Here is a 284,629-nt window from a genome sequence, read left to right on the forward strand (position 1 = left end):
CTACGGCACCTCAAGGCCCACGCCCAGTGACACACTTCCTCCAGGAAGGCTCCTCCTCCTAAAGGTCACACAAACTTCTCAAACAATGCCACCAACTTGGCATCAAGCATTCAACCATGTGAATGAGTGGGGGACATTCCATTAGCTAACCGCCATGACAATAGGGGACCCCCGGCAGCATGATGGGGAGCTGGACTTTGGCTCAAAGCACAGTGGGAGCATTCTAAGGACTCTGAGCAAATGGTATCTGTTAGATAGTTTCGTAGGCTCAGCAGACCCAAACAGAGGCAAGGAGGAACGCTAGGAGGTGGCTGTGGATGTCCCCAGTAGATTCAGTTTTATTAAAGCTTTAGATCTCCAGCTGTCTGGGCCTGGAGGGAGGAGGTGTCACTGTGGGCGGATCCTAGCCTAGGTTCCAGCCCCAGGTATGTGTTTGGAGGCGGATCTGTTCCCAGACAAGACATGCAGAGAACTGGAGTTCTGCTGTTATGGAGTTCTGCCTGGTGTTCCTGAAGTGTGCTGACGGTGGATCCCCTCCCCACCCTGTCCCTGCTTGGGTCTGTGACAGGGAGGCCAGCTTCTTCCACCATGATGGAACTTTCCCCACATCGGTGATTGTCAAATAAATCCCTTCCTCTCCGAGCTGTGCCTGGTTTGGAAGTTCATCACATCGTGCTGTGGCCTCGCTGACTCTCTGTCTGCTCTCTACCCGCAGGGAGGATGTGAGACAGCAAACTGCTGCTTCCCCGTAAGTCACATGGTGCTGCAGAGACTGTATCATTACCTCACAGAACCGTGTTGAAACGTACAGCACTACAATCATTTCAGCCTTCAAATGTGACACTTTGCATCATGTTACTCTCCATGCATCGTGTCTAAATAGAATCGAACAGCATCTCTACCCACCATTCATCTTTGAGGTGTCAGTGGTTTTGATCACAGGAAATGAGGTGCTCAGAAAGACTGCATTTCTTCTCAGTCATATATATCCTGGCTTGCTGGTTAATTTATGCTCGTTCTCTCTCTCTCTTTCTTGACACTGACATATCAAGATCTAATGTCAGATATGCCAATGCCTTCTAACTATTTATTCATACTCAGTTTATCTTGACTTTATGATGGACAGTCTGCTCACTAGAAGTTGTGGTTCACGGGGCTTGGCTGAGCACTTGCCTAGCACGCGCAAAGCCTTGGGTTCTATCCCCAAACATCTCCCTCAGTGTTTGTCCCCAGTGCCTTTGTATTTGGGACTTAACTGTTTCTGTGACATTTTACAGTCATATCCATACAATTCTACTTGGGCAATATGACGGTGATCTCACATTTAATTTACACTGGTCATTATGTTGCTACTTAATTGGGCATTATGGGGCAGGGTTATTCCCTGGTATTCTAAGCAAGAATGTTTATTACCCTGTGGATTTTTTTTTTGTTGTTGTTGTTCGTTTCAGATGCAATAGAAAATGGATTTTTAGGTTATTTTGGGTAAGCAACAAAAAGCTTTATCATTTAATAGCTTTGTTTCCTTTCTCCCTCCCTTTTTATGGCTTTTGGTAAGTTAGGAATTTATCAAGGTCTCCTGCTATATAACATAGCTAGCCATTGTTTTTCTCCCAAGAGATGTTTCTAGTTACTTTACAGAAATATAAACTTTGCTTATGAGTTAATTTCCCCCCAGAGGAGAGAATGAATAAATCTCCTTCTATTGCTTTTATAGAACAAATATTTAGTGAGAATTGTGGGCCTGGCACTTCCAGATTGCTGGGAATGGCTCTGGGAGCTGGTGTTTGGGCCTTTAAAGCCATTCTAGCCATTCGGCTTTAATTGAGGGACTTGAGTTGAACTTGGGCTCCACTAGCCGCCCCTCTGCAGGGACCCCATTCCTGGAAGCCCAGACAGGAGTGAAGAAAGGGGTGCCTGACAACCAAAATGAGTTGTCTCTACCACTACAAAAGAAATGCAGAATGAAGAATAATGTGTTTACTGAGGTAGGTGAAACGGGACCGCAAGAGCCGTCATAAGGATTCTCCCACCTAGTGATTAGATCTTGATCTTGGCTGAAAGGTCTCTAGAGGGAGGGAGAAAAAGGCAATGAAATGAATGGTGCAAAGACCTAGTGTCTCCTTTCTGATGGGTGCCCCCCCACGCAAGTCTGGGTGCCCATGTCGTAAGAACCACAGGGTAGGCTGGACCTGGGGAGAAATGCTTCTTCCTTTCTAGATTTCTAATTCTCTAGGAGCGTTTGAAGAGTGGAAGGATGAGTTTCTCAAAAGGCAATGATACCAATAAAAGCATTTGGCTTGGAATTTTCTTTGTTAGGAAAACTTTCAATTAATGACCCATTTTTGTTTTGTTGTTTGTTTTTCGAGGTAGGGTCTCGCTCTAGCCCAGGCTGACCTGGAATCCACTCTGTAGTCTCAGGGTGGCCTTGAACTCATGGCGATCCTCCTACTTCTGCCTCCCGAGTGCTGGGATTAAAGGTGTGAGCCACCACGCCCCGCTAATGACCCAATTTCTAAGAGTTCACATCCATAGCATAAAATTGTTCATCATATTGTTCTTTTTAATTTTTTATCTTTATTTATTTATTTGAGAGACAGAGGCACAAAGAGAGGGAGAATGGGTATGCCAGGACCTCTAGCTGCTGCAAATGAACTCCAGATGCATGTGCCACCTAGTGTATCTGGCTTACATGGGTCCTGGGGAGTTGAACCTAGGTCCTGTGGCTTTGCAGGCAAGCACCTTAACCACTAAGCCATCTCTCCAGCCCATCATTTTTTTAAAAATATTTTTTGTTAATTATTTATTTATTTGAGAGCAACAGACACAGGGAGAAAGACAGATAGAGGGAGAGAGAGAGAGAATGGGCGCGCCAGGGCTTCCAGCCTCTGCAAATGAACTCCAGACACATGCGCCCCCTTGTGCATCTGGCTAACGTGGGACCTGGGGAACCGAGCCTTGAACCAGGGTCCTTAGCTTCACAGGCAAGCGCTTAACCGCTAAGCCATCTCTCCAGCCCCCATCATTTTTTTTAAATGAGTAAGTGAGTGAGTGAGAGAGAGAATTGGCACAACAGGGCCTCTAGCCACTGTAACTAGACTTTAGATGTGTGTGCCACATCGTGCACATGTGACACCTTGTACGTCTGGCTTATGTGGGTTCTAAGGAGTTGGACCTGAGTCCTTAGGATTTGAAGGCAAGCCCTTTAATGCCTAAGCCATCTCTCCAGCCTCATTTTTAAAAAATATTTTTATTATTTACAAGCATAGAGGGAGGGCAAGGAAGAGAGAGAATGGGCACACCAGGGCCGGTTGTCACTGCAAATGAACTCCAAACACATGTGCCACATGGTGCATCTGGCTTTACATGGGTACTGGGGATTTGAACTCAGACCCTCAGGCTTTGTAAGCAAGTGCCTTTAACCACTGAATCATCCTTCTAGGCCATCTTATTTTAATTCTGTATGTGATGTCCCATTTTCATTCTTAGAATCATCTGAGAACCTTTTAAAAGTGTGGATACTCTTGAATATATATATATATATATATATATAGTTGTGATTGCTGTTGTTTTTATTTTTATTTATTTGTGTGTGTGAGAGAGAGAGGCAGGCAGATAGAGAAAGAGAATGGGCACACCAGGGCCTCCAGCCACTGCAAATAAACTCCAGATGCAAGTGCCACCTTGTGCATCTGGCTTACATGGATTCTGGGGAATTGAACCTGGGTCTGGGTCCTTTGGCTTTGCAGGCAAGCACCTTAACTGCTAAGCCATTTCTTCAGTCCTTGGATATATTTTTGATTTTCATATGTATTAATATTTTCTTATCATTTTTTTAAGAAAGGTTCTCATGTAGCCCAGGATGACTCTGCATTTCTGGTCCTTCTGATTGGATCTCCCCACTGTGGGATTACAGGTAGGCACCACCATTCCTGTTTTAGTCAATGTTGAGGATTGAATCGAAGGTCTCGTATATTCTAGGCAAACAATATCAGCTGATCTATATCCCCTAGTCCCAAAGGTCTCACATACTTCAGACTGGCCTTAAACTCACTATGAAGCTGATGATGACCTTCAAGTTCTGATTCTTCTGCCTCCACTTCCTGAGTTTACTGAGATTACAGGCATGCAACACTGCACCAGGCTTCCCTCTTTAAAAAAACATTTCTGCCAGGTATGGCGGCATACACCTTTAATCCCAGCACTCAGGAGGCAGAGGTAGGAGGACCACTGTGAGTTTGAGGCCACCCTGAGGTGACACAGTGAATTCCAGGTCAGCCTGGGCTAGAATGAAACTCTATCTGGAAAAAAAAAAAAATTCTGGGGATTGGAGAGATGGCTCAGCAGCTAAGGTGCTTGCTTGCAAAGTCTAAGGACACAGGTTAGGTTCTCCAGATCCCACATAAGCCAGATGTATCTGGAGTTCCTTTGCAGCAGTTAGAGGCCCTGGTGCACCCATTCTTTTCTCTCTCCTTTTCTCACTTTCTCTTCCTCTCTCTGTCTGTAATAAATAAATAAAAAATTTTCTGCAGCCAGGTGTGGTGGTGCATGTCTTTAATCTCAACACTGGGCTGGAGAGATGGCTTAGCGGTTAAGCGCTTGCCTGTGAAGCCTAAGGACCTCGGTTCGAGGCTCGGTTCCCCAGGTCCCACGCTAGCCAGATGCACAAGGGGGTGCACGCGTCTGGAGTTCGTTTGCAGAGGCTGGAAGCCCTGACGCGCCCATTCTCTCTCTCCCTCTATCTGTCTTTCTCTCTGTGTCTGTCGCTCTCAAATAAATAAATAAAAATAAAAATAAATTTAATCTCAACACTTAGGAGGCAGAGGTAGGAGGATTGCCATTAGTTCAAGGCCACCTTGAGAGTACATAGTGAATTCCAGGTCAGCCTGGGCTAGAAAGCAACCAGGCATCAAAAAACCAAAAAAGGGCTGGGGAAATGGCTTAACGGTAAAGGCATTTGCCTGTGAAGCCTAAGGACCCCAGTTTGATTCCCCAGGACCCACATAAGCCAGATGTACAAGGTGGCACATGCGTCTGGAGTTCGTTTGCAGTGGCTGGAGGCCCTGGCGTGCCCATTCTGTCTTTCTCTCTGCCTCTTCCTCTCTCTCTCTCTCAAATAAATAAATAAATGTTTAAAAAAAAGAGAAATTAAAACAAAAAAAAATTCTGAGCACTGGAGAGATGTTAAGGCTCTTGCTTGCAAAGCCTAAGGTTGGATTCTCCAGCACCGATGTAAAGCCAGAGACACAAGATGGTACATGTGTCTGGAGTTCATTTGCAGTAGCTAGAGGTCCTGGCATGCCCATTCTGTCCCTCTCTTCCTCCTGCTCAAATAAATAAATTATTTAAAAATATTTCTGGCTGGGCATGGTGACGCATGCCTTTAATCCCAGCACTTGGGAGGCAGAGGTAGGAGGATTGCCATGAGTTCAAGGCCACTCCGAGACTACATAGTGAGTTCCAGGTCAGTCTGGGCTAGGGTGAGACCCTACCTCAAAAAACAAAACCAGATAGATAGATAGATACATAGATAGATAGATTACAGATAGATAGATATATGATAAATAGATAGATAGATGATAGATAGATAGATAGATAGATAGATAGATAGATAGATAGATAGATGATAGATAGATAGATAGATGATAGATGGATAGTTTTTTTCTGGAGCTAGGACTGTAGCTGTTGGTACGTCAGGAGGGCAACATAATGGAGACCCTGTCCAAGAGCGGGGAGCAGTGCACTGGTTGGGGAAGAGTGAAACATCCATTCTGCAGCAGGGGCTTGTGCAGGCTGGACACCTTACTTTTTGGGGTGCTAGGCAATCAAGCCTAGGGCCTCGTGCATGTAGGCAAACACTATTGTGCTGAGCTACATGCCAGCCCGAGGCTGGGTACCAAGAAGGGTCAGTTCTGATCAAGTCAGCATGACGTGCACTTACCATTCTACAAGAGGCTTCACGGCACGCTGGTTGGGTCAGTAAACAATGTCTTGTTCCACATTTTTTTTTTTTCATTTCTGCTTTTGTGAGACAGGGTCTCATGGAGCCCAAGGCTGACTTCTAATCCTTTGTGTAGCTGAGGATGACCTTAAACTTCTGATGACACACAGGTGTGTGCCTGCCTGCCTGGTTGTGCTCCATTGGGTGTGTAAGAGAGATGTATGCATGTGTGTGTGCCCATGAGGTGCCCCATGTGCTTGCTTGTGGTGGAGTGTGCTCACCTGTGGTGGCCAGAGGGAAATATTTTTTTAAACTTTTTTGTGTGTTTTTTAGAGATAAGGTTTCATTCTAGTCCAGGCTAACCTGAAATTCACTATGCAGTCTCAGGCTGGCTTCGAACTCATGGTGATCCTCTTACCTCTGCCTCCCAAGTGCTGGGATTAAAGGTGTGTGCCATCACGCCCAGCTGTTTAAAAGCCTTTTTTTTTCTTCAAGATAGGGTCTTGCTCTAGCCCAGGCTGACCTGGAATTCACTATGGAGTCTCAGGGTGGCCTCGAACTCATGGCAATCCTCCTACCTCTGCCTCCCGAGTGCTGGGATTAAAGGTGTGCGCCACCACGCCTGGCTAAAAGCCTTTTTTATTGACAATTTCCATAAGTAAAAACAAAAACCATGACCATTACTCCCTCCCACCACTCCCCCTTTCCCCCAGAGGGGAATTCTGAGTGCTCTGCGCCATCACTCTTCCGTTTGTTCTTAAAAGAACTAGATCTCTTATTGATCCTACAGCTTGCACTTTTGTTTTGTTTGTGTGAGCTCCAGTGATTTGTGGGTTTCTGCAACCCCACAGCACTGAGGTTATAGACATGTGTGACTACACTCGGCTGTTTAGTAGATCCTGTCAGGCTTAAACAGTAAGTCCTCTTAACCACTGAGCCCTATACTCGATGATAATTTCTTTTTTAGAGAGAGCAAGAGCGAGCGAAAGAGAATTGGTGTACCAGGGCCTCAGCTACTAAAATCGAACTCCCGACGCTTGCGCCACCTAGTGGACATGTGTGACCTTGGACTTGCCTCACTTGTGTGCGTCTGGTTTACATGGGATCTAGAGAGTTGAACAGGGATCCTTAGGCTTCGCAGGCAAGCGCCTTGACCACTTTCCCCTTCACAATTCCACTCTCCATCATATCCCCTCCCTCTCGCCATTAAGTCTCTCTTTTATTTCGATGGTTTTGTTTGTTTGTTTCTTTGTTTTTTGGTAGGGTCTCACTCTAGCCCAGGCTGACCTGGAATTCACTATGTAGTGTCAGGGTGGCCTCAAACTCGCCTCTGCCTCCCCAGTGCTGGTGTGTGTGCCACCTCGCCTGGCTTCCATTCATGATTTTTGAGAACATGTTGGCTCTGGTATTTACATGCTGCTGCGCTTGTGTCCCGGGCTGTGTCCCCTCTGCGTCCCTCTCCCACATTGCAGTTCTGAACCCATTTTGCTCCTGAGGATGGCCTCACCACACCGCGGGGGAAGAAGTCTTACCTGAACATTTCAAACGACCTGGTGCCTCCCTGCTTGGCCCTGTGCAGAGGAGCGTGAGACTGTGCCCGTGAGGACAGTCACGGTGCCAGTTCCCCCACGGGGAGCAGAAAGCTTCCAGCCTCGGCAGGAGACTGCACGGATGACTTCTCTTCTCTTCGGGGATGAACTAAGGTGATAAAAGTAAAAATGAGGCCGGTGACAAAATGTCATTGCGACTGCAATATGATCCACAGAGCTTTCATAATCCTTTCTCTCAGTGCTCATAGGCCTTCTCCCGTAGGATTGTTTCTGGACTTGCCCAAAGCTCAGCATGCCCTTTCCACTTTCTGCAAGGTCAGGTTAGAAACTTTTTAGATAACATTTGTAATGTCCTGGACCCTTAAAAGTTTATAGTGTCAGGCTGGAGAGATGGCCTAGGTCCCACGTTAGCCAGATGCACAAGGGGGCGCACGTGTCTGGAGTTCGTTTGCAGAGGCTGGAAAGCCCTGGTGCGCCCATTCTCTCTCTCTCCCTCTATCTGTCTTTCTCTCTGTGTCTGTCGCTCTCAAATAAATAAATAAATAAATGAATAAAAAAATTAAAGTTTATAGTGTCAAGTACTTTAGTGTGAGTTAGTTTTCACTATTATAGCATTCAGGAAATTAGCAATTTGCTTAATCCAAGAGACGGACCATACAGATGCCTGGATTGTGTAGAAAAATCAAATGGCCTCACCATCTGTAGCTCCCACCCAGGAGGACAGTCAGCTGTCAGGTCATATTTGGGGGAAGAAAGGAGGCTGCAATGTCTAGCAACACCCAGGATGCCAGGCAGTCCCCTCGGAAACTGGCCCCAGGTGGCAGACTTAATTAAACACTTACCTGATTTCACCTCTACTCTACGTACATATATGAGAGGGAGGGCAGACAGAGAGAAAATGAGGTGTACCAGCCACTGCAAACGAACTCAGACGCACGCACCACCTTGTGCAACTGGCTTTGCCTGGCTACTGGGGGATCGTACCTGGGTCCTCTGGTTTTGCAGGCAAGAGCCTTAACCTCTAAGCCATCTCCCCAGCCCTGCCTCACTTTTTTTTTTTAAACTCTCTTGACAACTTCCATATGCCTCCACTTTTGACTCCAAAGCCAGCTAGGACCCTCTACGGAAGCAGATAGCAGATCCTTAGCTTTCAGCATCCACCACCAACTCACCTGTGCCCACAGTCTCCAACCAAGGCACGGCTGGAGTTGGTCCTTTCCAGGGGGAAGCCCCCCTTCACCCCACCCTACCCCACCCCACCCGTCAGTCTCCCAGAGCTCAGTGATGTGTGCGGCCGTCGCTCTTGCAAGGGTCTCTAGCCACTACAAGGGAACTCCAGATGCATGTGCCACCACGTGCATCTGGCTTATGTGGGTTCTGGGAAGTTGAACCCAAGTCCTTAGGCTTCTCAGACATGCACCTTAACGGCTGAGCCATCTCTCCAGCCCGTGTCCTCCTTTGTTGGTCTTGTTTCCACACACAAAGATAAAATGGAGCCGGGCGTGTTGGCGCACACTGTTAATCAGGAGGCAGAGGTAGGAGGATTGCTGTGAGTTCAAGGCCACCCTGAGACTACATGGTGAATTCCAGGTCAGCCTTGGCTACAGTGAGACCGTACCTCGAAAAAACAAAAAGCAAACATCAACAAAAAAAAAAGAGGGATGCCTGCCTTTGTTATTTTGTTATTTATTTATTTATTTATTTGAGAGAGAGACAGAGAGAGAGAGAGACACAGAGAGAGAGAGAGAGACAGAGGAAGAGACAGAGAGAGAGGATGGGCTCACCAGGGCCTCCAGCCACTGCAAATGAACTCCAGACACGTGCGCCCCCTTGTGCATCTGGCTTATGTACATCCTGGGAATCGAACCGAGGTCCTTAGGCTTTGCAGGCACTAACCACTAAGCCATTTCCCCAGCCCCTTGCCTTTGGTTTTCAATCCAATGCAGAGAAACACAGACTCCTGCAGCTGGGAAACTGGACAGCACAATTCCGTGGATGAGTGGTCCACATACTGCTGGTTAGTACCAGCATCCCTCGGTCCAGACAGTTCCATGCCTCTCCTCTTTGGAGATCTACCATGTACAACATACTCATATACTGAAATTTCTTCAAACAACAAAAAACAAGTTGGGGGGGCATGGAGGGCATTACCATGGGATATTTTTTATAATCATGGAAAATGTTTTAAAAAATGTGAAAAAAAATAAATTAAATTAAAAAAACAAAAAAAAACTTTACAGTAAAAGCTTGTTCTAATTCATGTGAACAATTACTAGGTAAGTATGGAATGTGTCATGGAGAATATGATTAATCTTGAGTTTTCACTTGAGCAAAATAAAACCAAGAGAAATGTGGTCTACTATATTTACACAATTTTTTTTTTGTTGTTCACTTATTTATTTATTTATTTGAGAGCAACAGACACTGAGAGAAAGAGGCAGAGAGAGAGAGAGAGAGAGAATATGGGTGCACCAGGGCCTCTAGCCACTATAAACGACCTCCAGACGCGTGCGCCCCCTTGTGCATCTGGCTAACGTGGGTGCTGGGGAACCGAGCCTTGAACTGGGGTCCTTAGGCTTCACAGGCAAGTGCTTAACCACTAAGCTATCTGTCCAGCCCAAGGTTACACAATTTTGATGGCAGACTCAGACTAAATTCCCTAAGCTCCTGGCCCTGGGCCATAAGGACAGGGCAGCTAGGTTTTTGGTTTTCTTTTTTTATAAACAGATTTTTTTTCAAATTTTTTTAATTAAAAACTTCCATGATTATAAAATATATCCCATGGTAATGCCCTCCCTCCCCCCACTTTCCCCTTTGAAACTCCACTCTCTATCATATCCCCTCTCCCTCTCAATCAGTCTCTTTTATTTTGATGTCATGATCTTTTCCTCCTATTATGATGGTCTTGTGTAGATAGTGTCAGGCACTGTGAGGTCATGGATATCCAGGCCATTTTGTGTCTGGGGGGAGCACGTTGTAAGGAGTCCTACCCTTCCTTTGGCTCTTACATTCTTTCTGCCACCTCTTCCTCAATAGACCCTGAACCTTGTAAGGTGTGATAGAGATATTGCAGTGCTGAGCACTCCTGTCACTTCTTTCCAGCACTATGATGCCTTCTGAGTCATCCCAAGGTCACTACCTTCTGAAAAGAGAAGATTCTCTACCAAAAGTGAAAGTAGCATTAATATAAGGGTATAAACATTAAAAGAAGTGCTTACTGGGCAGTTTGATAAGCATGGTATATACATTAAGCCAGACAGCAGCAGATGTTACACCCCTAGGGCTCATGACTATGCCTTAAACAAATTCTTTTTACATTTTATTTATTTATTTATTTGAGAAAGAGGGAAGGAGAGAGGAAGAAGCAGATTGAGAGAGACTGGGTGCACCAGGATCTCCAGCCACTGCAAATGAACTCCAGATGCATGTGCCACTTTGTGCATCTGGCTAACGTGGGTACTGGGGAATTGAACATGGATCCTTTGACTTTGCCAGCAAGCACCTTAACCACTAAGCCATTTCTCCAACTGGGGTTTTTGTTTTGTTTTGCTGATTTTCCAAGGTAGGGTTTTACTCTAGCCCATTCTGACCTGGCACTCACTCTGTAGTCTCAGGCTGGCCTCAACTCACAGCACACCTCCTACCTCTGCCTCCTAAGTGCTGGGATTAAAGGTGTGTGTCACCATGCCTGGCTGGCAGCTAGGTTTTATAGCCTGTTTCTGGTATTTTCTCAAAGGCCAAGGTGTCATATTTTGAGGTACAGTATCCTGAATACTACTGCTGTCCCTATAAAGATTTGAGAAGCTGGGTGTGGTGGCTCACACTTTTAAAGCCAGCACTTGGGAGGAAGAGGTAGGAGGATTCTTGTGAGTTCAAGGCCAGCCTCAGACTGCATAGTCAATTCCAGGTCAGCCTGGACTAGTGCAAAACTCTACCTTGGGGGCGGAGAAGGGGGAAGAGTTTGAAAGGAGGCCTTTATCATCATGTGCACTTTTTTTCTCAGGTTGACAACTTGCTGTACTTTAATGTGTTACATTCAAGGAGTAAGACACTGAATCTAATACTGTCATAAATAAAAAGGGAAATCAGTCATCAAGGGCTCCAGAGTGAACAGCATTTTCATAACTTCCATGTTTATCGTCTTTACTTTCTGGGTGTAACTTTATAAGATCATCAATCTGAAGAATGGTAATGGCAGCTTCTGTTGCAAATTTCAAACTCTTCACTTTGACTACGGTGGGTTCAAACACCCCAGCTTGCTTGTTGTCCCATGGCTTCCCATTGACCAAATCAAGACCAGTCCGTTTCAGATTTTTACATTCTGGGTTAACTTGAGCCTCGTTATGAAAAGCTCGTAATTTAGCAACAAGGTCCGTGGCATCTTGGGCAGCATTCACTGCCAGCGTGTTAGGAATAACAAGAAGAGACCTTGCAAACTCTGCAATAGCAAGCTGCTCTCGAGACCCCTGGGGAGAAACAGCAAGGTCTCAGACAAGGAACAGGAACACAAGCCAAGCTCACCTCCTGTCCACTCGAAAGCAAGCTCCTCTTACCATGCTGGTTGCGTAGTTTTCCAGGTATATGGAAAGGGCTGCTTCTACAGCACCCCCACCTGGGACCACAGATTTTGACTCCAGAACTCTCTTCACCACACAAAGAGCATCGTGTAAAGAGCGCTCCATCTCATCACACATGAAGTCGTTTGCCCCACGTAAGATAATTGATGCCGATGGACGGGCCTTTGTACTATTAAAAACAAAAGGTGTAAAGGTTTGAGATTTCTATAAAAAGAAGCTGTGGGCTGGAGAGATGGCTTAGCGGTTAAGCGCTTGCCTGTGAAGCCTAAGGACCCCGGTTTGAGGCTCGGTTCCCCAGGTCCCACGTTAGCCAGATGCACAAGGGGGCGAACACGTCTGGAGTTCGTTTGCAGAGGCTGGAAGCCCTGGCGCGCCCATTCTCTCTCTCCCTCTATCTGTCTTTCTCTCTGTGTCTGTCGCTCTCAAATAAATAAATAAATAAATAAAATTATTTAAAAAAAAAAAGAAAGCTGTATGTTCATCTGTCACAAACACCCTTGATTCAGTTCTGCCTACACAAGATAATTATGCACACTGCACGAAGAACAATGTCTAGACCATGCAGAGGAGATGAAACGCTTCCCCTCAACCTGCAGTGGCCCAATATTGTTTTATCCCATGCGTATAACTGCTCATATCACTGAGAGACTACAGCAGCAAATAAATGGGAAGAAGTGTACCAACACTGTCCACACAACTTGTTTATAATCTAAAGAGGAGCTTACTTTTTGATTAAGATCAATTCATCATCACAGATTCTCTCCTGTACCACCTCTTCTGCTTGTTCCAACATTGTAACTTCAAAAGTTTCCTCACCTTCCAAATTGGCCAGGGTTGACAGTATAGTTTCTGTAAGAGAGAACTTTTCCAGTTATATGTAATGTTGGTACTGAGAGTGGGTTATCTGCTGTTAGACACCTGACCTTGTAGCTTTGGCCTTTTGGAGCTGATTTTCAAGAGGAATATGGAAGGATTTGAAACCTTGGCCTGAGAGATGCCTTGCTGTGCTATAAGTACAGCTTAATGGATTGTTCTGGTCAGAGTTAACAGATCTGAATGCAAAAAGAACTATGGACTGTGAGGGTGAGAAGGAGCCTTGCCTGGACTGGGCTAGAAGCAGTTTGTGAGAGGCTTGCTGTTATGCCCATGTCCTGAGGACTTGTGCAGGGTTGCATTGCATAGAAATAGACTGATGTGAGCAGAGGGATATAGCACAAAAAAATGAAATCTTTGGGTCTAAGCTGCTGCCCATTCAACTGCAATTGTTTGAGAGATTACAACCATTGAGATTGGGCCAGCAGGCCTGCACTGGGACAAGAGAAAAAACGCAGTCTTTTGAAACAGCCTGAATGCTAAAGGAATGTTTTGTTCTTCAAAGTCTATTTTACTCCACCTGGTATTGTGGAGTATAAAAAAAGAAAGAGAGGGTCACTGAATTTGCAACACTGTCTTGTGTTTTGGAAATTGCCATGGGCAGTGTGAAGCAGGATTGCCTGCATGGAGACCTGATGGAGCTGTGAGGATGAACCGTGGCTTTCAGTGGAGACCCAGTAGAGATGCCGGGACCGCGAGATGGCTGCTGAGAGCTTTTGGCCCCAGATGGAGTTTTCCAGGACTGTGAGTAGCCTAGCTAGAGTGTATTGTTGGGGGTGGGCTTATGGGTGTTATAACCAGCTTCCTCTTGCCAGTGTTTGGCATACTCTCCTGTTCCTGTTGTCCACCTGATGTGGGCCAGGAGGTGATCTGCTCATGCCATCGTTTTCTCCTGCCATCGTGGAGCTTTCCCTGGAGTCTGTAAGCCAAAATAACCCCCGTTTTTCCCCCACAAGATGCTCTTGGTCAGGTGATTTCTGCCAGCAATGCGAACCTGACTACAACATATGGCCTCTATATGTTTGTGACAGAATTTCAAGTAAAGATGTTTTGGAAGCTGCTTAGTGCCAAAACCCAGTGTGAGAAGAACTGTGACACAGTCCCACACCAGCATGAAGTCGTCTGCGTGACAGCTGGCAGAAGACGTGCCTTAAGAAGCCTTAGCTTAAAGTTCTTCTTCAAGACTCTTCTAACGGCCACCGCGCCAGCCTCCACAAAGCACTTCAGACACGTATTGTCAATCCCACCAGTGGTGAGAATTACGTTGGCACCAGTTGCCAGGCTCTTCTGAATTTTCTCCTTGGTGATATCTGATTCTGTCTGTCTAATTTGGTCCAATTTCTCAGGATCTGTAATAATAACTTGCACACCAGATTTCATCTTTGTTTTCTGCAGGCTGAAGTCAAGACAAGCAATTTTTGCATTAATGTTCCCTTGGGCATGCTAGTAAATGAATATGGGATAAGGTATCTATAACAATGCTAGAGTTTACAAAATAACATCTACCCTTAAAACCACAAGAGTGCAGTAAGATATATGTAAGCACAACTTAGGTTCTAAGTATATTAAACCTTAGAAGTTTGATGGCAGTTAAGTGTCCAAAACTTAATTCATATCCATCCCAACACTTTACATATGCTTAAGTTATAAGATATAAAGTATATAAACTACAAAAAGCTAGTCTGAACTGTAGCAATTCCATGCAACTGGATCCTGAATCTCACCCTGAGATCCCACCACACAGTTGAGTGCATAGCCATTGATCAGCATGCTTCCATCTGACTTCTCCCATGGGCTTTCAGAACATTAACTGAATTGACTGGATATTGAGACTGGCCTCTTGTGTCTGTGTATTTAACAGCAAGTCCAGCATCCACTACCATGTTGGAGAAGAAATCACCATTTACTCCAATAATTTTGGAAGGCATGGGTGTCTTAGCAGCATTAATTAGATAATCTCTTCCAAGTTCACGTGTGTTAACAATTACATTTTCACTGATATAGCACACTGCTTCCTTGCAAGCAAGTTGATGGATTTTCTGTTTGACTAATTCATCTGCATTTATTAGAAGTTCTGCTGCAATAATAACCACTGAGGTAGTTCCACCTGCAACATTTTTTTGTTGTTGTCTTTTCAAGGTAGGGTCTCACTCTAGCTCAGGCTAACCTGGACTTCACTATGTAGTCTCAGGGTGGCCTCGAACTTATGACAATCCTCCTACCTCTGCCTCCCAAGTGCTGGGATTAAAGTCGTGCGCCACACATCTGGCAAGAGTGTACTTCTTAATGACAGGAATTGAGAGTAGGATAGCCCCATTTTGTAGGTAGCTAGTCAGGGTTACAGGCCTCCAAAGAGTCAACAGGTATCTGTATATCCTGACAGATTTTAAAATGAATTGTATGTCACCACTGATAAATCCAGAGAACAGTCTAGGAACTGAAATTCACAGAGGCCTGATTCATCAAGATGTCCGCTGACCACAAGCCTTTGTTCTTTTTCACTTCCGGGTACTCCCTTCTCCTAGGAACCTTCTGGCGGGCCATCTTCCCAGAAGCAGGAGCTCATCGGACTATCAGGAGCCCCCACATACATCCCAAGTAAACAACTCCATCCATCCTGACTCGAGGCCTCATTTATATCCCCAAGGGTATAAGAAACCCTGATGCCAGCTACTGTGTCGTTTCCCATTCAAGACCTCTCCCAATTTGGGAGTTTTCTGCTTTACTTTCTCTAAAATACAACCTCACTTGCCCTTCTGCTGTGTCTGCGCTCACTGTTTCAAGAGGATCTGAAGAGAAGCCAAGAAATCCAGTAACAGCAGAGCTCTCCCAAGAGACCCACCCTTCTGGAGCTGGGCTGCCAGTGCCATATTGACATTTGCTTTTTCTTGGGCCACTATACATATAGACACACAGTCTGTATTCTGCCATTTCCATGAAAGAGAAGCTTAGCTGATGATATGAATGCTAGCTGTCTCTTCAACACACTGAGGATTTGGAAGGGCATCAGGCTCCACACTTTGCCTCCTATTTGTCTATTTTTAAGATATTATATATATTTTGAAATGCGACCTTACTAGTGCTTTGTTCTACACAGACAAATAACTTTTTTCATGAATAATCTCAAGAGATTGACTTTGTTAGATCTTAGAAGCAGATACCTCAAAGTGTGGCACTTTGACCTGCTAAGCTGGGTCTTCTCCTGCCCTTGTCTCTCATCTTCTTTGATCCTTTCTCTCCAGGCTCAAGAAAGGCTTTCTCTGAAGTTTCCTTATCCTTCCCAGAAGGAATGCAATCATTATGCAATCTCATTAGCTAGGAAGGATTAAGCATTGGAGAAGAGACTGAAAATCACACACAGCAACTGTTCCCAAGAAGCTCTGACTCAGGCCAGTGTCTGGTATGGGGGTCCATTCATTTTCTTACAAACAAATCATTTACTGGGGGTCTGGAGAGATGACTCAGCAGTTGAGAGCACTTCTTGTACAAGCATGAAGGCCCAAGAGACTCTCTGACTTGGATCTACAGGACCCACATCAAAAGTTAGGTGTGGCCAGGCAAGCCTGTAAGTCCAGTCCCATAGGGGAGCAGACTCAAGAAACAGCAAAACTTGCAAAAAAAAAAAAAAAAAACCAGACTGGAGAGATGGCTTAATGATTAAGGTACTTGCCTGTGAAGCAGATTCAATTCTCCAGTACCCACATAAGCCAGATGCACAAGGTGGCATATGCATCTGGAGTTTGTTTGCAGTGACTAGAGGCCCTGACACACCCATTCTTTCCCTCTCTGTCTCTTTCTCTCTCTAAAATAAGTAAATAAAATACATTTTTTTAAAAAACCTGCAAGCTCTAGGATCAATAAAAGACTAGTTCAAAGAATGGTTGGAAGAGTAAAGGAGTGGGTCACCTGATGTTCCGCTCCAGGCACTGCAGGCAAGAGCAAGAGGTGCCACATGGGGACGCAGCACAGACACGTGTGCCTATACCACACACACGGGCACACACACACGGGCACATAGTATAGACACATGTGCCTACACCACACACACACGAGAAATCACTTATTGCCTCTCTAAAATTACCTGAAGCCCTTACTTCTCTTTCCATCATGAAGATGCTATTTAAGCCTCCATCATTTGGCCCTTCATTAAAAAAAAAACAAACTTTATTTACTTATTTGAAAGTAGAATGATACAAAGAGAGAGAGAGAGAGAGAGAGCACATGGACACGCAGGACCTCTAGCCACTGCAAACAAACTCTAGATGCATGTGCTACTTTGTGCATCTGCCTTATGTGGGTCCTGGGGAACAGAACTGGGTCCTAAGGCTTTACAGGCAAGCACCTTAACCATGGAGCCATCTCTCCAGACCCATTCCTCCCCTCCCCCCGAGATAGGTCTCACTCTAGCCCAGGCTGACCTGGAATTCACTATATAGTCTCAGGGTGACCTTGAACTCAGTGATCCTTCTACCTCTGCCTCCCAAATGCTTTTTATTTATTTATTTATATTTTTAAGACAAGTAAGGCAGACCTATGTGTAACAGGAAGGCCTTGAGCTCACTGTATAACCCAGACTGACCTTGAACATGATTCCCGGCTGCCTCTGCCTTCCTAGTGCTGAGCTTACAGGAAGTGCCATCACGACCAGCTGCTTCGGATGCCTCTTTCCTGATTCCTCCTCCTCCTCCTCCTCTTCAAGATACAGAATCTGTTTCTCAGGCTGGCTTTGAACTCCTAGGTTCAAGTAATCCTCGTGCCTCAACCTCCCGAAGAGCTGAGACTACAGGCATGCACTTATCTGCATCTCTGGGTTTTGAGTTTCATATTTCTCATGTCTCTTGTGCACATTAATAACTCTGTATGCCTTTTTATCTTGTTAATCTGTTGTCTGTCGCTTAGCAAACTCAAGTACTGGGCAAGTGGGAATTTCCCTGTAACATCATGAAAAAAAAACCCAAAAACGTTAAGGTTAGTCTGGGTCGGCACAGCCAGGGCCAAGGCTGTGGGCCTGTAGAAACCCTGTCTGGATACCTGTGGGGTCGCCGTTGGCTGGGTTGGGCATCGCCACGCTGCAGAGAGCTGTCATAGCACAGACAGAGGTGCTGGGCTGTCACTGCCCTGAGCAGTCAAGTGTCTACCCAGACACCGGCCAGGAGCTAAGCAGGACTTGAGCAGCTCTGCGCAGGCGTGGGTCTCAGGATGCTGCTTTGGTCTAGTGTGAGCCATCAGCCCGTCCTGGAAGCTGCTTGTGCAGAAAAATAGCCCGGGGTGCCGACCATGTGGGCATAAAGAAAACAAATTGTTGCTTAAAAGCTAACCCATGAGAGGGAGGCTCTGAAAGCGACGGTGAGGCCCTCCATTCCCAGGTGCACTACGTGGACGGAAAGAAGCGGAGGTTAACTTCAAAAGATCCAAGATGGGCCAGAGCTTCTGAATTCAATTGATTAGGCATCCTGCAGCTTCCCTTCCCAGCCATCCCAGCTGGACATGGAGCCTTCAAAGACACCACCTTGGCTTGCGGAGACTTAATCACCACTGGAAACGAAGCCGATCAGGCGCTGGGTTATTCTACTGCACGAACCAAGACTTTATTAGAGAAACGTCTTTGCTCGGTGTTTAAAATAAAGACGCTGAAAAGCCAGGCGTGGTGGCGCACACCTTTAATCCTAGCACTTGGGAGACAGAGGTGGAAGGGACTACAGAGTGAGTTCCAGGTTAGCCTGGGCCTGAGTGAAACCCTTCCTTGAAAGAAAAACCTAAATAAGAAAACAATAAAATGAAGTAAAATTTAAAAGTAGCTGATTTTTTATAATCATGGAAAATGCTAATAAAAATTAAAAAAAATAAAAAATAAAAATAAAAAGTAGCTGAAACTTCTACTACTGGTGAGTGACTGTGATCCAGCCACGTAAGGGAAGCAGGAACACAGCGGCTGGAGGACCCACAGGGTCAGCACAGAAAGAAGGTCATTATTGAGGATGACTCCTCCTACACCAGGCCCCATCTTTGTGTGGCACGCATTCTCATGCCCATGCTGTGTGCCTTCTCGCTGGGGAAAGAAAAATCAAAAACCACGACGCTGGTAAAGCCCAGGTTCCAGTGACACATGGAAAGGGACTGCAGCCACTACTGGACCAAAGTGTCAGATCTTGACAGGAGGTTCAGAGAAGACTTTTGCAGTGATGTCTGGGGAGGCAAAGACCACTCTATTGCTTCAGGTCAAAGGAGAAATCACCGAAGACCTTTACTAGCCAAGAGACAGGACTAAAAGGAGCCCTGCTGGTCTTCCGTGGTCAAAGGACTGGCCATAGGTCTCCACTGTGGTCTCCAGATGCTGAGTCACCTTGTGTGTCTGGCTTTCGTGGGATCTGGCGAGTTGAACATTTGTTCTTAGGCTTCACTTTAACCACTAAGCCATCTCTCCAGCGCCCCCTCTCCCCAGCCCTTTTTTGAGGGGCAAGGGAACCATTCAGGCACATGCAGTGAAATGCCGCAAAAGCGAGAAGCATTGGAAGCACCTGGAAAGAACGAGGTAAGTGGCCGATGGGAGTCCTGAGCTTTCAATGCCAGCCTGGGAGAAGGCCGACTGAGTGTTCATACGGCACAGTTCCCCAGGCTCTCCCTCACACAGCAGCTTCTCTCTCCACATAAAATGCACTCCCCGGCCCTCACTCGCTCTTTTCCAACTCTTGCTTCATTCAAGTACATGGAATCTTCACTTTCTCCCCTTGCCTATTCCTCCTCTCTCTCTCTGTGGTACATGCACTCCATTTCTCTCTCTCTCTTCTATCACTCTCTCTCCTTGCACCTCTTCTCCCCCTCTCCCATTACAATAAAGTCATAGATCCAAGAAACTGTCCATCTTGGTCCCCCCATTACAAACCCTGAAACCCAACATGCAGTAATTTCACTTTAACAATTCTGTCATTTTTCTGAAAACTTTTACTTACCTCGAGCTTCAAAAAGACGTCTTGACACTTCATAAATGGCTCCCATCATCACTGGAGGGAATCATTGTGTGGTGGCTTTCATTAACATCCTCCACAACACAAGCATCACAGTCCCTGTGAGAAAAGTGAGCCAGGCTGAGGAGCACGCTTTGTGGAGAGGTGACGTGGGGAGCAGGAACCCCAGGAGGCAGACGCAGGAGGGACGGCACTCGAGTGCCTGCGAGCTCTGCTCCACACTGGAGCACGCTCTGCGCTCGGTCATCGCTCCAGTGGGAAGTAGATCCAAGAACTGAGCCTGGCCAAAACACGAATGTGCCACAATTTCGGTATGTGGCACAACTGTTTCTAAAACCTTCGTGGACCTGTGGCCTTGTGCTGTCTGGCTAAGCAATTACAGTCTATGAGCCAAACTTTCAGTCCCTTGAAAATTCACAAGTACTGATGCCTGCTCCATCTCATTCCCAGGAGTGGGGGAGCTCACTGGGGAAGGGGGAGGATGGCCCTTCTGTGATTCCCCTTTGCATGGAAAAATAGCCAGGTATAAGTAGCTCATAGTTCATTACAGGTCAAGCAAGAGTGAGAAGCCGGGAATAAGCTGGCTTCACTCATTAATGCGACCCAGAAAGCTTGGTTTCTATCTCAGGAGTGTTTTTTTTTTCTTTTGTCTATGGAATCTGGAAATTATTTCAATCTCTCAATGTTCCAATTTTCTCTTGAAGAAAGGGAGGGAAAAGCCATCTATTTCACAATGGGGTAAGGCATTTCGCTTTCTCGGCCCCCTTGGAAAACTGCAGTGTAATCTCCATGAGGCAGTCATTTCTCTTCCATGTTAAGTTTTTAGGATTATCAGAATCAAACTGAATACTTTTTTTTTTGGGGGGGGGTTTCGAGGTAGGATTTCACTGTAGTCCAGGCTTACCTGTAATTCACTATGTAGTTTCAGGGTGGCCTTGAACTCACGGTGATCCCCCTACCTCTGCCTCCCGAGTATTGGGATTAAAGGCATGTGCCACCACACTTGGCCCTGAACCCCATTCTTTTTATTTTTAAATATTTTTATTTATTTGAGAGAAAGAGAGAGAGAGAGGGAGAATGGGTGTGCCAGGACCTCCAGCCAGTGCAAACAAACTCTAGACACATGGCCACCTTGTGCATCTGGCTTATTCGTGACTTCCTATTCTTATAAGGCTACCAGGAAAAATGAAAGCTTTTAAAAACCAAAATATGAATGGAATTTGCTAAATTTTCTTCCCAGGGTGTTAAGAATAAATCATGCTGGAAAACCGTGATTTGTACTGAATGGTTACAAAGCTGACAATGGGTTGGTGGAGTGGGTAACCCCAGGGAGACTCAGATAGGAACTGTTAGGAGTTTTGGTGGTGTTTTAGGGGGAGATAGAATAGGAGAAGGTCAGTCTGGTTTTGGTCAGATCTTCTTGCTCCTTGGTTAAGTGCATAGTCACTCAATGAATGAATTTTACTCAATTCTCATAAATATCCATAATGATATGTGATTATAATTTTGACTCATAAAGCTCAAGGCAGTTAGTCATTAATGATCATTGAAATTATAGATTTTATTGTCCCTTACTTATTTTTATTTATTTGTTATTTTTGTTTTTTTTTTTTGAGGTGGGGTCTCGCTCTAACCCAGGCTGACCTGAAATTTACTGGGTAGTCTTAGGGTGGCCTTGAATTCATGGAGATCCTCCTATCTCTGTCTCCCAAGTGCTGGGATTAAAGGCATACACCACCATGCCCAACTTACTTATTTTTATTTTTTTGACATAGGGTCTCACTCTAGCCCAGACTTACCTGGAACTCATTCTGTAGAAATAGGCTGGCCTCAAACTCACAGTGATCTTTCTACCTCTGCCTCCTGAGTAGGATTCAAGGCACGCACCACTATGCCTGGCCCCATAATTATTAAAAAACAATTTCGTAATTAGAATTTTGTAGAGCCAACGTTATCACGTCTTTTTTTTGTGTGTCTAAAAACAACCAAAAGGGCAGTTCTGTGCTTGCAGAGATGCCTCCCAATGTGGTAAGAAACTTCAGGAGAAAGCTCTCAAGCTCTTGATATTAACAGTCAACAGGTATACTTGGCACTTAAACTGGATGGCTTCAAATCTGGTTCATATGTTTCCCAGAAAGGTGTTAACGTATTTAGCACTTGGGATCTTTTAGGTGCCAGGCAGGTGAATTCCTAACTGGGTTCTCCCTCAAAAATAGGGCCGGGCGTGGGGGCACACGCTTTTAATCCCAGCACTTGGGAGGCAGAGGTAGGAGGATTGCTGTGAGTTCGAGGCCACCCTGAGACTACACAGTTAAATCCAGGTCAGCCTGAGACAGAGTGGGACCCTATCTCGAAAAACCAAAAAAAAAAAAAAAAAAAAGAAAGAAAGACAAAAGCCAACCCAAAGCAATCCGCTGGGAGGAGACCACACAGTCTCTGGGCTCTCAAAGCTGGCAGTGCGCGATGACCGCTGTGGCCTCTCATCACGATGCCATGTCCCAGGGGCCCTTGAAGCAACTGGAGGGTCAGCGGGTCATGCCACTGGAGAGGTACTTTCTTCTCAAAGGACCCAAGACCACAATCTGAATTCAGCACACAAAGTCATTGACTTTTATTATTGTTTTTTGGATCTGCAAAATTTTATTAAGCAATAGCTGGACAAATTTTACAATTTCAAATCATCAAAAAAGGAGATTAGTCCATCTCAATAATAAAGACAGAAAATAATTTGAACAACCACATCATTTTGAATGTAAATCATCAATGCCTTCTAGAATATCTCCTTCACAACCTAATATACAGAATACACACGAAAATATAGGCAAGAAAGGGAGAGCTCATTAAGATGCAACTGAGTCACAACAGATCTGGTCTGGAGAGTAAAAGGAAGCAGGGTGCTGGATTTAAACTCAAAGGACCCAACACTGGAGGAGCTGAGCTGCACAAGACAGTGCATGCCAGCCCCAAAGTTTGGACAAGAACATGCTGGTGGTCTTGTTTGGTCTGAGGCTTGTGCACCTGCCTTACACTTATGAGACTAAAGAGAAACAAACAAACAAACAAACAAATGCCAGTAGTAGTAGTAAACTCAGAAATGATGTTCAAATTTACAGTACTAAAAAAATGCATTTACAAACAAATGCAAAAACAATATCCCTTTGGTAAATAATACAGTGCCTTTTTCACTCAAATGCATTGACCCATGCTTTTCTACAACACGAAAAAAAAATGTTTATCTACAATAAACAAGATTTTTGCATCCCACCCCTCCCCTTAAAAGTAACCTGTAAACAGAAAATATAGGTACAAGTAAAGTTACAAGAACATTGCACAAAGCCAAAGAAAATGGAAACACAATCAGCCATGATCCTTCAGAGTTGATCAGCCAGAGATTAGAAAACACACTAGCGGTAGAATGTTCTGAAGTGTGTGCTAATACAAATTCCCAGGAACCCACACAATAATTCTGACCGGGCTAACTCTGTCCACAGCCACTGACTTGACCAAGCCATCCACGAATTCCTTTATCTCTGGGGCCTTTTAAAGATACTTTCTGAATTTGAAGACAGTGTCATATTTGAACACAGGAGGACACAACTGGGGACAAGTCAGCCTAGATTCACATTCCTCTGTCCTCTTTGAATCCACTCAGTTTTAGGGGCAAATAACTGCCTTATTTGAGGGTGCCCGCCGAGTAGGGCACACACACTCCTGGGGGACTCTTCCATCTTGCTGGAATTGCTGCTTTGGTAATTTTAGGAGAATAAACACGATTCCAAATGCACCCAGAGGTGAACTTTCTAGAGATGTTAAACATGGGGGTTTGTATTCAGTAGAGTCAGGAAAAACAAACAAGCAAGCATTTTTTGACAGAAAGGGGATGTTTCACAATATGCTCTCCACGCCTGTGAAGTGGGAAGACGAAACTTTTTCTGTCTTTCGAGTTGCTGGAGGCAGAAGGGAGCTCACGAGCTTGCCAGGCGCCCCTTTCATTTCACAGCCCCATGAAGGGAGGCCTTGCAGCCCTAGTGACTGGCCCAAGGACATCCTCCACCCTGTGACAGAACAGGGTGGACCCTGGGGCCTCCCTGACCTTCGGTTATGACTACAGGACAAACACTACACACTTCTTCATGTCCTATGGGTGGGCGATGTGGCAGCAGTGGCTACAGACAGGAAGCCTTCGCTTCATACTGCCGTGCGAGCTTTGAGAGGGGTCTTGCTTCTTTGGTCCCAGTTTGTCTCGGGATATACATTCAGTGGATGTTGTAGACACATTCATTGCCTTTGGTTTGATGAGGTTAGCGCCAAACACATCTAAGGCTGGTTTGTTAACATGGTGCTTCCTCACAAGTCTATATGCGGGTAACTTGTTATTGGACTTAATAGTTTTTAGATGAGGGAGCCAGTGAGACATTCATAAATTGCTATTAAATGAGTATGAAGTACCTAGAATTCTGTTGCTTAAAGTTCTGACTTCTGTAGTACTTAATCAACCAAGACTGACTGAAGGAAGCAAATTTTAAAATAAGCAAAGCCACTACTATTACCTTATAAGACATCATATCACAAGAGCTGTGGTCAACAACTTCCTGCTGATCTGGCACTTGAGACTCCCTCCTCCTGGACTGGGACTGGGTGAGTGACAGGTGCTGTGGAACCACACACCACTCTGGAAGGAAGCTTGTGTCTTCATAGGGGGTGGGGGGAAGAGATGCCTTTGGGGAATGATTTGTTCCATATCTGCTCTTACTAAGCAAAAGTTTCAAGTATATTCTTTTGAGAATAATTAGAACTCAAATTAAGCTTATTTCTTAGAGTTCCTTCCTTTAATACTCTTATCTAGTAGGAATCACCTCTCTTCATTTCCCATTATCTTTTATTTTTTTAACTAAAATTGTCAAAATAAGGAGAACTATTACTCTAGGGTATGCTATCTCAAAGAAACATTTTCCTTTGTATATGATCAACACCACAAGGTAGAGTGAATTTTTTCTAAGAATTGATAGGACTTTTTCCCAACTAGAGAAGGTTACAAATTACCCAGCAAAACATCTTTTTATCATATTCTCTTTATTTCTTGCAGCAAAATAGACTGCTACCAAGTAAGTCATTACAAAGATACTATTTTTCTAAATAAATAATAAAATGGGCATAACTCACCAATACACAGTAACAAAATAATTCCTAAGAATACCAGAAAAGCAAGATAAATAACTATACCTTCAACAATAAAACAAAGAACCTGCATTTAAATTATTTCAGAAACAGGATACAACCATCATTGCACAGCTAGTGGTAAGCACAGGACGTCTCATCAGGCCACAGGAGCAGATCTAAAAATAGGCTGTTCTGCGCACGCATCATTTTCTGGAGGGATTTACCCACCCAAGAATCAGGTCCCATATCTTTGACTATAAAACGGAAAATGCCAATATTAGTGGAAAGGTGACCATCACCATATTTAAAAACCTTGCCAGTACTTCTCAGAGCCTGGAGGAATGATAGATCATTTCTTTTTGCGTTGGCAAGAGAATGTGCCAGTTTCTTTTTTAATTCTTAGACCAAACACAGGGAATCTTTAAAATAAAGTTTCCTGCAGCACCTTCCACTTGTCTGTTTCCAATCTCAACTCAGGAGTCAAGGCCAGCAGGCGGCGCACGTGCTCTGGGCATCACAGGTGCGGGGCGCACAGCAGTGGTCTCACTGCGAGGCATGGAGGCCTGCCCAGCGCCCGTGAGGGGAAGTGGGTCAAGACATTCCAGGCAGACGGTTTCTATTCTGCAACAACAAGGAATACACAACCGACTACCTGCAGCACAATGACTTCAACCATGTTTTCCCAGTGGTTCAGCTCCTCCTTACACTCTATACAGTGGATAAATGCCACCCGCCCCCTGCCCGGCCTTAGAGAATACTGTAGGGCTTTCAAAACAGATTTGAGCAATATCCCTACCTTTGATTCTCTGGCAAATGCTTCATAACTTTGGATCACACTTCTAAGTTGATGAAAAGCATCAGCAGAATTTTAATGTGGCCAAGAGGAGGACGGGGGCAGCTTCACATCAAGTCTCACACTGCGAAAAGGACAGAGCAACCCATCCTCTGTGTACAGAGAACGGTGTTTACTGCACTAGGCTCCAGATTAACAAGGCAGAGGGAGAATGGGAGATGTTTCTTAGCAAGTGGGGGTTTTGTGACTGACCACTACACTGTGTGACATGATCCCCAACTCTTCCCCACCTCCTCCCAAAGGCAAGTGGGAGAGCATCACTGATTCTGCGTAGCCATGAGCAATGATGACACTTGTGCAGTTTTCCGGCTAACATCCTGGGAAGGGGAGAACAGCCCTTGCACAAGTCACCCAGGGCGTTGACACGGGCAGGTCGTTCCTTACCCATCATCCTCCCAGACACTGCGGCTTGCCAAGTCACATTTACATGGCAATAGCACCCTGTGCAGAGGCCACTTTCACTAGAGGAACATAGTGCACCTGTGACAAGCCCTTCATCCATCCTGTTATCTTTGGGGAGGAGCATGACATATGTGAAGTAAATGCTGTCTTCTCCCAAGAGAACATGAATCTTCAGGAGTTTTGGTTGTATTAAAGCAAGTTTTTTGCTTTGCACTAGTGGTCACGTTGGAGTGTAAGAGCCAGATGCTATGGAGAAAGAGCACGCACACACTCCTGTGTGTGGAAGAACAGCAGGCTAGAAGGCTTCTCTCCAAAGGCTCTTGTCTCAGTCACTGACAAGCAGACCCAGCAGAACCACCTACGGTCAAGCTACACTGCCCTTGAGACCCCCAGGCGCCTCACACTCTGGGCTTACGAACAGCACTCGGCTGAAAGAAGAAAAGAAAGACAACAAAAGGTAACTGGATAGACAACCACGCATAAAGGGCGGCGCCCTCCCACGCTGATGGGCTCTTCTACTTCTGCAGTTGTTCTCTGGTCTTCCTGGGGAGCAGCACCGCGTGCTCTGCCGCCAAAGGCTCCTGGCACGATTCCTTCTGCATCCACCTCTTCATTTGAGGCGCTGAGTCACATTGGCCAGGGCAACGGCAAACGCCTGCACAGCTGAGAAGGGGTACTGGAAGTCGAGGATGTACGCATTCCCGTCGATCCTTCCAAACTGCATCACCTGGGGGAGGGGTGCAGGAAGCAGAGTGAAAGGCAGGCCTGAGAGCAGCAGAGATCGGCCCTCCCCAGGGAAGGAGGCAGGTGGGCGCTGGGATCCACAGAACATGGACAATGAAGGGAGAGGATGAGCAGTTTAGAATGCAGGTAGCTCTACAAGGAAAATGACGTGGGTTCCTCTCCCAGCAAGAAGTAAGGAGAGAAAAAAGGAAGAACCCACAGGCTAATTGACACTTTAGATAAAGGGCAACCTTAATTGTCAAGTGTGTCTGCCTCACAGCAGGCTTCCCTGACCTACTTAGGAAAACATCACAACCTCCTGCCCACCTCTCCTCATCCTACTTCCTTACCCCGCTGCACCTGTGATCTAGCTCACTACTCCCCGTGGCCTCAGCGCGAGATCACAGCATCACAGTGTAGGACGCATGCTGATTTGTCTGTGCTGTGGTCTTTTTCCACTTTTGGAAGCTTCACGATGACAAAGACTTTCATTTTTTTTTAGTTCTCTCCTTTCATACATAAGAGTAGAGGCTACTAGGCTTTTTGGAAAGGACTGATACACAGTTTAGGGCTCTAGGCGATACACTCCGCAGCCAAGACTCAACTTTGGTCATGTCATGTGACTGTAGCTGTGGACTATACATTTGAGTAGGCAGGGCTATGTTACAATAAAACTTTATTTACAAATAGAGGTTAGGGGCCAGATGAACCCAGATGAATCCCAGGTACACAGTAGGTATAAATATCTGATGAGTGGATTTAATTAAAAATGAAAGCTTTAAACTGAAAAGTGAAGGATTCCCTAGGACAGTAAAGAAGTGAAGTTGGGTAGCAGGGCTACAGAGGCCATCCATGGGTGGGGCCTGCTAGTTCTCACAAATGTCCTGGAAACACCTGATTGATAGCACACACATTACTTGGAGTAGCAATACGTTAAAGGCAGCAGTAAGCACACTGAGAATTAAAACCTCAACCACGTGACTCACTGGAAAGACATAAGCTGTCTTCCCCGTTTCCTGACTGGCCTCTTGACAAGCGCCGACATCCTTCATTCAGTGACCCCTGCTTCCTTACCTGCCGCCCCTCCAACTCGATCTGGAAGTTCTTGGCTGACTCCTGGGTCACTCGTCCTCCAAAGTCCAGCTGGTACACCTGGGTGGCCTCATTCCACAGAGGCTGCTTGTTAGCCATCACGTACACGAAGCCCTGGCTGCCCAGCCGCCCGTCCTCCTTCTCGCTGGCTTTGCGACACTTGAACTCCTCCAGCTCGCTGGCGGCGCGCAGGCTCCTCTTGCTCTTCCAGCCCTTCTTGCCGCCCTGGCTCTGGTTCATCAGCTCGTCCCCGCTGATGAACAGCTCGGGCTCACTCTCTGAGCTGTCCTGGAATTCATTTGTCTTGTTCAACTTCTTCGACTTCAGTTGGTCTTTCTGACTTTTCACTTTCTTCTTCTCTCTCCCCAGGCGGGGGCTGGAGATGAGAGAATTAAAGTCGCTCAAGGTTCTAGCTTCCTTCTTCACTTTGCCCTCAGTGATGGCCTGCACGCTTCCCTCCTCTGCTCGGCTGTCCAGGCGCTTCCTGTTCTTCTTCCCAAACTTTTCTGTCCTCTGGGGTACCGGACTTTCTGTCAGGGAGAGGACTTCTTGGAAGTTATCTGCAGTCTCTACCATCACCTCTGTACCCACGTGGCTTTGGAGTTCGGCGGGTGGTGGGGACACAAGGGGCTTCTCCACCACCAAGTGAGACTTGGAGGGGAGAGTGCCCTGGGGATTTTGCACGGGCGGGCAGGCGCTGTAGGAACTCCATGGGTGCAAGGCGATGGGTGGCAGCTGTAAACTGGAGCACGTGCTGCTTCCTGGGTACGTGGGGGGCAAGGTGCAATAGGAGAGGCTGGGTGGGTACGCTGGCTGAAGGACGACAGCAGACTCCTGTTGTGCAAACTGTGCTGGGGACAGAGCGTCTTTGGGGGAGCAAGGAGGCTGCATTCCAGGCAAAGGGGCGTTGGTATAGCTTCCTGGATATGCTATTCCCATCCCGTAGCCTGACTGGAAAGTGGCAGTAGGGCTAGAGGGAGACTTGGGGGACACAAAGGGTACTCGAGCCACATCCAGGTGCTGGCCCTGCCCTAGCATCAGAGGGGACAGTTTTAAGGGGTTGGGCACTGCAGGCTGTGCTGTCCTTTCCTGAGGAACCCAAACGTCCTCACCTAGCACAGGGTCCCACTGGTACGGGGGAGGCCGTTTCATGGTGACAGTGGCTTCAGGGAGTGGAGGATGTCTCAAAGGCTTCTCAAGCTGACAGTGCTGGGACAGGGTCTCGTCCTCTGTGAAGGCCGAGTTGACGTACTCAGTGCGGTCCCGGCTGCTGTCGGGCGGGCTCAGGAGGCTGTAGGAGGACTGCGAGGCCAGTGGGGAGGCGCTGACGGCGTGGGTCAGGGCAGCGCCTGGCTGTGGGCCGGGCCCCGCGCCGCTGCACTGGCTGCAGGTGTACAGCGCTGGCGGGGGCCGTGCTGGGAGTTGTGCCACTGGCCCACCAGAGCCACCCTTGGGCTTGGCTGGGGGCTGCAGTGGGACACGGGCGCTGTCGGCCAGCTGGGCCATCTTAAGCGCAACCTCACGGTTGTTCCTCCGCAAGGTGGCATGGATGAGGCTGTTGTCCAGTCTTTGGGCAGCACCTCGCCCTTGGGCCAGCTGGCTAGCAATTTCGGGATATGGAGGTGGGTCTCCTGTGGGGATGGAGTAGCGAGGGACAGTCAGGCGGTTCAGGGTGGCACTGGTGCAGGGCTGGGGGACCTTCTTCTCAGTGGCTGTGAGCCTCAGGGTGGCAGCACTGCCAGGGCCTGGAAGAGTGTAGGTGTTCTGAGAGCACAGCACGCGAGCGCGAGGCCGGCACACCTCCTCCACGTTGCCGCTGCTGTCGAAGGTGGTGATCCTCTCATAGCCCAGCGGGGGCTGGTAATGTGCCGTTGTGGGGTAGAGGGAGAAGTCACCCTTCTTCAAGCACACGTCCACTGGGGGCTGTGGTGGTGGCAGAGGGGGTGGGGGTGCTGCTGTGGTGGGGGCAGCAGGGATGGTTCCTGGGTAGGGGGGTGGGGGATTCATCTTTGCCACCTGGACCTCCTGGGGGGCACCGAAAACCACAGCATCCCCCTCAGCTGCCAGCTGAGGCACTGGCCGCAGGGCCTTGGCTGGCTTCTGCGGGTGCTCGTGGTCTCGGTCTCCATGGCCCACCACGGACAGCTGCATGGGCCCCTGTGGCAGGGGCGGCGGCGGTGGCAAAGGCAACTGCGGAGGGTTCTGAACGATGCGGCCCATTTCCACACCTCCGAAGATCACCTGTCCAGGGCTGGAGTACCGCGTGGAGACTGGGTACTGGGTGGCATTGTCACCTGTGTGTTCTACTGCCCCCACAGCTGTTGTCTGATTGGTCAGGATGTCCAGCTGCACGTTCTGGTTGGCCAGCAGGGACTGCACCAGGCCTATGCTCTGTGTGGGGGACAGAGCTTGAGCAGAGCTGTGGATAGGTGCGATAGGGATGTTCACGGTACACGGTGGGTTGTTCTCGGGGACACCAGATGCTCCTGTCACTGGAAGGAAATTAGAAAAAGGAACTGCTTGCAAGATCGTGCCATGGAATTGGATCACAACAAGCAATACATCTGGACTTACCCACTTTTTGTGAGCAAAATACAGTGGTTAGAGACTGAGATGTGTCTGTGTGGGGACTATTCACAAAGCTTCTCTAATATTTCTGGAAGGAAACAGAGGCAACTGGGAGGCTTTTGGGTGACCCACCTGTGGAACATGGGGTAAGGGCACTGTCAAAACATTCAATGAGCATATGTCTGGAACTGAATTTGGTACCATCTGACTGAGTGATACCATAAGTAACCAAACGTCTGAAGAATTCTTTTACTGATGATACTGTTTTATCTAAGAAGCAGTCCTTTATGTAAGAAGAGAACAGTGGTACAGTAAGGAACTGCCCGTGGATACCTAATGCCCAGGCTTCCAAGCAGGTTTACACAATTATGGATTTAATGTGGGAAATACCGCATAATAGGTATGTGTTTGAAATATGTATAAAAATTTTCATTGTAAACCAATGTTGAAAAGAATCGTTTAGAAAATGTGCATATTAGGTGAAGCTCATTTCCTAACTTACTGCTTTTTTTTCCCCCCCGAGGTAGGGTCTCTCACTAGTCCTGGCTGACCTGGAATTCACTATGTAGTCTCAGGGTGGCCTCAAACTCATGGCAATCCTCCTACCTCTGCCTCCCAAGTGCTGGGATTAAAAGCGTGCGCCATCATGCACAGCCCTAATTTACTGTTTTTTAACCAGCATGTAAGGTAGAACCACACTGAATAAAATCGCATGCAGTCTGTTTACATCCAGTGGGAACTTCATGAACTGCATCAACAGTGACCTGCAGGCAGGCTCCCACAGCTGCTGTCTGCACCCCCACTGGAAGTGACAACCGAGCGTTCTGGCAGTTTTGCTCGTTATTCACTGGAGCTCCTCTTCAGAGGGCACTGCCACAAACCCAGAGGCCTTACTGCTGCATGCTGCACGGTAAAAGATACCTGGGCAAGAAGCAGCCTTTAACAGGCTCAGTACAGGCTGGCTGACTTTGCAGCAGAGCTAGAGAATGTGACCACCTAGCATCCTGGGCCTGTTAACTCCTGCTCCATGGGGCCTCCAGGGAGACATGAATAGCCTTTGGCTGCAAGGATCTTGGTCCCATCTCAAGCTTCGTATCACTCCTATGTAGATTTTTTGTCCAGGTGTCACTAGTCTGCAGGGAACAATGACATTAGGCATCTTCCCCTCCCAAGGAAAAGAGACTCCATGGAGTTGCCATCATTGGGTGTGATGTAAGACACTGCTCCCTCCTCAACAGCAACGGCAGTTGCAGCAGTAAGCGACCTTGGGAACACTTACATTCCCTGCACTGGGGGTAGCAAGGGGAAAGTGTAGGACACTTCTAATCCTAAAACTGAAATAGCAGGGCTGTGAATGTTCCCAACATAAAGTCTGTAAGGTTCCATTTAGCAAACTGCAGGAACTGATGTGGAAGTAGTCTCTGTAGCTACAAAATTACAAGTAGATTTCTACTAAGAAAAGCCAACGTTCTTCAAGTAACCTTACAAACATCTAACTGGCAGTCTAATTAGTAATCATCTGCTCCATTAATCAAAATAGGATCTCTGAAGCCCCCCCCCCCCACCGCCAACTAGTAAACAAGTTAACTTCTAGAGTGCTGGGACTAAAGGAACCAGGTTAACTGAAGACAACACAGGTAACTGACAGGTGTTAAAGCAAAAATGAAAAGCAGAGTATCAGACTGCACCTTTACTTCAAGCCACACCTCTATGCAAAGATGTGTACTGTGTGGCAGCCCATAAACTTAGATGTTCTGAATGCTAGGTCCCCAGCTGGTGCAATTGGGAAACTGAAGTCTCCCTGAGGCAAGGTGTGCTTTTGGGGGCGGGCTTATGGATGTCATAGCCAACTTTCCCTCGCCAGTGTTGGGCACCCTCTCCTGCTGCTGTTGTTCGTCTAATGTTGGTCAGGAAGTGATGTCCACCCTCTGCTCATGCCATTGTTTTCCCCTGCCATCATGGAGCTTCTGAGTCTCGAGTAAGCCAAAATAAACCCTTTCCTCCCATAAGCTGCTCTTGGTTAGGTGTTTTCTGCCAGCAACTTGAGGTTGACTGAAACACACTTCATGGTGGGAAAGGAGTGTATGATGCGCAGGCGCTGTATCCTGGTGGTGAGGCAAATTTAAGAAGCTGGGAACGGTAAGTACGAGGAGCTCTCTGAGCAGGGATGGAGGCTGGACTAGACCACTGAGACAGGGTTTTAGCTCTGATTTTACTCAGCCTTTCTTACTTTGATTGGCATGTGATTCAGAATGTTATTGTGAGTTAAAATGAGGCATGAGGTGCTGGAGGGATGGCTTAGTGGCTGAGGTGCTTACCTGCAAAGTCTAAGGACCCAGGTTCAATTCCCCAGTACCCATGTAAGCCAAATACACAAGGTAGCACAAGTTTCTGGAGTTCCTTTGCAGTGGCTAGAGGCCCTGGCATGCCCATTCTCTCTATCTGCCTCTTTCTCTCTCTTTAAATAAATAAAAATAATGAGACCCGAGAAGTGCTCCATGAATGTGACATGCCACTGCCACCTTAACCACCCATCTTCCGGTAGCTTTCCTCCTGCCAAATTACCACTAAGTCATGTGACCCTTTTCAAATCTAGTCAGCATGCGGCACTCACTAACTTGCATGAGCCAAGAGCAAGACTATGACAAACAAGTCCATGCACGTGAACACACCTGGCAAGTCATCTTCATCTTCACTGAAAACATTTGGGTTGAAGACAGGTAAATTAATATAGTCCATGGAGATCTTCCGAACTTCTGGCAGATAAATGGTCATCTGCCGTGGCTGGAGATGTAGCAGGCTGGTCTTATAGATTACTGGTGGGGAGAAGGAGGGCACAGTTAACAGACACACGGCCGAGGACAAAGTGTCAGCAAAGCGGTAGGAAGAGAAGTGGAGGGCTGTGGAGCCCTGCCCTAAACAGACAGACCAGCACAGGCCAGGCCAAGGGCTTGACAGGAGCGCTTCCTCTCTTTTGATGGACACATAGCCCCATAGGTTATAGTTCTAGACTCACATTGGCAAATTCTTTTGTCTACTTCAGCCACTTTGCCAACAGTCTATCTACGTACAAACCCACAAATTGTGAATGTCAAAAAACATACCTTAGACCTAAATTTGTTTTTGCAATGAGCTACGGTAGGAAAAAACACATCTTTTTTTTTTGGTTTTTCGAGGTAGGGTCTCTCACTAGTCCAGGCTGACCTGGAATTCACTATGTAGTCTCAGGGTAGCCTTGAACTCACGGCGATCCTCCTACCTCTGCCTCCCGAGTGCTGGGATTAAAGGCGTGCGCCACCACGCCCGGCTTGAACAACATATCTTTTAAAAGCTTCATTTGTAGCCAGAGGAAGATTCAGTGGAAACAGTGGTGCCAAGAGGGAGAAGCTCACGGGGCTCTTGGGCAATCAAGCAGCAATTTGAAAGTGGCAGGTGGGAACAGATTTCATGTAAGCACAGAGGGCTGCTGTCATCAGGACTGGAGTCTTGTCTAACTCTCAACTTTAATGATCAGAACAGGCATTTGTAGGAACCTTAAGATTTAATGTGACTAACAGTGTCATTTAAGAGAAGGCTAAAGGTGTAACCAAAATATTTAGAAAAGACAAAATAAATTTAAAAATCATAAATTTGAGTTGAATTTCCATGTCAGATTAAGATCAGGATATGAGGTTGGGCTAGCTCTTGTGTGTTTAATAGTCTATTCTGTGAAGTTTGTGAGAAGAAGTTCTTTACTCATTATTGTTTGCTAAGAGAAGCCACATCCTGTCTCCACAGCTATCCTCCCACCAGTCCAGAGCCTGACTGGCCAGCACTGCCTTGGCAGCCAGCACCTTTACAGAGGACTTTGTGTGAGCCTGGGTTCTGTATAGTTCTGATTCAGTGCACTAATGTGCATTTTTTCTTTTTCTTTCCTTCCTTCCCTTTCCTTCCCTCCCTCCCCTTCCTCCCTTCTTTCTTTCTTTCTTTTGGTTTTTTGAGGTAAAGCTTTCTAGCCCAGGCTGACCTGGATTTCACTATGTAGTCTTAAGGTGGCCTTGAACTCAAGGCACTCCTCCTACCTCTGCCTCCCAAGTGCTGGGATTAAAGGCATGCGCCACCATGACTAGCATATTTTTTCTTTGTAAAAAATATTTTTATTTAGTTATTTGAGAGAGAGAGAGAGAGAGAGAAAGAAAGAGAGAGAGAGAGAGAGAGAGCAAGCAGTAGGGCCTCTAGACACTGCAAATGAACTCTAGATGCATGTGCCACTTTATATATCTGGCTTTATGTGGGTACTTGGGAATTGAACTTGGTCCTTAAACTTTGCAGGCAAGTGCCTTAACTGCTGAGCCATCTTTTTAAAGCAGGTTCTCACTCAGGCAGACTTGGAACTCACAGTAATCCTCCTACCTGTTTCTAGAGTGCTGGGACTAACAGTGTGCATAAACATGCCCAGCTTAAAGTGCATTCTTTATTACTCAGTTTAACAAAGAACAATAAAATTTAGAAAAATCAGAAGAATGATTAGAAAAATAACATCAATTTCCTCCAGGGAAGAAAATTAGGTACCTGCAGGAAGTGTGTGTGTGTATCTGAAGATGATTTTTTTTCTTTTGCTGCATACTTCTCTTTGATTATTTTGAACCAATTACATATATTTCAAAATTATAAATGTGAAAAATTAAAAAACTTTCACAAGTTGGATCATTCTAGTTGAATTAAAGTAATTATTCAACATAAAGAACATTTACTTCCTAATTCCACTAGAGAGTCATATATTGTCTTTGAAAAGATTAGTAGTGTACCAGGTATGATTTACCTTCTAGAATCTGAGTTGATTTCTTTTCTCTAGAAGAATCAAGTGGGAAGCTCTTTTAGCTTAGTAATAATAAGTACCAAAATGGTCTTCTTTTTCCTCCCTGAGGTAGGGTCTCACTCTAGCTCAGGCTGACCTGGAATTCACTATGTAGTCTCAGGGTGGCCTAGAACTCATGGTGATCCTTCTACCTCTGCCTCCCGAGTGCTGGGATTAAAGGCGTGCACCACCACGCTCAGCCAAAATGGTCTTTTCAGAAATGTCAATGATGAGGGCAATGATTCCGCGCTATGGCACAGAAGCTGTTGTCTTGGCAACTGACTCCCACCGGAGCAGCGTGTGCCTCACAGACACTCGCCACTCCCATTAGCTGACTGGCAGACCTGCTCACCAGAATGAAAAGATGGACTGAGTAAACTCTCACTTGCATTCCTTTTCTCAACATTTATTTTAGGCAGATAGCTAAGTTTTCAGCTGACTGAGGTGGGGATAATAATGATATTTAAACTGGTTACAAAAAAACCAGCTGTATCTGTCAATAGGGCACAGATGAATAATTGAACATATTTTTGTTATCATCAGTTTGCAAGTTAATGAAATATTGCTAAGAGACATATTTGCAATATGTAGCAAGACTTTTATTTATTTTAGTGTTAGAGATGAACTCCACATTATTTTTACTTTTATTCTTTTTCTCTGATCTGAGACATTTAAAATCCAAATACAATATTCTTCAGTAAGTCTCTGAAGATGCACATACAGTAACACAACTTTTTTGTTTTGTATATTAATTATTGAGAGAGAGAGAGAGAGAGAGAGAGAGAGAGAGAGAGAGAAGCAGATAGAGAATGGACACATTAGGCCTCTAGGCACCACAAACAAACTTCAGATGCATGCATCACCTTGTGCATCTGGCTTACGTGGGTTCTGGGGAACTGAACCTGAGTCCTTTGGCTTTGTGGGCAAGTGCCTTAACCACTAAGCCACCTCCACAGCTCCGTTGTATTTTGGCGGTGCTGGGCATGGAGCCCAGAGACTCATGCATATTAGGTAAGGGTTCTATCATGGCACTATGATCCCCACAGTCCATTGATGGACTTTTAAAATATTTTATTTATTTTGAGAGAGAGGAGGGAGAGAAAAACAGGAGAGAGAGAGAAAAAGAGAGAATGAATGAATGAATGAATGAATATGAGTGTGTACCAGGGCTGTAGTCACTGCAAATGAACTACAGATACATGTACCACTTTGTACACCTGACTTTATGTTTGTACTGGGGAATATACAGGGTTATTAGGCATTGCAGGCAAGCACCTTAACTACTAAGCAATATTTTTAAAAATAACTACTTACTTATTTATTTGCATGTGTGTGTGCACACACACACACACACGTGTATCACTGCTGCAAGTGAATGCCCAATTGGCTTTTGCTTTCACATGGGTGGCTAGGAAATTAAGCCTGGGCTGGCAGCTTTGTAAGAAAATACCTTTTCACTGCTGAGCCATCTTCCTAGCCAGCATCAATGGGTATTTTTTTTTTTATAAAATCTTTATTTATTTTAATATTTATTTATTTATTTGACCGAGAAAGAGGGAGGGAGAGAGGGAGATAATGGGCACGCCAGGGCCTCCAGCCACTGCAAACAAACTCCAAATGCGTGCACTCCCTTGTGCATCTGGCTGACATGGGTCCTGGGGAATCGAACCTGGGTCCTTTGGCTTTGCAGGCACATGCCTTAACTGCTAAGCCATTCCTCCAGCCCTCAATGGGTATTTATAACATATGAGTTACATTTTATAGAGTGTGTGTGGAATCAACTCATGGCTAGATTCAGAATGTTTAATGAATGATTTTCATCCAGTTGCAGAGGCACATAAGAGGCGAAATGCCGCAGCTCTGCCCAGCCTCACAGAGAGATGTATACAATGGGAAACAAGGCAACAGAGAAGGATGGAGGTGGTGAACAGGAGGAACAAACAGCTCTGCAGTCCACAGGGATTAACCTAGCAGAAGGAGTTGCTGTGAAAAGGTCTTCTCCCACTTTCATTTGTTTGCTGTTTCTGAGGTAGATACAATAAGCTACTACCATTCATTTAAGACAGGAATGTAAATGAGAACTAGAATCTGGGTTCTGGCCCAGCCTTGCACACCCTTGGTTCAGTTTTCCTCTGTCTCAATCTTATCAATGTACAGGGATGGACATAGCCATATTCAGCTGTTTACGAGGGATCTGGAGATTCAAACTAGAGCTTTCACGCCCCCTCAGGCCCTCACACACGTGCAAGAAGCACACTTAACCTGTGAGCCATCTCTCCAGCTGAAGAACTGCACTCTTAACCCTCAGCCAACTTAAAGTTATTAACTTTATTTTCCTTGACAAGTTTCTTGTGCTTCAAGAACCTGGGCACCAGTACTAGTTTTGCTCACAAATGCAAAATGTTGAGAGATCTTTGAGAACTTTAAGAGAAGTTTTTGGCTATTTCCATTATTTTTATAAATAAGAGGTTATTGGGATAAAAATGAAACTGCCAGTGGCAAAACACAATTTGAGTGATGAGTCTACTTTTATTCTGAAATCATCAGGGTTGAGGGAAGGTTATACACATACTTATGATTACACATGTTCTTAATTTTGTATTGTTTCAAGATCTCATTTTCTATTTTAAGCTGCCAAAACTTGAAAGTAGGTCTAACTGGGACACTGAGAAAAAAAGAGTGAATTTTACCTGCACCGAGGTTGGTTGGCAGGAAAGCAGCCAAGCCCACAATCTTAAATTTGGTTCCCCAGATATTGGACGTGACCTGGGCAAGATAGTTGTGCTGTGGGAAAAGAAACCGCATCTTAGTTAAGTACAAGTGTCGCTGCCACAGACGTCAACCCGCCCTCACGGTGTCACTTCCAAGTCCAGGTGGCGACTGCGGCGTAACGGATTCTCCTTTGCCAGTGGTAGGGAGGGCTGGCTCTGTCCCTGCATGCCCACATGTACAACTTATAAAGGCCATCAAAGGACTAGGGGGGATGTAGCTTTAGTTGGTAGAGTCTTTCTCTAGCATGCATGAGGTCCTGGGTTTGATCCCCAGCACTGCATAAAACTGAGCATGGTGGATCACACCTGTAATCCCAGAACTCAGGAGATGAAGGTAGGAGGATTATAAATTCAAGGTCATCCTTGGCTGTCTGGAGAATAGTTCAAGGCCAACCTGGGCTACATAAAACACCGTGTCTCAAAAAAAAAGGGGGGGGGGGAGGAGAACAAAGCTGGGTATAATGGTGTATGCCTATAGTCCAAACCAGTGAAGCAGGAAGACTGCCTGAGCCTAGGATGTTCCAAGTCTGCCTGAGACTGCAAGTTCTAATCTCAAACATAAAGAAAAAAATGAAAGCCAGGTGTGGTTTGTGATCCCAGAAATTGGGATGCTGAGGCTGGAATATCATGAGTTCTAGATCATTTTGGGCTATCTAGAAAAATTAGAAAGCAAATAAAAGTAATAAATGAAAACAATATAACAAATGTAACAAAATGATAAAAATTTTTTAAAAAAGTAAAAGGCCCCAAGTGATCTGGCCCATTTCTCTTCACTTCACCTTTCTCCTAATTACTGGACTGGGGGGATTTAACCCTGAGCACTTTTATCCTTTCTTTGAATTGCTGGACTGGGGGGACTTAACCCTGAGCACTTTTACCCTTTCTCTGAATCACTGGACTGGGGGGACTTAACCCTGAGTCCTTTCACCCTAGAGATTCTGCACACATCACTTGCATGGAAACCATTATGTCCTGAAACTACCCAATTATCTGTTCTCTCATTCAGATCAATTCAAAACATTTAAAGGAGTTACCACTTTGCCCAAGGGCTGTGCGTTGTATACACATACATACACACACAAGAGCAAAATACAGATGGGGATAATCCTGTCTTGAGGGTCATACCACCTAACATTCAGATAAGGCTTTTAGTGACTGGAGAAGTATCAGGAGGGGTTAGACACCAGATGTGTTGGCACATGGTAGCTGAGCCAGAGCATGAAGGCTTCAGGAAGGAGGTGGCACTGAGCTAGGTCTGGAAGAGGGAACAGAAACAGGGAAGAGGAAAATGGCAGGAGGCAGCAGTCATTTCTCATCCTTCTACCTGAGTGATGTCTTCCAATGGAAACTCTCTCCGTGTCAAGCTTGGGGAGCCAATGGAGGGTTTGCGCATGGGCAAACGGGGAGATCGTGAGATCTCCTGAGCAGCCCGAGGAAGCTTGGGAGACTTGCGCGCCTCAATGCTGATCCTGTGGAGACAGGGCCAGGAGGGGTTAGGCATGTGCTGAGGGGTGCTTGCCGTTGGGCCCAGCACTCTTCCTCCCCATGGTCAGCTGTTGATGTGGATTCTCAGTGGTCAGGGCTTTAATTTCATAACAATCTCTCTTGTGTCTGCTTGGGGAACATAAAGAATGCTAACTGGATATAATATGTAGAGTATTTGAAAAATACTGAAGTTATACCAAAAAATCCATTTGTAAAACCTAAGAACATTAACATTCACTGACCACTGACTCATAGTCCCTTCCCCAGTCAGTTCTGGGGAAAATGGCAAGATGGGGAGGGAGGGGGGAGGAAGGAGTCGTTTCCCATCCCAAGGCCACTGGGACAGTTTGGATTTTAACAGATTTATCTAACACTTCACCACCTGTAATACTGAAGGAAAACAAGGGAATGTAATTCTTTTCTGCTGCCTTTAGATCCCAGGTTATATCTTTTCTCTCTTGATTCCTTTACTTGTAGCGTGAAGAAGATAAAGGTGTTTGACCCCAGTCCACCTCACAGAGGGCACAGTGAGTATCAATGAGTACAGTAAGGTCTGTAACGGCCTATGAAAAAATGCTGCAGCCCTATCTGCAGTGCTGTCCAACTTGACAGAAAATTCAGGACCCTGAGGAATGGGAGGATGGAGGATTGAGCTGATTAAGCTGTGAGCTAGGACCATCGGCCTGACTGCTATGGAGAAGGGATTACAGTGGGGAGGCCAGAGAGGGGACGAACTAGAGAGGCCACAGCTTTCAAAGGCACAAGGTTAAGGTGTATACATGGTAAATTCCCGCTCTGCTTAAGTAATGGAAAAAGGCAAACCATGGCAGAAATGTTGGAAGTTCATAATTTTATGTGCATCTTTAATGAGCTTCAGATGAAAAATTAAAGCGGTCACATTACTGGAGCAGCTGGACAGCTATATGGAAAAAATAAATGTTTACTTTTAATTTATACCATCCACAAAATTTGTTCTGGATATAAAGCTGATGCAAGATTTAATGTGAAAGCTAAAACTCCAGAGCTCTGAAGGAGAATAGCAGATCTCCTTCACAGGCTTAGGGTAGACAAAGATTTCCTCAACAGGACACAAAGGAATGGATGAGGAAAAGCCTTCATTCACTAAACCATCCAGCAGTCACAAAGATGCTGAAAGACTCCTGCCTAGATCACATAAGCAAGTCTTACAACTTAGAGAAAACAACCCAATAAAAAATGGGTAAAAGGCCAGGTGTGTGCCACATGCCTTTAATCCCAGCACTTGGGAGGCAGAGGTAAGAGGATCACTAAGCGTTCAAGGCCAGCCTGAGAATACATGGTGAATTCTAGGCCAATGTGGGTTAGAGTGAGATGCTACCATGAACCCCCCCGCCCAAACCAAAGGATAAAGACTGAATGAACACATCACAAAAGGAGATACTAAGTAGACAGCTGGTAAACATGTGAGAAGGTGCTGGGCAACATCAGCCCTTGAAGACACCAGAATTCAACTAAATAGGAGCCACCACACACCCACCATGATCAGACAACTTTGTAAGTGACGAAGAACTCCAGGTGAGTGGAAGCAGTGGGGGTTCTCACTCACAGCGTGGAGGGTTTACTTTGGTGCAGCCGCCTTGAAAGCAGCTCTCACTGAAGTTTACCATATGTGTCATCCATGGCCCTGTAACTCCCTTTACAGTATATATCCAAGAGAAATGACTGTAGGTATTTACAAAGACTTGCATATAACATTTATAGTGAATTTACTCAACATAATCCCAAACTGGAGACTATTAACTATCCATTGCTTGGAAACAGCATAACCACACAGCAGCATTAAGTGGTACAATGAACAGTTCCACAGAGGAATAAAGAAAAACAAGCTACTGACACACATGATAATGTGACAAAATCTCAAACTCATGTGCAGCCACAAAAGCAAGATAAAATATATATTGCTTAATTTTATTCAAAAACATATATTGTTTAATTTTGTCGTGTATGAAAACAAGCAAAAACTAATCTGTAACAACATAAAGTTATATGAATGCAAGAATTCTGAACTGAGTGGGGAGAGAATGATACGTCAACTGCCCAATGAGCTACTGTTTTAATAAGAGTCAAGCATTTGGGCATGCCTATAGCTGTATGCAAATTCTCCCTTAAAAGTGCATGGCATTACAAAGATGTAAACCAGCCAGGGTTTTGGTGAGGATCTGTCTAACCACTGATGTCCACCAATAAGGGAACTTTTACGTGTGTCCAAAGTCATGTAGCCATGTTGGCAACAGAGTAGGAAGGCTCACCTGTGATGACGTAAGTCCTCCTGCTTCCCTCTCAGCTTCCTGACTTCAGACAAGCCTTAAGTTTTCTTTTTTTTAGCTCATTGTTACTTTCCCAATTATAGCATTATAGGAATTTAATGTGGCTTTTTTTCCCCCAATATATTACATGTACGACAAAACCTTTCTCTTTCTTTTCCTAAGCTGGAAAGCCTCCCTTGGCCACCCACCATCATTGCTGATCCCCCGAAAGGTCCTAGGGCTTCGCATGAGGAAAAGCTTTAATTATTCCAGTAGTAAATTCCAGAGCAGGTGATGTGAAAACAAAGAGGGGAGTCTGGTCTTGCTGCTGTATGAGTATCAGATTCCTCTTCTCTCTCTCTCTTTTTAATACAACAAAGTTAATGTGAGCAAGAACAGGTTCTGAGCCGGGCGTGGTGGCGCATGCCTTTAATCCCAGCACCTGGGAGGCAGAGGTAGGAGGATTGCCAAGAGTTCAAGGCCAGCCTGAGACTACATAGTGAATTTCAGGTCAGCCTGAGCTAAAGTGAGACCCTACCTTGGAAAACCAAAACCAAAACCAAAACCAAAAAAAAAAAAAAAAAGAACAGGTTCTGGAACTGGCGGCATTCTGGACTCATGGACTGTCACAGGAGCAGACACGACCATGTCTGCTAAAGGCACAAAATGGGGACGCACCTTGAAGACTAAGATTACCTTGGGAGTTTGGGTGGTTTGCTAGCTCTGGAAATTTTGGGAGACTTCTTAGCAGCCCAGTCATCACTCAGTTCAACGTCACTGGAGTCTGAGCAGTTGCAGCTGTCGATCACAGTAGAAATCAAGCTGTTCCCATAGATCTCATCTGTAAGACACCAACCAGCAACTTTAAGGGAAGCTAATCAGTTAGATCCTTACAACAATCACTGCTATAAAGGACAGACTGACTCTAGTGGCCGCCTTTTTAGGTTTACAGGCTGAAAAGGAGTAGTTTGTCACTGATTTTCCATTTACATCTTTATGCTATTTTCTAAGAAGTGGGCAACTTCTGTAATCAAACTGATGTGATTGATGTTTGAGTACCGTAGGCATGTGCAAAACTGTGCATTGCACTGAAGCTAAACCCTCATGTCTTCACACTGTAGTACTTTATGACAACAGTGTTTCCTGAGAACCTGGCTGAAGTTTGCTGACAGGCTCCCTGGAACCTGCTTCTGACCTGGGAAGTCCCTGACTGGTCCAGGCTTACTGGGATTACAGCCCTGATGGAGCTGGTCCATGTCAAGTCCATCAGCAGTTTTGTCTGGAATTGTCACAGGCTAGCTGTGGGGCCTGGTGGTCCTACTTGGTGCAATTACTTGCCTAACAGGGTAATGAGGGGAAGACCCTGCACAATGGAGACTTTCAGCGGTAGCTTGAATGCTCTGAGTATGGAATCTGAGAAAGACTCTGTTCTAGATTATGTAACTGCTAACTGGCCATGAGGAGGAAGACTATGATCAAGGCATAAGATAAGACGACATACAGAGAGTGAGCCAATCACAAACCTGCAGGAGACAAGCTCATCCTCCTGAATTCTCTTCCGGCTGCTCTTTCCCCACCACTCTCTCTCCATCCTTCACTGCTCACTCCCGCACCCTTGCCCCTGCACCTGTCATCACTATAAGCACTCCAGTCTTCAAAATTACTTTGCATTGCTCACTAAAATTTTATTCCCCTAAAGACTCAAAAGCCTTACCAGGTAATAAAAATAGCTGAATCACTCAATCTGAATGGAAAGATTCAGAGATTGAGTAATTCCATTTAAAAAAGAGATGGGGGCTGGAGAGATGGCTTAGCGGTTCAGCGCTTGCCTGTGAAGCCTAAGGACCCTGGTTCGAGGCTCGGTTCCCCAGGACCCACGTTAGCCAGATGCACAACGGGGCACATGTGTCTGGAGTTTGTTTGCAGAGGCTGGAAGCCCTGGCGCGCCCATTCTCTCTCTCTCCATCTGTCTTTCTCTCTGTGTCTGTCGCTCTCAAATAAATAAAAAATTTAAAAAAGAGATTTTTTTTTTTTTGTTTTTCAAGGTAGTCTTGCTCTAGTCCAGGCTGACCTGGAATTCACTATATATTCTCATGGTGACCTACCTCTGCCTCTTGAGTACTGGGATTAAAGGCATGTGCCACCATGCCCAGCTTAGGGATGTGACGTTTCAAAGGCTGGGTTGATCTGAGCCCATTTTGAAATTTCTTAACATATACATGTGACTCTGTGAACAGGAGTGTCTTCTGAGCTGAAGAGCTGGCTGCTACTTTAAAGGAGGCTACTGTCCAGTGTGTGCCCACTACACCACTCCTATTTCAGCTGCATCATAAGGCACGTGACTCTTTAAAAAAATTACTTATCTATTTCAGACAGCGCACAAGAGAGAGGGAGGGAGGGAGGGAGGAAGGGAGGGAGGGAGGAAGGGAGGGAGGGAGGGAGGGAGAATGGGTGCATCATCAGGGCCTCCAGCCACTGCAAATGAACTCCAGATGCGTGTGTCCCCTTGTGCATCTGGCTTACGTGAGGTCCTTCGGCATTGCAGGAAAATGCCTTAACAGCTAAGCTATCTCTCCAGCCCAAGGCACATGACTCTTGTATGCATCAAGCCCAGTGTTGTATATCTGAGTCTGGTCACATACAAAGGATTAATTCACATGTGCCAAACAGTAATTTGTATGTATCATGTGATTTAGGAGTCACTAGGCCAAAGGAAGTTGATTCAAACACAGGATTCAAACACACAGCATGGGAGCATGCACTGCCCTGAGGGAAACCAGTCACATGCCACTCACTCATCCACCAACATCCTCTCCACATCAACTTGCACTTTCTCTGTTGCTTACGAGTACCTTTTTTTTAAATATTTGTTTATTTTTATTTATTTATTTCAGAACAACACAGAGAGAAAGAGGCAGGTAGCTAGAGAGAGAATGGGTGCACCAGGGCCTCCAGCCACTGCAAACGAACTCCAGATGCGTGCGCCCCCTTGTACATCTGGCTAACATGGGTCCTGGGGAATCGAGCCTCGAACCAGGGTCCTTAGGGTTCACAGGCAAGCACTTAACCGCAAAGCCATCTCCCCAGCCCACAAGTACCTTTTAATTGTCTATTTTTCCAGCTAGTGAACAAACTAGTCAGGGAGAACAGCTGTCTCCTTTGCCTCCTCTGTACCCCCAGGGACTAGAACAATCCTAGGAACTTAATGAAGATTTCCTGAAGGGTGAACAAAGGTCTACGGCCTGGGAGAGAAGGAAGAAGCTGCTCTCAGAGTACATGCCTCAAATCCTGTCTGCATGAAAGAAACACTCTTCTTTGGCGTGTGCCATCACAACTAGAATTTCCCTGGGCAGCCTCCAGGTCCAGGGAAGCCAGGGAGGCACGGGTGTCCCGCACACACGCAGATGTTCTGTGCCACTAGTTCATCATGAACAAATGTCCAAGCTTTGGAAAAAGCTGACTAGGGATTGGTCTTTGGTAACCCAAGGCAACTCCAATGTATGGGCTTCACATCCCAGTTTTGCTAGTTCTGAAGAACATGCTAATTTACTTTGAGGCAACTTTCTAAATATGCAGCCTATAATTGGATATGCCTGTAGAATTTAAAACAACCTTCTCTAATACATACTTTAATGGCTTTTATATATAAGCTGTATCTTAGGCTGGGTGGCTTAAACTATGAAAACTTATTTTCTCATGGTTCCAAAGGCTGTAAGTCCCAGGTGAAGGTGCTGGCATGGCAGGAATCTGCTGCGGCTTCTTCTGGTAGGTGGCCGCTTTCTTGCTCTCATGGCCTTTCCTCAGATCATAAACATGGGGGGAGTGTGCATGAGTGAGTGTGAGAGCGCGCTCTCTCTCTTCTTATTCTTCTAAGGTCACTAAACCTGTAAGATTAAAACCCCATCCTTACGATTTCATTAAACCTTAATTACCACCCCCCGAAAGCTTCATCTCCAAATATAGTCACAATGCAAGGTAGGACTTTAATGCATAAATTTTGGGGAGACAAAATACGGTCCCCTGGGCCCTCCAGGTCAGCCTGAGCTAGAGTGAGACCCTACCTTGAAAAACAAAACAAACAAACAAACAAAAAAAGTTCTCTCTCTTTCATATAACACTGAAAACAGAAACAATCTAGCTAAATCCTTGCCATTTTATAAGTAGGACTGCCTTTTCTTCAGTTCTCAACAGGCTAATACTTATGTGAGAATCAATCACAATTGCCTTAACAACTATATTTCTATCATGAGCTTCAAAACTCTTCCAGCTGCTAACTATTACTTTCTTACTTCCAAGGAGTTTTTCAACCATTAAAATATATATTACTATAGAAGCCACTTCACAGCTCTACAGTCTGCATTAATCAGAAAAACAAAATTATTCAATTTGGAATTGGTTCACCCAATTATAAGGGCTTAGAAGTCCCAAGATTAAGGTGTTTCTCCAATCTGTTCTTCCAAGTTTGCAAATGACTGCCAGAGTTCTTGAAGAGTCCATGGACCCTTTCCTTAATGTCTGTATGTGTGGAGGAGAAGCCCCTCTTTCCCTTTTTTAAAACAAGGTCACCAGGGCTGGAGAGATGGCTTAGTGGTTAAGTGCTTGCCTGTGAAGCCTAAGGACCCCAGTTCCGAGACTCAGTTCTCGCCGGGCGTGGTGGCGCACGCCTTTAATCCCAGCACTCGGGAGGCAGAGGTAGGAGGATCTCCGAGAGTTCGAGGCCACCCTGAGACTACATAGTGAATTCCAGGTCAGCCTGAGCCAGAGTGAGACCCTAACTCGAAAAACCAAAAAAAAAAAAAAAAAAAAAAAAAAAGGCTAGTTCTCCAGGACCCACGTTAGGCAGATGCACAAGGGGGCGCACGTGTCTGGAGTTTGTTTGCAGTGGCTGGAAGCCCTGGCATACCCATTCTCTCTCTCTCTATCTCTCTGCCTCTTTCTGTCTCTATCACTCTCAAATGAACAAAAATGAACAAAAATAAATAAATAAGGTGACCAATCAATTAGGACCCTAGTAATTTTTTTTAAACCTTAATTATCCCTTAAATGCCTTACTCTCAGCTGGGGATGCAGCTCAGTGGCAGACCATTTATGCAGTATGTCCAGGCCCTGGGTTTTATCCCTAGTATCCAGTCCCCCAAAGAGCTGATTAAAATTTTCTTTATGGGCTGGAGAGATGTTTCACTGGTTATGGTGCTTGCTTGCAAAGCCCAAGGACTCCAGGTCTATTCCCCAGGACCCACAGATAGCCAGATACACAAGGTGGCACATGTGTCTGGAGTTTGTTCCTTTTAGTGGCTAGAGGCCCAGGTATGTCCATTCTCTATCTGCTGCTTTCTATTTCTTTTTCTTTTCTTTTTTTTTAACCAGGAAAAGGGATCTACTGTTTAATGCATATCAAGTTTTAGATTGAGACAATTACAAAGCTCTGGAGAAAGATGGTGATGGTTATATAATGAGTATCTCAATGTCACTGAGCTATACACTTATAAATGGCTGAAATGGTAAATTCCATACCATGTATATTTTACCATAGGGAAGGAGTTACCAACACGCACTAGTCCAACAAAGATAAAATAGAAAGAAACAGCATCATCTACAGACAAAAAGGGTTCATGTGATTCCATTCAAATGGAAATAATTCAAAAATTCACTATGGTTATAGTTGTATATGTCTGTGAATACACAGAAAAAAACATTGAATTGTGTATGATACATGAATTATACTTCAATTAAACTTCTAGGAAAAAGTACTTTTAATGGTTTTCAATCTAGAACCATGTTTCTTTGAACAAGCATTACTTGACAAATTGTGGCCCCACACTCCAGTGACATGCTGGGGGAATGAAGAACAAAATTAACTTAAAGATGGTTTAACGGCTGGCAGGAAAGATAAGGAAGGTCTGCGCACCTGGCCACAGCGGTCATCTAGTTACAGAGCAAGAGCAAAGGTGAGATTATAAAACACACTAGAATGAAGTTATCAAAGACCTTTTTTTCTGGTCTACCTCATTCATTAAGCCACTTCTATAGAACAGTTTCTTCATTTCTGCCCCAAGCAGTAGCAGCTACATTCAGGCTTGAAATGGAAGACTTAACTAGTGGAATATCTTGTAGAGAAAGCTATTGGATGTGATCTCTTCTTATACCAGCTTTGGTAAAGGTAGAAAAGGCAGAGTGTATACGTGCAGACTCTGTTCTTCGAAGCTGAAGCCTTCAGAGGGGTGAGCTGAAAAATGCAGTACAAGCTCACAAAAACACTCAGCTCAGCAGTCAATCCAAAGTACCTTCTAGAAAAGCAAATTCATCCACATCTTCTATTGCATTATCCAAATCTCTCCTCTGTAGGGTTTTCCTCTTTCTTTGCTGGGCACAGCAATAGGCATCTTTTGCAATGGTCTCCACGAACAGTTCCGCGGTGCGCGCCAGAATAAAGATGGCTTCCTATCCCGCCAGCGTCACATCAGGGTCCGCCTTCACCAGGGCCTTCACTCGCGCCAGAGGCAGCCTCGAGAGGCGAGCCCCGGACGCATTCGTCGGAGCTTGGGGCTGCAAGGCCACTGCCTCCCCTCCGGAAGCCTCCTCCTCTGGGGCGTCCCGCTTCCAGCCAATGCCACCATCCCCGCCCGGAGCCTGCTGCACGGGGCCGCCGACTGTTGCTTTCTATTTCTTAAGTAAATATTTAAAATTTTTCTTTTTTAAAATTTGTGGATTTTCACTTCAATTTTCTAGGACTCATACTACCTAGTACACAAATAAACACTGGAGATTTCTTTTGAGGCAGGGTCTCATGTGTTACAGGCTGGCCTTAAGTTTGATATGAAGCTGAGGATGACCTTGAACTTTTCTGACCCTCCTGTCTCCACCTCCAAAATTCTGGGATTATAAGCATGTGTCAACTGTGTCATCCAGTTTATGTCATGCTGGGGGCTGGACCCAGGCAACGGTGCATGCTACGTGACAGTCTACCAACTGAGCTACACTTCCAGCTTCACGGTTTAATTTTGAGGAAAATACTTACTGAGTCATTTGGAGAACATTCCCTGCAGTCAATCACAAAATTCAGTGCCATAAAAATCACCTGGGGAACCCACTAAGCTTGCCAGGCCACATTTGAGACCTAATGAGTCAATCTGTAGAGCAAACCTGGGAACTTCCCTTTACACACATCTCTCAGGTGATTTCGGTGGTGACGGGCCATGGAGAAACAATGACGTGGAGCTAGGAAGGGCTAGAAATTCCTTGCTTTTCAAAGTTTTAAGTTATTTCCATCCTCGAAGCTAGTTCATATATACCATTCAGTTGGCAATTAATCATATTGTGCCTTATGACATAGCTTCTATTTTTTTTATTTTTTTGTTTATTTTTATTTATTTGATAGTGACATAGAGAGAAAGAGGCAGATAGGGAGAGAAGAGAGAGAATGGGCATGCCAGGGCCTCCAGCCACTGCAAAGGAACTCCAGACGCTTGCGCCCTCTTGTGCATCTGGCTAACATGGGACCTGGGGAATCGAGCCTCAAACCAGGCTTAGGCTTCACAGGCAAGCGTTTAACCACTAAGCCATCTCTCCAGCCCCATAGCTTCTATTTTTGTAGTGAGATGGTTTGAATCTTGGCTTTCTTGCTGAACTTTCTAAACCCTCAAATTCTCTTGTATGCCAGCAGGGTGGGCATGCTGGTACTGCTTAACCGTTCCAGGAGAACAAGTACCACATAAAGTAGGCATTGACTAAATGTTTATGACTTTGCTTTATTTTGTGACTTTAAAAAATAATTTTACTTATTGCAGAAAGAAAGACACAGAGATAGAGACATAATGGATGTTCCAGGGCCTCTAGCCACTGCAAACAACTCCAGATGCATGCACCACTTTGTGCATCTGGCTTTATGTAGGTACTGGAGAACCAAACCCAGGTTGTTATAGGCTTTGTGCAGGCAAGTGGCTTAACTGCAGAGCCATCTTTCCAGATCATTTTGCAACTTTTAAATCTTGAAATTATAAAAATCATGAAGATAAACAACTCATTCTCCAACAGACTGAAATGACTGAATGTTTGCTGTGAGCTTGTGAACATCCAGGCATTCCAGGCAGGCAGCAGGTCAGACTTCCAGCACGTGTGGCTTGGGAGGCGGCAGCTGCAGCGGTCACAGCGCCTCATCCCTCCTGCCCTCTCTGCAGAGATTAGGCAACGGAGGGAGGATGGGGGAAGCAGAAGCTCCTCACTGATTCAGTTTCAGCCTAGGCTGTACACAGCTGTACCCAGGGAAGGGCCCTTGGAGGCCCGATTGCAGCGAGAGCCGTGTATAGGCCATGCGCACTGCAGACCTGGCCCTCCCCTCTCCAGCCAGTGAGTTTTCCTTCTCCTAAGTCAATGTTCCTTATTTTCCTTTCTGTCTTTCCCTCCTTTCTGCCTCTGCACCACAGTCCCAAATTCTTCCACTTGTTCTTTTTATACTTGGTATTGGTTTGTCTGTCACGTGAGTCAAAAATAAAATGGTGAACATCTAGTTGATTTTTTCAAATACACAAATGTGTGTGTGTGTGTGTGTGTGTGTGCGCGCGCGCACATGCGCATGTATACATGTGTGTATAGAGGCCAGAGGACAACCTTGGGCATTTCTTCCCTCAGGTGCTGTCCACTTCTCTTTTGAGATAAGGTCTTTAATGGGTCTGGAGCTCCTAGACTGGCTGGTCAGGGGGCTCCAGGGATCTGCCTGACTCTACTTTCCCAGCACAGATTATAAATGAAGCGACCACAACCAACTTTTTGATATTGGTTCTGAGGACTGAACTCAGGCCCTCATGTTTGCAAGGCAAGCCCTTTACCCACTAAGCCATCTCTCCAGTGCCAAGTTGTTTTTTTTTTTTAATTAATTTATTTATTTGAGAGAGAGAAGGGTGGGGGGAGAGAATGGACATGCCAGGGCCTTCAGCCACTGCAAGTGAACTCTAGATGCATGCACCCCCTTGTGCATCTGGCTAACATTGGTCCTGGAGAATCAAAGCAGGGTCCTTTGGCTTTGCAGGCAAGTGCCTTAACCACTAAGCCATCTCTCCAGCCCCAGCCCCAAGTTTTTAAAAGTGGAGGTCTACTACTTTGTGTGTATATGCATAACATGTAAGGTATAGTGTGTGTATATGTTGCATGCATGTGTCTGCAGACATGAGTGCTGCATGTGTACATAAGTAAGTACGTAAGAGCCAGAGGAGAATGCCTAGTCTTCTCTATCGCTCATCTATGTGTTTCCTTGAGAAGGACTCTCTCAGTAAACATGGAGCTGCTATTATTTTTTGGTTATTATTTATTATTTTTTGGCTGACTAGAGAGAGGGTCCCAATTATTCTCTGGTTTCTGCTCCCCACAAGACAGGGGTTACAAGCATGTATGGCCATGTCTAGCTGTTTACATGGGTGCTGAAGACACAAACCTAGGGAGCATCAGGCCCTGATGCTTGCACAGCAAGTGCTCATATCTGCTAAGCCATCTCCCCAGACCTGGAATTTACTGCTGTTGATTTTTTAAAATTTTATTTATTTTTGTTTATTTGAAAGCAACAGAGAGAGAAAGAGAAAGAGAGGGAGGGAGAGGGAGAGAATGGGCACACCAGGACCTCCAGCCACTGCAAACGAACTCCAGATGCATGTGCCACCTTGTGCATCTGGCTTACGTGGGTCCTGGGGAATCGAGTCTCGAACTGGGGTCCTTAGACTTCACAGGCAAGCATTTAAATAAGCTATCTCTCCAGCCTTGCTGTTGATTTTATATGGAACACTGGAAGCAGAGTGACTAGTGCCTGCTGGACACAGGTGGATGGACTAGTGAGAGTGAGGTTGAACAAATCCACTGCTTTAAGAATCAGACTCTGGTCACATGAGTTGGAGTAGCTTCAGAGACACAATGAGGGACACACAGGCCAGTATACTCAGCAGGAGAATGAACCGGCACAAGGAAGAGTATAAAGAAAACACCCACTCTAACCAATGTCTCCTCAAGGCCAGATGATTACAAGGCACTACGGAGGACAAAGTGACTCAGTTCCTTCCTGCCAGGCCCCCAGGATTCATCAGGGCAAGCAGAATTCCTGAGCAGGACACCATGACAACCAAATGGACACCTACTTAGTGCTGTTCCTTCTATGGCAGGCCATGGGGAGGGTTCCCAGGAGATAGCAGGTGTATGAGCTGCAGATATTAATAGACATGGGGCGCACACTAATGGCACAAAACCCCCACCAACCCTTCCTGTGGGGATCTTCAGTCTAGGATCCCAGAGAGGCATCTTTCAACATGTCTGAGCAATGAGAGTGAAGGGAATTTCTAGAAGGACAGAATGATTCTTCATGTTAAAACCTTATGGACCAGGAGGAAATGTTCACTGAGAGGTAAAAAACAGTTAATAGTGGATCAGTGGAACAGAGGAGGAGACTGAGGAGGAGCCTAAAGGTTTCAACACTTCGATTCTATCATCCACTGAGGAGGGCGGGCAGGAATGCATCTCAACATTACACCAGGCACTCACTGAACACTTGACTGGGGACTGTGAGAGGCCCTGAGGGGTCAGAGGCCCATGCTGGCTTTCCCTGGCCTAGGAGCTGATAGTTCCTCACTTGATACCATATGGAATGTCACAAAAAACATGCCAACAAGGACACTGGGCAATCGCGTGCTGTGGTGGGACTTTGGAAAGAGCTTCTGGGATGCTTCACATGAGCCAGCGCAGAGAGGTCCTCTTTGCATGGTGAAGGAGGGACAGTCCACCATCACATGAGATCATGGTCTCGGGCCCTGCAGCAAGGGGCTCACCTGACTTGCTGTCTGTCCGAGGGTCCATGATGACAAACTCTGGCCGCAGCTTGCTGATGCGCCGCCCTTTGAGGATGGGCACAAGCCCACCTAGGTACTCCAGGTACAGAGTGTAGCATGGGCCACCCACCTCAGGATCATCCTCCGTGCGCTTCATGGTGCAGTGCAGCCGTTCATTGCCTGCCGAGGGGTAGCTGACAAAGTCTCGCATGTTGTTGGGATCTGGAATTGGGGGCTAGAGGCAGGACACAGGCAGAAAAGGCAAAGCTGGTACTCCAGAGAGAGAAAGTGGGCACAAGGCCCTCTGACAGAGCCCAGGCTGTTATGTAGGCAGTGGTGAATTGTGGTGTAGAACAGTGATTCAGAACTGTGGAGGCCTTTCAACAATACCCAAACTAGGATTTCACTTCTGACAATTAAATTACAACCTCTGAGGATAACTCTGGTGTATCAGGAACAAAGTAGCCAACAAATCAATGTAATCTACAGACAGAATATAGCAAAGGTCCAACGGTGTGGAGGGCCTGGGGTTAGTGGCAGCCCACATGTGAGCAGCCACTGGGAGGTCTATTCCACATGTTCCCTCTACAGATAGACAGTCAATGGAGTTACAATTAGTATAAGAGATGGCTGGCTGATAGCTGGACTACCTAGAATTACAACAGCAGGTCTAAGACTTGGTCTGAGTCTAACTGTGACTAGCCTATCCAGCTGTGTACAAGTTACTTCCCTTCTGAACCAAATGAGGACAATGTCAACATCTGCCAGGAGGCAAAGATGGAACAAAACAGGCTTTCAGAAAGAACTTGGTGCAATGTGTAGTTCATAGGAAGTGCTAAATCAATGCTCACTCCTTCGATCATCAGGGTAACAGAAATGAAGCTGGTCATGGGAAAGATAAGGTCCACCACACAAAACGAATCTTACTTCAGCGCTAACAGGAGCACTAGGGCAGGCAGTAGGTAGGTAAGCACATGGAAGGCCTCCGCAGAGCTGCATGTGGCCACCAGTGGAGAGGCAGAAGCGTCCCTGTTCACTTGCCCTGACAGCCTCCACCATGTGTCCTGACTCTTTGGCAGACAGGCAAGGAAGGCTTTACCTTGATGGTGGGGATGAAGGCAGTGGAGAGGTAGGAGCAGAGGCGAGGAGGCAGGGTCAGCTTGCTCACATCCTTGTCTTCTCGCAGCGTGCTGGCAATGGCCTGCTGGCACAACAGCTGCAGGCTGGATACTCGGTGCTCTACACGAACCACATATAAGGCCGGTCCTGAGGCCATGAGCAGCCGTGAGTCTCGGTGGCCCCAGCAGATGGAGATGATGGGGCGCTGTCAAGAAGGGAAGGGAAGACAATGAAGGTTTTGCTCTTCTGGACAGCAAAGGAAGATAATGTCCACTAGTCTCAAAAAAACCTCTTTTTTAAAATATGGTTTTGAGCATATTAGTTTTTAAAGCACTATGGTGCTACATGACAGCATTTCTACTAATAGGGGCAATTACCCCAGGGCACAGTCACCAATATTCCTTCCTATAGTGCTGGTTATTTGGCTCCTCACATTACCCAGTGGTAATTTCTATGGCTTGGGAGGTGGTAAAGTGGTAAACCAGATGGTCTCTTCCTTCTCTCCCAACAGGCAGTCTTTCAGAGTCAATTCAACACTGGGGTGGCCAGCCATGAGACCTGGGACTAGTCAACAGCTAGAAGCCTCTCACTTTCCTCCAGTCACATGGGAGTACTGTGCAGACAGAAGAAGATAGCACCACAGCACTTCTGGGACCCAGTGTGGCTACAACCCAGGTGTTGGCCCTTGCCTTTCTCAGCCATCCTTCATGTGATGGGCCAGGAAAGGCAACTATAGAACTCTCTGGAAAGTTGGACCCTGGAAAGGTGGACCCACAAGGAGGTTATGGCCAACATTTCCTTTGGAAAAGCAAGCTGGAGTCAAGGTATGCATGTATATATTAGAAACTTCTAGTTCTGAAGTAAACCTTGAACTCAAGAGTGACATCTAAACAAGATCAGCCAAGCAAGGAAGGTGGTAAGTGCTGTGATGAGGAAACAGCAAGAGATTTGTTCGTTCTGGTCCAGACAGATGGAACATTCATTTAATGAGGTCTCCAGGGGCTTCGGAGATCACAAAGTGAGGATGCCAGATCTTTTAAATGAATGACAGATAGGAACAGCATCTTCACAACATTTTTGTATCAAACATCAAGATAAAAGGAACGCAGGAAGGCAATTCCTTAAAATAGCCTCCAGGGTCAGCTTAATCCTGATTTCCACCTGAAAGCAAAAATGCAAGGTTGAAGATAAGTTGTCTTCATTTTTATCCAAGAGGACAGTGAGGCCAGGCTGCTGTAGGTGTAGGGCAATGGCCACAGTTCTACCAAGGAAGACCATGCATCTGCTAGCTGTAGAGCCAGGAACTGGAGTACGGTGCTTCTAGAGCCCTTCCAAGCTGGGTCTGTACATAAGAAGGTAGACTGTGTAGGAGGAAATTCACAGCAAGGCAGAATCACTGCTGAGAACAGGGCAGACAACACAAAAATTATAAAAAATTATTTGGCATCCACAAACCATGTAATTACATGCTAGGATGGAGGCTCTCCAAGGAACAAAATCCTGCTTAAACGGTCTTGGGTGGGGAGGGAATGCTGGGGGTTGAACTTGCACTTGCTCTGTTCACACACTACCAATGAACAAAATCCCCGGCCATCGTGCTTAGTCTTAAAGACATACCACTGCCTTTTTATCCTGACCCTCTTCTTATATGATATTCCTAATCAAAGCATAGGTCATGAAAATCAGTCTTCAGATGGCACAACCTGAATAGATGGAGCTGTCTGCAGAAATACGTTACTTCTTCCCTCCAAGTTTCTATTCCTTTTTGCTAGATCTGTAGCTCTGACAGCCACACTCACACTCCTTCGGGCCTCGTCCCTCATCATTCTGCTGTTTATTTCAGAACTCTCTGTGCAACAGGTAACTTCATGTTCTACATGAAATTATCCACGGTACTCATCTCTTTTCTTTTACACCAAGAATTCAGACTTTTATCTATTCAAACTGGATAAAAGTACTCAAATAACCACCACCTGTTATAACACAAAGTGAGCATGTCTTTAAAACTCACCCTCTGTCAGTGGCACAGTAAGTGCTCATAGGACTGTCTTTCACAGTCCTCTCAGTTCTCGTACATGGGTGTCATTGTTCCCTTTAACACTTGAGGAAACAGGCCAAGAGAGGTTAGGCAACAGTTCCAGCTAGTAGATGGAGAGTTACAACTCCCAGCTTCTCTCTATCTTACTACAAGTGGCCACCTCTTCTAGGTATTGGTGGCCTGACACAACGGCCTCACTGAGAAACCCAACTGTCTGCCAGTCAGACATTCTCACCCTAGTCCATTTTGTCAAGGCTATTTTACTGAAAAACAAACCAGTTAGCAGATTATATAAAAGGAAAATGGACAAGAGAAGAAGCATGCTTCATAAACAGGAGTGGATAATGGCCTACACTATTATGCCAGAAAGGAATGAGCAGGTCATGTGGCCCTCAGGCAAAGACAAGCCCACTGGGAAGTGTGACTGATGAACAGGAAACAGCAGATGGTGGCATGTCTGGACAGTGAGGGAGGACAGTGCTACTTCAACCTGGACAACACAGTTAAGGTTAGAAAATCCAGGACACCATGGTCTCTGACTTGAAGAAAATAAGGAATGCATGCTAGAGGTATCAAGCACCTTAGAGTACACAGAAACGAGGGCCCTAAATCTCTCTCTCCTTCCTGCAGATTTGACAGATTATGGATGAACTGTTGAGGTGAGTGGATTTCCTTGAGCTGAGGCAGGAGATTCCCACAGAGTAGGACACTGTCTGGAGAAGGATCAAAGTACCGACAGGAAGTGTGCTCCAGGACAGGGCTGTGAGGGATCGGAGCACCGACAGGACTATGCTACAGCCAAGAAGACCTTCACCAGATGCTGAGATGTAGTACTAAGCTATTAGACTTCCCAATGTCCAGAAATATGTGCCAAATATACTTTTTTTCCTATAGATTATCAGGTCTCTCTCAAGTAATATGTTACAGCAACAGACAAAGTCAATTAGGATACACGTAAAAATTTAGCCTCAACTAGTCTCAGTGATCAGCAGAAAGACACACCTGCTTATGGATCAGTCCACTGAGCAAACACTTCTGAATACTGACTATGTTCCAAACAATGCCCTGAGTAGGTACACGACTGTGGACAGAGTCGTCGCTCCTGTAACCCTCAGACGCCGGGGCCTCCCCCGCAGCTTGGCCTCATCCTACTCCACTCGAGCTTCTTCCTGAGCTCACTGTGCTATGATTATGTCACTGCTAAAGGAAGTGTGAAATGTCTCTCTAATTATAACCCCCTGTGCTGCTTTTATTATTTCCTCTTGAGCTAGTCTTTCATGATTTCCCGTTCCTGGTCTCAGGTCACTAAGTCTACATCCATCTAGCCTCCACGCTAGGAGTACAGCATCCTCAGTCGTCAGGTCTCTGGGTCTGACCTAACTTTATACACCTGGACTCCTGTTAATGTAGATAAGACAGGGCAGCATTCTGTCTCACTTTCAAGTCACATTATCCACCTTGCACTTAGACCTCACCACAGCTCATTATCACTAAACCCCTGCACCATATTCCTCATGGCACTGCGCTCTGTGTCTGAAGAAGTCAGAAGCTAGCCTGAAACTGCTTCATCCCTTCTTTTCCTCAACAGTTTGGCTCTTGGTGCACTCTCTCTCCTGAACAACAGATCTGGCTCTGTGCTCTTCTGTTGCTTCTTTGTTTCTCCTTTTTGCCCCTAGATCTTATTATTTACTTATAAATATGGTCTTATCTTTCTATTTCAAGTCACCTCTTCATTTTCTTTAAAAAAAACACTGATTTGTGTGTGTGTGACGACACGTGAGTCTTGGTTCACAAGTGGAGATCTGAGGACAGCTGCAGAGTACTGGTCCCTCTCCTTCCACCTTATTTGGGACAGGATCTCTTGTGGTTTGCTTCTGGCTAGATATGGGTTCTGGGGATTCAACTCCTTTTGGCAGCACAACTTTAACCCTGAGACATCTCTCCAGCCCCTCTTTTCACTTTACCCATAGATCCTCTCAGCAGTTTACATAGCTGAAACTTAGATAGCTTCTGTCCGTTCTACTTTAGCATCACTTTGTGTCTCATTCTTTATTGTGGCTGTTGCAGCTGCATCTCCAGCATCTAGAACAACATGCACAACTCAGTAAAGACTGACTGACTGAAAACAAATCTTTCAGTGTGACTTCCATCTCTATTATTCCACCAAGACAACGCTGCTGACCTTCAAACCTCCGAATCCAATTTCGTCCTGTCTACATTCTACTGTTGTTCTCCTGGTTGACATCATTCTTTTAATGGTTCTTTATGACATTCTGCTTCTACCTCTTTCCTCCTGCTGCTTGCTAAATGAGGGTATCGCTTCTCTCTCTTAAGACATCTCATCTGCCCTTTCTCTCTCTTCACCTTGGCATTTAATCCAATCTCATCTCTCAAGAAATGGCCTCCTTGAAGATGGCCTGGATCTGTATCTTTAGCCCAATCTCTTTCTTGAGTTTTAGTCCCACATCCCCAACTGGCTTCTAATTATCTGTACCCACACATCTGGCTGGACTTGTGGCTAAATTAGCCTGCCTTCATGGGCACTTGTGGCAGTTTGCGTGTATGTCCCCCGCATAGACTCAGTATTTTATTAAAGCTTATAACTTGGGTCTCCAGCTGCTTGGCTGGGGGGGGTGTGTCACTGGCAGTAGATGTGAATTCCAGCTTCATGTATTCAGAAAGCTTCTGAGCTCTGGCTGTGCTTGGTGGTGTTTCTGGCTGTTTAGTGGTGTCTCTCTGCTTGGACTTATGAATGGGAGCCAGCTTCTTCTGACATTTGAAGACACTTCTCCTGGATCTGCACTCTTGAAATAAATCTCTTCCTTTCCTAAGGTGTGTGCTTGGTTTGGATGCTCATCCCAGCAACGTTGAAGTAACCACAAGAGTGCTGACGTCCTCCTCCTGTATGTCCAGGAGCCAAGGCTCCAGCATCTCTGACTATTACGGCCGCTGCTCTCCTCTGCCCTGCCTGCCCTTCCTCATCTCTCTGCCCAGGGCTATAGTCGCACATGTGGGTGATAGGGCTTTTTCTTGTTTACCAAACAAGAACTCATGGCATAGACATCCTGGCCCGTGATACTACCTGAATATGTCCCTCCTAAATGAAACCCAAGCCCCATTGTTCTTGTATTAAGAGGCAGAGCCTTTTGGGGGCTCCATCTCATGAATGGAATTGAGTGTCCTTATGAAATATTGAAGAGTACACTGATTGACATCAGCTAAGCAGGAGGATCAGGTTTTCAAAGCCAGCCTGGGCTACATGGTGAAGTCATGCTAGGCTATACAAGGAGACCCTATTTCAGAGAAACTGAGGTGATTCAAGTAGACTTAGCTGCTGGATGGTGTGGGCATGACCTGAAGAAGAGCCTGTCTATAAGGTACAACAGCCTGAGGGATGAACACATCATATGTGCAGTGCTGTGAGACAGCTAAGCTTGTGTGGCATCTGGATCTACAACAGGTCCTTTCCTGTGCTCTATGGCCCTGTGCACTGTGGCCCAGAAAAGCCAGAAGGTGGGATACCTCTGCTCCAGACCCTTACACAAAGCTGTAAGAGTAGCTGAAATTGCTCAATGAGACAAGAGGAGGGACGGGCAGAGCTGGAAAAAATACTCCCCTACCTCCTCACACTCCCACCAAGTGCTCTCTTTCTGTATACTATTTACCAGGAGCTTCTGTAGCACCTGGCAAATAGTTCTACTTGAAAACCTAAACTGCTTATGTACAATTGTTTTTAATATATAATACATATAATACATAGTTATTTAGCTATCTTCCTTAACTGGCTTCCAAGCTTGTGGGAGGCAAAGATTATGTCTCTTTCCTCAGCTCTTGAATACTGACACTTAAAAGCTCAGTACCAGTCACAGAGGAAGCTCTTAAAGTCTGCGTAGGATGCCTGGATATAAATGAGTGAACAAATATGCTTGTTTGCACAAAAGATACTACACTGTCCAAAGGCACACTTAAATCCTACAACTCAATAATTAAAAAATGGTAGCTTGACTCAAAAATGTGCAAAGGGCTGGAGCTGAGGAGCTGGCCTAGTGGAGTGCTCACCACCCAAACTTGACCCCCAAGCCCCACATAAAGCATAGGAAGTCAAAAGCCAGGGTCGGCTACCTCTAATCTCAGCACTCTGACACTATGGTGAGATGAAAGGAGGAGAAAGAATAATTTTCTGGAAGCTCATAGTGAGTGTGGCAAACAACAGCACAGCAAGATTCAGAGTGAGAAATCTTGCCTCAATGAGGGAACAGGCAAGGACCGATGGGAAAGTTGTCCTTGTTCATGTGCCCACATTCACATGAACACACACACACACACACACACACAGTAAAACATTTCTTTAAAATGAACAAAGGACTTGAACAGATACCCCTTTAAAAACACACGAATCACCAAGAAATGTTCAATCTCATCAGGGAAATACAAATCAGAACCACACTAAGATACAATCTCCTACCAAACAGAACAGCTGACATTTAAAAACACGCACCTCCAAAGAATGACAAGTGCTGGTGAGCACATGGAGAAGCTGGAACTCTGCAGCACTGCTGGGCATGCACAGAGAGGTAGCCACTATGGAAAGCAGCACGGTAAGGTCATCAGAAAACACTAAAATCAGGGTGACTAAGGCAAGGTGAGGTGTCTCATGCCTATAATTCCATTATTTAGGAGGCTAAGGCAGGTGGATCTCCATGAGCTCAAGGCCACCACAGTGAGTTCAGGATATCTCGGCTATACAGTGAGACCCTGTCTAAAAAAGAAATTAAATGCCGGGCATGGTGGCACACACCTTTAATCCCAGCACTTGGGAGGCAGAGGTAAGAGGATAGCCATGAGTTTGAGGCCACCCTGATACTACATAGTTACTTCCAGGTCAGCCTGGACCACAGTGAGACCCTACCTCCAAAAAACCAAAAAAATATATAAATAAGTAAAAAGAATAATCACATGGTCCATAATTTTACTTCTGGGTACACAGCCAAAATAATTAAAAAAGGATTGCAAAGAGAAATTGTATTTGCACATCCATGTTCATAAAAGCATTATTTATAATAGCCAAAAGTGGAAGGAACCCAAGCATCATGGGGAAATGAAAGGTAAACCAAGTGTGCCATCTTCATACGATGGAATAGTATTTAACTGTAAAACGGAAGGAGGTTTGGACATATGCTATAGCACAGATGGACCCCAACGGCATCAATACTACACAAAATAAGCCAGTAATGACTCCACTTACATGAGGTATGTATGGAGAGAAAATTGTGGCTGCCACGGGTTAGAGGAGTGGAAACTTCTGTTAGTATAATCCCTTTCCACCAAGAGGAGGAAGACAGAATCCCTAGACTCTGTGCAAAGGACCCGTAAGATCCCAAACCCTTGTCTTACGGGTTTAGCTTTCACATGCCCCCACCCCCTTCTCCTGTGTCTCAGCAGTTATACGTAAGCACAGGGTCTAAGATCTCCCTTGAGATCTACCTGAGAGTTTTATTTCTTTCTACTGGTTTCTTCCCATGTCTACTGGAGGTTTATAGGTTGTGTTAAGTTTGTCTTTCTCTTGTTAATATGCCTTCTGTTACTGAAAATCTTAGTTAAGAACTTGCAAAAATGATCTGTTCTCCCTTACATGTGATTAAGTGAAGATCCAGCACCCACTGACCTGAATCTACTGCACAGCCTGGATCAACCCCAGTGCATTGTGCCTACTTACAAGCTACTCATTTGATTTTGAAATGGGAATAGAATCAATCTTTTAGTTAAAAAGAACCCATTTCCCCTTATCTCTCATGGTTTATATATCATAATTCAGTTAAGTAAAAAAAATGAAAACTCACCAAAGGCAATTACAATGTGAATAAACTGGTAGCATTTCTTGATTGTGCTTACCTGTACCAGTGTGTCCAGTGTGAAGATGTGCTCCCCTCGAACGTTGTAGAACTTCACCATGGCACTCTTCAGAAGGGGCCCATTGGGCAGCTCGCTAAGCTGGGTCTGCCTCTCCATCCCAGCAACCGCCAGCAAGTCTCCCTGCGTGCACCACTGGGCCACCACCTCTGAAACCAAACAAAAGGACTGGTCAGCTTGAGAACACAGCCTTTCACTTGCCACTCAGCCATGTTGCTATGTGTCTTTAGTTGTTCAAAATGCAGACGTCCTAAACCATTCCTCTTTTTCTCACGAGGATCTTGATAGCACATTTCTCTGAAGGCAGTACAGACACTGCAAAAACAGGAGCTTGCTGCATGGGTGGGGACTGTACTCCTCCCTGAAACAAACTAAGTCAAGAAGAAGACCAAACCTGAGAAAGCTGGCATGTTAAAGCTCGGTGTGGTAGCACAAACGTATAATCCCAGCTACTTTGGTGGTTAAGGCAGAAGGATGGCAAGTTTGAGGCTAGCCTGGGCTCTGTGACAAAACTTCATTTTAAATAAGAAAATAAACAATGTTGGCATGTTAAGCCTCTACTGCCAGTACCACCTTCATCATCAAGTTGTGGTACCTCTTTTAGATAATATAGTGAGATCTGCAACTGTGTGTCATGTCACACAAGTACTTTCTCACTGCTGTGTCCTTCACTCCCACAGAGGCTCAAAGAATTTGTCAAAGCTCAATGTAAAAAGCAAATCAGGGCTGGAGAGGTGGCTTAGTGGTTAAGCGCTTGCCTGTGAAGCCTGAGGACCCCAGTTCGAGGCTTGATTCCCCAGGACCCACGTTAGCCAGGTGCCACAAGGGGGCGCACGCATCTCAAGTGCGTTTGCAGTGGCTGGAGGCCCTGGCACACCCATTTTTTTTCTCCTTCTCTGCCTCTTTCTCTCTCTCTGTCACTCTCAAATAAATAAACAAAAAAAATTTTAAAAAAAAAAGCAAAGCAAATCAAAAGCAAAGGTCCAAGTTTATTCATTTGGTATCTGGCACCATTGGGTCCATCAAGTTCAGATAGTGGGCAGACGTGCGTGTGAGAGTGCCAGCTTCTACCTGACACTTGATGATGTGGGAGCTTAGAATAGAGCACGTGAGTCATGCTGGCTGGTCGGTAGTCTTATCAAAGAAATTCTCATACTGGAGATGAGAGACCTACCTACAGGCCAACCCCTGCCCAACAGATGGCTATTAAATCATTTGTCTTATTTCAAATGGACAATTACTTATCTCTTGCTAGTAAAAAAAAAAAAAAATTGAAAAGCTATTAGTACTAATAAGATGGAAAGCATTTCTTTTTCTCCCTCAGGACCCTAAAGCCACCACTGGCTGCACAGCGGTCTGTGAAGAGTATTGCAAGGCGCCGCTTCGCAGGGCAGGGCTGAACTCAGCAAAGGGGTACTGCCATGAAAGGCTCCGTTCAGAGTCCAAGGCCAGAGACCAGCTCCCAAGCCAGCTTGGGTCACATATGCCCACAACTCCTTCTCATGCACGCACTGGGAGGAGTCCCACGCTAATGCCAGTGCATTCTCAGGTTCTTTTACTTCCCCTGCAAACTAGAGAGCATTCCCTAAGACAGGGAAATTTTCACTGAGGTAGCCATGGAACAGGAACCAGGAGACAGAGGACTGAGCTGAACAGTTACTAACAGCCTCCAAGTAACTGAAATCATGCAAGTATCAGATGAGTTACATACAAACCAGAAGACAAAAAAATAAGTAATATCCTGATGAATCAAGTAAATCATGTAATGAGTAAGATTTTCATGGTGACAGGAGGGAACTACAGGACTTACGCACATTCAACATTCAAACGTGCTCTGGATGCTCGATGGCAGATCATCTACAAAGGAGCCTGCTCATGATCATGAAACTGAAATGACCTTCTCTGGACAGCACCAGGCACATGAAGAAGCCAGAAGGAAAAGCAGGTCACCATCATGGTCACAACCAAGCAGTAGCCAGGCAGAATCTTCTGGATGGAAGCCTGACTATGATGTACAAGTAAAGACGACAGCTCTGCATTTCCAAGGCTCCTTGTTGGACCTGTCTTCGGTTGTGGGTAAGGGAGTAACTATACCATTCTTTTCTTTTCATATGTATGTAAGGCACATGTGTGCAGGTTTCTGTGTGTGTATAACCCTTGGTGCTATATGGTTTCTACTTCCATTGCTTTCTCCATAGTGACTGGGGCGGGGTCTCTCAATGAACCCAGAGCTAGCTAGCTTGTCCCAGGGGTATTCTGTCTCTGCCTGCTGAGCTCTGGGATTATAAACACATCACTACACATATTCGCACGGCTGGTGGGGGGTCTGAATCGGTCCTCATACTTGCAGGACAAGAGTTTTATCCATTGGGCTCTTTTACCTCTTCAGTTCTTTATGTTCTTCCTTTTTATTTTCCTTTCCCCTTTTTGCGATAGGGTTTCACTTTAGCCCTGCAATTTACTATGTAACCTCAGGGTGGCCTCAAACTCACAGCGATCCTGCTACCTCTGCCTACGAAGTGCTGGATTTAGAGGAGTGAACCACCACACCCGGCCTTCCTTTTTTTTTTTTTTTTTTTTTTTTTTTAAAGGTTCTTTGAGTTTGATACAAACTGGTTTTACACAGTGAAAGTAGGCTGCTGCTTGCACCACTGGCTGGACACATGATGCCTTCAGATTGCTCAGAGCCCAGCCAAACACACACTGAGCGCTCCCAGGGATGTGTCTGCTGGGAGGGGACAGTGAGTTCCAGGACTTATCAGCAAAGCCTCTGGCATTTCTTTCATGTAGGTTAAGTCATACTGGAAGTCACCATCCACAAGGCAAGTCATTCTTCTAAAAATAATTGGCTTGCATTGCTCCCCCAACAATGACTGGCTGCTGTTCTCATAAGTCCTAACCCACAACTACATGGCAGATACCAGCAGTCCCACTAAGGAGGGCCTCAGTGGAGTGGGGGCAGGGAGGAGGGAAGTGATGGTACCAACACATGATGTGGCAATACAAAGTTTCTACTTAATAATGGGAAAAAAACAAAAACCTCCATCCGAATCTGTCACTTCCTGTTCTGGTGCTAACTGTAATTGTTCAGTGTCAACCAAGGGTAATGACTCTCTATAAGGGCTTAGTTCCTGGGGTTGAAATTTAAAATTCTCCTAAGTTAGTGGGGAACCCAAGTAAAACAGCTATTCATTCAACTTCCAGATAAAGAAGAGAAGGAAACAGAAGCCTATCCAAACTTTTCTAACTCAGAAATTTTGTGTAAATTCTGCTTGGTTTACTTTTAAAATAATCCTCAATACTTCTGCCTAAGATTACTATAATAATTGCTTAAATCTCTTGATGTTTTATTTAGAAAATAATAAAGAAGGAGTCAAAACTACCTTCTGTGGACTGTCCCCAATGCATCATCTACTTTTCTCAGTCATTTTGGGGATGTGGGCATTTGGGCCTCTTAAGTGTTTTACACAAAGATTCAACAGGTTTATACTGTTTTCTTTTAGCCTAGCAATCTTATGGATTTTTTTTGATAAAACTCTGGAGGGTGAAAAGTTATTATATAATCAGCCATATGGAAGCCTGGTTCTTTCTTGTTAACAGAAGTCCCTACTGTCAAAAAGAGGCAGGCAAGAGTGGAACTCAAACACCATGTGTACCAGAGCACCAGCTGGGAGTCTAGGGTCAACAGTCTTCTGTTCCTTAGTTTTCTATGGTCTCCAGTCACCTTTTTATTAGCCAGTAGATACATCTGTGTGTGTGTGTGTATGCATGTCAATGTTGAGTGAGAAAAAACAAGAGAGCACGATAAAGGAAGGAAAACTAATCAGCAAAATGCAAGAAGGTAAAGTCATACAGAGCATTTTCTTTTAGAAAAAGAAAATTTTTAGAAAGGTTTTTAGGGGCTGGAGATATGGCTTAGCAGTTAAGGTACTTCCCTGCAAAGCCTAAGGACCCAGATTGGATTCCCCAGGACCCATGTAAGCCAGATGCACAAGGTGGTACATGCATCTAGATTTCATTTGCAGTGGCTGGAGGCCCTGGCATGCCCATTCTCTCTCTCTCAAATAAGTAAATAAATAAAAACAAAAAAAGAGCCTGTGTTGAATGTGGACATTGCCAACAAACCTGCATGAGCCCAGCCACAGGAGACACAGAGCCACCACTCAAAACTCCTTGACTCTCAGAGCTCAATGAAAGGACAAGGATGTAACCCTGCAAAACACACACACACACACACACACACACACACACACACACACACACACACACAGAGAGAGAGAGAGAGAGAGAGAGAGAGACAGAGGCAGAGACAGAGTGAGAGAGGGGGTGATGTTTCTGTTTCATGGCACATGTGGGATATAAGAAGTGACCACCACTAGAGGGATGTACTGTCTGAATTAGAGAACATCTGAACTCGTGACTCAGTTATGTTTCCTCAAGAAAGAATAAAAGTCACACTAAAGGGTAAAACCCACAATGGACTGAACCCATTTCCTACTCATTGTGTGTTGAGCATAAATCCCAAGGCTGAGCTACTCAGTAGACTGCCCCAAGGCAAGGCTCCCTAAACAGCTGCAAAGTGAAATCAGATCTCCACCCCTGTGCCACCCCCTACCCTGAATGTGCAACAAAACCAGCAATGTAACAGGTGGTGTGGAGGACGGTCACGGGGGCCAGGGACAATCTGGACTTCTAAGTTCTACACATGACAATGACACAAATTACAGTGCTGATGATCAACTAAAGGGCACCATGAGTCATCTTTCTTTCCTGGGAATGTTCTCTAAGGCAAGGGGACATAGACCTCATCCTTTCAACCTTCCGCATAAGGCCCTGAAGAAACAAGATTGTTTCTTCATAGAACCCACCGGCAGCATCATGATGTCAGCAGTAATCTTGAATTACAAGACCAGAACATTCCCAATATCTCTGTCCACTGATTTTTCCCTCGTCATAACAGCATTTCATAACATTTATAAGGAAGTCATCGGCACTCAATTGCTACCTTTCCTGTCTGTGACAGAGTTTGGAACCGCTATAAGCCTTTCAAGGTAACTTTACTGCACAATGACCAGTCCTTTAATAAGCTGGCCAGACTCCTAAAATTGCAGGGTCTTCTGGGTAAAGAACAACTTATGCACCATCAGCTGTCTCACAAGTGGCAGGTATTGCTATCCATCTGAGTATATAAGCCCAATGTAAGAACTCTGCAACTCCGTCATTCTTGTCAAAGTGAAGAAAGGAGCAGATTAACATTAGAGACAGTGTTGGGGAGCCCTGCCTGAGATCAAAGGTATGGACTTGTCAGGGAGGCAGAGGAGCCTTTTGCCAATGGACTCCATTCAGCCCAGAAGAGGTCACCACAGAGGACAGGAACCGATAGTCCCAGGGGGACAGCACCAGCTTGGAAAGCAGATTTTCACAAGGGTGACCTGGGGCTGGAGCAGAGCACGGGTCATACCTTTCAGCCCTGAGCGGATGACTGTAGGAGACAAGTCATCGTAGTTGCTCATTAAGCTGATGTCTCCAGAGGTGAAGCTGACAGTGAGCAGAGGCTTGATGTTCTGCACAGGGATAGGGTAGGCTGCAGGACCATCTGTGGAGACACAAGGGCCAAGTGAAAAGCAGACAAGGCGTGCGCACCCCCTCCAGGTGCCCGAGGCTGCACTCTTGCGTGGTGCCCTAAACACTGCCTACAAACACAGATCCCATGCTGGACAGGGATGTCACCAAACGAAGTAGGCACTGTGTCACTCAGGAGTCACACAACAGGGGTCCAGTGGAGGATCCTGGAATGAGGAGCAGAATGCTGGACAGACAGCCCCAGAGACAACTTAGTGGTGGTAAGAATATGTATAAAAAGTTTATTAACTTTATGTTAATGTGTTGTGTTTCTAGTGACATATAAATATAAATTATTTTAATGTCATAGAACATAAATGATGGTAGAGAGATAAAAATGTTTTCTTAATTCTGGGCCAGTGTACAAAGCAAAGCTGCTTTTCAAGCCCAACACTCTTCTATGGGATGCTGCAGACCATGAGCAACCACAGTGACCATTAGTTCCCTCTTAATGATGCTTGAGCCCCAAGAGACATGCCAACTGAAGGCTGAGGCTAGGGCTACCTGGAGCTCATAAACCACTGTGCTACGTCCACAGCACATGGCCAGCACACAGAAATCACTCCTTGGAAAGTTCCAAGAGTTCCCATGGTAGACATGAACTGGCTTTCCCAGGTGGTGGTTGAGAAAGTCAAATTCCTGGGTGGCCAGGGCTCCTCACATGCTTGTGCAGGTGCCACAGTCACGCTCAGTTCTCTCCAGCAGTCATCCAGGATGGCATGCCTGATGTCCTCTCTCAGGGAAACCCCACATCGCTCTCCTTTATTTCACTTAAGACACCGCACCACACCATCTCGGTGTCGAGTCCTGTGACGTCTGAAGATAAACACCTCTTCTCTCCTAATGAGTCCCACTGCTTCTGAGAACAGGTGGTCAGAGGAGCCCCAGGATGGACTGCTGCCTCACATCAACTCTGCACTTGTTTTGTAACCTTGGTCTCTGCACCCCATTTCTTCTCCTAACAAAACAGGACTGAATAAATCTGTGTTCTCCTTACTAACTAGGACTTCAGTTTTAAAATATGCTGAGTGCATTTTATAGACACCAACTGTATCACTCTGAGGCTGTAGAAATATGACCAACATTTTGCTCTAGGTTGCTGTCCTATTACGGAAGGGGTGGTTACTTCCCAAATGGATTTATGGATGCTAGGAACACCCTCCCTCCTAAGACTCACTGCTCCCGAAACCCTTTTGCCAATGTCAATTTTTTTCACATGGGACAGACTCCTCCTCACACATACACCTGCTGCTGGAAAGCTTAAGATGTCGCAGTCCCTGGCAGGAGGGAGAAAATAAGCAGAAGCAGACAGAGATGAGTTTACACTGTCCCCTGCTCCAGCCCTTCACAGAGAACATGCCACTGCATGACAAGAAAGCTCAGACAACATCCAGTGCATGCCTTCAACTCAAGGGTCCACCAGTGTGAACATATCTATCTCAGTCTAGACAGAAGCCTGCAGCTGTGTGACTCCTTTTAAGCAAGAAGCCATTCCTCTCCACCTTGTCATAATGCATGTTTCTTTCTTCTTCTTTTTTTTTTAAAAGAGGATTCAGGGATAAGACATTGGTGAAGGGTCAATGCCTGCAGCAGGTCAATGCTGAGCTGACACTGGTGAAGGTTAGTAGGACATCAAAGGCTTCCTTTCCTTTGTTTTGGTCTCTTCCCTTCTCATGGGTCAAGCATTACCAGGGATGAAGGAGGCAAGAGTCTGAAACGATCCCATCAAGGGTATCTAAGAGTTCACAGGGGACACTGGCTTTTTGTGAGCTGAGAACAGAGTGCCAGCTCCAGGTGCTGGCCTTCAGAATGTCACAACTAATCCTTTTCTCATGCAACCAAAGCTGCTGGCTTTAAAACCACTAGGGATTCAGCTACAGCACATGTGAAGTTATATTCATAGTGCAGAATTTTTCATCTCCAGCACCCTTTATTCTTGTTAAGCAGTAAAGACCCACGATGCCTTTGGGATACAGAAGAGCTGTATGCCTCAATTCACAAGGCTGTGTACTAACCACTATGCGATCAGATATGTCTGATTTCATGCCTAGGAAAACCCAAGCCCTTAGAGTGCAATCAACTTCACATGAATGTGTAGGAAGGAGAAGACAACCACAGGAGAGACTCACCATTCCCACCTGCTCGCCAGTTAAAGAACACTTCCCAGTAAGTTAGAGAGGTCTGCTGTGGTGAACTCCTGTCCCTCCTTCTCTAAACAAGGTCACACTATCTTTCCATATTCTTCTGCCCCCTCTGCCAGTAGCAATGAAAGTGAGGGCCAGCGAGGTGGCTACCTTGGGGAGGGGAGTAGTCATCAGAGTCTGTGTCGCTCTCGCTGCTATCCTCCACCAGGAAGATGGGGTAGTTCCAGGACATGCTGAGGATGCCGTCGGACTCGTGCAGGAGGACGTGGGCCAGCATCCTGCCGTGGCAGTCCATGACGATCACCTGCCCGTCTGCTGTGCCAAACAGCACCTACAACCAAGACCAGACTCTTGACCAAGTGGGAGTAATCCTAGGTCTCAATTTGTTTCAGGAAGACAAAAAGTATTTACAATAAAAAACAAACAACTAAAAAACCGAGAGGTATTTCTGCAAGAATTTTTGTTCCTCTAATATTGAAATATGATTAATAGCATAATAAATGTATTAGGTTGTTGGACATTTCCAAAGAATACCAGGAAAATCCGTTTTGCTCTTGCTATTTTTGGTTTGGTTTTGTTTTTTGAGGTAGGGTTTCACTCTAGTCCAGGATGAGCAGGAGCTCACTCTGCAGCCCCTGGCTGGCCTCGAACCCACAGCGATGCTCCTGCCTCTGTGCCTCCATATCTGGCTTTGCTTTGGGATTAGTGTGTTTGCGTTTTTGGCTAAAGGAAAGGGTTTAAAAAAGTCAAAAATCAACATTCATTTACTTTCCAGGAAAATGCAGCAAAAATTTATTGTTATACTTTTTTGTAATTTAGAGACAATGTTTATATCTGACCAAAGAGAAAATACGTTTGGTCAAATATTATCAAATAATATTTGGAAAACCAAGATCCTGCTGAAATAATGTTTAATTTTTTTAGTAAACACAAAACACAATGGGTTTCATTATAACGTTTTTTATATTATTGTACTTTACAGAAATAATTTGAGGGGGTGCCCCCAGTTCATGCACAGGCACAGGGCGGGAGGGAGGAGGGCTCATTTCAACCCTGCTCCCAGATGCCCCACCCTGCGTTGTGAGCTCACCACTCCCAGTCTGAGGTTCCCATGGGCCACCACCACAGCAGCAGCAGCAGAAGCTCTGAGTGGCAGAGGGGGGAGTGGGTTGGGCCCCCAGGGATGGGGGACCTGGGTGCCATTGGCAAGGTGACGAGAGTCTCCACCTGCCGGGCAGACCCTTTCCACGTCCCACTCAGCTTGGTGCCCACACCTTGGTCCGCTCTGTGAAAGCCAGAAATGATTTTAATTCTAACACTTAATGTCTAATGTTAATTAATAATTAATACAATGATGCAAGAATGGTATTAGCATATTCACTTAGTGCTTACTTTGTGCTAAACATGATGCTACCAGCCTTACCTCATCATCAAATCACAGCAGGTGCTGGGCCACGCTGCAGTGGACCTGAGATGGGTTGGGTCTGATGCCTCAGTATGCTGAGGGCTATTTTGGAGAACTTTTCTTGATTCTCCAGCTCACAGGAGCACACACACAGGTGCTGGGTATGGGAAAGGGGATGCAGGCAGGGATGCACCTGGCATTTAACAGACTCTCAGGGAAGGGTCTGTGGGTCTTAGTCTCTCCCTAAGAACAACACAGGGCACCTTCACAGCTATGGAAAACCGCCCCTGACGTGAGTTTGTTACCAGCTGGACATTTTAGGAGGAGCTTTGGCACCCAGGAATCAGAACCAGCAGTAGCATCTGTGTGGTGGTTTCTGGAGCTTCTTGCACCTGTCACCACTAAAAGCTTTGTATTTTTGTGCCCAATATGATTTCCCTAGACATCACCTCCTCGTTGTGGCAATCATGCTAATCACCATGTCCGTCTTCCAAGGAAGCGGAAGCTGGCTAAGACATGAAGTGCTCATGCCGCGGCTGTGACTGGAAGGGCTGGAACTGACAACTAGGGTAAGCACTTGTAAGGCTTTTTCATCACGGCTGCATTTGCTCTGGAGATTTGGATATTAAACTCCTGAGGTGCAGACCCTGCCAGGACCTCAGAGTGCTTTGTGCACACTGTGGTGTACATGTGGCGATTTTTTTTTTTTTTTTGGCAAAATGCCTGAATTAAAATCATGACAATTAATGGCTATTTTAGGACATACTGATGAGTAGTTAACTACAATGGAAGATAAATTTCCCTTAAGAAATATTAAGCTCATAGACTTTATGTGGCTGTTTTAGAGGAAAATAATCACTTATAAGCATATTTTCTATCATTCTTTCTGCCTCTATGCTTTCCTCCACTCAAGACAGGATCAATGTAGCCCAAGCTGTTTTCACACTTGTGATGTTCTTGCCTCAGCCTCCTGAGTTCCAGGTTATAGGCATGCGTCACCATGCCAAACACTCCTCTACATAGGATGTGTAGTTTATGGATGCTAAAGGTTTGATTTTCCAGCAATGACTTTATTGGTGCATGCAACCTACAGGAAAAAAAAAAAAAGACAAAACTACGAGGAACACAGTGAAGTTCATCCTAGAGTAAATGGGCTGCCAGTATAAAAACTCAGCATCTGACAGCATGTTTCCAAGCTTTCAAGCAACATGGTCCCAGAGATGGGGACAAGGACCAGCTGAGCTCCACCCTGGAAGAAGTTGGTGTTTGGTATGCAGATAACAGTTTTCAACAATAAACACAAAACATGCCTTCACAGTTTCAACTGAGACACACAATTCACATGGTTCAAAAGGGAAAGAGGAGTGGGAATCCCAAAGCAACACCAATGTTACGGGAGATGTCCATGGAATAGTCTTCTCTTCTCCCCACTCACATTTTCATGAGCTTTGAAAACTAGCTATGTACCTTCATGCTAAGAAATGAGCACTTTATCACAGAAGACTTTATTGATAGAAACTGATGACAGCAATTGTTCTTCTCAAATGCCCAGGACTCATACCTGTTAATCCAAACAGCTTCTCAGGGCTCTACCTGTGGCAGTCTGTGCTCTTGTCCCAGCATTCGTACTGGCTCTGCCAACACCTTCTTTCTTGTTGCCTTGTGATTATGTGATTCATTTGGCTCCCATGTTAGACTAAGCTTTTGAGGTCAAAGAACGTTAATGCACTGAATGCTTAAGTATATTCCCAATTCATCTGTTGATGGAATTTGGAGGTGTGGCCTCTGGAAGGTGATTAGGTCTAGATAAAGTCACAAGAATGGGGCCCTCATGATGGGACTAGTGCTCTTCTACCATGTGAAGTGACGTGGTGTGAACCTAAACGCTCTCCATCCCCACCTCTCAGCACTGAAGGCAGGTAGAGGGAACCCTCTGCAGGGACTGAATTGGTTGGTCTCTTGCAACCATCTAATTTGTGGCCACAGCAGACTGAGATGAAGCTGAACTTTGTTAGCCAGTATCTTTTCCCTGCCTGTTATCATGTATGATGCCAATAAGGGTGTGCCAAGGGCAAGAGGACATAATCCTGCATTTAGTAATGCTCACGGTTTTCATTTTAGAGAACAAACAGGATCCAGACAGAACAGATTTTTGTGTGTGAGTGTGTGTGTGTGTGTGTGTGCGTGTCTGTATGTATGTGTATTTTCAGGAATATAAATAAAAGACTGATGATTTAATAAGTTCTTGGAGTTAGTACCACACTAAACCAAACCAAAACAAAAATCCTGCCCAAGTCCCTCATTGATAATCTGTTCCACCTACAGCACCTCAGGAGACCGTTCCCTGTGGAGATGAGGAGTGGTGTGAATAGGAGAGGAGAGGGGAGGAGAAGCAGGCAAGGCAAGGCAGACTCTCAACCTAGCTGTCAGCAGGGATGGATGTGGCTGCTGTAGAACAAGCATGTCACAGAGAGATGACTGAGGAGCACGGTACAACAAAAAATCAATCAGATTTGGGGGAAAAATCCCTTCCATTATGATTTCTTTTCATGCCCAATCACTTCCAATGAGATAAAGCTTATGTGACAAAGGACATCAAGAACTAGGGGACTGAGACTACACATGTGGAAAGGCACCGGCCTCCTACTTCTGCTCCCAGACCTAGCCAAACAGTGAGACAAGCTAATACTAGTGCTTTTTCCCAAGTACAGCCACCCCTCCCAGGCCCCTCTTGGTCTTGTTCCTCAACGTTGGGCCTAAGCCTCTCTCTTCTCATAGGGACCACAACCAGGCCCCCAGTTTTGCAGACCCAACTCATAACCACTAAACTCTCTGCCAAGCCTCTCCCCTAAGCCCCACAACTAAACACCCAAGTCTATCTGCCAGGTCCCCTGAATGTGCTGAAGGCCTCTCCAAGTCAGCCTGACAGAAGGCATGCCCGCGCCTGTCCCCCCAGAGCACACACCCAGAACTAGTGCTGGTTCCCTTCGTTCTCCAACGTGCAGCTGTAGTGCTTCGCTACACCCATGGATAACACTTAAGTGCTCAGATACCTCACATGAGGGCCTTGGGGGCCCACCACACAGAATTAATCTCACTTTGACCATAACCCCCACAGACAGCACCCAAATTTACTCTGGTTTTGTGTCTGTCTCCATCATACTTCCTAAGGGCAGATCTATGTTCCCAGGTTGTCACGCAGTGCCAAGAATAGACAATCTGGACTAGGTTCACTCAGTAAAGTACTTGCTTTGCAAGTATGAAGAGCTGAGTTGGATCCTCAGAACCCAGGTAACAAACCTGGGTGTGGTGGCACACACTTGTAATCCCAGCACTGGGGAAGAGGAGACAGGTGGATCCCTGGAACTCAGTGGGCATCCAGTCATGCCTAATTGGTGAGCTCCAGGGCAACAAGAGACTCTGTATCAGAAAAGATGGATGATCTTCCTTGTATGTTTCCTGGCCTTTACAGTGCATCATGTGCACCTGCACACACACAAACATATAGACAAGGAAAAAAAGTAGATGACTGACTAGTAACTATTATAAATTAATTTCTGCAAAAATCTTTGGCTTTTGACCAAGTTTTCCTACAAATGAAAAGTAACTTCTCTGCTTTCTTGTTTAAAGTAAAATCCAGTATTCAAATCCTTCCATAAAATTGACCCTCCCTCCCCCTCCCCCGAACATTTTCAGAGACGGAGCATGTAAGCTGACTCCTATTTCTTCTGGCGCTCCTGTCTTCAGGTGACAGCAAGGCCTGCACGCAGGCGCTCGTGCAGGGCTGCGTCCGCCTGGGCACTCACACCCCCTTCCAGCTTGGACAGCGGTGCTCTCACCCTGCCCACGCATAATCTCATTCCACTGTAATCCATTTAAAACTATTTTTAGATGCCATTATTCTTAGATAAACGCAATTGTCACCAGTGGTTTAACGTGACCAAGCCACACACAGAACAAAGTGAGGTGGGAAGAGGTGTCGCCGCAGGGCCGGGAAGCAGTGCAGATCCCATGGCACCTCATCACTGGACACAGTGTCGTCTAAATCCGAGTCAGTTCAGACAGGTGAACTTCGGGTCACAGACATCACTCTGCTGTCCTGGAGGCGGTGACTTTCCATGCATGTTGTAGATAAAGTTGGGGACAGAAAGCTTGATGGCAGAGTCCCCTGGGAAGCTGAGCAACACTGGTGGCAGTGCTGATGCGCTCGCTGCTGAGGACGGCAAGGCGAGGACAGCTGCCTCGCTCTGCTGTCTTCAGAAGGAGCCCTTTTCCCAGAGTCCACCCAAAGCAAACTTTTCTCTCAAAGACCTTCCTGGGCATTTCTGAACAAGGCTTTACAAGGAGCTTCAAGGCCAGGTGTGGACATTTTGCAACTAAGGAAAAACCTACTGAAACCAGGCAGCTGAAAGTGACAGAACTGTTCACCTCACAGAAATATGGAATGTAATTCCACAGTTGACTGTAACTGCAGAAATGATCCCATGTAAACTAACCCATAAAGAAGAGTTAACTTGTCTCAGACCTCAAGTTTAACATTAAATAATTTCTATTATTAGAGCGTTTCTCCCCCAAATCTTCAGGCTCTGTTTTTAAGTTTATTCATCCTCCTCAAGCACACTCATGTAGCACTTTCTGGACGTGAAGGGGAATAGTCCAACCAAAAGCCTAGTAACAAACACATCTAACTACAACGTCTCCAAAAAGGTACACAGGTAACCGGGAACATGTTTCTCTAAGAACAGAATTAGTTCTAAGACATGGGAATAGGAAGGAACATTTTCATCATATATCCTTTGAGCAGTTTATATCATGTGATACATTAACTTATATATTTAAATATACTTTGAGGAAGAAAGAAAGAAATGCTTCCAAAATACAACCCTGCATCATGTCTTTGAACCAAGGAACAAATGCCCAGGGTAGCTACTTACCAAAACACTCAAGATGGTAATGTGCACTTTTGTTTGCATGAAAGTTGCCAAGCAGGGCTGCGTTCGTCCTAGCTTGTTTGGTGTACACAGTGTAGGCCCATTGGGGAAGCATCCTTTCCTACAAAGGGTTCAGGACAGGGGCCAGCTTGTAGGCTGGGCCTATCATGACTCCTACCCTGCCCAAGATGTTGCTCTTTCTGCTTCCCTTGGTGCCAGTCTATATTATAAAGCTGTATTATAAAGCTCTCAAGTCCTCTCCTACTTTAACATGCTACCACTCTTAAAAATATACACAAACACATCACTAAATGTGATGAAAACTATTTCTTTTTTTAATTTTTATTTTTTATTTATTTGACAGAGAGGGAGGGAGGGAGAGAAAAGGAGAGGGAGAAAGAGAATGGGCATACCAGGGCCCCCAGCCACTGCAAACGAACCCCAGACACATGTGCCCCCTTTGTGCATCTGGCTAACGTGGGTCCTGGGAAATCGAAGTTGGGTCCTTTGACTTTACAGGCAAACACCTTAAGCACTAAGCCATCCCTCCAGTCTGAAAACTATTTCTTTCTATGGCTACAAATAAATGTCTTCATAAAAGAGCTGGGAGGGAATGATTTCTGGGACTGTAATGCTGTATCCCTTGAGGTAAAGTGATGGGAGAAGACCCCACACTGTTGGCACTGGTGCCAAGGATAAAACAAGGCAACACAAGCTAAAGCACAAAGGACAGATATTAATGAGAAATAACTATTGTAGCAGGGACGGGAGTCTATCATAAACCGCTGAACTCACTCTTCCATCTATACAGAGGTCACTGGGTATTTTAAAGGGAGAATGAGGAATAAGGGAAGAGAAACACTGGGGCTTGAACAGAGGAGATAGGCACAAATATCAGGAAGAAGAGTTGTCAAAAGAATTAATTTTTTTTAATTTAAAAAATTATTTAATTGGACAGAGAGAAATAAGGAAAGAGAGAAAGAGAAAATATGACAATGAACGAGAATGGGCATGCCAGGGCCTCCAGCCACTGCAAATGAACTCCAGGTATGTGCCTCCTTGTGCATCTGGCTTATATGGGTCCTGGGAATTGATCCTGAGTCCTTTGGCTTTGCAAGCAAGCACCTTAACTGCTAAGCCACCTCTCCAGCCCTCAACAGAATTAAGACTTTTGATTCTGCTTATCACAATTAGGACCCTGCCCTCACACAGAAGCCAGGAGTTGGGGTCCTTTCTTCTGGTGTGAACTGGGACAATCAGCTCTCTTGGCAGTCTCAAGCTGAAGCTAATGTCACTCTAGGGACACAGCCTTGAGTTAAGAAATGATGCAAGTGTTTGTTCAAGTATCTTTGCATGCAAATGGGGGGAGCAGCAGGATGTGAAGTATGGATGAAACCATCTGTGCTGTGTCTCATCTGTTGTCATAGGTCAAGGTTGGGAGCATTGAGGACAGGGCTCAGAGGCCCTGGTGACTGTGGTCAAGCAGTCTTTATCCCACCTATCTTATCTTCTTACAACACAGTGCACAATGTGAGGGCAGTGATGATGAAGACAATCCTAGTAATTCCACAGGGATGTCTGTACAGCCCTGGGGAAGACTGATTTTGCAGGTCTGTCATCTAGCCAAATACTGGTATTCAGACAAGATCTCAAAGTCAAGACCATCATGAGGCTAAGGTATTATGAAAATCTAAAGAAACCATGTAGATAAGGATATATGAATACTTCCAATTCTTTTGTTATTTGTGTGTTAAGTATAAATTTCAAGAAATATTTTCATTAAGAATACTTTAGAATTTATCTAAACTGAGTCTTCTAGTGGTACAGCAATTAACTAAGTCCAGAGAGCAACTGGAGTTCTAAACATCTGTGTATGTGTGTGTGTTTGGGACAGTCTCTATGAAGCCAGGACTGGCTTCAAATTAGAGGTCCTCTTGCCTTAGTTTCCTGAATGCTGGGATCACAGGTGTGCCCACCATGTTCAGCTTTGGATTTCTAAACATCTTGTTACAGTCAATAATCAGAACACTACCAAAAAAAAAAAAAAAAAAAAACCCACAAAATAGAACTGCAGTAGCTACACTTGTTTCTGCTAAAGAAACAAACTCAAGAAAAACTTGGGAATATACATAAAATAAAAAACCTACAAAAACCAAAACTCCTTAAATTACAAACAAGCCTGGATAATATTTGGATAACAGCAGCAAGAAAAGGTGGGGTTCATCTCCTAGCTTCTATTCTGAGTGGTTTTCTCTCTTCTTTAATTGTGATGAGTCAAGAAAAGGCGGGGTTCGTCCCCCAGCTTCTATCCTGAGTGGTTTTCTCTCTTCTTTAATTGTGATGAGTCAAGAAAAGGCGGGGTTCGTCCCCCAGCTTCTATCCTGAGTGCTTTCTTCTCTTCCTTAATTGTGATGAGTCATGTACTCCTGACCCATTTTGGAAAGAAACTTCTATATATGTTCAGCTCAGGGCTTAAAATAACAGCAGGCTTCCCTTGCTTCCCTTCAGCAGTGCACACACTAGTAGAGTCAGGCATGGGTCTGAGAGGGAGGAGGAAGAGAATGCCTGCTGGCGTGGGTTTAGATGGAGTCTCCTTTCAGAGCAGTGTTCCTCTGAGTCAGAAGCCAGCAGGTCACCACACAGGTTCTTTAGCCAGCAGACAGCTTGCTGTCCCCAGCAAAGGTCTTCTGAATAGGCACATGCCACTGAAGTTTTCATCTACAGGGGCTTATTTTTCTCCTTTTAAAACAATCAGTCCAAAAGCCTATTTGGAGGAACTACCATTTTTTCTTGTTGGGTTGAGCAAACTCATGTTTGAGTCTTTTCCAGGAAAAAGGAAACCTTTGCTCTAGGGCTCAGGTGAGGTGAGAGGGGGGCTAAGGTACAGCCAGCTTCTAAAGGGTAGGAAGGAAAACATTTCTTATAGTGAGAGAAAATTCTCTTCAAATAATGAACACTGACTGTTAACTTTGTGATTTTGAAATCTGGCACCTGTTATGTAAGTGAGTTACTACTTGTTTGTTTAATCTCTCAGGAAATTATTTTTGATTATGGAACTTTTTTTTTTTTTAAAAAGATCTTATTGTGGCTTTAGTTCCCTACATAATGCCTTTCCTATATGCAGGGCAAAACAAAGCAAGCCCTGGGAGAAATACCTGGTCCTCTCTGAGAGCCACAGAACACCCACAACCACCACTGCTCACCTAAACCAAGATCCTTCTTTGACAGTGACACTGTGGTTATGGGAGAAAGGCACATTCTTTTGTCGTGTCGTGTTGTGTCGTTTCTTTTCTTTCTTTCTTCCTTTTTTTTTTTTTGCAGTCTCTCTCTTTCTCTCTCTAGATATGTATTGTTTGTTTTGGTTTGGTTTAGTTTTTCAAGGAAGGATCTCGCTCTAGCCCAGGATGACCTGGAATTCACTGTGTAGTTTCAGGGTGGCCTCAAACTCATGGCAATCCTCCTGCCTCTGCCTCCCGAGTGGTGGGATTAAAGGTGTGTGTCACTGTATCTGGCTTAATATATATACATATATATTTTTAAAGATTTTTTAAAAAATTTTTATGTGAGAACGACAGACAGAGAGAGAAAGAGGCAGATGGAGAGAGAGAGAATGGGCGTGCCAGGGCCTCCAGCCATTGCCAATGAACTCCAGACGCGTGCATCTGGCTAACGTGGGTCCTGGGGAATCGAGCCTTGAAGCGGGGTCTTTAGGCTTCACAGGAAAGCGCTTAACCGCTAAGCCATTTCTCCAGCCCTTAATATATATTTTTTTCATTGACACCTTCTATACTTACAGACAATAGACCATATTTCCCTCCCCTCCCACACATTCCCTTTCATAATTCTGCTCTGCGTCATATACCCTTCCTCTCTCTATTAGTCTCTCTTTTAATTTGATATCATCGTATTTTCCTCCTATTATGAGGGTCTTGTGTGGTTATTGCTAGGCACTGTGAGATCTTGGATACTGAAGCTAAATTCTGTCCAGACAGTTGGATGTAAGGAGTGGTACCCTTCCCTTGGCTCTTAAATTTTTTCTGCCACCTCTCCCTCAATGGACCCTGAGCCTTGGAGGGTGTGAGATGTTTCAGTGCTGGACACTCCTCTGTCCCTTCTTCTCAGCACAATGTTGTCTTTTGGGTCATCCCAGTGGTCATCACCATATGAAAAGATAAGCTTCTCTAACCAGAAGTGAGAGTGGCATTGATATATGAACATTAAGTGAAGTGCTCTCAGGGCAATTTTAGTTAGAGTAATATATGCATTTATCCAGACAAAAAAGCAGGCTTTATACCCTAAGGCTCATGACCTTCCCTGCCATAGGCTTTTGATTAGGTTTTTCGTACCAGGCATATATTCCTTCCCAAAGAGTGGGCCTTCAGTCCAATTAAAGAGCAGTTGGTTTCCCCAAGAGCAGACATGCCACTATTGCACCCATTCACTCATTTGGCCTGTCTGGCCAAACTTGAGGCTTCCAGTGCCCACTGTTTTCACCTCTGATGACTTCTGTCTCCCAAAAGGCTACATACAGTGCAGTTTTTTCCAGCTTTCAGTTGACTGGGCTACAGGGAGAAGGGTTTATGCTCAGCACCACCTTGATTTCTCAGTGACTCTGCTGCTCAGGCATGTGAAGCCTTCAGAAATAGGGTTTTACCATTTCTTTCTCACGGGAAACCCAGGGACTTGGCAATAACCTATAATGTTTTGGAGGTAACAGGGACCTCCCAGGCCAAAAACTCACTGGAAGGTATCCCATCTCTGGCACTGAAAAATTTCTACTAACAATCTATGGCTTCTGGATGTGCCATTATTTAAGAAAGTAAATTTTCTTATGTCTTATTCAGAATATCTTGAATTTTGATTGACCCTCCCCCCTTTATACAATCTCTTCCCCTGACCTCGCTTAGGCCTTTCCCCTCCCTGTAATCTGTTCTTCTACTTACATAAATACAATACTATCCCTTAAGACCTCCCCTCGCCTCCCTCCCTCATAGCCTTTTTCTACCTGTCACTGAGTTTTGGTTCCAGATCACACACAAGTCTATACATTTGTAGCTAGGATCCACATATGAGAGAGAACTTGCGACATTTGGCTTTCTGGGCATGGGTTACCTCACTTTCCAGATCCATCCATTTCCCTGCAAATTTCATAATTTCATTTTTCTTTATCCCTGAATAGAACTCCATTGTGTAGATGTCCCACATCTTTATTATCCATTCATCTGTGGATGGACATCTAGGCTGGCTCCATTTCCTAGCTATTGTGAATAGAACAGCAATAAATATGGATCTGCAAGTATCTAAGTATCTCTGAGAAGAGTCATTAGGATATATGCCTAGGACTGCTATAGCTGGGTCATATGGCAAATCTATTTTTAGCTGTCTCAAGAATCCTATCATCTGCAAATAGTGATAATTTGATCTCCACAATGGCTGTACCAGACTACATTCCCATCAACAGTGCAGAAGGATTCCCCTTTTACCACATCCTCGCCAACATTTATTGTTGTATTAGTCAGGGTTCTCTGTGAGAACAGAACTGCTAGACTGAATTATTTTAAAAAGGGAATTTATTGGATTAGTTTACGGTAGTCCAATAGCAGTTGCCGGCCTGAGAATCAAGGAACCTAGTAGCTGCTCAGTCCATGCAGCCAGATGCCTCAGAAGTCCCGATCTGGCACTGCGGATGGTGCTGGAAGGCCTGGAGGCTCTCTGAGGAGCCTGTGGGTTTTGACCCACGCAGGTCTGCAGTTGATGCTGGTCTTCAGTCCGCGATGGTCTTCAATCCATGCTGGAAGGCAGTGAGCAGCTCCGGCAGCCAACTGGAAGGAAGGAAGCTGCTCTTTTCACCCACAGCTTCCTTATATGAAGTGCCCCTCTGAGAGGGGCCACCGCTCTGGGGTAAGGACTTCCTCCTTTAGTTAATTCTTCCTGGAAGCAACCTCAGAGACCCATCTGAAAGGGATTTCTGTGGATTACTAAACAAATGACATCACCTTAACTATCACAACTGTCATTTGTTTTCTTGATGGTAGTGATCTCAGAAGAGAGAGATGGAATCTCAAGGTAGTTTTAATTTGCATTTCCCTGATGGCTAAGGATGTGAAACACTTCTTTAGATGTTTCTATGCCATCTGTATTTCTTCTGATGAGACTTCTCTATTTAGTTCCATAGCCCATTTTTATGATTGGGTTGTTTGATTTCTTATTGTTCTAATTTTTTTTGAGTTATTTGTATATTCTGGATATTAACCCTCTGAAAGATGTGTAGCTGGCAAAGATTTTCTCCCATTCTGTAGGTTGTCTCTTTGCTCTATCCACAGTGTCCTTTGTTGTACAAAAGCTTTGTAATTTCCTGAGATCCCAGTAGTTGGTTAGTGGTTTTATTTCCTGAGCAACTGGGGTTATATTCAGAAAGTCATTACCTATGCCAATATGTCAAAAGGTTTCCCCTACCTTTTCCTCCAGCAGTTTCAGAGTTTCCAGAGGTCCCTGATCCACCTGGATTTGATTCTCGTGCATGGAGAACGACAAAGTTCTATTTTCATCTTTCTACATATAGATATCCAGTTTTCCCAGCACCACTTGTTGAAGAGTCTATCTTTTCTCCAATGAATATTTTTGGCAAAAATCAGATGGCCATGGCTGCCTGGATTAACATCTGGAGCCTCTATTCTGCTCCATTGATCCTCATATCTGTCTTTGTGCCAATACCATGCTGTTTTTGTTATTATGGTTTGTAATATAGCTTAAAATAGGGTATGGTGATACCACCAGCCTTATTTTTGTTGCTCAAAATTGTTTTGGCTATTTGAGGTCTTCTGTGCTTCTAAATGAATTTTAGGATTGTTTTTTTCCTATTCCTGTGAAGAATGCCATTGGAACTTTAATGGGGATTGCATTAAATGTGTACACTGCTTTTGGTAAGACTGACATTTTCATAATATCCATTCTTCCAATCCAAGATCATGGGATGTCTTTCCATTTCCTTGTGTCTTCTACAACTTCTCACTTGAGTGTTTTAAAGTTCTCATTGTAGAGATCCTTCACTTCCTTGGTAAAGTTTATTCAAGGTACTTTGTTTGTTTGTTTGAGGCAATTGTGAATGGGAGAGATTCCCTGATTTCATTCTCTGCATGTTTGTTGTTAGTATACAGGGAAACTACTGAGTTCTATGGATTTATTTTGTATCCTGCTACATTGCTAAAAGTGTTCATCAGCTCTTAACAGTTTGCTGGTAGAATTTTTAGGGTCTTTTATGTATAGAATCCTATCATCTGCAAATAGTGATAATTTGATCTCTTCCTTTCCAATTTGTATCCCTTTTATGGGTGTCTTTTACCTTATTGCTATAGTTAAAACTTCCAGTACTACATTAAATAAGAGTGGAGAGAGTAGACACCCTTGTTTTGTTCCTGAAGTTAGTGGAAAAGCTTCAAGTTTTTCACCACTTAGTATTATGTTGGCTGCAGGTTTGTCATAAATAGCTTTTATTATGTTGAGATATGTTCCTTCTATTCCCAGTTTCTGTAATGCTTTTACCATGAAAGGATGTTGGATTTTGTCGAATGTCTTTTCTGCATCTACTGAGCTGATCACGTATGTGGTTTTTGTCCTTCAGATCATTTATATATTACACTTCTTGATTTGCGTATGTTGAACCATCCCTGAAACCCTGGGATAAAGCCAACTTGATTGTGATGAATATTCTTTTTGATATATTCTTGTATTCTATATGCCAATATTTTGTTCAACAGTTTTGCATGTATGTTCATGAGGGAGATTTGTCTGTAATTTTCTTCTTTTTGTTCTGTCTTTGGTTTTGGTATGAGGGTGATGCTGACTTCATAGAAAGAGTTGGGTAAAATTCCCTCCTTTTCTATTTTATGGGAAAGTTTGAGAAGCAGTGGTGTTAGTTCTTCCATGAAGGTCTGGTAAAATTCACCAGTGAATCCATCTGGGCCTGGGCTTTTTTCTTTTTAGTTGGGAGACTTTTTATAACTGCTTGGATCTCTGTACTTGTCACAGGTCTATTTAAATGGTTTAATCTCATCTTGATTTAATTTTAGTAGGCCATATAAATCAAGGAAATCATCCATTTCTTTCAGATTTTCAAACTTAGAGGCATATATATCCTTAAAGTATGTCCTTATAATTGTCTACATTTCTTTGGTATCTGTTGTAATGGTGCCTTTTTCGCCTCTAATTTTATTAATTTTTGTCTTTTCTCTCTTTCTTCTGGCCAAATTTGCTAAGGGCTTATCAATATTGTTTATCCTTTCAAAGAACCAACTCTTTGTTTTATTGATTCTTTGAATTGTTTTTTCTTCTTGTCTACTGATTTTTGTTTTGCTTTGTTCTTCTTTTTCCAAGGCCTCTTTGTTTGTGAACTCTATAATTTCTTAAATATTTTTGTTGGATTTGTTTTGTTTTGTTTTCCAAGGTAAAGTCTCACTCTAGCTCAGGCTGACCTGGAATTCACTAGGTAGTCTCAGGGTAGCCTCAGTTGCACAGCGATCCTCCTTTCCCTCTTAGGACTGCCTTCATTGTGTCCCAAAGGTTTTGGCATGTTGTATAATCACCACCACTTGATTCTATGAATTTATTGATTTCCTTTTTGATTTCTTCAATGACCCACTAATCATTCAATAGCGTACTGTTTATTCTCCACAAATTTCTGTATGCTCTGTAGCTTGTCTTGTTGCTTATTTGCAGTTTAATCCCATCGTGGTCAGATAAGAGAGAGTACAAGGCATTATTTCAATTTTCTTGTATTTGTGGAGATTTGCTTTGTGTCTTAATATATGGCCTATTTTAGAGAATGTTTTATGTACTGCTGAGAAAAATGTGTATTCTGCAACATTTGCATGGAATGTCATGAAGATACCTGTTAGGTCCATTTGTTCCATGACATTATTTAATTCAGATGTCTGTTTATTTTTTGCCAGAATGACCTATCAAATTATAAGAGTGGGGTATTGAAGTGTCTCACTACAATTGTGTTTGATGTTATCTGTGACTTCAAGTCTAATAGTGTCTGTGTGATGAAACCAGTAGCCCCCATGTTAAAGGTGCATATATGTTTAGGATTGTAATGTCCTCCTGTTGGAGTGTTCCTTTAATCAGTATAAAATGACCTTCTTAGCTGGGCGTGGTGGCGCATGCCTTTAATCCCAGCACTCGGGAGGTAGAGATAGGAAGATTGCCGTGAGTTCGAGGCCACCCTGAGACTCCATAGTGAATTCCAGGTCAGCCTGGGCTAGAGTGAGACCCTACCTCGAAAAAAAAACCCACAAAAATAAAATGACCTTCTTTATCTTTCCTCACTAATGTTGGTTTGAAGTCTATCCTGTGAGATATTAGGATAGTAACACCTGCTTGTTTCCTAGGCCCATATGCTTGAAATACCGTTTTCCATCCTTTCACCCTAAAGCGGTATGTATCTTTTATTGAAAGGTAAGTTTCCTGGAGGCAACAAATGACAGGATACTGTTTTTTAATCCAGTCTGCAAGCCTTTGTCTTTTGGTTGGTGCATTGAGGCCATTTATATTAAGAGTTATTATTGAAAGGTATGCATTTATTCTCACATTCTTATTTTGTAGTGTTTCCTGTTTTCCCTTAACTCATTTGTTTTAGCTGTTATTTGAGTGAGTTTTTTTTTTTTTTTTTCCTATTTCCTCCTGTGTGTGTTTTGCTTTCTCTTCAGCGGGCAGAATTCTTTCAAGTATTTTCTGTAGAGCTGGCTTAGCTGTCATAAATTCCTTTAGCCTGTTTTCATTGTGGAATGTCCTTATTTCTCCATCAATTTGGAGAGATAGCTTTGCAGGACAAAGTAATCTTGGTTGACAGTTATCTTTCAGAACTTGGAATACATCATTCTAAGCCCTTCTGGCTTTTAAAGTTTGTGTTGAGTAATCTGCAGTTATTCTGATGGGCTTGGCTTTTTAGGTGATTTGCTTTTTCTCTCTAACTGCTTTCAATATATTTTCTTTGGTTTGCGTGTTTAGTAGTTTAATTTTAACATGGCGAGGAGAGGTTCTTTTTAGGTTTTGCCCATTTGGTGTTCTAAAAGCTTCTTGTATCTGCATTGGCATTTCTTTCCCAATTTGGGGGAAATTTTCTTCTATGATTTTGTTGAAAACATCTACTAAGCCTTTGGATTGAAATTCGTCTCCTTCTGTTATACCCTGAATTCTTATGTTTGATCTTTTCATAGTGACCCAGATATCTTGAAATTCCCATTCATACCTTGCTATTAGCTTGTCTTTCTCTTTGTTGTACTGTACTAGGTTTGCCACCTGGTCTTCTAATTTAGATATTCTGTTTTCTCCTTCATCCATTCTACTGGTGAGACTTTTCACAGTTTTATATTTCACTGACTGTATTCTTCAGAGCTAGGATTTCAGCCTGGTTTTTCTTCAGTGTTTCTATTTCCTTACTCAAGTCTTGTAATGACCACTTTATTTCATTAAGCTGGTTTCCTGTGTTCTCTTTCAGAAGTTTGTTTTCTTCTTTAATTACTTTGTTTTCGCCTTTGATTCCCTTCATTACTTCTCTGATTTCTTTGAGCACAGATACCATCATTTTCTTGAAATTTTGTCAGGCATTTCATCTAAAAGTCTCATTGGTAATCATTTCTTGTGGATTTCTAGTTTTTGGTGGGACTGTATTGTCTTGATTCTTCGCATTTATTATATTGTAGCAACTTTTGCATCCTGAATTGATCTGATGTGTGGGTTTTCTACTTAACTGCTGTGTTCCCAGACGTGGTAATCCACCTCTATATACCCTCAGGATATGAGTTCAAAGTGCTAGTTGTAGCTCTTGTCCACCAATCAAGCCACAGAAATAATCCTAGGTGTTGGGTTTGCTTGCTAAGCAAGCATTCTAGTAGACTGGGTAAAATAATTTACTGGCAAATTCTAAACTTCAACCGAGTAACATACACAATCAATAAAAACCAGCACAAAGTATGCGATTTTGGGGATTAAAACAAACAGATAGTCTTATAAAGCCAAAACCCCTTAGGGTATGTGTTGTTCTACACCCTTAATCTTGTCAGCTGGGAGGTAGAGATTTCTGTTCTGAATTGGGTTTCAGGTCAACCTGCATCTGCACCAGACCCTGCCCCCAATCATGACAGACGCAAAAGACAAAGGCCCTATAAATCTGAAAGCATCAAAGGCAACAATATTCAACCCCCAAATACAGGTTATTTGAAAATGGTAAAGCCAACCAACAATATATAACTCATAACCTGCCCTGACAAGGAAAGCAAGATTAGCTCTTCCAATGCAGGCCTGTGTACCTTTTTATTTATTTTTTTGGTTAGTCAGCCTCTTTAACTTTTGGGATGGCTTCCAATCTCACCCATACTGAGCCCCCACCTTGGTCCCTCCATGTTGTGGTGTGGAGCTGGAGTTCTGATCAGTTCAGCTGGCCGTGCTGCCACTGGGGGCTGAATGCCAGATGTTCGTGGTTCTGATGGTAGGGGACAGGGGAGTTCAGCTTTCTGGAGTTGCTTGCACTTTCAGTAGCTCTTTGGTTGATCTTAGCTGTCTTTCCTTCAGACTTCTTAACTTTGCAAGAAGGCTGATGAAGTTGAAAAATCTGCTGTTTGGTCTCTGCTGCTGCCACACGCCTGTCGGTTCAGTGCTGGGCGGGTGCGCAGAGCATGGATCATGGGCTGCAAGCACCTCAGTAGGCCTCTGGCTATGTTCCTCCTCCTTTCTGAGGATCTTGGTCTCTTCGGCTTCTCCACTGTGTCTATGAATAACCTATACTTCACTTTCCAGAAGAAGAGTGTACTTTGCTGGGGATTTGCTTAAATCTCTCCCTTGGCTGGTTTGGTGTGGCTCCTATGCCACCATCTTACCTGGAAGTCCCTGTTGTTGTTTTTGAGGTAGGCTCTTACTCTAGTCCAGGCTGACCTGGAATATACTCTTTAGTCTCAAACTGACCTTGAACACAAAGTGATCCTCCTACCTCTGCCTCCCTAGCACTGGGATTAAAGGTGTGTGCCACCACGCCCGGTGACAAATGCACATTCTTTTAAGAGATTTTCTTCTTTCTTTTTCTTTGGGTAAGTGCAGGGGTATGTATGATATGTAAATGCATGTGCATAGATGTATTCACACGTGGAGGCCAGAGGAGGATGTCAAATGTCCCCACTATCACTTTTATGTCTTACTTCTCTGAGACAGAGTCTCAGTAAACCTGGAGCTACCTTACTGTTTTCCTTTGATGTCTGCCTTCAGACCCACTTGGACCACAGCAGCCCTTATCCATGTCAAAACCCAGTGCTGAGTCTTGATCACTAATTACAAACAGGAGGCTGGTACCTGAGTTGTCCTCATGCTCTTTGTTCACTATTAATTCTCAAATTATGCAAGAGATAAGAAATATGGCACAGATAGAATATGACAATTGCACTGAGAGATGCTTACAAGATATTTGTGAATGTGTCTGTGAGGATGTCTGAGATATTACTAGATTATGAAGATTCTGACCTAATCAATGGTTTAATCCAGCGATGGGTTAAAATTTCACTAGACTGCTCAGAGATAGGGGAACTGTGGAAGGTGAGGCCTGGTTGGAGAAACTAAATCATGGGAGGCATGCCTTTGAAGGGCAAATCTTGACCTAGTCCTTCCTTGCCTCCCTCCCTCCCTCCTAGATTGTCAATAGTTTAACTCTCTTCTCTTCCCTCCTTTCTACCATTCTACCTCTTCAATCAGTTATTTATATCTGTCATCTAGTTATCAACTAGCTTTTTATGTAGGTCTTTTGTTTTGTCTTTTACTTTTGCTTTTTCGAGGTAGGGTCGCACTCTAGCCCAGGGCCACATGGAATTTACTACATAGTCTCAGGTTGGACTTGAACTCACAGCTATCCTCCTACCTCTGCCTCCCAAGTGCTGGGATTAAAGGCATGTGCCACCACATACGGATTATTTATGTAGCTTTTAAAACAAATTTATATCAACAATTTATTAAAATATTAACTTGATGTTTGTCATACTGGTAGGAAATATGTTTCTCTTTGCTTGCTTAAAATTTAAAAACATTTTTTTGTTTATTTTTTTGAGGCACAGTCTCACTCCAGCGTAGGCTGAGTTGGAATTTACTATATAGTCAGGTGGCCTCAAACTTACAGTGATCCTCCTACCTCTGCCTCCTGAGTGGTGGGAATAAAGGTATGTGCCACCATGCCCAGTGAATTTTGGGTTTTCCTTTTTTTTTTTTTTTTTGTTTTTCAAAGTAGGGTCTCATTCTAGCCCCAGACTGGCCTGGAACTCACTATGTAGTCTCAAGGTGGCTTCGAACTCATGGCAATCCTCTTCTTTGCCTCCCAATAGCTGGGATTAAAGGTGTATACTACCACACCAGGCTACTTATTTTTTTACCTAGACAATTTTATTGCTTTTCCTTTGAGATTCCCTACCTGACTCATGTGTCCAGGACAGAACCCAGGGCCTTCTGCATGTAGGCAAAGACTCTACTATTAAGCTCTTTTGTTTTGTGTATGTGGTATGCAAAACTGTGGTCATACACGTATGTAGATACAAGTCAATGCTGGGTGTCTTCCTCAATTGATATCCACCTATGTTTTGAGACAGTGTGTCTCAATGAACCTGCAGCTCACTTATTCAGCTGATGGGGTGGCCAGCAAGTCTAAATGTTCTTCTTCTTCCTGCCTTCCCAGTACTGGCATTACAGGACTGTGTCACCATGGTCAGCTTTAACATGGGTGCTGGAGACCAAACTCGGTTCCTCATACTTGCACTTTGCTAACTGTAATCTCCCCAACACCCTGTTGTTGTGATACTTTTGCGCCTTCTCCCTTCCTCTTGCCCCTTATCCTTCTTAGCTCTTGTGGTAGCACTAACACTGACATTCCAGCAGCATTACCTGTTGGTCATCAGGCGTCCATATGCCACATGTGATCTGACTTTCCAAGTTGATCTCAGATGACCAATGCCTTTGTCCACTGACAGAACCAACCAGGACAAAACCATCTCGATATGATATAAGTGCTTGAGTCCCATCATGGCTCCAAGTGAAATCACTCACCTTTGAGAAACAGAGAAGAGGGGTCAGTTTGTTACCTGAAAGGGAAAACAAGTTTATCAAAAGCCTAGACATAGCCATTAACTTGGCCATATGACAAAGGTGGCCTTAAAACAACATAAAAGGCATCATTTGAAAAGCTATAGCAGCCAGGCATGATGTACATGCAGTTCCAAGGCCAACCTGGGCTACAAGTGTGACTATCTCAAATAAGCAAAGCCAATAGCTGGGGTTGTACCCAGGGGTAAAACGTCAGGTAGTATGAACAAGGCACTGAGTTCTGAACTTAGCACTGCAGGGTAGAAGGAGAAAGGAAGGGAGTAAAGCTATAGTAAAAATGTCTGGAGCAAAATGTCAGCAGTAATGTAGGTACTCTGGGTACATTCATTCATTAAGCCCCAATAACAACTACTTATGAAAGAATTGTGTCACCTTGTCAACAGAGAGATCAAAGGGCTAAGCCACTTATATGTAGTTATATACATTTATATCCTTTGTCTGCAAACAGCAGAGCCAAAAGCTCTGCCAGGGAGGCGTGGCTCCAGGACACTTTTTTACTCAGTTATACAACTTCCCACTTGGGATTAGTAAGGGATTCTCCATCAATGTCTGTTACTTACTTACCAAAACAGTAAAGCTCTAAATTTCTTATTTCCTTCCAACCTTGCCAAGAACATTCCCTTCATCAATATGAAGGGACAGAAATCTAAGTGGAAAATAATGCTTATGCTTGGGTATTGAGTTTATCAAATGCATTTATTACATCTATTTACATTTCTTATTTGTGTGTGTGTATGCACACGTGCACACATACACGTGCACTAAAATCTCTTGCTACTGCAAACAAATGTCTGTCTGGCTTATATGTGGGTGGCCGGGTAACTGAACCTGGCCTGGCAGGCTTTGCAAGCAAGCACCTTTAATCACCAAGCAATCCCTCCCTCCCCAAATAACCGTTTTCCCTTCAGTATGTTGGGGTGAACATTTTAAGCTCCTCTTGTGTACCTGCAGACAATACGGGTCTACTATATGAAGAGTGGGCTGCATACAAGCGTACTTTCATGGTAGAGCACACACCTAGGAAGCGCAAAACTCTCTATTTCTCTCACTTTAGCCACTTAACCACTGCTTTAATCTCAGTTCTTACAAGAGCTAGACTCACCATGGTAACAAGTCTCTGAGCGTGTCTGTGAGGAGTTTTCTAGAGTCGGTTAGCTGTGATGAAGAGACCACCATGTGAGTGGCTGTGCTCCGTGGGCCGGGCTCCGGCTGCATGAACAAGACAAGGGGTAGGCACCAGCAGCACCACACTTAGCTTCCGCATGCTGATGGGAAGTGACTGGTTCCGCTGCCATGCCTCTCCCGCCATGGACCGACACTCTAAGCTGAAGCCAAGCCTCCTTCCTTTGAGTTACTACTTGGATATTTAATCACAGCCACCCGAAAATAGCTAATATACATATTAAAAACACCTTGGTAAACTATAATGCTTATTATTATCTGCTTTGTATGAATCAGGGTGATGGTTTGATTCAGGTGTCCCCCATAAACTTAGGAGTTCTGAATGCTAGTTCCCAGCTATGGAACTCTGGGAATTAACGCTCCTGGAGGCAGTGCATAGTTGGTGGGGGCGGGCTTATGGGTGTTATAGCCAGCTTCCTCTTGCCAATGTCTGGCACACTCTGCTGATGCTGTTGTCCATCTAATGTTGCCCAGGAGGAGATGCCCACCCTCTGCTCATGCCATTGCTTCCCCCTGCCATCATTGAGCTTCCCCTCGAATCTATAAGCCCAAACAAACCTCCCCAGTTTCCCAAGCTGCTTTTGGTTGGGTGTTTTCTGCCAGCAATGTGAACCAGACTGCAACAACCAGTAATACTTTGTCTGGTACAGATACAGCTACAGCAGCCTGATAAACTTGCATATACTCTTAAACTTTACATACAGACTTAACAGCCTATACACAAGCTGTAACAATTATAAATCTGAGAGCCGGGCATGGTGGCACACGGCTTTAATCCAAGCACTTGGGAGGCACAGGTAGGAGGATCACTGTGAGTTCAAGGACACCCTGAAACTACATAGTAAATTCCAGGTCAGCCTAGCTATGAGACTGACCTTGAAAAACCAAAACCAAACCAAAATAAAACAAAAAAACTTTATAATCTGTCAAGTTTTATTATTTATTGGTGAACTTACTCCATTTACATTTTTTCTAGTCAGTGTTATATTTGATTTCTCTCTACCACCCTGATTTAATTTTCCAGTTTGTACTATTTTTGTTTCTTTTTAATTTTTTCTTACAAATATTACTACCTATAATCTTCACTGTTGCTTAGACTTGGAAATACTGAACGTTCTTTAAAAATCTGACACTATTACTACATATATTACATTAAAAAAAAAAAGAAAATAACTGAGCCAACAGCAAAGGACATGCTTTTCCTGCAGGGGCCAGAGGCTCACACTGAGTGCTCAGCAGCATGTCTGCAGTGGCAGGAACACTGGCTTTGGGAGGCAGCTGCTCCGAGGTCATGTTTCTGGTAAACTTGGAACTCTGGGTTCCTATCACTTCCCAATGAATTATACTATCTAGTTTTTCTTAAGAACATAAAACAGTATTTCTCCAGAAGCACATACAATGTAACAGACATACAAAAGTTCTTTCAGCTTACAAATATGCTGCTATTGTTTATTAACATTTGAACTACACACCTTTTCTATTCTGGCATGTGTGCACACAGGCACACGTGTGTCCTGATACAATGTGGAGGTCAGAGGACAATCTCAGGGTGTTGGCCTTCACTGTCCATTTTACCTTCTGCCTTGTTTCATAAATGGTTTTTCTTGTTTTCTGCTGCTAGGTGGCCCATGCATGAGCTTTGAGAGTCTCCTGACTCCACCTTCTGCTGCGGTAGGCAGGCTGGGGTTACAGACACGCGCCACTGGCAGCCAGCGTTACTTAGGTTCTGGAGATCCAAGCTCCCTTGTCAGGTTTGTATAGTGATCACTTTTAACCACTGAACCGTCCCCCAGACCTTAACTATGTTTCTTTTTTTTTTTTTTTTTTCCGAGGTAGGGTCTCACTCTGGTCCAGGCTGACCTGGAATTAACTCTGTAGTCTCAGGGTGGCCTTGAACTCACGGCGATCCTCCTACCTCTGCCTCCCAAGTGCTGGAATTAAAGGCGTGCGCCACCACGCCCGGCCTTAACTATGTTTCTTGAAAAGGGTATGTACTAAAAAGAAAAACAGCTGGGTGTGGTTGCACATGCCTTTAATCCCAGCATTTAGGAGGGAAAGATAGGAGGATCCCTGTGAGTTCAAAGCCACCCTGAGACTACAGAGTGAATTTCAGGTAAGCCTGAGCTAGAGTGAAACCCTACCTCAAAAAAACAAAATAAATAAATAGAAAAATAAAAGGAAAACATCTTAAAAGGAGGCTGAAACATACAGCTAAGTAAAAAAGCTTCTCAGAGATATTAGTGAACCTTCCCTTCTACATCTATTTCCTTAAACATTTGTCATTTCTTTGTGATGAAAACATTCAACATCCTTTAAGGTTTTGCTTGTTTGCTTAACTATATAGTATATGGTTATATAACTATACAGTATCATTACTGTTATCTAAAGTGACTCTGTTCAGCTTCTTTTTATTTATTTTTTGTTTGTTTTTATTTATTTATTTGAGAGCAACAGACAGAGAAAGAGGCGGGGGGGGGGGAGGAGAGAGGAGAGAGTGGCTCCAGGGCTTCCAGCCACTGCAAATGAACTCCAGATGTGTGCGCCCCCTTGTGCATCTGGCTAATGTGGGTCCTGGGGAATAGAGCCTCGAACTGGGGTCCTCAGGCTTCACAGGCAAGCGTTTAACCACTAAGCCATCTCTCCAGCCCTCTGTTCAGCTTCTTAAATGAGGTCACAAAGGAATGTGGTGGAAATTACAAAGACTCTGCAACAGTCCAAGGTTTCTTGGTATTCAATGACCAAAAATTAATTCAAAATCAAATACACAATAAATCTGTGGTGGTTTGAATATGAAATGTCCCTCATAGACTCATGTGTTTGAATAGTTTGTCCCCAGTTGGTGGTACTGTTCTGAAAGGTTGTGAGAACTTTTGAAGGTGGAGCCCTGCTGAGGGAAGTATGGCATTGAGGGTGGGCCTTGAAGTGTTACAGCTCAGCTCCTCTGCCTTTCTCCCTTCCCCTCCTCCTGTTCTGTCACTCTTTTTTCCCTTTCTCCTTCCTCCCTGAGGATGTGACAATGTGACTCTGCTTCCTGCTCCTGTCATGCTTTCCCTACCAGGATGAACTTTCTCTTGACATTGTAAGCTGACAAAAAACCTTTTCCTCCCTTAAGCTGCTTCTGGAGGGGTATTTTGGCACAGCAATGAGAAAGTAACTGATAGGAAATTCAAGGTGTTTCTGGCAGGGCTTGCCTGTGTTACACTGCATGCCTTCACTGCAACCTTGCTTCAGAATACACAGCACATACCTTTTCTCGACACTATCTGAAAACTTTAGCTCAGATTCCAGACTATGTATGTAATGAGTCACGGTGTTTTGACTGCACATGTGATGCTTTCTTCCCCCAAGGGCGGGAGGTGTAGCACCATGATCATGTGCGGCCTAGTGTATGCAAGGACCTGGGTGCCATCCTCAGCACCACAACCCCTCACAGGCATATATAAATATAAATGTAAACGAGGAGAAGCCAAGTACCAAGTACTCAGTGCTGAGGAGAAGACAGCAGAAATGTCCCTCTCTGTGGTTTTTAGCTGCAGAGAGGAAGGATTACAGTGCCCTCGCTTCACTAAAGAGAGCTCTCAGAGTAATTAGAGCTGAGCAGCAGCCCTGCCGCACCATGACCTGCGGCAGCTTTACATCAGACTGCCTCTGCGTGGGCGAGCCTGGCACAGCCACCCTCAGTGACTAATGCTGTCAAAGAATGCACGCACTGTCCCACTCACTGTGAAGTAATGGCCTCAGAGCCATTTCCTGAAAAGAAACTGTTAAGTATTGCTTAGCTTTTGCCAAATGTTCAATTACTTTATGACAGATGAAGGCAAGTTCTACGGAAGGATGATCTGTCATTCTTTTTGAAACAAGTGCTTTCCTTTGGGCTGGCTTCACGGCTGCTGCTCCAACAAGCTCCTGAACTGCTCTTCCCACCGGGTGCTTTTCCAGCTATGTACAGCCATCAGTGTCTTCACCCACAGGCACCCACGTATGGCATCTTGACTTTACTCAAGTAAGAGCTGATTCACATTGAAAGCAACCAAAACCTTCCAAATGTCAGTATTTAATGATGGCATCTGCTCAATGGGTTTAAAGGTAAGTTTCAGAGAGCAAACGTACATAAAAATGAAAATCAGGTTTGAGATAAAGCAATTACTCTAGTGGTGTGGCAGGCACCGGCTCTGGATGGTGCCAGATGTCCCACAGTGCGGGTAAGTCGGGTATTTCAGGACACACCTCGCTCTACCTTCCCTGTCTCTGGCACATTGATCTGCTCTGAAATCTCTCTGGAAGGACACATGGAAAGATGTGGCAAGTAGTATCAACCACAAGGCTGCCACATGGAGGTCATGGTGTGGGGAGGGTGCTCCTGCTCAGAGAGGCTGCACCAGGAGAGAATCATGTAGTGGGGCCTGGGTGGTGGGGGATGCCTTTCAAACAATAATTAAATCTGGGCATTTTGGGGATATTCTATGAATGACACAGATTTCTGCCCCAGAGAAAATAGGTTTTTTTTTTCTTCCCTTCTTTTTTCTATTTTATTTTTCTTTTCTTCCTTCCTTCCTATTTTATTTTTTTAAAAATTTTTATTAGCATTTTCCATGATTATAAAAAAAATCCCATGTTAATTCTCTCCCTCCCCCCCCCCCCACTTTCTCCTTTGAAATTCCATTCTCCATCATATTCCTATTTTATTTTCAATGTTTGGTCTGGGAACAGTAGTGGAATGTTTTGGAATGAAAATGGGGTTTGAGTTCTGGCTTTAGCATCCATGAACCAACCTCCTTAGGCAAGTTACTTAACATTCCTGACCTTGTTTCTTCTATTAACTGAAAATAATCAGTTTTCAGATTGAAGTTCATATGAAGAGTGAGAGGAAAACATGTAAGAAGGCCAAGAACTTTGGTGCACATATCCTAACTCATAAAATGCTCTTGCCATCCTAAATCTGAAGACAAATCTCACCACATCATGGGGCCTCTCTGAGAAAATAAAGCTTCTGTGCTTTAGCTGGACAAAGAATTACAGCATGTTGCCACATCAGAGGCCACCTTGGAGAAGTGTCCACCTCACAGACTCCATAAGGAATCACTACCTCCAGGCCTGAAACTTGTCTTTGGGGATGACATATGGCCACTGTTCCAGGACAGGACAGGGGCTCTGTGGCAGGTCCACCACGCAGCAGCGCTATCGGATACTGCAGGCATCACGGTCCCATGCAGTGTAGATAGTGCAATGAACACTGCTTGTCAGGTGCAGCTTCATTTAATCCTCACTGTGCTACTCGGAGGTGGGCACCACTATTGTCCCTGTATTACAGACGAAGAAACAGGCACAGAGAACTGCCTCCCACTCAGTTTTCTAACGCATTGCTGTCTGAATCCAGAGCACATGCTCTTGACCACTGCACCGGCCTCACAGCGACACGAGCTTCTCATGGTCATGCAGGCGCTACATCTGCATGTGTCCTTCAAAGGCTGATGGGTGGTCGCAGGGCAGGCACCATCTCTTCCCTTCCTTACTTCAGGGGCACGCCTGAAACTGACATGGCTTTATAGAGTCAGTTATGCTATGTTTACCCCAGAGACCCTCAACCTACCTGACACTCACTGTTAATAACATCTGAATGTCTTACAATTTTATGTCACTTTATTGGTCTCTTTCCAACTTGGGTAGTTCATAGTTTATTTAAGCCCAGGAGGGAAAGGGGAGGATGAGAATCCACTAAGTCAGAAGTGTACAGTAAAGCCATCTCAGGGCAATGGACAGCAGGAGACAGAAGCTGCATCGATAAACACTCTGAGGATTCTTCTCAAGTGTGAGCTTTGCTAACTCCACCTGCCTGCTCTGAAGTGTGACTTTAAATATAGACTGCCAAGTGGCCCATCCTCGCACTGGAGAACAGTACCACAAGCCAGGACAGTCCATGGAAGAGTTCTAGAAACAGCAACAGCTCAGCAAGGCAGCCTTGAGCAACAGTTTTACTCAGATGAAGACAAATTGTATCAGAAAGAGTGAACTGAAGATGACAACAGGCGGCTACGCTACTGAAACATGATAGAAAGTGTCAGCGTCCTCACGTGAAGAGCAGGTTGTGAGAAGCAATCCTGCGGCACTCCCAGGGAAAGAAGCGCCGGTCACAGTACAGGGCAATACCTTCTACAAGGCAGCACAAAAGGGAGGTGCCAGAAGCACTTTAGAAGATCCAAACCTAACATGTCACCACAACACTGTGGCTAGAAAACCATTCACAGATCCAGTACAGCCTAAGTCCTCATGGCAGCAGCCACGGGTGAGCAGCTGGTGGAGTGACAGAGAGCGCTAAATGAGAGAGAAGGTTTCAGTTCTACTTCTCCCTCTGCCTCATGGAGGCGAGCACTGCAGTGCAGGCCGAGCTCCCACGGGGCTCTGGCCCTCAGCCTGTGATCTTCAATACAGCAGGATTGCCGTCTACTCACCTGAGCCCCACGGTCATTAACTAGTTCCACAGACCACCTGCCTTCATACTGAATCCACACGAATATTCCTCCATCTGCATCACATGTGGCCAGTTTCTGGTATGGCTCATTCCACCTCACCAGCACAACCTAGAAAAACAACAAGAAAGTATTCATCAAATGAGAGAAACCAGTGGGCCAAGGTTACTTCCAACAAGTGCTCAGACTCCAGAACTAAATAAAAAAAGAGCTGGGAGAATGTGGTGATTAGTGGGGGCAAAGACCTGGTAAAGCCTACATGGATCCAGACACCATTAACATGGCATCCTGGCAAACAGCAGGTACCTGAGCACACAGGAGACACAGCTCAAATATGCCCACTGTTAGGAAGAGAGAGGACCTATCTGAACCTAGCACCTGCTTCTCACAGGTGCGCAATGAACCCTCATCTGCTGGCCCTGAGCTATGGGGAAACAGTTTTCATAAAATTCACTGTATTTTTAAGTCACATTATGATCTATTTAGTGCAGAAAAAAGGTAAGTCTTAAATTTTATGTTTTTTCTGGACTACTTTATTTCTGAAGAGTTCCACATCTCAACAAGGACAATGTGAAAACTTACAGTTGGAAGGTCAGAGTTGTTTAGGATTTATCACAGTGAAAATACAAAGCTATAAAGTTCCAGTTTTGGGAGTATAAGAATTTAATTCCTTTTGTGCAATTAATATACACTAGTAAAAAATTTTAAACTAGAAAATAACTTACTGATTACATACAGAAAATTCTGAATCTAGGTAAATTACTTTCATCTTTGTCAACTATAATTTCCTTATCTAAAACACCAGAATATTTGGCAGGAGTTCTGTGAGACAAAAGTCTGAGACCCATCCTCACAAAAGCCAGGAAAACATAAGCAGTGCTGAGGGCTTGGGGCAAGTGCACAGAGAATATGAGCCACAAAACTAATACTTCAAAGTTCACCATAGGAGTGTCCCAAGACTACCCGTACTAGCCTCTCCCGTTGACTGTGTTGAACGATCTGGTCAGACATTCAGCATGTAAGTGTTTATCATGCTCATGTTGTGTGACAAGTGTCACGTTGGAAGGTATAAACCACACTTTCCACCCTCAGTAAGGTGCAAGTTAAGCTTGGAAGTCAGAACATCCATAGACCTGTGGATGCAGCCTTATGTCAGGGAAAAAGGACACCACTCACCAGCAAGAGCGCTCATCCTCCCAGCACTTGGTGCCTGATACTAGCAAAAATGCTTTCCAAATTCCAATTCAGATTCTGAAGTTAAAAGCCTGAGAACTAATGGGCATAGTCACAGACCTCTACAGTGCCAAACCTCCATCACATTCACCTGTCCAAAGCACACTTTCTGCTTTCAGACCATAGGCCCTGAGTCAGCCATGCTTCACTTACCTCAAATTTTTCAAGAGAAAATACTACACAGTGTTTCTAAAATGCACAAAAGAACAGGAAGCTACGAAGTTTATGATCTCTTGAGACCTGACGCTCACTACTTATGTAATCCAGTGACAGCTCCCCACACTCCAGTCAACTTGCGGAGTGAGGATGGAACCACCAGGCAGCCCATGTGGCTGAGGTCTATGTTCAGCCCTCCTGGGCTCTGGCCAGCTCTGTATGTACAGTGCTAACACCATCCACCACACTGTCAGCTTGTCGATGTAGATCTGTGCTGCTGAGGAAAGCAGCCATCTTCAAATACTGGCACAGGGATTTGCAGTACATTTTGCAAGTGGATACTATACAATCAGAAGTTATGATCCTTGTTAAATTATACTCAACTACAAAAGATATTAAGTATTACTTCAAACTCTCAAAGACATTTTAACAACAGCAAATACTGCTTGTGTGCCTAAGGGGATCCAGACACTGTTATGAGCTAAGGACAGTAGATAAAACATCTGTGGCCTCATGGACTGGAGCTTACTAAACAGATAGCCTATGTGCTCCATGCAGAATTATAGAGTTGCAAACATACCCGGGAGGGGACCTTCATGGATGGATAAAGGAACAACAAATTAAGATACACTTATGTAAATCTAGCTTTAATATTCTATTTGAATTAATACTTCCATTTTATTTTAAAAAGGCAAACCAACAACGGAAGTCTTTAAACGGCAACTGAATGTGTCATGAAAGTTAGAATTTCAAAACTATCAGAGTATCCAGACTCAACAGGTAAGAGTGCTTGCTGTGTAAGCAAGAGAGCCTGAAACCACCTGAGTTTGATCCCCAGGACTCAAGTAAACATCTGAGCTTGGCCAAATATACTGTACTCCCAGTCCTGTGGGGAGTAGAAAATGAAGAATTGCTGGTCAGCCAGTCTGACCAAAAAATGGCAGCTCAGAGCCTTCATCCCCCAAAAAAACACTGATGAGTGATACAGGATGACACTTAATGTTCTCTGGTTCCTGCATGTGTGATTACACCACACACACTGTGTACGCACGCACACACGCACACACACACACACACACACACACACACACACACACCCCCCATGTTAATAAAGCCGGCTTTATTCAGATCAATAGTAATTTGGCAAAACACTATACAAATGTGCATGCAGTTACAATTTGGTCACTACCGACAGACAGTTATGAAATCCATGATCATTAACACTTTAGAGCAGGTAACACAATGGAACATGATGTTCATGACTGACCAGTATTTAAATTACTTCCTAGATTAACAGTGATACTCATCTACTAGAAGCTGACAATAAAATAGCATTTGAAAATAAAGTCTCATATTTCAGAGGACATACATTAGTCACTTTTTGTGTGTTTTTACTATTTTGCCTTTACTAGCCACTGACATTTACAGCTGCATATTTACTTAATATCAACAAGAAAACCTTTTCTTCAGGAAAGTATCTTACAGAGGCACAGAGTAACATGACCACAAAAGAGGAGAGGCAAAAAAAAATATTTTAATGTTTTTTAAATTTTATTTATTTGACAGAGAAAGGGGGGGGAAAGAGAGAGAGAGAGAGTGAGAGAGAGAGAATGAAGCACGCCAGGGCCACCAGCCACTGCAAATGAACTCCAGGCACATGCATCCCCTTGTGCATCTGGCTAATGTGGGTCCTGGGGAATCAAACCAGGGTCCTTTGGCTTTGCAGGCAAACAGCTTAACTGCTAGGCAATCCCTCCAGCCCTTAACATTATTTTTAATATTAAGAAAAATTTCTGGGTCTTAAGACAATAGTTGCTATTGTTGGGTAAATGAAGCATTCACAGATTCAACCTCATCCTTTTGTAATTCTTTCCTTTAAAAAATTATTACTTGCAAGTAGACGGAGAGACAGAGAGAGGGGGAATGGGTGCACCAGGGCCTCATGTCACTGCAAATGACTCCAGACATATGGACCACTTTGTTCATGTGGCTTTACATGGGTACTGGGAAATCAAACCAGGGCCATTAGGCTTTGCAAGCAAGCACCTTAACCACTGGCCATTTCTCCAGCTCCCTTTTGTGATTCCTAACCACTGCGATGCAAAGGTAACTGGAAACATGGCCCCACTCACGGGCTTCTTCACTAACTGCTCAGCTGGCTGCTGGGTGACTTCCCTGAATTGGCTCTCAGCTTAAAAACAAGCTGGGACTGCTACTGTCCTTTCCTTGGCTCATTCATTCTCATTTCCCCTCCTGTCTACAGCACTCAGCCTCAGTCTCATCTCCCAGCAGCTTATTTCCTGCTCTCTAAATCCCTCCAGCCTAGCTGACAATGATGTCAAGACACACCAGAGTATTGAGGAATACCAGCCAGGGGCCAACCAAGTTCTTAGTTGCCCAAATCGTGCTCTGATGTGCCCAGGCATCCTAAGGCACAGCTTTTCTGACCTAAAGGGAAAAAAAGCCTCTCATTTGCTGAGAGCCATAGAACCTGTGTGTACAGTGTGCACTGAAGTGTGCTCTTCTAAATCAGGTGAGCCAAGTTCTGAACCATGCTTCTGATTATTTTATTCAAAAAGTACCTGCCTGTTACTATCTCCAATATATGTTAGATCATTTTACAATGTTTTCAATTAATGTTTACTGAAAGCAATTAAAGGTATGAAAATCCAAGATAAAACAGGATGGGTTGCTAGAGGCATATTTGGGTTGTAAAATTAGCCACTGCACTTCCTACACCTAGAACTATTTTCAGGGAGAGTAAAACAAGTCCCATTTAGTGGGTATCCACTTTCTGAAGCAGAATCCCTCCAAATGGTGTTGACAGGTACGCACAGAAGAAACTACTGCAGTAAGCAACCAGATCACCAAGGTTCAAAAGATTTTGGTACATCTAAACAGAACACAATTTAAAGATTGAAATATAAACAGCTAAGAAAGCCCTGTGATTATCATCACTCACTTCCTTACCCTGTACTTAAGCAACAAGTCAAAGTGAACAAGAAAACAAAATGACTGCAACATGCACTTAATCATTTTCACCGCGGTCCCAAAGCATCTTGAGACTGGCAGGATATCCTGTGAGAACAGTGTCTTTACATCAGCTCGTGGCAGTTCATAGCCAAATGTGGAGGGTGGCATGCTGGAGCCTGGCTGCTATAACTTACTCTTGACTTTGTCACTAGTCTGCCATCTACAAGGCTGTGGGAAGCCTTGGGGTCCTTTGGCTGCCTCATTGCTCATCTCCTAAGGGTGGGGGGACAGGGTCATGGCATATTCTTATCAAATTGTTGAGGGCACTTACACTGTATTAGACCCGTGGCAAACATTCAGTAACTCTGAGCTGTGTCTCATTAGTCTCCTGAAGTCAAGCACCCTATGAACTGTGATGTCCTCATCTTTCATATGAGGCAGATGACTGGGAAGTCCACCTCCCTTTCCAGAGCCACCTTTTGCTCCTCACACTTGACCTACCTCTGGGCCTGAAAGACCATACTTAACTACATGTTTATGCCACCTTGGCCTGGATTACATTCTGCCCTTTTGATATGTGGTGGGGACGCCATCCCAGACCTTTCAAACATACCGGCTTACAGTGCCTGGTGTCTTCTATACAGTCTAGTGTGCACAGGTCTTGGAGCTCATCCATCCCAATTTCCTCACCAGTCTTCTTTATTTTTGTTCCCCTGGGTTCAGCAGGGCCAGGCACAAAACAGCCAGCCAGCAAGTCTTTGTAAACTACATACTTTGTATTATGCCCTCTCTTAACACTGGGATGTAAAAACTACAGACTTGCACACTGAATACAGAGCATTTCAGAACTTTTTCTTCTTTTCCTTTTTTTTTTTAATTTTTTTTTTTGTTCATTCTTATTTGAGAGTGACAGAGAAAGAGGCAGAGAGAGAGAGGGAGAGAGAGAATGGGTGCACCAGGGCTTCCAGCCACTGCAAATGAACCCCCGACACCTGCGCCCCCTTGTGCATCTAGCTAATGTGGGTCCTGGGGAACCGAGCCTTGAACCGGGGTCCTTAGGCTTCACAGGCAAGTGCTTAACCACTAAGCTATCTCTCCATCCCTTCTTTTCCTTTTTGAGGTAAGGTCTCACTCTAGCCCAGGCTGACCTGGAATTTACTCTGTAGTCCAGGTTGACCTTAACCTAACTGCAATTCTTCTGCCTCAGCTTCCTGAGTTCTGGGGTTAAAGGCATAATCCACTATGCTGGACTCCATTTTAGAGTATTTTTAATGAGTCTAAGAAAGGCCCACACTGTTTAGCAATCACCACTGCACCCTTCGTTACTACTCAGGCAGCCACTGACATGTTATGGAAATGAAATCACACAAGCCTATTGTGATCAACTTCTTACACTCAGAGTAGTGCTTTCAAAGCTAGCCCATGTAGAATCTATCAACACTTGCCTTCCTTTATGAGGTCAATACTGTTCCATTGCATGGACACATTTTGTTTAGCCATTCATCAGTTGAGGAACATTTGAATTTTCTCATATTTGGGGAATTATAAAGAATACTGCTATGAATATCTGTGTATAAGTTTTCTGTATATACATATATTTTAATTTCTCTTTGCTAGGTCAAATAATTCTATGCTCGACTTTCTGAGGAACTGCCAGGCTGTGTTCTAAAGTGGCTCTGCCAACTTACATTCCCATCTACCACCAATGAGTGTTCCAGTTTCTAAACATTCTCTCCACTCTGGGCTATTTCTTTATTAGATCACCCTAATGCTTCTGAGGTGGTTTGTGTTGTGTTTCTTTGATGATCAATAACATGGAGCATACTTTTAAGTACCTGTTGACCATTTATGTATCTTTTTAGAAAAGTCTGTTTATGGGCTGGAGAGATAGCACAGTGTTAAGGTACTTACTTGCAAAGCCTAATGACCTAGGTTCGATTGCCCAGTACCCATGTAAAGACAGATGCACCAAATAGCATATGCATTTGGAGTTAGTTTGTAGAGGCAAGAGGCTCTAGCATGCCCATTCTGTCTCTCTCTGCTTGCAAACACATAAATATTTTTATTTTTATTTTATTTCTTTCTCAATTTTTATTAACATTTTCCATGATTATAAAAAGTATCCCATGGTAATACCCTCCCCCCCACTTTCCCCTTTGAAATTCCACTCTCCATCATATCTCCTCCCCATCTCAATCAGTCTCTCTTCTATTTTGATGTCATAATCTTTTCTTCCTCTTATGATGATGGTCTTGTGTAGGTAGTGTTACATAAATATTTTTAAATAAATACACTGTTTCTTTCTTAAAAAATATTTTTATTTATTTAATAGAAAGGGGAGAAAAAGAGAGAGAGAGAGAATGAGAATGAGAATATGGGCGTGCCAGAGCCTCCAGCCACTACAAAAAAAAAAAAACCAAACAAGCAAACCTCCAAATGCACGTGCCACCTTGTGCATCTGGCTAACATGGGTCCTGGGGAATTGAACCTGGGTCCTTTGGCTTTGCAGGCAAATGCCTTAACTGCTTAGCCATCCCTGCAGCCCTAATAAAAAAAAAAAAGCCAGTTCAGATCTTTTACCCATTTTTAAATATTTTATTTATTTATAAGAGAGGGGGGAGGGATAGAGGCAGGCAGAGAGCGTGAGAGAGATAGAGGGACAGAGAGAGAGAGAAAGAGAGGGACAGGGAGAGAGAGAGATTGGGCATACCAGGGCCTCCAGCCACTGCAAAAACAAAACAAAACAAAAAAAAACTCCAGACACATGTCCCACCTTGTGCATCTGGTTTATGTGGGCATTGGGGAAATCAAACCTGGATCCTTAGGCTTCACAGGTGAACACCTTAAGCACTAAGTCATCTCTCCAGCCCCTGTGGCCACATTTTAATGGCGTGTTTTTTTGTTTTTTTTTTTTTTTTCCTTCCTGTTGAATTATAGGAGTCAGTTTCTTTCTCTCTCTCTCTTTTTGGTTTTAGGAGGTAAGGTCTCACTTAGCCCAGGCTGACCTGGAACTCACTCTGTAGTTTCAGGATAGCCTTGAACTCACAACGATCCTCCTACTTCTGCCTCCCAAGTGCTTGGATTAAAGACATGCACACCACACCTGGCAAGTTTCTCTTCTTAAGTGCTCTCAGACACTGGCTACATCCGAGAAAAGCTTTAAATTTAATTCCTGGGTAATCCAATTTATTTCTTTCACTGAAATGTTCATGAATCCAGTCCTCATCCACTCATTTAATTAGTTCAATTTATTGATAAGAACTCCACTGGTGGAATCACCCACAGACTGTAAAAGAATTCAGAGCAGAGCCCTGAATTTAGGGGCTAGGGAACCTCTAACAGTCTATTCACCTGATGAGTTGGGGATGACTTCATAATCCCTGCTTCTTCAAGACACTTCCCTGGAACTGATAGTTACACACTCCCTCTTGAAACTTTTTTTCCTCAATTTTTATTAACAACTTCCATGATTATAAAAAAAATCCCATGGTAATACCCTCCCCCCCCCCCACTTTCCCCTTTGAAATGCCATTCTCCATCATGTCCCCTCCCCATCTCAATCAGTCTCTCTTTTATTTTGATGTCATGATCTTTTCCTTCTCTTATGATGGTCTTGTATAGGTAGTGTCAGGCACTGTGAGGTCATGGATATCCAGGCCATTTTATGTCTGGAGAGAGCACGTTGTAAAGAGTCCTGCCCTTCCTTTGGCTCTTACATTCTTTCTGCCACCTCTTCCGCATTAGACCCTGAGCTTGGAAGGCGTGATCGAGATGTTACTCAGTACTCCAGTCACTTCTTTCCAGGACTATGATACCTTCTGAGTTGTCCCACCCTCTTGAAATTTTTAAGCCTTCTTAGAAAAGAATAGATCTTATTGAACAGATTTATGCTAACAGTCAGGACTGGAATAGACACTTATTCTGGGTATGTATTTGCCTTTCCTGCACGTAGTGCTTCCGCCAAAACTACCATCTGTGGGCTTATAGAATGCCTTACCCACTGTCATGGCATTCCACACAGCATTGCTTCTGACCAAGGAACTCACTTCACCGCCAAGGAAGTACAGCAGTGGACACATGAACATGGAATTCACTGGTCTTACCATGTACCCCACCATCCTGAAGCAGCTGACTTTATAGAACGGTGGAACGGCGCCAACTAGATGGCAACAGCTTGGAGGGCTGGGGGCGTGTCCTCCAGCAGGCTGTATATGCTCTGAAGTCAGTGTCCTACATATGGTGCTGTTTCTCCTATAGCCCGGATTCTCGGGTCCAGGAATCAAAGGGTGGAAATGGGAATGGTCCCACTTGCCACCACCCCAAGTGACCCATTAGCTAAACTTTTGCTTTCTGTTCCCGCAACCTTACACTCTGTTGGCCTACAAGTCTTGGTCCCAGAGGGGGGAGTGCTTTTGCCAGGAGACACAAAGAATATTTCATTGAACTGGAAGCTAAGACTTCCCCCTGGCCACTTCAGGCTCCTGATACCCTTGAGTGAACAGGCTGAGAAAGGAGTTACAGTGATAGCAGGGGTGATTGATCCAGACTACCAGGGGGAAACTGGACTGCTCCTCCACAATGGAGGTAAGGAAGAGTTTGTCTGGAGAGCAGAAGATCCTTTCGGGCACCTCTTAGTGTTACCATGTCCTGTTGTCAGAGTCAATGGACGACTGCAACAACCCAATAAAAGTAGTGTGATAAATGGCTCAGATCCTTCAGGAATGAAGGTATGGGTCACCCGTCCAGGTAAAGAACCAAGACCTGCTGAAGTGCTTGCTGAAGGTGAAGGAAATACAGAATGGGTAGTAGAAGAAGGCAGTTACAAATACCAGCTAAGGCCATGTGACCAGTTACAGAAACGAGGACTGTGATTGTAATGTTTCTGTCCTGCCTTGATACAGAGTGTTTGTATATATCTACACCAATATTATATCACTAGCTAATGGATGAATTTATATTAGACCTATTATATTAGAGACTAAGCTTTGTGTTGGGGGAAAGATTTTGCATTTCTGGTTGTACATGGAATAGTTATACCATGTTAGGCAGAATTATGAGCTTGTTACTATTTTCATTTGGCAATTAAGTATGATGTAAGGAGATATGGTTTGGTGTCAAGTTGACAAGGGGTAGACTTATGATAGTTAAGGTGATGTCAACTTGATCCGTTTAGTAATCCACAGAAATCCCTTTGGGTGGGTCTCTGAGGTTGCTTCCAGGAAGGATTCACTGAAGGAGGAAGTCCTTCCCCCAGAGTGAGCCTTTCCCCCAGAGCGGGCAGCCCCACTCAGAGGGGGACTTCATATAAGGAAGCTCTGGGTGAAAAGAGCCCCTTCCTTCCTTCCATTTGGCTGTGCCGGAGCTGCTTGATGCCTTCCAGCATGGGTTGAAGACCAGTGCGGACTAAAGACATGCATCAACTGAAGACCTGTGTGGACTGAAACTCAGCGGCTCCCCAGGAAACCTCCACACCTTCCCATGCCATCTGCGGTGCCGGACCAGGACTGCTGAGGCATCTGGCCACGTGGACTGAGCAGCTACCAGGTTCTGTGATTCTCGGGCCTGCAACTGCTATTGGGCTATCGTAAGATAATATAATAAATTCCCTTTTTAAAATAATTCATTCTAGGGCTGGAGAGATGGTTTAGCGGTTAAGCGCTTGCCTGTGAAGCCTAAGGACCCCGGTTCGAGGCTTGGTTCCCCAGGTCCCACGTTAGCCAGATGCACAAGGGGGTGCACGTGTCTGGAGTTCGTTTGCAGAGGCTGGAAGCCCTGGCACGCCCATTCTCTCTCTCTCCCTCTATCTGTCTTTCTCTCTGTGTCTGACGCTCTCAAATAAATAAATAAATAAAAATTAAAAAAAAAATAATTCATTCTAGCAGTTCTGTTCCTCTAGAGAACCCTGACTAATACAAGGGGGAAATAACTTCGTAAGGTTCCAGAAATGAATGCAAAACCACCATTCAACCTCCTGGAGCAAGAATAAAGCAAGAGGGCTAGAGAGATGGCTTAGCAGTTAAGGCACTTGCCTGCAAAGCCTAAGCACCCACGTTTGACTCCCCAGATCCCACGCAAGCCATATGCACAAGGTGATGCAAGCACGCAAGGTTGCACAATGACACAAAGTGGCACACACACCTGGAACTCAACTTCAGTGGCGGGAGGCCCTGGCGTGCCAATTCTCTCTCATTAAAAGAACAAGAATAAAGCAAGATATAACATATTGAGATGTTCAGAAGAAATTGGGAATAGACCCCTCAACACAATAAAGGCTATCTACATATGACCAACCTCAGTCAACATTACACTGCATGGGGGGAACAGAGCCCTTCCTCTAAAATCTGGAACAAAGCAAGGGTGCCTACTCTCTTCATTCATGTTCAGTATTGTGTTTGAGATCTTAGATAGAGCAGTAAGACTACAGAAAGATTCTATGGACTCCACCAGAAAACTTTTAGACCTGATAAACATTTATTTATTTATTAAATAAAAGTTGCTAGATACAAAAGTAACATACAAAATCCAGTATGTGTGTGCGTGTATATGTATGTATATATGTACATATGTGCATATGTGTGTGTGTATCTATGGCAACAAACCTGTTAAGAATGAATTAGGAAAAGGATCTCATTCACAATCACCTAAAAAATTCTTAGGAATAAACCTAAACAAGGACATGAAAGACCTTTACAATGAAAACATCATCACACTGAAATAAATCAAAAAAGACAACAGACACTGGAAATGCCTTTAATGTGCCTATGGATTGGGAGGATAAATGTGAAAATGGCTATGTTACCAAACAATAGCTACAGAGAAAATGCAATCCCCATAAAAATTCCAATGACATTTCTCACAGAACTAGGAAAAAAAACAACACTAAAATTCATGTGGAAACACAAAAGGCCACAGAATAGCTAAATCAATCCTAAGCAGAAAGAACACTGCTTGGAAGTATCAAAATGCCTGACCTTGAGTTATATTACAGAACCATAGTGACAAGGGCAGCATGGTCAGAACTCAAAAACAGACATGCAGAAAAAGAGAACAGAAGATCCAGAAACAAAGCCACAACCTTTGTCTACCTAATTTTGACAAAGGTAAGAAAAACATACACTGTAAGGGGGGGGAGGGGAGACACCCTATTCAACAAATGGTGCAGCTGAAACTGGATATTTACCTATAGAAGGATGAAATTAGATCCATATCTCACCCTGCACAGAAATCAATTCAAAACAGACCACAGACTTCAATTTAAAACCTGAAATGCTGAAATGACTAGGGGAAGCACTTCCAAACTACAGGGGTAAGCTAAAACTTTCCAACAGCACAGGAAATAACTCTAGTAATTGGAAAAAACAAAACAAAACAAAACTGGGATTACATGGAATTAGAAAGCTTCAGGGGGAAAAAAAAAAACAGGGCTGGAGAGATGGCTTAACGGTTAAGCGCTTGCCTGTGAAGCCTAAGAACCCTGGTTCGAGGCTCGCTTCCCCAGGACCCACGTCAGCCAGATGTACAAGAGGGCACACGCATCTGGAGTTCGTTTGCAGTGGCTGGAGGCCCTGGCATGCCCATTCTCTCTCTCTCTCTCTCTCTATCTGCCTCTTTCTCTCTCTGTCTGTTGCTCTCAAATAAATAAATAAGAATAAACAAAAAAAAATTGAAAAAAAAAAAACAACCAGCAGAATGAACAAACTATACAATAGGAGAAAGTCTTTGCCAGCTATACTTTAGACAGGCATTTAATATCTAGAATACATATGAAACTGTAAAATTCAAAAAACCCAAACTGTCAATTAATAAATATGTTAATGAATTGAATAAACAGTTCTCAAAAGCAGCAGTACAAATGGCCAAAAAATATTTTTTAAAAATGTTGAACACCGGGCTGGAGAAATGGCTTAGCGGTTAAGCGCTTGCCTGTGAAGCCTAAGGACCCCGGTTCGAGGCTCGGTTCCCCAGGTCCCACGTTAGCCAGATGCACAAGGGGGCGCACGCGTCTGGAGTTCGTTTGCAGAGGCTGGAAGCCCTGGCGCGCCCATTCTCTCTCTCCCTCTACCTGTCTTTCTCTCTGTGTCTGTTGCTCTCAAATAAATAAATAAAAAAATTAAAAAAAAATGTTGAACACCCTTAGCCATCAGGGAGTTTCAAATATAACTACTTTGAGATTCTACTTCACCCCAGTCAGAGTGGCTGTCATCAAGAAAACAGATGACAATAAATGAGAGGGATGATGTGGGGAAAGTAGAGACCTTACTCATTGCTGGTGAGTGTAAGCTGGCATATTATGGAAATTAGTATGGAAGTTTCTCAAAAAACTAAAATTGAATTGCCTTATAATCTAGCTATACCACTCCTAGGCCAACAACCACAGGACTCTAAATCCTACCAACGATTCTTGTATATCTGTTTATTGCTATTCAATTCACAAAATCAAGGAAATGTAACAGACAAATAGATATGGAAACAGGGCACACACATACATTAGGGTTTTATTCAGATGTTAGAGAAAATAGAAATTTATAGTAAAATGGGTAGACCTGGAAATTAGAGTATTAAGCAAGGTAATCTAAACTCAGAAAGATAAAAACTGTATGCTCTCTTTCATATGCAAATATTTGCTTTTAACTTTGTATATATGTATATATGTGGGTTTGAATATGGGTAGATGTCATGAAACTTGAAAGCAGATCATGAGAGGAAAAGGAACACAAAAATGGGGAAGAGGAATGGGAGAAGAGTAATCAAAACACATTATGTATGAAGAAAAACAAACAAACGAACAAAAACAAACCAACATTGAGGCAGGTGCAGTGGTATGGAGTGAGGAGGCCAGACCCATTTCCTGGCTCCTCCCCAGCTCCCTGGTTGGGGTTCCCTGCACCAGTCTGTGCACTCGCGGGAGCATTGGTATGGAGTGAGTAGGCCATATCCCTGTCCCATAGTTTCTACCAGTCTCCTGGTCCTGGTAGGTCCCATTATGCCTTGCTTGGGGAGGTCTGGTCCTTGTGTGAGCTGTGGAATCAGGCCTTTTGCTCTGGTATCTTGACTGGCCACTAGGTACCAACATCCTTGATCACCTGAGCCAGAGGGTGTATGGGCCAAAGAACAAAAACTTGCTTCCTCCTCAATAAAATAAAGAATCTTCCTAAAATGGGTAGAAAATAATGCAAAAAAAAAAACAAAAGAAGTCAGAAAACAGAGATCTCCACCAAGGATGCCTAGTCTTACTATGGAAGCCTCCAATGAAATCACAGAGAAATCAACAGAAATTCATTCCCAAGATGAAAACACAACAACCAGTGAGACCCTGATTTAAAAAAAAAAACAAAAACACCAAACTGGAAGCAAACCATCAGAGAACCAACAATCGTATCAATGAAACCAAACAGAATTGTCTCCTAGAGCATTCAGCTTTTGACAGTAGGCTTAACTTGATTGAAGAAAATGTTAGAACCCTCCAAAGAGATATGAATAAATTGAAGGTGAATTAAGAAATGGGAGATCTCAAAAACTGGTTGATTAAGCTTAATAAAGAAATGATCAAATGCAAGAATGAATTCCAGGAAGCATCAAGAAAATCAGACTCAAATTGAAATCATACCTCAAAAAAGATGGACATGCTGGGCGTGGTGGCACATGCCTTTAATCCCAGCACTCGGGAGGCAGAGGTAGGAGGATCGCTGTGAGTTCAAGGCCACCCTGAGACTCCATAGTGAATTCCAGGTCAGCCTGGGCTACAGTGAGAACCTACCTTGAAAAAGAAAAAAAATAAAAAAATTAAAAAAAAAAAGAGATGGACATGATGCAAAGTAACACAACAGAAAACAAAAATCAAATAGAAATTATAAAAACCTCTCTAGCTTTCCAGTCAGGTGCTGAGCGGTTTGTCGGATCATGTCTGGTGGCTCCGCGGATTATAACAGAGAACATGGCGGCCCAGAGGGAATGGACCCCGATGGTGTCATCGAGAGCAACTGGAATGAGATTGTTGATAACTTTGATGATATGAATTTAAAGGAGTCTCTTCTTCGTGATGCTTACGGTTTTGAGAAGCCTTTAGCTATTCAGCAGAGAGCTATTATTCCTTGTATTAAAGATCCAGAAGCTAATTTTAGCTCTTGGCGACTACATGGGAGCAACATGTCATGCTTGCATTGGCGGAACAAATGTTCGAAATGAAATGCAGAAGCTGCAGGCTGAAGCACTACATATTGTTGTTGGTACACCTGGAAGAGTGTTTGACATGTTAAACAGAAGATACCTTTCTCCAAAATGGATCAAAATGTTTGTTTTGGATGAAGCAGATGAAATGTTGAGCCGGGGATTCAAGGATCAAATCTATGAGATTTTCCAAAAACTAAACACAAGCATTCAGGTTGTGTTGCTTTCTGCCACAATGCCAACTGATGTGTTGGAAGTGACCAAGAAGTTCATGAGAGATCCAATTCGAATTCAGGTGAAGAAGGAAGAATTAACCCTTGAAGGAATCAAACAGTTTTATATTAATGTTGAAAGAGAGAGGAGTGGAAGCTGGACACGCTTTGTGACTTGTATGAGACATTGACAATGACACAGGCTGTGATTTTTCTCAATACAAGGCGTAAGGTGGATTGGCTCACTGAGAAAATGCATGCCAGGGACTTCACAGTTTCTGCTCTGCATGGTGACATGGACCAGAAGGAGCGAGATGTTATCATGAGGGAATTCCGATTAGGGTCAAGCCGTGTTTTGATCACGACTGACTTGTTGGCTCGTGGGATTGATGTGCAACAAGTGTCATTGGTTATAAACTATGATCTACCTACCAATCGTGAAAACTATATTCACAGGAGTCGATAGCAGCAGTTGATGACGAGATGGCGCTCAGAAACGTCGTTGACCTAATTTAGGACGTGGAATCTTAAGCGAAACAGCACACTGTAAAAAGAGCGAGTCGAATTGGCAGAGGGGGTCGATTTGGGAGGAAAGGTGTGGCTATAAACTTTGTTACTGAAGAAGACAAGAGGATTCTTCGTGACATTGAGACTTTCTACAATACTACAGTGGAGGAAATGCCCATGAATGTGGCTGACCTTATCTAATTCCTGGGATGAGAGTTTTGAATGCAGTGCTCCCTATTGCTGAATAGGCGATCACAACGTGCATTGTGCTTCTTTGGGAATATTTGAATCTTGTCTCAATGCTCATAACGGATCACAAACACAGATTTTGATAGCAAAGTGACTTTAGTCCTGAGCTCTTGTGAGGAAAAGCATTGGCTTTATCCTCTTTAGAGTTAGACTGTTGGGGTGGGTATAAAAGATGGGGGTCTGTAAAACCTTTCTTTATTAGAAATTTATTTCCTAGTTCTGTAGAAATGGTTGTATTAGATGTTCTCTATCATTTAATAATATACTTGTGGACTAAAAGATATAAGTGCTGTATAAAGTCAGCCAATTATGTTAAACTAGCATATCTGCCTTTATTGTATTTCTCATTAGCCTGAATAGAAGGGCCTTGATTTTTTTTTTAAAGCATTTGGATGCATTTGTTTGGTATTGTATTTATTCAATAAAGTATTTAATTAGTGAAAAAAAAAAAAAACCCTCTCTAGAACCCTCACCAACAGAGTTACTCATGTGGAAGACAAAACCTCTGACCTGGAAGACAAGGCAGAAGAAATTGATTGGGAGACCAAAAACGGCTAAGTTCAAAAAAATCAAGTGAACAGAAAATGAGGGAATTGTGGGATACCCTAAAATGACCAAATATCCGGATCATGGGTATACCAAAAGGAGGGAAAATCCAGGCCAGAGGCATAGAGAATATATTCAACAAAATTATTGAATAGAATTTTCAGAATGTCTCAAAAGAAAAGCCCATTCAAATACAGGAAGTCCACAGAACACCGAACAAACAGGACCAAAGAAGAAACTCTCTAAGACACATTATAGTTAAAACTCTCAACAACAAAAACAAATAGGGAGTGTTAAAAGCAGTATGACAGAAACAATTTACAACATACAAAGGCAATTCCATCAGAATTGCATCAGATTTCTCAATGGAAACCCTGAAAGCCAGAAGGGCCTGGAATGGAACACTGCAAAGTCTAAAAAAAAAAACTATGGCATCCAACCCAAGCTACTCTACCCAGCAAAAGTATCACTCATAATAGATGGTAGAAGAAAAACTTTCCATTAAAAAAGTCAACTCTATGATTATATGACCACAAAGGCAAGTCCATAGAGAATATTGGAGGGAATTTTCTACACAGAACAGTCAAACAAGAAGAAGATGATCACAATAACCAAAAGAACAGGCTCAAAATACACAAAACACAAAAAAAGCACCAAACCCCATAAACAATTCATCATGGCAGGGTTTACTTCAAACCTACAGCAACAACCTTAAATATTAATGGTCTTAACTCACCCATCAAAAGACACAGTTTATCAGGATGGATCAAAAAACTGGACCCTTTTATCTGTTGTCTTTAAGAAACCCACCTCACCACTAAAGACAGAAGTAACTTCCTGCATGTCAGATCACAATGCTTTAAAGCTAGAAATTTACAAGAGACACATCAAGAACTCCACGAGCTCCTAGAGACTAAATAACACACTTTCAAACAAGGGGTAGGTTGTCGTGGAAGAAATAAAAAAAAGAAATTGTAAAATTCCACTGAACGATGATGAAAACATGACCTACCAAAACTTATGGGACACAATGAAGACAGTCCTAAGTGGAAAATTCATAGCCCTAAATGCCTTCATTACAAAGACAGAGAGATCCCAAATTACGTAAATGATCTCAAAATTCATATGGAATGGCAGAAGGCCTCGGATAGCCAAACTTATTCTCAGGGAAAAAAAAAATCCCTCTGGTGGTATCACCATAATAAATCTAAAGTTGTATTACAAAGCCATAGTGCCACAGTGACAAAAACAGCATGGTACTGGAATAAAAACAGAAACATAGTCCAATGGAACAGAATTGAAGACATAGACCTTAGGTCAAGTAACTATAGCTGCTTAATCTTTGACCAAGGTGACAATAATGCAGACTGGACAAAAGACAGCATCTTCAACAAATGGTGTTGGACAAATTGGATGACCATATGTAGAAAAATGAAGTTAGACCCACTCATTTCACCATATGCAAAAATCAATTCCAAATAGATTAAAGACATCAATATAAGACCTGAAACTAGGAAGCTGTTTTTTTTTTTTTTTTCTCCCCACTCCCCGTTTACAACATCCTGATAAGCTAAGTAAGGTAAGGTAAGTCAGTAAAGCCATTCTAGAAAATTATCCAACCTGAATGGAGGGGGACTTCAACTTCTAGCCAAGTGTGGATAAACCAGGGACCCAAAGTTGTTACTAAGGGCAGCCTTGTAGAACAGAGTGGTTGACCTCATGGAGCTTGATTGCCAACTCCAGGTAGTGTCAGAACTAAACTGATGACACTCAGTGGGTGTTCAGACAGTTGGAGATTTGGTGCTGATGTGAACAAAAACCACATATTTGGTGTCAGAAGTATAAAGATGACAACACCTGCAACTACTGACACTGCTGCATATGAACACTGTACTAGACTTCTCTGGAGTATACACCTAGGAGCAGAACGAACTCAGCAGCTCGCATTGCTATAACCTGGCTATTTCCTTGTGGGGTTTTTTTTTTTTTTTTTTTTTTTGGTTTGGTTTGGTTTGGTTTAGGTTTTTTGAGGTAGGGTCTCACTCTAGTCCAGGCTGACCTGGAATTCACTATGTGGTCTCAGGGTGGCCTTGAACTCATGGTTACCTCCTACCTCTGCTCCTGAGAGCTGGGATTAAAGGTGTGCACCACCATGCCCAGCCAGGCTGTTTGTAAAGTGATGGAAACTGTTTTCACCCTGCCAGCAGTTTATCTGTACCCTAACGTAAATCCTTACTGTACTCAAAAGTGCCTCCTCCTTTAAACTTTTCCCAATCTAATAGGTATAAAATTATTTTATATTTGGCTTGAAATGTTTATTTTTCACAATAGATGTACACATTCTCTTTGGGTTAGAACACCCTGGTTCAACTGTCTCACACTGTGCTTACATAAAGTAACACTCAAGCCAGATGTAGTGGTGCACGCTTTTAATCCCAGCATTCGGGAGGCAGAGGGAGGAGGACTCCCATGAGTTCAAGGCCACCCTGAGACTCCATAGTGAATTCCAGGTCAGCCTGGGCTACAGTGAGACCCTACCTCAAAAAACAAACAAACAAACAAACAAACAAAAAGTGATGCTCAGTGCCTGGCCATGCACTATCATCACATTATTGCCCTTCATGGTTTCTTTAAGAGGAAACCAGAATCTTCATTGTCCAACAGTCTCCTTACCAGGTACTCACAAGACAGCCAACCCACCCTGGGAAGGTGAAAACATGGAAGACACAGCCACACTCTGGAAAGGCACGCATCGCAGTCCTAAGTCCGCAGGTGCAAGACCTATGACCTATGAGAAAGGTGGCTAATTTTGGATGGCCAAAAGACATGACCAGCATAGGATAAAGGCTAATAATTTTCTCCTTCCCTTCCCCTCTTCCGTTCCCCTCTCTTCCGTTCCCCTCTCTTCCCTTCCTCTCTCTTCCATTCCCCTCTCTTCCCTTCTCCTCATGTTGGGCGGTGATGGCCACCCTCTGCTCATGCCATCGTTTCCCCCTGCCATTGCAGAGCTTCCCCTTGAGTCTGTAAGCCAAAATGAACCTTTCCCCCTCAATAAGGTGCTCTTTGGTCAGGTGATTTCTGCCAGCAATGCACAGCTGACTCTACAGCTCCCTAAATTGAGTTTCTGTCCACCACAACACCGTGCTGCAAAGCACACTTGTATGTGTTAACATGATGGGTGTCGCTGGACATCAGAGGCAAGATGTGTTTGCTTGGTTGTGTTACCCCAGCCTATTTAATGACTGCTTTATAAGCCTCTCTCTTCATCACCAGGGCCACATGGCCCAACAGAACCAATGGTGTTTGGAGAGTCAGTGACAGAGAGATTTTGGTGGGTCTCCATGGCAGACCACAGTTTAGACCCTTGGATTAGGAAGCAAAGTCCTGCCATCCTCTACAGATAATGCCTTGTGGATGCTAGTGAGCTTTAGGAGAGACTGAATGATCTCAGGAAATCAAGCTACCGTGACACCTCATCTGTTTTGACTTGGCATCTGTCTGATCATCACCCATTAAACAGGGTGTGCATAGCAGTACACTATCATGGGTGAGGAGATATATGTGTGATGAGGCTCAAGCAGACTCTGAGAGTATGAGTTATATGAAGAAGGTCCAAATATCCATGATCTCTACTCCTACCACCATACCAGACCCTTTCCTCTCCCAGCTTGCACTTATGGCTTCATGGCAAGTAGCCACCTCAGCTCACAGTGAAGATGACCAGGGCACGGTGTACACACGGCTCTGTACAGGATATGGGCTGCTTTCTGACACACCCGTAAGAGGACAGTGGTGAGGGAAATCCTCCCAGCAGATAGTACATGGGCTGTGCACTTTGCTTGGAAGGTAAAATGGTGGGATGTCCAATCACAGACAGACTCATGGACTATGGTTCATGGTTTCCTGAATAGTTAGGGAACCTTCTGCAAGGAACATGATTAGGAGGAAAGTAGTGAAAAGGAAATTTGTCAAAGCAGGTAGATAGACATGGGCTAAAAATACATACATAAAAATCCCAATACTCATGTCACATGAATGGACACTCAAGGGTAACCTTTGCAGAGGAAGACTGTAATAGATAAGACGGCCTGTTCTTTGGGTGCCAGCCAGCCACTTTTCCCAGGCATGTGTCCAGTGGGCTGCGGATGAAGTAGCCATGGTGGCAGGGATGGAAGTTACATGAGCTAAGCAACACGGACTTCCACTCACCAAGGCTGATCAGATGAGTAACTCTGCTAAGTGCCCATGGAAAGGGCAGCACTTTGCCCTTAGGCAGACAGACCCCTGGATATGGGTTTGCCTTCCCCGCATGCAATGCTCCTGCCAAAACTATTGTCTGTGGACAGACAGGATGCCCCATCACTGCATGACAAACTATACTCTGGTTCTGACCAAGGAATGCACTTTACTGCTAAAGAAGGGCTGCCTGCTGGCCCAATGAATGGGGGATGGCCTTTTTAAGCTTGTGTTGTCCTCAGCTAGGTACCAGTGTTCTGCATGGCTTGGTGCTCTCCATGAGTTTATGTATGTCCTCAATGAGCATCCAAAATATAGTGCTATTCTGTCTACAGCCAAGTCCATAGGCCCAAATCAAGAAATGAGAATGGCACCATTCACTATTACACCTAGTGGCCCACTAGCAAAATTTTTGCTTTTTGTTTCTAAGACAGGAAGATCTTCTAGCATAGAGATGTTAGTTCCAAAGGGGAGACTGCTTCCACTAAAAACAATAACTATCAAATGGAAGTTAAAAGACCATTGCCAGGCTGAAGAGATGGCTTTGTGGTTAAGGTGCTCACCTGCAAAGCCTATGGACCCAGGTTGGACTCCCCAGAACCCACGTCAGCTAGATGCACAAGGTGACACAAGCACACAAGGTGGCACGTGTGTCTGGAGTTCAACTGTAGTGGCTACAGGACACCAATTCTATTTTTCATAAATAAAAACAAGTAAATGCAATAATGATAAAATAAAATGACCACCACCACTACCAGCCACTGTTAGCTCTGAATCAATAGGCAACTAGGAGCGACTGCACTGGCTGGAGTGACTGATACTGACTAGAGGGAAAACACAGGGAAGGCTTGCTATGTCTAGAATACAGGCGAGCCTTTCCATAGGACATCTCTTAGTATGATCATGCCTTCCTCAATTCTTGTGATACAAATGATTTCAAAATAACCACAATCTCTATCCGCCAAGAGAACAGAGGGAAAGGCAGTCTGTAGCTCTCCTTTCCCACTTCTGCTTGTTCTTACTGAAGCACTGAGCTTGAGATAAGAGACAGTAGCAGGACTGAGAGATACTAAGAGTCAGTGCACAGTGTCCAGCTGCCATACTAGGACCACAGGTCAGTGACAGATAGACAGAGAAGGAAGGGAGCGAGCAAAAGGGCAAGGGGAGAGAGGCTGGGCAGGACAGGAGGCCGAGACACCAGTGCAGGAAGCACTTCTCACAGAGTTTACTCAGAGCTAAACCTGATGTGATGTTTTCTTTAAAAACTTCTTTTAAAAAAAGTACTTATTTATGGGCTGGAGAGATGGCTTAGCAGATAAGGTGCTTGCCTGCAAAGCCAAAGGACCCAAGTTCGATTTCCCAGTAACCACGTAAAGCCAGATGCAGAAGGCAGCACATGTGTTTGGAGATCCTTTGCAGTGGCTAGAGGAGAGGAGAATGGATGCACCCATTCTCCTTCTCCCTCCCTCCCTCCCTCCCTCCCTCTCTCTCTTTTTTTGTCAAACAAATAAAATTAAATTTTAAAAAGATTTTTTAAAATGAAACAAAAAAATCTTTAAAACGAAACAAAAAGATATGATGTGCTGCTCAGCATGATCCACTCAGCTTCACTCATCACTAGCAGTGCTTCTTGCTTGGGCTGTAGGCCACCTTGTACTTTGGCTCAGATCCACATTCAATGGATAAAAAGCAAGCCCTGCATGCATACAAATTCACCAGTGATTAAGAACAAGCCACATCCAGCACATTCACTAATGGATAACTACCACCCCCACATGCCCACACATTTGCCTCGAGAAAAGAACCCCACATGCATACACACGCAAGGGTAAAAACACCCCTCCGCCCACCCGCCGCCCTTCCCAGCATCTCAGCACACACATTCACCAATGGAGAGGAGTCAACCCTGTGCACACCTACATTCACTCTATTTATGCAACCCTTCTTTGCTTTCAGGGGGAAAGGCACTTCATAAAAAGGCCAACCTAGAACCAATCAGCCACAGGTAGTGGCTTTGCAGTCTACAGATTTTACTTTTCTGCTGGCTCCAATGCACAGTCTATACAATCCAAGGGACTGAAATGTCATCAGCTTTGAAATGAAATGGTTTGTTGTCAGAGAAATGTGTAAAACACAAATTATGAAGAAGGAAAGACAGTAAGTCTTTCTTTTCAAATTCATTTATGACTTTTCCTGCTTTGAAAAGCTAGATGTTAAATTCTTCACTCCTTCAAGCTAATACCAGTATGACCTAAGTCATTTTTTAAAGTTTTATTTATTTGTTTGTTTGTTTATTTGACAGAGATAGAGACAGGAAAAGAATATGTCTGTGTATGAGTGTGCCAGGGCCTCCTGCCACTGTAAACAAACTCTAGATGCATGGGCCACTTTCTGAATGTGGCCTAACATGGATACTGGGGAATCAAACCTGGGCCACCAGGCTTTGCAAGCAACTGCTTTTAACAGCTGAGCCATCTCTCCAGCCTCTTAAGTAATTTCCTACCAATGAAACTGTTTACAAATCTGGGTTGTCTGGACTACATAACTGAAAGGCGATTGACACTGGGCTAAATTCCAACTAAAATGTAAAAAGAGCTATTGGAGATAGCTGAGGTATTTCTTATTTACTCAAACTTACCATGAGCTAGACACCATGCTGGAGCCAAAGGAGCATTTGATTGACATACCTAAGTGCTCAGGACAGGGGGGCCAAATAGGTAAATAATTATACAACAATGAGCCCAGTGCAGTGTCAGAAACAGCTGCAAAATGCTCTGAGCACAGCGCAGAGTCAGGAGCTTTCTCAGTCACACACCACCACAAGAAATCTGTAGCTGCCTCCACTCACTCAGAATGAGAGAAGTATTAGCATACTCCCTGCTCAGATACTAAGCACTCTGCATGAATCCCTTAAACAGAGCAGTGACTGCCCTCCTGCCCAACACTGCCTTTGTGCCATGAAAACTGGTGTGAGTCTATTAATGGTTACAAAACAAAGATTATTATTATGGCCTAGTGTATTTAACACTTAATGTTTTCCTCTCACACTGTTTCTTGTATTTAATTTTCTGTCCTCAGCCTGAGTTACCTGGAACACATCATATTGAATTCGTTTCTAGCCCAGATGCCATTTGGCAACTCTGCATTTGCATTCAGTTACAGCTCTACCCTTTAAATTTCATCTTTCCCAGGGTTGCTGAAAGATCCATTATTTCACACACATCTGCAGTTTGTGGGCAAATGCACACATGACATTCTTGCACCTTAGCCACAAAATTCAGCTGTAATAAGCTGTTAAAACAACAGTCAATTCTATTATGATGGCCAGGGTCTCTGGGAGTTGCACAGCTTCCCTGGGGAGGCTACCAAGCCTGCTTCCTCATGTGTAAACAAAGGTGTCAGTTCTTAACTGGACTATTGCAAAAGTACTTGTTTAAAAAAAAAATCACAACACAGGCGTGGTGAAACATGCCTTCAGTCCCAGCACTCGGGAGGCAGAGTTAGGAGGATCACCACAAGTTCGAGGCCACCCTGAGACTATATAGTGAATTCCAGGTCAGCCTGGGCTAGAGTGAAACCTTACCTCGAAAAATAAAAACAAAACAAACAAATCACAATGGGGCTGGAGAGATGGCTTAGTGGTAAAGGTGCTTGCCTGAGAAGCCTATGGATCCAGATTCAATTCCCCAGTACCCATGTAAGCCAGATGCACAATGCGGAGCATGAATCTGGAGTTCATTTACAGCAAGCTACAAGGCCCTGGTGTGACCATTTTCCCCTCTCTGAAATAATTAAGTAAGTAAGTAAGTAAATAAATAAATATACATTTAAAACTCAAAGCGATGACCATTCATTCTGGATTTAATTCCCAATTTCTTAACTGCCATCTCACTCAATCCTCCTGCAAAACCCTAGAGGGTAATTATGACCTCTCACTTTTGGAAGATCCCACTTTTACAAGTAGGGACAGAGCCAGTGTTCTGAACAACTTCCTTAGCTACATAGAGAATTGGAGGCCAGCCTAAAAACAAAAATGACAAAAAGATATTTACAGAAAAAACAGATCCTATCTGCAGATTTATGAAAATGGTGTTTATTTTCACTTCATAGATTTGTTTGTTTGTTTGTCTTCCTAAGGTAGGGTCTCACTCTACCCCAGGCTGACCTAAAATTCACAATGTAGTCCCAGGGTAGCCTCAAACTCATGGTGATCCTCCTATTTCTGCCTCCCAAGTGCTGGGATTAAAGGCATGTGCCACCACATCGGGCTCCACTTCATACATTTTTCTGGATCTAGTGATCTGTGAACCACATCATCAAGCACTGGGACAGTCACCAAAAACATAGACAAGGCATTAGAAGTAACTGCTCAGGGCAGGCTGACAGCGGTGGCTGACTGGTGCCCATCGTGGCAGTCCTTTGGGGGGGGGGGTACCATACCACTTCTACTTTCAACAGAGTACTTTTGCAGGACTCAAGGACAAACCGTGACCTAGTCTGGGCTATGCTATGTACTTCTGAGATTTCAATTATGACACTAATAGACCATAATTTACAGAGTTAATTTACTTGGATCACTTCAGAAAGTGAAAATTCTACTTTCAAGTGACTGTTTTGTTGATGATGTGATTTGACTTGTGCAGGCTAACTAGAACTACAATGAGGGCTCTGCCTCCCAAGCAACTGATATGATGGATAGAAAGTTTTGTTGCCAGTCTTCTTTACCAATACAATATCAAAGTTACTTGCTAGTTGAGCACAGATACGAAGTCCTATGCTGTATGAACTGTATGGACCTGGTCATTTACTGTAATATACAGAAAAGACAGGATTATTTGCTCTAGCAAAAATACATGTGCATATGTATGTTTATTTACATGTATGGACATTTGTTTACTCAATACAATGCTTTGAGGCAGATGGTACCCACATTTTATAGAAGAATCTGAGGTTCAGAGAGCAGCTGCCCAAAGTGACATGTACACTAATAATTTGAAGCCTAGAATTTGATGCCAGAATCTGTTGACTCTAGAAAATGTTTCTTTTTACTTTCTTTTTATTTATTTGAGAGAGACAGAAAAAGTCTGAAAGAGGCAGAGAGAGAGAGAGAGAGAGAGAGAGAGAGAGAGAGAAAGAGGAAGAGGAAGAGAAAGAGAAAAGAGAAAAGAGAAGAGACAAAGCAAAAGGGAGAAAGAATGGGCACATCAGGGCTTCCAGCCACTACAAATGAACTCCAGAATGTGCCACCTTGTACATCTGGTTTACGTGGGTTCTGGGGAATCGAACCTGGGCTCTTAGGTTTTGCAGGCCAGCATCTTAACTGCTAAGACTTTTCTCCAGCCTTGAAACCATGTTCTCTCTGCCATCATGTATTTCTTACTTGGACCAAAATTGCTGCCTGGGTGCTGTTACCCATGGCACAACTTTGACCAGAGGTGGCGGTCTCCCAAGCCAGAAGCCTCTGACTATAGATGTGTGATACATAAGGGCAGATAGGCACAAGAGAAAGACAGGAAGAATGGTCTCAAAATGTTTTAACTGCAGTGAACTATCCTTCTAAGCTCATGATGTCCTGACATTCTTATAAGATGGTAGGTTTTTTGGTGTTTTTTTTTTAAATGACTGTTTGTGGACATTATTGAATTGTACATAGACAGAGTGAACATCCAGAGCACCACCACCACCAAGTGAGGGCAATTCCTCTTCAGATGAAAGTATCTATTCGTTAGTCAACCATTAAACTTAGCTGGAAAGCCAGAGTGATAGGTGATATAATCGAGCATTAATTTTAGAGTTTCAAAAGTTACCTCTGGGAAATTTTTCAAGTAGCTTATTTGATTTGTAGTCACTTTGTATTGAACCCACTTCTAACAATAATCTGTTGAACCCTTGACACTCAATCAACAACCCTCTCATTCCTATAACCCAAGAATGTCTTGTTCCCAGAGGCCTTCAACCACAACCACATTCAGGCCTGATGCCACAGAGCAAAATCACCACTCAGGCCTATAATGCCACCTCAACCTAGTTTAGACAGCTGGCTGATCTCTGTTAACAAACTCAAATGCCTGCCTACCCCCCCCCAAAAAAAAGGATTGCCTGATGCCAATATATAAAAATAAAATTTATTTTTATAAATGCTGAACAGGCATGAAGTTCTTGTCACAAGTCAAATTTTCAGCTGGGAGTAATACATCAGTATTCTAGGCAACTCAAGAGAGGTTGAGTCAGATAGATCATGAATTCAAGGCCAGCCTGGGCAACATAAATGAGGTCTTGTCTCCCCTTCCCCTTCCCCCTCCCCCAAAGTCAAATTTTCTATATTAAGTTAACTTACTATAATATATAGTACATTCTGGATGCAACATGAGAGTAAAAGAACTGGCTCTCTGCTAGAGAAACCAGCATCTGGAGCTTGAGATGAGTGAGTGACTCGGGCGCCAGCAGAGAGCACACAGGACGTCACTAGCTGCTCACAAACCTGACTCTCCAAAGTCACTGGCAGAACTACTTCCTCTACCCAGTCCCGGACATGTGGGTCTTTGGGATGAAGCCTCGGTCACTTACTCCTCTACAACAACTTCTTTACAGATTCTCATGTCCTTCTAAAGTGGCTTCTAGTAGACAGATAACCTTTGTAAGTTTCATCTCCTCAGTCATCCATGGCCCTGAAAATAGACAACTACTTCATTCCATATAATGTAAAACCATGTCTTGAGCTAACAGCTAAATACTTATGACATTGTTTTGTGTGCCACTTCTATCGTTTCTTTATAACCGTCACAACCACAACAGTACCAAACCATTCTCATGCAAGGAACTAGATATTAAGATTCCATAGAAGTTACAAAGTGCAGCACTTGTGTGTGTTGGAATGTGTACTGGGCACCCCAGGTCTGATGTTGCAAGGCTAGGTTTAAGTCCAGGTCCCACTTGATGGTGGGACCTGGACTTTGAGGTGGGAGCTGAGCAAACTGTGCTTAATTTAGCCCCAAGTTTAACAAACTGCTTATGACTCACAGTAGCTAAATTTACTATGACCATGATCTCTGAACCTGAGTTCTTGTTCCATTTGGCACAGCTCCATTCCTTTTTAACTTTCAAAAATCAGTGGTGTTTGTTATATTATCTGACTCACTTATGTGAAAAGGACACTGCTCTGATTAACACATCAACCCTTTGCTATCAGGACATGCTAACTTCTCAAATAAATGCCAGAGGTAGTGACTTCTAAGTCCCCTGGCTTTCGAATGGATTGTCATCAGTGGTGATGTGGACACTGACATGTGTCAGCCTTACCGTATCATTTAAAGGATCCCACTGCATCTTATCATACACCTGTGAGATAAAGCTTATCATTTCAGACGTGAGAACCTGGCTCAGAGATTTAAGGCAATTTCACTGAAATAAAACCAGCAAGGCGAGGCTAGCTGAAGTCTGCTAGCTTTATCACGCTCTCTGTTGCCTAAGAGAGCACACAGCAAATGGAGAAGGGAAGAGGAGGGTTACTACCATCCACTTGTAGGACACCTATGATGCCAGGTTTTCCTCCTACTCTGTGAGGCCAGACTCTGAGAAATAATCTTCACAGCCTCATGGGGCACTGACAGCACTTCTCTGCCTGTCACTCAGGGAGGAAGAAGATAAGGTCAGTGGGCACAATAGACTGAGCAGAGCACAGAACTAAATACACCTACATGGGCATAGGCAAATGTTTCTCAATTCCAGAGCAGCCAGTCAGATGAATTCCCAGAACTGTTAAGGTTTTGCAAACAAGTGTTAGTTTAGTACAGGAGACTATAGGGACTCTTCTGGAAGTTTCTGATGAACATGGAGATCCAGTGGTGTCCAAGCATTACGCCAGAATAATGCTGTCATCTCCTTCATACTCCTGCTCCTCCTACAGGCATGTACCACACTGAGCATCTACTATGTGAGATGTCAGAAGTAAAAATGGAAATCACCACATTTCCTACCCAACTCACTGTCATACCACTAGCTTACTATCTATCAGGGGACACCTGTGATGGTGTCAATCCAAGTAAAACAAATCATGAAGGGCAACTTGGTCTGCTTGGGGTTTCACTAAAAGAAGTATTACTAATTGAGCTTTTAAAGAGATTTTTTAAAAAAAGAAACAGCAGCAGTGCTGCTGTCATCAATGGATAAATACACCTGAAAGTATTTTGGGTAGGTAGCTTTCTACTGCTACAGCACAAAATGCTAAAATCTGTCCTATGCAGCAAGTCACAAATTCATGTTATTTCAACCCCAGGACTCGAGTAGCATCAAGCCCATAAACAAGGAAGCAAACAGAACCTATGTTTCAATGAGTCCCTCATTAATTATTTACAATTCTTAAATTTTCACTGTTTCCATGATAAAATTTAAGCTGGCCTGACTGCAAAATCTGTCCCAAATTGTCACAAGCTTCTATTAAGCCCATGTTCCTTCTGCTTAGTCAATTCTGGCAGAAAGTTGTACTTGGCCACAGGGAGCCTCTCATGCTTAACTGTACATGTGTCACTCCCAAGACCCAAACGCAGCACCATGCTCAGCTTCAGATACAGTTACAGGCCCGTATCAAAGAGGCACTACCTGGAGAGAAGAAACACGCAGAAAGGAAACAAGTCACCACAAACCAGAGGAAAAGGTCCAGGTGAATCACAATGTCCACCTTCAGAAAGACCCTGTCGGCCCTTCACCTGGCCCAGGCAATGTGCCATCTCTGTTCATACCATGTCTGTCTGTTGCAATATCAGGGGCCACCAAACAAAGTCAGATGTTTTCTCCATCCTACCTAGAGCTGGGCTCTTGTCAAACGGGAGGAGTGTGCCACTAAATTCTACTTAGTCACCCTGACTACACTGTGGGCGTCAGTGCTCACCCAACCTTTGTGGGGGTGCTGCTTTTGGCGTCTTGTTCTACTTGAAAGTTGCTGGGAGATACAACGAACCAAGTGATGTAAGGCATGGCTGTAAATGTAATGACCACCTAAGGCTAAGAAGCATGGGTTTAGCACAAGTGCTTCCTGTGATGGCTAAAGCAAAGGGAACTGTGTATTGTGGATGCTGGCAAGGAGCTATCTGCAGTTCCTGTTGAACTTTGGTGGAAAGACTCAAAGTATACTCAAATCTCAAATAATCACCACCTGAAGGTGTGATCAAGCTACCTGGGCCGGGGAGATAGTTCAGGGGTGAGAGAACTTCCAGGGCAAGCATGAGGACCTGACTCCCCCCAGGCTAATTCCCCAACACCCACATACACAGCTGAGCGTGGCCACACATACCTGTAACACCAGTACCTTGAGGAGCAAAGACAGAATCTCTGGGACTCGCTGGTCAGTCAGTCTGACAAAAAAAACAGCACCAGGGTTCAGTGAGAGACTCCATCACAGGGAAACACACCAAAGTGTGAGAAGACCTGGCATTTTCCTCTGACTTCCACAAACATGTGCATAGGGCACACCCAGCAGACCACACACACACACAACATGCACATGTAAAACCCAAAAGGATTACAATTAAAAGCTGACAACAAGATCTCAAAGTATGAGAAGCCACCACAGTAGTCTATTTTTACCTTCAAGATTTTTGGCTTGTTGCCAAGTCCTTTGTAGGTTTTTGTTTGTTTTTCAAGGCAGGGACTCTAGTCCAGGCTGACCTGGAACTCACTCTGTAGTGCCAAGCTGGCTTTGAACACACGGTGATCCTCCACCTTGGCATTCATAGTACTCGGAGTAAAGGTGTGTGTCATCATGCCTGGCCTGTACTTTTAACTAGCCCTGGGCTTTCCCACCCATTACTTCCACTGCCTCACCCTACCTACATGCTGGTCATTTAGCAGAGCACCCGTCAATGACCTCATCCAATGGCTTCAGATACCAGTTACACACAGGCAACTTCCAGTTGTCAGCTCTAGATCACTTTCTATTTCCATGGCGATGTCAGAGGAGCAGCTCAACACATAGCAAGTTCCAAGCAGCACTGGGGAAGGCTGCCCTAAACACTCTAGCCCACCTTTACCCTTGTGTGCTTCCCTCCCCGGAACCTTGACTGCAGCTGCATGTTTTCCCTGGGTACTTGAACCCAAGCCTGGGTCTCGGATATTCCCAGGCACTGATAAAGTGAGGTCACTGAACACTCAGGAGCAAGGCCCAACCCTGAGCCAAATACCTTAAAGCGTTATAGAAACTTCATGTTCCAGCCACTCAGGGACACACTTAAACAGAACGTCTCCTCTTCCCTAGCTCGCTGCCACAGTGAAGATGGCAACAGCCCTCTGCCTAACAAGGGCTCTGTACTGAGCGATCCTTCCTCTGGAACCCCATGTGTCCCTGTTTTGGCATGATTTGGGCAGTTCTTTCCCTTCCCTCCCTTTATGGGAGCTCCACCATAGGCTCTGTCAAAAACATCAAGTGTGGGGCTCAATTTTTACTATTTAACAGTGCTTGGTAATATCCCACCCTGCCTACCAACATCCAGCACCGATACAAAGGTCAATGTAGTTGACTGAGCTAAAGGCAATGCTCTCATCCCAGCTGATCAGGCTGGGAAGCCTACAGTCTTCGCCAGGACACCACAAATGGGAGTCTCTGGCCTATCTAATCCCTCTATATCTAGAACCCAACCAATCCGCAGTCACCTTGACCATCAGTCAGCCAGGGCTCTCCTAGGTTCACTCCACAAACTTACAGATGACTTATTCCTGGCAGTAGAAAGCAAGTCCCTCTACAAATTTATCAGGGTGAATTGGGACTATAGGAGCACATGAGGGTATTAAAATCCTACTGGGAAAAACAAGTCCAAGAAGTTATTGGACACACCAGATTGAGAAAAGAGTGTAGCTCCTCCACGTGGACCCATAAAGCACTACAATGGCGATGCTCCCTGACCTGTCGTTTGACCACCTGGTGTGTCAGTCAAGGAAGTCCCGACCCACCAACCACCAAGGGGTTTCAACTTCAGCCCCAGCCTGGCTGCTGACACAGTCTATCCAATGGCTGGCTGGCGGCTCACCCATCTGGACCTGCTGATCCTATGTCCATGAGTTCTTCTGTCTGGACCTTCATTCTGCCTGACTTCTGCAGCTCAGCTCTAACTCTCCCAGTACCACCACCAGCAGCAGCTGCAGGAAGATGTCTTATCAACAGAGACTTTCCCATTTCTATCCTTTCCCAGCTCTGGTGCCTCAGACCTCTTTGAAACTCTTTGCCTTTTTAACCCATTGGAGTGATTCCATCAAATGATAGATGTTAAAGGATAGCTAGACAGACAGATACAGAGAGAGATGGAAGGAAAGAAGATAAAGATATACTGACTGTGTGAAGTGCAGTATGTGATCTGAGAGCTAACATTGGTAATGAAGACTGAATGAAAGAGCCTGAGTTTGCCTCAGCCAAGGCTATCAAGGAAAGAGGGAGTAGCTAGCAAACTGCTGCTACTGAAGCTGCTTTACCTTGTGAACTTATTGTTACTCAATAAATCCCAACACCACAAGTGTGTTGTCTATGTTTCTGGCATAGTGCACCCATGCAATCACACCCTAATTTTAAGAGAGAAACCTTAGAATTATTACTTTCTTTAAAGTCTCAATGCTAGGATACACTGCTATGATGAAACCTGAGGCAAATGGGAAAAATATCCATATCTCATCTTCTGCCTTGCCATGTGGCTTTGTAGCTCCATGAATACTATAGGAAAGTGCATAGACCAGTTCTGAGACTAGACTCCAGAGACCCTTCATGGTTCTGCTCCCTTGCCCCTCCTCCTCTACTCCCATTTTTCCTCCTTCTTTCCTTCAATCATGGATAGCTGCCATGAAAACAAGGGCAGGCTAGTCCACTGGTTGAAGAGAGACATATGACTTATTGCCCCTGGCATTTCAACTGACAGCCTGCTGATCTTAGCACTAACTGGCAGCTGACCAGACACGCATGACTCAGCCTACTAAGAGTAGAAGACCCATCTCAGCTTAGGCCAATTTCTGACCCACAAAAATCTTGAGTTAAATAAACTGTTATTGAGTTTTAAAATGGTTTGTTATGCTACATTAATAACCATTACAAAATTTAACTTCAGTGTGTTAAAAGGTAAAGAGATTTGAACACAGAGATGACCCTCAGAAAATGGTCTGTGCCATACTGACTGTGGTTATGCAAAAGCTGGCCTTTCCACCGCACTGGGCTCTTCAAGGGCAGGGCCCTGTCATAGTTCACCTCTACTCTCGAAGTCTAGCACAGTGTCTACCACCAAAGCAGAGGCCTAATATTTCTGGATGAGCTAAGTGATTGTCCTGTAGGGATTTGAAAACTGGATACTGTTTTATATTTAAAACAACAGAATACCTTGCAGCTCAACTTAGCCACATTACTTACCTGATCTAGGTACCTATGTCCTCATCTATAAAAAACAATTAGGAAATGAGGATATGAACACTTTCCTCAGGTAATACTTCTGGAGTTTAAACACAAAGGTTCACATATTCTCAGTATCAACCTGGCATGGAAAAACCGCATATTCATGTCAGAATCAATGTCACCCATTTTCTTTCCTCCTTCCAAATAAAGTGTTTACTCAGCCACAGTGATGCTGTTGTGCTCAGCATGTAGTAGACACAGGTTGAATATTTTATTATCAGACTGACCACACATACTACATAAGAAATGCTACGCTGCCTCACTGCCTATCAAAGTTTTAATTACTTTTTTGTAATACTAATTTTAAAACAATCATCAAGAGGCTAAAACTGGAGTATCACTTGAGACCAAAAGTTCCAAGACCAGCCTGAACAACATACTAAGAATTGGTTTCAAACACAAAAACAAGGCAGCTAGGCATAGCGGCACATGCCTTTAACCCCAGTACTTGGGAGGCAGAGGTAGGAGGATCACTGTGAGTTCGTGGCCACCCTGAGACTACATAGTGAATTCCAGGTAAGCCTGAGCTAGAGAGAGACCCTACCTCAAAGAAACAAATAAGCAAAAATAAAAATAAAAATAAAAACAAAACAAAAAACAAGGGAAAGAGATAAATCACCAATGGAGATAAACAGTGGACACTGTAAGCCTTAAGTTTGGCCAGGCAGGCCAAATGAGCCAACAGGTGCAATAGTGGCATGTCTGTTATGAGGGAAACTAACCACTCTCTAATTGGACTGGAGGACCGTTCCACAGGAGGAGAATATGTGCCTGGTACTGAAAACCTATAACAGGGGAAGTCATGAGCCCTATGGGTATAACATCAGCTGATGTCTGGCTAAATATATATAAGCTCACTAAACTACCTAGTAAGCATCTCTCTTAATGTTCCTATCCATATATTAATGCTGCTCTCACTTTTGATCAGAGAAACTTCTCTTTTCAGATGGCAGTGACCTCTGAGATGACTCAAAAGGCACCATGGTGCTGAGAAAAAGTAAAGAGGAGTGCTCAGCACTGAGACATCACTATCACACCTTCCAAGACTGAGGGTCAATTGCAGAAGACATGGCAGAAAGAATGTAAGAGCCAAAGGAAGGGTAGGACTGCTTACAATGCACCCGTCCAGACACAAAATGGCCTGGATATCCATGACCTCACAGTGCCTGTCACTACCTACACAAGACCCACATAATAGGAGGAAAAGATCATGATATCAAAATGAAAGAGAAACTGATTGAGAAGGGGAGGGGATATGATGGAGAGTGGAGTTGCAAAGAGAAAGGGGGGGGAGGAAATTACCATGGTTTATTATCTATAATTATGAAAGCTATCAATAAAAAACAACAAAAAACTTTACTACTGTACCTTACCACATTGTTTAATATCACATATATCAGTAGAAAGGCATTCAGGCACAAGCAATAGAAACTTAAGTAGAAACACCTCAGATACATAAACATTTTACATTTCCACAAAACAAGAAGTCTACAGGGGGGCAGCAGCTGTCATTCACGCAGTGGCTATCAACAGCGTTAGAGCCAACCATTCCATTCCTTTGCCACAGCTCGTGGAGCAACAGCTGTGCCCAACAGAGTAAACATGGGACGTGGGGCAATGTTTGCTATGTCTGCTTCTGTTACGTGGAAAATGTAAGTTTTCTCAGGACAGCCCCTCAAGTTCCTCCTATAGGAAGCTGAAATGGCAGTTAGCTCTTCCAGCTTCTTGTGTTGTGGCAGTAACTCAACTCATTCTACACACTCTTCTTAAACTGCAAGTCCAAAACTTCTACAGTGAAAGGGATCTAGGCTCGTTCCTTCTGAACCTGGCTGAGTGTCAGAAAACAATGGAGGTAATGCTGTGGGATTTTCAGGATATGAGAGAAAAGATAAGACTTCGGCCCATGTTTCTCTTTCACTTGATATCAGGTAAAAGCCTGGCTATCCTGAGGAGACCACAGGGACAGACAACAGAGGGGCCTGAAGAGGGTTTGTCATGCTCAAACATCAGATCTGTCAGTGAACAGCCTTCAAGATGACCCCAACATCACCCAACCACCACTGGCGTGCAGCCTCATATCAGACCCACAGCTAGAACTGTCCAGTGGGGCTCCTCCCAAGCTGTTGATCAACAAACAGTTCCTCTTGTTTCAGGACAATATGCTCTGCTACAACAGACAACTACAAGAGTAGTAGAGATCAACCGCGAGATGGATGAGAAAATGGAAGGAGGATTGAGTTAGCCAGGTTTAGCTTGTGCCACCTATCCATCTGTTTATCTCCCCTCTCTAAGATACAAGGCTGCTTCTGGTCTCCAGTCTCTCCCTGTCCCTTACTGGCACTCCAGTCTGAGCTAGAAAAGCAAAGGATGTATTCTCCAGCTCTTGATCAAGCCATGACTTCCATCAGACCAAAACCGTCTCTCCTAGTTCCCCTAAAAGATATGTTGTCTCCTTTTTCTTTCTTCCAGCTTCCTAGTTTCTTTCATCGAGTATGAATTCATGGAGATCTCAACATATGCCCATATTTACACATTAGTTTAAAGTTGAGTGTGGTGGTTAGCACCTATAATGCCAGCTACCTGAGAGGCTGAGGCTAGATTATCCCTTGAGACAAGGAATTCAAAGCCAGCCTGTGCTACAACAAACAAGGGAGGGAAGGGGCTGGAGAGATGGCTTAGCGGTTAAGGCGCTTGCCTGCAAAGTCTAAGGACCCATGTTTGACTCTCCAGATCCCACATAAGCTAGATATACAAAGATGAGACAATCACAAGGTCGTACATGTCCATTAGGTGGCTCAAGTGTCTGGAGTTCAACTGCAGTGGCTAATGCCCTGGCGCACCAATTTTCTCCCCCACCCCAAATAAAAAAAGAAGGGGGAAGAAGGAAAGGAATGAAAATTTAGGAGCTGGTAGGTGGCTCAATGGGTAAAACACATGCTGTATAACTCTGAGGACCTGAGTTCAGATCCCCTGATCCCATGTAAAAGCCTGAAGCTTTGACAGGTTTTTGTAATCCCAGTGCACCTAGGGTGAGGAGGGAGACAGAAGCAGAATTTCCTGAAGGCTCACTATGAACGAGATTAACACTGAGACACAGTCTCAAAAAGAGGCAGAAGGTAGCAGGGCGTTGTGGCGCACGCCTTTAATCCCAGCACTCGGGAGGCAGAGATAGGAGGATTACCGTGGGTTCAAGACCAGCCTGAGACTACATAGTGAATTCCAGGTCAGCCTGAGCTACAGTGAGACTCTGCCTCAAACAACAAACCAAAGAAAAAAGAGGCAGAAGGTGAGGACTGACACAAATATATCCACTGATTTTTATATGTGTACCAGAGCATGAAACGCTTCTGCAACTCACACACAAGAACATGTGCACACACTTTTACAAGTCCATCATAGCATGCATGCCCCTTAACACACACACTCTCTCTCTCACACACACACACAAAAACATGTATACACACTTTTGTATGTGCACCAGAGCATGCATGTCCCTGTAACTCATACACACACAAACATGTGCACACACTTTCATATGTGCACCAGACATGCATACCCCTGTAACTCACACACACACGAACATGTGCACACTTTTGTATGTGCACCAGAGCACGCATGCCCCTGTAACTCACGCACATACGAACATGTGCACACACTTTTTTATGTGTACCAGAGCACGCATGCCCCTGTAACTCACGCACACATGAACATGTGCACACACTTTTTTTTTAATTTTTAATTTTTATTTATTTGAGAGCGACAGACACAGAGAGAAAGACAGAGGGAGAGAGAGAATGGGTGCACCAGGCTAACGTGGGACCTGGGGAACCGAGCCTCAAACTGAGGTCCTTAGGCTTCACAGGCAAGCACTTAACAGCTAAGCCATCTCTCCAGCCCAACACACTTTTTTATGTGTACCAGAGCACGCATGCCCCTGTAACTCACACACATACAAACATGTGCACACACTTTTTTATGTGTACCAGAGCACACATGCCCCTGTAACTCACACACATACAAACATGTGCACACACTTTTTTATGTGTACCAGAGCACACATGTCCCTGCAACTCACACACAAATGAACATTTGCACATGCTTTTACATATGTGTCATACCATGCATGCCCCTGCAACTCACAGACACACAAACATGTGCATATACATTTACATGTACACCATAGCACAAATGCCCCTAAGACTCACACATATGAATATGTAGACACATGGAATTTTTAAAATTTAATTTATTTATTAGAGAAAGAGAGAATGGGCATGCCAGTGTCTCTCACCACTGCAGAGAAACTCCAGATGTGTGCGCCACCATGTACATCTGGCGTATGTGGGTTATGGAGAATTAAACCTCGATCCTTAGGCTTTGAAGTCAAGCAACTTCACTGCTAAGCCACGTCTACCGTCCCAGTATTTTTTTATTTTATTTTATTTATTTATTTGAGAGCGTCAGACACAGAGAGAAAGACAGATAGAGGGAGAGAGAGAGAGAGTGGGCGCGCCAGGGCTTCCAGCCACTGCAAACGAACTCCAGACGCGTGCGCCCCCTTGTGCATCTGGCTAACGTGGGACCTGGGGAACCGAGCCTCGAACCGGGGTCCTTAGGCTTCACAGGCAAGCGCTTAACCGCTAAGCCATCTCTCCAGCCCCCAGTATTTTTTTTTAAAACCTATGTAATTACTTAACTTATATTTGAGAACCTGAATTTTTTTTAGCACTTAGTTTATGTAAGGATAACAAGGCCACAGTTTTACAAAAATAACACCGTAACTACTATGTAAACATATCAAAAAATGCCCTTAATAAGCTACTTTGAAAAAAGGTCACATTTCAGATCTGTTTTAAAATAAAACCATAATGAGTCCTAGAGGCACCACTCATGAAATGATTCACAGTTGAAAAGCTGACGTCATGAGCTCTTACATAATGGGGCCTGGTGCAGTGCAGTGGCTCCTACGCTCACTCTACCACTGCTGCTGGAGAGGGCCAGTACTCCTAGAAGCAACTCTTATTATCTCCAAAATATTAAAAAGTAAAATCGCGAATTTCTGAAATTAGATGGTGAATGTAGGGATGCGCAGTGCTTAAGTCTACGGCAGGTTGAACCTAAGACCCCTGACCTCCTCCAGGATGGCAGCTCTAGGCTCCCACCCAGCAGGGCTCTCCAGATGGAGAAAGTGGTGCACTGGCCCTAGAAGAAAGATGAAGTAATCATCTTCTCTGAATTTTGCAACTCTTTCCCAATTGCCTTTCATTCCTGGAAAATCAGCATAAGGCACAAATATCACCAATATTTGCAGTATATCCACATTTGTAATTAACTCCTTGAAAATGCCTGCTACTCATTTCTGATCAGCATTGCATCCAAGCAGACCTCTGCACTGCTGTTATTCATAGTGTCCTAGTGGCCCCATTCCAACAAGAGACAGTTGAGCAACCAAAGATCTCAAATAGCAGGGTGTGTAAACATGGAGATCCCCTTTCATTCCTAGTGTGCAAACTGCCTTTTTCCTGCTTGTCTCAGTACAGTGCTCACCATACAAACTATCTCTTTGCTAAATTCTGACCATTTTGTACCTAGCCTTAAGGATGAAATCTTCAAGAACAAACTCTGTATCTCCAATTACTAGAACACAGTAGAGGCTCAAACATCTGATGAATGTATCGAAACTAACAAAAGACGGCAGGTGTGGTGGCGCACGCCTTTAATCCCAGCACTTGGGAGGCAGAGGTAGGAAGAATGCTGTGAATTCCAGGCCACCCTGAGACTACACAGTGAATTCCAGGACAGCCTGAGCTAGAGTGAGACCCTGTCTTGGTGTGTCGGGGGGAGGAGGGGACTAACAAAAAGAAACCTTAAATATGTGACCTTACAACTTAGCTGGTAGATGAGTATTATGATAAGTCCCTAGGGAAAATCTACATGGGTTAAAATGAAAAAAGAAAAAGAAAAAAGCAGCTTCTTGAAGGAGTAAGCCTTGAAGACATGGGACTGTCACAACAAGTCTAGCCCAAATGTCCTTTCCCTGAAGGCAATGATATCATTAAGAAGACAGTGGATAGTAACGAGTGAATCCTGTGTTTTGCTGCAGCACTCAAGTGAAAAGATATTAGCTTTGGCTGTTCACAGAATACAGCATTATGAGTCTCAGTGTTTGAGAGAAAATTGATGGGAAAAGTTTGCAGTATTTGGCATGCATTTGCACACACAAAACAAAATTATTTGTCTACCTTAAAACAAATAGCAGCAGCCTGGCATGGTGACACACGCCTTTAATCCCAGCACTCAGGTTAATCCCAGCACTCAGGAGGCAGAGGTAGGAAATCACCATGAGTTCGAGACCAGCCTGAGACTACATAGTGAATTCCAGGTCAGCCTGGGCTACAGTGAAACCCTACATCGAAAAACAAACAAACAAAAATCTTTAAAATAGTATTACCGTGTAGATATGACCCATGACTGGTAGGTGGAACTAGACGCATTTTTTGAGACCTGGGATGACAAGATCACTCAACTGACTATGTACACTGCACAGTCTCTGGCAAAAGTCTCCTTGGTTTGTACACCTGTGACTCCTCACAGGAACACTGCACCCAGAGGCACAAGTAGTGGAGATCACAAGCTACACCAAGTCAGTGTGTGCTGGGAGCAGGTTGTTTAATGCCCCATGGCTTCCTCACGCAGCAAGCACCTGCCCGAGAGGCTTGCTAGAAGCAGTCAGCAGGCTAACGTACACAGAGTGCACAGCGCGTGGCCCACACGACAGCAGGAGCAGTTAGGAAGACACGCACTGCTACCGTCTGTGTCCAGCATCAGCACCAGGCTGTGTTTTTTCACGCACTCTGAAGAACTTCTCCGTAAACCCTGGCTCAGCATTTCTTTACAGTTCAGCTCCCAGCTTGTTCTTTCTCATTGCCTACTTTCATTTTCTAGTTCGGTCTGGCTTGCCCAACACCAGTGTAGATACTGACAGAAACTACTATCAATAGTTCCATTATCACCACAAGAAAATAAACATCAACCCAATTTCCTAATTCTTTACATTTATTTATTTATTTTGGTTTTTTGAGGTAGGGTCTCACTCTTGCCCAGGCTGACCTGGAATTCACAATGGAGTCTGAGGGTGGCCTCAAACTCACGGCAATCCTCCTACCTCTGCCTCCCAAGTGCTGGGATTAAAGGCGTGTGCCATCACACCCAGCTCTTTACATATATTTATATTCAATGTTTTCTGACTAATGGACAGAATATGTGCTTTTTTAGAATATGACCGTATTGAAGCACCAAAACTGAAAATAAAACCAATATTATATATTCTACTTATTGAAATGAAAAGACAATTGTGGTAGTTTGAATAGATGGCCCCAATATATTAGTTTTTTTTTTTATTAGTTTGTAATTTTTATCTACAGCCACCTGGCTGGAGGCAATATCACTGGGGGAATCTTAAGGTGTGGTGGTGGGGTTTGAGATTCCGACCTAAAGATATGCCAAGTGTGCCTCGCTGGAGTTCCTGAAGTGTGCTGTGTGGCTTTTAGCATTTTGGCTTGTGTTTCCCTCTCTCTTGGCTTGGACCTGTAAAACCAGGCCAGTTTCTTCTGCCATTATGGAACTTCCCCTGGATCTGTAAGCTTCAATAAATATCCCTTCTTCCATGACTTTGCCTTAAGATCTCCCAGTGATACTGCCTCCAGCCAGGTGGCTGTAGATAAAAAGTACAAACTAATAAAAAATAATACGGAGGCTGGAGAGAGATGGCTTAGCGTTAAGACATTTGTTTGCCTGCAAAGCCAAAAGACCCAGGTTGATTCCCCAGGACACACATAAACCAGATACAAAAAGGGGTGCCTGTGTCTAGAGTTCGTCTGCAGTGGCTGGAGGCCCTGGCGCGCCCAGCCTATTCCAGCATCGTGCGTCACGGCGTGCTGTCTTCCTCTATGCCAGCATCACATATCAGCGGACTCTTTTCTTCTAGATATGTACCGAACATCACAGTGGGCTGTCTTCTAGACCAGATCTCACTATGTAGCCCCGCTCTGAACTTAGAATTCTCCACCTCAGCCTCCTGAATGCTGGGCTTACAGATATGTGCCACCATTACCAGCTTAGGATGCAATTATACTTCTTAAAACCTACAAAAAGCATGCCTTTAATCCCAGCACTACCTCAAAAAACAAAACAAACCACAACAACAACAAAAAACCTACAAAACAAAGGAGATTCAAATCCACTTGTAAATAAATACTCTCATGTAAGCTGTAGGAGACATACAAAGGGAACGACCAAATTGAGAAACTCCAAAAGCCACAATATACAGAAAAGGACACACATACAAACACATACATGCATGAGCCTGCTGTTGGCTGGACTCTCAAAATTAGGTGTTCTCATTATAGCTTATGCTGAGGAGGTCACCAAAGACATTTCCTTGGCACTCAGATAGCTCTAAGGGAAATAGAGTATCTTGAACTTACCTTGAACCTTTGCTCCCTATGTGTTTAACAAACAAAGTGAAGGTATTCCTTGATGTTGTATGTAAACTCTGCTAACAAAGCCTAAACAGCTGCAGTACCTGTCTGTAATCTCCTAACATCATTCAGTTTACCTGCATGATTCTGGGTCATTACTTTGTGCCAACGAGGCTATGGGATTCTCTACTATGCAACCTAACCAAATCTAAGTAGTTCTTGGCTATCATACGCCAAGGAGATTGTTGTTTTACTATGTGACCTCACATAGAAGCAGAGCACCAAACACCTTGTCTGCAGTTTCAACTCTACCTCGGAATATGCTATTAATAAAATGTAAGATGGACTTCTGATGACTAAACTCTAGACACCATCACACAGAACTTTCTATGTCATGTACTGTCCTGCACAGACTGCATGTCACTTAATCACCTAAGATTCTGACATGTCTCAGGAGGGATTTATCACATTATGGCAAACCACAGCCAAAAGTGTATTTATGCCCAGACAGTTCAGAGTTCAGCCGAGGCTGGAGACAGGATAAATTTCAGCTATGGACAGAGCCAGATCTCATCAGAGTCACCAGATACAACATGACTCCACACTTCAAAATCTCCTTCATGGTGGCCTTTTTTCCAGCTCCTGCTATTAACAGTATGGATGGATGCTATTCCAAAGTTCACATTCTCTTCCAATATGGTATCTTTTAAAAATATTTATTTACTTAAGGGAGTATGGGTGTAACAAAGATTCTTGCCACTGTAAAGGACCTCCAGATGCAGGTATCATTTTGCACTTCTAGCTTTATCTGGGTATTAGGAAATTGAGGCCACGCCTGTAAGCTTTGTCAGCAAACACGTTATTGCTGAACCATCTCTTGAACTTTGACATTCTCTTTTAATTCAAATCCAGTGGAAAGAAAAAAAAAAAAGATTCCCCCCCCCCCCCCGCCTCCCTTGATACACTACTGACAGTTTTTCTGCATCTCACTGCTCTGGCAGTTATCTGAGCCCAGCCCCTGCTGCCAACCTAGGCCTAGGTCACGTGCTGCCTGTCTAGACTGGAGACTCCCAGTAAGAGCTGCAGCAGGAAGAGCAGGACTGGTACGAAGGTGGGTAGACGCTGGATGTACACATTAGCCTCTCTAAGAAAGACAATGGCGATGCAGAGGCTGTGACGTAAACTGCCTACGGTCGGAGTGTCACCTGTTACCACTGCTCAGGACAACAACAAAGCAGAGACTGATGTTGCTTGCACTGCAGGTCTGGACTTACTTTCTGCCCGTTTTCTGGAGAGTTTCCAGGGGATCTTCCACATGCAGATCGCGGTAATGCTCCCTAACAATCCCTCTGTGATCAAAACCCAACAGGAGAAGTAAGGGTGGACAACGCTATGCTTACTGAAGTTTTCAATAAAAAGTTAAAACAGAGTAAATAAAAATAGGCTCTTTCTATCAGAACAAATCTACTCTGAAAATGTGAAATTTTGTGCTTTTCCTATTTATTGTGTGAATACATATCTCATGTACATGGTACAAAACTGTAAGGTGGAAAGAGATGAAGGAAAAAAAAAACCTCCCTTGTCTCCTGCCTTTTTGCATACTAGTTTTCTTCCCAGAAGCAAAACAATACCAATTTCTTGCATATCACTTCCAGAGATATTTTATGCATACAGAAATGAGCACAAAATTTCTAAAACCAAATGACAGCATCATCTATTCTATACCTTGTTTTTGAAAGCATACCTGAAACTCACTGAGCTCTCACCTTTGAAAATGCTCAGTACAAAATCAAACAAAGCTTTCCAGATGATGACCCCAGTCTCAGAATCCTGTTCCTGCCCACTTCACTCTATGCCAGGGGATAGAGGAATCAAAGCCTCCAATGCTCAATTTCCTCCTTTACAAAGTGACATTCATCATAAGCCATTGCAACAAAATAAAAGGTGCATAAAACAAAGATTCTTTTGAGGTTACAATTACAGCTGCCACATGAAAACCCATGTTTTTTTTAAAGACAGCTCTAGTAAGACCTAATAAGATGTAAGATACATAATTTTTGCCATTTGGTACCATCCTTTCTATAATAACTCTTTGAGATTATACAATAACTCCATCATACACCTTCCAAAGAGGCAAAATTATGTCATGGCTCATTTTTCCACAAGGTTATGATCACACGGAGACCTAGAAGCATGTGATAAGGATTCTCAGTGCTATGCTGAACAGACAAGTCATCTGCTAAATACTGTGAGAAATTAAAACATTCAAATATTTTAACCTGGGGTTTATTCCAACACAGGTAACTGTATAAATCTTATGCATATTAGACAGTATGTGTGCACCTTTTAATTAAAATAATACTGACAGACATGCCACTTCCAAGTGCACATCATGAAGTTGTTTCTAAAATAGGGACAGATCTGTGATGATCCATTTCTCTTCTGATATCAAGGCTCTGTGCACAGAAACAGAAGAAAATGAACTGGGTGGCCCAGAAGCTGGAGCTAAACCAGCATTGTTACAACCTAAAATCATGAGCCCTGCTTACAAAGGCTGCCAAACACTACTTGGGCTGACTTCTCACATATATTTGCTTTATGAATGGGACAGAAGGCTTAGCAGACACTGTTTAGTAGGGATAAGAACATTGCACTGAGTCACGTAATAATTCTGAAGAGAACCACTCACTTCTGTTATAAGTCATCTTAGCATCAATGATCATATTTTGATGCAGGAACTGAATCATTTTATAGATAGCCACTTTCTAGATAATGGTAATCTTTCCTTTTAGACAAACTAATCAAGGGGGCCAAGGAATTAAGGAAAGGAGAGTCACAGGCAGCACAAACCTGCAGTGCAAGTGGATCAGTCGTCACTGGCGCCCATGTTGGAGATGAAGCAACACCCATGCATTGCACAGTCCCTGGGGACCTCAGGCTGCGCACTCTTGGGCCACTGCTGCACCCCTCACTTTGGTTCTTTTCTCCCTTCCACTCTTTCCTCTTTAATGCCAGGCACTCAGCCTCTGCTCCTCTGTAACTAAACATCTAGTTCCCTAAAACTGGGAGCCACATTCGACTCTCCCCTTAGGTTAGCAGTAACAGGATCTCACAGAGCCAATCATCTAACTGGAATCATTTTTTTACAGTAATATTTATTTATTTGAGAGAGACAAAGATGCAGGTAGAAAAAGAGAATAGGTGCGCCAGAGCCTCTAGCCGCTGCAAACAAACTCCAGACACACGCACCACCTCATGCATCTGGCTTACATTAGTCCTGGGGAATTGAACCTGGTTCCTTTGGCTTTGCAGGCAAGTGCCCTAACCACTAATCCATCTCTCCATGCCCTGGAATCAAATTTATTTCCTCAGAATTTCCACTTGCCAAATTAAATATGCTATCTGTAAAAGTTAATTAAAAAATTAACCACAGCCAGGCATGGTGGCACACGCCTTTAAATCCCAGAACTTGAGAGGCAGAGGCAGGAGGATCACTGTGAGTTCGAGGCCATCCTGAAATTACATAGTGAATTCCAGGTCAGCCTGGGCTAGAGAGAGACCCTATACCTTGAAAAACAAGCAAAAAAATTAATCACACATTATTCTCATGAAGGTGGTTTATGTTCAGCTTTCTTATAGGCTTTTTAAAACAAGACTCTGCATCTCCAGTTCTAAACAGATAGCATATGGTAGCTTCACTGTCAACTTAATTTTTCGGAAAAAAAAAAAAAAGTAAACTTCAAATTTGGCAGTTCTTTATTAAACAGTATTTGTAAAACATAAACAGCTTCAACAACCGTCTATGAGAAGACCTGAGAAGCTTGTGAAAAAAGTAAATTCTCCCTTCTCCCAAGAAGTGACCTTCCTGGGCCCCTGGAAGTGTTGTTAGCTGAACAACACTGGAGACCCTAAGTCCTGAGGAGGTTCTTCAGAAACATCCAGGTGTCTGAAATCCTGCCACAGGAAGACAGAGGGATGTGAGACAGGTTCAAGAAACAGCAGCTGTCTACATCCCCACAGATGTGGTCTTTGGATCAATTAAGTCCAAGCCAAGACATTCCTACAGGATTTTCCCCTCTAAAAGCAAAGTCCAGGTTGGAAAATACTAACTAGGAAGGCAAATAAAACTGGAAAAGCTTCTGCTACAAACTTTTATATATCTGTTGTTTTGTTACTATGGTTGTATTTTCTGAGTATCACTATATAACCAAGGCTGGCCTCAAACTTGCAATCCTCATGCCTCAGCCTCCCCAGTGCTGATATATGCTTTATGAATGGGACAGGAGGCTTATGTAAATGTAGTATGTAAATGCAGTGCATAGCTCACTTGGGACATCTTTTGAGACCAGTGATTTATGGCTTGTTTAGCTCAAATCCATCAGGAAAGTGATTGGGATGATAATAACAAGCTAAATGCCAACTGCATGAATAATTTCTGCTGTTGGTGCATCTAGAATAGAAATGTGTGGTGCCTGGGGTACCTGTGAGATTACTTAAGATGAAAAAATGAAGACAGAATTTCTGGGCAGGATGCCTTTTGAGTTCAAGTTTAACTAACACTCTCAACTCCAAATGACAGTGGTGTTGGCTAAAATATTTTTCAGTAGACGAGAAGGAAGAAAGTCACGCTTACAAAGGTGAGAAACCAGACCCCAGGCAGTGGCTGAGTTCTAACACTAAGTCGGCAGGAACCAGCGGTGACATCAGCACCACAGGCGTACACCAGAGGCTGGCTGGGTGGAGGAAGACAAACGGACCTAATGCACCAACCACGGCTTATGGAAGGAAACTGAAGACTTCTGCAACCAGTGCCCAGGGCAGGGCAGGGCTGTGGGCCTGGGCAGCAGCAGTAGCACAGAGCACGTGCAGTCCATCAAGGGAGAGCCCCTTCAGCCTCACTACCCAGGCCTGAAGCTCCCAGATAAGATCTTGTTGCGAAAAGGAGTCGGTAGGAAAGGTACCACATGCACAGTGTGGGGCAGAAAGAATCTGTCATAAGACTGCTTCCAGTTGCAAAGCCCAAAGCTCAGGACAGAAAGACTCATCAAAGTTCAACATCTGAAGACAAATTTACTCCTGTCAAAATAAAAACAGTTCAAACTGAAACCCACCTTAACATAAATGTGTTAAAACCTTGCTACAATGACTCCCAATTGTGAAATTCTTTCCTCTAATTTAACTCTCTGCTTCTCAATGTTTCAGCTTCATATATATAATTTTAGAAAGGGAGAGACGGAGGGTAAGGCAGAAAGAGAGAAAGGGAGAGAGAATTGACGTGCCAGGGCCTCAGCCACCAAAATCGAACTCCAGATGCTTGTGCCACCTAATGGGCGTGTGCAATCTTGCATTTGCCTCACCTTTGTACATCTGGCTTACAAGGGATCTGGAGGGTCAAACATGGGTCCTTGGGCTTCGCAGGCAAGCACCTTAACTGGTAAGCCATCTCTCCAACCCACTGCTTTTAAATTTTAACCTTGAGTAAGATGTAAACTAAGGGCTGGAGGGATGGCTTACTGGTTAAGGTGTTTGTCTGAAAAACCAAAGGACCCAGGTTCAATTCCCCAGGATCCACATTAGCCAGATGCACAAGGGGAAGCATGCATCTGGAGTTCATTTGCAATGGCTGGAAACCCTGGCGCGCCCATTTTCTCTCTCACTCTTTCTCTCTGTCAAATAAATAAAAATAAAAAATATTTTTTAAAAAAGATGTAAATTAAGTTGCCAACTCCTAAATAATAAAATCTTTGTTACAACATTCATTCTTCTTACTTGCCTGGAATGTGAATGAAATGAAGAACTCCAAGTGAAGTTATCACCCGGTCATCTACTTACTGTTCATTTGCTTGATAAAATGACCTGTCCTTCACAAAATTCTCATTTCTGCCATATTTAACACAAAAACCAGTTTCTATAAATGCTGAAAAGTAAAGTTTTTAAAAATATAATTGTTAACAGCCGGACGTGGTGGCACACGCCTTTAATCCCAGCACTCGGGAGGCAGAGGTAGGAGGATCGCCGAGAGTTCAAGGCCACCCTGAGACTACATAGTGAATTCCAGGTCAGCCTGAGCCAGAGTGAGACCCTACCTCGAAAAACCAAAAACAAAAATACATACATACATACATACATACATACATATATATATATAAAATTGTTGTTTATTTGTGTGTGGGGTGCACATGTCACAGAATGTACGTGGAGGTCAGAGGACACCTTCAAGGTGTCTGGGCTCCTCCTTCTTTGAGACAGGACTTTAAAGGAATGTCAAACTAGCTATTCCCCAAGCTTTGAATTCTCCTGGCTATGCCTTCCATTACAGCAGGCACTCTGAATCACAAATGGATGAGCCACTTTGCATCTGGCTTTAAGTAGATACTAGGAAAGTATTATGGGCCAAGCAATCTTTGCAAGCAAGCACTTTTAACCACTGACCCATCTCTCCAGTACCCCCAAAATTAATGTTGGGTTTTTTTTGTTGTTGTTTTTGGAGGTAGGTTTTCACTCTACTCCAGGCTGACCTAGAATACTCTATGTAGTCTCAAGCTGGCCTTGAACTCATGGTGATCCTCCTATCTCTGCCTCCCAAGTGCTGGGATGAAAGGCATGTGCCACCACACCCAGATAAAAATGATGTTTTAATAAGGAATTGATAATTGCCTTTTATTTGTACCTAAATGAAACACACTTAGATTCACAGACATCATTACATATTGCCTGTAAGAACAGCTCATAAAACTGCATCCTTGGGCTGGAGAGATGGCTTAGCAGTTAAGTGCTTGCCTGTGAAGCCTAAGGACCCCAGTTTGAGGCTTGATTCCCCAGGTCCTGTGTAAGCCAGATGCACAAGGGGGTGCATGTATCTGGAGTTCATTCACAGTGGCTGGAGGCCCTGACGCGCCCATTCTCTATCTGCCTCTTTCTCTCTATCGCTCAAATAAATAAATAATTTTTTTAAAAAAAAACTGCATCCTTATCTTAACAAAGTCTTTAGCTTAAAAAAAAGTATCAAGGATTTACAGGTCCAAATACTGTCTCTCTTCACCTCACCCACCCTCCACAAAAATGTAGAGAAGCTTCTGAGAGACAGAACTGGGCAGCAAAAGGGTTGAAAGGCTAAAAGTCAGGTGCTTCTCCAAGAAAAGTTCTGGAATAAAATATTAAGAACTACAAACATTTGTACTGGACTTTAAGATGCTTGATCTCATCTGAATCCTCCCACATAACCCACAGAGCACTCTAAGGTACCATCAGGGATCACTAGGCTCACACAGTAGTGGACCCTAGGTAGCATGCCCAGTCTCACTTCCCAAGTCACTGAAACTCGAGGTCATATCAGCCATGCTTTCTGAATATGACTAAGAAAAACAAGAGGTCAAAGAGTATATAAAGACGAGTCAGAAGTACGGTGAGTTAGTGAAAACAGGAAGCTACTCTATCTAGCTTTGACCAACAAACTGCACGAATGGAGAAGCAACGGGAAGTGCCTGGCAGTAGGAGGCTAGCAGGCAATCATGACATGGCAGCAAGCACATCTACGTTCTGAAGACAACTCCTTTTCTGGGCACAGGATGGCACCTTTAATGGAGTTCCACCAGCCAGTGAACACAAGAGCAGATGGCACAGCCTTCTCTCTGCTAATATAATGGAGCCAATGGCATCTGCTGGACTGCTGGCTTGCCATGGTCATTTTATGTAGCATTTCAGAGGCAATGCTGACTGCTGTGAAAGACAATCTTCCCAGGGTGTTCCTTGGCCCAAAAGCCAACAGTTACATTTACATGTCAAAATGACTGAGAAGACAGACCACTAACAAATGGTGCTAGCCTGAGAGCTCCTAGGACACTGCCTCTGCTTGGCAATTCTGGTAACAACTGCAACACATCCTTTCCTATTTTTGTCCAAGAAAAATGTTATCCTCAGGAAAGAAACCTTGATGGGGAGGGGGTGCTCAAGATGAATTCAGCAGTAGAGCATTTGCCTGGCATACATGAGGCTCAGGGTTCTATCTGTAGCACTGAAAAAATGATTTAAGTAATAAAAGCCTTGATTTAGTCACAGTCAACAAATCCAACTCCAATAATGGCAGGCTGCAAATAGAAGGGGCAAAGGGCCAGCACCTATCTTCTGTATGATACCTGCACTCCCAAGGGACCAGGTGCCATGGACAGACATTGTATTCCTAGTACAGAAAGTAGTCAGGAACCAGAGAAAATGACGGATGCGGTTACTCTACGCATTTGTGACAGAACCGCTTCTAAGCTGTAGGACATGGCTGGGGACCATGATAGCCACTCCAACTAGAAGCACAGGGGAGTGTGGTTACCTGCGTCCACCTACTCTTCATGCTCAGCAGACTCTTACTCGCCTTTGGTCAATTCCCTTTCATGCTACCGAAGGAGCACTTTCCAACTTCCCCTGGTTCCTTACACTACCTTCTCTGCTCGGTCTCCTTTCTTTCATTCTCCCACAAGCTAACCATCCACATCCAATCCAACTTTATACTGCACCCTGCCATTCAGAACAAGGGTGAAAGTCCTTTCGCCCTGCTCCAATCACCACTTGTCCATCAACGCCTCTACCTTTAATCTGGTCTTAGCCATCAGAGTTCTTCTTCCACCCATACAAGACTTAAGGGTTTTAGGAATGGGATCGAGTGTCCTGGGCACATGCCTGGCTGCCTGTCCATTTTTCAGACACAATTCTGAGCCAGAGCCCTGGAAGAGTGGCCTGCATTGGTCTTGCCCATGGTCAGCACTAGCACGCTCCTTCAGTGGATAACCGTTTCATTTAAAAACAATGACCTTTGGGCTGGAGAGATGGCTTAGCGGTTAAGCGCTTGCCTGTGAAGCCTAAGGACCCCGGTTCAAGGCTCGGTTCCCCAGGACCCACGTTAGCCAGATGCACAAGGGGGCGCACGCGTCTGGAGTTCGTTTGCAGTGGCTGGAAGCCCTGGCGCGCCCATTCTCTCTCTCTCCCTCTATCTGTCTTTCTCTCTGTGTCTGTCGCTCTCAAATAAATAAATAAATAAAAATGAACAAAAAAAAATTAAAAAAAACAATGACCTTTGAGGCTGGGGAGACAGCGTAGTGTTGAGCACCTGCTATGCCAGCTTGAAGCTCGAAGAGGGCCTGAGACCCAGCCAATTCTTTTTTTTTTTTTTTTTGTCTTATGTGTTGTGCATGCATGTGTTTACGTCTCTGCCTGCAGGAATGGGGTTACAGCCATGTGCATGGCCACACCTAGCTATTTATATGCACAACACACACACAAGCCAAAAATTAAAAAAAAAAAACAAAAAAAACAGGTCACCCCTGCGTCCATGCCGGCAGCTACTTGCCATCACCAAGAGGACAGGATGACCTGTGTTCAGTATTCACGGCCCCCATCCTTCAGCTTCCTTCCCACTACACCAACTTACACAAACAACTCTCCTCAACACTTCTACTCAGCCTTCAAAACCCTGCTTGCAGTTCAGCGTCCGAACCGTCCCCTGCCACATCCTTCAGCGTTCTCCCTGCCTCCTAAACACTTCATGCGCACCTCTACTCTCAGTTACCAATTTCACTGTACACAATTCATTTCTTGACAAGGGATATTCTAGGGGCAAATTTTACCCCCTTTCACCTGTATCGACAAGTCATCTCACCTCAGTAAGATTTCTTCCCTTCTTCTTTCATGTAAGAAGAGAAGGCAAGGCGCAGTAGCTCAGGCCTGTAACTGCAGCACCCGGCAGGTGGAGGGGATCAGGAAACCAAGGTCATCTTCAGTTACACTGGGAGTCTGAGGCCAGCCTGAGCTCCATGAGGCAGAGAAAGGGGGCGGGCACTGACACTGCGAGCGTGCCTATGACAACCCAACAGGTCTATCAGAAGACAGATAAGGGCTGGAGAGATGGCTTAGTAGTTAAGGTGCTTGCCTGCAAAGCCAAAGAACCCAGGTTTGAATCCCCAGTACCCATGTAAGCCAGATGCACAAGGTGGTGCCTGCATCTGGAGTTTGTTTGCAGTGTCTAGAGGCCCTAGTGCACCCATTCTCTCTATCTCTTCCTCTCTCCTAAATAAATAAATAAAAATAAAATTATAAAACAAAGAAGACAAGTAAGTTTACTATTTGTTCACAGTGATGCCAGTAGCCAATACAATAACATGTAATGAAAAATGTCAGTTTATTAGTACAAAAGAATGTGTGGCCATGACCTCCCTTGCCTGTTCAGTGGTGACATCATAGTTGGACATTCTCCAAATGCCTTAGAGATGAACTAAACAAAGTTAAAAGACGTAGGAGCTACTCACATTTCAGCTTCTACCCTAATTTTCTTCTGTCAACTAACAAATATTAAATACTTTTCTCCTACCAGGTAAAATAAACAACCTCCTAGTAAATTCCCTAAGGTGCCAGGGTGAAGTCCCGAAAGGGGCTTGGTCAGAAGCAGTGCTGCTGAGAATATGCAGGGCCTTTGGGAAAGGACACTATTGGAAGTGAACATTTCCAAGGTCCCTGAAGACTCAGGAGCCAGTTCCCAAAGACCTTCTGCCTTTAACTCTGCGAAGACTGGGCTCACATAAAACAGAACCACTTCAAAGAACCTCCATAAACTGCAACTTACACAAAGGTTTTACTGTTAGAAAATTCAGTGGATTTAGTCTCCACAAATGAAAAACTCTTAGTTCTTATATCTCAAAGAATATGAGATTTAAGGACAGAAGATGGGAGTCCTGTTGTACTTAAAGATGTTAACAGGGCTGGGGAGATGGCTCAGCAGTTAAGGCACTTTTGCCTACAAAACCTAACAACCAAGATTCAATTCCCCAGCACCTATGTAAAGCCAGATGCACAAAGTGGTGCATGCAGAGTTCATTTGTGGTGGCTAGAGGTCCTGGCAGACCCATCCTCTGTCCTCTCTCTGTCTCTCTCTGCTTGCAAATAAATGAATAGAAAATCTTTAAAACTAAAGATGTTAATAAATGAGCAATGCAGTGCTTTAAAATTTGTTATCACTGCATGTGGTGGCGCACACCTTTAATCCCAGCACTTGGGAGGCAGATGTAGGAGGATCACCAAGAGTTTGAGGCCATCCTGAGACTACATAGTGAATTCCAGGTCAGCCTGAGCCAGAGTGAGACCCTACCTCGAAAAACCAAAAAAAAAAAATCAAGTATTTTGAAAGAAAGAACTTTTACCTGTCTGTTATTTAAATCATAGTAAAAATCTTAAAATAGGTAGATTTATGCATGTAAGCTAAAGTAAATATGTCTATTAAACGGTATGGAGGACATGGTTAAGGAGAAAGGATTTATTTTTAATATTTAAAATACTTTATTTATTTATTTGGTTTTTCAAAGTAGGGTCTCACTCTAACCCAGGCTGACCTGGAATTCACTATGGAGTCTCAGGGTGGCCTTGAACTCATGGCGATCCTCCTACCTCTGTCTCCTGAGTGCTGGGATTAAAGGCATGTGCCATCACGCCCGGCTAAAATACTTTTTTATTTGAGACCCAAAGAAAGAGAGAGAGGGAGGGAGGGGGAAAGAGAGGAGAGGAGAGGAGAGGAGAGGAGAGGAGAGGAGAGGAGAGGAGAGGAGAGGAGAGGAGAGGAGAGGAGAGGAGAGGAGAGGAGAGGAGAGGAGAGGAGAGGAGAGGAGAGGAGAGAATGGGGAGCACCAGGGCCTCTAGCCACTGAAAATAAACTCCAGGTGCATGCGTCACCTTGTGCATTTGGCTTACATGGCTCCTGGGGGTCAAACCCAGGCTTTGGCTTTGCAGGCAACTGCCTTAACCACTAAGCCAACTTTCTAGCCCAATCTTTAATATTTAAAAAACAACATTTTAATGTGTGGGAAGAACAGGATAAAAATGACATAAAAATTTACTCTTCACCCGAAGTTAATGAGCTAGTATCAATCTATATAACAACTGCTATTACATTTACATTTCAGTAGGATAAATAAAAACTGAAGCCCTCACATATTACACTTTAATCACTTAGTAACAGGAAAAGAAAGAATATCTATGAGCCACAACCTCCATATCCCTGAAGTCTTACAAAAATAGAACCAGTGCTCACTTTGCCAATCTTTCCAAAGGCAAGTGGAAATATACAATTTATTATGCAAGCTGTTTACCATACTAATCCTATGTTTGAGGCCAAATGTTTAAACAATTAATGGCATAGCAATGTAAAAGGGCTAATTAATCATGGCAAATGATAAACTCATCAGCTTGTCACCACATTTCCTCAATTACACACAGTCATCCAGCTTGTAAAGCCCACGAGCACACTAACCCAGTGTATGAGGGAGTCCTGCCCACTGCCCCTTCACACCTCAGAGCAGTCACAGTCACTTGTACATGGCAGACACCACTGTAACTGAGCAGGCCATCCTCTTAATTTTGGCAGATCTGTATAAATCAGTGCTGTTCAGTCCCTTTCGGGACAGGAAGCAACACCCTCACTAAGCCTGGCTGTGCTGAGAGCACCCTTGGCAGGACCCTGAAACACAAAACACTAAGTGCAAGGTAAGACATGCTCCTGTGAGTCACAAAGGCTGAGCAGCACAGCAAAGTGCCACTGAAGCCAATTCTACACCCCAAAATAGATGTGACCAGCATTCAAGCCTTACATCGCTGCTTTCTCAAGTTACCAATGTGAATGTGAGCATGTAGGGCTCAGCAGTGCAGTAACCGAGACTACTCAGAGTACATAAACATTCAGACGCAGGCCTGGAGAAGAGGCTCAGGTGGTAGGGTACCTGCTGTTTAAGCATGAGGAGCACAGTTCAGATCCCAGTGTTGACATAAATGCCAGGTGGACATGGTGCTCTGTTTGTTACCCCAGGGTTCAGGAGGCAGTGACGGGGGGGGGGGGGGGGGGGGGGCGGGTCTCCAGAGGATGATGTCTAGCTGTACTGCCAGAATCAGTGAGCTCTGGGATCAGTGAAACCTTGCTTAGTAAATAAAGTGGAAAAGGATCGGGGGGGGGGGGGGGAGGAAGACACCTAATATCTGCTCTTGCCTTCCACATGCGTGTGCACACATGCATACCTAAATATATGTGCACCACATCCATGCAAACTGGCATACACACAGGCACAAACACAAACAAAAGACAAAGCAGACAAGCGCAGACATCAAAGGACAAATTCCCTTGGATAAGCCCTGCAAAACCAATAAAGACCAAAACACAACATGAAGCAATGATGTGTTTGGCCTGATGGCTTCTATCTACCCAGGCTTATGCTGTTGAAGCACCCAATCTCTGGGAACAGTGAGTGTCTCAGCAGGGAAGGAACTCATAAGTATTCATATGAAACATGAATGTTTAATGAGAGAATAAGATTGAAGGGGTAGGAAGAGTTTGCATTTGATGAAATAAGCAACTTGGAAAACATTACAGATATTTTTTGTATTTGTATGTGTGTGTAGTATACATGTATGTATGTATGTATGTATGTATGTATAATCCTACATGCGTGCAGGCAAGAAGTTGAAAGCAGGCATCTTCCTCAATCATTCTCCACCTCACCTTTTTGTTCTAATTTAATTAATTTATTTATTTGAGAGAGAGAAAGAGGGAGGGAGAAAGAGAGAGAATGGGCGCGCCAGGGCTTCCTGCCACTGCAAACAAACTCCAGATACATCCATTCCCTTGTGTATTTGGCTTACATGGGTCCTAGGGAATAGAACCTGGGTCCTTTGGCTTTTTGTTGTTGTTGTTTATTTTTTTTGGTAGGGTTTCACTCTACTCCAGGCTGACCTGGAATTCACTCTGTAGTCTCTCAGTGTGGTCTTGAACTCACGGTGATCCTCCCACCTCTGCCTCCGGAGTGGAGTGCTGGGATTAAAGGCGTGCACCACCACACCCGGTTTTCCATCTCACGTTCTGAGATAGGATCTCTCAGTGAACTCGAAGTTCACCAATGTGGATAGACTGGTTAGCCAGCAAGCCTGAGGGCTCTCCTCGCCGCGCTCCTCAGCTGTGGGATTCAAGGCCTGTTCGGCTACCCGTGGCTTTCACATGGATCCTGGCAGTCTGAACTCAGGTTCTCGTGCTTGCACAGCACTTAACCAAATAAGCTATCTCCCCAAGCCTAAATGAGAAACATTTTTTCTCAAATATATAGACTTCTACTTGTCAATATTTATTAATCAAAAAATGCAATGAGGGCTGGAGAGATGGCTTAGCGGATGAGCACTAGCCTGTGAAGCCTAAGGACCCTGGTTCAAGGCTCGACTCCCCAGGACCCACATTAGCCAGATGCACAAGGGGGCGCACGCATCTGGAGTTCATTTGCAGTGGCTGGAAGCCCTGGCGTGCCCACTCTCCTCTCTCTCTCTCTCTCTCTGCCTCTTTCTCTCTCTGTCTGTCACTCTCAAATAAATAAATAAATGATTTTTAAAAATGCAATGAGTAAAAAAACCAAAAACCTATGTTTAAGATAATCACTTTTTCAGAAGACACTCTGGGGGCTGAGACAATGTCTCCATGTTGAAAGACACTGGCTTCCAAAGCCTGCCCAGCCACTCGTGTAAAGCTGGGCATTTGTGGTGAACACGTGTGTGCACACATATACAAATAAATAAGTTAAGGGGGGAAAAAAGATATTCTGTAATGTTCTAGTGCACTTAGGATGGCATCATTAATATCCATGACTCTCACATTGCAGGACTTCTAATTCTCTCTCCTTTTGTTTTGGTATATGTAGATGCATGTTTGTGGGGGGGGCACACATGGACCATGGTGTGTACATGTAAGCCAGAGGACAACTTCTGGGTGTCAGTCCTTACCTTCCATCTTGTTTGAGATTGTCACTCACTGTTCACTGCTAAGCTATACAGGTTAGCACTAGCTGGTCCACTGGCTTTAAGGAGTTTCTCTTGTCTCTACCTCTCATCTCACAATCAGCATGCTGGGATACCAGAAGCCCACCACAGCATCCTGCTTTTTATTTTTATTTTTTAAATATTTTATTTATTTATTTATCTACTTAAAAGGGGGGAGTGAGAGAGAGAAAGCTGGATAGAGAGAGAGAATGGGTGCCGCAGGGCCTCCAGCCATTGCGGTTGAACTCCAGATGTGCACACCACCTTGTGTATTTAGCTGACATAGGTTCTGGGGAATCAAATCTGGGTCCTTGGGCTTCACAAGCAAACACCTTCATCGCTAAGCCATCCCCCAGCCCCAAGCTTCCTGCTTTTCTGTGCGCTCTCAGCATCTGAACTCGGGCACTCAGGCTTGAGCAGTGAATGCTTTATCTACTGAGCCCCCTCCCAGGCTGGAATTTCTAATTCTCTTAAAGCCATAGAAACTATTTAATTATAAAATTTAGTTTAGGGAAAAATGAAACAAAAAGTTACATGCCAAGGGAAAAAAACTCGTACATGTATGGGGTGGCAATCAAGAAGCCAAGGCAGGGGGAATAGAGGAATCTGAATCCAGGTTGCACCTGGTTTTGTGCAATTGCATACTGGAAAGACATTCTGAGTGAAAGGAATCAAGCGTTCTCTTTGAATATGATAGAGAGTGGAGTTGTGAAGGAGAAAGTGTGTGTGGGGGGGGGGATTATCATGATTTATTGTCTGTAATTATGGAAGTTGTCAATAATTCTTTTTTTTTAAAGAATTTTTTAATTATTTATTTATTTATTTGAGAGCGACAGACACAGAGAGAAAGACAGATAGAGGGAGAGAGAGAGAGAATGGCCGCGCCAGGGCTTCCAGCCTCTGCAAACGAACTCCAGACGCGTGCGCCCCCTTGTGCATCTGGCTAACGTGGGACCTGGGGAATCGAGCCTCGAACCGGGGTCCTTAGGCTTCACAGGCAAGCGCTTAACCGCTAAGCCATCTCTCCAGCCCAATAATTCTTTAAAAAAAAAAGAATTCTCTTTGGGATATGTCTGACTGCCAATGCCTTTGGGAAACCCAAGTTGGAGTATCAGGTAGTGAGATGGAAACTGGAGACAGGAATGGTAGAGACAGCATGGTGGAAACACGAGTTTCTGAGGTATCAGCACAGAGGAGACATTTGAACCTACACAATGGAGTAAGGTGTCTTAGAAGGTAAAGGTGGACAGAGAAATGACCCTGGCCAGAAGCTTGGGGACACCTACATCATAGGGTGATGAGGCAGAAGCAGAGGGAGCAAAGATAGAGTGACCTGGAGGTAAATATTCACCCAAATTTTGAAAGAAAATGTACATACATTAAACTTATTTATTTATTTCAATAAAAAATTTAAAAAAGTAAAAAATGTCCACTGTTCTACTTGATCTTTGTAACAATCCTACGGTTAAAGGATTGTTGATTATATAGCTATGTGGACACATATATGAATCAATTCAAAGTCTAACCCAAAATTCTACATTCTTTACACACTGGTACTTTTTATCCCTCCTTCTAAAAGGTCATTAGCAGAGCCAGGCATGGTGGCGCACACCTTTAATCTCAGCACTCAGGAGGCAGAGGTAGAAGGATCGCCATGAGTTTGAGGCCACCCTAAGACTACATAGTGAATGCCAGGTCAGCCTGGGCCAGAGTGAAAAAAAAAAACAAAAATAAATAAATAAAAAGTCACTAGCAAATGTGGGCAACTGAACATACAGTTGTGTATTCTTACATTAACATTTCAAATATAAAAATGTAAGACACATATTCTATAATTAGTGGTTTCATTATTCCAGGAGCCCTTCACATCTAAGCTACAAACAAGTTGGCAATATAAGCATATGATTGAATGGATCAGTCATATGAAAATACTTTTCCTTCACAAAAACCCAGGTTTATACACAAAACACTAATTTTCAGGTTTCAGATCTAAAAAGTCTGTGCAAATGAACAAGAAAGCAAAAATGTGACTCACAGATAAACACTACAGCTATGTAAATGAGTCTTCCTGGAGTGCAGCAAGTTCTTGGGCTTTTAAAGCAGAAGAGCCTTAAAATCCACTAACTATTACTCTTATTTTTACACAAAAGGCTCTAACCCAAATTAAATAACAAAACCAGAGAAACAAGATGTATATATTCCAAGAAAAGGAGGGCTGGAGAGATGGCTTAGTAGAGAAGGTGCCTGCCTATGAAGCCTAAGGACCCAGGTTCAATTCCCCAGGACCCACGTAAGCCAAATGTACAAGGTAGCACATGTGTCTGGAATTCGTTTGTAGTGGCTAGAGGCCCTGATGCTACCATTCTCTCTATCTGCCTTTCTCTATATATATAATAAATAAATAAAATATTAAAAAGAAAAGAGCAAGTTATCTGTCCAGCAAGTGGTACAAAGTCATAAGTGACCACAGATCACTCTTCTGAACAGATTCTCTTTCTCCAGAAGACTATGAGGGGAGAGGGTACATCTAGAGGTGGAGCTCCAGCTTGGGGGTGGGGTGGGAGGACACTATCAGAACATGTGGTGGCTTGAACCAGATATCCCCCTCTTAAACTCATGTGTTTTGAATGCTTGGTCCCCAGCTGGTGGCATATAGGAAGTGAAGCATTGCTAGAAAAAGTGTGACTCCTGGAGAAAAAGAGACTGACAGCAGAAAGATATTTGAGAGCCTGTATCTCATTTCTGCACCTGCTTCACACAGACAGATTCACTGCCTTCTCAGTTTACGTCAGAGAGAACTGGCTGGGAAGGTTAAAGCAAATAACCAACCTCTCATTCCAAATAAGTTCAGCTCTGCAATAGCACAGACAGAGCTCTAAGCTGGATCTTGAACTAAAATCGCACAAAACACCCAATGAATCAAGGGGGGAAAAAAAAACCTTAAACAAAATAACCAATTTAACTAGTCAAGAATCTCAAAAGGAATTGACCAGCTTAAGGATGAGCTAAAGTAAACTAAAAAATCAATGAGTTAAAAGAAGAGACTGATTTTTCACAATTATCTCACTAATTAAAATTCTAAATACCTGGATGGAAATCTTTCTATTCTTTATCTATTTGTAGGAAGTTTTAAAACAGATTGCCTACTATGTCTGCAAGTGTTTAATTAATTAGTACTTGCTGTAAGGAAGTCAGTGAGGAAAGATTCCAAAGTATATGTTGATTTTCTTATCAGATCTTTTGATTCTTTTACTGAGCTAGAAATACATATGGTAAATTCCTCTATATCCTACATGCAAGAAAAAACTCTAATTATGATTCAAAACTGAGCACCAGCCGGGCATAGTGTAGTGGCACACACCTTTAATCCCAGTACTCTGGAGGCAGAGGTAGGAGGATCACCATGAGTTTGAGGCCAGCCAGAGATGACAAGAGTGAATTCCAGGTCAGCTTGAGCTAAAGTGAGACCCTACCTCGAAAAACAATAGCAACAACAATAACAACAACAACAAAAAGCCTCAGCAATAAACTAATAGATTTGGCTACATAAAAATTTTTAAAATAAAGCTGGGCTTAGTGGCATACCCCTTTAATCCCAGCATTCGAGAGGTAAAGGTAGGTGGATCGCCATAAGTTTGAGGCCCCCATGAGACTGCATAGTGAACTCCAGGTCAGCCTGGGCCAGAATGAGACCCTACCTCAAAAGAAAAGAAAAAAAAAATGTGACATCGAATAAAAGGCAGACTGAAGTGCTGTTTCTACCAGACTTAACGTTTCAATACCCGATAATAACTGCTAATGGCGCTGGGGGAGAAGGTGCCCTGTCAATAGCCGGTAATAACTGCTGGTGGCGCTGTGGGAGGAGAAGGTGTTCTGTCAATACCCGGTAATAACTGCTGGTGGCGCTGTGGGAGGAGAAGGTGTTCTGTCAATACCCGGTAATAACTGCTGGTGGCGCTGTGGGAGGAGAAGGTGTTCTGTCAATAGCCGGTAATAACTGCTGGTGGCGCTGTGGGAGGAGAAGGTGTTCTGTCAATACCCGGTAATAACTGCTGGTGGCGCTGTGGGAGGAGAAGGTGTTCTGTCAATAGCCGGTAATAACTGCTGGTGGCGCTGTGGGAGGAGAAGGTGCCCTGTCAATAGCCGGTAATAACTGCTGGTGGCGCTGTGGGAGGAGAAGGTGTTCTGTCAATAGCCGGTAATAACTGCTGGTGGCGCTGTGGGAGGAGAAGGTGTTCTGTCAATACCCGGTAATAACTGCTGGTGGCGCTGTGGGAGGAGAAGGTGCTCTGTCAATACCCGGTAATAACTGCTGGTGGCGCTGTGGGAGGAGAAGGTGTTCTGTCAATACCCGGTAATAACTGCTGGTGGCGCTGTGGGAGGAGAAGGTGCTCTGTCAATAGCCGGTAATAACTGCTGGTGGCGCTGTGGGAGGAGAAGGTGTTCTGTCAATAGCCGGTAATAACTGCTGGTGGCGCTGTGGGAGGAGAAGGTGTTCTGTCAATACCCGGTAATAACTGCTGGTGGCGCTGTGGGAGGAGAAGGTGTTCTGTCAATACCCGGTAATAACTGCTGGTGGCGCTGTGGGAGGAGAAGGTGTTCTGTCAATACCCGGTAATAACTGCTGGTGGCGCTGTGGGAGGAGAAGGTGTTCTGTCAATACCCGGTAATAACTGCTGGTGGCGCTGTGGGAGGAGAAGGTGTTCTGTCAATACCCGGTAATAACTGCTGGTGGCGCTGTGGGAGGAGAAGGTGTTCTGTCAATACCCGGTAATAACTGCTGGTGGCGCTGTGGGAGGAGAAGGTGTTCTGTCAATACCCGGTAATAACTGCTGGTGGCGCTGTGGGAGGAGAAGGTGTTCTGTCAATAGCCGGTAATAACTGCTGGTGGGGCTGTGGGAGGAGAAGGTGTTCTGTCAATACCCGGTAATAACTGCTGGTGGCGCTGTGGGAGGAGAAGGTGTTCTGTCAATACCCGGTAATAACTGCTGGTGGCGCTGTGGGAGGAGAAGGTGCTCTGGCACATGGCTGGTAGGACTTCAATATAGTCCATCATTAAGACAGGAGCTTGGCAACGTCTAAAAAACTACAAAAGTCTTCACACTTCAGTGCAGCTACCTTACATCTAAGAATCCACCCTCAAGACACACCTCCAACATGTGCAGCATGAATTCTGGTTGGCACACAGTGGAGCTTCATGCTCCTGAGCATCTGGCTTGGCCTGGCCCAGTGGAACTAGATAGATTCGGGTAGGAGGGCTGCAAGGGCGGAGCCAGTCTGAGCTACAAAGCCAAAACCCTGTCTTACATTTAAGAAAAATAAAAGGCTCAGTGTAGTATCTGTTCTGATCAGTTTAAAAGCAAAGGAAAAAAAGGGGGTGGGGGTGGAGACATGGCTTAGCAATGAAGGCACTTGCCCACAAAGCCAAAGGATCTAGGTTTCATTGCCCGGGACCCACATAAACCTGATGTACAAGGTTGTACATATGTGCACATATGTCTGGAGTTCACTGGCAGCAGATGGAGGCCCTGGAGCACCCATTCTCTCTCTATCTGCCTCTCTACTTCTTTCTTTCTCTCTCAAATAAATAAATAAAAATAAAATATTTTTAAAGCAAAAAAAGAAATACAATAACATGGAATGATTTTCAGTGAAAAAAGTACAAATCAGGGCTGGAGAGATGGCTTAGCGGTTAAGTGCTTGCCTGTGAAGCCTAAGGACCCTGGTTCGAGGCTCGATTCCCCAGGACCCACGTTAGCCAGATGCACAAGGGGGCGCACGCGTCTGGAGTTCGTTTGCAGTGGCTGGAAGCCCTGGCACGCCCATTCTCTCTCTTCTCTCCCTATCTGCCTCTTTCTCTCTCTGTCACTATCAAATAAATAAATAAAGCCGGGTGTGGTGGCGCACGCCTTTAATCCCAGCACTCGGGAGGCAGAGGTAGGAGGATCGCCATGAGTTCAAGGCCACCCTGAGACTACAGAGTTAATTCCAGGTCAGCCTGGACCAGAGTGAGACCCTACCTCGAAAAACCAAAAAAACAAAATAAAAAAAAATAAAAAAAAATAAATAAATAAATAAAAATAAACAAAAAAATTTTTTTTAAAGTACAAATCAAGCATATATAGTGCATTTTCTAGTCAAAAAGGAAGAGGTTACAATGAACTATTCCAGACACAAAATGGCCTGGACATCCATGACCTCACAGTGCCTGACACTCCCTACACAAGATCATCATAATAGGAGGAAAATATGACATCAAAATGAGAGAGACTGATTGAGAGGGGGAGGGGATATGATGGAGAGTGGAGCTGCGTAGGGGGGAGGGGAATACCATGGGTTATTGTCTACAATTAATGAAGCTGTCAATAAACATAAATTTAAAAAGGAAGAGGAAATAAAGTGTTATATTCATGGTCTAGGCCTTTTTTAAAAGAGACAACAACAAAGATAAATCAGAAAGCTAAAGTACTACAAGGTTGGTGGATAAAGTATTAGGCTGAAGGGGGGACGTTGTTTCTCTGGGTATTGTTTTGTTTTGTTTTGTTTTTTGTCTCAAAGTAGGGTTTCGCTCTAGCCCAGGCTGATGTGGAATTCACTATGCAGTCTCAAGCTGACCTTGAAACCACAGGTGATCCTCCTACCTCTGCCTCCTATGTGCTTGGATTGAAGGCTTGTGCCAATAGGCCCAAGGGGAGAGAAAGGGAGAATGGGCAAGCCAGGGCCTCTAGCTACAGCAAACAAACTCCAGACATATGAACCACTTCGTGCATCTGGCTGTATGTGGGCACTGGGGAATCAAACTCAGGTCTTTAGACTTTGCAGGCAAGCACCTTAACTTCGAAGCCATTTCTCCAGGCCATGGTATACATTTTAATGTGGTTCTGACTTCCAACTGTATGTTAATGTTCTACATACTCATAATAAAATCTAGAAGAATGGGAAGCAGAAAAAAATCATTAAAAAGTTAAAAACAGGCTGGAGAGATGGCTTAGTGGTTACGCACTTGCCTGTGAAGCCTGAGGACCCTGATTCAATTTTCCAGAGAGCTATGTTTATGTAACTATATCAGCTGTGGGCAGTCTATGGAGGGAGTATTAGAATTGATAAATCACTATTTGTTTAATTTGTAGTGCAAGGAGTGATCAATCCCATGCCCACATATGTGTGTGGCAAGCGATCTACCACTGAGCTACACATTGACCAAATCACCATTCTGCAGCCATCACAGAAAAAAAATGGTTCAAGGAAGAATCATCAATGGATCATAAACCTACCAAAAAATTCAAACAAGGAGAAAGCTACATGGATGGTTTTAGAGTATTCTCCCCACAAACTGCTTATCAAGTGCAAGGGAGTAAACAGTCCTACACAAAAGAGAAAATGGAAAGTACGTAGGCCACTCCGTCCACACTGTGCTGCCACTGAGGTGGGGAGATAAACTATGTGTCTCCCTCCACATGAGATCGAGGTCACAGTATTCTGTATGAGGAGGACTACTCTGAGTTTAAGAACAAAAAAAGGAAAGAAAAATCCAGCAAACACAAAACCTTCAATTAAAAAGGGGAGACAAGATAATGTCATGGAAAATAAGGAAAAATATGTTCCAGATTACAGAGGTCTAATGAGCCTAAACTGGATCCTGCCTAGAGGAATAAAGAAAAGTTATAACGGATATTATTTGGTCAATACACAGAAACAGAATATGGATCTAATGTAAGTATTTACTGTCAAATTTCTTGAAGGAGGTAACTGCAATATGAGACATGAGAAGTGTCTTCATTCTCAGGAGATATATACGTAAGTACTTTAATTAATGCAAAGGACCAAGATGCATACTTTCCCTTGGTCCGGGGTAAAACCCTATCATACTTTCCCTTCCCCGGGGAAGGAGTTCTTATGAGTACAAATGACGGGTGAAGCAAAATAGTAGTAACCAATAAATTTTAGCAAATTGTCTATTCTCTGTGCTTTGTTTCAACTTTTATGTAAGCTTAAATTTCAAAGATATGCATCATGATTTCTGTGAATCTGCATGACACTCTGCCAGAGTCCTTAAAACAATTGTCTCAAGCCGGGCATGGTGGTGCACACCTTTAATACCAGCACTTGGGAGGCAGAGGTAGGAGGATCACCGAGAGTTCGAGGCCCCCCCTCGAGACTACATAGTTAATTCCAGGTCAGCCTGGACCAGAGTGAGACCCTACCTTGAAAAAAAAAAAAGAATTGTCTCAAACCAGAGTCCAGTGCGATAGCTACTGGCAGCCTGGAGCAAGTGAGTATTTAGGATGCGACTACACAGACTGAGATGTGCTAGATTCCAAAGCCCAACAAGGCAAACAATAATATAAATAAACCCAATAATGTCTACACTCAATACATTTAGAAATAATATTTCACATATACTAGTTTATAATGATATAATTCACTTAACTTAACTGTATCTACTTTTAAAGCATCTCCTACTTAAAACTTAGTATTTTGGCTGGAGAGATGTCTCAGTGGTTAAAGATGCTAGCTTGCAAAGCCCAATAGCCACAGTTCAATTCTCTAGTACCCATGTAAAGCCAGATGCACAAAGTGGTACATGCATGTGAAGTTCATTTGCAGTGGCAAGAGGCCCTGGTATGCCCATTCTCTCCCTCCCCAACCCCTCTCTGCTTGCAAATAAAATATAGTGCTAGATGGTTACTATTGCATTTCTAATGCACAGTGTTCATCTAAAATATAGTAACACTTTCTTTTTAGTTTTAACAGGTGTTACTCCTTTAAACAAGCATTTCAATACTTATCAGTTTACATTAAAGTTTTTAACTCCCCAAAGGTGATTTCAATCTTGAAAAATCAAGTAGATAACTATGTATTTTAAGCACAAGTAAGAAAAAAGAAAACTAAAAGCCGGGAGTGGTGGCGCACACCTTTAACCCCAGCACTCGGAAGGCAGAGGTAGGAGGATCACTGTAAATTCAAGGCCACCCTGAGACTACATAGTGAATTCCAGGTCAGCCTGAGCTAAAGTGATACCTTACCTCCAAATACTAAAAAGAAAGAAAAAGAAAAAGTAAAGCTAAACAACGAGAGTTCTTGTTCATATTAATTTCCTAATTAATCACAACACTTCTGTTGTGTGTATGAATAAAATCATTTTCCCAAGTCCTAAATATTAACTCATAGTATCTTATGGAGAAGGTCATTAAACATTGACTTCAGGCATCAAGGAGTTGATAAACTAGACCCTACACAATGACAATATTCCCAAGGAGTTTTGGTTTATTTTTGCCCCCCTCCCAAGGCAGGTCTCACTCTAGCCTAGGCTGACCTTGAACCCACAGAGATTTTTCTACCTCTACCTCCTGAGTGCTGGGATTAAAGGTGTGCGCCATCATGCCTGGCTTCCAAGGTTTAAAAAAAATTTTTTTTTTATCTAAAGCTATGATTAATGAGCTCTTTCCTTAAAATCTAAAACTTTAAGAAGAAAAGAAAATAATAGAATAGAGAATTAATGCATTGTTATACAAGAAAAGGGTGGAAGAAACCTTGAACAGGAGAAGTAGTTCAGGATAAAAAGAAAAAAGGTTCCTAAGATACATGCAGTTCTGCATTTTAGTAAACCAAATCTAACTACGCCAAATGGAAAAAAATAACATATGTCACTAAGAATTCCCCTCAACAGCAACAATGAGGAGGAGAAACCAAATGCAGGTTGCCAGAAGGTACAATAAAAACACTCTGCACTGTCATCTTGGACAACACACGCAGGCCTGTCTATCTGGGAAGCTCAGAGTCAAGTGTGTGGGTGGACTCAACTGGAAATGCCAAACTGTTGCAAAATACAGATTCTCATGCTCTCCCTGTGGATTCCTCCAATCCCAGCCTATACCACATCCAGCTTAACAGCTCTGATTTAGAAAAGAAAGGAAAAAGGGCTGGAGGTATGGCTTAGGGGTTAAGGTGTTTGCCTGCAAAGCCAAAGGACCCAGGTTCAATTCCCCAGGACCCACGTTAGCCAGCTGCACAAGGGAGCACATGCATCTGGAGTTCGTTTGCAGTGGCTGGAGACCCTGGTGCACCCATTCGCTCTCGCTCTCTCTCTCCCTCCCTCCCTCTTTCTGTCAAATAAATAAATAAAAATAAAATATTTTAAAAAAAGAAATGAAGAAGATGGCAGATAGCAGCCATGCCAAAGCAGCCCAGAGAGGAAAATAAGCAGAAAAATACCCAAATAAACTCTTATACCAAAAAGTGAAGGTATGTAAGTTGATATAAACTACAGCAGAGAAATGAGAGAGATTCAGATTTTCCAGGAAGGAGAAAACCGGCCAGAATCTCACACAGTGCTACCCACCCGTCCGCCTAGCACAGAGCTGCAGGAACAGAAACCAGGTGGGGAGAGTTTCTACTCACATTAGCTCCTCACGAAGTAAAGAAACCTGAAGGAGAAGAGAGCAGGGACCAGCTGAGCTGCTGAAAGAGAACACAGACAGGCCCAGCTGACCAGCTCCAGTACAACTCCAGGCATCCTGCATGGCCACCTATCCCCAACCGTCAGTACCATGAACCTCCAGAGAACTCATCCAGCCCCAGCCCGCACAGCATTCAGCACAGCCAATCAGAACACTAGATCCACAGCGCAACAGAGAGGGATCAAGGTGGGCACTAAGCATTGGTGAGATTAGAAGGTAACAGAGCCTACGTACACAAAGGCAGGTACATAGGCCTGTACTGGAAGTGCTAATCTCTCTTCCCATGTCAGGAAAGGTTACATACTGCATTTGAATGGTTGGCTTTATCCTTCTCAACCCTCCCCCCCATAGGACTAAGGGTGAGGGGCAGCACACACCCTTAGGGGCTTTGGCTTTATTAGATTATCTGTTTGTTTAAACCCCACTACTGCATAAATACTCTGTGCTGTTTGGATTGAATGTATGTATTTCTCAGTTGAATTTTAGAATTTGCCAGTAAATTGCTCCACCCAGTCTACTAGAATACTTGAATAGCAGGCAAACTCAACACCTAGGGTCACCTCTGCCATTTTCTTGGAGTATAAGAGCTATACTTGGCACCTTAAACTCCTACCCTGAAGATATATAAAGTCAGATTTACACAGTTAATAACACTGCAGATAATCAGAAAACCCAAGCATCAAATTACTCAAGATGCAAAAATCTCTACAAGAAACAAAAAAAAAAATCAAGACAATCCCACCAAAAACTATAAATCCATCAGAAATGACCCCCAGTGAGACTGTTTTAGATGAAATGCCTGACAACGATTTTTTTAAAATGGTAATTTCTATACTCAAAGAAATCAAATGATACTAAATGCTGGTGAGGATGTGGAAAAAGAGGAACCCTTCTACACTGTTGCTGGAAATGCAATCTGGTACAGCCATTGTGGAAATCAGTGTGGAGGTTCCTGAGACAGCTAAAAACAGATCTACCATATGACCCAGCTATAGCACTGCTAGGCATATATCCTAAGGACTTATCACACTACTTTAGAGAACTTGCTCGATCATGTTTATTGCTGCTCTATTCCCAAGAGCTAGGAAATGGAACCCATCATAAATGTCCCTCAACTGATGAGTGGATAATGAAGATGTGGTACACTTATACAATGGAGTTCTATTCAACAGTTTAAAAAAAAGACGACATTATGAAATTATTGTAGGGATGGACCTGGAGAAGATTATACTTAGTGAGGTAACCCAGACCCAGAAAGCCAGGTACCACATGTACTCTCCCATATGTGGATCCTAGCTACAAATGTCTGGACTTGTATGTTACTTGGACTAAAACTCAGTAGCAGAGGCCAATAATCTAGAAAGGGCTATAAGGGATGGAGGAGAGGGGAGGACTTAACAGGATGGTATTGTATGTATGTAAGAGAAACAGATTACTGGGGATGGAAAGGCCTAAGTGAGTTCAGGGAAGAGACTAAGTACAGGAAAGGTGGGGGGAGGGTAATCAAAATCTAAGAGGGTATGAATAAGTCATATGTAAACCTAGTTTTTTGGACAATGGCACATCCAGAAGATATAGATTGTTACTAGACAATTTTCAGTGCCAGGGATGGGATACCTTCCAGTGAGTTGTTGGCCAGGGCAGTCCTTGATGCCCCCAAAATATTGCAGGCCATTGCTGAGGCTCTTGGTTTCCCTCTAGGAATAGATGGAAAGACCCTATTGCTGAAGACTCCACACGCTTGGGCTGCAAGGTCACTGAGAAATCTTGTTGAAGCTGAGCTGAAAACCTCCTCTGTGTAGACTAGCTGACAGAAAGCTGGAAAAAGCTATGTTGCATGCAGCTCCATGGGAGAGAGGTCATCAGTGGACATAAATAACAGTGAACACTGTAAGCAAGCATTAAGTTTGGCCAACCAGGCCAAATGAGCCAACAAGCACAATAGTGGCATGTCTGTTAGAAGGGAAATCAACCACTCTCTAAATAGACTGGCGGCCTGCTCCATGGGAGGGAATACATGTCTGATACTGAAAACCTATGATGGGGGAAGTCATGAGCCCTAGTGGTATAACATCTGCTGGTATCTAGCTAATTATGTATTTTATGCTCACCAAACTGCCTGGTAAGTACTTCTCTTACTGTTCATACCCATATAATAATGCTACTCTCACTTTTGATTATAGATGCTTCTCTTTTCAGATGACTTTTGGGATAACTCAACAAAAGTTACCATTGTGCTAAGAAGTGACAAAGGAGTCCTCAGCACCAAAACATCTCTATCACACCTTCCAAGGCTCAGAGTCCATTGTGGAAGAGGTGGCAGGAAAAATCTAAGAGCCAAAGGTAGAAAAGGACTCCTTACAACGTGCTCCTCCAGACACAAAATGGCCTGGATATGCATGACCTCACAATGCCTGGCACTACCTAGACAAGACCAGTATAATAGGAGGAAAGGGTAATGAGATTAAAATAAGAGATGATTGAGAGGGGGAGGGAATATGATGGAGAGTAGAGTTGTGAAGGGGAAGTGGGGGGGGGAATGATCATGATTTACTGTCTATAATTATGCAAGTTGTCAATAATAAAAAATTAAAAAGAAAAAAGAAAGGAAGAACAGGGAGGGAGAGGGAGGATGAGGAAGAGCGCTTAGGCACAGACTTCACTGCTGGCGTGTCCATGGACAGCTCCACGCACGAGGTGCCTGAGTCTGCTATGCTAGGTACAGGAAGCAGTTGTGCAAACTCCCTGTAAGACACAATCAAGAGTGTCCAACAGATAATTAATACACATCAAATGCCTAGTACCCCAAGCCCCAAAACTATGTGGAACTAGTGTCCTAAGTCTAGCCTGCTTCTCAGCTGAACACCTCTCAGCAGCTGTTAGAAATCTTCCCATGCCTCCCACCTCACATTCTACTCCCATATTTGGTAATCAGGAGCCACACCTCAGCAGAAGTGTTGGGCTCTCCTCTTCCAAACAACCAAGGAAATGCAGAGCAATGAAAATCCCCAGGCCAGTGTGTCCAGTAATAACTAGCAAGAACTAACACTTGCATTCCAGGGACTGTAGGTCACATCTTCCTGTCATGCAAGCCACTTCACAAGCAGAGGGATTGTTCCCACACATTCAGAGCAGTCAAAGTATAGTGTACAAATAACTCATCGCAAATCACACAGAAAGCCCAGCTCAAACTGAAGCAGTTAGGAACCCATAGGGGCTGTTAGCCTATCAATAAATCATGAATACAGGTTATATATCATTAAGGAAATATCTGTTTGTCTAGGACATCAGTAATCATCTCCACTTTTGTTTTAACATGATACAGCCCAAAGGTGTTTCCCTACAAGGCTACTACTAAACTAAAAACCCTATTACCTACACAAATATCCCTCCCTCTCCAGCAAAATTATACCCAGAAGATAGTGTTTATCCCATGTACCTCATTTACTTTCAGAAGAGATCATTTATTTCTATTAGGAGAAAAAAAAAATAACTGCTAAAGTAAGGAATAAACAGTGCATTATTTTGACAAATGCTATTTTTTTAAAAAAAATGATTCCACCACATAGTGTTTTTTGTCTGGGGAAAGTAGTAAATCTATATTCAACGCTTATAAGAACCTTTTTAAAAATAGCTTGACAGAAAATTTCTGATCCAAAGTATCAAAATGAAGACGACTTTCATTATTCTCTTGGAAATCTCCTCAAAACAAGGAAAACAAAGAACCATTTTCAAGGTGCCAAGTTACATAAAATCGTATCCCTGAACTCTTGACATCTGAAGATGTAAAGCACACAGAAGAGGAAGGCCAAACAGAGCCTTCCAGAGAGATGGCTGTGGGAGGAGCCCTTGAAGAGGCTCACAAAAAGCAAGGTCCAGGCTCTGTGAAAGATGCTGACCAGGCTGAATGCAGAGTCCTCCTGTGAAAAACTATACCCTGGACAGTTGATCCTCCCTGTACCTGCTCCACCTGTATGGTGCAGCTCCTCCTCCAGAGCCAGGAGAGACGTGACCAGGTGATCCTTCTCTCCCACCCACACCAGGCACTGATGGTTAATTCTTGGGTAAAGGAAGTAAATCACAGAAGGCTAAATGAGGACAGCGACAAGGAATGAAAACAAGTGAGCCTCCAAGAAGCCATGTTGCACTGTGAGTAAGAATATGAAAGGGAGAAGAAAACCTAAACGCTGCTGACAGCTGGTGGTTCCCAGTGACCATTCCACAATAAGATATGACAGAGTACTGCTTGAAACCTGAATGAATGCTCAAGGACCATGACGTCTTTAAAAGCCTCAGATAATAAATAGAGGAGATACATGTATACATACAGTGATTCTCCTACCTCTGCCTCCTGAGTGCTGGGATTAAAGGTGTGTGCCACCATGCCCAGCTGAGATACATATTTTTTAAGACCATCCCTATATGGTCATAAATGTCAAAAAACAGGCCAGGCACGGTGGTATACGCCTTTAATCCCAGCAGTCGGGAGGCAGAGGTAGGAGGATCACTGTGAGTTCAAGGCCACCCTGAGACTACATAGTGAATTCCAGGTCAGCCTGGGCTAGAGTGAGACCCTACCTTGAAAAACCAAAATAAATAAATAAATGTCAAAACACTGCAGCTCCAATGTATAGAAAAGAATACTATTTAAAATTATAACTTGTGTCGTTATAGCAGTATATGAAAATAGATATGAACGGGGCAGAGAATGGAATGAAGCTACTGAAAGTAAAAAATATCATGGCTGTCCCCACATCATTCATTAGAGAGCCTTAAAAAAATAAAGTGAGAAAAAGCTCTCAAAAATAAAACAAATTTAGTTAAGAGATTGAATATTTGACTAATAAATTAGAGAAAACAGAAAATGCAGATAAATTATTTTTTTAAATGCAGAATTTTAAGAAATGTTTTTGAGTGAATACATGGTCTCCACCAAATGGACCTGAAAATGACTTCAGTACTGAAACAGGCCGTTGTGTAGGAGTCGCAGTCCCCTCTGCGGCAGGCAGACTACCCTTGCTCACTGCGGCTCATGCCATCTGCAGTCCTCTCCCCAGAGTGGAGGCGAGCATGCCAACTGGTGGGGGGGGTTATACTCGGGTTTTATACAACCTGTAGTCTTCCCTCCAGAGCTGGAGGTGAGCATGCCAACTTGTGGGGGAGGAGGGCCTCTCTGGGAGCAGTCAGAAAGACTGCAGGCTGTGGAGGTCACCGTGACCAACCAGCGATTCTGCCTACAAATCCACAACCTACATAAGCTCAGAAGAGATCCCTTAAGCACTCACAGCCCTGGCTGGCACCGTATTTCCCAGACTGTGAGACCTTGAACAAAAGCCCATGGGAGGTTCATGTGAAGATTTCAGAACCACAGCCCTGGGAAATCTAAAATAGATGTTGTTTTAAGCCATCAAATTTGTGATAATTGTTATACAACAAAAGAAAAGTATGTCTTATAAGAGAGTACCCACTTCAAATTATAGGGATGTATGTATGTGTGTACCCATTACAGTAAACTTGGCAGTAGCTATAAAATATAATCCCTTGTACTTTAAAAAAAAAATAAGAAAAGTTCAAATTCAAGGGAAAATTCTTAGTGAATTAAACTTAGGCTGAGAAATAGAATCTCAAAATATATCCTAGCTGGGCATGGTGGCGCATGCCTTTAATCCCAGTACTTGGGAGGCAGAGGTAGGACTGCCATGAGTTCAAGGCCACTGTGAGACTACACAGCGAATTCCAGGTCAGCCTGGGTTCTAGTGAGACGCTACCTCGGGAAAAAATGTGCGCGTGTGTGTGTACATACATACATATATATCCTGGCTTCACAACTGCAACTTTCATCAATTGATAGTGGGGTATAAGAATGGTATAATCACTTTGGGAATTATTCTTGTAAACCTAAATCTATGCCAAACTATGACGGAAATTCTCCCCCCACCTCTCTGTTAAGGCTGTGCTGGCATAGTGCATAGGTCACAACAAGATATGGACTACACACAAAGTTCACAGCAGCTTTGATTCTAACAGCCAAAACCTGGAAGCAATTCAAATATCCATGAACAAGAGGGTGGAAAAACTGTGTCTCCCTTAAATGGAAATCTAGCATCAATTAAAAAGAACAATGCAACCAGGTATGGTGGTGCACACCTTTAATCCCAGCACTCGGGAAGCAGAGGTAGGGGGAATTACTGTGAGTTTGAGAACTGCCTGAGACTACAGAGTGAGTGCTAAGTCAACCTGAGCTAGAGCAAGACTCTACCTCAAAATAAATAAATAAAAATCTAAAAAAGAACAATGCAATATTACAACAACAGAGATGGATAGATATTATGCTGAGTAACAGAAGCCAAAGAGAAGTATATAAAGAATATGGGTTCACACTCAGTGGGGGTATGCCCTCATGAAGAAGATTAGTGCTTTTAGAAAAGGCGTGGTGCTTGCTTGCAAAGCCCAGGTTTGATTCCCCAGTACCCATGTAAAGCAAGATACACAAAGTAGCACATGCACCTGGAGTTCATTTGCAGTGACAAGAGGCCCTGGTATGTCCATTCTTCCTCCCTCCCCACATCTGTCTCTCAAACAAATAAGTAATAAATAAAACACTTAAAAAGAAAAAAAAGAAAAGGCATGGTGGGGGCTTGCGGCTTCTCTCTCTCTGCTTGGATCTGTGAAAGCAGGACCAGCCTTTTCTGCCATTATGGAATTTTCCCTGGATCTCTAAGCTTCAATAAATCCCTTCCTCCATTATGAAAGAAAAGACTTGATGGATGCTGCAACAAGAGACTATGAAGGAGGACGAGTCCTAACTAGACATGTTCAGTGAAATCTGCCTTTGTATGAGCAATAAACCTCTGCTGTTTATACGCTTCTCAACACAAGGTTGTAAGGATGGAAAAAGACAGAGTGTAAAGTCTGAGAAGGTGCACCAGGTACCTATAACAAGTGCTGGAGCTGTTCTGCAATCAATTTGGTTGAGGCTGATGTGGGAGACTGCATATGTAAATAAGCATAGACATGTACACTTGAAATCAGAGCATTCTTGTGTATATTGATACAAATCCAAATGTTGGAATCCCAGTCCTCAAGGCAATGGTAAGACCTCTGAGAAGTGGTTAAGTCATAGAAACAGAGGCTTCCTATATAGGATTGGTGTTCTCACAGGAGACCCAGAGAGATCCTCCTTCCAACAAAGAATCATCAGTGTATCCCCCACCAGAACCCTACTATGCTGGTAGCCTTGATTCCAGAGACCTCCAGAACTGTGAGAAACAAGTGTACGTTGTTCATAAGCCACCAAGTCCATGGCATTTTGTTATAGCAGCTTAAGACAAACACTTTACTAACCATCTAATGACATTTTAGGACACCTGAAATAATCACCAATTTTTCATAAGCACCCAAATCAGGTAGCAAACAATCCAGCTTGATATTCTCAGGTGCTATACAAATATTCTTAAAAGAAACTATCAGCAATGGTATTCTTCCAAGCACAGCACCTAACACACACTCCTCAATGTTAGCCGAACACATTTCAGAGAGAGTGGCAGTATGTATTTTAGATCAGAAAAATCCAGTGAAAGCCAGACATGGTGACGCATGCCTTTAATCCCAGCACTTGGGAGGCACAGGTAAGGAGGATAGGCATGAGTTCAAGGCCACCCTGAGACTGTGTAGTGAATTCTAGGTCAGTCTAGGCTAGAGTGAAACCCTACCTCCAAAAATTAAAAAGAAAAAAAAAGCTGGTAAGTACATCAATATAATATTCTGCTGTGTAGGGGGAAAAACACACGGGTCTTGTCAAACTAATAACTTCTTTCTCCTTCTCCTCTAACTACAATACAGACCAGGTCCTAAGCCATCACCAGACACCAGCAGGGTTAGATTTACAAGGTGAAGGTGGCACCACTCTGGTTTTCACACTGTGGGTCTTGGGCAGGAGTGTGCCTGAGAGGATGGTGTTAGGATCTAGTCCCACGCCTACACCTGGTGAGAGAGCCCCTGACCTCCCTACGGCTCCCTTTGAACACCTGCATCTTTCAGAGGCAGCAGCCCCGCTCAGGCAGAGAGACGTCGGTGAGCTGGCCGATGACTGACGCGCCTGTGGAGGGAAGGACAGCGCGCTCTACGCCCACCTTACCATCTGTCTTGACAAGGCGCAGGGGACCGAAGTCAAGGTAGCTCACTACCAACAATTCTAAGAAACTCAAGCAAGTTCAGGGGCAGGGGAATCAGAAAGACTACTGGAAGTGATACAAAAAGTGAAACAAAACCATGGCTTACCTCACTGTTGTGGCCCCGCAGGTTGAAGTTTATCCTCTGAGGAGTACTCCTGTCCCTGCGGCAGTGGCTGGAGGTGAAAGTCACGCCCACCACACCGCGCCCATTGCCCGTGGCCAGCCACCCTTCCTCATAGTAGCGCCTCCTGCACACCGGCTTTTCCTTCTCACTCTTGGGGACGCGCCCCTTCCAGGACAGGCAGAGAATATTGGAGTCACTGCAAAGTACAGGCCCATGTTCCACTGCTGCATACATACTTTTTTCAATTAATTATCTTGCTTTAAATGTGAATTTTATTCTGAAATTTTTAAACGAAGTTCTGTCATGGACTTATTTTACTTTTATGGTTGGCTTGCGTTTTTTTTTTTTTTTTCCTCTTCCCTTTAATTATGACTGACCTGGAGCTAATTAGGTCAGTTTTTAAAAAGATCCACCAAATGCATAATGAAAATTTTCTTTATAAAAGATGATGGCAGTCTTCTAAGAAAACATGGGGTCCATGTGTAACTTCAAGTCCTCAGGGAAGGAACATACCGACCCTTTGGAGATGGAGCGTCATCTGTAAGTGGTGAGGGAGAAACGCCTCTTCCTTTTTACTGTGCGGCTACTCTCATTCAGCCTGAGGGTTCAGTTTTGTGAAATATGATTCCACAGACAAAGGGTTGCAGACAGACAGATTTCAAGTAACTTAAGGCTTTAAGAATCCCTCTAGCTAGAAAAGTTTACAGGACGAGACAACACACAGGATCATCTTCCTTCTGAAACACCCTTTAATACAACTAGACAACTTTCTGTGGCTAAAGCTGAAAAAGATTGCATGAAGGGAAAAGAAGGCACACAAACTGTGTAAATCAGACCAGAGTTTGTGCAGGCAGCAGTCCAAATTTCAGGAAGAAAAACACTCTTTCCCCCACTGCTCAGAACCAGAGACTTCCTGCCTCATAGCTGGGCCCTGTGTCCCCAGGAACATAGGGCTCCCTGGAATGACTCTTCCACCGTCCAGTGCCATAGACGCAAAGGCACGGGCTACAGCCACTAAAGCGACCAAGCGCTTGCCTTGGGCGAGTCCTAAGTCCTCTTGCCAGACTCTGGTCCTTTCCTTGGACTCCTCTCTCACTTCCTAGTTCCTTCTCCACTTTTTTTGTTCTGAGAAATCGTGTAATTTTCTATCATAATGAAAAGGAGTAATCTTTGAATTAAGTCCACTGCTATGCAATCTTCTTAGACTGAAGAGGGCAGACAATCCCTTAAACCACACACCCTGGCCAGCATCCAAGCGGCCCACACAGTGATATCGCCCTAGAGAATCTCCATGCTTTGCTGACAACCACCTTCCTGTTCACATTCAGGACCTGTTTTTACAGTGTTTAGTCCAAAGAAAAGGGAACTTTGCTTGTGTTTTCCTGAATATTTTTTTTATTTTGCAATTATTGGTTCAAAATGTTTTTTAAAACATCCTACAGGGACAGAAAATGAAACAGGAAAAATTAAATTAAATTAAATTAAATTAAAAACTATATTAAAGAGTATTCATCAAATACTCTTGACGGAAAAAGGCAGAAGAATCAGTTCATGTTTCAACTTGTCTCGTCACAGCTGAGCTGGCTTTCCTCCAGCCACAACCACAGTAAAAGTCATTGACTTTCAGTCCGAAAATTTTAAATCTGTTCAAATTACCAAACCCAATAAAAAATAAAGTGCACAAAACACTCGTGTGAGCCCATGAACAACAATTTGAATTCGCGTCTCCCTCGGTCACATTCAGTTAGCTCCTTCTTTAAAGTGGAGAGGTATTCTTGACTTAATCTGGACAGATTTTCTTCTTCTTTTTCCACACTTTCTTTATCCATAAACATCATATGGAAAACTGGTTGCTAGTGATGTAGTGTTCTCCCTGCGCTTCTGAGCCCAGTGGTGTTAACGTGCTCCATCGGATTGTTAAATTAATTTTCATCAGTTATAAAACTCTCAAATGTGCAGAAGCCTGGGCCTGTTTTACAGTGTAAATGTGGTTGTAGAGAGACAAGGTTTTAAGCATACGGAGACATGCTCTTCAACTGGCACGTGAAGCATTTATTTTTCTTGTTACTTCAGGAACCGTCAGATTATGTACAGCTTGAAGGCCTTGGTGTCTAACAATCTGTAAAACAAAAAAGAATATTTTTTAAAAAGATAGCTTTAAAATAATCAATAAAGGTCCTAAAAACTAAGTGTTGTAAAACTGGAGACCCATCTTTACATATATACTTACCTAATGTAACAACTGATTAAAGAAAGATAAAATTCAAGGGGAAAATAATATGCCATGAACTTCAAGAAAACATACATTAGCCAGGTGTGGTGGTGCATGCCTTTAATCCCAGCATTTGGGAGCAGAAAATGGAGGGTCATTGTGAGTTTGAGGCCAGCCTGGGACTACAGAGTACCCTACCTCAAAAAGGAAAAAGAGTGGTGGCACACGCCTTTAATCCCAGCACTCAGGAGGGAGAGGATTGCTGTGAGTTCGAGGCCACCCTGAGACTCCATAGTGAATTCCAGGTCAGTCTGGGCTCCAGTGAGACCCTACCTCGAAAAACCAAAAAGAAAAAGAAAACATACATTGTAAGGAGTCTGATTGCCACATACCAGCGTATTAAGTTGCCAGTGGCTAGGCATATCTGAATGAACTCATTGCCTCCTTTCCCCACATTATGCTCTCCTTTCTAAAACTCTGAGCCCTGAATGTGTACCATTATCCCTAAAAGATCATGATCATTATTTAAGCGAATTTTCTCACAAAGGAAACTCAAGGGATTGGAGAGATTGCTTAGTGGTTAAGGCACTTGCTTGTAAGCCTTAAGGCCCAAGTTTAAATTCCCAGTACCCACATAAGGCCAGACGCACAAAGTGGTGCATTCATCTAGAGTTTGTTTGCAAAAAAAGGAGATTCACGAGGTCCAGTCAGGTTAACTGATTTGATTTTTTTCATTATCAGCAGAATATATTCTCTAAAGATACAAAACATAAAGGGCCTTTAGAAGCCCTGTCCTTGATTTACAACACAGCTCTTTACAGCTTCTAAGTTGTCTATTAGCAACAAATTCCTAGAGAATCTGTCTCTAGCAAGCCCATCCTAGCTTCCTATTGCTTGAAGTATATAAACTCATATCACATCTGCAAAGACAGCAAGACTAGACTTGTCTTCTCCTGCCTGCTTCATGGTTCCTTTGGTGTGTCAGAAGAGCCTTTGTTTTCCTATTTCAGGCAAGATCTAGTTATGCCGCCCAGAGACTAGCTTCAGACTCACTATGTAGTCCAGGCTGGCCTCAACGTCATGCTGATCATCCTGCCTCAGCCTCTGAAATGCTGCGATTGCAGGCATGTGGTACTATATCTGACTTTCACAGTTGCCTTCCTAAAGAGTAGCAGCTAATTTCTCCAGGCACTGAAAGACTAGGGCAAGGCCTAGTTTTTTTGCATTTCTAACCAGTTCCCAAAAGATATTAATTCTGTGAGTCAGGCGGCTAAATCTGAGAACCACTGGCCAATGGGATCAGGCCCCAAATGCTGAATTGTTCTATGTACACAAGACCTAGGTTAAATATCACTAGAAGGGTGAGTACCACAGAGGCAGAGGGAAGAGGACAACAGAGTTTGTACTTAATAGCTATACAATTTCAGTTTTGCAAAACAGAAAGTGTTCTGGCAATAAGTGATTACTAAACAACGTGAATAAACTTTAATCCTTTTGATATATGCATTTAAAAATAAGAACCAGGCATGATGCAGCACGCTTGTATTCCCAGCACTTGGGAGGAAGAGGCAGGAGGAGTAGCCAGTCTTGGCTATATAGCAAGATGAAGCCAGCTTATGCTGGCTAAACAAATAAAAAGATCAAGTGGGCATGGTGGCACGTGCTTTTAATCCCAGCACTTTGGAGACAAAGGTAAGAGTTCAAGACCTGCCTGAGACTACAGAGAGTTCCAGGTCAGCCTGAGCTACACTGAGACCCTACCTCAAAAAACAAACTTGATAAAAAAGTAAATTTAATCCTATTATGTATTTCACCTAAATTTATGGTTTTTATTTTTATTTATTTGAGAGAGAAAGAGAGAGAATATGGGTGCCCCAGGGCCTTGAACCGCTGCAAACAAACTCCAGACACATGTGCTACCTTGGCATCTGGCCTACGTAGGTCCTGGGGAATTGAACCTGGATCCTTTGGTTTGCAGGCAAGTACCTTAACCGCTAAGCCATCCCTCCAGCCTTCACCTAAATTTTTAAAAACAAAATTTTTGAAGTAACTATTCAAAACTAAGCCTCTTAATAACACACTGAAACCTTCCTCAATTTGTCATGATGACAGTTTTTACAGTATTGCCCAGAAGCGATCCTGAAGCTCTTCATCAGGAAGGAATAAGCACTGGGTAATCTGACCCAAACCCAATTCTAAAAATTCCATTCCTACTTTGAGATTACTGATTAAATTTAAGCCAGAAACCCAGCAACTGAACCTCAGCATCCTCTCTATCCTTCTGGACTGAGACCTCAAGGACAAAGCAGAAGCCCAGAAGCCCAGGAAGAGACAGAATGGATGGTGGAGTACAGAGAAAAGAATCCCTTGTTCAGTTAGTCTGCAGCAAGTCTGAACTGAACATCTGTTACACAGAAGGCTTCTCTGACGTGCTGTGTACCTCTCCAAATTACATATTCCACTTTATTTTTGGTTGTTTGAAAATTTTAATATTTAACATTAACATTTAATTATTTAATATTGCAATTGGTCATATTCCCATTGGGTTACACTTTTATGTTCCCACTCCCCCACCCCCATTCCACATACATGGATAATCACTGCAGGGTAATGAATGCACCAGTCAGTCTCTGGTGAGCAGAGACAATGCCTCACGTACACCTTCCCATCCTGTGGGTCTTAATTCTGTCCACCCTTCCTGTTCCCTGAGCCTGAAGGATTGGTTAGAAGTCTCCTTTAATGTTGAGGGCTCGGCAGCATCGAATTTTCTGTTTTCATGAGTTTTGAGTGTCTACTGTCATCTCACTGGGTGGTCTACTTCCTAATTTGAGTTACTTTCACTGCAGTTTATTTTTTGTTATCTGATACCTCCTTTCTACCAACATAGACAAAATTCACTATAGAAGGCATGGAGACAAAAATGCACAAGGGGGCTGGGCGTGGTGGTGCACGCCTTTAATCCCAGCACTCAGTTGGCAAGGTAGGAGGATTGTCATGAGTTCGAGGCCACCCTGAGACTTCACAGTGAATTTCAGGTCAGCCTGAGCTAGAGTGAGACCCTACCTCGTAAAACCAAAAGAAAAAAAGCACAAAAGGGCGCACACATCTGGAGTTCATTCGCAGTGGCTGAAGGCCCTGGCATGCCCATTCTTTCTTTCTCTCTGCCTCTTCCTTTCTCTCTCCCTTCCTTTCTCTCAAATAAGAAATAAAATATTTATAAAAGAATTCACTCATATAAAATTTAAAAGCAAGCCTAAGTAATTTTATCAGCTAAGACTATATTCACAGTTATGACTAAAAATGTAAAGCAAGGAAATCAGTACATGTACTGTGCCATGTGTACACAGGAAAGGACACCGGGAGCCACGCTGCTGGTATAGCAGCCGTAATCCATTTCATAACCTGGGTGGCAGCCATGAGTGCTCCTTTACCTCTGATACATACACAGCTGTCACATCCTTTTACATTGATACCTCACAATGAACTATTTTAAGAATATTTTGGGGGCTGGCGAGATGGCTCAGCAGTTAAGGCACTTGCCTGCAAAGCTTAACAATCCAGATTCAATTCCCTAGTACCCATGTAAAGTCAGATGCACAAAGTGGTGCATGCATCTAGAGTCTGTTTGCAGCGGCTGGAGGTCCTGCCATTCTCTGTCTTCTCTTTATCTCTCTGCTTGCAAATAACTAAAAATATTTCTTAATAATTTTAATGGGCTGGAGAGATGGCTCAGCAGTTAAAGGTCCTTGCTTGCAAAGCCTGATGGCCTAGGTTTGCTTTGCCAGTACCCATATAAAACTGAATGCACAAAGTGGCACATGCATCTGGAGTTCATTCACATTAGCAGGAGGCCCTGAGTGCCTATTTCCCTGCTTGAAAATAAATAAAACATAAATAAATAAAAAGAATATTTTCAGCCAGGTGTAGTGGTGCATGTCTTTAATCTCAGCACTTGGGAAGCAGAAGTAAGAAGATCACTGTGAGTTCAAGGCCAGCCTGAAACTACATAGTGAATTCCAGGTCCTTCTGGGCTAGAGTGAGACCCTACCTCCACACACACCCACACCCACACACCACCACCACCACCACCACCCCCCAAAAATGTATTTTCAAAACCAAGTTTAGTGAGGTGTTCAGTATACTAGGCATTATTCCTCTGAGCATTTTGTAAGGATTGCAATCAATAAGGTTTTCTTTGAAAATATAGCATCCAACCTAATAAATACTATTCCCAGTTTAACCTAATAAAGCATCAAAGGTGCTAATTCTCAAGCCAAGGTGTCCACAAAGAAAAGGTATAAACAACAGCATGTGGAAATAAAGAGGATAAAGTCCTATTTGTTTCTAAAGGATAAAATATTAGGATATTAGTTAAGATTGAAATGAGAAACAAAAGTAGAGGATTTTTCAGGAAAAAAATCATGCAGATGTTTTTACATAAATGCAAAGCCAGAAAAATGTGCAGTAGAAACTTCAAATACATGTCCTAGGACCACAAGTATAAGCCTTCAATGATGTATCTGATCTGTTAGGGTTGTGGGGAGTGAGTTTTCTTGTTTGGTGATCTGAATTAAACACAACCCAGTTTCTCCTCCAGGGATGGTGACTGTGTGTCTTCCTGCCTAGTATGAGTGTGGACAGCTCTACCACCAGTGAAGAGGGTTGGTGGGCCCTCTCCACACCCAGGGCTCCCTTTATCCTAACCCTCTCATAGCAATAGGTGCTAAACTCTGCATTTCATTTTAAGTAATTATAATGCCCTGCCCCGAATTAGTCACTCATTCCTTAGAAAGATTTCTAGAATCCACAAATCCCCACTAAGTCCAAAGCAATTCTGACTAGTTCATCATCAGTTTCACTAGCTGTTTAGAAACTAGTTCACTACTGTTAGCTAAGACTGCCAGCAATCACTTATCAGCCCTGAAGAAGCCTGTGATAACATGTAAGTATATAACCAGTGCAAAGATAATGGAGAAGAAAGACTGTCTTTTCTAGGCTACCATTATCTACCTGTTAGTTCTTTTTTATTTTATTTTATTTATTTATTTATTTGAGAGAGACAGACACAGAGAGAAAGACAGATAGAGGGAGAGAGAGAGAATGGGCGCGCCAGGGCCTCCAGCCTCTGCAAACGAACTCCAGACTCGTGTGCCCCCTTGTGCATCTGGCTAACGTGGGACCTGGGGAACCGAGCCTCGAACCGGGGTCCTTAGGCTTCACAGGCAAGCGTTTAACCGCTAAGCCATCTCTCCAGCCCTACCTCTTAGTTCTTAACCATGCTACTAAAGTCACTAAATTCATGTACAGATGGTTACACCCAGGATTATTTTAAAGATGTGTTCTTACTACGCTTACACAGTATCAAATCGTTTCTCCACTGACTTGTGCTGTTAACTTTAGAGATGCAGTCCACAGAAAGTTCTGTTTAATTCAGAACACTACTCCCTCCTCTTCATGTAGCACACAAAGCCATGATAGCATGAACATATGACAAGGGTCTTCTCTGCTGTGGTAGGCTATTTTTCTATTTAATTAATTACATCAACCAAGCCATAAACTCCAAAAAAAGGGACTATGTCTGACTTCAACTTGTATTTCCATTAGTACCCAGCACTTAAGAATGGCATAGTAGCTCAGATTTTTAAGGAAATGGGAAACACTATGATTGAATGATTCTCTATGTGAACCCCAGATCAATATCAGCCATTCAGATTTGATCTCCTAGAAGCCAAGGCTGATGGGAACCAATGCCTATGTGAGTAAAAGAATTCAAGAGGAAAGGCCATTGCTTACTGCTGTTTTCAGAAAACCACAGAGAGGTACATTTTCAGAGGAAGTTTGCTACTCATTTGCTTTCTGTGCACAATTTTAAAAGCTAGTTCTAAGAACATGAATATCTACCTACAGAGAGAAGAGGGAATAGAGCTTGCACGACAAACAGCTTGATTACTAGTTTTGAAAGAGTGGTAGGGGCTGGAGAGATGGCTTAGTGGTTAAGGCACTTGTATGAGAAGCCCAAGGACCCAGGTTCAGTTCCCCAGTACCCATGTAAGCTAGACACACAAGGTGGTGCATGCATCTGGAGTTTGTTTCCAGTGGCTAGAGGCCCTGGCATACCCATTCATCATTCATTCATTCTCTTTCTCTCCCTCTCTCCCTCCCTCCCTCCCTCCCTCTCTCTCTCTCTCTCTCTCTCTCTCTCTCTCTCTCTCTCTTCCTCCCTCCCTCTTTCTCTCTCCCAAATAAATAAATGAATATTTTTTAAAAGAGGGGCTCCATGTAAGCCAAATGCACAAGGTGGTGCATGCATCTAGAGTTTGTGTGCAGTGAGGCCTAATGTCCATTCTCACACTATATATCTGCCTCTTTCTCTGTCAGTCTCAAATAAATAAAAATAAACAACAAATTTTTTTTAAAAGAGTGGGAACTAGATACTTCTTAGAATGGCTCTCCACTTGAAACTTAGATGTTAAAACAGTGCATTCGGGGCTCACTAGTATCAACAATAAAGAGTGTTGGAGGGCTGAACAGATGGCTTAGTGGGTAAGGTGCACACCTGTGAAGCCGAAAGAGCCAGGTTCGATTCTCTAGCTCCCAAGTAAGCCAGATGCACAGGATGGCACATGCATCTGGAGTTCATTTGCAGGGGCTAGAAGCTCTGGCGTGTCCATTCTCATTCTCTCTCTAATAAATAAATGAATAAATAAATAAATAAAAATAAAATATTTTAAAGAATGGGCTGGAGAGATGGCTTAGCGGTTAAGAGCTTGCCTGTGAAGCCTAAGGACCCCGGTTCGAGGCTCGATTTCCCAGGACCCACGTTAGCCAAATGCACAAGGGGGCGTGCGCATCTGGAGTTGTTTGCAGTGGCTGGAAGCCCTGGCGCGCCCATTTTCTCTCTACCTCTTTCTCTGTTACTCTCAAATAAATAAATAAAAATGAACAAAAGTATTATCTAAAAAATATATTTTAAAAAGTGTTCGACATGGTGTGAACACCTGTAATCCCAGCATTCAGGAGGCTGATGCAGGACAAGTTTGAGGTCAGCCTGGGTGGCACAGCAGTGAGGCCTTGTTTCAAAGAAACTGAGAAGATGGGCTGGAGAGATGACTTAGCACTTGAAGTGCTGGCCTGCAAAGCCAAAGAACCCAGGTTCAATTCCTAGGACTCACGTAAGCCAGATGCACAAGGTATTGTATGTGTCTGGAGTTTGTTTGCAGAGGCTGAAGGCCCTGGCATGCTCATTCTCTCCCTCCCTCTCTTTTTCTCTCTCTTTCTACCTCTCTCTCTGTCTCTCAAATAATAAAACAAAACTTTAAAAACTGAGAAGAGGGCTGGAGAGATGGCTTAGTGGTTAAGTGCTTGCCTGTGAAGCCTAAGGACCCCGGTTCAAGGCTCAATTCCCCAGGACTCACGTTAGCCAGATGCACAAAGGGGCACACGTGTCTGGATTTCGTTTGCAGTGGCTAGAGGTCCTTGCACACCCATTCTTGCTCTCTCTAACTCTATCTGCCTCTTTCTCTCTCTGTCGCTCTCAAATAAATAAATAAAAATAAACAAAAAAATTTTTTAAAAACTGAGAAGAAAATGAGAGAGGGGAGAAAGAGTGGGGAAAGAGAAGAGTGGAGATGGGAAAGAGAGCATTTAACTTATCAAAATGATGAAGACTGAAAGAAAAAATTAGCAATTTGGTGATGTAATTCAAAAGACTTAAAATACTGCAAACCTTTTGATTTACCAACTCAACTTTGAAAAATATGTATAGGGTAGGGGAGGACAGGAGAGATGGCTAAGTAGTTAAAGGCACTTGCTTGCAAAGCCTGACAGCCGAGTACTAGTATCCATGTAAAACCAGATGCACAAAATGGCACATGCATCTGGAATGCATTTGTAGTGTCAAGAGGCTCTGGTACACCTATCTCTCTGTGTTTCTCTCTTTACAAATAAAGGCACAAATAATTTTTAAAAAATAGATGGAGTAAAAAAAAAAAAAAAATAGATGGAGTATCCTTTAATCCCAGCACTTGGGAGGCAGAGGTAGGAGGATCGCCATGAGTTCGAGGCCACCCTGACACTACATAGTGAATTCCAGGTCAGCCTGAGCTAGAGTGAGACCCTACCTCAAAAAAGAAAGAATAGAAATTTAGCCAGGTAGGGTGGCACATGCCTTTAATCCCAGCACTTGGGAGGTAGGAGAACTGCTGTGAGTTTGAGGCCATCCTGGGAGTACAGAGTGAGTTCCAGGTTAGCCTGGGCTAGAGTAAGCCCCTACCTCAAAACAACAACAAGAATAAAATATTACCACAGGGAATTAATTTTTGACTATGCAAAGACTTAGGTATAATATTTTCTATCACAGTATTTTTAGAAGGGAATAATTTTAGGTAATCAATATGTCTAAAATGAGATATCAGTTTAATAAGTACTGGCAGGGATATAAAACACAATGTTATGAAGCCATTAATAATTAATTACATTATAGACGATTGTCAAATATCATGGAAAGATATTCTCAGTAACTTCAGAAGTAGGAAGTGCAATTACATGCTAAGAGATAGGATGCTCAGAAGGGCCTGCCCACTGCTAGCAGTAGGTCTTGTATAAATTACTGCTGAACTTTCAGGAAAGTATAGGAAATCTACAAGGAAAGTAGTATACAAAAACATAAGCCTGGCAGGGTGGCGCACGCCTTTAATCCCAGCATTCGGGAGGCAGAGGTAGGAGGACTGCTGAGGGTTCAAGGCCACTCTGATTGAGTTAAGGCAAGACCCTACCTCAGAAAACCAGAGGAAATAAAAGAGAGAGAGAGAGAGAGCAGGGTCATTTGGCAGACAAATGCAGATTTAAGCACTGGAATCAGAATTAGCATGTCAAGCATTATAGTTTATCCATAAATGCCCCATTACTGTGGCTGAAATTCACTTGTCCAGGCTGGGAAGTAGTTCAATGGTACAGCATTTGCCAAGCTAACATGTACAAGGCCAGAAGTTTAACCCTACCCTCAACAAAAAGAGATCTAGGGCTGGAGAGATTGCTTAGTGGTTAAAGCTGTTGACTGCAAAGCCTAAGGACCTAGGTTTGATTCCCCAGTACCCACATAAGCCAGATACACAAGGTGGCACATATATCTGGAGTTCATTTATAGTGGTTGAAGACAGACACACCCATTCTCTCTATCTGCTTCTTTCTCCTCTCCCTCTTTCTCAAATAAATAAATGAATACATAAATAGAATATACATTTTAAAAAAAGAGTTCTAAAATTAAAGCGTCATATTCCAGTGAAACTCCTACCTCAAACCAGGCAGCTGGTTACTATAGATATCCAAATTTTAGTGCAATCTCAAAAGAGAAAATGAGCCTGGGTCATGTCAGCAAGCATCAATAAGCTAAGCCTTGGTTCTAGCTGAGAACAAAGGCATATCCCAGGGTGGAGCCTAAGGAGTTACACTGGCCAGGTTCAGCCAAAACTATTCACAAGACATACAAAATAAATCACTACCAGTTTTCAGTAAAAATAAATTTACATTCCCAAGGCTTTCAAAATATGGAATGAACATAGACTGAATTTAAAATAATTAGGTTTGACTGTTTAAAAGAATTAGACAAGATACAATCTAAAATGGAGAACCAAATAAGACTTTTAGAAGTGACAAACTGAATCACTGAAATACAGTGCAAAACATAAGAGACACCTAATAAAGAAGGAACTAACAAGCCAGTGCTAAAAGTGCAAATAGGGCTGGAGAGATGGCTTAGCGGTTAAGCGCTTGCCTGTGAAGCCTAAGGACCCCGGTTCGAGGCTCGGTTCCCCAGGTCCCACGTTAGCCAGATGCACAAGGGGGCGCACGCGTCTGGAGTTCGTTTGCAGTGGCTGGAGGCCCTGGCACGCCCATTCTCTCTCTCTCCCTCTATCTGTCTTTCTATGTCTGTTGCTCTCAAATAAATAAATAAAAAATGAACAAAAAAAAAGTTTTTTAAAGTGCAAATAAAATGCCCATCAGTTTTTGTAGCACAGGGGGAACAAGAAAATAGAAATTTTAAAAAAAGAGAAATTATGAATAAGGAAGACAGATTAAGGGGCACATATCAACTTGGAATTGCAAAAGAGCACAAGAATGGAGAAAGAAATGTCTGCAGACATGGCTGAGGAGCTACCACAACTGGTGAAGGATCTGCAGAATTAGAAGCCCAGAATCATGGGGGGGGGGTGAATAAATGCATATATGCCCACATGGAAACCTTTGGGCACACAAATGCTAGACAGAGATTAATACAACTGCATTCATCTGCCACCTGAACCCTGTCTTCCAGGATCCCACACTGTCCCCAGCTGGCCTCCTCTCCTTGAGTTGTAATCTGTCCTAAGACTCTGCTTCCTGGTTTCTCTTCCTAATTGCAGTATGAAGCTTCAGTGGACAAGAAACATGCTTTCATCCCTCAATCTTGAAATTTAGGAAGGAATTCAATAAACATATGCTGAATGAATGACCATCCAATGCTGGAAGAGGCCCAATATGTCAACTCTTCCCAAAGCATTGCCATGTCTCCGTGACACAGTAAAAAATGACCCTGAGTGGTACATTTCAGGTCAGCTGCAGATACCATATTCTGATGAAAAAAGAAATTACACTAGAAAAAATCCTATTGAAAAGAGCTAAATTGCAATTGTAGGCTCTTATAAAGCTCAGTTCAGAGCTGGAAGTATAGCTCAGTGGTAGAATCTTTGCCTAACATGTACAAGGCCTTGGTTCAACCCCCAGCATCACTAAATAAGTAAATAAATAAGTACAGTACAGTCATCTAATGTACAGTCCTGGGTGAAGGTGAATACACTGAACAGATAATATAATAAAACCTGCCTTGGGGCTGGAGAGATGGCTTAGTGGTTAAGCGCATGCCTATGAAGCCTAAGGACACTGGTTTGAGGCTCGACTTCCCTGGACCCACATTAGCCAGATGCACAAGGGGGCGCATGCGTCTGGAGATCGTTTGCAGTGCCTGGAGGCCCTGGCGCGCCCACTCTCATCTCTCTCTGTACCTTTTTCTCTGAAATAAATAAACAAAAAAATTTAAAAACACACCTGCCTTAAAGCAGCTCTGCTCTTTCCACAGCACCACTGTCAGTGCTGACCTAACTCAGGTGTACCTCTGCCCCTTCCCCAGTCAGTGCTAACCCAACTAAGGTGTACCTCTGCCCCTTCCCCAGTCAGTGCTAACCCAACTCAGGTGCACCTCTGCCCCTTCCCCAGTCAGTGCTAACTCAACTCAGGTGCACCTCTGCCCCTTCCCCAGTCAGTGCTAACCCAACTCAGGTGCACCTCTGCCCCTTCCCCAGTCAGTGCTAACCCAACTCAGGTGCACCTCTGCCCCTTCCCCAGTCAGTGCTAACTCAACTCAGGTGCACCTCTGCCCCTTCCCCAGTCAGTGCTAACCCAACTCAGGTGCACCTCTGCCCCTTCCCCAGTCAGTGCTAACCCAACTCAGGTGCACCTCTGCCCCTTCCCCAGTCAGTGCTCACCCAACTCAGATGCTGTCCCCACATAGAAATTAATAATTTTTGACAATAGAACACACAGGCACCATAGATTGTTACTAGAAAATTTTCAGTGCCAGGGATGGGATACCTTCCAGTGAGTTATTGGCCAGGGAGGTCCCTATGTCCCCAAAACATCATAGCCCATTGCTGAGGCCCTTGGTTCCCACCAGGAATAGATGGTAAGACCCTACTGCTGAAGACTCCACATACTTGGGCTGCAAGGCCATTGAGAAATCCTGCTGGAGCTAAGCTGAAAACCTCCTCCATGTAGACCAGCTGACAGAAAGCTGGAAAAAGCCACACTGCATGCAGTTCCATGGGAGAGAGAGAAATCACCAGTGAAGAACAACAACAGTGGACACTGCAAGCCTTATATTTGGCCAGACAGGCCAAATGAGCCAATGGGTGCAACAGTGACACGTCTGTTATGGGGGAAACCAACAGCACTTAATTTGACTAGAGGCCCACTCCATGGGAGGGAATACATCACTGATACTGAAAACCTACACCAGAGGTAGTCATGAGCCCTAGGGGTGTAACGTCTGCTGCTGTCTGACTAAATGTACATACTATGCTCATCAAACTGCCCAGTAAACACTTCTTGTAATGTTCATATCCATGTATTAATGCTACTCTCACTTTTGGTTACAGAAGCTTCTCTTTTCAGACAGCAGTGTCCTTGGGTGACTCAGAAGGCACCATCGTGCTGAGAAGAAGTGGCAGGGGAGGACTGGGCACTGAAACATCTCTATCATATCTTCCAAGGCTCAGGGTCCACTGCAGAAGAGACCATCATAATAGGAGGAAGAGATCATGACCTTAAAATAAAAGAGAGACTGATTGAGAGGGGGAGGGGATATGATAGAGTGAAGAGTTTCAAAGGGGAAGTTGGGGGAAGGGAGGGAATTACCATGGAATATTGTTTACAATAATGGAAACTGTCAATAAAAAAAAATAAAAAAGAAATTTACTATCAACATTAATGCACAACCATTGCATAAGGACATGTAAACACAAAAAATTCAAAAATCCATGGTCTAGTTCTTATCCAAGAATAAAGGGGTTTAGATGTAGCAACCAAAAAAAAAGAAAAAAAATACCCTCTCAATCATCCCTACACAGGAAATATAAGGTAGTTTCTTGTAGTTTCCTTTACAAAGTGAAACACACATACACATATACAGAGGTTATAGTGAATCTCCATTTATATCACTCTTACTACCACATTCCTTATTTCTCAAAATCATCATAGCTAAACGCAGGTATAACTGAGTATGGCAGATTTAATTAAAATGTCTTCTGGATTGTATTTCAAACTTTTAAAACTTAACACATGTCAGTAATTTTTTTGTTGTTTATTTTTATTTATTCATTTGAGAGCGACAGACACAGAAGGAGGCAGAGAGAGAGAATGGGCATGTCAGGGCCTCCAGCCACTACAAACTCACTCCAGACGCATGCGGCCCTTGTGCATCTGGCTAACGTGGGTCCTGGGGAATCGAGCCTCGAACCAGGGTTCTTAGGCTTCACAGGCAAACGCTTAACCACTAAGCCATTTCTCCAGCCCGTATCAGTAATTTTTAACTTGGAATTTAAAGCTTTTTTTATTGGGGAGGGTGATTTACAACACATGTGATACATAGTTAATAAAGAGTCTCACAAGGGGGCTGGAGAGATGGCTTAGCGGTTAAGCGCTTGCCTGTGAAGCCTGAGGACCCTAGTTCAAGGCTCGATTCTCCAGGACCCACGTTAGCCAGATGCACAAGGGGGCGCACGCGTCTGGAGTTCGTTTGCAGTGGCTGGAGGCCCTGGCGCACCCATTCTCTCTCTCTCTCTCTCTGCCTCTTTCTCTCTCTGCTGCTCTCAAATAAACAAATAAATAAAAATGAACAAAAAAAAATTAAAAAATAAATAAAAAATAAAAAAAGAGTCCCACAAGGCAGTAACAGTATAACTTAATTCCTAATAAAACAGTTACTTGTGCTATAATCTCACTTCTTAAAATCTACCCAGGCTGGAGAAATGGCTTAGTGGTTAAAGCATTTGCCTGCAAGTCTAAGGATCCAGGTTTGATTCTCCAGTACACACTTTTGCACAAGGTGGCACTTGCATCTGGAGTTCATTTACAGTGGCTGGAGGCTCTGGTGTGCCCATTCTTTCTCTCTCTCACACACACACAAACAGACAAACAAACAAATAAATAAAATATTTTTAAAGAAAGACTAATCATTAAAATAAAAAGTCTACCTGAATATACTGGAACTCAAGAGTCCCTTCTAGGTCTGATGACCCTGCCCTCATATATCTTGTTCCTCCTATTTTTGAGTTAAAATTAATTCTATCTTTTTCTTCCCTTATTTTTGCCAGGTTGGCCTCAAATTCACAGTGGTTCTCCTAACTCCACCAATCACATACTGAGATGTGCATAGGTATGTGCCACCATGCCCAACCTGGATTCTACGCATTTTTAAAGTGTCCTAGGGTGATCAGACACAGCCAAGGAATTGTAGGCCATCATTTTACTCTCAGTGAATCGAAACCACAATTTTAAGGCATCATCACAGCACTTAAAGCTTTTTCCAAAAAAAAAAATTAAATAGAATGGATTATAACAGTTAATAAACATGTGAATTTCCTCATTTTACAGCCAAGTATTTTCATGAAGACCTATATATTGTCAAACTAAAATGAAAACAAAACACCAACTGACATCATGATGAGTAAGTCGCTTTTCACATTTGCTGGCATATTTTTACTTGCAAAAATAACTCCCTTGCATTCCATGCTTTTCTTATGGGAAGGACTCAAATGCAGCCAGCAACTGAACAGAGTGCTGGCTACAACCCAGCTACAGGTATGTGCAAAACTCAGAAAGGGAAAATTACAGAATTTCAATATTGTGTTGGGGATATAGCAGAGGCAGAGTACTTGCCTAGTACAAAACCTTGGGTTCAATCTCTGCTGCCCAGAAAAAAATAATCTTTCCAGAAAGGTGTTATCAAAACAATAGACAACAGGACAGGAAAATTACTCAAAGCTGCCCCTAAACCACATTGTTCAAAAGGTACAATCACAGTGAGAATGAGGTTTGGGGTCAGGCAATGATTTGTACCATCCAGGTACTCTGTGGAGATTCAAAATTCTTATCAAAGGCTTAAGTTTTAGGAGGCTGGAGAGATGGCTGAGCGGTTAAGGCGCTTGCCTGCAGAGTCAAAGGACCTAGGTTCGAGTCCCCAGGACCCACGTAAGCCAGATGTAGAAGGTGGTACATGCACCTGGAGTTCATCTGCAGCAGTGGCTGAAGGCCCCAGCACACCCGGTTTTCTCTCTCTCAAATAAAACTAATGAATAAAATTTTAAAATAAAAAGCTTAGCTTTTAGAAAAACTGCTTCTTTTAAAAGTTCTATTTCCTTGAACCTCATGTGCCATAACCTTTTAATTTTTACTTATTTATTATTGTGCATATGTACCTATAGGTATGTATGGATATGTAAGAGGTATGTGACAAAATTAACTGTTAGAGAAGGTAAAATTGTTTCCTGCAAACCTGAAACTGAATCAGGGCCTAAAACACAAATGCTTATCTCCAAATAGTCACCTACATGTGTCTATCCACAGAGAAACAGGTTTTCTTTCAGCTTTGGTTCCTCCAGCCAACCCTTTTTATATCCACAAAGGCACTGTGACAAAGCTTCATTTAAGGGGGAAATTTAACTATTCAGGCCTCCTCCAGACCAGTTTTCTTGTCAATATGAAGCACTTTTCAATTCCACTGAAAAATTCTAAAAGAAATTGATCTTCAAGATAAAAAATAAAATCTATAATCAGGCAGCCACTCATTTCAAAAAGCTAAGAAAATATATTCCTAGTTTAAAAAAATGAAGAAAATATCATTTTAAATAATAAGAAGGGTAGGGCGTGGTGACACATGCCTTTAATCCCAGCACTTGGGAGGCACAGGTAGGAGGATCACTGTGATTTTCAGGCCACCCGGAGACCACAGAGTGAATTACAGGTCAGCCTGGGCTGGACTGAGACCCTACCTCAAAAAACATACACACACACACACACACACACACACACACACATATATAGATATATATATATATATATGTGTGTGTGTATGTATGTATGTATATATATATACACCCACATACATACACACACCCACATATATGTGTATATATACATATATATGTATGTATGTATATATAAATAAATATAAAGAAGAACCACCTAGGAAGGAATAGGTAATAACCAACAAAAAAATACCCAAGGGGCTGGGGAAGTGGCTTGGCAGTTTAAGGTGTTTACAAAGCCTACTTGTCTGGGTTTGATTCTCTACTACTCACATAAAAAGCCAGATGTGCTGGATGTGGTGACGCACACCTTTAATCCCAGCACTCGGGCGGCAGAAGTAGGAGGATTACTAAAAATTTGAGGCCACCCTGAGACTACAGAGTGAATTCCAGGTCAGCCTGGGCTAGAGTGAGACCCTACCTCGAAAAAAAAAAAAGAGGAGAAAGGAGGAGGGAGGAGGAATAGCAGCAAAAGGTAAGGAGGACTGACTTGAAAGTTGTCCTCTTACCTCTACACACACAGTATGACATGAACATCTTCACGCACTCGTTCACATATACACACATACGCTGAAAAGCATCCCAAGTAAAAAGAAGATACATTGATCCAAAAGCACAGTATCAAGGCCTTGGCATGGCTTGTGTTATTCGCTTTATAAGACTTCCTTTCTTTAACTGCATTAATATTACACTGGTCTTGCTACCATAGTAAAATCAATGTTTCACTCCCCTTATAATGAAAACCAGCACTAGAGCCAACTCTCAACAACAAACTCAATGTGCTAAATAAAGCAGATGAAATAAATGAGAAAGACAATGCTTCTTGCTTAAACAACTGTACATTTTGACTTCCCAGTTACTGACACAGTCAACCACTCAAGTCGACCATCTATCTAGACAGAATTAATGTCTCATATTTAGCCTACTCATAAAGCATTCTCATTTCACATGATCTAAAACAGCAGCTAGCTCTCATTAGGGTCTAACTTTCCAGGCACACAGGTTCACATGCTAAATTCCAACCCAAACAAGTGCCAAGTGTACACAGAGGGCTGCTGCTTTGAGAACCTCTTGGTGGTGATGAAGAGCTCTGCTCTCCATCTCAGGAAGACACAGCTGGCTCTAGATCACACAGGAGGAGGAGAGAGGCCTAGGATATGCCCTAGGGAGAGGCAGAGCCACTGTGTTCTTTTCCTTCTTGCTTTTTTTGTTTGTTTGTTTTTGTTTTTGTTTTTTCAAGGTAGGGTCTCATTCTAGCCAAAGCTGACCTGTATGTAATTCACTAGGTAGTCTCAGGGTGGCCTCAAACTCACTGAGTTCCTCACACCTCTGCCTCCCAAATGCTGGTATTAAAGGCATGTAAACCACACCCAGCCTTTTTCTTTCTTTTTTAACAGAATTTTCTAAAGTTAAATACCTGTGGGTGTGGCGCCTTTAGTCCTAGTACTTTAATTTTATCATAGTGCCTTGCAAAAAAAAAAAAAAAAAATGCCTGGCATGGTGGTGCACGCCCTTAATCCCAGCACTCAGGAAGCAGAAGTAGGAGGATCACCGTGAGTTCAAGGCCACCCTGAAACTACCTAGTGAATTCCTGGTCAGCCTGAGCTGGAGCAAAACCCTACCTCGAAAAACCAAAGAGGGGGAAAAAAAAAAATCTATCCAGGGTAGATGGAGGTGATGGCTCTGTCAGAAAAACATTTGCTATGCAAGTATGAGAGTTTGAGTTCAGAGCACCTGGTACCCATGTCATGCTGGACATGTGGAATGTGCCTGTAGGCCCAGCATTTGGAAGGTGGAGACAGGCAGATCCCTGGAACAATCTGGCTAGCTAGACTAGCTGAGTCAGTGAGCTCTGGGTTTAATGAGAGACCCTGTCTCAAAAAATAGGGATACTAGGGCTGGAGAGATGCTTAGCAGTTAAGAGCTTGCCTGTGAAGCCTAAGGACTCTGGTTCAAGGCTCGATTCCCCAGGACCCACATTAGCCAGATGCACAAGGTGGCAGGCATGCATTTGGAATTTGTTTGCAGTGGCTGGAGGCCCTGGCATGCCCATTCCCCCTCTCTCTCTTTTTCTTTCTCTCTGTGTCTGTCACTCTCAAATAAATAAACAAACAAAAATAAAATCTAAAATATTTATTTAAAAATAGGGAGACCAATTACAATAATACTTGACATCAACCTCTGGCCTCCCCATGCATGTGCACATGCACATGTACCTGCACACATGTGCACCCACACATACACTCATGCAAAAAAGAGAACCAGTGTCTGCCTTAGGATGATGTAGCAGAGCTGCAACACTTTCTAAAACTCTAGGATCTACTAAGAATTCTCATTTTCTAGTGCAGTCCCAGGTACCAAGAGGCTGAGGGAAGAGTACTGTGGGAGCCTAGTATAACAAAGTCCACGCCTGTATTTCAAAAGGGGAAAGGAAAAGACAAAAGAAACCTCACTTCCCTGACCTCCCTGACTGAGAGGGAATGAATTACTGGAAACATTCAGGAAGGAGAAAAGCCAGGCAAAGCAACACCATCTGACAACAGTCTGGTAACTTGGGCCCTGACTAGTTGCGTAACAGAAAATCCTCTGCCCGCTTTCACAGAAAGAAGTGCTGTGCACCCGCTGTTTCCCAACAGTTCCAAACTCAAGGCAGCAGCAGGAAGAGATCCTGTGCTGTGCGTGTCACCAGCCTAAGCCCACCTTTACTGATTCATTGTTAGCTGAGTCAATCATGAGCTCAGGACTAGAGAACAAGGTAAGTAATCAGTTACTGAGCCATGTCCGCCCGCTCCTGGTCAGTTAAGAACATGGTTTTGATGCTGTAGAGGAAAGGTCTCTCTAGCATATTATGGTGATGGTGATTACTCTTGCTCAGCAAGAGATAATGCACTCCAATTTGTAAAGTCTGTGTGAACTGCAAAACTCCTGCATCTCATAGCAGGGACCCACCCTCACTCAAGACAGAACAGCACTTCCTTTGAAGTCACAGAGTCTCAAATAAACTGATGATTTACTGTTCTCCACAGAAGTACAATAAGATCATAATTACGTAAGTCGTTGCCTGTTTACTGGTATCATTCTAAATTCTTTATTTTTCCTTTTGCATGTGTAGAACACGTGTGGAGTGTGATGTGATGTGATGTGTGCATAGTGCATGCGTGTGCAGAGGCCCGAGGAGAAGCTCAGGTGTCTTGCTCTCTCACTCACCCACATGTTTCCATATGATGGAGTGTCTCCCTCAACTCAAGACTCAAACTCAAACTCAAAGGCTGCTGGATCTTTGTTGTTGTTTCCTTTGTTTTGTTTGGGGGGTGTGCACGTGCACCCCAGCATGAGTGCGGTTGCAGACATGTGTGGCCATGCCCACCTCTCTATGGAGGCATTCAGGAATCAAACCCAGGCAGGCAAAGGTCCTCTCAGATGCTCATGTTTAAGCAGCAAGCGCTCTTACCACTGAACAGTCTCCCAGTCCCAAGACTTGTCTTCTTGAACCCACCCTAAGGTGCTCAGTTGCTGAAGAAGGTTGAAGAATCTGCCACTAAGACAGCTGTGGGTCAAAGCGGTTTGTTTCAGAAGAGCCTGGGACCCAGAGATGCCAAGGCGCACAGAAAGTCGAGACTAATGGTGCAACTGGCTAGACGTGGTGCTCACACTAAAGCAGTGCCAGAAGGGTGTAGCTGGGGAGTGCTGGACTGGAGCCTGAAGGTCACCTGAACACAAGGAAGGGACCTGAGAGGGTGTAGGCAGTTAGGGTGACTGGGCCCCTAAAAGTAAAAAGGCAGGAAAGTCTGCACTTACTAGAAATCAAAAATGATATGACTTCTTATCTCATGCCTGGTTCCCTAGACCTGTTTCAGCCACGTGAGTGCCTTTCCTTGGCTCTTGTACTACTCTCAATAAATATAAATTTAGTAAGTATCCTTCTCAGTCTTTTTTTATTCAATTCCTTGATTAAAATTAAAAATGAACCTAGGGCTTGGGGTTCAAGGACTCTCCTGGACTCTAAGCACCCATTACAGGACAGTCACTCTGGAACTTCCCAGGCTCCCCCTCCACCCACAACACTGTTGTTGCTATGGTTCAGGCAACAGCAATCTTCGTCACCCAAGTTCAAGTGTCACAGCACAGGAAGAAGGTAGGTGGGACTACAAGAAAGCAACACAACTGCAGCTGCCAATGTCCTGGAAAGGGACTGGGCAGATGGTCAGTCAGGAAAGTGATGGCCACCCATGCAGGAGGAATGAGGACCTGAGCATCAAGCCCTAGAACCCCCATTTTTTTTAATTATCCTGGGGCTCTGATAACTTAGGACAGGGTATGTTGCCACCTATAAAAGTTTGTTCTAAGCTGGGCACACACCTTTAATCCCAGCACTCAGGAGGCAGAGATAGGAGGATTGCTGTGAGTTTGAGGCCACCCTGAGACCTGAGAGTGAAGTCCAGGACAGCCTGGGTTAGAGCAAGACCCTACCTACAACAACAACAAAAAAGTTCATTCTACAAAAGAACAAAAGAACACAACTGGGTTAGGTTGGTGAGGCTCTGAATCTAATCCTGGCATGAGAAAAGAGGAGCTCATGAGCACATTTTCAGGCTGGAAAAGGTAGGGTTTAGCACAGCTTAAAGTCACAGGCACTTAATTTTTTCAATGTATACTGAGCTCCCGCCCTCAGGGAGCTTGCCTTTTGAGGGGCAAAGACAGGTACATATGAGAACACAGGGAAAGACCATGAGGCTGCGAGAGGGGTGCCTAGGAGGGACCTTGAAGCCACAGAAAAATATTTATGTTTTATTCTCAATGCAATGGAAAACTACTAAACAGTTTTTTTTTAAGTTTTTATTTTTATTTATTTGAGGAAAAAAAGGAATGGGCACACCAAGGCCTCCAGCCACTGCAAATGAACTCCATACACATGCGCCACCATGTGCATCTGGCTTATGTGGGACCTGGAGAATGGAGCCTAGGTCCTTAGGCTTCAGAGGCATGTACCTTAGCCACTAAGCCATCTCTCCAGCCCGCTACTAAACAGTGTTAAGGATAGACTGGAACATTCTAGTTTCCACCTCTCAGACCCACTATAGCCTCTATGTGACAGAGATTTGGAAAGGACAGAGTGAAAGCAGAAAGCATAAAGAAGGCACTATGGGATCCTGGTGAGGGCCAATGCAGACTGAACCGAGGCTGCTCCCTGACAGAGGAAGCAGAGTGCTTTGGAACCAGAGTGGAGACCTTCAATGAACTACCTGTGGAAGGGAAAAGAGGAGGATCACCACTGTCTATAAAGTTCAGATCATCACAGTAATGCAGTAGAGATCCCATCAAATCTCTGCCAGCTCCACCACCTAGCAATAACCACTAACTTAATCTCCACTTAGGGATGATAACACTATTGATGTCATGAACTTATGAGAATTCAATGAACATTCATAATATGCTTAAAACAGTGCCTGGCCCATGGTAGGACCTAATAATTAATTACAGTTACCATTACTGTTATTTCACCATTACAAACAACCTCACTCGTGTGTGTGTGTGTGTGTGTGTGTGTGTGTGTGTGTGTGTGTGTGTGAATACTAGAAATCAAACCCAGGGGTCTCACACACGGGAGGGCAAGCACTCTAGTAGTGAGTGCAGTTCCATTATTTAACGGCTCAAATCTCAGTTTCAGCATCTGCAAAATGAGGATTATGATAAAAACCTATCACACAACTATGGAGGTTTTAAATGAGCACCTCAGCTCTCAGCAGGAAGTTCTGGCTGGCTTCCTCCTCCCTCATCTTTCTTCCCTCTTCTCTGCTGGTTCTACCAGGTGGTCTTCTCCATATCCAGCTTCTCCATCACTGAGTATATAGGTCAGTCATGAAGAAATATAAGCCATTATCTACCTCAAACAAAAGTCCTTGGCTGTTAATACAGTCAGTTGGGCATGATGGCTCACACCTACTATTCCAGCATTTGGGAGGCTGAGGTAGGAAGATGACCACAAATTCTAGGCCAGCCTTAGCTACAGAGTAAGACCGTGTCTCAACAGAAAACCACATGAATGAATGAGTGAATGAATGAATCAGTCATGGGTTGGGGAAAATAGGAGGTTGAAGAAAAAAGAAAAACACAACCTACTGGCAAGGATACTGATGACCACCTGGTAACTCCACACTCAAAACTCCTCTCTCTAAATTATTGAAGCCCATCTATCACCATATCAGATGGCACTCGGTACTCTGAATCAAAGTGAGGTAGATAAGCCTTCTCCAACTCTACCAGACAATCACCTTCCTGTGAGTAACATCTCTATCTGGCTTGGTGACAGTGTATGATCACAAGTATGGAACTAAGCCCCTGGAAGCACCTGCTCAGTCTCTAGTTTACAAATAAGGGTTCAAATAAGTCATATGGAAACTTACTTTTTTGGACAATGGCACGCCCCAAAACCATAGACTGTTACTAGAAAATTTTCAGTGCTAAGGATGGGATAACTTTCAGTGAGTTGTTGGCCAGGAAAGTCCCTGAGGCCCCCCCAAAATACTACAGGCAATTGCCGAGGCCCGTGGTTTTACAACAGGAATAGTAAGACCCTATTGATGAAGGCTCCACATACTTGGGCTGCAAGGCCACTGAGAAATCCTGCTGGAGCTGAGCTGAAAACCTCTTCCATGTAGACCAGCTGACAGAAAGCTGGAAAAAGCCACACTGCATGCAGTTCCATGGGAGAGAGAGAAATCACCAGTGAAGAACAACAACAGTGGACACTGCAAGCCTTATATTTGGCCAGACAGGCCAAATGAGCCAACAGGTGCAATAGTGGCACGTCTGTTATGGGGGAAACCAACCACTCTAATTTTACTGGAGGCCCATTCCATGGGAGAATATATCCCTCATACTGAAAACCTACAACAGAGGTAGACATGAGCCCTAGGGGTGTAACGTCTGCTGCTGTCTGACTAAATGTATATACTATGCTCATCAAACTGCCCAGAAAACACTTCTCTTAATGTTCATATCCATGTATTAATGTTACTCTCACTTTTGGTTAGAGAACCTTCTCTTTTCATATGGCAGTGACCTAGAGATGACTCAGAAGGCACCATCATGCTGAGAAGTGGCAGGGGTGTACTCAGCACTGCAATCTCTCTATCACACCTTCCATGGCTCAGGGTCCATTGTGGAAAAGGTGGTGAGAAGAATTTAACAGTCACAGGAAAGGTAGGACTCCTTTATAATGTTCTCTTCCAGACACAAAATGGCCTGGATATCCATGACCTCACAGTGCCTAACACTACCTACACAAGACCAGTATAATAGGAGGAAAAGATGATGACATCAAAATAAAAGAGATTGATTGAGGAGAGGGAGGGGATATGAGTGGAGTTGTGAAGGGGGATATGGGGGAGATTAACATGGTTTATTGTCTATAATTATGGAAGTTGTCAATAAAAAGTTATGCATGTGAAAAATGTTTGTGAACTATATATTTTATACTTTTGATTGTAATTATACAACAATGTTATACTTCAGAGTTATGACTGTGGGCACTACAGGTTTTCTCCATGCAGCTCAGTGATAAAAGGCCCGCTCAGCAAGGGCAAAGCCATGTTCACGGCCCAGGATCACCAATGACAACCAGGAAAGAATAAAAGTGCGCTGTACCATCTTGCTACTATGCATGCTTAAACTTAGAAAGCAGCCAAAATGACACAGTAAGGAAAGTAGTAAAATAGCAGCACTAACCACGGACTCCCTCCTATGTAATTTCATTCTCCAGTCATACAATGTAAATTTGGAGTGAAATGTAGATATTTTATATACTTTCAATATTTGGAGGCCATATAATGAACTAAGAACTTGTGGAGCGCTTTAGGCAAATACAGAAGATCTAATTTTAGCCAAATAAACAGTTCTGCTCTTATTTTCAGAGTTTGAGAATGAGTGTTTTTTGACCTTAGTTGAGCAAAATGTTTTTATCAGCCTAAGGTCCTTTTTTTAATTTGCGGTTTTATTTAATTTTATTTTGTTTAAACACAGGGTCTCACTGAATAGCCTGGGCTGACCTAGAATTCAAAATGTAGCCCAGGCTGGCCTCAAACTTATGATTTTCCTATCTCAGCCTCCCAAATTTTGGGATTACAGATGTGCCTCACCATGCCTAGCCCATAAATTCTTTTTTTGTTGTTGTTGTATTGTCTATGTTTTGTTTTGTTTTGCTTTTTCAAGGTATGATTTCACTCTAGCCTAAGCACATCTGGAATTCACTATGTTGTCTCAGGGTGGCCTCAAACTCATGATGATCTTCCTACCTCTGCTTCCCAAGTGCTTGGATTAAAGACTTACACCACCATACCCAGCTCATAAATTCTTTTTTAGGATTACTTTTAACTACCTCAACTCTTTTTGTGAGAGAAGGCTAAGAGTCAAACAAAAATAATAATAATAGGGCTGGAGAGATGGCTTAGTACTTAGGGCACTTGCCTGCAAAGCCTAAGGACCCATGTTCTACTCTCCAGGTCCCACATAAGCCAAATGCACAAGGTAACACAAGCACCCAAGGCTGCACGTGCGTACAAGGTGGCCCACATGTCTGCAGTTCAACGGCACTTAGTGAGGCCCTGGCATGTCAATTCTCTCCCCCCCCCTGCCGCTCGCTCGCTCGCTCTCTATCTCTCTCTCTCTCTCTCTGTCATAAACGTGTGTGCCACCATGCCCAGCAAATATTTATAATAGGGCTAGAGGGATGGCTTATCAGTTAAGGTGCTTATCTGCAAAGCCAAAGGAACCAGGTTCAATTCTCCAGGACTCCTGCAAGCCAGATGCATAAGGTGGCACATGTGTCTGGAATTTGTTTACAGTGGCTAGAGGCCCTGACATGCCCATTATCTTCCTCCCTCCCTCTCCTCCCCTCTCTCAAATAAGTAAAAATAAAAAATATTTTAAATTATAATAAAGTTATCATCAAATAAAAGTTTTTAACCTTTTTATTTACTTCAGAGAGAGAGAAGGAGAGTATATGGATGCACTAGGACATCTTACTACTGCAAACTCCAGACACACATGCCACATTCTGCATCTGGCTTTACATGGGTATTGGGATATTGAACCCAGACAGTAGGCTTTGCAAGTAAGTGCCTTCAGCTGCTGACCCATCTCCCCAGCCTTAAAATTTCTTTTTAAAAGAGGCAGGGGCTGGAGAGATGGCTTAGTGGTTAAGGCACTTCCCTTTGAGGCTGTAAGACCCAGGTTCAATTCCCCAGTACCCACATAAGCCAGTTGCACAAGATGGTACATGTGCCTAGAGTTTGCTTGCAGTGGCTGGAGACCCTGGGGTGCCCATTGTCCCTCCCCCCCAGCCCCATCCTGCCTCTCTCTCGCTAATAAGTAAATAAATGATTTTTTTTGTTTTTTGTTTTTTTGAGGTAGGGTCTCACTCTAGCCCAGGATGACCTGGAATTCACTATGGAGTCTCAGGGTGGCCTCGAACTCACAGTCATCCTCCTACCTCTGCCTCCCAGTGCTGGGATTAAAGGCGTGCACCATCACGCCCAGCTTCTGCCTCTTCTTTATTTGAAAATATTTTATCTATGCCAGGTGTGGTGGTGCACGCCTTTAATCCCAGCACTCTTACCAAGGTAGGAGGATCACTATGAGTTCAAGGACACCTTGAGACTCCATAGTGAATTCCAGGTCAGCCAGAGCTAGAGTGAGACCTTACCTTGAAAAACCAAAAAAAAAAAGAAAGAGTCAGGAAACCCAAGATGGGAAATGATCTGGTCAACCTGCTAGCCCCTGACTAGTAGCTGTGAAAGCTTGCTTTTCTATCTGCACACAGAATCCGCCCTAAATCTTGGATACTACAAAGATCAAAGGTGACAACATTGGTAGCAATGCTTTAAGGAGAGTAAAATCCTTATAAATGAAGAGGTGTCAAATGTACAGTAAAGTGCTAATTTAGCCTGTGCTGCCATAAGTCACCAGAGGAAGTTAACCCCCTCACATATCCTTTGATTTTACATTATTTAACTGGTCATGTTAAAGGTATGGAGTCTTCTCCATCACTGGACTAGCCCCTGCTCTGCACTTGAAAGGACAGAGGTGTCACCTCAGGCATTCTATCAAGACAGGACATCGGGCTGGAGAGATGGCTTAGCGGTTGAGCGCTTGCCTGTGAAGCCTAAGGACCCCGGTTCGAGGCTCGGTTCCCCAGGTCCCACGTTAGCCAGATGCACAAGGGGGCGCACGCGTCTGGAGTTCGTTTGCAGAGGCTGGAAGCCCTGGCGTGCCCATTCCCTCTCTCTCCCTCTATCTGTCTTTCTCTCTGTGTCTGTCGCTCTCAAATAAATAAATAAATAAAATTTAAAAAAAAAAAAAAAGACAGGACATCGCAATGACATCCCTGAAGGTCTGCAAAGGGCCATCAAAGAAAAGAGTCTTAAGGAATGAAGAGTTCCACAGCCTATATACCCAGTGCTCCCAATTCTCATTCAACAGCATTATTTTGGAATACCTTTTGGTTCTTACATTCTTTATAGCAGTAAATATTCTCTAGTCCTTTGAGGCAGGAAATTTTATGGGGCAAGGGACCTATCAGAGCAGGGATTTTTTTTTTTTTTTTTTTGGTTTTTCAAGGTAGGGTCTAGTCCAGGCAGACCTGGAATTCACTAGTCTCAGGGTGGCCTTGAACTCATGGCGATCCTCCTACCTCTGCCTTCTGAGTGCTGGAATTAAAGGCATGTGCCACCACGACTAGCTCAGAGCAGCCTTTTTAAGGCAACATTCATGCATACTGCTTATTCAGGTGCCAACTGTCCAACTTCAGTATAACACACAAGCTACATTTCCCAGAAGGGAAAATAATTTGAGTTTTAACTTAATCATGCTAATGAGCTACTCTTAGGATTGTTGTTAGAATAAAACAGAGACATGTGACAAGATGACAAACGTAAAGTTCTTAAATGGCATGAAGCACCTGGTCTCAAAATCTAGGACTTTCTTTTTTTTGGGTCTCGCTCTAGTCCAGGCTGAGCTGGAATTTACTATGTAATCTCAGGGAACCCTCCAGCTCCTTAACTGAGTACAAGAGCGTCACTGGAGTTTTGTCATTGACTTTTCTTTTTAATAGATTCTTTCACATTACCAAATCTGCCTTTTGCTTTTTTTTTTTCAAGGTAGGGTTTTACTCTAGATCAGGTTGACCTGAAATTTGCTATGTACTATCAGTATGGCCTCGAACTCATGGAAATCTTCCTACCTCTGCCTCCCGAGCGCTGGGATTACAGGTGTGTACCATCAAGCCTAGCTTATGTCTTTTATTTGGCCAAAATTTCTATTTTCTGGCAAATAACTTGTTTGCTTAGAATCTTCGCCTCCATCAATAATCCTTAATAATTGTGTTTTTTTTTTCTTCTAGAGCATTTTTTACAAAGAAAAAAATATTTTTTTAAAAAAGTTTTTCTTTATTTATTTGATAGAGAGAAAGAGGCAAGGAGGAAAAGAGAAAGAATGGGAGCACCAGGGCCTCCAGCCATTGCAAAAGAACTCCAGACACATGGACCACTTTGTGCATCTGGCTTACGTTGTGGGTCCTGGGGAATCAAACCTGGGTCCTTTGGCTTTGCAGGCAAGTGCCTTAAATACCAAACCATCTCTCCAGCCCCAAAGGAAAAATCCTTAGCGATTCAGGAAAATAACTTAATAGAGGATAATAAAAATCACTCTAAGGTTGGACTCTTAGCAGATGACTACACTCACTACTGGCCATTCACTCCTAAGTATCTCATTTTTTTTTTTTTTTTTTTTTTTTTTTGTTCTTTTTTGGAGGGGAATGGGGATTGGAGGCAGGGTCTCACTCTAAACCAGACTGACCTGGAATTCACTCTGTAGTCTCTGGGTGGCCTTGAACCACACCTGCCCTAAGTGTCTCATTCTTATGAAACAGCCCCACCTGTAATTATGAACCAAATGACATGTAACTGCCCATTAGGACCCTTTGGGGGGTCACTGGTACACAGTTCACAATACTCAGGGGTGTGTACTCATGGCTAAAAGGCTAAACAAAAGAGCTTATGTCAACACACACCAGCAGTAAGCTTCTGAAGTACAATTCAGGGCTGGAAACAGGGCTCAGTAGTTAAAGATGCTTGCTTGAAGTATCACAACTTATATTTACACAAACAGGGGATCAATTGGAACACACACAGGAAGAAAGAGAAAGAGATTAAATTTATCTGTGTTACTTCTATCCCCTCTAGCTCCTTTGCATCCAATATGCTGACATTACCATCAATGACAGGTTAATATTTTCAAAGAGTATTCTTTCTCCCACACGAACTCCAATATTTTAGGTAGATGTGGCAAATCCCCTCAAGGAGGAGACAATTGAGGTCCACAGAGAAGAGAGTGGCTGAAGAGATAAAGCAAATCAGAGCCATACTTGGAAACCTATTTGAACAATGCAATAAAAATATCTGCAAAATTTCCATTATCAGCCACACAGCTGAGAAGCAAGGTGACTTTACATCCAAATGATGTCATGAAAGAAGTATTTCCCCCTCTTCAGCACTTTCCGACATGACATGCCTCCTGTAACGCCCTCTACATTCCTCACATCCTCCTCAGACTCACTTGAGAGTGAGGCAGGGTGGAAAGGAAATTCAATTCCTTTTACGAAAAGTAGTAACTTATGCTCCTCCAAGAGCAGGGATCTTATCTGCCTTGTACCCCACCCCACCCCATATATCCCTAATAGAAATGCCTGGAAAGAGACAAGTAATAAGTAATAGGGCCTGAGGTCTGGGCAGGCTGAGGGATATAACCCTGGGAATCTGCCTTGAGAAAATGACTTCTAATTCATGTACTTTTCTTTTTTGGGTTCTTGAGGTCTTGCTCTAGCCCAAGCTGACCTGCAATTCATTATGTAGTCTCAAGCTAGCCTGGAACTCACTGTGATCCTCCTACCTCTGTTTCTCCCTGTGCTATGAGTGCTAAAGGCATGTGCCAACACACCTGGCTTATTCATACTTTTCTAGAGAGCATTCTGGAATCCTTTAGTTTTGAACACACAGTCTATACAGTAAGTCTCTAGAAGAGCTCTGAGAGCCAAAAGGGACTGTTGTTAAAGACCGCAAATATACTAGGGCTGGCAGAGAACCCTGAGGAGGCGTTTGTGGCAACAGGTGCCTTCCTGGACAGGCTGCCACAGGAGAATACTGACGTGTTTCTCTCTCCTACTTGAAGGTGCACCCTTCCTCCACAAATGCAGACTGATGGCCATCTATCCAACATTCATCCCCCTTCTTCTTCACTCTAGAACCTCAATTTTATTGGGGCAACAGTATGTCCTGGTAAAGACATCATTGCCTAGCCTCCTGGTAGTCTAGAATAGCTGATAATGTAAATGCAAGTCAGTTGTTCTCTCCAGGAACACTCTTTAAAAGGGACTGGCTTGGCTGGAGGATATGGGCCTTTGCTCTTCCTTCCTTCTCTTGATGGTGCTCCAGCAGCCACCTTCGGGAACCCTGACACCAAAGACAATCAGAGGAAGGAAAAGAGGGATCCCGGGACCCGAGTGACCAAGAAATCAACCGATCAGCCCAGGGCTGGCTGCCTGCCTGCAGATTTCTGCATGAAGAATGGACATCACCTTGTAGAACCACCTAAGTTTCTTGCCACATGCAATCGAAGCAGCCATCATTAATAAACTTAAAGAAATTCATATCTTTTGTATTTTTAGACTTGGCATCAATTGCTGTCTCCATTTCAAAATATTTATGTTTCAGAAATATCTTATGATAAACAACTGGATCTTACATCTGAAGTCCAAGATATTTCTTTGATTCTTGAGCCATCTCCAACTTTAGAATTCTAGAAGTTTGAAGAATGCTCAAATAATCCTCAGTGGGGAAAAGCCTGTAGTCTTCAATGTCCCCAAAACATCAGCTCTAAAGCTCAGTGTCTGAGAAGAAAAAAACAGTTTCTGTCTTTCTTAACTTGTTGGCCATATCTTCAGTCCACATTGCACTGTACCATATATGCCTATTTAAATTACATATAATTAAATTAAAACTTAAAACTGTTTCTCAACTGGACTTGTTACTTTTCAACCACTCAATACCAGCATGCATGTCTGGCAGCTACCGTACTGGGACACACAGATAGATACTGCTATCAATACCACAGAAAATTCTCAGGACAGCACTGATGAGGAAATACACTTTCTCCTTCCACCTCACTAGTTGTTCCTCATTGCTTCAGGCCCTATCCACTAGTCAAATGGCAACACTTCCCAAAGCTCTATCCAGAGACCTCCTCCTCCTATCTAGGGAATCCCCTTAGCGTCAACTGTCATCTTTATACAGAAAGCAAAGGCTCACCACATCAAACTTAGCAAAACCCCATGGTTCATCCAAATCATGACTGTGATATGTGATATAGTAAAATTCCTATCTGGCTTTTGTCCTGGTTGCTGGCACAGAGCAAGCTCCTAAAGCCACTGGAATGCCTTAGCGGACTGTCTTGTCATTCCTGATGAGTCCTTAGTGCTCCAGTTTGTGGTTATGGGGTAATAATAAAGGGTAAGTCCTGAAGAGCATGGGATTAGAGAACTGAAACCTTGAACCCTACCCTTGTCCTCTAGACAGGAAGAGGGGCTGAAGATTGAGCTCAATCATGAAGCCAATGAGGTAATGCACACAGAGCTCCACAGAGAAAAGGCATAGGGACTCAGCAGTCAGCACCCCGCCCCAATCCATGCCTTGTGTGACTCAGCCATCTAGCTGCTCATGATTTATAAATGTCATCATAACTGGGGTAATAAGCAGTGCTTCCAATGAGTTCAAATTATCCAACCTGATAAGGTGGTAAGAAACCCAAATTTTTTGTTTGCTTGTTTGTTTTGGTTTAGTTTTTTAAGGTAGGGTCTCACTCTAGCTCAGGCTGATCTGGAATTCACTATATAGTATCAGGGTGGCCTCGAACTCACAGAGATCCTCCTACCCCTGCCTCCCAAGTGCTGGGATTAAAGGCGAGTGCCACCACACCTGGCTAAGAAACCCAAATTATAGTCAATGCTCAGAAAAGGTAGTCCCAAAATTTGCAGCTGGCATATCCCATGAGAACAGTCTAGTGGAGACTGAGTCCATAAAATCTATGGGTCTGACACTATCCAGGTTGGTAGAGTTAAACCAAAACATCATTTAAGTTACTAGTACATTGATCTGATACCTACAAAAGAAAGGAATTGGAAGAATTGTTTCCAAATGACGTAGGCCATAGAATTTGGTCAAATCTGAGTCCAACATCACAATGACCCAAAGAACATTAACCACTGGGACAAATGGCTCAATCAATTCAATTCACCTTACCAAACAAGAAATCTGATGTTATGAAAAGTAATTCTGGAGCCAGGAATGATGACATATGCCTTTAATCCTAGCACTTGGGAGGCTGAGGTAAGAGGATTCATGAATTCGAGGCCAGCCGGGATCTACAGAATGGGTTCCATGTCAGCCTGGGCTAGAGTGAGAGCCTACCTTGAAAACAGCACAACAAAAAAACTAATTCTGCAATTTGCTTAGCGAGTTCATCTCAACCTGCTAGATTCTCTGTTGGTGGTGGTAGCATTTTAAGTTTGTTTTCATTTTGTTGTTTGGTTACTTAGATTGACTGTTTCTGACACGCGACCCGGCTATGCTGCACAGGCTAGTCTCAAACTCCTGGGTTCAGGCAGTTCTCCTGCCTCACCTTCCTGAGTAGCTGGAACTACAAGCCCTACAATTGCTGTTCTGTTTTTCATGGTTGTTTTGTTTAAAACATATGTATTTATTTGAGAAAGAGAGACAGAAAGAGAGAGAGACAAAAAGACTGAGTATGGACATACTAAGATCCCCTGATGCTGCATTAAAAATTACCACAACAACTTTAATCCCAGAACTTGGGAGGCAGAGGTAGGAGGATCACCATGTGTTTGAGGCCAGTCTGAGACTGCCTAGTGAATTCCCTACCTTGAAAAAATACATGGATAAAAAATAATAAGTTTTATCATGTATATTGTGAGTTTTGTCATGTATGTTTTTATTTTTTTATTTGAGAACGACAGACAGAGAGAGAAAGAGGCAGAGAGAGAGAGAGAGAGAGAGAATAGGTGTGCTAGGGCCTCCAGCCACCGCAAACAAACTCCAGATGCATGTGCCCTCTTGTGTATCTGGCTTACGTGGGTCCTGGGGAATCGAGCCTCAAACTGGGGTCCTTAGGCTTCACAGGCAAGTGCTCAACTGCTAAGCCATCTCTCCAGCTCGTCATATATATTTTACAATGTTACCAAAAAAAAAAAAAAAAAAAAACAAACAAACAAAAAAAACAGAAAGAATTAAAGACTGATAGAAGCCCTCTGGGATGCTGACCTCAAGCAGTGCAAAGCAGGCATATAAACAAACATGCTCCTGGCCCATACAACTCAGTGCAGAGCTGTGGTTAGTACAGGAGGCAGAAGAGAGTCCTGTCTTTGCAGGTATGAGGGACATTTGCAGGGTTAAACCATTGCAGGGTTAAACCAATCAGTCATCTTCTAAATTTAATAGTAACAAAAACAGACTTATCAAGTCTACTTCTCCCAGTAATGTTAAGACCTGATGATCAGCATGGTCTTAACATTACTAATTCCTAAATACGTCAACATAAATGGAACAGTTTCTCACTCCTGAGAAATCACTGGTGGTTTCCAACCAGTCACAAACAGATGGCATCTCAGAAGAGTCCTGTTTCCATTATGCCAACTTGGCAGGAGGCTCACCTGTCACCACCTGAAACACCAATCCCTCCCACCTTAACACAAATTCCCAAACACAACTAAAATCCTGCCTGCATGCCCACTGATCAGCATCCTTCAAAGAGTGTGAAAGGGGCTCCTCATCACAACCCTTCTAATTAATAAATATGGGGAAAGACCACATCATATCTTAATATAATTACCGAATACTGTAGCTTCTTGGTGTCGTTCCACTATATGGTTCAGATAGGTTCTTTGCCTGATTAGGCTGGGATGAAATCCAGTTTTGCTAATCTGTCCATATGCATAAGAATAAGAGCAGATCATGTTACATCAAACCTTGAAGAAACCTTTGCAGATACAAACATTCAATTTGAAATACAGTATGTCCTTAAATTTTTACATATAATGCAACCATGTATCCTGTAATTTTTTAACTTAAATGATCAAAGAGCAAGAGAACAACAGCTATTCACAAATGATTCCAGTTAGGAAGCATGAATGCTGCCTCCTACACATGCACACAGAGGCAAGGAGGAGGAAAAGATGTTCACTTCGTAGAACTGCAAGCCCAGATGCTCTCCTATGCTCTCTGGAAACACCTGCCAAGCAAAAGTGCTTGGATCACCTACTGCTTCTTGGCCTCAGCAAATCAAATTGAGCCAAGGTTTTCTTTAGCAGGGAAGGAAGCCTAAATTAACTTCAGCCATACACCACTACTTATACCCTTGAGAAACTCTGCCTTGAATTGAAACATGGCATATAAGGCCAGTATGAAAAACAGGTCTCATTCATTTCCTCCATAAGAGGATGCTTTCTAAGAAACCATGAAGTAGAAATTATGGAAAAAAGATTGACAAGTTTACCTATGTGAAAAAAATTAACCTTTGGTACAAACGTCGTGAACATAAAGCTCAAAGTAAACCAACTGTGAAAGTATATGTATGTACGTGTGTGTGTATACATATAGATAGATCGATCAATCAATCTGCGAGTGTGTGTATATGTATGTATATAGTCCACATACCAAACTCCAATTACGTGAAAAAGAAAGCTAGCTGCCTAGGTGCTCTATCTGGTACGAGTGTTCTTAGACATTCCAAGTGCACGACATGTGCGTTCGAACCCACGTGGTCGATCTGATGAAACCACACACACGCTGCTTCCCACTGAATCCAGGGCTGCTGACCCCCACAGCCAGGCTGAGCGAGCGCACGCGCGTGCACAGAGCCGCCATGCAGCCTCCCCAGCCACAGGCTACCTTCTGTTTCACTGTCTGACCTTCCCAACCAAAGTCTCCTTCTAGAAGCTGAACGTTATCCTCTTTGAACCTTATACATCCAGGCAGCTGTTTGGTGCCTGCAACAGTGATCAGATCAAACCAGAGACTCAGGTTTTTCAGCGCAGACAATCTACCTGAATGAAAATGGGAAGCCAAAAAAACAACTCAAGTGAGAAGTCATCTCCTACCTGCAGCCCCATGTTCCTGGGTTCCTAAAGATTCCTACAGTCAGAGAATAAACATCTTTTGAAATAAAATATAGTAACCCTATCACAGTTAGTAGACGACATTAAAGCTAACCTATATTAGTAATTTCTGGCTACTCTTTTAAAATAAGAAAGAAATAGAGAATTCGGTGAACATATTTCTTTCCAGATGTTCATAAGTACATATAATTTATATTAAGTCACTGTAAGAATCATATTAAGAAAATTAGTTATTAGGCTGGGGAGATAGCTCAGCAGTTAAAAGTATTTATTTGCAAAACCTGTTGGCCTGAGTTTTGATTTCCCACTCATGTAAAGCCAGATGCACAAGTGGCACATGCATCTGGAGTTCATTTACAGCAGCAACAGACACTGGCATACCCATTCTCCTCTCTCTCAAATAAATGTGTGTGTGTGTGTGCACGCGTGCACACACACACACACACACACACACATGTGCACAAACACATGCACGCTCATTTTTTTTTTTCCAAGGTAGGGTCTCACTTAAGCCCAGGCTGATCTGGAATGCACTATGTAGTCTCAAAGTGGCCTCAAACTCACAGTGATCTTCCTACTTCTGCCTCCTGAATACTAGGAGTAAAGGCATATGCCATGATGTCCAGTTCTAAAAAAATATTTTTAAGGTTATTACTTATATCTATATCATCATATTAAGAATTAATATTAGTCAGGCACAGTGGCACACATCTTTAATCCCAGCACTCAGAAGCAGGGGAAGGAAGGATCACTGTGAGTTCAAGGCCACCCTTGAAAAAAGAACAACAGGGGCCGAGTAAATGGCTCCATTGGTTAAGCATTTGCTGTGCCAGCATGAAAACCTGAATTCAGATCCTCAGTAACAACATAAAAGCTGGGTACTGTGGTACACACCTGTAATCCCATCACTGGAGAGGCAGACCAGTGGACCCCCAGGTCTACCAAATCAGTGAGACCCTATCTCAAACAATTAAAGTGGAGGGAAAGTGAGGATAACACCCAATATTAACCTCTAGCCCCAACACAAAACTAGCACAAGTGTGCCTACACAAACCCACATATATATACATGTGTTCACACCATACACACACACATTGCAAAAAAAAAAAAGAAAATTGAGGGGGCTGGAGGGATGGCTTAGGGTTAAGATGTTTACCTGCAAAGCCAAAAGATACCGGTTGGACTCTCCAGTAATCCAGATGCAGAAGGGGGCACACGAATCTGGAGTTCGTTTGCAGTGGCTAGAGCCCTGGCATGCCCAGTCTCTCTCTCTCTCTCTCTCTCTCTGCCTCTTCCCCTCCCTCTCCCTCTCTCTCTCTCTCTCTCTCTCTCTCTCTAATAAACAAATAAAATTTACAAAAAAATTTAAGAAACACAAGGATATAAAGGCAACAATGAAGTTTTCCATACAAAATAATACAAAGACAAGATATTTTTCACACAAAAGAGAATGCCATGAAAGGTCTGCATCCCAGTCGGTTATTTTTTTTTCCAAATGCCAGGGATGTGAGGGCAATCTAGCTGTGACACCTGTCACCTCATGAATCACCAAGGTTGATTTGGCTGATCTGGCTGGCTAGGCAAGTGTCCCCTTCCTCCCTCACTACTCCACATGCGTCCCTCCCAAAGCTTGGTCGAAGATGGCGACCTTCCCCGAAGAGACGAGGAGCGGTCTTCAGACAGGGCATATGAGTAGCTGCGCTCCCTGCTAGAACCTCCAAACCAGCTCTCAGATGCCAGATAAAGGTATGCTATTAAATGTTAACAGGCTCCAGGAAAACACAAAATGAGGAGACAGGAATTAAAACAAAATCATAGCTTCTAGCTTCATTCATGCTCTAATTTATGAATGAGTCCAGACTCCACAGCATGCTTCCTTCTTCAGACATCTCACCTTGGGGTCCACTTTACTGCTCATTAGCTCCAAAGGAGGTCCAACTCAAACCAATTTTGCTAGTCATTAACAATCTACTAAAAGATGTGATAATAACTGACTAAAATTAAAAGGTTGAAGTAACTGGCTTATATTGACCTCCAGAGATTATTGGTGTCATTCACCTGACAGTGCTGCCCTGTTTCTTTCCACAAGTTTTGGCTATCTTCTATATACCAGAGAACTAGACTGATTCCCAAGCCAAGCACAGGCCATCTTTCTGTATCATGTGGGAGAGAATGAACTTCACCATCTGAACATGGCTAAAGGAAAACCAAAGAAATTCCATTAATATGATCCTCACATAGACAAGGAAACCAATTATTTGTGAAAGGTAAGAGAAGTAAGTGTGATGTTCCAAGGCTCTGTGAATTAAGAATCACAGGGCTGGAGAAATAGCTTACTGGTTAAGCACTTGCCTGTGAAACCCAAAGACCCTGGTTCAAGACTCCATTCCCCAGAACCCACATAAGCCAGATGCACAAGGTGGCACATGCATCTGTAGTTCATTCATTTGCAGTGGTTGGGGCCCTGGTGTGCCCATTCTCTCTCCCTCCCTCCCTCCCTGTTTCTCTGTCTCTCTCCCTCTGTCTCTGTCTGTCTCTCTCTCTCTCTTGTGCACATGCTAATAAAAATTAAAAGAAAAAGAATTAAGAATCACAGTCATGAGCTGGGGACATGGCTTAGCAGTTAAGTGCTTACCTGTGAAGCCTGAGGACTCCGGTTCAAGGCTCAATTCCCCAGGACCCACGTTAGCCAGATGCACAAGGGGGTGCATGTGTCTGGAGTTCGTTTGCAGTGGCTGGAAGCACCCATTCTCTCTCTCTCTCTCTATCTGCCTCTTCTTCCCTCCCTCCCTCCCTCCCTGTCTCTTTCTCTCTCTCTCTCTCTCTCTCTCTGTCACTCTCAAATAAATAAAAATGAACAAATAAAAATTTAAAAAAAAAGAATCACAGTCATGAGCTGGAGAGATGGCTCAGCATTTGAAGTGCTTGCTCACAAAGTCTGACAGCCTGGGATTGATTCCCCAGTACTCACATAAAGCCACATGCATAAAGTGGGGCACACGCATCTGGAGTTTGTTTGCAGCGGCAGGAGGCTCTGGCATGCCCATATTTTCCCTTACTTACTTACTTTCTCCCTCCTTCCCTCCCCCTCCTTCCCCCTCTTTCTCTCTCGATCTCTCTGCAAATAAATAAATAAAAATTTTAAACTGCTTATTAAAGCTGGGTATGGTAGTACACACCATTAATCCCAGCATTTGAGAGGCAGAGGTAGGAGGATTACTGTGAGTTCAAGGCCACCCTGAGACTATACAGTAAATTCCAGGTCAGCCTGGGCTATAGTGAGACCCTACCTTGAAAAACAAAAACAACAACAAAAAAAACCCTGTTAATTAATAAAAGGAACCACAGTCATATCATTTTTCTGAACCATTTGATCAATCTTAGGACTCCTCTACTTTACAATAAATGTACTACATTTCTAGAATATTGATTTCTAAGATACTCATAACTACTGATTCTATCAATACCTCTGAAGAAAGGCCTAGACGGGATCTACAATACTGGTTTTTCTTGCACAAAAATGTACAATAGATACGAATCTCATGATGAAGACTTTCTATATAATACATCACAAAATTTTTGAAGAGTACTTTAATTATCAAAGCTATTTAATATATTCCACATAGCAATACAGTTCGTTAATGGTCTAGAAAAGGCCTGGTAGTCATTAGTTAAAATTAAAGGTTGAGAAAATTAGGTAAAACTGAATTATGGTGATAATTTATGGGCGGCACCCCAATCCTACACTACTTATTTATTCCCAGGTCCCTCAGATTCTAAGTTGCATAAGGAGACAAAACAGTATGTGTGCCACTTTCATTTTCATTTCTGTCACAGTATTTAAATTTATTACTAACAGAATAAGACAGGCAAACCATGAGCTTTCTTTCTTTTATGAAGAGTTGTTATGTTTTATTCCAGGTAGGTTGAATATTTTTGTTGATAAGCAGAATTTATTTCATTAAACTTCCTACATATGAAACACTAGGCTGGGTTTCTCATATCCTGGGGGAAAGATTAGAACAAAAAATGGAAAAGGTTCAAATTATTTATAAGGGGGGAAAAATGTGACCTCAGTACCAACTCTATTCATTGCCCTGTGTCTCCCAATGATCTGACCTCCTTAAATCTTCTTGTCCCAGATGGATCCAATCCAAACATTTCTCTCCTTCCTTCCTTTTTTTTTTCTTTTTTGAAGTAAGGTCTCACTGTAGTCCAGGCTGACCTCAAACTCATAATGATTATCCTATATATTAGCCTCCCAAGTGCTAGCATTAAAGGTGTGAGACATCACATCAGACCAAACATTACTTTTTTAAAAATTATTTTTCCTCTGATTTAATAAGTTAACACAATTAAGCTTTGTGGCTACTTAACAATTAACAGGAACTCGGCTGCCTCAACGCTCAGCACTGACCAGGAGCTTAAGTATAGAGCAGAAGTCTACGTTTCTATGATAACGGGCTCTGGCATTCTCACTACCAGAGCCACTCCTGCCCATCTGCTACTGTGGCTAAGAGGTCTGTGTGCAGCTTAATGCATGTGAAGAGAACCTTGTATAGACTCAGCAGACAGCAGCATCGCCACTCATCAACTTCTCACCACCACTTAAAAGGGTCCCAGCACTAGCAGCTCAGTCTGCTGTGTGCCTGGGAACCTCTGACACTAGCACCTCACCACAGCTGCCAGTGACAGTGATGTGCACGCCCCAGAAAGGGGAACAACCTTTGATGACCAAAGCCAGAGAGAGTGATGTGACAAGAAAGGTTGTCTTACACAAGACCAGACTCCTGATCTCCCTGACCGAGGCTGGAAGTCGCAGACACACACACACACCCAGGAACAACTGCCTCAAGAAGTTGAAGTTAATCTTCCTTTTGTTGGTGGAAAAAAACAATCCATCTGTAAGATGAAATAATCTGTCTGCAATTTTTGAGTGGAATTTGAAAATACTGAGCAACAGTGAGGTTTTTTGAGGGGGTGTTATTAATTGTTGTTTGGTGGTATTTGTTTGTTGAGACAGGATCTTAGTATGGAGCCCAAGCTGCCTTGAACGTGAAGCCCTCTTGCCCCGCCTCCCAGGCGGTGGGACTGCGGGTGTGCACCGCCACAACTGGCCCTCACACCACAGAGCTTTTAGAACCTACTACTCCCATTAGTAACTAGCCAGACCAACAGCTAAAATACAAAAGAAAGAAATTTCAATTATTCACCGAGAGTCAAATTCTTAGCCTTAAGCAGACACGGATAGATCTGATACTATAGAAACTTTAGCCCAAGGACTCTAACATGCCCTGTCCAAACTGGGAAAAGATGCTCAAGAGTTAGGACTATAGAAAGCATTAGTAGTAGAAAAAGCAATCACAGTGCCTCATATAATGCATTACAAATTCTTTTCTAACCATTACACTATAAATTGTATATTTAATTTTTGGAGAAGGTTTACACACCTCTAGAATCATTCTCTACAATTTATTATATGCCGTTACTATCAAAGGCTCTCTATAAACACTATGTTTTCATTTTATTCTCTATAGTCTTATTCTCATTCCCTCCCCCACGTCTCTCTCATGCCTTGAACACCACATGAGTACAAAGCCTGCTACATGTATTTACTCACATCAAAAATATATGTATTTGGTTCTAAATTAACTGCATGTGAGAAAGAAACATAATTTTCAAGACCATGAGTAATCAAAATTTTAATTTTGACTAGTCATTTTGTATGAAAGGAAGCAGAGTTGACAGAGTGGTATAAGCTCTAACATGTACAAGGATAGTTAAAGGGAAAACAAAGCCCAACTTTATGTGTTGCCAGTAAATGTATGGAGATGTGGTGATTAATTCAACATATCTGAACCAAGAATATACTTAATCTTATTTAAACATGATAGGTGTCTATTTCCATGTCTTCCTGAAATGTCTTCCCCTTTTATAGTGAAAAACATCCCAGATTACCTCGTAACTTGTTCCCAGTTCGGTACTGTGTCAACTGACAGCAACTATGTGTACGTGTGTCTACACAAACACACACACAAACACACACACACACACACACACACACTAAGCAAATTACCCAAACAAAGCCAACCATGAAATCTCCATCAATGCAGGGATGACACCACACACAGTGACCCAAACAGACTATCCATGAGGTGGTTTCTGAAGCCTGCATCCTGGGCCTAACCTCCAGTCTGGCTGCTCCACTTCCTATGCCTTCCTTGTACCTACATGCTAGGTAAGTGCTGTGCATATGAGTCTATCACCTGCTTTTTCCACCCAATGCTGTACCAGGGGCATTTTTCCACACTAATTATAGATGTGCATCATTATTTTCAGTGGTTGCGTTCAAAAAACATGCGGTAATCCAATCAACTCTCTGTTACTTTGGTTCTTCACTATGATCATACATCTTTGCAAACTTTTCCAATTATTGCTTGTGGATAAATCTCTATCAAATGCTGACATTCTGGGTCAAAGGCTGTTTCATATTTGATACCTAACAAAAGCTATCCAGAATGAGTATGTTAATTTCTACCATGTGCAAGTACACTACCCTTTATTTGCATCAGCCCTAGGGAACTATTATCATCCTTAACCCCATTTCCACATTGGCAGATGCCCAAATATTCACATTATCAAAAGGACCAGAAGTCATCATAATACCATACTTCATTTTAAACTTGCATCCTTAAGATCTAAATTGCCAACACAAAGGGTTGGGGATTTGGCTCAATGGATGAGCACTTGCCTAGCAAGCACAAAGCCTGGGTTCAGTCCTCAGCATGGGGGGGGGGGAGGTTATAAGGCCAGGCATGGTGGTGCACACCTTTCATCTCAGCACATAGAAGGACTGCCATGAGTTCAATGCTACTCTGAGACTACATAGAGAATTCCAGGTCAGCCTGAGCTAAAGTGAGACCCTCTCTCAAGGGTTAAAGAAAAAACCAAGGGAACTAAACTGCCAGCATACTAACTGAAAAATGGCACCTTAATCAAAGGTTCCATATCACACTACCAATGCACAGGAAATAAACACATTTACCATTATAAGAAAACAATTAATAAAATTCTGTTTCTTCAATAAAAAAGTTACAAAGAAAATAAAAAATACAGAAAACCTATGCGTTGGGCTGGAGAGATGGCTTAGCAGTTAAGGCACTTGCCTGCAAAGCCAAAGGACCTTGGTTTGATTCCCCAGGACCCATGTAAACCAAATGCACAAGGTGGAGCATGCATCTGGAATTCCTCTGCAGTGGCTGAAGGCCCTGGCACACCCATTCTCTTAACTGCTTCCTCCTCTTCCCTCCCTCTCCCCCTCCCTCCCTCCCTCTCTCTCTCTCACTAGCCCCCTTCCCTCTCTCAAATAAACAAGTATTTTTTTAAAAAAAGGTGCTTATTTGCAAAACCTGGTGGCCCAGATTCAATTCCCCAGCCACCCACCTAAAGCTAAATAGGTATTTGTTTGCAATACCAGGGATCAAAAACTCTAGATAAAACACTCTCCTACTGAGCTAAATTCCAAGTCAAAAGTTTTTTTTTTAATTTTTCAATATTTTTATCTATTTATTGAGTAAAAGAGAGAATGTGGGTATGTCAAGGCCTCTTGCCACTGCAAACAAACATGCATCACTTTGAATCAAACCTGGGAGGGCAGGCTTTGCAAACAAGTGCCTTTAACTACTGATTTATCTTCCTATACCAAAAACTGTTTTTTAAGGTGAACTAATAGTATTTATTGTGAAGAGCCTTCTTAGAGATGTGCTAAAATATTTATAGACAAAATTACAAGACAATTTAATTTGCCTTAAAATAATCCAAAGGGGCTGGGCATGGTGATGCACACCTTTAATCCCAGCACCCGGGAGGCAGAGGTAAGGGGATCACCATAAGTTCAAGGGCACCCTGAGACTACATAGTGAATTCCAGGACAGCCTGGGCTAGTGAGACCCTACCACAAAAAAACAAAAAATAAACAAAAAACAATCCAAAGGGGAGGTGCTAGAGAGATGGCTTAGGGTTAAGGCATTCGCCTGTGATACCTAAGGACCAATGTTTGATTTCCCAGTACCCAGGTAAGCCAGATGTACAAGTTGGCACGTGTGTCTGGAGTTCAGTTGCAATGGTGAGGCCCTGGCATGCCCATGCCCATGCCCATTCCCTCCCTCCCTCCCCCCCCCATAAATAAATTTTAAAAAGAAAAGTTTAAAAAAGTAATAATCCAAAGGGGAAAAAAATCCAAATAAAGGGACAAGGTATTCCTATATAGTGTTTTATAATTGGTGATGTCAGCCGGGCGTGGTGGCGCACGCCTTTAATCCCAGCACTCTGGAGGCAGAGGTAGGAGGATCGCCATGAGTTCAAGGCCACCCTGAGGCTACAGAGTTAATTCCAGGTCAGCCTGGACCAGAGTGAGACCTTACCTCAAAAAACCAAAAAAAAAAAAAATATATATACACACACACACACACACACACACACACACACACACACACATAATTGGTGATGTCTGGTGACAATGCTTCATTATATTAATCTTTACTTTTTTTCCCCCTAGAGCTGAGGATTGAGCCCAGGGTCTCCTAAATGCTATGTGGACACTGAGCACCTCTACTTTTTGTGTCTGTTTACTTTATTTATTTATTTATTTATTTGAGAGCAAGACAGACACACAGAGAGAAAGAGGCAGATAGAGAATGGGTGCACTAGGGCCTCCAGCCACTGCAAACAAACTTCAGATGTGTGTGCCACCTTGTGCATCTGGCTAAAGTGGGTCCTGGAGAATCAAGCCTCAAATCGAGGTCCTTAGGCTTCACAGGCAAATGCTTAACTGCTAAGCCATCTCTCCAGCCCTACTTTTTTTTTAATGTTTGAATTTTTTCCATGATAAAAAGTTTTAAAATTGATGCTTAACATTCTTAAGGCCCTGGGTTCAATCCCAAGTAGACAGATTAGATAGACAGGCAAATAGATACACATGGACATACATATAAACATACAGAAATGAGTAGGTGATAGACGATAGATAACATTTAAGAAAAAAAAAAGATCTGTTCGTGTCCTTTACCCATTCTTCTAAAAGTTCAGCTATTATTGATTTTTACAACTCATTGCATACTCAACTCCTTCACATTTGTTGCTCATATTTTTCTAGCTTGTCATTCTTTACTGTAGGAATATTTTAAACAATGCATGCTGTCAAAACTGTTATCAGCTCTTTTATTTCATGGGTTTCTGTTTGGTGTTTAGCCTAGAAAGACTTTCCCCATGCTGGGATCATACAGCACTTACCTGCAGTTCCCTTTAAGGGTTCTTTCACTTTGATAAGCCCTGCACGCACACTTTCCATGCAGAACAATTATACCATCACAACATCAGCTGGGGAACAAAATCACCACCGCCATCAGCAGCAGACTTCAGAAAGATGTACCTACTTTGTGGACCCACATGGAAAGGAAGTAATAGGACCCAGTAAGGACAGAACACACTCATTAATTTTATACCAACACGTCCTTATTTTAAAGAAGTACTATGCATTAAAAATAACTAATTTTGAAGCCAGGCATAGTGGCACACACCTTTAGTTCCAGCACTTGCGAAGCAGGGAACTGCCACGACTTCAAGGCCAGCCTGAGACTACACAGTGAATTCCAGGTCTGCCTGGGCTCAAGCGAGACCCTACCGCCAGGGGTGGGGGTGGGGGATTTGGTTTTGCTGTTTAAAGAAAGCATCTATAGTTGGCTGTCAGAGTTCCTGGTCATCGTGGGTTATTAGCATTTTGTATGTTTTTAGCAAAATATGGCATATAAATACAACAGAATCTTATTCAGTCTTAGAACGGAAATGCTGATAAGCTAAAGAAAGCATGGATAAAACTTGAGAACATCATGCTAACTGAAATAAGCCAGTCCCAGAAGAAAAAATACCATTTGACTTGAATTATGTGAGGTAGCTGAAGGTCTGACTCATAGAGGCAGAGGGTGTTTTCTGAGGCTGGGGTGGGGGAGATAATGGAAAGTTCTTCATTAATGGGTGCAAAAGATTCAGGATGGGAATCTGAGTCAAAGCTTTGGAGCTGCGTGGTACTAATAGTTCTATTCCAAGAAATGCACTTAATGCCACTAAACTATACTTTAAAATGATTACCACGGTAAATCTTATGGGTAAACCCAGCTTTTGTGGCATAGTTTATACATACACCAAAAAAATGTTAGTATGTTAAAACTGAGCAACTAAATTAACTTTATCTCAGCTAAACTGAAAAAAAAAAAAAAAAAAACCTAACATTTTAATTACACATTTCATGCTATTCCAACAGTCCCAGTAATGGCAAGTATACAATTTCCATAAAGGTTTTAGTAATGCTGAAAACACTTCACAGAATCCTAAACAAGAACCAACGCAGTAACTAAATCACAGCATTTAATCTTGTGGTTTTACTCAAGTTTTAACTGTGCGTTACAAACACATGCACGATGCGGCCACTCCAACTGTCTTCATTCTTTCTTCCTCCACAGAAGACAACGGGAGAAACTGATGTTGCAAACGCTGCGGAACACATCAAGATATCAACTGCCACCTAGCTGACCAATGCACACAAAAATACTCAATAAACCTTCCCAAGTCCAGATACCTGCAGAAAACACAAAAATAAAACCTGGCCTGCACATTCTGTCCTCTCAAGTATCTACTGAAAGGACTTCAATTCGGCTAGATGGAAGGCTGCCATCTCCACCATGCGTCCATTACTGGGGATCTCAGCATCATTATTGGATAATGGCTCAATTTCGAAGACATCCTCTTAAGGGTTAAAATTCCATTCAGTTTTAGTAAGAAAAAAATATGAATGACCAAACTGCCACCCCTATGGCTTTGTAAGAAAACTAGAGTTCAAGATGACACACACATCCTTTCTAAATTAAGAGAGCATTATTTTAAGATACACAGTAGTAAATATACTGTTATTTCTCAGGCACATGGGTAATCAGGGTTTTCTGGTCGTCTTCCCTGTAAGCTTCACTGTGTTCAGAATTCACTGTATGACTCCTTCTAACAGTTTTAAGCCTGAAGATCAACACCTCTCCCATCACCTGAACAAAACTGCTACTTGAACAGCCCTTACACTAAAATAGAGCTCTTCAAATTTTTAAAGGAATTTCTCATTACCTAGTAACTCCACAAAAAATTACTATTTTTAATTTGGCTATTCATAGAATCACTGCTACGACAGTAAACTAGCACCCAAAAAGGACACGTGTGATTCTCCCATTCTGAACATGCCTGTAGGTAAACAGCTGCAAGCTGCCCCACCTGAGGGCTGCGAGTCTCGACACACATCTGTCTGGATTGCAGAACGGCTTATGTGGAAGGTGCCCTGCCACTTCACACCCATGCCAGCCTGCAAGTCTCCAGGACCACACCACCACCACCACCACCCCCAGGGGCTTGCCAGCCAAGAACTAAATCCCAGACACGGAGGAACCGGCAAAAAAAAAAAAAAAAAAAAAAAAAACCACGAGAATCCAGAATCCGGGAATGATTTTAATACTTATTCCTTAAAACCTCGGCAACAATTTGCTCCACTGAGGGACTTAATGGAGACCCTTAGGATGGAAGCTCAACCACTGCAAAATAAAAGAGGGGAGCCCCCAAATAAAGAAACCCCAAACCAAGGGAACCAACCACCCCAGGGTCGATGTGTGGGGTGGGGCGGGGAGAACTCCCACCAGACTTTCCGATCACCTGGGCAGGCTTAGCAGGTGAATGAGTGGGTGACAGCGACCCCAGAGAAGCCAGGGCCCCCACTCATCTCATCCCCTCCCCACTCACCCCCGAAGGTGAGCGGCCCTTAGCTTGTCTTCCCCACGAGAAGTAGCCACGTCGGTGCCCACGGCCGCAAGCGGGTGAAACTTCGCCTGGGGTCCCCCAAGCACCGGGCTTTGGAGGCCGGCCGAGCAAGGAGGGGTTGGTTTACCGGGGGACAGGCGTGCCCGTGGATCGGTCAGAGGTAGAAGAAAAGAAAGTGGGTGGGGGGGAGACACAGAGTGCAGACAGCACAGGCGCCCGGCATGTCCATGCAGCTGCCACGACAGGTGACCGGGGCCGCCCTGGCAGACAGCTCACCCGGCGGGCGCGCGGGCAGGGGCGAGGCGGGCACGGCGAGAAGGTGGGCGCCGCGGGCAGAGCCACGCCGTTGCCCGAGGCCGGCCGTGGGGGGCGGGGGGGAGGCCAGGCCGAGCGGGAGCACCGGCTCGGAAGGGCTGGCGTTTTTGTCTGTTTGTTTGTTTGTTTGTTTTTCTTTCCTGTCTCCACAATCAGGAGGGAAAAAAAAATTTTAATTAAAATTAAAAAAAAAAAAAAAATGGCTCCGAGCCAAACGCCTCCTGATTTACACACGCGCGCGCGCGCCCGCGCTCCTCCACACACACACACACACACACACACACACACGCACGCACGCGCGCGCACACACACACGGAAACAAAAGGCTCAGCGGGCCGCGGGGGGCCACACACGCCCGCCGTCGCCCGGGCTCCCCCGCCCGCCCCCCGCGGCCGCCCGCCCCGGCCCTCACGCCCGCCGCGACCCCCGCCCCGCGCCCGCGTCGCCGCCGTCGCCGCCGCCGCCGCCGCCTCACCTCGCGCGCGGCCGTGGCGGCGGCCCCGGCCCCCATCCGCGCCTCTCTCCCTCCGCCGCCGCCGCCGCCGCCGCCTCCCCGCCGCGTCTCGGCCGAGGCTCCGCCTCCCCCGCCGCCGCCGACACCGCCGCCGCCGCCGACACCGCCGCCGCCGCCGGCCCGGCTGCGCGCCACGTGACCGCGCCACGTGACCCGGCGCGGCGCGCGGCCAGGCGCCCCACCGCGGCCGCCACCGACGCCGGAGCCGTGGCCGTCGGCGCTGCCCGGCTCTCGAACCTTCGACGCCGCCACGCCTCGGCGGCCCGGACCGCCGGCCCGGCCAGGCCTCGGCCGCAGCGCGCGGGAGCCCCGAGTGGACGCCACGCCGGGACGGGAGGACGGGCGCCGAGGTGCCTTCGGGGGGGGGGGGGATGCGCTCGCGGGCGGTCTCTGCCGGGGGGGAGAAAGGACCGGGGAGCCGCCCCCCGCCCCACTGAGATGACAAACTTTTAGTCGTGTCTCCATTATTTCTTTTTTTTTGTTTTCTATTATTGAAAAGAAATAGCATTGCTGCTTGTAGGGCTGTTTGCTTTTGTGTGGCTTTAAAAACGCACAGACACGCGCACAAGAGCAGCATCCTTTCCTGCTTTATTTGAGGCACAGCTAAGAATAGTAGCCGCTCTTTTCCAAGGGCTCAGCACTGTTTTCCATGTGGCCCTGTCTGCAAAAGTTTCCAGTCGTTTCGTTTTATTTATTTATTTTTTTAATTTTATTTATTTGAAGAGAAAGACAGATAGAGGGGGAGAGGGAGAGAGAGAGAAAGAGAGAATGGGCGCGCCAGGGCCTCCAGCCTCTGCAAACGAACTCCAGACGCGTGCGCCCCCTTGTGCATCTGGCTAACGTGGGACCTGGGGAACCGAGCCTCGAACCGGGGTCCTTAGGCTTCACAGGCAAGCGCTTAACCGCTATGCCATCTCTCCAGCCCCCAGTTGCTTCGTTTTAGACAGGGCCTTGCTGTGTAGCCCAGGCCGGCCTTGAACTCCTCCAGAATGCTTCTGTCTTGCCCTTCTCGGTGCTGGGACTCCGGACCACCACCGCTAGCCAGCGTCGTCGTGTTTGCGGGTGCCTGCTTCTATCACCTCTGTCAGAAACAAAGGCGTTAGATTAATAAGAGTTCATTGGCTTCCAAAAACTTCATGCCTCTGATTCTGCAAATGGTGACAAATGTTACTTCGACCTAAGTGGAAACTGGGGGCTGGGGAGATAGAGCTGAGTGAAGAATGCGCTTGCCTTGCCAAGCAGCTCTGAGCGCCTCAGTGCACACACCCAAAACCCAGACACGCTGTCGAGCTAGCTTCTGTAATCCCACTGGGGGAGGCGGAGACAGGGGACTCACCTACAAGGTTACAGACCAAGTATCCCGTAAAACTAAGGCAAACAGCTAGAGAACAGACCCAACCGGATGTGGTTGCTCGCACCTCTAATTTCAGCGCTCAGGAGGCAGAGGTAGGAGGGTTGCTGTGAGCTCAAAGCCAGCCTGAGACTACATAGTGAATTGCAGATGAGCCTGGGATAGAGTGAGCCCATACCTGAAAAAAAAAAAAAAAATAGACAGCAAGGACCAACACCTGAAGTTGTCCTCCGACCTCCATATATGCGCACCATGGCACAAGCATGCCAGAACACATCAAAAAAAAAAAAAAAAGATAAAATGGCGATTTCAAAACAATATTTGCCTCCTGTACAAATGCACCTAGGTATAATAATATGCTTATGAGAAGGTCCAGTGTCAATACTTGATAAGAATAATATAAGCATCCCAAAACAACTTTGGAATCACTTAAGAAACAAAACTATATGGAGGCCTAAGAGCACCTTAAACAAAGAATCAATCTCGCCCAATGTGCTCAAGATTATGTTTGTACCACGGGGAGACCAACCGAAGAATACAATATTGTTCTTCATCTCAAAGTCACCATTTCCAATTACCTTGAAGTAGATACATAACATTTTTAGAAGTCTCTTACACACACACATTAGGACCAAGAATCAGGTTGGAAGATGCACAAGGGGGCGCACGCGTCTGGAGTTCGTTTGCAGAGGCTGGAAGCCCTGGCGAGCCCATTCTCTCTCTCTCCCTCTATCTGTCTTTCTCGCTGTGTCTGTCGCTCTCAAATAAATAAATAAAATTTAAAAAAATATTTTAAAAAAAAAAGGAAAAAAAGAAAAGAATCAGGTTGGAGCAAATTATGTAAAACTCAGACTTTCAGGCTGGGGAGATGGCTGAAATGTTTTAAAGGTATTTGCTTGCCAAGCCTGCTGGTCCTGGTTTAATTGCCCAGTACTCATGCAAAGTCAGACGCACAAAATGGTACATATCTGAAGTCTGTTTGCAGTGGAAGGAAGGCCTGGTGCACCCATGCTCACTCTTGCTCTCTCTCTTTGCTTCTCTCTCCCTCTCTGAAATAAATAAATAAAAATAATAAAGGGCTGGGGACATAGCTTGGCAGTTAAGGTGTCTGCTTGCAAAGCCAAAGGACTCAGGTTTGATTCCCCAGGACCCATGTAAGCCACATGCACAAGGTGGCGCATGCTACTGAAGTTCATTTGCAGCAGCTGGAGGTCCTGGTGTACTCATTCTCTCTGGTGCACACCTTTAATCACAGCACTCAGGAGGCAGAGGTAGGATTGCTGTGAGTTCAAGGCCAGCCTGAGACTACATAGTGAATTCCAAGTCAGTCTGGGCTACAGCGAGATCCCACCTGGAAAAACCAAAAACAAGGAAAAAGAAAATATACAGTTGAATAAATTCCTTCGCCCAAGAAATACAATCTGTGTAAGAGAAAACAAAACGATTTATGCTGCCTCTACTCTTTGTTTTTGTTTTTTAAAGTCCCTTTACTGTCCTTGATTAAGAAGGACTCTTAAGGGCTAGAGAGAAGGTTTAGTGGTTAAGGCACTTGCCTGTGAAGTTTAAAGACCTATGTTCAATTCTTCAGGTCCCACATAAGCCAGATGCACAAGGTGACGCAAGCCAGCAAGGGTGCATATGCGCACAAGAGGGTGCACGAGGTTGAAGTTCAATTTCAGTGGCTGGAGACCCTGGTGCCCCAATTCTCCTTCCCTCCCCCCCCCCAATTAAAAAAACAATACCCAGCACTTGGGAGGCAGAAGTAGGAAAATCGTCACTTGGGAGGCAGAAGTAAGAAAATCGTAGTGAGTTCAAGGCCACCCTGGGACTACATGGTGAATTTCAGGTCAGCCTGGGCTAGAGTGAGACCGTACCTCAAAAAAAAAAAAAAAAAAAAAAAAAAAAGGATTTTTTAAAAGACTCTTGAGTCTTTTTTTAGTTTAATTTATTTATTAGAGAGAGTCGGAGAGAGAGAAAGAGGCATATATATATATAGAGAGAGAGAGAATGGGCACACCAGGGCATCCAGCCACTGCAAACGAACTCCAGATGCATGTGCCACCTTGTGCATCTGGCTTATGTGGGTCCTGGGGAATCGAACCTTGGTCCTTTGACTTTGCAGGCAAGCGCCTTAACTGCTGAGCCATCTGTCCAGCCCCTAAATTTGTCCTGAGAGAGGTTTTCACTATATAGCCCAGGCTGGCCTCTGCTCCTTGGAGGTCTACCTTCCTCCTCAGCATTTTCAGAAGGAAGATGGTTTGCTTAGTACTTTTAACTTGGAGACTCCTAGTGATCTGTTAGGCCTGTTGTGAATCTGCATTGTGTGTGCGTGTGTAGACAGAGGAGTGCGACCTCACCTGTCACCTTGCTTTGAAACCATGCCTCTCTGGTGCGATGTGTTACGTAGGCCAGGCTAGCTGGCCCACTAGTTCCCAGAATTCTCTAGCTGTACCTCCCATCGTGCCATCTTGCACATAGACACACACAGATGACAGGTGTATACACTACTGCACGTACCTTTAAAAAAAAAAAAAAAGACTTGGGCTGGAGAGATGGCTTAGCAATTAAGCACTTGCCTGTGAAGCCTAAGGACCCCAGTTCGAGGCTCCATTCCCCAGGACCCACATTAGCCAGATGCACAAGGGGGCCCACATGTCGAGTTCGTTTGCAGTGGCTGAAAGCCCTGGCACGCCCATTCTCTCTCTCTCTCTCACTCTCTGCCTCTTTCTCTCTCTGTCTGTCACTCTCAAGTAAATAAATAAAATAAACAACAAAAAAATAAAATAAAAATTTAAAAAGACTTATTTCTATTTATTTGAGACAGAAAGGGGAGAGAAGAGAGAATGCGTGCGCCAGGGCTTACAGCCACTGCAATCAAACTCTAGGTGCATGCGTCACCATGTGCAACTGGCTTGTGTGGGTTTCGCTGTAGCCCAGGCTGACCTGGAATTCACTCTGTAGTCTCAGGATAGTCTTGAACGCACAGCGATCCTCCTACCTCTGCCTCCCCGGTGCTAAGATAAAAGATGTGCCCACTATGGCAGGCTACGTTAAAAAAAAAAAAAAAATCTATGTGTGGAATGAAGAGATTTGGCTCTTATTCAGAAATCTGAGGCAACAGAGTCATCAGAAGGGAAATTGTGCAGGGCGATCCTTCCCCTGGTCTTTGAAATCCTACTGGCCCAGTAATTCTCATTGTGTGATGTTTAACGTACTTTTCAATAATAGAAGTTTTAGCAGTACACTTGAAGAAATTTAAATAATCCAGAGTGGCTGCTGAATGGTAATTACTGTGAGCAACATTTCCCACTGATATCAACTTTTTTTTTTTTTTTTTTTTTGAGGTAGGGTCTCACCCTATCCCAGGCTGACCTGGAATTCACTATGTAGTCTCAGGGTGGCCTCGAACTCACGGCAATCCTCCTACCTCTGCCTCCTGAGTGCTGGGATTAAAGGTGTGCGCCACTACGCCTGGCTCCATTAACTCTTTTTAATTGTACTTCCCTTGGCTTAAAATTTGTGAAAAACTTACCTGACCAAGCTCCTGTTAGTTTGAGGGATATGTGACCTTCTTTTTGACAGGTATACTCTTTCCTCTGCCTTGGGTCACATGATGAGCTCAGAGTGCATCTGGCCAGGCAAGGTGGTGCATACCTTTAATCTCAGGCTGAGGTAGGAGAATTGCTGTGAGTTCGAGGCCAGCCTGAGACTACATAGTGAGTTCCAAGACAGCCTGGTCTAGACCAAGACCCTATCTCAAACAAACGAACAGAGTGCAGCTGACAGTCATTTGAACACAGTTGTGATACACATATTGTATTTTCTGCAAAGTGTGGCTGAGCCCCAGTGGAGGAGAGTGTGAACAGCAAGGTGGTTGAGCACCAATACCAGTCCTAAGACTGACTCAGACAGCACAAGGACTCCCCGGTTTCTTCCAAGTCTCCCCTTCTTGCCCTTCTCACCCACCACTCCATCACATCACTGAGACACTTTATTCTGAGATGTGCAGATACTTAGTACTTCTTGTCACTAGGTCTCTTCCCTGCATTCTTAATCACTGTATCCCATGGGACATCTCCCTGCCTTCCCCAGCCCCTCCCTGCTGTGACAGAATTCAGAGCCCAAGGTTTCTGCTGACTCAAGTCCTTCAGCCATCAAGACATTCAGCACGAAGCTGGATCCTGGACATCGGGAGATGGCCAAGGAGCCAGAGCTTTTGTGGAATGAGAAGCAAGCCTTGTGTCTTTCAGTGTGTTCCAAGAGCCAAGCATGCCGGTGCCAGCTCAGGCTTCATTGCTAGAAGCACAACATACCACACCAGGGAAGAAATGCCCACCTCCCCCGCGCTCTTTGGAACTGTGCCACATGCAGGCTGCTTCTCCCAGCCCTGGCTGCTACCAGAGCCACATGTAGAGGGACAGAGATATGTGGCAGGACATCCTATGAGCATGAGCAGGAGGGTGACAACTATCTTACAGTGACGAATGGCTTCACAAATAACCATTGAGGATAAAAATACTTACCCAAGCCCGGCGTGGTGGTGCACGCCTTTAATCCCAGCACTTGGGAGGCAGAGATAGAAGGATCGTCGTTAGTTCAAGGCCACCCTGAGATTCCATAGTGAATTCCAGGTCAGCCTAGGCTAGAGTGAGACCCTACCTCGAAAAACCAAAAAAAAACTTACCCAGAGGCTGGGAAGACAGCTCCGTGGATAAAATGCATTCCATGCTTGTACAAGCACGTGGACTTGGGTCCAGATCTCCAGCACCACCCATATAAAAGCCACGCACAGGGCTGGAGAGATGGTTAAGGCACTTGCCTGAGAGGGCTAAGGACCCAGTTTTGATTCTCCAGGTCTTACATAAGCCAGATGCACATGGTTGTGCATGCATCTGGAGTTTGTTGCAGTGGCTGGAGATTTTGTCATGCCCATTCTCTCTCTCTCTCTCTAATAAACAAATAAATAAAAATAAATCTTAAAAAAATAAGCCAGGCATGGCTGTGTGTGTCTGTGATTCCAGCACTAGGAAGGCAGAGACAACAAGAGGATCCTAGAGCTTGCTGACTAGCCATAGCCGAATCAGTGAGCTCTAGGTTCAGTGAGACACCCTGTCTCAAAAAATAAGGTAGAAACCAGGTGTGGTGGTGCATTGCCTTTAACCTCAGCACTTGGGAGACAGAGGTAGGAGGACTGCTGTGAGTTCAAGGCCAGCGTGAGGCTGCAGAGTATTCCAGCTCAGCCTAGGTTAGAGTGAGACCCTAACTCAAAAATCCAAAACAAAACCAGAGTGAGTTCCAGGTCAGCCTGAGCAAGAGTGAAACCCTACCTCAATAATAATAATAATAATAATAATAATGTAGAGAGTAACTGAGACAACTTCTGACAACACACACACACACACACACACACACACACACACACAGAATGTTCAACCTAGTAGAAGCACACTTAGAACTGCACTGTGAACCTCTTCTGTCAGGAATTGGTCAGTGGGGTGGACCACTCCTTTTTCGGGGTGGTTGAGGTAAGGTTTCACTCTGGTTCAGGCTGACCTGGAATTTACTATGTAGTCTCAGAGTGGCCTCAAACTCACAGCAATCCACCTACCTCAGCCTCCCTAATTCTGGGATGAAAGGTGTGCGCCCCACGTCTGGCTCCATATCCTTATTTTAAAGAAAAACACATATTTTATTTATTTGAGAGAGAGGATGGGCTTGCAGGGGCCTCCAGCCACTGCAAACAAACTCCAAATGTGTGCGCCCCCTTGTGCAGCTGGCTTACATGGGTCCTGGAGAGTCGAACCTGGATCCTTTGGCTTTGCAGGCGAAAGTCTTAATCGCTAAGCCATCTCTCCAGTCCCCATGTCCTTAATTTTTTTTAATTTTTTTGTTTATTTTCATTTATTTGAAAGTGACAGAGAGACAAAGAGGCAGATAGAGAGAGAGAGATAGAGAATGGGCGAGCCTCTGCAAACGAATTCCAGACGCGTGCGCCCCCTTGTGCATCTGGCTAATGTGGGACCTGGGGAACCGAGCCTCGAACCGGGGTCCTTAGACTTCACAGGCAAGCGCTTAACCACTAAGCCATCTCTCCAGTCCATGTCCTTAATTTTTAAGTGTGTGTTGAAGTCTAACCCTAATACAAGAAAGTCTGAGAATGGCTACTCTACCAGATGCCTAGAGCTGCTGCTGCCATCTTGTGGCCATAAGAGGTTTGGCTTTCTATTACAAGATCTCAGCTGTTTCTACTTGCATTTCGCTCTGAGGACCTCCGTGACCGGCACATCCATCTTGATGGTTTGTTTCCAGGTCTCTGTGGATTAGAGCCACTAGTTACCAGATGAAGGCACTGAAATGTAATATAAACCTCATACAGGGGGAGCTGGGGAGCTGGCTCAGCAGTTAAAAGCTCTTCCTTGCAAAGCCTGCCAGCTGCCAGCCTGTGTTCAAATCCCTAGCCACTCATGAAAAGGCAGACAGGCATTGATTTGTAGGCAAGAGACCCTGGCATACATATACACGCGGGTGCACACACACACATTTTAAAGGAGTCATGCATTGTTACTATATCATAAGGACTCTAAAAAAACAGATGCCAAAGAAGTAAATAAAACCTAGTAAAAATGTACCACAGTTCACAAATACGTAGGAAAGCAGGCATTTCAATTAAAACTGGCTGTCGTTTATGGTAGCACAGGTCTTTAATCCCAGCACTAGGAGGTAGGAGGATCGCCGTGAGTTCAAGGCCACCCAGAGACTACATAGTGAATTCCAGGTCAGCCTGGGCTAGAGCGAGACCCTACCTCAAAAACACAAAAACAGCAGGGCGTGGTGGCACCCGCCTTTAATCCCAGCACTCGGGAGGCAGAGGTAGGAGGATCCCTATGAGCTGGAAGCCACCCTTAGACTACATAGTGAATTCCAGGTCAGCCTGAGCTAGAGTGAGACCCTACCTCAAAAAACCAAATAACAATAATAATAAATTAAATAAATAAATAAAACTACATGCTTAGATCTGGAGATGTGGCTTATCAACTAAGGTGCTTGCCCACAAAGCCTAAGGACCCAGGTTGACTCTCCAGAACTTATATAAGCCAATGCACAAGGTGGCACATGTGTCTGGAATTCATTTGCAGTGGCTAGAGGCCCTGATATGCCCAATCTCTAATAAAAAAATAAAATATAAAAAACTACATGCTTTAAACCATTATAATTTCTCTTTTGTAAAATTCATTTTTTATGTAAATATTAATCATTTTGTAAAATATTTTATTTATTCATTTTGAGAAAGGAAAAGAGAGAGGCAGATAGAGAGAATGAGGCATGCATCTAGCCACTGCAAATGAACTCCAGATGCATGTGCCACTTTGTGCATCTGGTTTTATGTGGGTACTGGGAATTGATCCAGGTCCTTAGGCTTGGCAGACAGGTGCCTTAACCACTGGGCCATCTCTACAGCCCATTAAATGGCTATTTTAAAAAATTATTTATTTATTTATTTATTTATTTGACAGAGAAAGGTTGAGAGAGAGAGGGAGAAGGAGAATGGGCCCACCAGGGCCACCAGCCTCTGCAAACGAGTTCCAGACTCGTGTGTACCCTTCTGCATCTGGCTAACATGGGACCTGGGGAATCGAACCTGGGTTCTTTGGCTTTGCAGGTAAACACCTTAACCGCTAAGCCATCCCTCCAGCCCATCAAATGGTTATTTTAAGAAGTGAAAATATGAGACAAGAAAATTCCTATTTACAAATGGGCTTCAGATCAGACAGCAAAGCAATCATCACAATGTGAGTACGTATAACCAGAGGCAAGGTTCCTTACAGGAGCTCGTCAGCTTTGGAAGCTCTGGCTGTGCCAAATACAGTAATGATTATCAACTAGTACGGCAGTAAGAAAAATATTTGTGTTTGGTTTTACTTTAAAGAAAAAAGATCTTGATTGTATAAGAAAAATTTTAGCCGGGTATTGTGGTGCAAAGCTGGGTATGGTGGTGCATGCCTTTAACCCCAGCACTTGGGAGGCAGAAGTAGGAGGTTCTCCATGAGTTCCAGACCATCGTTAGACTACATAATGAATTCCAGATCAGCCTGAGCTAGAGTGAGACCCTACCTTGAAAAACAAAAATTTTTAGAAGACAGAGATACAAACAGAAGACAGTTTTATGAAGTGAAATTATAAATATATTTGTCTTAAGACTGAAGGATGGCCAAGTGAGGTGGCTCGTGCCTATAATCCCAGAACTCCAGAGATGGAACAGGACTGTCACAAATTAAAGGCCAGCCTGGGTTACACAGTTCTAGGCCGATGTAAGCTATAAAATTAGACCCTTTCTTGTTTTTTTAAATTGTGTGTGGGTGTGTGTATGGACATACACATGACATGTCACGAGGGGACAGGTGTCTGAGGACAACCTCACGGTGTTGGTCCTCCCCTTCCACCTCTGTTGAGACAAGGTCTCCCCTGATCTTGCCACTGCGCGTGTACCAGTCAGGCTGGCCCTCAAGCTTGCAGCCTTCTGGCTCCACTTCCCAAGCTGCACGTGCGCTGGGATCTCAGGCACTGCAGGCGCATGCGTTGCTTGTGTCTGGTTGTATATGAGTGCTGGGAATTGAACTCGGGCCAGCAGGCTTGCAAGTGCCTTTAAATGCTGAGCCATCTTCCTATCCCCAAGATCCTTTCTTTAAAATAATAATAACAAAGAAAAGCCATGGAGGAACAAATACCTATAGTTTTCCTAGAAATTACTGTTTTGCAAAAAAAAAAAAAATCAATTGACATATCCTTGCCTTGCATAACATATACTTTTTTTTAACATTTACATATCTCTAGGGCAATGTAAGAGATGTGGTAGACTAGTTGCCTAGCAACATAAAATAGGGAAACATGTCCCTCTCCTTGACTTTAATTTTTTTTTTTCCAAGGTAGGGTTTTACTCTATGCCAGGCTGACCTGGAATTCACTATGTAGTCTCAGGGTGGCCTCCAACTCATGGCAATCCTTCTCCCTCTGCCTCCCTAGTGCTGGGATTAAAGGCGTACGGCACCACACCCAGCTGCTTGACTTTTTTTGGTTTTTCGAGGTAGGGTTTCACTGTAGTCTAGGCTGACCTGGAACTTCACTCTGTATTCTCAGGGTGGCCTTGAACTCAAGGTGATCCTCCTATCTCTGCCTCCCGAGTGCTGGGATTAAAGGCGTGTGCCATCACACCCAGCTTGATGTGATTTTTTTTTTTTTTTAAGAGAGAGATTATTTATTTATTTATTTATTTGAGAGCGACAGACACAGAGAGAAAGACAGAGGGAGAGAGAGAATGGGCGCGCCAGGGCTTCCAGCCTCTGCAAACGAACTCCAGACGCGTGCGCCCCCTTGTGCATCTGGCTAACGTGGGACCTGGGGAACCGAGCCTCGAACCAGGGTCCTTAGGCTTCACAGGCAAGCGCTTAGCCGCTAAGCCATCTCTCCAGCCCTGATGTGATTTTTAAGTCAAGTTCCTCAAGGGCAACTATAGGATAGATAACAAACATGGGAAAAGTCTGTGGTTCCAGTATCATGTAATCAGCAAGCTGTAGAAAAGTGTATGCGTCACATGTTAGGATACTGAGGTTGGTCTGGTCTAGAATACTCTTTTTACTATTATATTTATCTTAAATGCCTCTTACTGATAAGGGGATGGATCTCCAGTCTTTTAAAAAACATTTTAATTTATTTATTTTCAAGCAGAGAGATATAGATAGATACACAGATAGAGAGATAAGAAAGAATGGCAGTCAGAGAGATAAGAGAGGGAGAGAATGTGTGCACTAGGACCTCCAGCTGCTGCAAATAAACCCCAGATTCATGTGACACTTTGTGCATCTAGCTTTACGTGGGTCCTGGGGATTCAAACTCTGGTCATTAGGCTTTGCAAGCAAGTGCCTTAACCGCTGAGCCATCTCTCCTGCCCTGGATCTCCAGACTTATATATAGTATGAATGCTGTGTGATTTTTTTTTTACAGCATATATGTAATCACATAGATGCATGATATGTGACTTGATGACATATAAACATATATATGTGAATATTGAGTATTAGGAAACATAAGGATACATTTGCATCTGAGGCCAAGAAAGCTTCTATAAACTCTTTTGTACAGATGATTCAAAAGAAGGAAAAAATATATAAGGAAGCTTTTGTAATCTCCAAGTACAGAAGTTTAGAAACTAGGAAACAATACTCTTGCTGATACAAATACAAATTCATTCTTTTCCTAGTGAGAATTAAGTCTGCAATCCAAACTAAACTCATTTATGACAGTCCTCATTTGCGAGGAGAAACTCCATAGCAGTATGTTTCCCTACCATGACACCTAGGGGGGAAAGTGGGGACAGATTCTAGGGCATGGAAGGTCTGGATCCACCACACAGGAGCCTGAGCACGTGTCTGTGCTTTAAAAACTCTTGGTGAGAGCTCCTCCTATTGGAATAACTTATTCAGGGCCATGAATCAAACTCCAGGTCTAGAATGATTATTGAGTCAAGGGCTTGCTCATCTGGAACAGATTTATTTTTATTTATTTATTAGAGACACAGAGTGAGAGTGGGCACACCAGGGCCTCTAGCTGCTGCAAATAAACTCCAGATGCTCGGGCCACCATGTACATCTGGCTTATGTGGGACCTGGAGATTGCACCTGGGTCCTTAGACTTCACAGGTATGCACCTTAACCACCAAGCCATCTCTCCAGCCCAGAAAAATGTACTTTAGAAAATACTTTTGTTTATTTTCAAGCAGAGATAGAGAGACAGAAAGAATGGACACACCAGGGCCTCTAGCTGCTGCAAATGAACTGTAGATGCGTGCACCACTTTGTGCATCTGCCTTTCCATGGGCATTGGGGAATCAAAACCAGTCAAGTCTTTGCAGGCAAGTGCCCTAACTGCTGATCCATCTCTCCAGCCTCAAGTTCTTTTTTTTTTTTTTTTTTTTTTTAATATGTTGAGGTAGGGTCTCACTCTGATCTAGGCTGACCTGGAATTCACTATGTAGTCTCAGGGTGGCCTTACACTCACAGTGATCCTCCTACCTCTGCCTCCTGAGTGCCAGGATTAAAGGCGTGCGCCACCACACCTAGCTTGGGCAAGCATTTTTTTTTTAAAGAAATTTGAGAGCTCAAGGCTATCCTGAGACTACATAGTGAATTCCAGGTCAGCCTGAGCTAGAGTGAAACCAGACCTCAAACCCTACCCCCTCCCAAAAAAAAAAGAAATTTCAAAGGGCAGAGCAGGATGGCAACTGAAGTATGAATGAGAATTTCCTATTAAAAAAAAGAACTTTCCGGGCTGGAGGGATGGCTTAGCAGTTAAGCGCTTGCCTGTGAAGCCTAAGGACTCCGGTTCAAAGTTCAATTCCCCAGGACCCACGTTAGCCAGATGCACAAGGGGGCACATGAGTCTGGAGTTCATTTGTAGTGGGCGGAGGCCCTGGTGCGCCTATTCTCTATCTACCTCTTTCTCTCTGTCCATCACTTTCAAATAAATAAAAACTAAAAAAAAAAATAAATAAATAAAAAAAAGAACTTGCCGGGCGAGGTGACGCACACCTTTACTTGGGAGGCAGAGGTAGAAGAGTCGCCAGTTAAGTTCAAGGCCACCTGAGACTACATAGTGAAGTGAGACCCTACCTCGAAAAACCAAGAAAAACAAAGCTTGCACCGATAGGGAAATGGGACCACGTTTGTAGGAGAGAAAACTAAAGATGTGGAGCAGTCTGTGTCTTCTGCACTCTGCATTAGCAAACTTACCTTCAGGGCTGGATATGGCTCAGTACTTGCGCTCAAGCCCGAGTCCCCGAGCTCGATCCCGAGGCCCCATGTGAAACACAAAGCTGTGACGGGCTTCTGTAACCCCAGGACAGACACACGCCGACACAGGGGACTCCCCAGGAAGGCTGTGGTGAGCGCAGCGGCCAACAGGAGCGAGTACCGGAGACCCTGCCTGGAGGCGGGCGGAAGGCAGGTACCAGGCTGGAAGCTGTCTTCCGACCTGCACCTGCGTGCCTCTGCTGAGATTAAAGGTGCGCGCCACCACGCCTGGCAGTTGACTTTTTGAGACCTTCATTTGAAGGACTCAGGAAGACATAATAAGCCTCAGAATTATCAATAGGCCTAAGTTTCTGCTTCCCAGCAAGGTCAGTTTCCCGATAAGGGGTTATAGACTGCACCATGAGTTCGTTCCTGTGGTCATAAACTTTGCTTAAAATAAGTTTGTTTAAAGTTCCTCAAATACACATAGCCAATTACAATAAAGGTTATCTAATCTGCTTGGAATCCCCCTAGCCCCCTGCCCACCAGCTTTGCCCACCAGTATGCTAAGCCTAGCAGAAAAATACAAGTGCAGGGCTGGAGAGATAGCTTAGTGGTCAAGCGCTTGCCTGTGAAACCTAAGGACCCTGGTTCGAGTCTCGATTCTCCAGGACCAAAGTTAGCCAGATGCACAAGAGGGCGCACACATCTGGAGTTCATCTTCAGTGGCTGGAAGCCCTGGCACGCCCATTCTCTCTGTCTCTTTCTCTGTCACTCTCAAATAAATAAAAATGAACAAAAAAATTAAAAAAAAATACAAGTGCGGTTACTGCTTAAATCAACCAATCATGTAACCATTCCCCTACTTCTTTGTTCAAATCCTGCCTCCCTGCTGCTCAGGGCTCTTGCACAGATCCACTGCCTTGGTGAAGTCAAGAGTCTGAGCTTAAGCCTGAAATAAAGCTCTTTGCTGTTGCATACGTGTCTGACTTTCAGTGGTCTTTGAGGACTCCGTGTGATCTGGGAATAACACATTATCACCAAGTTTCCACTCTGGCATATTTAAACAATAAATCTGTAGGGTTTGAAATGGAAACAAAGTCCAACAATCCCACACTAAAATACTCCACAAATGTTAAGAGGAACAAGCAAAACAAACCTTTGGGTTGCAGTGATAATTTAAATTCATGTCTCATCATTATTTTCTTTGTGGAGGAAATGTAAGAAAGAAGGGAGAGACAACATTTTAATAAAGGATAATAAAACCCAAATGATAGTCAATTGTTAATTATTATTTTTTTGTACAACAAATTTCATTCTGTGGATTTTTGTCCAAGCAAATGATCCTTTAGTCTTTCCCACAATACCCAGTAGACTCATGGACACCCAGCTCCTGAATGGGAACGGTCTTTCACATTTGTGGCCTATAATGACTAGGTACTCAGTGTCTGGTATTTTTACTTCTGGGTAAGAGAGAACGCATTTTGGTCCATCAGTTCCCCCACTCGCTCCTGCAGGACATTAACCAGCTCTGCTATGACGAAGACGTGCGTGTCGTCGATGTCTTGAATGATGAACTTCTTCCCGAGGGCGCTGGACTCGTCCAGGTACAGCAGGAACTGCTTCATGGCAGGGTCGCTGCAGAAAGAGGCACAGTGTGAGGGCTCCCGTGCTCACGCTACACCCAAAGGTTATGTTCACGCAGGCACTGTTCTTTTCTGATTTAATTTTTATTTATTTATTAGAGACAGAGAGCGAGCGACAGAGACAGAGAATGGGCAGGCCATGACCTCTAGCCGCTGTGAACGAACTCCAGACACATGAGTCACCTTGTGCATCTGGCTAACGTGGGTCCTGGGGAATCACACCTGGGTCCTTTGGCTTTGTAGGCAAGTGCCTTAACCGCTAAGCCATCCCTCCAGCCCTGATCATTAATTTTTTTTTTTTTTTTTTAACAGAGAGGCTGGGCGAGAGCTTGTTTAGTGCTCACGATGCCAGCATGAGGACTCAAGTTTGGATCCCTAAGACCCGAGTAAAAGCTGGGCATGGTGAAATATACCTGTAGCCACAGCACTGGGTAAGGAGAGAGCAAGATCCCTGGGGCATGCAGGCTAGCTACTTTAGCAGACCTGGTGGGTGGGTCCTGGGTTCAGAGAGAAACCTTGTCTCGAAAACTGAGGTGGAGAGCTATTGAGGAAGATATTCAACATCAACCCCTGGCCTCTACATGCATGGGTGCACAACTGCACCCACACAGGGGCCTAAGCACAGGAATGTGTAATAAACACATCCAACACACACCATACCTACATTTAAAACAGACAAAGTTTGGGCTGGAGAGATGGCTTAGTGGTTAAGGCACATGCCTGCGAAGCCTAAGGACCCAGGTTTGATTCTCCAGGTCCCACATAAGTCTGTAGCCGCTCCCTGCAATTCATGGTGGAACATGCGTCTGGAGTTCATATGCAGTGGTTAGAAGCCCAGATGCGACCATTCTCACTCACTTTCTATCTCTCTCCCTCTCTGTCTTCAATTAATAAATAAATCTTAAAGAACAAGACAAAAGTGACATTTTGACATGAAATGTGGAGGGTCTGCAATATTTTTGTGCAATATAAGGTTACTGCATTTATTTCATGGAGGGGGAACCCTGAGAAAATACTGCTGGCAAAGAACAGAAAACCCCTAAAGAAAGTGAGCATGTATATACTTGGATGAAATCTTGGATCAGGGCTACTGAGCAAGAAGATAAACTTAAGCTGGGCGTGGTGGTGCATGCCTTTAATCCCAGCACTCGGGAGGCAGAGGTAGGAGGATCGCCGAGAGTTCAAGACCACCCTGAGACTACACAGCGAATTTTCCAGGTCAGCCTGGGCTAGAGTGAGACTCTATTTTAGAAAACCAAAAAACAAAACAAAACAAAACAAAACTTTCTTTGCACTGGAAATATGGAGGGCAGGTATCAATCCATCAAGTCCCCCCTAAACAACATTAGCAAAATTCCATTAAAACAGGACTTTAGAACTGGGGGTACAGCTCAGTGGGAGAGTATTTGTATAACAATGGTGAGGCCCTGGGTTTGGCCTTAGCATTGCAAACAAAAATAAAACACTGGGGCTGGAGAGATGGCTTAGTGGTTAAGGCATTTGCCTGCAAAGCTGAAGAGCCCAGGTTTGATTCCCCATGGCCCACGTAAGCCAGATGCACGAGGTGGCGCATGTGTTTGCAGTGGCTGGAGGCCCTGGTGCACCCATTCTTTCTATCTGCCTCAAGCTCTCTCTCTCTCTCCAATAAATATTTTTTTAAGTATTTTTATTTATTTATTTGAAAGTGACAGACAGAGAGAAAGAGGCAGATAGAGAAAGAGAGAGAATGGGCGCACCAGGGCCTCCAGCCACTGCCAACGAACTCCAGACGCGTGCACCCCCTTGTGCATCTGGCTAACGCGGGACCTGGGGAACCAAGCCTTGAACCGTGATCCTTAGGCTTCACAGGCAAGCGCTTAACCGCTAAGCCATCTCTCCAGCCCCAATAAATATTTTTTAAATAGTAAAATAAAGAAAACACTGATTCGGACAAGTGTAACATGCGTGATGCAATTAGCTGTAATCACACAAAACTGACTCGTCAGCACTCCTCATCGCTTCTGAGTCAGCCTGGCTTTGTCAACGGTAAACAGCCTTCCTGGTAAGAATTAGCCAACTGTCATCTTACTTGAAATGTTAAAGTCTTTCTTCATAAATTCTGTGTTTCCTGAGAACAGGATGAATGGAAAATGGTTCTGCTGATTTATTTCCTTTTCACCATGTGTAAGCTAGAGGATAATGAAGTCCAAAGGACAAGGGATGGCTTGGGAATGTGTGGCTTTTGGGGTGGCCAAGGAACAGGACGAGGGGTAGAGGGCATAAGGTGAATGGGGTCCCAAGGCAGACAGTGACATGAAACACAAGGGCAGCAAAAGCAGGCATTGGATGTCGGGGGGGGGGGGGGGGCAAAACTGGCAAGGCAGCACAATGGTCACACATCTGAAATTTAAAATTTCCAAAAGAGTTTTAAACGTAATGTATACGGTCTTCAGAGAAAGAAAGACTGGGGGGGAGGGGGTTTCCCCTCAGAAAGTCTAATTTAACCCATGTGACTTGGTTTACTCAGGGAGCCTGCTCTGCTACAGCCTGGTGTAAACAATGGCCTTCTGTAAGCTTTACTCCAACACTTTTATTTCCCTCCAAGGTAGGCTCACTATAGCTCAGGTTGACCTGGAATTCACTATGGAGTCTCAGGGTGGCCTTGAACTCATAGACTCTTCCTATCTCTGCCTCCTGAGACTGGGATTAATAGTGTGTGCCGCCACGCAGGGCTTTCAAACACTCTTACCTACTGATTCTCATTGTGGGGACAGAAAGGCTAAAAAGGAACATTGTCGCCGGGTGTGGTAGCGCATGCCTTTCATCCCCTCATTCGGGAGGCAGAGGTAGGAGGATTGCTGTGGGTTCGAGGGCACCCTGAGACTCCATAGTGAATTCCAGGTCAGCCTGGGCTAGAGTGAGACCTTACCTCGAAAAACCAAAAAAAAAGGGAACACTGTCTGGGAGATCACAAAACATAAATACAAATATATGATGCTAATCAACTTGAGTGTTTGAGAACATTCTACATAGAGTGCTTAGTATACATATAATAATTATACAGCATGTGATCTTACTATATATGTATATATATCCACATATGGCACAGTTTCGATTCTTTGAAAACATCAGTCAATACACATGGTCCTACTGAGGAAGCAAAGGCTTAAGACTTAAATACTGTGAAGGAGGAGAACTGATTAGTTTCACCTAAGTTCTTACTTGTTTCTTATACAATACAGGTTCAAAGCCAAACCCATAAAGACAAGGCCAGTCTCATCACACATTCTCTTTCAGAACGCTTGTTAATATGCTATAAGCTGGTTGGAATTTACAACCCCACAACAAATCCTCCCCACGGAGGCACTTGCCAAACCGGCTGGAGGAACTACACCCCAGAGGTCTGCTCTGGCCCCTGCGAGTGCTCATGGAAGTGTGCTGGACGTGGAATTTGCTGGCTTCAGTAATTGCTGTGGTTGGTGAGATTTGGGAAATGCTGGGTGTGAACCTGGCAGGTGATGGGGAATCCATCTTAGTGAAGATGTTTGCAGTAAGCTTGTTTTGATGTAAAAATATAAATTCACAAATAGTTTTTATTTAGCTTCAGCTTTTTCCTTCCCCCTTCCCCCTTTTTTCCCGAGGCAGGGTCTCACTCTGGCCCAGGCTGACCTGAAATTCACTATGTAGTCTCAGGGTGGCCTCGAACTCACAGTGATCCTCCTACTACCTCTGCCTCCCAAGTGCACCACCATGCCCAGTTTTTGTTTTGTGTTTTTGACATAGGGATTAAAGGTGTGAGCCACCACACCAGTTTTTTTTTTTTTTTTTTTGAGATAGGGTCTTGCTTACCCCCCACACACCTGGAATTCACTAGGTAGTCTCAGAGTGGCTTCAAACTCAAACCCTTCCACATCTGCCTGCCTCCTGAGTGCTGGGATTAAAGGTGTGTGCTGCCATGCCTGGCTTTTTTTTTTCTTTTGCAAACTGAGAGAGAGAGAGAGAGAGAGAGAGAGAGAGAGAGAGAAGAGAGACACAGACAGAATAGGCATGCCAGGGCCTCTAGCCACTGCAAACAAACTCCAGATGCCTGTGCCCCTTGTGCATCTGGCTTACATGGGTCCTGGGGAATCAAACCTGGGTCCTTCGGCTTTGCAGGCAAATGTTTTAATTGCTATTTCTCAAGCCCCTGGTTGTTCTTTTTTTGGTCCCCTTCTTTCTTGGCGCTGATGTGAATGCAGGCTCTCAAGCACACTGAGCACAAACTCCAACCCTTGGCCTGAAATTTTGGTATTTAATAAGCATGGGAGGGAAGCTTCTTACTACATCAAATGCCACCATTAACGACCCCAGGCCTTCACTTCTTTGCTATAGACTCCAAAGAATTCTGAAGGGTTATTGTTTGGGAATAGCATTCTTGTGCAACTCAGGCTAAAGGTGCAATGGAATGACTCATGGTAAATCCCAAGTCACTAAACTGAAATGATAGATTACCCCATCTACAAAGAAAGCAGAATTAAGAGACAATGGCCAATTTTTCCCAACATGTCTCTCCCTTAATCCTCAGCAGAAATGAAAAGAACAGAACCAAAGCAAGCGGAACCTGAAATGACCTAAAATTAATCAGTCACTTTCTGCTATTCTTTCTCACTCCTCGCTTTCTTCAGGTGCAAGTTCTTGGACTGGGGACAGAGCGGCTCGGCAGAGCACTTGCCTGGCGTGTAAAAGCCCTGGCTTCTGCAACTGCCAAGATCTGTGGCCAAAACAAATCTTCTGGAGTCAAAACAAAAAGGAAAACGACTCAAATAAATAAATAATTTTTTTAAAAAAATCTGTTGCTGTCAAATAAATAAATAAATAATTAAAAAAAATCTGTCACTCTCAAATAAATAAATAAAAAATTTTTTTTTTAAAAAAAAAAAAGGAAAACGAAATGTGAGTTTTCTGTGACACCTCACACTGTGCAAGTTATGGCCACCATCTGTGACAAACACAGTTAAGAAGAAAACCTTCCACTGTGGTAGGTACCGTCTGCAGTCTGAGGTATCCACTAGGGGGTCCTGAGGATGTACAGTGACTACTACACTCTTAACGGGCACCTATCCCACCTCATACTCTCATCTGTGGCCTCCAATCTAACTTCACCCCACTCCAAATCTCATGACAGAGGCCCCTCACCTTCTTAAACATTTTGTGTCTTAAAATTCCCTCCTTCCTCACTGGCTGTTCGCCCCCCCCCCCCCCCCCAGGAAGGGTCTCACTCTAGCTCAGGCTGACCTGGAGTTCACTATGGAGTCTCAGGGTGGCCTCACGACAATCCTACCACCTCTGCCTCTTGAGTGCTGGGATTAAAGGCGTGCGCCACCATGCCCGGCAACTGGCTGTTCTTTTTAACAGCCTTTCTTGACATCTTCTGCCCAGTGTATGCAAGTGCAAATGAACCCCAGGCACATGTGTCATCTTGTGCATCTGGCTTATGTGGGTACTGGGGAACAGAACCCAGGCTCTTAGGCTTTGCAGGCAAGCAAGTGCCTTAACAGCTGAGCCATCTCCCCAGCCCTCCTCTGCCTGTCCAAATCGGCATAGTCCATAAGACCACACTCTAGTCATAGTGAGTACAGAACACCTGAAATATGGTCTATTTGGTAAGTTACAAAAATAAACTATGGTTACAGTTAAAGGTGCTTGCTTGCAAAGCCTAATGGTCTGTGTTCGATTTCCCCACTAGTCACATAAAGCTAGATATACAAAGTGGCACTTTTGCCTCGAGTTAGTCTGTATTAGCAAGAGGCCCTAGTGCACCAATACTTGCACTTTCTCCTTGTCTCAAATAAATAAATAAAAATTTTTTAAAAAACAAAATATGTATTAGACTTTTGAGATTTTTTTTTAAGACTCAGTACATGTTTAAAGAAAAATTCTGACTATTTGGGTTAAATAAAAAAATTTTTTTTCTTTTTGAGTTAGGACCTTGCTCTAGCTCAGGCTGACCTGGAATTCACTATGTAGTCTCACAGTGGCCTCAAATTCACAGCGCTCCTCCTACCTCTGCCTCCTGAGTGCTAGGACTGAAGGCATAGGCTACCATGCCCAGCTCTTTTTTTTTTTTTTTTAAAGAAAATACATTTTATTTGCAAGCAGACAGTGATAGGAGAGAATAGGTATGCCAGGGCATCCAGCTGCTGCAAGTAAGCTCCAGATGCATGCGCCACTTTGTGCATCTGGCTTTATGTGGGTACAGGGGAGCCAAACCCAGGTCATCAGGCTTTGCAGGTAAGCACCTTAACTGCTGACCCACTGCTCCAGCCCATCTTACTTTTTTTTGTTAATTTCTATTTGTTTGAGAGCAACTGACAGAGAAAGAGGCAGAGAGAGAATGAGAATGGGCATGCCAGGGCCTCTAGCCACTGCAAATGAACTCCAGGCACATGTGCCACCTTGTGCACCTGGCATTAAGTCGATACTGGGGAATCAAGCCTGGGTCCTTTGGTTTCACAGGCAAATACCTTAACCACTAAGCTATCTCTCCAGCCCCACATTTCTGTTTTTAACAACCACATCTTGCCATGGCAGATTCTTAAAGAAGTTCCTGAACTCTTTTTTTTTTTCAAGGTTGGATCTCACTCTAGCACAGACTGACCTGGAACTCACTATATAGTCCCAGGCTGGACTCAAATTCGTAGCAATTCTCCTACTTCTACCACCCGAGGGCTGGGATTAAAGGCGCAAGTCATGGTGCCTAGCCTGGAAGTTCCTGAACTCTTAAAGGTCCTAAAATTCAAGGTGACTCTGGTGGTTTTAAGAGATAGTAAAGCATTGTTTCTCTAATCTAACAACATTTTATGATCAAAAATTGTTGTAATTCAGCCAGGCGTGGTGGCACATGCCTTTAATCCCAGCACTTGGGAGGCAGAGGTAGGAGGATCGCCGTGAGTTCGAGGCCACCCTGAGACTCCATAGTGAATACCAGGTCACCCTGGGCTAGAGTGAGACCCTACCTTGAAAAACAAAACAAAACAAACAAACAAAAAAAAAATTGTAATTCATGCCAATTCCATCAATTCAAGAGACAATGAAACATGCCATCAACAAGAAACTTAGCAATAATGTTTGTCCCACTTATAAATAAGAAAACTGAAGCTAACAGTTATATTCGTGCAGGTCAAACAGCAAAGTAAGACATCAGAGAAGGTGTGTACATAAATCAAGACCCAACGTATAGATTTACACCTCTTGAAATATCAAAACTACTAACCATTCTATAAGCACTCCTTTCAAGACGTTGACCATCTTTTCCCAGGCAGAATGTACAGATGACCTCAAGAATGCTAATTAAAAAGAGAGAGAGAGAGAGAGAAAATTATACAAAATTCCCAACTCCAATGTATTTTGGGGATTTACCTCTGAAACTAAATAACGTGAAAAAATTAAATTAAGGTTAAGCCTATCAGAGAGCTTACATTAAGCATACATAAAAGCCGGGCGTGGTAGAGCACGTTTTTAATCCCAGCACTCGGAGGCAGAGGTAGGATCACTGTGAGTTCAAGGCCACCCTGAGACTACAGAATGAATTTCAGGTCAGCCTGGGCCAGAGTGAGACACTACCTCGAACCCCCCCCCCAAAAAATGACATACATAAAGTTCAATCTTTGTTTCTGTTTTTGAGCAGGGTCTCATTCTAGCCCAAGCAGCTGACTTGAAACTCACTTTGTAGCCCAGACTGGCCTTGAACTCAAGGTGAATCTAATATCTAAGGCTCCAGTAGGTTGGGATTAACACTGGCGTATCCACCTTTTTACCAAAACTAAAACAGCCTTATCTGGAATATCAGCAACGCATAATTCCTATTTGCAAACAAACCACCCGTGGCCAATTAATCCTAAGAAAGCAAGTGCCATCAGTCCACACCAGTGAGCAACCCAGGAGTACAAGAGTTTCATTACTCAATGATTTCCTATCCCCAGCCAATGAAAGGGTAAAGGACAAGCTCCTGGGAGGCAGGGATTACACAATGGGAGCTCTGAAAGGGGCTCAGAAGTCACAGCGACCCAAATATCTCAAGTGACAGGTGAGGAGCCCAAGTGAAGGGACTTTTCCTGACCCCCAAAGAACAAACAAATAATAAACAACGGGCGTGGTGGCGCACGCCTTTAATCCCAGCAGTCGGGAGGCAGAGGTAGGAGGACTGCCGTGAGTTCGAGGCCACCCTGAGACTACAGGGTGAATTCAGGTCAGCCTGGGCTAGAGTGAGACCCTACCTCGAAAATCCAAACAGAAAAAGCCAGATATCCTTAGTTAAATAAACCACGTCCTTAAAGGATGCGTTGGAGGTGACACCCACCCCAAGCCCTGGGAAACGCAGCTCAATCCGTGAAGCCCTGCACCTCGGCCATGCACCCCAAAGGGAAACCGCGGCGCAGTCCCGCCCCCTCGCGCCCGGGGCAGGGTGCCAGGACACCGCGCAGCCCCGGGCTCCGGCTCGCTCCTTCCCGGTCCTTCCCGACGCCGGAGCGGCCACGCACCGCGCTCACTCGCCCCAGCGACCACGCTCCTCCGCCCCCAATCGGCCCGCGGCGCTCGTCTCCAACTGACTGCGCCTGCGCCGTGCGTCATCGCGCCGGAGACGTCCTCGTGGGCGGGGCGTGCCGGCGGGAGGCGGGGCCTGCGCGCCCGGGGGCGGGGTCACGTGCCGGCCGCGGCGGGGGCGAGGGCGCCGACTGCAGGTCGCGGGCGGACGTGGGCTGCGGCGCTGCCGGGCTGCGAACGGTTGGCGCGGGCCGGGTCCGCGCGCGCCGGCAGGTAGGAGGGGCTCGCGGGCGGGCCCGGGCGGCGGGGTCCCTGCAGGGTTCCGGGGGGGCGCGTGGCCTCGGCCGGACTCGGTGACCCACCGCCGCGGCCGTGAGGGCCTCATTCTGGTCCTCGGACGCCTGGGTTCTCCTTGGATGTTCGCTGCCCTTTGGTTGCTACGGAGGCCCGGAGGCGAGCAACTGCCCGTGCCCCATCCCGGGCTGTGCGATGACGAGGAGTGAGCAGCCTCTCTTTCCAGATCACAGCTTCTTGATCGTGATCTCTCACTGGGCTAGCGCACGGACTGAATGCTGATAGGTCCTCTGAGCCCCTGTCACTGTCGTCTTCGAAAGAAAGGCTTCACAAGGTTCTGATGTTAGTCCCACGCCCAAATTCTGATCTGTTACCCGTAGAGATAGAAGGTCACTGCTTAAGTTAAATTGTACTTCAATCAAGCTCATGTTGCCTTTTATTTTACTTATTTGAGAGAGAGACAGACAGGCAGAAAGACACACTCACCCACCCACTTTGTGCATCTGGCTTACATGAGTACTGGAGGATCGAACCTGGGTCCTTAGGCTTCACAGTCATGTGCCTTAACCACTAAGCCATCTCTCCAGCCCTTATGTTGCCTTTTGGTTTGTTTGTGATCTTGTATGAATGACTATAGCTCTAACACTTGTTTTCTCCTTTTGGTTCCTCAAATTCTTTGCTGCTCCTTTACACACTGTCACATTCACTCTTTCATATTTGCCCCTTCTTTAGTCTTCCCAAGCGTTTTTTGCTTGTTTTTTTTCCTGCTTTCGTTTCCAGTCTTCCATCTCCTGTGTTCCTTCTCACTGAAGAGCCATTTTTTTTTAAAATATTTTATTTATTTACTTGAGAGAAAGAAAGAGGCAGACAGCGAGAGAGGAATGGCCTCCAGCCACTGTAAATGAACTCCAGAAGCTTGCACCACCTTGTGCATCTGGTTTATGTGGGTCCTGGAGAATTGAACCTGGGTCCTTTGGTTTTTGCAGGCAAGTGCCTTAACTGCCAAGCCATCTCTCCAGGCCTGAAGAGCCACTCTTAGCTCCAGGTGCTGGACTGGTGCCTGAACATTAATGACCTGTGAGTAATCTAACTCCACCACACAAACTGGTTTTCACCTTACCCTCCCTATAAAACCTGCTTTTTTTCTTTTTATTCAAGTCAACCAGATTAAAATCCTTCACCCATTTATTCAACAAAGATTTCTGCACATCTGATATGTGTCATACACATTGTTTTAGACACTTAGGGTACAATGGTGAGCAAGTAACTAATTTTACTTGATCACAAAAACACTCAGTCAATGAACAAGTAGATGCCGTGTGGTGAGGTGACAGGCACTGGAGGGGCTACTTTGGTTCGGTGGGAGGGACCAGAAATGGGCTTCAGGAAGATTTCCAAATTAAAGTTCATTTCACCAGCAGTAATTAATCAGGAGCTTGAATCACACACACTATTCAAAATGGTATTCACAACTAAAGGACCCCGGAAATAGGTCAAACTAAAGATGTTTAATTCTTTAGGGAGAACATGATTTCGCTTTCCCAAAACACATAAAAGAAGGCCCAGTAAATGGGGAGATATACAGTATTCATGGATGGGAAGACTCACTCTCAAAGAGATTATAGTTTTCCCCAGATGCTATAAATAGACACTAGAAAATTGCGATTCTGTAGACTCTGGAAATAGTATGAAAGTTGGCTTTACCTGGAGCACAAAAGAATGGAAATTGGAACTGCAGTCTTCCTAGTGCTGGAACCCAGCTGAATCTATCAGTGTGTGGTTCCTGTGGTGGCATGTTCAAGAGAAATGTGAAACTGAACTACAGAGCACATAGGAAACCCCAGGAAACCCTTTCACAAGGATGAGCTATGTTTGTTTGTTTGTTTTTCAAGGTAGGGTCTCGTTCTAGCCCAGGCTGACATGGAGTTCACTGTGTAGTCTCAGGGTGACCTCTATCTCACAGAGGTCCTCCTACCTCTACCTCCCAAGTGCTGGGATTAAAGGTGTGTGCCACCATGCCTGGCAAGTTATGTTTTTAATTTAATTAATTTCTTTATTGCACACATGTGCACACCAGGATCTCTTGCCTGTGTAAATGAACACCAGACTCATGTGCCACTCTGTTTCTAGCTCCATGTAAGTGCTGGGAAATTGAACCCTGGGCTAGCAGACATTGCAGGCAAGTGCCTTTAAATACTTAGCCATCTCCCCAGCCCCTAAAGATGAGATCTTAAATCAATTACAAATTATATAAGCAAACCAACCACCATGAAGGATAGACAGACAGCTCTAATTACTAGAAGCAGTGGTTCCAACAGGGAGACTTAAATAAAGCTTATAAAATGTAAAGGAACATTTATTTATTTATATTTTGTTTTTTTGAGGTAGGGTCTCAGTCTAGCCCAGGCTGACCTGTAATTCACTATGTAGTCTCAGGGTGGCCTCCAACTCTTAGTGATCGTCCTACCTCTTATCTCCCAAGTACTGGGATTAAAGGCGTGTGCCACCACACCTGGCTAAGGAACATTTATTTTTATTTTATTTTGTTTTTCAAGGTAGGGTTTTGCTGTAACCCAGGCTGACCTGGAATTCTCAGGCTGGCCTTGAACTCACAGCAATACTGCCTCCACCTCCCAAGTGCTAGGATTGAAGATATGTGCCACCACGCCTGGCCCTGGAACATTTATTTTAAAAATATTTTTATTTGCTAGCAAAAAGAGAAAGAGAGAAAACAGATATGCCAGGGCCACATGTCACTGCACATGAATTCTAGATACGTATCACCTTGTGCTTCTGGCTCCAGGCAGGATCCGGGGAATTGAACCCCATGCCCAGGCTTTGTAAGCAAGTGCCTTCAACTACTGAGTGCTCTGCAGTCCTTGGGGAACTTTTAGCAACCATATTAGCTCGTTGCAACTTTATTTACCACCCTAAGGCCTAGGCTGTAAGACAACCATTGGTTATTTAGGAGGCAAAGGGTTGGATACGGGGCTTAGGTGGTCAGTTGGAGGCTGCTTCGTCTGCCCATCACCTCACTGCCTGGTGGGTAACACTGGCTGTTAGCTGGGATCTGTTGGCTGTATGGATGGGAATGTTGTACCTTTCTCCTGTTTTTTACATGGTGGTGGTCATTGTGTTCTCCGGAGGGACTGATCTGAGGCCCCTGTGCCAATGCTGTTCTGCTCTCTGTTTGCCTCCTTTCTACTTCCCTGGGGCCCGAGTCAGTCAGGCCAGTCTAGAGTTAGTGTGGGGAGACACTAACGATGTGATTAGAGGAAAGGGAATCATTTGTGTTAATTAAAAAGTTAAGTGTGGGTGGGGGTCTGGGGAGATGGCCCCATGGGGGACGTGCTACCTGTTAAACCTGAGTCTGAACTTCAGACTTCTGCAATCCCATGGGGAGATGGGAAGTGGAGGCAGGAGAATTTCCTGGAAGTTCTCAGTGAGCTATTTACTATGTAGTCTCAGGTTTGCCTCGAACTCACAGCCATCCTCCTACCTCTGCCTCCCAAGTGCTGGGAAAAGTGTGTGCCTATTAAGAAAGCACTATAATACAGACTACTCAGTAAAGTTCTATGCAGTTAAAAAAAAAAGTGTGTGCCACCATGCCCCTCTCATTTATTTGCTTGTTTGTTTGTTTGTTTATTTGAGAGAGAGAGAGAGAGAATGGGCGCACCACGTACTCTCGCTACTACAAATGAGCTCCAGATGCATGTGCCACCTTGTCTGTCTGGCCTGTGTGGGTACTGGGCAATCAAACCTGGGTCCTTAGGCTTTGCAGGCAAGCGCCTTAACCACTAAGCCATCTCTCCAGTCCTAGACTTTTTTCTTCTACCTTTCAAATCTCAACTTCTTCCATATTTTGTAACTTTTCTTATCTCTCTGACATTTACTATAGAATGTTTCTCCAGCGCTGTCTTCTAATCCATCAGTCCTCTATTTACCTTAGTTTCATTCTTGCCTTCTTTTTTTTTTTAGACTATACTTAAAAATTTTTTTTGTTTGTTTATTTTTATTTATTTATTTGAGAGTGACAGGCAGAGAGAGAAAGAGGCAGAGAAAGAGAGAGAGAGAATGGGTGTGTCAGGGTTTCCAGCCACTGCAAATAAACTCCAGATGCATGCGCCCCTTGTGCATCTGGCTAACATGGGTGCTGGGGAATGGAGCCTTGAACCGGAGTCCTAAGGCTTCACAGGCAAGCGCTTAACCACTAAGCCATCTCTCTAGCCCACCTTCTCTTTTTTTTTTAAGGTATAATTTTTTTTTATTGACAACTTCTATACTTACAATAAACCATGATAATCCCCCCCCATTTTCCCCTTCACAACTCTACTCTCCATCATATCCCCTCCCTCTCTCTTTTTTAAAATTTATTTATTTGACAGAGAAAGGGGGACAGAGAGAGAATAAGTGGGCGTGCCAGGGCCTTCAGCCACTGCAAACTAACTGCAAATGCATGCGTCCCCTTGTGTATCTGGCTAAAGTGGGTCCTGGGGAATCGAATTGAGGTCCTTTGGCTTTGCAGGCAAGTGCCTTAACCACTAAGCCATCTCTCCAGCCCTCAGTCTTTTATTTTGATGTCATCATCTTTTCCTCCAATTATGAGGGTCTTGTGAAGGTATTACTAGGTACTGTGTTGCCTTCTCTCTTTACACTGTCTTTTATAAAAATATTTATTTAAGCCAGGCGTGGTGGTGCACGCCTTTAATTCCAGCACTTGGGAGGCAGAGGTAGGTGGATTGCTGTGAGTTGGAGGCCACCCTGAGACTACATAGTGAATTATAGGTCTGCCTGGGCTAGGCTGAGACCCAACCTCAAACCTCCCCCCACCAAAAAAATGCCTTAACCACTGAGCCTTCTCTCCAGCCCCCAGTGTGTCATTTTTGTCACCAGTCTCCCAGAGATGTGGCAGCAGCCCATTAAGCAAGTGAGAACAGTAGAGCTGCTGACCTTTAAAGCAGCGACGTTTACTGCTGGGGATGGGGTTGCTTAACCCCAGGGTGCTGGGGTGGAATAGCAATTAGGAAACAGCTAAAAACCTTGTTTTGTATTTTCTCCAACAGGTTTTCTTACATACACAAGCTAACTGGTCCCAATTCCTGTAATGCTGCCATGAGGGTTGACCATGCCAAACCAGAGGGTTATTTCTGACACAGGTGCCCAGCTCCCAGCAGTCATTCATATGATTCTAGAATATCAAGTTGTTCTAGAAACGGTTACATCATATTTAGAAGGTCTCTGCTTAGGAGATGCATATTCAGTAGCACTTCTTTGAGAGGATGCCAGCAATTGAATTCCACAGTTCTAAACAACAGTAGGACTATCTCACAGGAGCTAAAGAAAAGCTAAATACTTCTGTGGGTTCTAAGTGTATTTTCCATTTAGAGCCTCTTTTCATTTCTTCGGGTCTTCATTTGTTAAGAGTAAAGATGCATTATATATGCATGTGTGTTTTTTAAAGATATTTAAAATTTTTTAATGCCTACATTGCTATTCTGACTAATAATCTATATTTTCCTGGTTTCCTAGTAATCACTACTCCCAGTTGGACAGAACCTGGAGAGTAGTTAAAGCACCAGCAAAATTTCTTACAGGAAATCCGTTTTAAGTTGTCTAGGGTAGAACTTTTCTAGTTGAAACGTGTTTTTCTCAGATTTGAGATGTGCAGCTCTGTGGGCTGTCTACCGTGGTTGTAACATGTTCTTAGAAGAATTGTTTTTAAGTGCGTGGCAGAGTAAATTTGTCACAACTGTTCTGCCTACCGTAGAATGTCCCTCGGCGCCTGCTGTGTCATCTGTTGCAGAAGAATGGGGACTTCGACTCCTCCACCCAAAAGCCGCCCCTCCTGGAGAGAGCTCCGTGAGTACAGTGAGGGACTTAGGGTCACCTTTGCAGGGTGCGGCACAAAACCTGTGACCAGATACTAAGCCTCAGCTGCGCTTGTGTCTCTCTCTGCTACTGATTTTCACTAACTTTGTGGCAAAGCCACACATGATCCTTTTTACTGGGCGCGCTCTTTTTTCCTCTACTTACCTGCCAGTTCATGCCCACTCTTCTGAACTTCAGCATTGCTGCCTTCTTATGCAGCACACAGTCATTAAGCTGCTGCAAAGCAAGGTGCCAGGCACCTGTCCCTTGCCTGTGGCGATGGGGATCCACTCTGACCTCCTCTACGCTGTAGCCGTGCCTGCCTTCAGGAAGCTTCCCTGACACTGTAGGCCTGGTTAGTTATCTCCCTTCTTCCACAGACTCAACTCTGAAGGCGATGCCATCATATCCTGCTGTGTAGCCAGCACTGTTAAACTAGTCTTGGAATATGAACGTTTGGGGATGGGTGTGTTTATTGGATAGGCAAGTAGCAGTCAGGCAAGAGGGTACTTTTTAATATTAAAAAATGCTTCCCAGGGTTTAAACAAAATTTATATACTTCCAGCCTGTATTTTAAGTGCGGCTGTGTAAATAGCTACACTTAAATCACTAATTATAGAATGATTGCTTTGTGAAAACTTACCTTGTATTCTCATTTGACAAACATAATCTCTCAATATAGTCCAGCTAGTGATAGGGAAAATTCTCCTCGCTCCCTGGAGGTGTCATTTAGCAGAAGGCTGTAATCCTGGACACTCAGGAGTGGCACAGGGACTGGGGTTCCTAGTGATCCAGTGGGTCAGGGGGTGGTGGCAGAGCAGGAGGGCAAAGAAAGGAGAATGAGCGTAAGCCATAAATGTCAATTGTATTTTTTACCCACTGCTTATTGGCTGGTTTGCTTGAATGGGGGGATAGGAAACCATTGATAGCAGCTGGCAATAATGTTTTGATCTGTTATGTACATAACAGAAAATACCAGTAACTTTTGACCTAATTGTGTATGAAGTTGCTACACTGCTATTTCCTGGCATACTTTTTATAAAAAATGAAATTCATCACATTGATTTTTTTCCCCTTTCTTTTGAAGGTAATATAATAAAACTCACTGGATCTCTTATTTTAGGGTAAGTAACAATAAATAGTGAAATACTAGCTTTCATTGCTATTTGAAATCTCAACAGAAGTGACTGAAAGGTGGCTCAAGGCCATGGATTTAACTGCTGGTTCTGCTACTCAGGTCATCTGATCCAGTTACTGTGTCTTCCGAGGGTGCTTTCTCTTAGACCTGGTGAGCACTGGGCAGCCCCCGCCTGGCCGTGCTCCGTGAAGGCCCACACAGCGGGCACCTAGGCAGCCCTCACGCTCTTGCCGTCACATCGTATGTTAGGACGTAATGCGCGGCTTAAAATCAAGTTAGCCAACATTGTTTTTGAAAATCCCTTAAATTGCCATAAAGTTGTCTTGAAAGGAAATTGAGAATGACCAAGAAAACCAACAGATTCACATCTGCCCATGACACCTGCTCAAGGACTGTAGTACCCTCTTTCTAAAGCTGCTGTTTTTCATTCTTTTTTTCCATGGGGGGGGGATAAATATGTTAAATGTATATTTAACACTACTCCCATTTTTTAGAGGTAGAGTCTTTCTCTAATATAGGCTGAACTGGAATTAGTCTCAGGCTGGCCTAGAACTCATAGCAATCCTCTTACCTCAGCCTCACGAGTGCTGGGATTAAAGGCGTGAGCCACCATGCCCAGCTCTATAGTTATCATTTTTAACTAACTGCACAAATTTGCAGTTAAAAAAGAATACATGTAGTGTTGATCCTCTCCCTAGGAAGGTGAAACTGTCAAGCAGTTCAGTTAAGGATGCACAGGTAGGTGATAAGATTATCAAGAGAAGTGAGGGCACCAACTGGAGGGGGAGAAGAAGGGCACACCCTGGGCACTGCTCACGTTCCATTCCATGCCTGGGCAAGATCATGCAGCTGCCTGCTGTTATGTTACACAGATGAATGATAGATGGATGGGTGGATGGATGGACAGACATCCACAGAGTGGGTAGGAATACCCTGAGGCATGGTCTTCCTGCTGCCCCACAGGACTGCGTGAGGCCTTTATGACCCCTCAGTGAATAAATGCTATTACTCCACTGAGGAGGGCCCCAGGGCAGTGGGAGCAGGGGTAAGGGGATTATAATATAAATAAAATAGAAAAAGATAAGTATGCTTATGCAGCTAGATAGACAGAGTGACATGGGCACATTTCTGTATGTTACACTCACTGTGAACAGCTCTGGTGTCACATTTAGAGCCTGTACTTAACTTGCTCTTCTTTGTTTCTTTTTAAGAGGCTCTTTATTTCTTACATACGAAGTTCTGGCCCTGAAGAAGTCTTTAACAATAGATTCTCAAGTGGTTGAAAAAGAGAAAATGAAATCATATATATATGTGCACACAGTTCCTTTAGACAGAAGAGAAAATCATGGTAAGTTTATTACAACTCCATCCTTCTGACAAAGTGGAAGTTACTGAATCTACAAGTGAGTCTGTCCATGTAAAACACAATGCCAGGGCTGGAGGGATGGCTCAGCAGGTAAGGTGCTTGCCTGCAAAGCCAAAGGACCCAGATTTGATTCCCTGGGAGCCACATAAGCCAGGTGCACAAGCTGGACCATTCGTATGGAGTTTGTTTGCAGCAGCTGGAAAATTCATCCTTTCCTTCCCTCTCTTTCTCTCTCTTTCTCTCAAATAAGTAAAATTAAAATACTAAAAACACACACAATGTTAATAAGGTGGATTCAACCATCTTCAAGAGTCGACAGTCTGTGAGAAGCAAGTTCCTAAAGCATCAATTTAAGGTCCTATTCTTGGTTTACCAAGTCTTCAACTCCTTTTGCACAAAGTGAGGGAGGACTAGCTAGCTGTTTGAGTCTAAACCTGGAATTCCCTCTGCAGTGGGGCCATCAGTTCAGTTGGCAAGTACAAATGCATTGTTTTGCCATTTTGATGAGAGACAGGTCTGCTGTAGGGGATGTACTTGTACAAACCACTCGTGAAATGAGTTCCTAAATATGAATACCAACTTCATTACCTGTCACAAAGGACCAAAGGTCTGTCTATACTAGTTAGGCCATTCCCATTCTTTTTTTTTTTTTTTTAATGTGAAATGTAATTTTATTAATTAACAGAGGGCATGTCTTACCAGACATACTACCTCAAAATAAATAATCCAACATCACTATGAAAATACGCATGCACGCAAATGTGCGCACACGCACACACACACATGCTCACACACACACACGGTTTGAGAGGGCACAATACAAAAACCAACTGTTCTTGATGCCTCACTTGCATGGACTGCAAATCTAAGTTTTATGATCAATCTCTGAATAGTGACCTTGTACCAAGGGTGAGGAGAGCACAATTACCTTGAGGTTCTGGAATTCATTTGAGGAGACTTTGCTTTGAAAGACATTAAGTATACCACAGATCAAATCACACCTCTGCCACATCACACCATGGACGGCACCTGACCAGGAGAGCACACTGGCAGGAGGAGGCAGTATTCTCTTTCCTGAGTCAACACTGGCTGCTATTTCTGGCAGGAGTTATTAACCTTCTCCATCAGGAGGAAGATGTGCTCCCATTCTTTTTTTTAAGGTTATTTTTATTTTTTATTGTTATTATTTTTAAATTTTTATTAGCATATTCCATGATTATAAAAAAATCCCATGGAAATTCCCCACACACACACACCATTCCCATTCTTAATAGTACTTATAGGCTTCTCAGTGGCTTGGTGAACATATTTTAGATCAGAGTGGGAACTTTTTATCAGTCCACACTTGATAGGTAAGATCCCTGCATGGGGCAGGCTCCTGTGCTTCCATCTGGCCTGTATATATCACCATGCTTTTTTAAAAATATTTTTATTTAGTTATTTGCAAGCAGAGAGAGAGAGAGAAAGAAGGGAGACAGACAGAAAGTATGGCACACCAGGGCTTCCAGCCACTATAAATGAACTCTAGATACATGCACTATTTTTATGCATCTGGCTTAGGTGGGTGGTGGGTTGAACCCGGGTCTTTAGGCTTTGTAGGCAAGCACCTTAACTGATGATCCATCTCTCCAGCTCCCTTTATTTCTTCCTCTTTTTTTTTTTTTTAATAAATATTATTGTTTGTGTGTGAGAGAGAGTATGTGGGCACACTAAGGCCTCTTGCCACTGCAAATGAACTCAGGTGCATGTGCCACATTCTGCATCTGGCTTTACATGGGTACTAAGGATTGAAATCTGGCCGATTTTGCCAAGCAAACTCTTGTAACCTGTGAGCTGTCTCTCCAGCTCTCTTTCTGTATTCCTTAGATCGCCTTCTTGCAGTGCCGTGTCCTTTGGAGGCACATGCACAACTGTGGATGTGTGTGTGTGGATGAATATATGTTGTCACATCTTTTCATTTACCTGTACGGTGAGGCTTAACCCCACTAGTAGGTATTTCTGAATTTCATTTCCAGTAGGCTGATTGTAGGAGACATTTTCCTGAATATTGGTAATCCTAAATTATTCATGAGGAGTTTTGACAGCCTGATTTACTAATTCTCCTTTTTTTTGTCCCTTGGAATCTAGGGCTTTGTTCCTGTAATGGTTTTACCTGCACTTGATAACAACAATAAAAAGATAAGGATGCTAATTTACAAATTTTGTGGGTGAAACTTCTGAGTTTAGTTTATGTATTTCTTTTTGATTAGAGTATAATATTAAATTACATACTTGGTTTTATTTAAGTTTTTTGTTATTTTAGGCATTGCTTGCCAGGCAAGGAAAGAACTTCACAAGACAGTAAGAAAAATATTAACAGCATCTGCCAAGATATTTCGGAGTCCATTCTCTGGTGAGTTTCAAACACTTAAATTGTTATAAGTAATTTGCAAGTCACTTGAATGGCCAACCCGAGGTTTAAAAAATTCTTGTACTAGTATTTTTGGTTTTTGGTAGTTGAATACCATTATTCTCTTGGGCTATATTTAATTTTTCTTTTGGTTTGTTTTTCAAGGTAGGGTTTCACTGTAGCTCAGGCTGACCTGGAATTCACTATGTAATCTCAGGGTGGCCTTGAACTCATACAGTCCTCTTACCTCTGCCTCCCTAGTGATGGGGTTAAAGGCATGCACCACCATGCCCAGCTAACTATATTTAATTTTAAGGACTTAACAGATATTTTTATGGTGTTGTTGTTAAATAGTTGTAAATGTTGAGATTAGATATACACTATCCTTTTTTTTTTTTTTTTTTTTTTCGAGGTAGGGTCTCACTCTGGCCCAGGCTGACCTGGGATTCACTCTGCAGTCTCAGGGTGGCCTTAAATTCATGGTGATCCTCCTTGATCCTCCTACCTCTGCCCCCCGAGTGCCGGGGTTGAGGCATGTACCACTACGCCTGGCTACACTATCTTTTTAATGAATGTTTCAGAATTTAAAATTTGTAAAAAAAAAAAAAAAAAATCACTCCCAAAGCTGGGTGTGGTGGTGAGTGAGACCCTACCTCGAGAAAAAAAAAAACAAAAACAAAAAACATCACTCCCATACTTTCTCATACTGAGACTACTGCATCAAAAAAGTGGATTTTGCAATCAGTCAAGACTGCAATGTGGACTTAACTCAAAAATGCTAATCTGAGTACTTTAAAAAGTTTACATTATGAAGAATAAGTGAGAAAAATTTTCTAGAATGACAAAAGACTAAAGGGAGCTTATCTACTCCTGCTTTAAAAAAATTTTTTTTTGCTTTTTCAAAATTTATTTGTGTGTGTATGTGTACACATGTGTGTGCACACGTGTGCGTGTGTGTGTGTGTACACATGTGTACCAGCCAGGGTGTCTTTTCACTTTAAACACCAGATGCTTGTGTCACTTTCTGTGTCTGGCCTTTATGTGTATGCTTAGAAATTGAACCCTGAGCCAAAAGGCTTTGCAAGCAAGTGTCTTAGTACCACTGGACCATCCCCCCAGCCCCCGGATCTTCTTGTTTGCTCAGGCTGACCTGAAACTCACTGTAGTCTCAGGGTGGCCTCAAACCCATGGCAGTCCTCCTACCTTGCCTCCTGAGTGCTGGGATTAAAGGTGTGTGCCACCATGCTCAGCTTAGGCCCTTGTTCTTGTTAAAAACATATCTTTAAATATATTTTGGGAGGGAAATTTGAATATGAAGTTGGACAGAATTTAAGATTTTATTGATTTATATATTTTATTTTGAGAGAAAGAGGCATAGAGAAACAGATTTGGTACAGCCAGGATCTCCAGTCACTGCAAATGAACCCCAGACGCATGTGCCACCTTGTGCCTTTGGCTTGTGTGGGTCCTGAGGAATCAAACCTGGTTCATAGTCTTCATAGGCAAGTAAGTGCCTTAACCACTTAGCTGTCTCTCCAGCCCAGGATTTACAATTTTTGTTGGTGTTGTTGGGTTGTATTGGAGAATGTTGACTTATTGTGAGGAGATGCAGGGCAAATCACAAAAGGGCAAAAAGTCATGTCTATACTTCTTTCTGTGTACACATGCATGTATGTATAAGTAAAAAATAAATAAATAAATAAAAGCTGAGCATGGTGGCCTGAGACTATGTAATGAATTCCAGGTTAGCCTGTGCTAGAGCGAGACCCTACCTTGAAAAAAAAAAAACAACAATAAAATAAAATAAAAGGGGCTGGAGAGATTGCTTAGCGGTTAAGGTGCTTACCTACAAAGCCAAAGGACCCAGGTTCGATTCCCCAGGACCACGTAAACCAGATGCACAAAGTGGCACATGTGTCTGGAGTTCATTTGCAGTCTCTGGAAGACCTGGCATATCCATTCTCTCTGACTCTCTCTCAAATGGATAAAATAAATTTAAAAAAATTAAAAAAATAAATAAAAATAAAAGATTACATGAGCCAGACGTGGTGGCACACACCTTTAATCCCAGCACTAGGGAGCTTAGGAAGGAGGAGTGCTGTGAGTTTAAGTCCAGGCTGAGACTACATAGTGAATTCCAGGTCAGCCTGGGCTGGAGTGAGACCCTAATATCAACCACATTGGTGATTATAATATCTATATACAGAATTAACTCTCCTATCGTAGTAGATTCCAGGCATTTACAGAATACCATCTGAATAGATAGATGTGTGTATAAAATATTAATTGTTCACATTGTCATATTTTTTGTGTTCATTTGTTTCTTTTTGCAAAGACACTTTCAGCACTGTGGATGTAGAGGATCACGAATGTTCAGTGTGGCTGCTCCTGAGGAAGAGCCGGTCAGCTGATAGGGCTGCACGCCTCGAGGCCGTGAGAGAAATGTCAGAGGCCTGCCACTGGCACGGTAATGAGGGTAATAAGGCCATCAGGCAGTGACGCGCAGTCAGCTGGCACTTGGTTTCTGATGTGACAGAAGGGAATGAGACTGAGAAGGGAAAGAATTCAGGCTGCTTGCCATACATAAAAACTATGCTCAGGGCTGCGGAGATGTGCTTGCAAAGCCTGCTGACCAGGGTTTGATTTCCCAGTACCCACGTAAAGTCAGATGCAAAAAGTGGTGTATGCATTTGGGGTTCATTTATAGCAGTAAGAGGTCCTACTGTGTTCATTATCCCTTTCTCTCTTTCTTAAATACATGCATACACACACATACACACACACACATATTTGAGAGAGAGTTTCTGAGTTAGGGTCTTTCTCTAGCCCAGACTGACCTGGAATTCACTGATTCACTGTGTAGTCTCAGAGTAGCCTTGAACTCATGGCAATACTCCTTCCTGTGCCTCCCAAGTGCTGGGATTAAAGGCGTGTGCCATCATACCCAGCTAATAAAAATACTTTTAAAAACAAAACATAGCTGTGTTCAACAATGAGAAGCAGCCCCAGTGATAATGTCGAAACATATGCTGATCTGATCTCCAGATGTGCTTGGAAAAAGCGGGCTCAGTTTTCTGCAAGGACAAAGTTTCATTGAGAGAAACTGATTCCTTAGGTTCCTGTTTAATTACAAATGCACTGTGCACTCTGCTTCTACCTTGACAACCGCCTTGGCTCTAATGCAGTGATAAGCTAAATGGACCTGACTTGTGTATGTGTAGATATGCTTTGTAAGGAATATTTAAAACAACTGTAGTTAAAAATCATAAGCACTGGGGAGGGAGGAGGAATTACCATGGGATTTTTTTTATAATCATGGAAAATGCTAATAAAAATTAAAATAATAATAATAAAAAAAATCACAAGCACTTGAATAAGAGCTGAAATCTGTTCTGATTTTAGTACTTTAATAAAATTATAGCAGAACCAGGTGTGGTGACGCACACCTTTAATCTCAACTCAGCCCCAGGCAGGGCGGTGGGGGTGGGGTGGTTTTAGGTAGAAGGATTACTGTGAGTTCAAGGTCAGCCTAGAGCTACAGAGTTCCAGGTTATCTTGGGCTAGAGTGAGACCCTACCTCAAAAAAAAAAAAAAAAAAAAACTTGGGAAAAAAAATAACTAGGGCTAGAGAGATGGGTTAGTAGTTAAGGTGCTTGCTCACAAAGCCGAAGGACCCAGGTTTGATTCCCCAGGATCCACACATAAAGCCACATGCCCAAGGTAGCGCAAGCATCTGGAGAAAGTTTGCAGTGCTGGAGGCCCTGGCACACCTATCCCTCCCCCGCCCCGCCTCTTTCTCTGTTTCCCAAATAAATAAATGAAGTATTTAAAAAAAACTATAACAGTACAGTCATCATCTTGCAAAAAATGCTGGAATTATTAAAAAGGAAGACTCTGAATGGATTCTGACTTAGTAGTTTTCATACTTGACCTTCATAGGTTGTTAAAGTTACTCAGTGTTTTCTTTTGAATTGCTGAGTGCATGTCATGGCCCCAGATAAGTGTTGAGAGTTGAGGTTGGTGGTGGCAAGCGTTGAGCACTGAGCTCACAGGTGTTACAACTGGGATTGTGAAAGAGTAGTTGGGAAATTTTGGGTTACAAACGTGTAGAGCAGTTTAAGAACGGGAATGTTGTCAGTAGTTTGTTATTCAGCCTGTGTAAACTAAGCTGACCTGGATGGTAACCAAAGCTGCTCTTTCACGACAGACTACCAGTATAGAATAATTGCCCAGGCCTGTGACCCAAGCACCCTGATTGGTCTGGCCCGAAGCAAAGAGAGTGATCTTCGCTTTTTTCTCCCACCACCTCCTTTGCCGTCTGTAAAAGAAGTAAGTAAACAAAAGAATCCAGAGAGTGAAAAATAGTGTTTATAATGTATTATCTTAACTTTGGGCACAGAATGAACATTCTCAAATGTATGTTGTGCCTCATTTTCAGAAGGAGGTAAACTAGATTGTGCAGTTGGGATCAGTTTTGGGCTGAGGTTGTGTAGCCCAGTGGGTAGCCCACCATGCCTAAGGCCCTGGAATGGCTTCCCAGCACTGCATAAAGTGGCGTGGTGGCACTTGTATAATTCCAGCATTTGGGAGGTGGCAGTAAGAGGATCAGCTGTTCAAGGTCATCTTCAGCTACACATCCAGTGCATCTTTGGTCACATGAGACCCTGTCTCAAAGACTAAAACCAAACAAAAGAAATCTGAGTTTCATGCAATGTTGTGATTTCCCAGGACTGGCTGTATTGTTTTCTGCCTTTGGGGGTTGGGAGTAGCTGTGCCCCAAAGGGGTAACTTCATAGTGCACCATAGTGAGTGGACACCCGGTTTTACGTTCATGTAGATTAGATTTTCACAACCTCAACACTTCATATTTTGGGTCAAGTTTATTGGCAGAGGCTGTTCCATACACTGTCAAGTGTTTAGGGTTGTGCCTGGGCTCCCTAGATGCCAGTAGGATCCACATTTGTAACAACCAACATTGTCTCCACACATTGCAAAGTAGCCCCCATGAGAACCACAGCCCAAGAAACACTTTCTCAGACCAGAAAAGGAACCTCATAAGCAGTCATTGTTAGAGAAACAGACAGACAAATACGTAGAATCATTATTACCAGAGACAACAAGATAGTAACACATTCTGTGCTTAACAGTAACAGGATCTTTGGTTAGAAACTGTAATTCAGCTGGTTGTGGTGGCGCATGCCTTGAATCCCAGCACTCAGGAGGCAGAGGTAGGAGGATCACTGTGACTTCAAGGCCAGCCTGGGACTAACAGTGTGAGCTCCAGTCAGCCTGGGCTACAAAAAAATAAGAAAAGAAAAGGTATAATTCATTTTGACGAGATGTAAGAAGCCTATAAGGTGAGAACTGAGTTATAGTTTTCAATGGCTCTTGTTATAGTAGTAGACATGGATGCATAGAACTAAGAATAAAAGATCACTTACCCTGGCTGGGGACGTTTTCAAGACGGAAAGCACAAATATGACTCTACATACATATAAGTGTATGCTTTGGCCTTGGGTGTTTATTGTGGTACTCCGTTGTTGAGGCTGGTTCTGACGCTATTCTTTACCTTTTATTTCAGGACTTTTCCATCGAAGAAGAGCTCAGACAGTTGCTGGCTTCTTTGCCTCAGACAGAGCTAGATGAGTGCATCCAGTATTTCACGTCCCTGGCTCTTAGTGAAAGCAGTCAGAGCCTGGCTGCTCAGAAGGTTTGCTCCTTGCTTTGTTCACCAAGTTGTTTGCTCACTCTTTCCAAAATCCTGTGCCAGGGACTAGCACTTAAACTTCAGTCACTTGTCTAGTTACTGCTTGTGGGCTGGGCACTGGCTACATGGTGTCAGGAATCACAGGGAGACAGGTATAGAGTGACAGAAGTAGACAAGAGAGACACAAGTTACTTCAGGAGCCCTTAGCTGAGCTTGTGAGCTCGTTGATGGCTTCACAGGAGCGAACTCCTATTCCATCATTAAAACAGATGGCCTGGGCTGAGGGTGTATGTGGCTTATTGCAGACTGATTGTCTAGCATGCTTGAGCTACTTGAGGCCCTGGGTTTAATTAAGCCACAGCAGTGAACTAATTAAATAAAAAAGGCTGGAGAGATGGCTTAGCAGTTAAGGCACTTGCCTGTGAAGCCAAAGGACCCAGGTTCCATTCTCCATTGTCAGCCAGATGCACAGGAGGCACAAGCGTCTGGAATTCATTTGCAGTGGCTGGAGCCTGGTACCCCCATTCTCTCTCTCTCATTTGCAAATAAATAAAATAAAATACATATAGATAAATCATCTTATAGCACCTATAAATAGCTCCCAAGACCTCAATTTTATCCATAAACACAGAGGTTTAAAAAAAAAGGTGCAAAACTGTCAATTCTAACACATCTCATGCACTTTGCAATGAAATAATTAAAAGAAACATATATATACACAAAAGCAAAGAGCTGGGCATGGTGGCACATGCCTTTAATCCCAGCACTCGGGAGGCAGAGGTAGGAAAATCGCCATGAGTTCAAGGCTGCCCTGAGACTACATAGTGAATTCCAGGTCAGCCTGAGCTAGAGTGAAACCCTAACTCAAAAAACCAAAAAAACCCAAACAACAACAACAACAAAAAAAAAAGCAAAGAAAAATCTGTAAGGTCTGAATACCACTGACTCACTGTTAGTGCCTGGGTTGCTGTCTCTGGCCCTGGTCCTGACCCAGCTCTGCTTGCGTGTTCAGCTCCCTCCCTGGCGTCGCTGGGGGAATCTTGAATTGAGCACACCGTATGGCATCTGTCCTCCACTACACAGCTCTTCCTCGTGGTTTTTATCCAGTGAGCGACAGAGCAGAGCAGCCACCCAGTTGCTTGGGCTGAAGACTGGGAATCCCGCTGCGTCCGACGTCCCAGCTTGGGGTGCTGCTGCTCTCCACGGCCTACAGTGCCTGCTGAGCGCCGTGACGGCTTCTTCTCCAGTGTGCTGCTCTTCCTTTCACTTCCTTGACCAGTTATTCTAAAATCTCTTTCAGACTCTCCTACTAGTGTCCTTTTGAGGCTCTAGCTCCTGCTTGTGCTGCCATTGGGTGCCTTTGTGATTGTGTCATGCCCAGCATCTGTCTTTGCACAGACGGCACTTGTGAACTGATTATTTTCTAGGGCATCCCAAGCACCCCGGATGATAACTCTGTCCCCATAGAGAAGCTTTGTGTCACTTCTCCTAGATTCCCCAAAAGTTCACCTTTTTGGTTTCGGTTTTTCGAGGTAGGGTCTCACACTAGCCCAGACTGACCTGGAAGTCACAATGGAGTCTCAGGGTGGCCTTGAACTCATGGTGATTCTTCTACCTCTGCCTCCCGAGTGTTGTGATTAAAGGTATATGCCACCTTGTCCGCTGAGTTCACTTTTAAAGGACCAGGTCTTCTTATGGGTTTCTTAGCTTGGGATAGCCTTTGCCCCACATAGAATAAATTTAGATTTGTCTATAAGATGCCATGGCTTCACGTTGATTCTCCACAGATTATTTTTTCCACCTAAAGCCCTGAGCAGAAACCAGCATCTGGTTGCTTGGGTAATAGAGAACGAGCTCTTGGTTCTTGTCTTCTCGAAGGGAAGAGTCCACTCAAGGAACACAGAAGGTTTAAACAGAAGTTTATTTAGCAAAAGCAAATCACGGCAAGCACTCTGGAGACTGGAGAGGGGTCTGTGAGTGTGTATGAGGTGGGTGCATATTGGAGGGGTAAGGTGCCAGCGCAAGACCTTGGCTTCCCGGCTCTTCTGACTCTTCCTGCTTTCCACAATGAATGGGCTTCTCCAGGAGCTGAGGCTCTTCTTAGTGGAATGAGCGTCGTCTCCTGGGTCTCAGCACAAAGGTGAAGTGGGTATGCTCCAGGTTCTGACTCCTGAGTAAAAGAGAAGAGCAATTACCTCTTACCTAAAAACTCATGATGCTCTCTCCAATTCATGCCATCTTTCTGAGGTAAGATCTCACTGTAGCCCAGGCTGACCTGAAATTCACTATGTAGTCTCAGGCTGGCCTTGAACTCACAGAGATCCTTTTACCTGAGCCTTCAGAGTGCTGGGATTAAAGGTGTGTGCCATCATGCCCAGTTCATACAATTTTTTGTTTTTTTAAGGTAGCCCAGGCTAACCTGGAATTCACTACGTGGTCTCAGAGTGGCCTTAAACTCATGACAATCCTTCTTCCTCTTCCTCCTCAGTGCTGGCATTAAAAGTGTGCGTCACCATGCCCTTCTTATTCTCCACAATGTATCTTAATATCTTTGAGGAATAGTCCTCACCACTCTTCTGTTTTAAAAGTTTCCTAACAACTTTTGCTTGAATTTCAACTTGACAAGAATTAAAAGTTTGATGATTATCATCATGGTCTTCAATTATTTATTTTGGGTTTTGAAGGTAGAGTCTTACTCTAGCTCAGGCTGACCTGGAATTTACTGTGTAATCTCAGGGTGGTCTTGAACTCTCAGCAGTCCTCCTACCTCTGCCTCCTTGTGCTGGGATTAAAGGCGTGTGCCACCACACCCAGCTAATGGTCTTTATTTTTAACATAAAATGTTGACTATTAGGCTTTCAGGAGAGTCTATACCACAGTCTGGAAAATCACACATTGTAAGAATTTGACCAATTGTTACATAATCACTAGTCTGTACTTTCTAGTGAGAGGACACAGAGGAAAGAAAAAGAATGCGGAAGTTGGGCTGGAGAGATGGCTTAGCGGTTAAGCGCTTGCCTGTGAAGCCTAAGGACCCTGGTTCAAAGTTCGATTCCTCAGGACCCACGTTAGCCAGATGCACAAGGGGGCGCATGTGTCTGGAGTTCGTCTACGGTAGCTGGAGGCCTGGCATGCCCATTTTCTCTCTCTCTCTATCTTCCTCTTTCTCTATCACACTCAAATAAATAAAAATGAACAAAAAAATTTTTTTTTAAATGCAGAAGTTGTTCAGAGAATAAATAATTCCATATGTTTTTATTCTGTTAGCACAGAAGTTCCCTAAAGTTCCCTTTAAGTTTCCAGAGTATTTTGAGTCCTTTACATTCACATTTTCAAGTATAATACAGATATTTATTTTTCTAAATAAAATAGTAACTTTTTAATAAAAAATTATCTTAATTTTAGGGTGGATTGTGGTGTTTTGGAGGAAATGGACTTCCTTATGCTGAAAGTTTTGGAGACGTTCCTTCAGCTACCGTGGGAATGTTCTGTTTAGAAGCTATAGTGAAACATTCTGAGGTAACTTATATTTTCAAACTGTGGCTTGCTTTTTATAGTTATGTAGAAAAAAAAACTCATGCAAGGGAAATAATCCTTTATTATAAAAGGTTAAAAAGAGTTTACTTTTCAGGCCAGGTGTGGTGGCACATGCCTTCAATCCCAGCACTCAGGAGGCAGAGGGAGGAGGATTGCCATGAGTTCAAGGCCACCCTGAGACTCCATAGTGAAGTCCAGGTCAGCCTGATCTAGAGTGAGACTCTACCTCAAAAAGCCAACAACAACAACAACGTTTTCTTTTCAGATTTACTTATTTATTTATTTATTAGAGAGAGAGAGAGAATATGGGCACACCAGGGTCTCTAGCCACTGCAAATGAACTCCAGGTGCATATGCCACCATGTGCATCTGGCTTATGTGGGACCTGGAGGATGGAACCTGGGTCCTTAGGCTTTGCAGGCATGTGCCTTAACCACTAAGTCATCTCTCCAGCCCCAAAAAGTTTACTTTTAAATTTTCACTTTTAATTGTTAGAATTAATAAACACCAATACATGAGTTTCATTGTTGCTAAGTATTTGTCTTTCTGCCTTTCTTTTTCTCAAATAAAAAGAAAATAAAAAATAAAAAGAATCATGTCCTTCCTATGAAGGGAGAGGGCCCTCAGTGGGATTATTGCTGTTCCTTGTGTGCTCATGAATGCCTCAGTCAATCTGTGTGGTAGGAGGTGTGGAGGGGAAGATAATGCCACAGGGCACTCCTTCCTACCCTGCGGCTCTTAAAATCTTTTCATCCCCTAGTCCTCAATGTTTCCTGAGCATTGGCAGGTGTGTTATTATAAGACTGCTTTAGTTATACGTTCTCTGCAACCTCTGGATTTCTGCTGTGAGGTGTCTTGAGTGTCCTCAGAGTACACCGCCTCTCCCTGTAGCTGGTTGTTAGGTTAGCAGTGAGAACAGCACTCATGTTTAGATTGTTATGTCTTCTGTAATGTCTCACAGGCCCTGGCAGATGTAGTGGAGGTGGGTTATCTTGAGCTAGGCAGTCAGCTATCTTTTCTTGTTGTATTGATGGATCTTGGTTTCCCCTGGTTTTCATGGTGTCCTGTAAAACAAAACAGGTTCTCCAACCAAGAATGAGAGCAACATGGGTTAAAGGGACTAAGCCTGGTCACTTAAGAGACTTTTGGATGGGTCTAGCCACTCTTCTCAGCCAAGGGCCAGTGGGAGCTTCTCTCTGGAGTGTAGGGTCTATGTTTGCCTTCTTACTTCTCTTAGATGGGGATGTTTCATTGCTGCTCTGTGAAGGAGCCGAGAAGCACAAGTAGCCCAGGAGCCACACACTGTAGCACCTGGGTCCTGGTTGCTAATAATCATTTCCCACCACAAGAGCAAAGTATTCCTTAGAGAAAGGAGTCTGAAACAGCCTATACCAAAAAGTTAGGAATGCCCCTCCAAAAGCTATGGGCCTATCACAAGGACACAAGGCCTCTCTGTCCTTAGGCAGGAGTCACTTGGCTGTCACTGTCAGCATGCTCTGCATTTTGTGAGGTGACTGTGACCATTAACTTGTCGTGCTAGATCTCCTCGCACTGCGATCACATTGAAGCCCACGGAGGCTTGCAGCTCCTGCAGAGACTGTACCACCTCCACAAGGACTGCCCCAAAGTGCAGAGGAACATAGTGCGGATCATTGGGAATATGGCCTTGAATGAACATCTGCATCCTGCTATAGTCCGCTCAGGTAACAACTTAAAAAAAAATTGTGTGTGTGCACACGTGTACCACCATGGTTCATGTGTGGAGGTCAGAGGACAACTTTGAGGTGTCTGTGTTCTACCTTCTTTGAGACAGTGTCTCTTGCTGTTGCACACAAACTGTCGGGGTAACCAGACTAGCTTGCCCGCAAGCTTCAGGCTCTCCTGGCTCTGCCTTCCCTTGTAGTTTTATGTGAGTGCTGGGGGAATTGAACCCGGGCTGCCAGTCTTTGCAAGCAAGCACTTTTAACCACTGGAATAATCTATCCAGCTCCCATAACGTATTGTTTGTTGAGTATTATTTTTGTTGTTTTTTTTTTTTTTTGGTTTTTCGAGGTAGGGTCTCACTCTGGCTCAGGCTGACCTGGAATTCACTATGTAGTCTCAGGGTGGCCTTGAACTCACGGCGATCCTCCTACCTCTGCCTCCCTAGTGCTGGGATTAAAGGCGTGCGCCACCACGCCCGGCGAGTATTATTTTTAAAATATTTTATTTATTTGAGAAGGAGAGGGAAGAGAGGGGGAGCAGATAGAGAATGGGGGCACCAGTGTCTCCAGCCACTGCAAACAAACTCCAGACACCTGTGCCATCTTGTGCATCTGGCTTACTTGGGTACTGGGTAATCGAACCTGGGTCCTTGGGCTTCACAGGCAAGAGCCTTAACTGCTAAGCCATCTCTCCAGCCCCTGAGTATTATTTTGATCTAGTCCTTTGTTTTCCCACTGCCTGCTCCCCAATGACTCATTAATTTTCAATAGAAGGAAAACTTAGAGCATGTTTGGGTTGTGCAAGAAATTGCTAGAGATTGTAGTTATTCCCCATTAAGGAAACCAGTTTGTGGCCAGTTATAGGAATGCAGCTTTTGCCATGTAGACCATCTGTTTGTTTATAGAAATTTTTTGTGATTTGTTAAATGAGAAGCACAGTTAGATCAAAAAGAGGCTCATTGTGATTAACTTATTTTCCTCCTTAGAACTAACAAACCATCTATGGAAAGACACTTAATTACTATCCCCTTTCCTTCCTTCTTGACTTTCCTTTCCTTCCTCCTTGGTGTTCTATTCTTACCAGCACTACCTGTGAGGACTGCCATTTTAAATGGTTTATCACTTATTACTGTATTTATTAATTTGATGTCAAATTGTCTGTGTGGGCTCGTGAGAGTCTCATGTGTACATATGTACAAGTGTGAATACACAGACACATGCACACAGACCTCCATATGCACACGCACATGTGTATAGGTATAATCACACACATGATAGCAACTGTGAACAGGCACCTAAAAGTATCTTTAGATCTGCAGGTTTTAATTTTAATGAAACCTATTTCAGGGATCAACAAATTTTCTATAAAGGACCAAGTGGCTTTTCCATGATTTTTTTTTTTTTTTTTTTTTTTTTGGTTTTTTGAGGTAGGGTCTTGCTGTAGCCTAAACTGACCTGGAATTCACTATGTAGTCTCAGGGTGGCCTCAAACTCACAGTGGTCCTCCTACCTCTGCCTCCAGAGTGCTGGGATTTAAAGACCTGTGCCACCAGCTCCGCTACCCTTCCATGATTTTTACATTTCTTAGAAACTATAAAAGCTACGTTTCGAAAAAAAAATTTTTTTAAAAAAGCTACTTTTCGGGAGTGATGGTGCACACCTTTAATTTCAGTAGTTGGGAGGCATGCTCTGTGAATTTAAGGCCAATTTGATACTACATAGTAAATTCCTGGTCAGCCTGCACTAGAGTAAGACCTTACCTTAAAAAAAAAAAAAAAAAAAAAAGAAGCTACTCTTCATGTTGTACCTTATACATATTGTGACTTTTGTCTATTTTTATAGCAGTTGAGTTGTTGTTTTGTTTTGAGACAGGATCTCAATGTAGCCCAGGCTGGCCGCACATTTGCTACTTAGCTGAAAATGATCTGGATACTCCTGCCTTTACCTCCCAGTTGCTAGGATTGAGGCATATACTACTATGCTCAGCTTTATTTTTATACTTTTTTTTTGGTTTGTTTGTTTTGGTTTTTTGAGGTAGGATCTTGCTCTAGCCCAAGTAGATGTGGAATTCACTATGTAGTCTTAGGGTGGCCTCGAACTCATAGCGATCTTCCTACCTCTGCCTCCCAAGTGCTGGGATTAAAGGTGTGTGCTACCACACCTGCCCAGCTAAAATGTGTACCCCAGGCTGGCCTGGAACTCCTAATCCTCCTGCCTCTCTGCCTCTTCAGCAATTTCCTATTGGTATGAGCCACCAAACTGGCTGCTGCTTTTTTTTTTTTTTTTGGTATTTCAAGGGAGGGTCTCACTCTAGCCCAGGCTGACCTGGAATTCACTCTGTAGTCTCAGGGTGGCCTTGAACTCATGGTGATCCTCCTACTTCTGCCTCACAAGTACAGGTACTAAAGGTGTGTACCACCATGCCTGGCTATACCTTATTAACACAGACATTTAAGTAATTGATTTTAACCTTTATTCTTGTTTAGTCTTGTTGCAGTCAGGTTCACATTGCTGGTAGAAATCACCCAACCAAGAGCAGCTTGGCAGCTTATGGGAAAAAGAGGTTTATTTTGGCTTACAGACTCAAGGGGAAACTCCACGATAGCAGGGGAAAATGATGGCATGAGCAGAGGGTGGACATCACTCCCTGGCCCACATAAGGTGGACAACAGGAACAGCAACAGGAGAGTGTGCCAAACACTGGCATGGAGAAACTGGCTGAAACACCCATAAGCCCGCCCCCAAAAATACACTGCCTCCAGGAATCTTTGATTTCCAATTGCCATCAGCTGGGGAATCTAACATCTAGACCACCTAAGTTTATGGGGGACACCTGAATCAAGCCATCACAACTCTAAACTGCAGTGCGGTTTTTGATCTACATATATGAGATCTCTTGTCTTTTAGTCGGCTTAGCAGCCACTTACTCAGTAGCTGAAGCTGTTCTCCTGTCATTCTTCTTTTATGAGCCATGTTGGTTATCTGTGATGATAAGGGGACAGTTTTAGTTAGCAATATATTGTATTCTCAAAAATTGCTGAGAAAATAGCTTTTAAGTGTCCTCACTACAAAATAAATTGTATGTGTAGTGATATATTGACATAAAATAATGTAACCCAGACGTTCCACAATGAAAGAATGAATGAATATATATATATAGTTTTTATTTTTCTGTTTTTCAAGGTAGGGTCTCACTCTGATCCAGGCTGACCTGGAATTAACTATATATTCTCAGTGTGGCCTCGAACCTACCTCTGCCTCCTGAGTACTGGGATTAAAGGCATGCGCCACCACACCCGGCTGGCACACACCTTTAATTCCAGTACTCAGTAGGCAGAGGTAGGAGGATTGCAAAGTGTTTGAGGCCACCCTGATACTACCTAGTGAATTCCAGGTCAGCCTGGGCTAGAGTGAGATCCTACCTCGAAAAACCAAAAGAAAAAGAAAAAAAAATCTGTCTGTCTATGTATCAGTAATATAAATATACTCTCATTGTACTTCAGAAAGCAGGTACCACAAAAAAGTAAAACCCACCTTTTGTATACAGTGGCCTTCCACCCTCTTCCCTCTATCTTTCCATATCTTTGCATGTTCTTATATGTCTGTGTGCATGCATGCACTTGATCCATGTTTATGGAGCCACAGTATAACAGTATTGCCCATACTCTCTTCATCCATGTTTATGGAGTCAGAGTGTAATAGTATTGTCCATAGTCTGTTCATCCATGTTCATAGAGTCATTGTAATATAATAGTATTGTCCATACTCCTTTCTGTTTACTCCTTTTTAGAACATGCTTTTCCTTCTTGAATACTGGGTTTGATAAGGCTTCTGTGTATCATATAATTAATTCTTTATTTTTATTTTTTTTGGTTTTTCAAGGTAGGATCTCACTTTAGCTCAGGCTGACCTGGAATTCACTGTGTTGTCTCAGGGTGGCCTTGAACTCATGGTGATCCTCCTACCTCTGCCTCCCAAATGCTGGGATTAAAGGTGTGTGCCACCATGTCTGGCTCATATAATTAATTCTTTAAGAAAGAATTTATTTGTATGTATTGTTAATTGTAATGAAATGACAGGTATTAACTCACTGAATTTTAGGATTCTTTTTGTTGTTGTTTGTTTTTATTTATTTATTTGAGAGCGACAGACAGACAGAGAGAGAGAAAAGAGAATGGGCGTGCCAGGGCCTCCAGCCACTGCAACAAACTCCAGATTCATGTGCCACCTTGTGTATCTGGCTAATGTGGGTCCTGGGGAATAGAGCCTCGAACCGGGGTCCTTAAGCTTCATAGGCAAGAGTTTAACTACTAAGCCATTTTTCCAGCCTGAATTTTAGAATTCTTGCTAAAGCAAATCATCATGGTATTTCATTTCTTTTTGTGACCTCACCTTTACTAATTGTTCTTTGTGTAGAAAAGATAGCTTTTGCACCCTTTCTTTCCTGGAGTTCCCTCGAGGGGTCTGCGGGTAGGGAATGTCATGGTTTTGTACTGTGGGACTGAGCCTTTTAGGACAAAATGGAGCTGGGTGGTTGGGCTTCCTCCCCTCAGACAGTTACTTGAGACTGACCTTCCTTCCTCTCTCTTCTTTCCGTATGAAACCTCTCTGTACAGTCTGAGGCTGGTTTGCACAGGTCCATGGTGTTTAATATCTGTTCTTTCACCAGGCTGGGTTTCCATAATGGCAGAAGCCTTGAAATCCCACCTCATTGTAGAGGCTTCCCATGCTGCCAGAACCCTGGCTAATCTAGACCGTGAAACCGTGCAGGAGAAATACCCGGATGGCGTGTACGTGCTCCATCCCCAGTACCGAACCAGGTGAGCGCACAGAGCCTTCTCTGTCTGCTTCGGGAGCCTAGAACCAGAGGCTTAACCTTTATTTCTTATAAGTGAGACATTTAAGTTAAATGCTTTGTGTTTTGCTTCCCCCCCACCCAGATAGGGTTTTGTTCTAACCCAGGCTGACCTGGAACTCACTCTCTCAAACTCATTTTGATCCTCCTACCTCAGCCTCACAAGTGCTAAGATTAAAGGCATGTGCCACCACACCAGGCTGAAGTTAATTCTTCATATTTATATTTGTGTGTGTGTGTGACAAGCATGGAATTCCTGTGTGACCTACTCTGGCCTCAAATTAGCAGTACTCATGCCTGGCCATCTGAGTGCTTGGGATAAAGATGCACCACCAGGCCCAGTTATAAATACCTTCAAAATAGCTTACCTCAGAGACTTGAAGGTGGACCTGAACACCTAATAACTCAATACCAGCTTCTTGACCAGGGCTCACCTTCAGGGCGGTCCTCACCCACCAGAAGGTGTAGCGCATAAGCTTTGTAATTAATTTCTTCTATGTCTCAGGCACGTTCTTCCACTGAGATCTGCTCTTGGCAGAAATCAGGCTGAACGGGAAGGAGATGAGACATGAGTGTACGTGGGCACTTTTGAGGGTTTTTTTGTTTGTTTGTTATTTCAAGGTAGGGTCTCACTGTCACCCAGGCTGACTTGGAGCTCACTCTGTAGCTGTAGGCTGGCCTCGAACTCCCAGAGACCCTCCTACCTCAGCCTCCCGAGTGCTGGCACTCGCGGTATGAGCAGCTAAGAATGTTTGTGCTTGGTGTCAAAGCATGCATGGGAGGTGTAAGCTGTTTCTGGTTTCTATTTCCTGCTGCCTCGTTGCTGTGATACTAAGTATGTAAAGGGCTACAATGGAAAAAGTCCTCACTCTTGGATCTTCATAGGACACTTTCAAAGAAAGTCTGTGCAAAAACTTTTAAATTTGAAAAAGATTGACTAATTCATTCCAGTTTATAACCAAATATGATTGTTGATGTAAATACCACTTCTCACTCCAAAGCATATTTTGGTCTAATGAAATACCTTAGTTGACTTGCATAATCTGTTGGTGGCATCTGTCACCTGGTTGATAATTAAGTTCAGTACAGTCACTTGGGTTGGTCTATCTGGCTAGATCCATCTCCATTTCCATAGAAGAGCATTAACTGTGCTTCACATGTCCTTGTCAGAATTCTGAGGAGTCTCAGCACCCTGTCTTAGAACGTTTACCCTTTGAAATCTTTGTGTCTCATCACCTGCTGAAGCACCATCGGGAGAGCTGCGCGTTCTTCCATAGTAGTAATGCGGTTGTTCTGCTTCTTTTCAAAACTCTCTTCCCTCTCAGTCAGCCCATTAAAGCCGATGTCCTTTTTATTCATGGCCTTATGGGAGCAGCATTCAAAACGTGGCGCCAGCAGGACAGTGAGCGGGTTTTGACTGAAAAGGCTTTGGAGGATGAAGACAGGTACACGACATGCTGGCCCAAGGTAAGGAGCGGAAGCTGTGGCCAGCTGCGTCTGTTGCCCAGGCTCAGGCACCCCCACTGTCACAGCCTCATTGTGACATATTTTCTTGAGTCTTCTTACTGGGGTTTTCTTCATGCACTTGTTCTTTCCCTTAGGAGCACTTCTAGATGTTGCCTGACAGTGGGGTTTGTAACTCTATGTTGTGTACTTTCTGTTTAGGCTACATTCTTTGACTGTAAAAGAATATTCCAAGGGCTGGGGAGATGGCTTGGAAGTAAAACAACATTATTTGCAAAGCCACTTGCAATTCTCCAGCACCCACATAAAGCCAGATATAGAGGGTCTTCCATCTGTGATCCCAACGTGCCTGTGACAGTGGGAAACAGAGCCAGAGGACTGGTCTGACATTCATTTGCAGTTTGTAAGTTCATTTGCAGCAGCAAAGGACTCTGTCTCAAGGGTGAAATATAAACTCCACAAGGCTGTCCTCTGGCCCCTGCATGTGCACCATAGCATGTGTATCCACGTGCACATGCACACACACAAAAAAATTTTAACATTGAATATAAGCATAATTTTTTTTTGTTTTGTTCTGTATTTTATTTTTTTCAAGGTAGGCTCTCACTCTAGCCTAGGCTGACCTGGAATTCATTATGTAATCTCAGGGTGGCCTTGAACTCAGCAGTCCACCTTCCTCTGCCTCCCAAGTGCCAGGATTAAAGGCATGTAGCACCATGCCTGACTTACAGTCTTTTAAAAAACTTTTATTATGAGAGAAATAGATACACACAGAGAGTGAGTATCAGTGTGCCAGAGCTTCCTGCCACTGTAAATGAACTCCAGATGCATGTGCTACTTAGTGCATCTGGTTTTGTGCAGGTACTAGAATCAAACCCTGGTCCTTAGGCTTTGCAGGAAAGTGCCTTAACCACTGAGCAATCTCTCCAGCCCTTAAGCATAATCTTGAACATAATATAACCATAATTATAGTTCCAGTAGCCAATTTTATAAGCTTAAGAATTATAAAGCTAGGACTTTAAAGATGTTATTCTACTTTGCATTTTTAAAATTATTTCTTCCAAAGATCCTTAATTCTGGAGTGGATTCATTGAATGAGATTTATCCACAGCTCATTAAGGATTAATGTTCCTCAGATGTGTGAATCGTTTCCAGGGCTCTGCTCCTGTCCTTTACCTTAGAATAGAAGGTGTATGCTTCTCTCTGGTGATGCTAAAGTCCAGAGGTGGCTGTTGGCCCAGGATTTCCAGAGACAAACTGTGATTATTGTTACTCTTTTTTTTTTTTTTTTTGGTAGGGTCTCACTTTAGACCAAGCTGACCTGGAACTCATTCTGTAGCTCCAGGCTGGCCTCAAATTCACAGAAATCCTTCCACCTCTCCCTACTGTGTTCTGGGATTAAAGGCATGAGCCACCAGGTCTAAATGTTTATTTTACTGTCTGTCCTGAAAGCACAACATTCTTCTAAATGCTAAAAGCCCCTGAATCTAGACTCTCAAGACATTGTTTTGGCTATAGTAGGTTAAAATTGCGACTATTCTCATTACACCTTCATTGGCCTTACTTAAATAGTGATAGCACTTTGTGACCAGAGGTATAAAAAGATAATTTTTTTTATCATCACCTTCAAACTTTAATGTCATTTTGTTTTGTTTTGTTTTTTGAGGTAGGGTTTCCCTGTAGCTCAGGCTGCCCTGGAATTTACCATGTTATAATGTCATCTTTAATTGGTTGATTACTGCAAAAGGCTATGTTACTAGGAAGTACTTGTGATGGTAGAAGTTTATCTATGTTTATTATTCCTTAGACATGGCTAGCAAAAGACTGTCCTGCTCTTCGAATTATATCTGTGGAGTATGACACCAACCTCAGTGACTGGCGAGCCAGGTGTCCGATGGAAAGGTAACTTTAGAGGGGCACCAGATGGAGGAAGGGGAAAGAGCTCAGGCTCCCTGGGTCCTCTGCTGTGGGAAGTGCTCTTTTATATTTTGTTGCCACAGGCAGGATTGATTTGCTTCTTTTCTTTGTTTCTTTGTTTGTTTGTTTTGCAGTGTTGAGAACTGAATCCAGGGCCTTGGAAGCTAGGCCAGTGCCTACTAGCTTCTTTTCGATTTTCTCTTCCCTCTGGAAGGCATTAGCTCTCACTAGGCAGTAGGGCAGTCTGGAAGGCTTAGGTACTGATGTCAGAGTTGAGCTTGTGACCTGGTTCACTCATCTCTCTTCTAATCATTAAGGACCATGGATTTTATAGCAAAGTCTCCCTTTGACTAGAAATAATACGATTTTTTATGATTGTCTAAGCAGTCATACTGGCTAAGGGGAGTAGTAAAAGTGCTAAGCGGTGTGGGTCTCTGTGTGCCATCTGTGCCCCATGTGCCAGCTGAGTACCTAGGAGGGAGCTCTGGGTTCCGGGGTTTCAGGACCAGGATGCAGCCCAGTTCTTCTTGTAACTGACTGAGCAGTCTTAGAAAGTCATCTACTGGGTAGCTTTGTTCGCACATGGAGAGAGGTGGCCTCCTCAGTGACATGACACCACACTTCTAAGTAGACTCAGAAAGGTGCCAGCTGAGGGCAAGCAGGCAGGACCCAGTCCTCTCTCCTGTTTCTTTTGGAGGAACACAGGGGAACCCTTGTTCTCAAAAAAAGAGTAAAAGTTAGACAGCACAAAACTATCAGACTGCATAATCATGAGTTCCCTTTAGCATTAAGATCATTTATTTTGAACTCTGTACTCTGTGAGTTTCCTAGTGTCTCTAAATGTACCAACATCATGATAGCTTAATATTTGCAGCGTAAATAAAGTAGGACTAAAACTCACAACAGACACGTCTCTAGGGACACTTACCGTGAAGCCTCAGAATGAAAAAGAACCCGAACACCCCAAGTGCTTAGAGCAGCTGCAGTGAGACTCAAGTTTGACCTGTACAGACACATTTGATGTTCAAATGATACTTCGGTGTATGAATGGCCTGTTCTGGGTTTCTATTGCTCTCTGTCAGTGTTAATCAGCTTCAGATAGAGAATTTGTCCTTCCAGACACTAAGCAGAGCGAATGGGGGTATTCTGCCCTCCAAAACGTACTTTGTAGCATTCGTCCAGTGAGCTAAAGTTCTTGACTAGACAGGTAGATCTGGGGGATTGGTGCCTCCTGTCACGCCTGCTGTTTTCGTTTTGTTCAGAAAGTCCATTGCATTCAGAAGCAACGAACTTCTTAGCAAGCTCAGAGCTGCTGGTGTTGGGGATAGGCCAATGATTTGGATATCACATAGCATGGGAGGTAAGGATGGTTTCGTCTTCACAGAGTGACCATCGTGACATGGTTGTCACCCTTGTGGCCAACCTGTAGTTTCTTCATCCCTGTTTTAATTACCAGTGCCCCCTCCCCTAGCAAGTTAATGCTTTGAGCTATGATGTTTACAAGTTACTACTCTCCTTCCATGCTATTTGTTTTTCAAGAAGGGGTCAGCCAGTAAGAAATTGCAAGAGGATATGGGTTGGTAACTTGATGGTTCCACACCACCAAAGTCAGGACTAAACATCACGCTGAAGGATGTTTTTGAGCTAGGCTTAGACAAGCCAGCATTTCTGGCTGGCCCCATGGGTTCCCCTTTCTTCCTTTACATGCCTCCTCGCCATTGCAAATTCAGCTGTTGCCTCTGTCCCCACAACCCTAGGTGGCCAGAGCTGCTGAGGAGATGGGATCCCAGCTGCTCTTGGCCGCTGAGCTTCAGGGGCTGATGCTTCTCCAGCTGCACGCCCTGCTTCTCCTGCCCTTCCCCAAAGCTTCCCCATTCCCCCTGCTATGGCTTTTCCCATCTCCAGCCTAGGGGCTCTGATACAAGGCTTAGAAAGGCCAAACCCAATCGGCTTCTGCTGAACATGGATGTAGCCCTTCCTATTCTCAAAGATCCACTGTCACCCTCCCTGTGATCTCTCCAGAACTGGGGCAGGGGACAGAGAAGGTGCTCTGCCGGGTGCCTTTCCCACAGTGGCTGGTTTTCCTTGGTGGGACTGTGACTGTGGGCACAGTGTACTCCTGAGTGTGTGTGCTGCCCCAACAGCAGGAGACCACCTACTGCAGCCTCAGGGACAGGGTCCCAGCTCAGGCAGGGCCTGGCTTTGCTCCTGTGGGACCACAGAATCAATGTTTGAAGGGAGGGGCTGCTCTCCAAGGCAGTTCTAGAATCTTACCTACTCGTAGGCTTGTACTGTGTATTCTAAAGGAGTGTTAATAATTGTTAGTATTTTAGTATTTTGAAAGCCTTGTACTAGAGAAAAATTTAAAACTTTGAAGCTTCCCCCTTGTTTGCTTGTTCTGTTTTAAAAGACTAAGAGGGGGAAGGAAAATAGCTTATACACTCTTTTGCTTTCTTTTCTGTGGCTAGGTCTTCTTGTCAAAAAAATGCTGTTGGAAGCCTCTAAGAAGCCAGAACTTAGTACTTTTATAAATAATACCAGAGGAATAATTTTTTACAGTGTACCTCACCATGGATCACATTTGGCTGAATACTCTGTTAATGTGCGGTATCTTCTCTTTCCGTCTTTGGAAGTCAAAGAACTCAGCAAGGGTAAAACATTTCTGTCATGAAGGAAATTTGGGTTGCATAACATTAATTATAAAGGAGGAGGAAAAGGCTGCCTTTGTCTTGGATATATTGCTCTCTCTCTCTCTCTCTCTCTCTTTCTCTCTCTCTCTCTCTTTTGAGGTTGTGTCTCACTCTAGACCAAGCTGACCTGGAACTCATTCTGTAGTTCCAGGCTGGCCTCAAACTCCTAGCAATCCTCCTGTATCTGCCTCCTGAGTGCTGGGATTAAAGGTGTGCACCACCATGCTGGGCAAGCATTGTTTCTTGTGATTAATACACATGCTTTCTGTTTTCCAAAACTCATGGAGACTTGATTGACAGCTCGACACATGGTCTGTCCTATAGAATGCTCTGTGAAGAAAAACTATGTATTCTGCTGCTGTTGGATAAATATTTTGTACATGTTTGTTAGATCCTTTTTCTTTCATTGTATGGTCAGCTTCTTCTCTTTGGATGAACTTATACTTGAGGAATATGGCTCTGACATCCCCAACTATTACTGTGTTCTACTCTGTCTTGGCATTCAGAGCGAATGTTTGCTTTATGTATTTGGACAATTCCCAAAAAATTCAAGATATGAATGAGAAGTTGGCCAGAGACAGAAATCACTTTTAAAAATGAGCCACTCAGAAGCTGGAGCTTATAACTTCAATTAATGAAAAAAAAGCACAACAGAGAACTTGTACAACACACTAGAATATGAATAACAAATAATTGCTGAACATAAAGATAGGGATTGCCTTTGTTAATTCAGTCAGATGAAAGGGAGGAAGGCTGGCTGATGTTCTAGACAATGAAGAAAGACATCAAAACCTATTTTATGAAATAATAGCCAAAAAGTTCCAATAAAGTGATATGGACATCCACATACAAGAAACTCAAAAGGTATTCAATTACATATAGTCAATGAACTAGACATTCAAGGCATATTATTGTCAAAGTTATAAAATAAAGAGATAATCCTAAAAAGAACAAGATAAAAAGCATAAAGTCACATATAAGGGAGTGCCTATTAGATGTACAACAAATTTCTCAGTAGGAATCTTTAAGCAAGAAGATAGCTGGATAATATATTCCAAATACTGAAGAAAAAAACTGCCAACCCAGCAAAATTATCCTTCAAAAATGAAAAATAAACTTAATTCTTTCTCAGACAAGCATAAATTGAGGGACTTCTTTATCACCAGACCAGACCTACCAGAGGTAAACTTAAGAGGTGAGTCCTATACTAGAAATAAAGACACTACCATTATAAAAACACATAAATGTGTATGTTCAGTACAACAGAGATACAGAATAAAAACTTTAACAGGATCAAAAACTACCAAATCGGGCATGGTGGTGCAAGCCTTTAATTCCAGCACTTGGGACACAGCCGTAGGAGGATTGCCATGAGTTCCAGGCCACCCTGAGACTACATGGTGAATTCCAGGTCAGCCTGAGCTAGAGTAAGACTGTACTTTGAAAACAAAACAGAACAAACAACAAAGCAAAAATAAATCATAAAAATAAATAATAAGAGGTAGAAAAGAACAAAACTGTATAAAAGAAGTACAATACAGGGCTGGAGGGATGGCTCAGCAATTAAGGTGTCTGCCTGCGAAACCTAACAACCTGGCTTCAGCTCCCCAATACCAACACACGGCCAGATGCACAAAGTGGCACATGTTGTCTGAAGTTTGCTTGCAGCAGCTGGAAGCCCTGGCATGCCCATCTGTCTGTCTTTCTCCTATCTCTCTCTGCTTGCAAATAAATAAATAATAATGTTACAGAAAAGAAGCATAATACAATGCACAAAATTGCAGGAGGCCTTTATACCCATCAGTAATAACCCTAAAGTAAATGGATTAAACTCACCACCCAAAAGACGGACAATTACATGCTGTATATAAGAAACTCACTTTCTTCACTGGCAAAGATACACATAAAGCTGGACAGTCAGCCGTGCAGGCGCTTGCTTGCACAGCCTAAGGATCCAGGTTCTGTTCCCCAGTACCCATGTAAAGCCAGCTGCATAAGGTGGCACACATGTCTGCAGTTCATTTGCAGTGGGTAGAGATCCTGGTGTGCCCATTGTCTATCTGCTTTTTCGTCTCTCTCTCTGTCAAACAAATAAAAATTTTTATTTATTAGAGAGAGAGAGAGAGAGAATGGGCACACCAGGGTCTCCAGCTACTGCAGACGAACTCTAGACTCGTGTGCCCCCTTGTGTAGCTGGCTAATGTGGGTCCTGGGGAATTGAACCTGGGTCCTTTGGCTTTGCAGGCAAAGGCCTTAACCGCTAAGCCAGCCCTAAAACTTTTTTTTTTTAAGATACACATAAACTTAAAAGTGAAGGGCTGCAAAAAGATAAATCATACAAAAGCTTTTGGAAGTAACTATGTTCTCATCAGACAAGTCAAGCTTTAAATTAGAAACTGTAAGAGGAGACAAGGTCACGACATACTGATAAAAGCATCAATTTGGCAGTTTTCGTCCCTTTCCTCCTCCTGCTGGGCTGTTACCCCTAAGCACTTCTTCATCTCTGACTTCTAACTGTACTTCTTCAAGTCAGCCTTCTTTTTCCTTCACATTCTCTAGTTCTTTATTCATAGCATCTTGTGTTTGAACTCCATTATCTTTCTGAAGAAACTTAGAATGTTCTTTAAAGTTCCTTTGTTTCCTCATTTGGCTGTTTCTCCTATGGTGGTTTTTTTCTGTCTGCTTCCCTGGTCTGTGATGGTCAGCCAGGCTTCCGATGTCCATCTCGAACCTGTACTGTAAATCTTACTTTCTAAATTTGAAAGACTGGTGTATTTTATTCTGAATTAAGTAAATAGAACTTGTCTCCATCTCTTTCTATAATTTTATAGATTCTCCTGCACTTAAAACTCTACAGGATGACTTTCTGGAGTTTGCAAAAACCAAAAACTTCCAGGTGCTGAATTTTGTGGAAACACAGCCAACGTTTATTGGCAGCATGATCAAACTGCACGTGGTGCCCGTGGAGTCAGCAGGTACTTACTCTGGAAATGGGGTGGCCATTAGATGCCTCGTTGGTGGCACCTAGCATTTAATAGTAAATGTCAATTTTTAGATCCAGTTTCTCAGAATTAGGAGGACATCTTACGAAGCTCTAAAATCTAATTCCATTATTCTTTATAGCCATAGTTTAAATGGCTCCACAGGCACCGGCCGTGGCACTCGCCTTCCTGTGCTTACTGAGCCGGCTGGTGATGAAGGTTACTGGGCTACTTCTGAGTTGGGCTTCAACAGTGCAGTAAACTGTATTAAAGTAAGAACACCAACACTTCTGATACTAGATTATACTGTCTACATTATACAGATTGATAGCTGTATGCAGAAAACTTAAAAAATTGTACACTGAAAGCTGAGTGTGGTGGTGCACGCCTTTAATCCCAGCACTCAGGAGGCAGAGGTAGGAGGATCACTGTGAGTTTGAGGCCACCCTGAGACTACAGAGTGAATTCCAGGTCAGCCGGGCTAGACCGAGACCCTGCCTTGGTTCCCCTCCCCCCAATAAATCCATTGTTAAATGTAGAAGCTTTAGTACATGGAAGATACAAATTGTAAAACAGGAAATATTCAGAGGTGAGGGGCTGCATTAAAAGACAGTGCCTTTACCATCCTCAGATACAGGGAAGTGGCAACTACCTGTTAATACAGTGTACACACTATGTCTCGTTTCTCTGTCAGAGCCTCCTGTATCACTCCATGTGACAATCACCCATACATCTTCTTTTTTTTTTTTTTTGAGGTAGGGTCTCATTCTAGCTCAGGCTGACCTGGAATTCACTATGGAGTCTCAGGGTAGCCTCAAACTCACGGTGATCCTCCTACCTCTGCCTCTTGAGTGCTGGATTAAGGGCGTGTGCTACCACACTCAGCTAACCCCATGCATCTTACTGACAACTTCTTTAGTTCTCAGATTGCTTGTCATGTCTGAGAACCTCTTCTTGGGAGGAACCACCGTGCCACAGTGCTCTCTCTGATACCCATTTCTGACCATATCTGAGGCTGGCTTAGGTGCTATTCTAATAGGTCTTAGCCAAGCATGAGCCTTTTGTGGCCAGCAATGGTGTGTGCAGAGTGCCTGCCTGGTGATTCTTTGTGTGTAGAACGAGCTTCGTTCTCACTTCATTATGTACCAAGAAAACTTAAAAATATCTTCATGGAGCTGGGCATGGTGGTGCACGCCTTTAATCACAGTACTCGGGAGGCAGAGGTGGGAGGATTGCTGTGAGTTCGAGGCCACCCTGAGACTACACAGTGAATTCCAGGTCAGCCTAGGCTAGAGTTAGACCCTACCTCGAAAAAAAAGAAAAAACTTTCATGGACCTTAAAGAAACTTTACATCAAAGTAGAAGGCCCTGAAGTGAGGTGCCACTATGTGGGTGCTTGCAGACTTCAAAGCATAGCCCCTAAGTGTCTTTAAAAAAAGCTTTGGAAGCTTGAAGCCAAAGTCATCCGTTTTATGCCTGCTGCCTGTCGCACAGTAGCCTTGTCGGAGTCCTGTCTGCACGCTTTCCTTGGTGTCTCCCACACCTGCACTCTCCGCCCAGGGCTGGTCCCGTTGTTAGTGCTGGTCAGTCTCACCCAGGTGGATCTGCTAGACTCCTGCCTTCCAGTTTCTCAAGCAATCAAAGCCCCAGAGTCACCTCCCAAACCCCCAGACACACATTGCCCCAGGAGGGTTTGGGTCTAGAATGGGTCTCACGTGATTCATTCTTGACCTCAGGACGAGGAGCTCCTGTGAAGTTTATAATGTAAGCTCACTGCAATGATACAGCGATAGTCTACAGGTGTAGGGAAGTTCTCACAAGGCCTGTGTAGGCTTTGCTCACTGTTAAATGAGGTAGGTCAGAATACATAGGAGACTATGAGAAGGCACAGAATTAGGGTTATACTCACTGAGAACCCATTTCACATGTTAATCATTAGGGTTTAGCTGATCAAGACTCAAGTTCCTTCATCTGTTGGGCCCCTTCTCAGAGGCACACTGGGAATCTTTCAGTTTTAGTAGATATATTGACAGTTCTGTTTTCTTTAGACTTAGGTATTGGAGATCTAATCCCTGTGGATGTGAACCACTTGAACATTTGTAAGCCAAAGACAAAGGATGCCTTTTTATACCAGCGTACTGTGCAGTTCATCCGGGAAGCTTTGGGCAAAGACCTTGAAGACTGATGGCCATCTTCCTCCGTTTTCATATGAATACAGTGCAAGAAACTTGGTGTCTCTTTGTCTCCAAGCTGTGAGCCTCCCTGCGGACTGTTGTTATAGCATCAGCTTGGTCTGGAAGCATACAGACAGCAGAATGTGGCTGTCTGCGCAGACACTGGGAAGTCCCCAGGTACACAGAGCTCATGGTCATGGGGGAAGGACTAGCTTGGGTTCCTGTGGCTTAAAGAACCCCCACTCCCTCCCCAGTGCTGAGCCTGGGGGCTGGGGTGGAGGCTGCTGTGAATAGAGGGAACTTCCACGTGAAACTGTCCTGACAGGCCACTGAGCTCACCTGACAGCGTCATTAGGAGAGGTCTTAAGACAGAGAGAACCAGCTAGAACACAAAAAGACTTTTTCTCCTGGGTATCCATGTGTTGTATATTTTCTAGATGTCAGTTTTGAAACCTTTTGAATTTTCAGTTAAGTCTTTGATACGGTATCTCTGGCCTTCACTAGGCCTGTTGTCACTCATGTTGTAGTGCATGTCATGAGTCACTCCTTGGTTAATTCTGTTTGCATGTTGCTGAGAGCAGTCTTTCTTCAAGAACAGTGTTTCTTGGTTGTGGCTGGTTATTCTTGTGACGTGCTTCAGAGGAGAAAGCAGCTAGCCCAGCACTGACCACAGTGGAGAAGACCCACTTGAGCTGTCGTAGTTTAGCAGTGGCTAGTATCAGGAGTCTCTGTGGCCAAATATTTTTTTATTTACTTTTATTTATTTATTTGCAAGCAGAGAGCAAGAGAGAGAGAGAAGAGACAGAGAATGGGCATGCCAGGGCCTGTAGCCACTGCAGACGAGCTCGACACATGTGCCCTTTGTGCATCTGGCTTACGTGGGTCCTGGGGAATTGAACCTGGGTCCTTTGGCTTTGCAGGCAAATGCCTCAACCACTAAGTTATCTTTCCATCCCCTTTTTAATTTTTTTTTTTTTTTTTTTTTGGTTTTTCGAGGTAGGGTCTTACTCTAGCTCAGGCTGACCTAGAATTCACTGTGGAGTCTCAGGGTGGCCTCGAACTCATGGTGATCCTCCTACCTCTGCCTCCTGAGGGCTGGGATTAAAGGTGTGCGCCACCACACCCGGCTTTTAAATAATATTTTTATTTTATTTATTTGCAAGCAGAGAGAGAGAGAGAAGAGAGAGAGAGAGAAGAGAAGAGACAGAATGGGCATCTGTGGCTAAATAAAGAGCACCTGGCCTCTCTGCTCACTTGGAAGTAGTATCAGTTGACGTCTAGAGTGTGAGAAATGGGAGATCTTGTTGCTAAGCATCTGGGCTTTGAGTAATAGCATCCAGGTGGCATGAAGATCAGACTCAAGGGCTTGTACATACTAGGCAAGTACTCTACCACTGATTTACATCCTCAGCAGCCCACAATGCATACATGTAAATTGTACATTTCATTGTTATTTAGTATATTCACAGTTATGCAGTTATCAGCACTGTCTTAATTTCATTAATATTTCTTCACCCCAAAGAAGACCCTCCTCCTCTGTCCCCAGCCCCGGTAAACACTAACACACTCCCTGTCTCTGGCCATTTCATGTAAATGGAATCATAAAGTAGGTGGCATCTTTGCCTTGCTGCTCTTCACATGGTATTTTTGAGCATGAATATGATGTAGCCCTTATCATAACTTCATTCCTTTTTGAGACCAAATATATTCCCATTTGTGGCTTTTTGTGTTTTGGCCCTGGATAGCCTGGAACACACTCTGTAGCTCCTGAACTTGCAGTGATTCTCCTATCTCTACCTCTTAAGTGCTAGGATGATAGGCATGTGCCACCATGCCCAGCTTCTCATTGTGTCATATGCCACATTAGTTCATCAATTGTTGATGGACACTTAGGTTTGACTGTTGAGAATGATGCTGCTGTGATCAATTGT

At 43.9% G+C, this 284,629-nt stretch overlaps 3 protein-coding genes, 2 non-coding genes and 3 pseudogenes across 7 annotated transcripts; 2 read left to right on the forward strand and 6 right to left on the reverse strand.

Annotated features, from left to right (window-relative positions):
- Positions 1–11,490: 11,490 nt before the first annotated feature.
- Positions 11,491–14,884, reverse strand: LOC101608756 (annotated as a pseudogene).
- On the reverse strand, positions 12,615–12,740 carry LOC123463856. Its single transcript, XR_006639227.1, has one exon. It is a non-coding gene; the product is annotated as a small nucleolar RNA SNORA20 (small nucleolar RNA).
- A 7,609-nt stretch (positions 14,885–22,493) lies between the features above and the next one.
- Tulp4 (TUB like protein 4) lies at positions 22,494–221,351 on the reverse strand. Of its 2 annotated transcripts, none has more exons than XM_045158536.1 (15): positions 221,295–221,351; positions 172,570–174,706; positions 97,815–97,943; positions 89,965–90,126; positions 69,868–70,048; positions 67,413–67,547; positions 61,934–62,100; positions 53,984–54,208; positions 52,885–53,119; positions 42,779–42,923; positions 39,637–39,781; positions 38,232–38,325; positions 33,377–33,520; positions 28,119–30,628; positions 22,494–27,048 (listed from the first exon to the last, which is right to left on the reverse strand). In XM_045158536.1, exons 2-15 carry the CDS (start codon positions 172,819–172,821, stop codon positions 26,932–26,934), a joined length of 4,641 nt encoding a protein of 1,546 aa, XP_045014471.1. In that variant the 5' UTR covers positions 172,822–174,706; positions 221,295–221,351; the 3' UTR covers positions 22,494–26,931. The 2 variants fall into 2 exon arrangements, with proteins under 2 accessions (XP_045014471.1, XP_045014470.1); XM_045158535.1 differs by lacking the exon at positions 221,295–221,351 and adding an exon at positions 220,487–220,599.
- On the reverse strand, positions 48,176–48,699 carry LOC105944730 (annotated as a pseudogene).
- On the forward strand, positions 112,078–113,652 carry LOC101596473 (annotated as a pseudogene).
- On the reverse strand, positions 188,819–188,903 carry LOC123463847. The gene has a single exon (XR_006639219.1). It is a non-coding gene; the product is annotated as a small nucleolar RNA SNORD53/SNORD92 (small nucleolar RNA).
- Positions 221,352–235,701: 14,350 nt separating the features above from the next.
- Positions 235,702–244,692, reverse strand: Gtf2h5 (general transcription factor IIH subunit 5). 2 transcript variants are annotated; one of them, XM_004651104.2, is made up of 3 exons: positions 244,612–244,692; positions 243,345–243,417; positions 235,702–236,105 (listed from the first exon to the last, which is right to left on the reverse strand). In XM_004651104.2, exons 2-3 carry the CDS (start codon positions 243,377–243,379, stop codon positions 235,925–235,927), a joined length of 216 nt encoding a protein of 71 aa, XP_004651161.1. In that variant the 5' UTR covers positions 243,380–243,417; positions 244,612–244,692; the 3' UTR covers positions 235,702–235,924. The 2 variants fall into 2 exon arrangements, with proteins under 2 accessions (XP_004651161.1, XP_045015121.1); XM_045159186.1 differs by lacking the exon at positions 244,612–244,692 and adding an exon at positions 244,431–244,567.
- A 145-nt stretch (positions 244,693–244,837) lies between these two features.
- Serac1 (serine active site containing 1) lies at positions 244,838–283,544 on the forward strand. The gene is made up of 17 exons (XM_045159737.1): positions 244,838–244,888; positions 250,677–250,768; positions 251,865–251,901; positions 253,127–253,263; positions 255,584–255,673; positions 258,006–258,137; positions 259,878–259,999; positions 261,252–261,380; positions 264,783–264,896; positions 266,455–266,617; positions 271,287–271,437; positions 272,798–272,939; positions 274,744–274,838; positions 276,116–276,213; positions 277,322–277,504; positions 280,375–280,518; positions 282,573–283,544. The coding sequence occupies exons 2-17, from the start codon at positions 250,678–250,680 to the stop codon at positions 282,707–282,709; spliced, it is 1,965 nt and encodes a 654-aa protein (XP_045015672.1). The 5' UTR covers positions 244,838–244,888; position 250,677; the 3' UTR covers positions 282,710–283,544.
- The last annotated feature ends 1,085 nt before the right edge of the window (positions 283,545–284,629 follow it).

Source organism: Jaculus jaculus, chromosome 9 (assembly GCF_020740685.1).
Source record: "Jaculus jaculus isolate mJacJac1 chromosome 9, mJacJac1.mat.Y.cur, whole genome shotgun sequence".
NCBI classification, from domain to species: domain Eukaryota; kingdom Metazoa; phylum Chordata; class Mammalia; order Rodentia; family Dipodidae; genus Jaculus; species Jaculus jaculus.

Excerpts from the sequence above, each read along its gene's own strand:
- Tulp4 (XM_045158536.1), bottom strand. The coding sequence starts at position 172,821 with ATGTATGCAGCAGTGGAACATGGGCCTGTACTTTGCAGTGACTCCAAT. Across the intron at positions 62,101-67,412 it reads CATCCGCTCAGGGCTGAAAG|AGGTGGTGGCCCAGTGGTGC; the intron begins GTATGACCCGTG and ends GTTTGGTTTCAG. Across the intron at positions 38,326-39,636 it reads CATTGGAAGACATCACTCAG|CACAACTATCTTGCCCAGGT; the intron begins GTAGAAGGATGA and ends CTTTTCCCACAG.
- Gtf2h5 (XM_004651104.2), bottom strand. The coding sequence starts at position 243,379 with ATGGTCAACGTCTTGAAAGGAGTGCTTATAGAATG. Across the intron at positions 236,106-243,344 it reads AAAGGAGTGCTTATAGAATG|CGACCCTGCCATGAAGCAGT; the intron begins GTTAGTAGTTTT and ends CTCTTTCTGCAG.
- Serac1 (XM_045159737.1), top strand. The coding sequence starts at position 250,678 with ATGTCCCTCGGCGCCTGCTGTGTCATCTGTTGCAGAAGAATGGGGACT. Across the intron at positions 261,381-264,782 it reads AGAGCCTGGCTGCTCAGAAG|GGTGGATTGTGGTGTTTTGG; the intron begins GTTTGCTCCTTG and ends TCTTAATTTTAG. Across the intron at positions 266,618-271,286 it reads TCCTGCTATAGTCCGCTCAG|GCTGGGTTTCCATAATGGCA; the intron begins GTAACAACTTAA and ends TTCTTTCACCAG.